Source organism: Equus asinus, chromosome 21 (assembly GCF_041296235.1).
Source record: "Equus asinus isolate D_3611 breed Donkey chromosome 21, EquAss-T2T_v2, whole genome shotgun sequence".
NCBI classification, from domain to species: domain Eukaryota; kingdom Metazoa; phylum Chordata; class Mammalia; order Perissodactyla; family Equidae; genus Equus; species Equus asinus.
The window spans coordinates 68,515,771-68,804,128 of record NC_091810.1 but is presented as its reverse complement, the minus strand read 5'-3'; the positions used below and the strand labels follow the sequence as shown (position 1 = coordinate 68,804,128).

Sequence of the window (288,358 nt, the reverse complement as noted above, 5' to 3'; positions counted from 1 at the left end):
GATTGATGCTCTTGGTCTATCATGAAATATGTCAGTTTAAAATAGCTCTACCTAAGGGCTGTCCAAATGACGTATATAAAAAGGACAAGCACTCAAGGGGACTGAGACTCAACTCAAAGGAACATTAAGGGCTACTCCCCCCCTTCTCCTGTTACTCTGTCAATCTTCACAACTGTATTTATTTTTAGAATCTCATCCTACAAATTGATGCCTGGCTGCTGCCTTTGTCCCTCTTCATGTCCTTTATTAAAAAGTCAAGCAGTAGATTTTTGCACAGAGGAGTAGCCGGTGTGTTTATGATGGATGTTTTTGTAGTTTGTTGTCCAAATAGGCAAAAATCAATAATTTACAGCAGAGAAATCCAGCCTCAAAACATATGCCTTCAAGCTGAGGCATCTCTCAAAGGGTTCCTTAGCTTCTATTGACTAGGATGCTTAAGTATGTAGCTGTCAGATACCAACTGGATCTTCCTCCTCCTTCAGATCTAGGAAAGATTCATTTGAACCTTGAATATCTTATTCTGTGGTAGTCTACAAGATTCCTGAAAATTTCCAGAGCGTCTTTCACTCTGTAGAAATCCTGCCTTTGAAAGTCTCTGACCCTCTTTGTTACGGACCAGCATGCAGTCCCACATGTGCCCTCTCTGTTCTCCACCATGTGGACATAGACACGAATCTCTGCCCTTTCCTTGGTTTCCAGGAAAGCTGCTTTCCACAAGGCAACTTCTGTGCCTAGTAGATTTAAGTGAAGATTTGGGAGTGGGAATGGCCTTGGGAATTCAAAATTGGAGTTTATATTTCAGCAATACAACTTCAAGTTGAACATTATAGATTAACTTTCCTCTTCATCCTTCTTCTTTCCCCCTCGTTGCCTTTCTTCTGTGTCCCATCCATGCAGGAGCAAAACCAGATTCTTCTTGTCTCATACACAGCAGTTCAGCCCCTCTGTACCCTGCAAACATTCATGCTTTTAGGTTTCACCTACTTCTCCAAGTGGCACATTGCAAATAAAGATACTTTTCTCCTTTAAAGAAGTTCTTGTATCCACTATAAAGTTAATACATTATTTTCCTCTTCTGTTTTTTAGACATCACCCAAACAACCATACTTCCTTAAGGTTTTTATGAGGGTAAAGCACTCTGAGCGGTGACTGTGTAACTTTAATGAATGTGAGAATCCCCTGGGGAGGTGGTCAAGCATGCCGATGCCCAATCCCCAGTATAACCAGGGCATCATTTCTGAATATAATACGCAATATGATTTTATTTAAGACCAAGTGCCAATGAGCCCAGTATGATGTCCTCCTGCTCACTTTTGTTTCTACCCAAGAACAGGAAATTATCTGAAAACTAATCCTTTGGCTGATCAATTTACTGGAATTTTTTTCCCCTGTGAAACGTATTCTATCTAAAAAGTGACCTCACACAGGCATTTGCACTTTAAGTCTTTTAATTCACTTTCCCCCACAGCCAGGTAAAGTCCCACTTTCCCCTACAACCAGGTAAAGGGATTTCTAGGCTTTTGGAAGAAGATGCGGAAATAGAAATTAATTTATTAATTGGCAGTTTGAAATCATGCCAGATCTACAGTTGAGGCTTTGAAGATAAATTATATATATATATATATATATATATATATATATATATATATATATATATACACACACACACATACATATTTTATTTGGTGTCTGGGCAAAGAGGTATCTATTGAGATAGTCCCAGGTCTACCAACTCTGGGAAGGCTCAGGGCTTGGTCCCAGAAGACATTAAAGGAGGAACTGGTATTCATTGGTAACCAGATTCTTTCAGGACCCAGAGCTCATCTTGCTCTAGGATAGGTCTAGCTATGCCTACAGCCTCAAGACCCTTTCCAAACCCTGCCAACTTGTATTTTGTCCCAAGATTCCCAAATTATATTGATTGGCATAGTTATTAACCTTGAAATTGATATAAATATGTTTTATGTGGTAACCCACCCACATCCCCTTATATCCTAGAATATATTTGGTATCTCTAATGAAAAGTTTGTAAAACAGAATACTTCACGAAGTTGACCTAAGACTTTTTTTGGTTAATGATCCTATGAAATAAGCCATACATTTATTGAGCCTTTATTTTGCAGTGACTGTGCTAAATATTTCACTTTTTAGAGCAATTTTAGATTCACAGCAAAATTGAGTGGAAATTACAGACAGTTCCCATATATTTCCTGCCTCCACACAAGCACAGCCTCATCAACCATCAACATCTGGCACTAGAGTAAAACATTTGTCATAATTGATGAACAAAGATTTACACATCATTATCACACGAAGTCCCTAGTTTACATTAGAGTTTACTGTTAGTGTACATTTTACGGGTTTTGACAAATGCATAATGATGCGTACTCATCATAGTATCATCCAGAAAAGTTTCACTGTCCTAAAAATCCCCTGTGTTCTATCTAGTCATGCCTCCTTCCTCCCAAACCTGACAACCACTGATCTTTTTACTGTCTTCATACTTTTGCTTTTTCCACAATGTCATATAGTTGGAATCATACAGCATGTAGCCTTACAGATTGACTTCTTTCACTTACAGATATGCATTTAAATTTCCTCCATGTCTTTTCGTGGCTTGAAAGTTCATTTCTGCGTTAGTGCTGAGTAATATTCCATTGTATGGATGTATCACTGTGTATTCATCCATTCACCCACTGACTGAGGATGAGAGTCATCCATCGAAGGATATCTTGGTTGCTTCCAAGTTTTGGCAACTGTAAATAAAGCTGCTATAAACATCATGTGCAGGTTTTTGGGTGGACATGAATTTTTAATTTCTTTGGATTAAATACTAAGGAACTTTGATCATTATTGCTTTCTGTGTCCTGTCTGAGAAAACTTAATGTACCCAGGCAAATATTCTCCCATGTAATCTAGAATTTTCATAGTTTCAGTTTTTACACTTAGTACACATTTGCATCGAGTATAGCGTAAGGTAGGGGTTAATGTTCTCTTTTTCCATAGAGATATCTAAGTGTTCAATACCACTAGTTGTTGAAAGAGTTTACTGTCTTTGTTAGATTGATGTGTTCATTAGATTGGGTGCCTTTGTCGAAAACTGAATGACTATATACTTGTGAGGCTTTGTTTGGGCTCTCAAGTCTCTCCTATTCATCTATTTGTCTATTCTTATGCCATTCTACGCGGTTTGATTACAGTAGCTTTATAATAAATCTGGAAGTCAGGTAGTAAGTATCAGTGTGTTTCTTTTTCAAATGGTTTAGATATTCTAGGTAATTTGTTATTCCATATAAATTTTAGAATCAACTTGTCAATTTCTTCAAAAAAGCCTGCTGCCATTATGATTTGAGTTGCATCACATGCATAGATTAATTTGAGAGTGGAGGACTGACATCTTAACAATATTGACTTCTCCATTTCATTAACATGGTATGTGGCTCATTTTATTTAGGTTTTATTTAATTTCTCTCAGCGACATTTCGTAGTTTCAGTGTAGAGGTCTTACATGTCTTTTGTTAAATTTATTCCTAAGTATATTATGGTTTTTTTGATAGTATTGTGGCAAGAATCTTAAAAAAAATATTTCCCAATTTTTGATGCTAGCACATATATTTTGTATTTTAACTTTGTATGCTGTGGCATTGATCAATTAATATATTAGCTCTATTAGTTATTTTATAGATTCTTTAGGAATTCCTACATAAAAATTCATGTTGTCTGTAAATAGAGACAATTTTATCTCTCCCTTTTTTATCTTTATGCCTTCTACTTCTTTTTCTTGACTTTTTGCACTGAAGATCTCATCTTAAAACACAGATGTGATAGCACTACTTTTTTCTCAAAAACTTTAGAATCTTCCACCATTGTCCCCAAGATCCAGTATAAACTCTTGCTCTCAGACGTGTCTCTTGCTTTACTCCCCCTATACAACGTGTTTCCTATGTCGTATTTGACTTTGCTTGAGCCTATGATACCCTTTTTTTTACTTTATCTACTTAAAGTGAGATGCATTTCAAAAATGATCTGCATTTTATGTATTTATCTACATTTTATGATGTACATTTAATGTGTTTCTTCCAGCTCTTATTATGTCAATAGTGCATCTTGTGTAAAAGACTGGAAGTGTAATACTCAGCCTTCCTGGTGTATGGCAAGTACAATCAGGTTTTGTTCAAACAATTCCATCAACCTGGCACATCTCTTTTACATCTATGCCTGTTGGAATTCTTCTTATTCTTCAAGAACCAGTTTAAATGCCACATTTTCTTCTGAAGCTACTATTTATGCTAGTAGGTTGGAATCAATCTCCAGTTCTCCTATATTTTGATAGGCATTCATTTTTTTATCTTATTGTAATACTTACCAATTTTGCCTTGCAAATATTGTGTTATGTGTCTTATTCATCTCTATATCCTTCCTGGTGCTAACACAACGCATATAGATAGTGTTGATTGTTTCTAAATACCCCTGTCAACGATTCTCTTATTACAGTGTCCGATGGATAAATAGTCTCAATGTTAATATCAATATATTGACCTAATGTGTTAATGAATTGGGTGGGTGAGGCCATTTAATCAAATGATAATTTAAATTACTAATTATCTCTAGGCCCAGAGGATCCAATTGACCATGACAGGAACTTGGGGGTCATCCTTGACTCCTCCTTTTCCCTCAGCTCCTTAGCCAAGCAGTCTTTAATTCTAATTCTTGAATGTCGCTCAAACCTATCCATTTCTCTTTATTTTATGTCACTTAGTTCAGGCTACTCTGAACATAGTATCACCCTGGATGTTATAACAGATACTCTGCTTTCAAGCTAGTCTTTCTTCAGCTTGTTTTTCCATGTTTCCAGGTAGATCTTTCTATGACCCAAATTTGATCATGTCACTCTAATGCTTAAAGCCATGCTTAAAGTGTGTCTGGATCGCAAGGATCATTTTGACAATAGCTTTCTAGCTGTGGAGACTCCATAAAAGATCCACTATTTCCAGATTTCTTGCTTCATTTTGGGGAGAGGATGGAGTGCTTTTCTTTTTTGGTGACAGAGAGATTGAGTGATGGAGATAGAGAGCAAAATGAAGGGAGGAAAGGGGGAAAGGGAGAGAGGGAGAAAGAGAATATTGCTAACACTGTGTCTGCCCTGCAGAATCTAGTTTCTGGCAAGGCAATTAGCATGCAGATCAGCTACACAGGGTCCTGAATGCATTAGCAATTGAACACCAGCTTTCCAAGCCCTTTTCTCCTTCTCCACAAATTCACACACCTTTTGGCTGCTCTGACACAGCGCTGGTTCAGAATCCATTAACTGGAGATTTAGTCCATGAACAAAAATGATTGTTCACGCTCATGATTAATGAGAAAGCTATTTCAAAAATCACAAGGCGCCATACTGGCTAACTACTATTAATTATTTTTATCATCATTATACTGAGAAACCATTTCATCATACCATAAACAATTGTTCAAATTGGCTTGCTTGGATAGAAGTGCACTGCATATCATTTTGAAAAGCAAGTTTTTTCTGATGTCTCTGATTTATGAAGATAATTATAATAATCATAGCCAACTGTGTGTGCTTATAGTAAGTACCACATTGTAGTAGGTTATTTGTAGGTCTTAATTTACTTAATCCTCACAACTACTCTGTGAAGTATATATGGTTACTATATCTTATTGATGAGAAAACTGAGGCTCAGGGGTTAGGTCATGCATAGGTGGTAAGTGGCAGAGCCTGGATTAAAACAGGTAACCTCATGCTACAGCCCACACTTGAACTCTTACCCTATAGTGAATTAGGAGAGAAGACTACTTGTTGAGATAGCTTTTTGTTGTCATAGTCGGGAACACCCTAGACCAAGCTTATGTTGAGAACTTCTCGTGGGGCAGGTGGGTTGACTGATGCTGTACTGTGCAGGGTTGCAAACAAAGAACGAGAAGGACAATATGTGTGATCCCCTCCCCCAACTAGGATGAAATCAGCAGTTAATATTATGATCAAGGAAGTTTAGTGAGATCTAGTTGAATCTGGAATTTTCCAAGAGTCTAATAGAGGGAGGGAGAATGGGAGTATGGTTGTGGGTAATTCAATTACCAGCAAACAAAGGTTCTCCAACTTGTAGGATGGAGTGAAGGGAAGGGTGCCAGAAGCAGAGTCTGAGAGGAATTTGGCTTTGGTGGACAGCTAATGGTCCAGTGTGCTGGGTTTGGGAATTACACAGAACAGAGATTTAAGTCCTGGCTCAGCCCTTTGTGCTGTGAAGTTGAGCAAGTTTCTTAACCTCTTCAAACTTTAGTTTCCTCATCTGTTAAAATAGGTCATACCTCCCTATCTGTAAGAGCTGTTGACTGGATTGAGGGAGATGAAGTTTATAAAGTACTCAACACAGCCCAAAGTAGAAGTAGGTACTTTTTAAGTGGAAGTACCTTTTAAGGACAGTGAGGACAATGATAATGATGAATATGATAAAATGGTAGATCCCAAGTTGAACAGTTTGGGTTTTAAGCCTGGATCCCAATCCCAAAGGAGAAGCAGTGTAGGTACTGTGAATAAAGAATATGGTGGAACAGGCTGGTGGAACAGGCAGGCAGACCTGTCACACCTAGTGGGCATGGGTTTAGGAGGCTGCATCCTGACCTCCCATAGGCACCCTAGCACCCCAATCTATATCCCCTTCACAGTAGGCAAGATGACAGGCTCTTTGCAGGTACTTGTTACTACTGGAGAAGTATTGCCTATGGTATTGCCAAGCATGGGTTACTTCATGTGCTGGACTGTGTTTCAACTCTGCACAATCACCACTTCCTTCTATGGCTGGTCTGTGTTTCCCAGAATTCCTTTTCCTCTATAGGTCTGAGTTAGAGTTTACCACTAAGATGAATTTACAGAGATTTGGAAAGTGAAAGCGAAGGAGAAAACATCATTCTCAGGAGATATTGACTGTCAGACATGGCAGCTTTGCAGACCTTTCCACGAGCTCCTTCTTGAGACTGTGCAGCCAGATGTAACAGTTCCTCAGAGATCCCCACAAGCTCTGCTTTCTCCACCCACTACAGTGCTTCAAGCTGATGTTAATAGTGGCTGTTTCCCTAATCTTCTGGCTGTACCCTCCAGGTCTTTGCTCTTCCAGCTCCTTTCTCATTCTTGTAAGCCTTGATTCCTATGTTAACCCCTACATTATCATAATATTGTGGTAGCTCTTTTGCTGAAACTCAGAATTATAGAGCCTATTACTCCTTTACCGCCCAGGTGGGGCTTGGTTATCTAGAGGAGGGATTGGAAAACTTTTTCTTAAATGACAATAGTAAGTATTTTAGCCTTTGTGGGCCTTTTGGTCTCTGTTGCAACTACTCAGTTCTGTTATTGAATCATGAAAGCAGCCAGAGACAATACATAATGAAGGAATGTGGCTGTGGTCCAATAAAATTTACTTATGGATGCTGAAATTCGAATTTTATATTATTTTTAAGTGTCATGAAAGACTATTCTTTTTTTTTCTTCTATCATTTAAAAATATAAACTCCATTCTTAGCTCGCGGGCTGTACAAAAACAAGTGGTGAGCTGGTTGGGCTGTGGTTTGCCAACCCCTGATCTAAAGCAGGGCTGACAGAGTCAGCTAGATCTGCACAGAAGCCTTTGCTTGCTACTTACTGTGTGAGGTTGGGAAATATATTTAATGTCTCTGAGCCTCACCTCTAAAATGGGGACATTTATATCAACATTATAGAGTAGGTTATGAGGATCAAATGAGATAAAATCTCGTATGTAAAATCTTTAGTTTGCTGCTGGCACATAGTTCATTCATGGTCAATCATTTCTCACCATTACTGTGGTTCTCAGAGCCGCTATTTAGTGCTTGCAGTTCACTCATACAGATAAACGGGAACTGAGAGAGGTTTGCAGTCACTGGGACTTGTATTGGCTTTTCCACAAGCGAGGTAAAATGATGTCTAGGCAAATGAACAATGAGAGGACTCCTAGGGCTTAGCAAATTATTCACCATACTTGAATTAAATATAAGGATTTGATATAGAGTGCTGGTCAGTAATTCAGTCATCAATCACATCATTACCAGTGATTCTTTCTGGTGCAGCAGTGGGCGTTAGCAACAAGGACATGGAGATGGAAAAGGTGGAAAAAGCAGAACAAAAAAAGAGAACTTTAATTTCATTATATGGTTATGTTTAAGTGGTGGGATTACGGGTGATATTTAATTTCTTGGTGTGTTTATTTCTCTTTACATAAAATATTAAAATTATGCTGTGGAAAGTGATGAGGATTTTAGGCTGGTTAATTTTAAAACTGCAGATGAGAAGCAGGCTCCGAGGACTGGAATTTGCTTGCCCTTTGTAGGGAAACATTTACATTTGTAAGGGAAACCTCCATCTGTAAAGATGCCTTCCTCTCTGTGAAGGAAGGCAGGATGGCCTTATCTCTGGAAACGCTTAATGGGGAAGGCAAGGACTTAAGTTGGTTACTGTCTGGCAACCTAGTGTAACTGACCCCCCCGCCCCAATATCTTCCTTTGTCTTTAGCTGAAGATAATATTTAAGCAGTGACTTTTGGCATTTACTTAATCTGATTTGATTCTTATCTAAAAGTTGTGGGACCACCCAATGGCCAGACCCCACCTGCACTGATACCATTTTGACTTTTTTATATGTTCTTTCCTTTGTCTTGTAAAGAGATGGCTCACATACCTATGCCTTAAATTTAGCCTTACTCTCCACCCATGTTTGCAGCAGTAGTGGTGGCAGCAACATGCTGGCACAAGCTCTGCCTGCCCATGGGTCCTGTCCCCATGCCAGCAGCAGCAGCAGCAGCTCCCCATGCCAGCAGCAGCTCTGACTGCCCATGGGTCCTGTCCCCATGCCAGCAGCAGCAGCAGCAGCTCCCCATGCCAGCAGCAGCTCTGACTGCCCATGGGTCCTGTCCCCATGCCAGCAGCAGCATGCCAGCATCAGCTCTACCTGCCCGTGGGTCCTGTCCCCACGCAGCAGAAGCTCTGACTGCCCCTGGGTCCTGTCCCCATGCTATTCCATACTATTCTCTAAATAAAAGAGCACTACTGCCAGATCTTAAGAGTCCAAGAAATCTTTCTTTCGACTCCTTGGCTCACCGACCCCGCATCAGAAAGTACTTAAAAAATAGAAACACTTTTATAACAGATTGAGTAAATACCACGTTATAAGATATAGAAACCCTTTCCTTAAAAAATGTATAAAAAACATTCTAAAGTATTCAGAGTAGTTTGGCTACTACTTGTCTTTCAGTTTTCTTCTCAAATATCACTTCCCATAAGAGGATTTTCTTGATCTGGAATAGCCACTCACCTCCATCCCTCGATTACTATGTCTCATTGCCCTGTTTTCTTCTGTACGTAGCACTTATTACTGTCAGACATGATTTGTTTACCCGCTCATCGTCCATCTTTCTCCCACTAGAATGTAAGTTTCCTGAGAGGCGCCCTCTGTCTCCCCGTGACTCAGAATGGCATTCTTGTGACTGACAGGCTGCCTCTTCCTTTCCTGGACAAGGAGCAAAGTAAAGCGTCAGTGTTCTAGAAGGTCAGACTGATGCTGCAGTTGCTGCTGGGCCAGCAGTCTTCTTGGTGCCTGCTTGCATTTATTTTTTTCTGCTAACTTTGAAGGGGAAAGAAACATCTGGAAAATTGTCCTGGCCACGGGAGGTAAAAAAGCACTTACACTCGAGGCAGATGGTACTGTTAAGTAACAACATCTGGAGCTGAAAATCCAGCTGACAACAGGGGTAACTGTCAAAATATTTACAGACTGCCCAAGTTGTTCATCTCACATTATATCTTTATCCTTGCCGAATTTATGATTCAGTCCCCAGATATTGATTGATTGACTTTCCTGTGTGCATCTAGAGACCCTAGACTCCTTTCACCCACTGGAAATGAGAGTTGGCCTCAGTGCTAGGCCCTGTCTGTAGGTCCAAAATGGGAGTATTGGCCTGAGAAGCCTTTTTAAGATCATCGTACCTTAGGAAGGAAAATGCTTTTAAGATATTAGGTTTAGTGAGTATCGTTAGCAACGGACTTGCTGGAAGCCCTAATCTGCTTTTCTTCCAAAGAGATGTATCTCATTATCTTTAAAATCATCTCCAAATGTACTGTTAATATCCTGGAAATGAGGCAGAATGGTGAGAAATATGAAATGTTTCACCCTAGAAGGCTTTGCCTTGCTGACTAATACATTTGGTTGCTGAACTAGGGGAAAGAAGGCCGTCCCAAATTAAGCTCTTGATACAGGTTAACTCAAAGACATTCGATGAGTCCCAGTTACTTTTCCACAGAAGACACACCATTTGTGACATTTTGACCTTCGCACATTCTTGGGCTGTTGATGCTCCTCTGGTGTCTGTAAGATGATTAGGGTTTTGCTCAGATAAAATAAGCCTATGTTTTATTCGCTGTTTCTTCCAAATAAGAAATATCTTCTGAAATTTCAAAGCTGTTCTTGTCCCATAAAGGAGCTGATCTGGCTGACTATTGAGAACTGGTTTAGACTATAATTTACTCCATGACCAGGGTAAGCAAGACCACAGCTCAAGGATGGAATAATTGTAATATCTCTTGAAAAAGTCTTAATTTACAGAAAACTCCAGTCCCCAAAGCCTATAAAATGATGTGTCAGACTGCTTTTAGTTGAGTAAGTGTCACTTTAAGAGCAGAAGTCTAGGGTCAGACTAGGCCTAAAAGCAGTCTCACTTTTTATGGTTTTATTTTATGGTCTTATTGTCCAAAAAGCTTCTCTTCTTGAATTAAGAAGTATGACTTAAAAAGTTTGTGATGGTAATGTTATGCATTTTCCTACTTGAATTTACCTTTCTTCATAGAAGTCTCTGAAGAAGGTCTTTTTTTTTTCCACCTTTCTGACTTGTCACATAGAAAGCGGAAACCCTGAAAAGCCAACACATTTGGAAAACCTTGTGGTCCAAAGAGTCTTAACTCCAAATTCTGGAGCTCCTGACTCCACAGTCCACCCACTCTCCCAGTCTCTCATGTGGCAGTGGCTTTTTGGTACATCTCTCTGTTTTCAGTGAAAACTCAAGAATAGAATTTCCCCTTGAAAAACATGAAATCAAAACTTGTGCTTTCCACTTAATATTTCTTGTATCTTTAAAAAACCTTAATTCAATGTTCCCATTTCCAATATTCTTAGTCATCAAATATGACATTTTCTTTCATTTTGATGTAAACAATGGTGAAGGGATGCTTTAAAAATGCCAAGAGTTCAATAAAGTTTGATAAGACCCATAGCAAAGTGAATTACTAGAATTGAGGGCACTTTGAGTAAAGCTGGGAGTCGCTCAAGACTACTCCATCTGTGAAATGGGAACCAGTTCAGTCTGCAACTATCACCTTGAGGGAGGTAACAAGGAAGCTGGCCAATGCCTGGGACCTGTGGGAAAATGGAACATGGAATCTTCACACCTTATGCATGTGGGGTCCCAATTCCCCTTCTCTGTGTGGTGTGAGAACTCCTAGCTGAATATTTACGTATAAAATATCAGACACTGGGAAACCCTTGGACAATGGTAGAGACATACACGAAACTGCCATATAAGGAAACTCCTCAGCCCAGATCATGCGGGAACTTCTTGCTAAACAACTTCTACGTCCATATTTGAAAGCTAAAAGCTATGAGAATCAGCAAGTCAGAAAAATTACAAAATTCACACTCAATAACTGTAAATTAGAGAATAAAAAAATGAAAGAATTCATCCCAAAGAATGAATTCTTTCCAAATAATTCATTCATTATTTCATTCCTTCCAAAGAAAGAATGAATATAATGAAAAAACAAAAAAGAAAATTTCAGAAAGAGCAAATAGAAAATTTTAAAAATGGAAAATATACACTTTGAAATAACTTCCATGAATAGTTTACATAGAAGAATGCATAGGGCTAAAAATAGAATTGGGGGATACATCTTGGAAATCACTCAAGAAACAGCACAGAGAGGGAAAGGAATGGAAAATATTAAAGAGACGCTTAGAGATATTGAAGGTAATGTGAAACAGTCCAGTATGATGATTCCATAAGGAGAGAAGAGAAAGAATGTTAGAGACCAAATAGTTGAAGTCATAATGGTAGAGAACATAGCAGAATTGAGAAAAATTCAATGAGTCTGGAGAGGAAAGGAGCATAACATCTCCTGAATAGGAAAAAAAAACCCCTCAATTTCACACTCAGATATACCATAATGAAAATGTAAAACTTCAAGATAGAAAGAGAATTTTAAAAACTCTCATGAAGACAGATCACCTATGAAATCTCAATAATTAGACTGAAAACAAACTATTCATCATCAAAAATGTATTCTATAAGACTATAAAATAACTTCTGACTTATGAAGGAGAATAATGTCTCTCTATAACTCTATACAAAGCTAAACTGTCATTTAACACTGAGTTTAAAATGATGCTTTCAAATTATAAAGATTGACAGGATCTTTACCTACTTAGAGACCATTCCTGATTCAAAACAAATGAAAACAATCAAAACAACAAAATCCAGTAACAAAGGTATTTTACTAAGAAGGAAATTAAAACCAGAAAAGGTGTAAGATGCAAGAAGCATGGGTGAACAAGACACTGGTGAAAATGTTGGTAATAATAAAAATAATAACATTAATTTGGGAGAGACATTTGAAAACAAGCGAGAATCAAGCTCCTAGGCTACAATGTGGATGGTAGGGGCAGGAGTTCAGAGCTTTGGCATTCTCATGTTCTTGTTTTATTGGGGAAGAGAATGGAGATGTTGATTAACTTAAAGCTCATGTAGATAAGCGTACTGAAAAATTAACAGTAGACACTTAAAGGATAGAAATAGAATATATAAACTCTTTTGTGGAAGAATTAAAAGAGAATGAGACAATAGGACAGAAACAACATCATTTACAGTGGGGCAAGCAGACATATGCCTTTGGAGGTGAAGTGGTATGAAGCACAGAGAAGTATACTTTATATGAAGTAATGAAATAATGTTCACATTTGAACCTAAAAACATTGAACCTGAGTGCAATTGTGCCTTAGAAATAATTTCCAGTTTATAGGAAATACAGGGATAGAGAAACTAGTTAAATGACATAACAGGAAGCAAATAGAATGTAGGGCATTCTATAGGAAAACTGACCTTAGGTCTTGGGGAAAGATAAGCATGGAAAAAACAAGGAAGAGAGATTACCCTAGATTAAAGAGTAACAGCAACTAAATGTGATATGTGAAACTTGTTTGGACCCTCGTTTGAACAAACCAATTGTAAAAAGGCATCTTAAAGATAATTGGAAAGTATTAATATAAACTAGAATCAGATAACACCAAGGAATTAGTGTAAATTTTATTAGAAGTTCAAATGGTATAGTAGATATGTAAGAAAATGTTTGTACTTTTGGCAATGCCTTGCAAGTATGCAAGGGTAAAATGACACGAAGTGTGGGATTTGTTTTAAAAAACTTTACCAAAAAATAAAAGAAGAATAGATGAAGCAAGTGTGGGCAAAATCTTGCTAATTGTTGAATTTGGGTGATGGGCATATGGGATTAATTATCTGAGGCTCTATACTTTTGTGTATATGTTATCAATTTTATCATAAATATTTAAAATAACATTTTAATTCAGAACATTTAAAAATATGGGGGTTGGAAAATTACATACTAAACAAGTAGTAATAAAAAAGCCAGTTTAACAATTTTTATAATATAAAATAGAATTCTACACAAAAATGCTGAAAATAATAGAGACGTAACCTAATAATAAACAATTGAGTGAAGAAGATATAATCATCACGAATTTGTACACACCAAACAACATAGCCTCCAAATATATAAAGCAACAATTGACAGAATTAGAAGGAGAAATTTAAAAATGTATTATCCAGAGGAAGCTTGTAACACATCTATTTCTAAAACTTACAACACATGGACACGAAAAATTATGATGGATATTTAAGATTTTGGTAACAGATTTAACAAATTGCTAAAAGAGATATATGATTTCTATTCTCAACATAAATATTCTTTTTAAACACACAGGGTATATTTATCAAGATTGACTACAAAGGAAGTCTCAATGACGCCCTAAGAATCTGTGTCGTATGCACCATGATCTCTGAACACAAAATAATAAGTTTAGAAGTGAATAATAGAAAGACAAGAGAAATCCATGTTTTGGGGCACTAAGGTGCATTTGTAAATACTGATGTGTTTATAAAATTACAGTGGAAAATTTGAAAGGTTTAGAATGAAACAAAAATAATTACATATCAAAACTTGTGGGATGAGCTGAAGAAATGATTGAAATGATTAACAAAAACTCAAAACAATGTTTGAAATACTCATGCAATTGATGGATAAAACGTAAATAACTTCAGAAATAAAAAGGAGCGTAGCCACAGATGAAGTAGTTATATAAAAAACTATGAACAAATCAACCATTTTGTGCCAAAATTTCTGATTAACTTTGAGGCAATAAATAAATTTTTAGAAAAACAGGTTGCCAAGATTGACTTAATGGAAAATAAAGCCAGATTAATTAAGTAATCACTAAAGAGACTGAACTGGAGTCTAACCCTCCTCCTTCTTCCAACTTTGTCTAAAGATACCAACTATGGAGGGTTTTATTCCATCAAACCTTGAAAAATAATCCTCTTTTAATATAAATTGTTCCAGAAGGAAAACTTTCCAACTAATTTTAAGCTCATATAAACTTGTTACCAAAATAGGACAGACGGTGTACAAAAAAAAGAAACTGATTTACACAGTGATGAAAAAATTCTAAACAAGATGTTAATAAACCAAATCTAGCAGTGTATAAGACACATCCCAACCAAATACAGTTTATCCTAAGAATACAGAATGTCTTAAGAATGTCCTAAGAATAGCTTAACTGTAGCAAATCCACTAATGTTATACACCTCAATAACAACTAAAGGAGAAAAAAAACTCATTGTCCAAGACGTTAAGATTCACAAATATTCATGATTAAAAATTCTTTACAACTGGGAAGAACTTCCTTTTCTTGAAAAAAATTATGTATCAAAAAATCTAACATATGAGAACATCATAGTTAATGCAGATGATTTAGAAGAATTTTCACTAAAATCCGGAATAAAATAAAGACACTCTGTCATTACTACTATTCATCACTGTCCTGGTGGTCCTATCCAATGCAGTAGAGTAAGAAAAAGAAATTGGAAGTGTAAAGTTTGGAAAGGAAGAGAGAAAATTATTGTTCATGCTGCTGGGAAAATTTTCAGTTGGAAAATCTAGCATGATATATGGACAATGTATTAAAGCTATTAAGAAAGTTCAGCAAATTTTCTAAATTCAGATCAATATGTTCAAATCAACAGTTTTCCAATACTCCAGGAAAAAACGATTAAAAAATATAAGGAAATTTAAAACTGACCATAACCATAAAAGCAAGAAAACTAGGAATATTTTTAGCAACATTGAGCAAGATCTTTATGGAGAAAATGATAACATACAATAAAGGGTATAAATGTGTCCTGAATATATGGGAAATATAACACATCAACAGATGAGGAGTCAATGTTTTATCTAAGTTCAAAGCAATTCCAATAAAAATTACAATAGGTTTTGTGTGTGTGCGTGTGTAAATATGTGTGCATGTTTGTGTATGGAACGAGATGAGTAGTTCTTGTTAGTCACATGGATAAGTAAAAGGCCAAGAATGACCTACATAATTTTAAAGAAAAAAAATGAGAGGCATCTTGATGTACCAAATATCAAGGTTTTTAAAAAGATTTTGCAATTATGACAATGTGATATTGGTGAAATGTTACTAAAAAAGATCAAAGAAGCAGACTAGAAAAGCCAGAAACACATCCATGCATACATGAGAACTTTGTAGTGAGAGAGGAGCCATTGCACATCTCTGGCAAAAATGGAATGTATTATAATTTGTATGAAGGGAAATATTCCTAAATATGAAAATAAAACTTTCGGGGTAGAAAGTGGAATTTTGATATGAGTGCAGTGTCAGGAATGATATTTTAACCAGAACTTAAAGTGCAGAAATCAGAAGAAAAGTATTGCTACATTTGACTAGATTAAAACTTTAAAAATACATATGACAAAAGATACCAGAAGCAATTTAAAAACAAACACTAGACAAGGAGAAAAGAGTATGTCTGAAGAAGGCAACGTTTCCAGAATGTATAAAGAATTCCAATAATGAGAAAAAAAACCCCCAAATTGGTGAAGGATATGACTCTTATGGATAAATTTGAAAAACTTGGTTTTGAATGAAAGGGCAAGGTACAGAATGATACCTTATAATATTAATCATATAAAATTAAAATAATCCCCACGAACCTATATATTGGTCACATGATTCGCATATGAATTAGAAACATAAACATACGGACTAATGGCGACTCACTTCAGAAGAGTAGTGTTTTGGAGGAAAGGAGAGAGGCAAATAAATCTAGATAGAGTCACAAGGCATAATTCAACTGAATTCATAAATTTTAATCTTGAAAACATAAAAGATTGAAGCAAATAAAATCAAAATTGAGAACTGGTACTGCTTCTGAGTTAATAAAATGTTAATATATGGCAATATTTGAGATGTAACAATCCAAAGGCAGCTTTCAAATCTTTGATTCTGAAATTAGATCTCAAGCCACATCTCAAAACTAGCCAGGTTGCCCAGAACCTGTAGGCCACAGGTTGCTTTCTTCTCATTGGCTCAGTTCTGTACCTCTGTGAACTAGGTCTGTTTTTCTTCTTCTTGGGGCTGGTCCAGTCTGTATAGTTCTCATGGGACCAGGGCAAAAGGTGGGAGTGCCTCTGACACTCATGAGTGTGTGGAGCCAGAGAACCTGTATCAATAGTATTAAAAGACCACTATGTGAATGGCATTATGGTTTTGGGCAGTGCACAAGCTAGGCAACTGTACACTATAGCATGTCTATGAGAGTGGTATAGCATCAGAGCTGGAAGAGAACGTCCAGACCTGTTACACACCAAACAGGAAAAATCTGCGATGGGTATATAACACCATAGAAGTTCTCCAGGAGCATGAAGTAGCAAGTGAAGGTGAGAGTTTGGGATAGAGAACTCAAATAGTACTGAATTTTGTCTCTTTCTGTACCTAGTGGCATGGTGCAAGGGTCTGGATCCAATTATAGGGTCTGGAGTAGAATGAATACCTCTTTCTCCTGGCCCTCTAGCCTGTGAGGTGGGAACAGGGTTGAAATTTTCCCAAGTTTTCTTAGTTATAGGACTTACAGGATTTAAACCATTTTAGCATATTCTGGAGGCAAAAGGCAGGTTTCCTCTCTCTGGTCCTTCCAGCTGGCATCCTTTCTGGAACTAGTCATGATGTTTGTAAGACTCCAGTATTTCTATCATGACTTTCTCGGAGGTATCATCTAACACAGACAGGGCCAAATACTGGTGTGAGGGGTCGAGGCTTTTGTCGAGTAGGGCAGGGTGCCTCAGGGAATGGGGAAAGCTGAAAGTGGAAACAATGGAGTGGTGATCTGAGTTGGAAAGCTGTGGGTTTGCCAACTTAAACTACCTGAAACAGCTATAACCCAAACAGTGGTGTGAATGTCCCACTTGGATATAATCTCTATGGCCCTCGTGCCAGATCCCTTATACTAACCCTTGGAGTGCTTGCAGGACAATACTCTAGCCACTGCCAGTATTTGGGTGTGGTCCTTTTGGGGGATGTACAATTAGATGTACTTTCCTGGTTAGAAATGGTTTATTTTATTTTGCATGGTTAAGATGGAAGAAACTTGAACGGAATGATTATTGGGTTGTGATGGGGGAGGTTTGCCTCAAGGACACTCTTGATCTCTCGTTCCCAGGAGCAGTCTTGGGTGGCATTAATCTGAAGGGGTGTGTGCAGAGTTGTTGACTTCCCCTTCTGCTCCCCACTCTGGGCAGGCCTAGACCTCTAGGGTGATGGAGATGAGTAATTCCAGCCTGGCTACAGGGACCGACTGAATGAGCACCTGTCTTTTCAAGACCTTGCTCTTGATTTTGAGGATTTCCTTCTAAGCATTGGGCCTGGAACAGAACTGGTGACACAATGTGAGTGTATTACTATATGACACATTGCTTGATTCTCACACCAACCAGAGTCAACAGAAGCAAGAAGCAGGCAGCCCCTGGAAGCCCTTCTCAGCCCCAGGGCAAGAGAACATTCTTATACTCAGACCAGGATCTTTCCCATTTTGACATCATTCTTTTTCTTGTAACGTGAACACTCCCCAACCCCACTTCAAGAACTTCCTCCAAGGGGAAGCTGTGGCCTCGCCTTTAAAAACTCTCTTTATTTGTACAGCTTTTCATTATAATGCCACTTGTATAAGGTGAGGATCCTATTGTTATGACAACTAGAAATGGAACATCCCTAGAGCCTTTGAACTTTATCAGGTTATTGTCTGGTGGTTAAAGTAATGCCCTTTGTGGGGCTGGCCTGGTGGTGTAGTGGTTAAGTTCATGTGCTCCACTTCAGCAGCCTGGTGTCTGCAGGTTCGGATCCTGGGCATAGACCTACACACCGCTCATCAAGCCATGCTGTGGTGGCATCCCACATAAGAAATAGAGGACGATTGGCACAAATGTTAGCTCAGGGACAATCTTCCTCATCAAGGAAGAAGGAAAAAAAAAGTAATGCCTTTTTTCTCCCCCCATTTTGACTCTCTTGCATCACCAGGTCTGGCTCATTTAAACAACTTCTTCTAAATTTAGTAACTTAACTCCTATTTCTTTTAGTTAGACTTAATCTCTTTCCCAGATTTTCTTTCTGATCAACACTTCATCCTTACAACATCTACCCACCTTTTACAAGCATTCTCCTAAATTTTCATCTTATAAAAAGGATCTCATTGGTGATTTTTCCCCATCTGTTTTTCTTGTTTCATTTTTCCATTGCATTACTTTGCTGCTTTAATACGTAACCATCACAGGACTAGCCATATCCTCTATTATTAAAACTCCTCACACTAAATCATATAAATTTGCAACCTCTAATCCTTTCTTTCCAGGGTAATCTCCTCTTAACCAGGCCCAGGTGCTGAATTCAGAAATAACATTGTCCCACTGCCAAACAGAGCTGTGACCTACTTCCTCATCCCATTGTTCCAAGGGTTGCCATGTTACCATGGTCCTTTGTGATTCATTGGCTCCTCTAATTATAGCTCTATGCTATTCTTGTAATAGGCTCAGGGTAGTTCTCCATATGCCACATTCTAGATATTTCTTACATTAGGGACAAGTTCTCTTCTCTTTTGTGGGAACATAGATACGGGGAAGAACCCATTCTAAGAGGTCTGTTCTATACATCTCTGCCTATACCAAAAGAATTCCACGTGTAGTTTTCAAATGTGTCCCTCTTGGGTTAATCCAAGACTTACTACTCAAAGTCATTACTCTAATTTCCAATCAAAGGACTTCTTTCTTTTCCTCTCCAATGTAAGCAACATGACAACACATTCCTGATTATTGGTCTCACAACCAAATTGTATTTTATCCCACTAGTTCTCTTGCCAATTCTCTATATTTCTGGGTTTGGTCCCAGACAACTCAGCATGTGATCTACATAAACATGACCCCACAGCCCTGTAGACATCAGTCCCTAATGGATCTCCCACAACTTTATAGATCATGTAGCCAAAGTATAAGTTCCCTCAACAATCAGACACAGCCTGGGCTGCCGTGGTTCACTTACAGAAAACATAGCAAGAGCCAGACACATTACCCCGCTCAGAGATTCTCTTTAGCCTGGATGTCACCTCCATGGGTGGAGGCATCCAATTTCAAATTTAAGAGCTCACCAGAATCAGAGGTCTGCCAGAACCAGAAGAGGAGGGAAGAGATTTTTAAAAATATTAATTTCACCTCCAATGTTGAATACATTTTTCCTACATATAAGGTAATATTCCGCTTTGACCTCCATCCCCAATTCTAGTCTCCCATTAACACCCTAGTTTCAACTACAGTCATCATTTGTTTTTGTGGTGTATATTTCCAGATCTTTGCTATACATTTTCATACCTAAGCATAGTACCCATAAATAATAAATAATATCATTTTGCATTTTGCTGTTTTTTTTTCTTTGACTTAATAACATGCTCTCTTAATTTGCCAGCGTTGCCATAACAAAATGTCACAGACTGGGTGGCTTACACACAGAAATTTATTTTCTCACAGTCCTGGAGGCTAGAAGTCCAAGATCCAGGTGTCTGCAGGTTTGGTTTCTCCTGAGGCCTCTCTCCTTGGCTTATGGATGGCCGCCTTCTCTCTGTGTCCTCACATGGCCCTTCCTCTGTGCATGCATGTCCCTGGTGTCTCAATCTCCTCTTCTTATAAGGACACCAGTCAGATTGGATTCAGGCCCACTCTAACAGCCTCACTGTAACTTAATCACATCTTTAAAATATCTATCTCCAAACACAGTCACATTCTGAGGAACTAGGGGTTGGGGTTCAACATAGGAATTTGAGTGAGTGGTGGTGGCGCAATTTAACCCTTAAGGCATGCCTTTGCTGATCTTTCCATGTTAGTACACATGGATTATGTAAATTATAATTAGATTCAGGTAACAGGAAGTACCAAATAACTGTGGCTTAGAATATAAACATTTATTTCTCCCATCCAGTTACAAAGTAGAGAGATAATGAAGCCAGGGCTGGTTTGGTGTTCCATGGTGTCAGAGACTCAGCCTTCTTCGAGATTGTTTCTCCAGTGTGTTACATTCCTTCTCAAAGTCAACTCTTGATCCAAGATTGCTCCTGGAATGCCAGCCATTTTGCTTGAATTCACAGTCAGTTGCAAGGAGGAACTTGAAGCAAAATTCCCCGAAGTCATGGACATCCTTATTTATGTCCCGTTGGTTAGAACTTGGTCACCTTGCATACCTAACTGCATATGAGGTTGGGAAATATCTTTTAGGTGTGATGACCACACTCCTAGCTAAAAACAGAGGAATTCTGATAAAGAAGGTAAGAACAGTCATTAAGGGAAAACTAGCAATAAAATATACCTATTTTTTTTTGACTGCTGAGGGGTTTAGGGTGTCTTGATCCCTTCTTGAGAAGAAAGTAGTTGGAGTACAGAGGAGGGGAATGAATTCCTAGTATTGTTTTGAATTCCAGAAGTTGCTGGCAATTTTTGATTGTATATTGTGTCAAACATCTCCCATTTGCTCTTCCAAATTCACTCTCCATCCTTCTCTTCACTCCCTACTCTCTGCCTGGGGAGATTCCCTGTATGGATTGAACCCAAGAGTTTCTTTCCCTTCTGGCTTCCAGTTGGTTTGGCCTGAAAGGAAGCCCTGACAAAATCAGAGGGAGAGTGGAGAGTGAAGTCAGGGATTTTTGACCCTTGGATCCCTCCCTGTGAGGTGGCCTCAGGCTGGCTATGTCTCATGAATAAAGCCTTTTCAAGGCTCCCTTTTCTACATGGCTTCTTCCCCTTGCCCCCTTGCCCCTTTAGGCCTATCGGTGGTATAGGCTTTTCCACTGTTTCTAGCTCTGAGTTATTGCTTTACCTCTTGTGGTTTCCTTACATTTCACCCATACTGGTGTAAGTAGAAAAAAAGTTGATCCAATTTGAGTGGGTCAAGTGATTCCTGTGAAGACCCTGACTAATAAAAGTACTGAGGTTTGAGGTGGTGGTTCTCTAGTATTCCAACAGCCACCTTACTTTGTGCTGTGTAGGATTTCCAACTGGTTCTTGTCATCTGTTTGGGCAACTTGCTTCACCTCTATAGGATTCAGTTTGTTCATCTGCAAAATAAGAAACTATCTAGACCAGGAGTTCTCAAACTCAAGTGTGCACCACAGTCTCCTGGAAGGCTTGTTAGAACACAGATAGATGGACCCCACTCCCAAAGTTTCCGATTCAGTGGGTCTGGGGTAGGGCCGAGAATTTATGTTTCTAACAGGTTCCCAGGTGACACTGATGCTACTAGTGCAAGGACCTCACTTTGTGGAAAGCTGGTCTAGAAAACGATCTCTAAGACCCAATCCATTTCAGTATTCAGTGACCTAATATCAACATGCCAATGTGATATAGCACTGTTTCATTTTCTTACAGATGAAATGATTCTACTGGTCGTCTTCAGGAGAATCCTTCCAGCAATAGTTACCAGACATTCTGTGTCAAAAAGCCCAGAGAGTTAAAGACTATGCTTCCAAAACTCTTACTTTGTTAATCCTTGTTAGACCTGCCTGGGTCTATATGACAGTGTGTTTTTATTTGTGGGTGGAGAGTCAAGGGAGGGTTTTAGGAATAGGATCCTGACAGGAGAAGGAACAATGAAGTATAATTCTACTGTTTCTCTCTTTCTTTCCATTTGGTAATTCAATGGAATGAAACAGGAAGAAATATTTTGCTGCTATGGATATATAAAGAAGAGACTAATAAACAGAGCAAACATCATAAACACAATAAATTGGTTTTCCCTCCATAGTACTGATCAGTACACAGGAAGTTCAACAATATAAATTATATGTTTGATGTGCTTATAAGTCCACAGATAAGTGCATGTATCATGAATACACACATATACATACATATGTCATATACTTGGTAATTTACTATTATTTTAGAACTCCTCATAAACAACAACAAACCAGTTTAATTCAGGTGATTAAGATTGTTGCAGTGTACAATCATGGTTTATTCTAGTTTGCCTTAAGATTATGTAGGAGCCAGTCATTTTTGTAGCTAGGATGAGTCAAACAGATGGTCCGGGGGTGGTATGTACCTGAGAACAGCTTGTGTAGGGCCAGTGGCTACAGCATGGTCCAGTAAATGTTGTTTATGGAAGTCATGAGGAGGTGCCTGGACTTAAGCAAAAAAGTATCAAAAGCCACAGATAGACCACGGATCAGAGGTGACGGTCAAGGTGGCATGAGAGGAAGTTGAAGAGTAGCTGTTCTCTCAACAGTGGCTGAAACCTTTACTGTGGAATTGTTATCACCTGAAATTCCTCATCATTGCTGGATTCCATGTGGGTTCACTTTTGTCCTGGGCCTGATGCTACTGACACTTGGTGAATATGTCCTAGTCATCTGCTGGAGTCTGAGTCTTCAGACTGAGATCTGGACCTGATGTTTTCGTTCTCTGCCCAACAACTTCTATTACAGTTCCCGGTATAAATTAGGTAGTCAATAAATGTTAAAGAATAAAATATATATAATTCCATTTAAGGAACCTTCTTAGGCCAGTTGGATACACTGTTATAGTTCTAACAGCCAGAGAGACAATCTTTTATTTCGTTTTAATTTACTGATGCCACAACCTGTCATGCTCGTTGAGTTATATTGTGCAATTTTTCCATAATGATGCCATTTTTGGTAAGTTGTGTGTTTCAGATCTGCTGGGGTGTTTGCAAGCCATTCAATTCCCTGACGTTACGTCAAATCACTGCCAGCCTGAGCTCATTAATGTGAATTTCTTGTTGACAATGAGCTCAATGTCAACCTCTTAGATTTTTGCCAATCTTTCACTGCCTGGCCACTGATTTATATCCTACCTGTTGGTCCATGGAAGGAAAAAAAAGAAGACATACAAATAAGAGGGATAGGAGAAGGCATCTAACACACTGCCTTTTGATTTCCAGCTTCGAAAGTCTGCAATCTTGGAAGCAGACAAACCTATGCTTTCTAAACCAGACTAAATCTCACATATGAGGTTTTAAAAACCCAAACCCAAAATATCTCTGGGTTTGTGCTGGAAAAGATGGGCAGTACTCTGATAGGATCTGGTCTAGAATGGTGTCTGGAGTCATTTTCCTAGTGGCCCAGGAAAATATTCTGTTGTTACATTTCCTTACCTCTTGCCTCTCTTCCTCTCTTTCCTTCAGAGTTAGGATTTACCATGAATAATTTTGGATTTGATTGCAAGGAGAGAATAAAATCTTAACTTGCTTAGAAAAAAAAAAGGATATATTACAGGATCCCATTCATTCATGCAGGAAACATTCAGTGAGTGTCTGCTATGTGCCAGGCACTGGTCTAGATGCTGGGGATACATTAGTTAATAAAGACATATAGAAATTTCTGCTCTCATAGAACTAATGATATCCCGTGTCATTATCAGAAGGCAGAGTTAAGGCTGGGCCTCCAGGACCAGGACTCAAATCCCATCATGTCCTTATTTTTTGCCTCTCCTCTTGTCACTGTGTCCTTTTATTTCTTCAGACAAGATTCTCCCAAATGTTGGAGAATTTGGCTGCAAATAGCACCTAAAGTTCCCATCTCATACCTTTAGAGATTAGGGAAGATCCATCCACCACCCTCCATTATTAGTGTGAAAAATTCTCTGATTGGCCTGGTTTGGGTCACATGATTAAATCATATGCATATTTCCTGACCTATCAACCATGGCCAGCCAGGGGGGTGGCTTCTATAATTGGCTGTTCTCACATCAGTGTTGGGATTGGAGGAGGAACAGTTCTTCCAAAGCAGGGGGATGCTATTGCCTGAAGAGGAAAGTAGTGCTGGGCAGATAAAATGGTAGTAGTCTATTATGGCATCTCTTATGATACATACTACATTCTTTGTTTATTAAGATAATTCTGGGGGCCAGCCTGGTGGTGCAGCGGTTAAATTCGCACCTTCCTCTTTGGTCGCCTGGGGTTCGCCAGTTTAGATCCCAGGTGTAGACCTACACAGTGCTTGTCAAGCCATGCTGTGGTAGGTGTCCCACATATAAAGGAGAGGAAGATGGGCATGGATGTTAGCTCAGGCCAGTCTTCCTCAGCAAAAAAGAGGAGGATTGGCAGCAGATGTTAGTTCAGGGCTAATCTTCCTCAAAAAAAAAAAAAAAAGAAAGAGGAAGGAAAAGGAAACAAAAGATTATTCTAGCCATGATTTATGCTCTAAGATATATTCCGAAGATCCTTGAATGACAGAAATTGTTTCATTCATCTGTGCTTCCCTCAACTCAGGTAGCATAAAACCTTGCTCATAATAGATACCTAGTAAATGATTGACAAATTAATAAATTGTCTTGGGTTGTTGAAATTTCTCCACCATCTTGGGACACATCAAGAAATATAATGGAAGCTAATATTTATTCAGCACTTAATCTATGTCAGATGGTATACTAAGTGCTTTACAACTATTCTATCATTTAATCTGTACAACAAATCTATGCCTTAGATACATTTTAATATTATTGTTATTATTACTTTTGGTGAGGGAGATTGCCCCTGAGCTAACATCTGTTGCCAATCTCCCTCTTTTTACTTGAGGAAGATTGTCACTGAACTAACATTGGTGCCAATCTTCCTCTATTTTGTATGTGGGACGCTGCCACAGCATGGCTTGACAAGTGATGTGTAGGTCCATACCTGGGATCCGAACCCATGAACCCAAGCTGCCAAAACAGAATGCATAAACTTAACTACTACACCACTGGGCTGGCCCCTTTGAATATTATTATTTCCACATTTTGGTGGAGAAACTAAGGCGTGGCAAAGCTAAGTATATTTTTTAAAGTTACACTAAGTTATGCTCTTCCATGTTAGCGTATCTAGACCTGTCTCTTTTTTTTTTTTCCATCAGCTACGTAGTATTCTTTAGGTATTTTATTACGTATTTTGCTGTTTCCATGGATGGACTCTTAGATTGTTTTCAATTTGGAACTGGGAGTGGGAATTGAACCCAGGAATCTCTGACTTTTAGGAATCTGCTCCAAACCAATATCCTGTAGCTTTCTGGTTCTTTTTGGGAAAATTATAATTTTATTTCTTTTATTCCGACAGATGCATTTTGTGGCATTCTTTATTCCTTATATTTTAGCACAGAACTTAAAAAGCTTAAGACTTTGCTCCTATCTGCTTGTACTCTGGCAAAACACTTGGAGGTGTGCCCCAGGAGGGACATGAAAAAATACTCATTGAAGAGTTTTTATAAAAGCGAATAATTAAAAACCTAAGTATCTGTCAATGGAGAATGGCAATATACATAGTAAAATTTCTGAGGAATACTATGCAACTGATCAAAAAATTGAGACAGGTCAGTTTGTACTAACATGTAAAATTCCATATCCCACTGATCATTGAACAAAAAAAATTCAGAAAAGTATGTGTAATATGATTGCACTTATGAAACACAAACATCACATAATACGGGTGTTCTAATGTGTGTCTTCTAGAGACAAGCGATTGGAGAACCCAGGCTAAACTAGTAGGAGGTGAGAGGAGCCAGGTTTGGGGCTAAAGGTCAAAGAGAACTTCAGGCATTTATTTAATTTTTTAGCAAAAAGAATTTATTCAAATGTTACTGTTATTTATTTAAAATAATGTAGAAGAACTTATAAGCTTTGTCAAAGTTTTGTTAATGAGCATGTTTAGCAGGGAGACATTAGGGTCTATATTAGCAAGAATTATTTAAGTCAGATATTGGTTGAGTCAGAGTTCCCTCCTGAATCAGGCTGACACTTGGAAAGCCACACCAATCTTACATTCTTAGGTTGAAATAGCCAATCAAAGGAAGTGAAAGAAAAGATAGTTTTCCTCTGCTAAACAATATCGATTTGTCATTCATAAGCATATGTTCCTCTCCTCGGAGACTTTGTAACCCAATGGAAGAGATGAGTGTCATTAGGAAACTCAGAACATTCATTTGTGATATTGTCTCGGTCAGTCTTGGTTTGAGAGATTTGGACACTCGAGCCAGAGAGTTGTTTTTTAAATAAAAAAGGAAATATGCTATTTAAGAACATTTTTCTTCTAATTATCAGTTCAATTTATTGGCTGTTCACTGGCTTCTGTCTTTGGCTGGGATGTGTAGTTTTCTGTAGTGCTTCTGGGAATTTTTATCTAATATTTTCATCTGTTCCAATTTACATTTCCCAGTGCTTATTTCTCGAATTGATTTTTGGTATGACTTTTGCTCCAGGTTTTCGTAGTGTGTCTGTTAGGGATACTGGCAAAGACGCCTCACAAAGAATTGAATAAAAAGCAAATAAACACGTTTACTGACTTAGTGTGGCCTTTTTTCATTTCAACTCCCTTGCCCAGCAGTCCTTGGCATTTTCAAACCACCTGATGATTCAAAGTTGCTTTAAAGTAAGCTGGAATCATTAAAATGAATATAAGAATCTCTCGGCATTTTCCACAGCGGTTTTCTTAACTGTATTGTACAGTTCCAATCCACAGTTAAGACCTCAACTTTAGATGCAATTTTTCAGACAAAACCAAACTGGAAATGACTTTGGTTTGAGAAGGAGGAGGAGGCTGAGGTTGGAAGACCCTCTCCTCATAGCCTAGGTGGTGCCATCTCCAGCTGTGAGTTTTTGAAAGTGTTTCACATTTTCCATTTGCAGCTGTATCCTTCATTTCACGTTGGCTCCACTTGGTGAAAATCGAAGCAGGCAAACACTGCAGGATCCTAATAAGTTTCTCAGTTTTGTAAGCAGTGTGACTTTCCTTACTGCGGCAGAAGCTAGCAAAATGACACTGAACGACAAACACATTTCCACCAACAAAATCTGTAAAACTATGCAATGTAAACCTCAGCCTTAATTTAGCCCAGTTGAGAAACTCATCTCCTGCTTCTCTACTTTGAAGACAAATTTATTTCTCTTTGTTGCTCAGTCTTTCTTACTTATTAAGAAGGCTATTGGATTTCAGGTAGAGAAAATATTTTGATAGCAAAGGATGTAAGATTGAATTATCTATGTGCCTGTTGTGAAAAGATAGGGCTCTTACTGTAGAGAAAAGAAGGGGCTCCTGTCACACAGATGATCTGAAAAACTAGCGTAAATATCACTCACAGAAGGGCTTTGACTCCCTTTTCTTTCTTAGGATTTAAAAGACTTATAGGGTTTAGGCAGAAGAATGAACAAAAGGAACACAGAACAAAATGTATTTCCTAAACATATATATTCTTGGAAAGTTTTCCTCCCAAAGAACAAACATATAAATATTACCTTACAAAAGAGAGAGATTTGATCACTGAATTGACTGAAGTTCAAAGAAATGCTATTACATTTAGCGAATACAAAGATGCAAAAATATCTTAATGGAGCCAATGTGATGTGGATTCTGGGAGTCCATGTGAAGAGTCTATAAAATATCTAAAAATAGATAGATAAGAGTATCACCATTTTGAAGAACAGTGAACTCACAGTAAGCAATCTCAGCCAGTACTTACATAAAAATGATAGAAATTTATTTAAGAGAGAGAAATGACTAAGAGGATCTGCTAAATGTCACCTTCCTTGGGAGATTTTCTCCACTTTTCTGTAGTCACACCATCTTCCAGGCACCACTGGTATTTTGCACTTATTTCCTTAACATCTGTATTAGTCAGCTCAGGCTGCTATAACAAGCTACCACAGACTGGGTCGCTTAAACCACAGATATTTATTTTTCACAGTGCTAGGGTCTGGGAAGTTCAAGATCAAGGTCCTGGCTGATTTAGTTCCTGGTGAGGGCTCTACCCTCCTCCTTGCTCATTCTGCTCCAGGCTCATTGTTCTAGATCCTCTGGTCTCTTTATTATTCCTTGCATACTCCAAACTAGATTTTCCCCAGGGCCTTTGCACTTGCTGTTCTCTCTGTCTGGGTGCTCTTTACTTGGGCATGCTTGCTCCCTCACTCCTTTCAAGTTTCCATTCAAATGTCACCTCTTCAGGCCTGGTCTCTCTGTCTCTTCATCCTCCCATTATTCTCCAGCTCCTTTTCCTAATTTATTTTTCTCCATAGCGTGGATCATAACCTGATAATTATTACTTATTTATACACGTTTTCTATTTCCCCATTAGAAGGTCAGTTCCATGAGGGCAGGATTTTTGTCCTATTCACCACAGTATTCTCAGAATCTAGAACAGTACCTGGCACTGTTGTAGGAAAGGCAGACAGAAAGAAAGAGAAAGAGAGAGGGGGGTGGGGAGGGAGGGAGGAAGGGAGAGAGGGAGGGAGGAAGGAAGGAAGGAAGGAAGTAGGCAAATCTCCAGCCTGCTTAGAAGGACAGGTGATCAAATCTGATAAACAGCATCTGGTTGAAATTATGGTAATTTTGGTGATGAAGGAAAAAGGAAGTAGTTCTATCTTAAGAGATTCTTTCTTGGATTTTGTGAAAGACTTAGAAAATATGTTTTCCTCAAATGGAGTTTCCTGCACATGGAAATTAGCAGCAGGAATTTAATTGACAGAGTATTATGGAGGTAATTAAATATTTTCTTTAAATAATAACAGGAAGTTCTCTGAACCTTTCTTTTTCTATTGCTTGTATCTTACCAAAGATCTCTGCATAACCTCCTGTGTTCAGCGGTGGTTATTAGGAGGGCTCAGTGGTATAGCACCATGCTAATACTGTAGAGGATATGAAGACATCCAAGGAGACTTCATGTCCACAGTTTGTGATCTGGTTGGGGAGGCCAGACTTTCACTTGTAGCCTTTGAGACAGTGCCTGTGGGATTAAGAACTAAGATGAATACTGCATTTTAAAAATATTGTAGAGATTCAGAGGAGGAAAGTGGTGCATGTAGGCCAGGAAGGTAAGAAAGCCTTGTAAAGAAGATAGAATTTGCCCCATGCCAAGAAGGACAGATAAGATTCTGCTGGCACAGAGAAGTAGGGAGGATGGACAGCATGACTCAATGTGTAAAGGAGAGAGTGTCTGATGTGTCTGAAGAACCAGGAAGGCAAGCTGCTCTGTCTTTGGCTGTCACATTAGAGAGGAAAAAATTGCTTCTCTGTCCACTTTAGAAATACCACATTTCATAGTGGATCTGGTCATCTGATTTTCTTTTCAACTTTTGTGGTTAAGTTGGAGCTTTTCTAGTCTGAGACATTTATTGCCCTTGAGTAAAGGCACTCACTAGAAATTGTACGACCCTCTCTTTTCTACCTGTAACTGAGTACTTTCTTGCCTTTGGTATGTGACATTGGCCTCCCTCATCCATTTTTACTTTGGAACTTTGTTGCAATTGGTGGAAAACTGGAAGATAACAGCTATCTTAATCCCTCTCTAGAGGGTGATGTGTAGAACTGGGTCAGCCAGTGAGGTCACCTGGAGTGGGATGGGGGATGGAGTATTTCAAACATAAAGTTGTAGGGAGCGCTGAGATGAAGGGCATCTCAGGAGCTCCTGCCATTCTGTGATTCAGGGCCTCATAACGGGCTCTGAAGCCAACTAGATCCAGCTCTGTTTCACATGCCTCTTCTGCTATAGAGAGTTAAAGCATTTCATAACCAGACATTGCAATTTCCCCGAGGAGCATCTGGCTGACAGATGTTCCCTGAATTAAAAAATAGTATGACCTGCCTATTTGCCACTTCATCCTTTCAAAGGAGCAGGGAGAACAATTATTTATTTATTTTTAAAGCAAAATCACTAGTCCTGCATGTTTTCACCTGGGATACAGGTCGGGTGATTTAGGAGTAATCTTGGCTTCAGTGACGATGTTGGAACCATGAAGTGGATTCGATTCCAGATTTAGGGCTTTGACAGGGAGGTTCAGGATACTCTGTCATGTATCCTGATTTCCCTCCATCTCTTCACTCAGGGAAGATTTTCTGCTTATTGTGGTATCTTTGCATTCTCACTACTCACTTCCCAGCTGCCTGGGGAGAGATGAATGATGCCCATGAAAATCTGGCTCCTCTGGGCAGTTCCAAATGTCACCAAAGAAGTCAGCAGAGAGGATTTGGATAGACTACGTAGAAGACACTATCTCACCTGCATCTGCTCACATCAGGGGCAAGTTGGTGGATGAAAACATCCTCTTGCATACTCGTTATGATGCGGGTATGGGAACTAGCCCTGGGGCAAAGCAGAAGGCAACAAATACCTACGAATAGATGGAATTCTTTTGACTTGACACCGTAGAAAGCTATTGCAGAAATTATTACTTTTTGGAGAAAGGTATTTTAATTAAATGAGTCTTTCAGAAGGGGACAGTATTTTATACCCAGCATTTCATATTGAGGATCATTTCCCCTTTCTTGGACATTTTTCCTCCCATATTTTTCATAGCACTGTATTATCTCAGTTTGCTTCCTACTCCTCCATCCACTTAGCCTCCTCTTTCTTGACCCACCTCCAAGGAACAGGTGCTCCTTAAGGACCCACAAGGGGATGTATCTATTTTCTTCCTTCCGTCTCCCTTTGGTTCTCATCTTCCTCCACCGCCTCAACTCATCAGCACATGGATGAATTCCTGAACCTCATAATCCTCAATCCCTAGATTGTATCATTTATCCATTAACTTCCAAATCAAAACTCGTGCCTTTCTCCCTCTTCTGAACTTTAGATGTGTGTTTACCCTGGCCTGGTGGACATCTTTATTGGCAGGACTTATAAGCATGCCTTTTCCTTTCTGTTAACCAGTTTCAAGGCGGGCAGCTGGCTGCTCCTGTTGATTGATGTGTTTTGTTTGATGGGCTCACTGCTTTTTGTTTGCTTGATTTTATAATAGTTGATTTTGAATGCGCATCCCCCAGCTCATTGAAGTCTCTACCAATCCTTGACATTTTGTACCTGACACTTAGCATATATCTATCACATGCCTGTACCTGAAGACATTTGAGTTTGGGACTCCAGCCATAGAAACATTTCTGATTTTTATTTCTCTGTGCACACTTCATTCCTTCACCTCACCCACCCGATCTAAGCAGTTCCCAAGCCTGATTCATACCATTTCCTCAGTGTCCACCAAGTCTGTGCCATTCTTTCCATTCCTTCAGTCACTTAATTACCTGAACATCTATAATAGAATCCTAGGGCTGTTCTGCTAGCTTGTGATTAATTGTTCTGAAAGCTACCTCAGATGGTGGCAATTCCCTGACCTAACATTCTTAATTAACTTCATATTTTGACCAAATTAAGTCAATTTGCTCCATTCTAGCATTAAAGGGAGTCAATGGAACCCACCCTCACTTGTCCCAACCACCATTTATCTGTTTTAAAATTAATCTCATTCTTAAGCCCAAGCAGATTGCTCACAGTTCCCTGAGCATAACCTGAACTTTTCTGCCTCTGTACCTTTGCTCTGCTCTTCCCTCTCTAGCTCTGTGTGCTGACATTCTCTTCTTGAAGGCAGACTCATATGCATATAGAAGCAGGACCAACAAAAGAAAGGAATGAAGCAGGCCAGGTGTTGGGTGCAACAGGGAGTGGTGGGGATGGTAGCAAACTGTGTTTTGTTTAAAGGGGTGACCACTGTTCTACTCTAGGTAATTATTGCCAGGCTGGAATGTGGACCCACAATTTTCAGATCTTCTGATTTTGCAAGAGAAACCAGAATTCCAGATATTTGTAAGCAATATTCCATAGTTCCAGTGTTGGCAGCAAATTTACTGAAGGTGTTTTAAAAATATCATATGAGCTGGGGCTGGCCCAGTGGAGCAGCAGTTAAGTGTGCACATTCCGCCTCAGCGGCCTAGGGTTCGCCGGTTTGGATCCCGGGTATGGACATGGCACTGCTTGGCACGCCATGCGGTGGTAGGCATCCCACATATAAAGTAGAGGAAGATGGGCACGGATGTTAGCTCAGGGCCAGGCTTCCTCAGCAAAAAGAGGAGGATTGGCAGCAGATGTTAGCTCAGGGCTAATCTTCCTCAAAAAAAAAAAAAAATCATATGAGCTGAACAAAACCCATGGACCCCATGTAGCCAGCAGGTTTCCACTGGAAGCTCAGAATCCAGCCACATCTGAAGCCTTCCCTGATTCTCTGTCATCAGGTGTCCCTCCGCTCTTCCTTTGACCCCACAAATCCCTCTGTCTTGCTTTGTAAGTGGGTGATTGTTTACCATGCAACTTCCTTGAAAACTGAGACTGGCTCTTGCTCAGCTCTGTGAGTTTCAAAGTCAGCCAGAAATTGGAATAGTGCTTTGCATACATTAGGCATGTTTTAGTAGGTCCATTTTTATTTTTTGCTGAGGAAGATTGTCCCTGAGCTAACATGTGTTGCCAATCTGTGCCAATTTTCCTCTATTTCGTATGTGGGATGCTGCCACAGCTTGATGAGCAGCGTATGGGTCCGCTCTGGGGATCTGAATGCACAAACCGGGGACCGCTGAAGTGGAGTGTGCAGACTTAACCACTACACCACTGGGCTGGCTGCGGTAGGTCCGTTTTAAAAAGGGCTACATAGTGGTAGCCTTGCATTATATACTTCTTCTAATTTGGACCCAATTGTGAAGCAGACTGGACATATTATGTGATAAAAATGTATATAAACTTCCCAATTCTTGTCCCTTCACCAATACTTTCTACTTACTTTTGATGTCCCCTTAGCCCAGGAATGCCTCTTCACTGTAGGGAGGAATTCTCCTACTCAGGGAAACACTTCACAAGCATTTTTTTTCCTAAGTCTATGAATTTTTCTAGTTTATCTAGTTCTGGCTCCCTATGGAGAGAAAAGTAGGTTTGAAATTTCCGTTTTTCAGCTTTGCCCTTAGAGAGAGGGCTCGTTCTTCCTTTCATAGTATACTTTCTGGTGGGGAAGAAAAGGGTTCAAGGACAATGTCTTATAAAATGGTCTCAAAATGTGTTTCTTATTATGGGCTTTGGTTTGGGATTTTTTTTTTCTGTTAGCTTTGGATATTTAATGCATTTTAAGCTCCTGAAACCCAGAACGGGAAGTATCCAGAATCCAATTTCTGCTTCTTTTGCTCTGTTTTGCATGAAATGAAACATGAGAATATAAAGGCAAACTTGAATGCTTTGTAGCAACATTAAGATTCAGTAAAATCTCATGTCTTATAAAGTACAGAAAGATAAAGTGAAGATTTCTGTGGCAAAGGAAGGAAAAAGCAACAAATGAAGGATGCTGCTCCTGCAGGATGAAAGACTAAACACAGCCGCTGAACCCCGTTTTCCATAGCCTGCCAAAACTGAGAAATGGAAACGCCACACAAGCCACCGTGTTTGCTTGGGCTGTGAAATTCCACACGGTTACCCCAATGCCAAGGGTAACAGCTGAGAGAAACCTGAAAATAATGCAATGTGATTGATGACACTAGGGAAACATAACAAAGCTTGTTGAAACTAGTATAAAAATAACATAACATATAACAGCCCCAGAAATAATCAAGTGTTGAGCCCAGGTCACGTTGTGTGAAATAGCTCAGGTATTTCTGATTAATTTGGTCTCCAGGCTGCATTTGCTAGGAAGTCTTGCTGTGTGTGTGTGCGTGGTGTGTGTGTGTGTGTGCTCACACTGTGTGTATTTATTAGAGATTCAGTTACTTTGACTGGCAAGCAGAAAGCTAGAGCCTGTAACTGATTTATAGAGTATTTCTTTCTCTTAATTGACCACCCATGGTACAAATCCCATTTTGTGAATGCAGAGGCTTTTGCATAAACGTCAAGTGCAATGGATCTTTTGGTTAAGGTCAAATTTTATTCCTTCTACATTCTATAACCTCACCTCCATCTCCCAGGGCACTTTACAAAGGTTGAATTTTTAACATCCAGTTCTTTTTTTCTTTTCCCCAGAGCTGCCTCTTTCTGAACCAGGATTAGATGTAGATTTCTTTCAATAGACAGATTTGGTCCAAACATCCCGAGTCATGTTCCTTTCATTCTAGAAGCAACTGTAGTCTGATTGCCAGCAATAGACACTGATACTGGTTAACCTGAGCAAAAAAGGAATGTATTGAAAGGACACAGAATGTTTGATAGAATTAAAGGAATGGCAGAATGACCAGGCGTCAGAAAGAAACCAGAGGTTTTCTGGGAATCTAGGTAGTGAAAACAAACATTCCTTTTAGGGTACTACTGCCAGGGTAAATGAACTCCCAACAGTCTTCGGTTGTTAGATTACGCCACTTGAGGTAAACTCATAGCGATGGCAGGGATACACGGTAAGTGGAAACATGCTGCTTCTTAAAACCTAAGCTCAGACCAGCGCACTGCCACTTCCTCTCATGTTCTTTTGCCAGAGCAAATCACATGGCCGAGCCCAACACCTGTGAGGCTGAGATGTATTTCTTGCCTCTAGAAGAAAGTAGAGCCAAGTCACGAGACAAAGGGAAAGGCTACAGGAACGGGTAAATAGCTGTGGTCAATCATTCAGTCTACCACGAGGTCGTTTCCGAAAGAGAATGCGGAGAAATGATATCAAGGGATGAATGGATGCCAGACAAGCAAATAAAGGTCTTCAATGGTATTTATAGTTTGTCCTACATATTGGGAGTGCTTATAAAGTTCTCTTGATACACAAGATTGTGGGTATGAAAAGGAATTCTGGGTGACTTTTGGAGGGCAGAGTTTCCAGCCTGTGCATATGTCTGTGGAGAATTGCTTCTCAGGTCGGACAGTGGGAAGCGGTCCCTGAGTGGCGCTTCCTATCTTTGGGAAAGGGAAGAAAGAGGTTGTTCTTCTGACCATCACATCTGGTGCTGAAACGGCAGAAGCTCAGCATCGAGCATGCAATCAGCTCTTAGAAATGTGCTCACACCATCTGGATGCTCATTTTATGCAGCTTTCACCCTTCAAGGTTGCTCTTGTTATTCATTTTAACTCTTATTTGCAGAAAGATGTTGGAATTATAAGGAGGTTATACCTTGGGCACCAACATCCTTTATGGATGTTCTGTTTATCTATTACTGTGTAACAAATTACTCAAAAACTTAGAGCATTGAACAACTATTCATTATGCCCATGGATTCTGTGGGTCAGGAATTCAGACAGGGAACAGCATGGATGCTTCATCTCTGCTCCACGATGTCTGGGGCTGCAGATGGAAGACTCAAGAACTGGAGGTGATTGACAGCTAGGGGCTAGAATAATCTGAAGGTTCTGTTACTCACATACTTGTTGTTGATGCTGGCTGTTGGCTGGGACAACTACGCATTCCCTTTCATGTAGGCTGGGCAATCACTCCACACAGCAGCTGGGTTCCAAGGGTGAGCATCCCAAGATAATCAGGTGGAAGCCATATGGCCTCTTCAAACCTACCTTCTGAAGTTAACTGTGCACTGTCACTTCCACAGCACTCTATTCATTGAGGCAGTTACAAAGGTCCATTGAGTTTCAAGGGGAGGGGAACAAATGTTACCTCTTGATGGCAAGGTAATGGAAGAACATTTGGAATCCAAAACATTGATGTAGCTATTTTTACAAAATACAATTTGCCACAGTCTGCCATCTGGACACAGCAATACACATCTCTTCCACATACTCATCTTTCCCTCAAAAACTCTAAAGTGTCATCTGATTACAGTATCAGACTCAGGCTTGAGACCCAGGACCCTGTCATCTAACTACGTGCAGGATTGGGAAGTATGTGATGGAAGAGTAGCAATCCTAAGCCATGCCTACTTTTTTTTTTTTTTAAAGATTTTATTTTTTCCTTTTTCTCCCCAAAGCCCCCCGGTACATAGTTGTGTATTCTTCGTTGTGGGTTCTTCTAGTTGTGGCATGTGGGACGCTGCCTCAGCATGGTCTGATGAGCAGTGCCATGTCCGCGCCCAGGATGCGAACTAACAAAACACTGGGCCGCCTGCTGCGGAGTGCGCGAACTTAACCACTCGGCCACGGGGCCAGCCCCAAGCCATGCCTACTTTTGCATCCACATTCAGAGACCCCCATAGAGGTTCATGCATTGATCAGTCAGCAGATGGGGAGATACATTAAGCCTGGTCCAAACTAAGTGTGGCAGTCTGTCAAAATTCAACACGGGGTCCAGGTGGCACAAGATCCACACTCCCTCAGCAGAGAACTAGAGTGAAAACTTGGTCCAGGGCAGAAAACCAGCTGAGGCCAGCCCACCCATATTAGGGGGTAGTTAGGGAGGCTTAGGTCATATGATTTCGTGGTTGCCTTATGACCTTAGGGAACTGCTGGGCATATTTGATACAGGAGTAGTAGAGACCTACTCTAGGAAGCCAGGCCAGAGCTGGACTGGGGATGCTCACGGCCAACCACTTACAGGAAAGAGCGTAAGGCCTGAGCAAACAGTGTCTGATGCTTTGCTTAGATTACTATGGATGGTAGTTTTGTTCTGCTTTGTGTTTAAATGGGCCTGGTAGGTGTGTCATTACTCCAGCTTTTAAGTAGAATTTACTAGGTGAAAGAACTACATGGAAATACTTTTAAAAATCATTTAAGTATTTCTATGACTCAGGCTCAACAGTGAAGATATTACTTCCCCTTCAAAAAGGATACTCTGCTGTTAACATTTTTCTTGATCCTAACAACCTCTTTAAATTACTGCTAATCAAACATTCCCCAAACCACTTAACTAGAATCAAAGAATCTCAGTGTTGGGAGGGCACTCAATGATCACTGAGCTCAAACAAGAAGTTGCTCATAAAAGTTGCAGTGTTCTCCAGGAAAGCATGAGGGTTTACATGTCTATGTCCTTGTACAGATTTAAAATGATTTCAAAAATATATATCAATCTCTGCTTTCTTATGTCTGAGGTAAGGCTGACTGCCTCCCTCGTCCCTTTCAGGGTGCTCCGTCTGAACTGGGGGTTGTTTGGAGTCAAGTGAGGGAAGCCACTCTAGCCTTAGTGAGGTCTCTAAGCAAAATCACCATATAGTCACAGGTTTTCTTTGGTCTTTAAGCTATCTGTTTCTATTCTTTGTTCTGTTCTGTGTGTATCTATTTCAGGGACCCTAAATACCAAGTCTCTTCCGTTTCATAGAGATTCAACCCTCTTGTCACAGAGAAAAGAGAATGTTATTTTTCCTGACTATCTTCAGTAGCATTTACACATTAAAGAAATGTACAAATTGGGGGGTAATGTGGTAATGCTTAAGAACCTGGTGTATTTGTTAATAATGCAATTTTAGGCAACAATAGGAAAACAATTTGTGGTGTCTTTCTGCTCTTCTTCAAATCACAATCTATAGGCAACTGCTACCAGGTTGGCTCTGATTGTAGTGTTTACTTTCCCATATTTTTCTTCTCTTTTTCTTTTTCTCTCTCCCTTTTATTTTTTTGGACCAAGAACATTGGGAAGAAAAAACAGAAGATTTTAAGGTTTTCTGGTACTACTTTTCTCATCAACTCTTATGAGGCTTTGGAAATACTTGCATTCAAAAAGATTACAGGTATAATGATATGGCTCTCACTCCACAAATTCAAGTAGGCAAGAACTATCACATTTTTTTTCTTCTTTTCTATCAACACAATTTGGACTGAGTTCCCATCTTCTTGGCTGGCATGAAATTTAGCCTCAGTCCTACTTGAGACCCCCCCTCTCTCCAGGGTCATGTTAAGGCTCCAAGGTCTTAGGTGGTGCCAAGCCTTTGGGGGAGCTTCATCCTCCTAAATGCTTTGTCCCAGTGCTCATAGACCCTAAGGTCCAGTGGCTCTACGATCATTTTGTTTTGGGGTAAAGGAATTTTTGACAACGCTGTGAATCTCGGAGCTTAGGATACGGTCTTCCTAGGAGCACCACACAGCTATGCTCTGTGGTGTATAGCTTTGCCATATGCCTGGGACCTTTCAGGAAGCAGAGCACCAGTCCCCACTGCTCCCGAGACCCTCCCCTGTGTCCATCTCACTCTTCGTGACTTCCCTTCTCCTCTCTTGTTGCACTTGGAGTAACTTTCTCAACCAACTTAGACTTTTGAAACCAAAATCCAAGGCAGGAAGTGTGTTGCCTGATCTCTGCTTTCCAACCAGCTGCCTTCCTCTGCCTGCTTGACCTTGGAAAAGGAGAGGAGACAATGTAAGGGAAGACACAAATATCAATATTTCAAAAAAATCAATCATTCCGAAGAAGAATCTGAGAATTGCTCCGTTGAGGGGATTCCTCCCTACCATTAACCCATAGACAACGACGAAGTGGTTGTCCTCCATGATAGCAGGAACATTTTATTTCAGATCCACTATTAGCCATGTCCTGTTGAGGCCAAAGGAAATCTTTGCAAGTATAAATTCGCACCTACAGGGAATTTCATGTTTACCTTTATCATAGAGGGGAGGTGGGATGGAAGTGAGTTGGCATTTTCAATTGCCTGGACTGACCTGGAGTTGCTAAAGCTAGGTGCTTGCCTGAGGGGATAGTTTTACATTATTTTATTTAAGTTTTTACAGCCAGTCAGATTCAAATTGCGCTCCTTTTGGTTCAGCTCCCTTTTGTCCACTCTGATATAGGTATGAAAATTGCAGTCTGACTTTGCTTGTTACATCTTATTGCTGTATAGCATTATCTTTATAACTCCCCTATATGTGTATGTATTTATTTATATAGTTCTATGATATAATTTATATAATTATAAACAAATATATAAGTACTTATATACTTCTATGTAATAAAAAATTGAAATTATATGTATATAATCTTTTTAGCCTCACTCACTTTTCTTGGATAAGAGTTTCTCAAGGTGGCTTCTCAAACCTGGATTCATCCCATATATTTCATTTCCTTTTACCAAGAGGGGCTGTATGGTAGAGTGTTCTGAGCCGTCTGCACAGGTTCTAATCTTCCCTCTGGCACTTGCTAGCTCCGTGATTTTGAACGATTTGCTTGGGCTAGTGCTTCAGTTTCCTTTTCTATAAAACAAGAATAGTGATAAGAGTACCCACCTTATTGGGAAGTGGTGATAATGGTATGAGTTAGTGCATACATCACGCTTAGAACAGTACCTGGCACAGAGTATGCACATATAGGAGGTGGTAACTGTTATCCTTGGAACATCTCTATTACTTGACTTACATTTTCAAAAAGATATAAATGTAATAAAATGTTGGGGAAATCATATAAGTGATTTTCTCCCTCTTCTGCTAAAAACAAACAAATGCCAAGTGTTTTACCCTGCATATAAAGTATGAAGTCAGGATCAGGATATTCAAAGCCCTCCACAGCCTGGCCTCAAACCACGCTCTGGCTTATCGCCACCTCCTTGTTCCATGTTGTCTGATGTGTGAAATCCATTCACACTAGATTTCTGTTCACATTTGTCCTTCCCCAAACATTTCGTACACGTTAACGTCTTTCTGCCTTTCCTGATGCTGCTCCTCTGTGGAAGTGCACTTCTCATCCTTCTCTGCCTGTTAAAATCTTTTCATTTTTTGAGAAGTTATGTAGCACTTCCTTTGTGAAGTCTTCTTGTTTTCCCCAAGTCGGAGGTGTTTACTATCCTCTTTAGCCTTGATTATACTTAAATAAACAGGCGAAAAAACAAAGTTATGTTTTGGCACTTATTTCCTCTTTATTGTTTTATAATTAGTTCTATATTTGTACTCTTCTCTCTACTGGAGACCACAACCTCATTGTTCTGCTGCAGTTCTTCCAGTTTTTTAGTATGAGATTTTGCAAACATGTAGAGAAGTTGAAGGAATAGAACAAGGAATGCAACCCACAAAACCATCACCTTTATTCAACATTTGTTATCGTGTTGTCGTATTTACTTTGTGTGACATGTGTTTTATTTCCACTGGGCCATTTAAATGGAAGTGTCAGACATCATGACACTTTATCCCTAACTACTTCAGCACACAGCTCTCAAAATAAGGACAAGTCGCCTCATAACCATCGTGCCGTGATAACACCTAAGAAAAGCAATAGCAATTCCCTAATGTCACCTACTACACTGTCCACATTCAATTTCCCCAACTGAGAGAAGACCATGTCTTCATTCCTATTTATATCTTAGTGGAGCATATCACTTTCTGTTGAACTGAAGAATCTGAGTGCTGCTGATGTCCTTAGGAGCCATTTTCTTGCAGAAAGGAGCTTTTTCTACTGCACTTTGAGACTTGTTTCTCTAGATCTTCTTAGCCTTAACTTTGATCCTCTCTCTCTCTCTTTTTTTCCCATCACTTTGATGCTATGGGAATGAGACTAAATGGTTGCATTTAGAGACGGGAATTTTAAGCAGATTGAGTTGTATTTTCTTTCTACTCACACATCCTGTTCACTTTTCTGAGAGTTCCAGTGTTTTTTGTAAAGCAATAATTCTGGAGGCTGTGACAATATAATCAACTCTAATCTGGGGATTGGCTGTTCAGCCAATGGATTATGTATAGATTTTGCTTCTCTTGTTTTCTTCTGTCGGCGTCCAGGCCATTTCTCTGAAGGAAGTATTTTCATGACAGTGAAATATCAAAGGAAAGGAACCTGAGTATGCATTCTCTTATTTGTTAGTACTCTGGTCAGAGTTGGTAGTGATTGAGTCTCAGGCAAAATATACGTTTGTGGATTAAAACTGAATTTTCCTTTCCCAGAATCTTCCTGTTCCCGTTAGTGAGAAGAATCAAGAGTTACTTTTAATAAATAAAGCACATTAAGGAATTTAAAGAGTTTATATCAGGGCTAGAAATGATTTTTATGAGAGCTGTCAATCAGGAACAGTCCTGCCACTAACGGGAAAGAAATGGAGTCTGTCATGACTCAGAGACACTCTCCCATTGCGTGTGTCCAAGGCTAAATTCAATTCCTTAGTTAGGATTATAGTTCATTATCTGCCACTTTTTGCTTTTTCATTTTCTTGACTTTGTGATTTTGCATGAAGTGCTTTATGCACTATATCCAAAATATATTAGAATTATTAAAACCATGTATTTATATCTTCCCAAGTAGCCTAGTGAAAATGGAGGATTTTGTTATTTGTAAAAGCAAAGCTTGCAATCAAGCTTCTGCACCGTTAGCTCATTGACTCTAAAACTGTTATCTTAGTTTACTAAGACATAAGTTCTGGAATAAAAATTACTGAAGTACTCTGAGATTAATTTAGACTTAGACAGTCCATCCCAGAAGAAATGTAATCATTATTGATGTTTATTCAGCCCAGAAAAGAAAAATGAATGGCTAAAATGACGAGAAAGGGAAATGACAGTAGAAGGAAACATGAAAAGTAAAACCAAGATTTATTTCATCAAAGTATATATGGTAAGTAAATATTCATTAAAGAATATATGATTTGTCAAGTTAATCTCTTTTGTTTTCTTTAGTGCTCTTTTCAAGACATGAAAGGGAGCATTAATGGGTTGGTAACATGTCCATTATGTGTCTTCCCTCCTGAGTGTAAGCCCGTGAAGGCAGAGGCTGTCTGTCTTGTCTATGACTGTATCTTCAGTGCTGGGCAGAAGAGGGCCTGGGTCATAGCACGTGCTCACCAAGGGTCTATTGACTAAATGGATGACTGACTCTTGTGTAGCTAGACGTTTTTTTATTTTCACCATCTCAATGACTAAATGAATTACTATTAAATTAGTTAAGATAGTTCTTAAGTATGGCTCAGGTTTTTTTGTTGTTGTTGTTCAAAGCTTATTTTATTTTCCCTATTTCAAAGAGAATTTAGTAAGCCTTATTATTTTCCAAGCTCCCAGAGTTAGTTATAAAATAGAAAGCAGGCATCTAAGAACTCAGTCCAAGTTTCCTTTCAAATGAAAACTACTCATTGATGTTCCTGTCCTTCCAAACCTACAAAGAAACAGTTGATAGTAAGCTCAAGAGAGAGGGCTTTGGGGCTGGCCCTGTGGCAGAATGGTTAAGTTCTCGCGCTCCGCTGCAGGCGGCCCAGTGCTTCGTTGGTTCGAATCCTGGGCGCGGACATGGCACTGTTCATCAAACCACGCTGAGGTGGCGTCCCACATGCCACAACTAGAAGGACCCACAACGAAGAATATACAACTATGTACCAGGGGGCTTTGGAAGAAAAAGGAAAAAAATAAAATCTTTAAAGAGAGAGGGCCTTGCTGCTAAAATTTGTGTTTTGAATTACTTTGAACTGTGATAGTCTGTTTCTATCGTGCAGTAGGAAGGAGTAAGAAGTTGAGCATCTCATGAGCTATGGGACACTGAGAAATTCTCCAGTTTTCCCTAGTCAGACCTTCATATGGAGCTTAATCATGACATCTCTAACAGTTGGTACATCGGGTGTACCCCTTTTGCTGTGATCTTGGTTGAAAGTACATTACTGAGAAAATAGTAATGATCTTTGGATTGTGCAAGTTATAGATCCACCCTATCTACAGTTCTGACTATTAAAAAAGAACTGTAGAGTTTGTGATGCCTCTGAGGGTGAAGGAAACTCGAATTCAAGGTTATTGGGCACTGTTGCCTTTTCTCTCTTCTGTGAGGAGTCATAATATGCTTTTTAATTCACAGGAAAGAGGAAGTTTAGAATATTTCTCTAAGGCCCTGTGCTAACGACACAAAACATATCAGGCTCTGAATGAAAATAAAAATAAAATATTTCATATGAGTTTCACTTTGAATTTTTGGCAAGAATATGGTCGGTCCTTTTTAAAATTCTCTTCTCACCAGGGGCTAGTGATTTCTGGGATCTCCCTCATTTTTGTTCATCTTAGCAGCTTCCCTATTCTTTCAACAATGAACCACTTTGAGCTATCACTGTTGGAGCTTGACCTTGCAAATGACAGAAATGAACTTAGCAGTTTCCCCAGCCTCTTAATCTCATGGCTGAGGTCTCATTTTGATCCTAAATGAACATCAAATTGCTCCAACTCAATGATGTATGACCCTGTGAATACTATTGGTCACAGGATCAATGGAGTCAACAGAAAAAGTATGGTTCCTCCAGTTTTCACTTTTTACACTAAGCCCAAGTAATGCTTTGAAGATGAAAAGTATCTACCTAGATCTCCAGAGCCAAGGAAGCTCCAATTGAGAAATCTGATAACTTGAGGATGACATTCTCCTTCTGACCACCAGCTAAATGATCCTTCTTGCTTCTCTCTTTCACCAAAACAGTATGTCTTGTTGTGTCTGCTTCTTTCAGCAGGCTCTGAAATTCTGAATTAGGAAGAGAGCATAGGGTGCTAGGTTCATAGCACTTTCTTCTCAGAATCATCCAGGTTGCCTCTGAAAACAGGAAGGCACTATGTGGGAACTGTGGTTTGTCTTTCTTCCCACCACAAAGGAAGATTCCTTTGTGGGTGTCTACCTAGACCCACATCGACAGGTAAGATGCTCGCTACCTAGTTCCATGGGGCCCATGCTGTCCATGTCTTGGTTTCATAAAGAAATGGAGAGCTTAGGTTGTTGATTTCACTCAGACCCTCAAGCAATGCATGGTTCAGACATATAATCATTGAGAACGACACAGAGGTGCCTGTTCCCCTAAGGGTGGGAAGTCAGGAGAATGAGAGTCACAGCATCAGCTTCCCTGGTTTTCTTATGCATCCTTCGGTTTATTCATACAAAAAAACTTTTCAAGCACCTCCTCTGCGTCCAGCACCCGGCTCTGTTCCTTGTCAGTTTAGTTAAACAAGTTGAGCCCCTAGAAACTCTTATCAGCTATCCTAATCCTCCTCTCACCCCCTCCACAAACATCCAGAAAAGTGCTCTGGCTTTGCTGTCAAGAGGACCTGGGTTCAAATCCTGTTTCTGCCACTTTGGAATAATAAGGGTATAGATTGTATTTTTTGCCCACCCTCCTTCCTAACAGCACGTGATTTTCCTTGGGGGAAACATCTTTCCCCTTTTGTGATCTCTCTTGGTAGGAATATAAATCCAGGCATGCTGTCCTTTCCTAGCCAAGCCATGACTCTTCTAGGACTTGAGTCTTGAGTAAGTCCTGGAAAAAAATATAGAGCCTATTTATTTCAATGGAAACATCAGACAAGATGTTTGAGTAATTCCTGATGCTGGGAGTTATCCTGCTCTTGTCTTGTTTTCTGGTCCTCTGTGAATGCAAAGAGCTACCAACATCTTGTCAACAGATTCTGCTTTCTGCTTGTTTGCCTGAGTTGGTTTCTATGACCTACAATTAAAGAAATCCTGGCTGATACACCTTTGGGCCAGTTGCTTACGTCTCTCTTAGTCTTAGCCTCTGCATTTCTAAAATTGGAGAAATAATGTCTACCTGACCGGGTGGAGTGTGGATGAAATGAGACGGCATAGTAAAGAGCTTGGCACAGCGCCCGTCACATAGGAGGGACAGTAATAAATGGTAGTTACCACCGTGATTAATGCTTTTCACTCTCTCTGCTTACAAGCGCTGCCTTGGGGTGATTCCATTCCTAGTCCCTCCAAGTACACCTTCCTCCTTCAGAGATGACCTGGAAGCCTAGATTTATCAAGGAAACACAATTTCAGATATAGAAAAGGTAGAAATGAGTCTGAACCACAAAAGCAGTGAGGAAGCCGACAGAGAGGATACATGTGAGGAAGCTGGAGGTGTCGTCTGGGAGTGAAGGATGAGCAGAGAGCGGGGGTGGAGGTTAAGAGGCAGCTAAAATAGATCCCTACTTTCTGTTCCCACTGTCATACTTGGAACTTGGAGCCTTCTGTTACTTAAGATACATTCTCTGTGATTCTGCTAGTGGGAGGCCGGTTGCATTTCATTTCTGACTGAATTATGTCCACGGGCGTGGATATTTTCATTTATCTAAGAAACACTTGTGTCTTTCTTGTTTTTGTTTTTTAATCAATGGAAATAACATCTTCTCAGTGTTGCTTAATAAGCAGTGGCACATTGTTTTCATCTCAATTGTTTTAATTTCACCTGTCTCTCTAGGCGTAATAAGCGCTAAAACTTCTTTTGCCTGGAGACAACTGTTAAAGGGGCACAGTGTGGGGTTCATTGCACGCACATTGGCGCTAGAATGCCTGGGTTCAAATCACAGCTTTTCCACCAGCTAGCCGTGACTTTAGGAAAGTAAGATAACCTCTCTCTGCCTCACTTTTCCCATCTGTAAAATAAAGGCTCATAACAATTACTGTGTTGTGAAGATTAAGGGATAACAGCACATGGCCCAGTGTGAGACATTAAGTGCTCAATAAATGTATTTGCTAAGATTACATTCATTACCACCAGCAGAAATGAACATTACTCACGTTAAGAAAAAAGGAGGAATGTATTGGAAAGATGCTTGGGCAGTCACAGAATTTAAGACAGAACTGATAACTCTGGGTTAAGGAACAGAGAACAGAGGGCAGGGCTGGGCCTGTGTTGGATAAGAGTTGCTGGATAATTCCTCTGGGGCCTTGCCATTAAAGTGATGCATGCTTCTACAGGTCTGCTGGGTCACTGCCCCTCCTTTCAAATGGGCAACATCCTAAATACCAAGTGATGGAAAGAACCAATGAGACCCCAGATTGTATCACAGAGGGGAGACCACTTCAGGCCCAGATGTTGGTTTATCCTTTTGAAAAACATGAACTCTGCGTCTCTTTTCCTGCTTATCAAAAGTGAAATTGGTGTTAACAAAGGGCAAAGCTCAAGTGGAGCCTGGCGAGACAGGAGCCCTGCAAAGCCCCGGCTCCTTTGAAATCCTGGCTCAAGGAAGAATCCCCACAGAGAAAAGTGATTTTATTAGCCCTGAGCTAAACCTATGAAAATTCAGAAAGCTGCAGATCCGTCTTTGATTCCGAAGGCCTTGACCAAATACAAAGTTTTCGTATTTTCTCCATGATACCACTAAGCAGTGGTGTCAATTGCTGAAATATCTTCACTTTGTTTTGTGTTGTTTTAAATACAGTCTGTACTCTGGGGGTTGGAAATTTACATGGAGAGGACAGATTTGTAAAAAATGTTCTGAATTGCTTTGGAGTTTATAAATAATCAAGTAGATCCCTTTAGTTGGTAATCTGCAATTATAATTTAGAAACTTTTTTGGGGAAACTTTGAGGCAAAGGTGCACTGAAGCAGTACTTTATTAAATAACACAGGAGTGGTCTATTGAGTTAAACACAATTTCCAAAAGTGGAAAAGGGTCAATCTAGAGAGTGATGATGACGATGGTCGCTAACATTACCAATGCACTGGCCCTCTGCTATGCTACATGCATTGCATGCACTAGTTCATTGACTTCTCCCAACAAACCTGTGAAATAGTATAGTGCACCCACGTGCTGATATATACCATAGATGCATTGTCTTATTTGTTCCTCTCAGAAAGCCTTTGGAGAAGGTAATATTATATCTATTCCACAGAGGATGTTAAGAGATAAACTGAGGCATATTAAAAATTTTAAGAGTGAGTTTGAGCGAAAATTGATTTGCATCAGGCAGCATCCAATCTAGCAGATAGAAAGGAGCTCTGAGGAGCTGTATGAAATGAAATACTTTTATAACCAGAAGGGAGCAGGAACAAGGAAGTTGTACTAGGCAAAAAAATGGGTTGGTTATTGTAAGGTTACTTTCTTTTAGGGGATGACAGAGGTCTGTAACACAGATTGACTAACGAATGCTGATCAGATGATTCCTGATTGGCTGGTTTAAGATTCCAGTTCTGCGAGAGCTGAAACTGTAATAAAATTAAATCTCGTCTTGTGACATGGGGCTTAGCATAAGTGACTCCATTTTGGCCTATTGTTTGTTTTTAACAAGGAGTAGATGGAAGCTGCTCAATGTTATGCAGTTAGTTGATACAGGAAGAGGGGGCTGATGTTCAAACCCAGGAATCCTAGACTCCACAGTTTGTGCTTTTTAAAAAAACAAATCACATAGTCTTTGAATAAAACTGATCGAAATCCTTCTCTCTTCTAACTTTTTTAAATGTTCTCCATATTCTATTCTGAGTTGTTGGTTATGCACAACATATCGATATAATAAAAAAGAACACTGAGAAGGGAGTCTGAGAGTTGTGATCTAGAGACCAAGTCATGGGCAGAGAATCTGAAATACTAGCTTCTCACAATGGTTTGAGCCTGAATTTCTGAGAACCATTATTTATAGATGGTCTGTGGGATTACGTCTATCCATGAGACATTTTAGCCCCAACCTCTGAACACAAGCAAAGGCACTTGCCATTTCAGTGAGAAAAGCAATGAAATTATAGCCTCACAAAATCTGTACTCTAAAGAATGAGTAAAAAATCCCTGAGTAATATAAAGCTGTCAATTTTCTTAAAAAACCGAAACAAATGAAAAATAAAGCACTAATGCTTTTGAGATTGGAAAATTAACCTCTACAAGTAAGCACAGGATATGAGGCCTGCAGACGCATAGAACATTTGGCCTTGAGATGTTACCTCAGTTCTCCCAACTGAAGAAAGGAATCATACCAGCTTATTTTATATGACAAAGATGAATGCATGGCATGCAATATTTTTCTACTACATTAATAAAATGTAAGTTATTTTGGAATATATTATCTACTCCTAAAAATAGTCAAAGGAAACTTAAAAAATGGCCAAAGCCAGCCATAGAAACAGACTTTCCTGGGACCAGAATTTGTCATTTTTATCACAAAGAGCATGATAAAATACAGGGACTACCTCAGTGCAAGAAGCTTGCACCGTTTGTTATCAAAAGGCCACTTATACTCAAAGGCCCTTTCTAGACACCAAATAATATTATTAACAGGTGAGATTGGGGTTGGTCTAGCTTCAGGATTTTCTTAAGAGTGTTTTCATCAGCGTGAGCAAGGCTTAGAAATGCCAGCTTGTACCATCAGTGCCTGCAAATATCCTCTTTGATCTCACTTGACGATGTTTTTGCGTGAACTAAGATCCAAGTTCAAATAAAGGAGCATTAAATGTACAAGAGAGATATTTAGTTTCCAAGTACACCTCCTCCAAGTTATATCAACAAACAGACATTGGGGGAAATTTTAGAAAAAGAAAGACACAAGCAAAATAGCATAGCTAGATAAAGGAAACTAAAGGCAACTAGGTTTTAGTTTTTTCATTCATTCTTGTATCTATTCATTCTATTCATTTTTCAACATACCTTATTGAATGTGCATCCTATCACATGCTAAAAAGCATCACAAATAGTACCTCGTTTACCTTCCACAACTTATGAGGCAACGAAGGTGAGTAGCCCCACCTTATACGTATATAAGGAAACAGATGCTCAGAGAGTGGCAGAAACGTAGCCAAGATCAAACAGCTAGTATGTGATGGAGACTGAATTTGAATGCTGGGTGATGTGGATTAAGGCTGCCCCAGCTAGAGAAGCCCAAGGTGACCTGGCCTACATGCCAAACTATACGACCCAGTGGACTTTTTTTATGGTATGTATTAGGACTGCCCCAGGGAGAGAAGCCCAGGGCATCCTCACCTGCATGCCGATCTATATGGCCAGATTCATATCTAAAGTTATATGACCGCACAATAACCAGGCCCCATCTGCACTGAAATCATTTAATGACTTTTTACATCATCTTTTCTTTACTCCAGTAAAAATAAGTCACGTACCCATGCCTTATAAAATTAGCCCTAACCCTCAACTCGGGGCAGCAGCAGGAGCTCTGACCGCCCGTGGGTCCTGTCCCCACGCACCAGCTCTGCCTGCCCATGGGTCCTGTCCCCATGCCAGCGGGGGCAGCAGCAGCTGCTCTGCCTGCCCATGGGCCCTGTCCCCATGCCAGCGGGGGCAGCAGAAGCGACGGCAGCAGAAGCTCTGACGGCCCATGGGTCCTGTCCCCATGCTATTCCACACTATTCTCTAAATAAAAGAGCACTACTGCCAGATCTTGAGAGTCTAAGAAATCTTTCGTTCGACTCCTCGGCTCACCCACCCCGCATCACTGGGCACTATGGTTTCAAAGCCCACCCTTATTCTGCCAGGTCAGGCTCAAACTTTCCTGTGTCAGAATTCTCTGGGGGAATTTTCTTAAGTACAGACTCCAGGGCTCTGCCTCTAGATATTTTGATTTGGTTGGTCTGGAGAGGGAGGTAGAGATCTCCATGATTCTAGTGACTTTCATCAGCTAATTGCACCCTGATTAACACTGCCCTATATTATACTGCCACTCAAGAAACAGTAGTTTCTTTCAGAACAACTCTGGGATCACCCTCACAGTCAGCTTCAGTATCTTCACCTAAAAACTAAAATAATAAAATCAATCCCTGGTGGGAATTGTGAGAAGATGCTGTGTAGAAAGCAGTGTGTTTGGCATGCAGAAACTGCTTTGTAAATAACACCTCTCTTTCCCAACAAAGCTGAAAGACCAGAATATCCGACATTAAGAGCTTTACAGAGTGGCCAATTTACGAGATAATCATTTGCCTGATCTAAATCAGGGAGAAGACACAGAGAAGAGATACAGAAATGGAGTTTGCCTAAGCAAGGAAACTGGGAATGGAAATACAATTAATCATAGAAACAAAATTAGTTGAGAAGTGAAGTAATCTTTATTGCTAAAATAGTCCAGAGAAATCTCATGAATGCCAACTTCCCTGCTGGCCCAGTGTGATTGTGTTACGTCTCTCAGAATATCGCTTCCTTCAGCTATAGAGCTGAGAGAATGAAAGCTTCTTCATGGAGTTGTGGTTGTTGTTTCATGAAACTAGAAAGTTATCTGGCACATAGTAGACATGTGCAGATAGTAGGTCTGGAGACTGTGATCATATTATGATTGGAAGAATTATTATTGCAACCGTATCGTTGAACCTGAAGGAGAAATAGTGTAAGCCCATCATCTTTTGTAGGAAACGCTTGAGATTAGAATGCAGGATTTTGGAAAGCTAATGTGGTGCATATACTACATATCACATTACACGGCAGATACTGGGCAGCACCTATAATCAAACACGCTAATCTTTCTGCAGTGAAGTGGTTGAATGCTCACACTAAGTGGTAAAAGTAGCCTCACGTCAGCGCAGGTCAGGTTTTGCCATCAAATGCTTTGCAAAAAGCTTTTAGATTTTATAGCTTTTTGGATCTCAGAATTGCAGATAAAGGACTGTGGACCTGTCTAACGTTTCCATTAACATTATTCTCCCTGGCTGCTACTTCTCAAATCTTAAAGTGGGCATAACATTAGTAGCAACCATAATGTTGTGCCTAAATTCAATACATTTTTATAAAATTGGAGCTTTATAGATTAACTAATGGCATAAATTGGAGGATTAGGTTGCGCTATTTTTTTTTTTTTTGCAAATTTTAAAAAGTGAAATAAAATCAGAGGGAATTTAGAAATCAGAGGAAAAAATTACTGTCATTGTGCAAGCATCCTAAGACACAACTACTATTTTTTGCACATTCATTTATAGCTTTTATACAAATTTTTGTCTAAGTATAAATAGATTCACCATATAATTTTGTATCTTGCTTTTTTTAAAAAAGGGTTTTCATCTTCCTATAATATCTTCACAGTAATAACTTTAAAGTTTGCATATTATTACGTATTACCATATTTTGGTAACAAGTCTCTCATTGGTGGAAGTTTTCACTGTTACCAAAATGCTCTGACGAACCACATTTGCACTTAGCCAAGTTTGTTATTTCCTAGGATTTGTCTTAGCATGGTGATATAAAATTTTGGTGTAAAAGATATAAAGATCTTGGACCAAAATTTGGGGAGGTAGCAGGGGCAGATAGAGAAAAGAGCCATGTGTAACACGGAAGGTCTTTGAATTCATAAAAGGGAGTCTGGGGATTATGCCAATGTTAGGAGAGAGAAGTTTATTCAAAGCTGGTGGCATGAGGAGAACCTAGCTGAGAGAGATAAAGGATAAGCAAGGGCCATGGGGAGCAATCCACATCAGGCATCAGCAGTGTGCCCGCTGCAGTTCTGTGAATGGACTACCCAGCTTGGTTTACAGGCACGGAGGCAGAATTGACATGCCTGCAATGTTCCTTTTCTCTCCACCAGCTTTGTTTTCTTTATGTCGACTCTTCTCAGACGAGATCTCTTGCTGTGACGATGATACACCTGCCAGGGACACTGATTTAAATGCTGTGGGATAATCTCTTACCCCAGCAGTCTCAACAAAGCCCTAGGATTCACTCTGATTGGGCTGGCTTGGGTCATCTGTTCTCTCCTGAACCAATTACTGAGGCCAGGGGAATAGGGTATGCTGACTGGCCAAGGGCTGGATCACATACTTTATTTAGATTCTGCCTCACACAAACTATGTGGACAGGGAGTGGGGGAAACACAGAAGCCCACAGGAAAACTGGGGCTCTTGCTTTAAGAAAGGTGACAGTGTGTTGGAGGCAAAAGGGTGGGGGAAGGTCCATTATGATGTGTATCTATAAGGTACTATACTGCTTGTTCTCTACCTATTTCTCCTGCTTCATCTAGCACAACACACCCTTTTGCTCTCTGTAATCCAGCCACATTAGTCCTTGTATCAGTTAGCTATTGCTGCATAACGAATTACCCCCAAACTTAGTGTCTCAAATAATAACTATGTGGCATTTCTCATTAGTCCATAGATCAACCTGGTGGTCCTGCTGATCTAAGTTGGGCTTGGTTGATCTGGCCCTGGCTTACTCTGCATCTGTGGTCAGGTCAGCAGAGGGCTAGCTGATCTAGAATAGCCTCGGCTGCGATAACACAGCTCTGCTCCTTGCGGCTTCTTATCCTCTAGCAAGTTAGCTCAGGCTTGTTTTCATGGTAGATTCAGGGTCCAAGAGAGCAAGCAGCAGTGTTAAGGGGTCATGAGGCCTATGCTTGGTACTGCACTTCCACCACAAGCAAGTCACATGGCCAACCTCAGGATCAGTGTCCGAGGGTACTACCGAAGGGTGTGGCCACAGGAGGGTGTGAAAATTGGGGCCATTATTGCCCCAATCAACCTACCGCTTCTCTTTTAGTGTTCCTCTTCTAACGAATACACTTTGCTTCTTCTCATAATGCTGTTTTTGCACTTGCTTTTCCTTTGGCCTAGAATACCCTCCCTATCCTTTTCTCTACCCTTTGATATCCCTGGTTAATTCCTACTTATCCTTCAGGCTTCTTTAACTAGGTCAGACCACTATGTTATGTATATTAACATCACCATGTAGCTTCTCTCAAAGCATTCATCAAAGTTGGATCTTGTATTTATCTGCGTGATTATTTGATCAATGTCTGTGTACCCACAGTAGACTATAAACTCCTTGAGGAAAAAGACAAGTTTTTATTTTTCTTTTTCCTTTAATTTTTCGTCTTTCTTTTTCTTTAACATATTTTTTTCCTATCATTTTAGACTTGGCATCTAGCACAATACTGGGCAAAACATTAAGATATCAAAAAGATATATTAACTGAATGTATAATTGGATGAGTATTATAAGAAAGGGTGTACTCTGTAGGGTACTCTGAAAAGATGGCTGCCTGTCTTGCATCCTAGTCTTACTAGCTGTAGCCATGATCCAAGTATATGTTCTTTGCCATACTGTGATAGTGGAAGAGATTGGGGATGTTAATGTCCTGAGTGGGAGGAGAGCTGAAAACTTATTCTTCTATTAGGCCAAATAGGAGATGAAATGACAAGTTGAGTTTAACACCATTAAACCATGCATTCCTTCTGATTACCATGGTTGAGGTGGAAATAATTTTGTTTAAAAATTTCTTGACCAATATCACCTTTCCTCTATGGGCATATTTAGTTGAGATTTAATGGATGCTCAGGCACATGTTAACTCATTCATTTATGTATTCAACAAATGTTTATTGAGGTCTAGCTATATTCCAGAACTTAGGAATGCAATCATGAATCCACATGCAAAGGAGTGAAATCTAGAAAAAAGTGTTTGCTGAGAAAAACTCAACATATGAATGCACTTGTTGGAATACCGTTAATGTCCAATTGTTTTTTTAAAGAACAAAGAGAATCTGTTACTGAGATTCTAAAATATGCTTTATCTAGATATAAGCTATTGAAGAGGAGATTGAATCACAGTGTCAAAATGAAAAATTAAACCCTCTGCTGAAATAAGAAGAAGAATATTGGAACTAGGAGAGAGAGGGAGAAATACGATTCAATGTAAGTGATTCCATCTGCTGTAGTAAAAAAATTTATGTGTTTCTCCATTCTACAAGTACTTCCATATTTCTAAAATGATGACCCTTTCCTTTTGAATAGGCTCAAGTCTTATGTGAAAGCCAGCCACAGAATTAAAAGAGGTTTCAAAATTTATTGAGGGACTGCAGGAAGATCACTTATTGGGTGAAGAGGTGAGAAACCGCACTTCAGGTGTTCGGTGGCTCTCTGGCCCTGGTGCTAGCTGGGAGGAGGAAACTTTTACTACAGTCACCCTAAGGCAGCAAAGCAAATTGCAATGAAGGCTCCAATTCATTCTACCCTCTATCCATGCCTTTTGTCATGTTATTTGTCAGTTGCCTCCCAACGTGAGTAGCATGACCTGTCCTGCCCCTTGACATTGGGGTCAGCCATGGAACTTGCTTTGGGCAATAGGATATAAGCAGTAAGTGTAAGAAGAGACTTGACTTGGGCTTGCACATTGGGACTTAACTTCTCTCTTGAACTTCTATCATCACCATAAAAACAAATCCAGGCTGGCCTTCTGGTTTCAGGGAAAGGATGAAGGACATGTGAAATAATGAGTGGTGGGCTGAATCAGTGGAGTCTAGCCTAGACCAGTTAACAGCAAACCAAACCTAGAAATGTGAGTGATTCCATCCACAGACTAGATCTGTATAGACAACTCCCAGTTGACCACCGATGCATGAGAAATAAATGCCTGCTGTATGCCACCGAGATTTTACAGTTGCCGTGCAACAACAGCTAACTCACACAGGATATGTTGGCCTTCCAGACCTTCATTTGGCTGCTTGATTGGATCTAGAAATGTAATATAGGGTTTGGTGAAATACACATGAACTTAAATCTCCTTAGTACTGAGATCAATGTTCTCACTGAATTCAAGGGTTAAATGGTATAATTTGAAGAGGAGTTGTCTGGGATCCAGAATACCTTAATTCAACTTCTGATTTTGCAATATACTAGCTGTATTCCTTTGGATAGTTCCCTTAACTTCTCTAACTTCAGCCTCCCATTTCTAAAATGGGGATAATGACACTTGCTTCAGGCATCTTATGAGAATTAATTAGCATTGTGCAGGTAAAATGTATATCTAAAGCAAAATATATGTGTTGTGGGTCAAATCGTATCCCCCAAAAAGATATGTTGAAATCCTAACCCGAAGTACCTTTGAATGTCACCTTATTTTGAAATAGGGTTATTGTAGATGTACTAAGTTAAGATTAGGTAGGCCCTAATCCAATGACTGGCATCTTTATAAGTAGAAGGAGATTTGGAGACGCACACAGGGGAAGAAGTCCACGTGATGATAGAGACAGACATTGAAGTGAAACAGCTATAGGCCAATGGATGCTAAGGGGTTGCCACTAAGAATTGCTGGCAACTCCCAGAAGATAGGAAAAGGCAAGGGAAGATACTTCTCTCGAGCTTTCAGAGGGAGCAACGGCCTTACTGATACCTTGATTTTAGCCTCCCAGCTTCCAGAACTGTGAGAGAATAAATTTCTGTTGTTTTATGCCACTCAGTTTGTTGTACTTTGTTATAGCAGCCCTAGAGAACTAATGCAATATGGATGTTAGGTGTTACACCAAATTATGAATTTTGCAAAGACCAGGGAGTCAACTTGTTTATGAGCATATGTGAGTCACCTTTGGCAACTTCAGAAATATTGAAGAGAAGAATGCTTTTCAGGGTTCTGATTTCCTGCAGGTAAAATAACTAAGCTTGTGGCGTTTGATTAATATTAATGCGAACTCAATTTCATCCACGGAAGAGTAAAGCTCGGGGGATTTCTAGTTACTTAGTGGAGCAATAGTATGTAAAATTATTTAATAGTCACTAATATTTATTAAGTTCCAAATACCATTCTCAGTGTTTTGATTTATTAACTCATTTAAACCTTCCAATAACACTGTGAGGTACTGGATCACCGGGTCTGACCAGGAAAATCCTACTTTGAGTATTTAAAACAGAAGAAATCTAATATAGGAAATTATTTACTCAGGTGATGGAATTGATGAGAGGCCAACAACGGATGCTGAAACATCTCAGATATGCAGCATCATGAAGCTGCTATCACACCTAGGCTGGAAGGACTAATGGAGGAGGCAGTGCTTCAGAAGACTACAGACTAGAGAGGGGGATCTCTGGGTGAAGGTCAAAATTGGAACCATAGCAGGCTTATCCTGAGAGAGTTGGAGCTACGGAGGAAGAGCAAACACTGCAGGAGAGCCTGCCTAAGGAGGAGAGGGAGGAAGAGAGAAATCTAGGCTTTTCCCTCCCTCCCATCCTTTGCTCTCCCGTTAGTGCTGCCCACTGGCTGAACCTGGTAGAAGCCAGTTGATGTGGAGCCTGAAGGGGGCACTCTTGTGATACAGAGGAGGGCAGGGTATAAATAGTTCCAGGATCAGTTAGGTAAGCACTAGTACTACCCCCATTTTCAAGATGGAAAACTGAGGATGAGAAGAGTAAAGAAACGTGCCTAAGCTATTCAGCTGGAGCTGAGATTTGAACCCAGGCATTCTGGCTGAGCCTGTGCTCCGGACCACTGTCTACAAGAGGTCTGTGCTAGATTCAGGAGTGGGGTGGGGCGGGGGAGCCCAGTGTGGAGATTATTATGATCACCCATGGGTCAGAAATGGAGGGCCTGGATTAGATTTGTATCTGAGAAATTCAATAAGATAGATTTCTTTGAGAAATAGTACAAAGGAAAGAATTATTTGTTTAAGAAAATGAGAAAGGAAATAGCTTTTGGTCATACAAAAATATTTGAAAAGAGAGAGACAATTTATTTTAACTGCAGCAGTATTCAATTTCAACTAAGAAAATAAGTGAGGCAGCATGATGAGATAAAAAAGAAAATCCCATATTCATTATAACAAATTTCACCTCCACAAAATAATTTGAGATGTCTCTGAAAGTCTATATTTTCCTTTTTCGAAACTTCCAAAGTTGCTTCTCTTTTATGGTTTCCTTTTATCATCTGCCTCAAGACACAAGCTGGTTATGCTATTCTCAATAAATAACAGTATTCTGAGATATTTATTTTCTTTGCAACTTATAACCATGAGCCTAAGATGACAGTAGTAAAATTAGAAGTGTTGTTTTATGCCCGATTTACTTTCCAGTCTAGGGGGTAGAGAACAAAATAAAGAACGATTAATTAATTGGACTAGGAAAAACTGTTGCATTTTTCTTTCTTTTTTAAAATGATTTGTTAGCTCAGTTTAATTAAGAAAATCAACAAGTCTGCTAGAAACTGATAATTGCTTGAATAATGGGTGATACAAATCCTTCCTAAAAATATAAGCTGCAAAAAAGGAAAAACCAGCTAAAGGAAGCATAAATGTTCTTTCTAATGGACGTGGCATATGGGAGAGAGACTGGATACACAGATTAAGTAGAGGAGTTATTTCGATTTAACCAAAACAAATGCCAATCTGGATGATTCGATAACCTTGAATTCCCTTTTACTTCAATAACTACATGTTCTTATTGACCTGAATTATCCAGATGATTGCATTAACCGTCTCCTTTACGCTGCTGTGCAGATAAACATAGGGTGTGGTGGTTTCTATTTCATGCAGGTGAGCTAAAGCAAAACTGCCGAGTGAATGCCACACGAGCAGATCTGAGCTTTCCTACAGCATTAGAAATTATTTGATGACTACCTTCTCTGTGTCAGTAATGGAATACGAAAAGGATACGGGTCTCTGGTTTTAAGCTAGGGAAAATATATTGGGTACAGGTGTCTGCATGGTTTGAATTACAGAATGTTATAAACATTCCTGTCAGTTTGGACAAATATTGGGCAGGACCACTGTAAACAAAGGCCTTAAATTAAGGATCCAGCTGGACTAATTAACCGAGGTTCCTTTCAACTATGTGATTACATGAATACATGAAATCTCAAAACTTTTATGTTTTTACAAGCATGATTGAATCTTGTAGGACTGAAAATGGTCACTTGCTGGCCTTAACTTCTGTGGGAGTGATTCTGAAGGAAAGAGAATTGTGTGTCCATTCGGCTCCATGCTATTTTGGTTCCTATCATGTATATTTGGATGAAGATTTTGGTAAAGGAGATACTTCTCTAGCATAAACCGTGGAATTCACCAAAGAGTAAAGAGTTCAAACTATAAAAACAAAAGGACTTTACTGGGTCTAGTGGTTCTAAACCTGGAACATCCACAGAGGCTCATGAACTTGATAATGGGGCCACCAAATTATGTTCAATATTTTGAAAAAATTAGAGTAAATTTAAAAATCAAAATATCCAATGGAAAGTTACATATATCTGTGTTTAACAAATATGGAGAAATCCAAACTTAAGTGTAGTCTTGGTGGATAAAAATTTTTAAAGTATGCGGTTTATGAAACAGAAGTGAGAAAACGTGTCTTTAATGTTTAAAGGCATTGGAATCTTTCCCAGCCTCTCATTTTTTTCAGATGAGACAACTGAGGTCAGAGTTGAAGAGCAACTTCTAAGGTCACAGAGATCTATAATGGCCTTGCTTGTATTAGACATGAAATCTAGAGATTTCTAGTAAACAAAGGCCAGAATTCATACATTAAGAACTTTCTGAGAGAGAAATATAAAATCTAGAGAGTTCTCTTATCCTCAGTGACATATGAATTTATCCAGAACAATTTATATGCATAAAAGTATTTTGTCATAAACATTTTCAATATATCTCTTCTACAACAATGAAGACAGATCTTCAATAGAAAGTTACAAAATACTGGTGCATCTTACCCTTAGTGGACCTGTGTACACGTTCCTTTGCATAAGGTTACCTTGTATGGATAAAGCCTTGAGCGCATGAGTGTGTCAGAAGCTACAAGGACAATATAAAGCCAATTAATCTGTTATTGTGAAACTGTAAAGACTAAAAAGAATGTACACAAAATAAACTCTAAAGCTCCAAACTGAAGAAGTGGATAATGGAGGCAAAGTACCTCCGTAAAATGGTTTATAGAAACCTTATAAGTAAAGATAAACAGATAATTTAGATGTACTTAAATATTATCAAGGTACTTTATTTTATCTAATCTAAGATATTCTGTTAGTTAGGACTCACACAGAGAAAGATTAACCATACCAGATATTTCTTTTTTTTCATTTTAATTTTATTTACTTTTTAAAAATTAACGTGTACAGCATAATATATTTCGAATTCTGTGTAGATTACATCATGTTCACCACCCGAAAACTAATTATAGTCCTTCCCCTCACGTGTGAGCCTAATCACCCCTTTTGCCCTCCCCACCCCTTCCCCTACGGTAAACACCAATCCAATCTCCAACGCTCTGTGTTTGTTTGTTGTTGTTTTTATCTTCTACTTATAAGTGAGATCATATGGTATTTGACTTTCTCCCTCTGACTTATTTCACTCAGCAAAATACCCTCAAGGTCCATCCATGTTGTCACAAATGGCCAGATTTCATCATTTCTTATGGGTGAGTAGCAGTCCATCATGCATAAATACCACATCTTCTTTATCCATTCGCCCCTTGATGGGCACCCAGGTTGCTTCCAAGTCTTGGCCATTGTGAATAATGCTGCAATGAACATAGGGGTGCAAGCATCTTTATGCCTTTGAGTTTTCAAGTTCTTTGGATAAATACCCAGCAGTGGGATAGCTGGATCATATGGTAGATCTATCTTTAATTTTCTGAGGATACTCCATACTGCTTTCCATAGTGGCTGCACCAGTTTGTACTCCCACCAGCAGTGAACAAGGGTTCCCTTCTCTCCCATACCAGATATTTCTAAAGGAGGCAATTTAATACAGGAAATAGTTATGCAGGTGTTGGAAGGCTATAAGTGCAGAAAGCAGATGCTGAGGTTACCTAGTTATGGAAACTGCAGTGAGTGGCTCCCACATTAGGGAATAAAAAGAGGTAGGTTCACCAAACCTAGGAGCTTGGCCCTGAGTGGCTGGTGCTTGAACCTCTGAGGTTCACGGGGCTTGCTCTGTGACTGGTTGTGGAACCTCCAAAAGTGTCTGGAGGTTGTTGCTACAATTGTCCTCTGTTACTTGAGCAATGCCCGCAGGAACTGAAAACAGAAAACAAAAGTCCTTTCTTCTCTCTTCCTACCTTTCAGTCTCCCTGTCAGGTCTCCCATTGGCAGAACCTATCAGGAAGCCGTTGGGCAGGGGAATGTGACATCTGCGGTTCTCACATCCCACGTCCAGCATCACACAGTACATAAGGGTGAGCTTGCCACTGAGAGGAAAAGATAAATAGCCTGCACAAATGCCACTGATCTTGAGATATCTCATTATTTTATCTCTCTCTGAGAAAGAAAAGCTGACAAACTACAGCATAAAGCTTGTACTTCTTAGAATTTTCCCCCAAGAACTGCTCTCTGTGCCTTCCAAGTGTTGTGAAGCAGCCTGTCTTAAAGAGTGCTGTGCTACTGTCTCTTGGATTTTCTTCTCCAAGCTGCAGACCCCCATCCTGCAAACTTTGATGCTGGTGTTTTTATGATCTTACCAGGTGTCCATGGAAGGTTTTCAGAGAACCACCAGCGTTATGGGCTGAATTGTGTGTCCCCAAAACTCATATGTTGAACCTTAACCCTCAGCACCTCAGAATGTGACTCTATTTGGAGATAAGGCCTTTAAAGAGGTGTCAAGGTACAATGAGGCCTTTAGGGTGGGCCGTAATCCAATCTGACTGGGATCCTTATAAGAAGAGGAGATTAGGACACACACAGAGACATCAGGGATGCCAGTGCACAAAGGAGAGCCCATGTAAGGACATAGAGAGAAGATGGCCATCTGCAAGACAAGGAGAGAGTTCTCAGGAGAAACCAATCCTGATGGAACCTTGATCTTGGACTTCTGGTCTCCAGAACTGTGAGAAAATAAATTTCTGTTGTTTAAGTCGCCCAGTCTGTGGGATTTTATTATGGCAGCCCTAGCTAACTAACACAACCAGGAAGATGTTTTAAATAGCATCTAAAGTCAACACATGAAGGACCAACCATTGATATGACATTCTGAAAGGCCGAGGATGTGAACATCTGTGACAAGGTTCACACCCATGCAGGCAATCAGCAGAACATCCTAACAGTAGCCTGGCCAGTTGTAAGACACAACTCAATTTCTGAGATCTAAAATGAGAAAAAATGTGCCTCTTAGACTTAATGAAATGCAGTCATTCCTTCAGTCTTTCACCTTCATGTGTCACAATTCCCTGGTGGGTCTATTCTCTCTAGAATCTGGTCCTTGTTTTTCATAAACACTTTATAGTCAGTGAGTTCTGAACATGTGTGTTTGTGTGAATTTAGGAGCTATATTCTTTATGTGGTCATTGACTGAGGAATCCCAGTAAGAAGAAATGGATAATTCAGTAGTGAATTGCAAATTGAAAGCAACCAGTGTAGGTGTAATTTTAATACACAAATCAATAGCGAGTCTTCTTACCACACAATAGTTTAATCTGTGGAAGCAAATGGAATCCTAATGATGTTAAGTGAAAGAGAGCTGTGGCTGAGCAAGGGCAAAACTTCAGAAGCCCAATACATGGATTGACCCAACTTCTATCTGGGCAGAAAGAAGGCTGGAGTGGGGGTTTTGCTCAGTAGCATACGGCAACAATTTGTGTTGTATTTTATTATCTAGAAGTTCAAACTTTAGCATTTAAAATGACTGTTGCAAATATAAGATTCTGCCATTTCCAGAATGTGTATGAAATCACACACTTTGTTTCTTTCATTAAACTGCCAACTCTTCGTCTCCTTGTTTTCCTTACTCATTTCTTCTAAGACTCCTAGAAAAAACATGCCTTTAGAAAATATATATATATATATATAAGTTAATAGAATATTACGGAGCTATCACAGAAAACAATAATCCTTAGACAAGGGATTTCAGCTTTTACCAATTCGAGAACAATGAGTAATTTTCTTCTTTGCAGTCCCGTTGGGGTGAAATGTTCCCTTTTACAAGTGCTGTGCCCAAACTGTAATTAAGCAATTATCTTCCAGTTTCCAGCACTGAATTTTTCTTTAATTGTCTTCTGGACTCTGAATGGGATTATTTTCAGATGCATTTAATCCTCTGTCCCAGTGCCCAAAACTCCATCACCCTTTGGCTTCTTCACACATACAATCCATTCAGGTACTGTGTCAGTTAGAAGCTTTTGGTTGCAATTAAAAAAATGTGGGAGTCAAAAAAGCTTCAGCAATAAAAGAGATTTATAGGCTCACATTACCAAAAAGTCCAGAGGTGGGGCAGGTCTCAGGCTTACTCAGGGTTCTACTTTTTTTTCTTATGGTTCTCTACACTTTGCTTTCCTGGGTTAGCTTTCTGATCCATCGTGGTCTCAAGATGGCAGACAAGAGAGTGCAGTTTTCCACAATTACTGAGCAAAATTGCTGAGTACTGTGCAGACTGGACTTCCTCAAAGCAAATCTTTTGTCTAAGATAATGAACTGTCTAGTTGGTTTATCTATACCTAGTTGGTTGGTTGGAAAATTACCTCTGACAAGGGAGCTGGGATTTCTGTGATTGGTCTGCCCCTGCAGATCCTGCTCTGTGGCTGGGGTTGGGGGTGTAAAATAGATTATTGGGAGCGAACCACAAAGCACACTAGGCTCATGATTATTTTACTTTCGTCTTTGTATATTTCTTCTCATACCTCGTATTTTTTTTTCATGTAACTAATACCTTAAACTTCTTTCTGATTTTCATTCATTAACTTTCTTGCCAGTTGGATCTTAGAACAACAAAGAACGTCATGGCTAGGATTCTTTCATCCTAATCAGAATGTGACCTGCTGATCCTGAACACAACCATTTTAGTCTCGTTATCAGTTTAATGCCAGTTTTAACTGAAAGTAGGTTCCTTTTCTTCTACCAATTTAGCACACAATGTATGAGAAAAGCAAAAGCAAATTTTCATTGATTTCTCATTCATGTTCTTTCTCGTGCTCCCTAAACATGGTGGAGAGCTGAAGGAGGTGTGATGAGCAGATCTCAGCAGCCTGCAGATCCTCTAGGACCGGGTTCTGCCTCATCTGGTCAGGGAAGCTTAGCAACTGTACCAACAGGCTGCAAGTGAAAGGTAGAATATATTCTCAGGCTGTCTGGGAGAGAGCACCAGGGGGTTGGCCCATTTCATGCGAGATCCAAATAAATCAAAGTTGTTAAGAATGGCCAAGAATTTGCGGTCTGCTCTGGGAAAACAAACACAATACAACAATCCTGTCAAATTATATTACTGTGTCATTATATTCTTAAAATTTGAATATAGCATTTATCTTTAAATAAAAACTACAGCATTAGAATCATGTTGTACCTTTTTCTTGTATCTTACTCCTGGCAGGCTTTGACTAATTGGGCACCAGTCTGGCAGCCACACTTTTACGAGTATCACTCAAGATATCCAGTGGGGTCAAATGGTTATTTATAAAATATTAACACCTTTAATTTATTCATTACTATATTTTATTATAAACACTACCAGCCATGCTGTTCTTTTCCGAATCAAGGCTCAATGAGTCCAAAGGACCCTTTTTTAATTTGGTATTTTTTTATCAGAGAAATATAGGTAGATAGTTTTAAAATCAAATAATATTGCAAATCTAATAATGAAAAAAACTACCCTAATATCCTCCCATTCTCACCACTGAATCCAGCCACTATCCACTTTTTTAGATTTTCTTTGGATATTTGCCTCCATATCTATGATTATACTGCTAACTTTCAATTTTTTACTACGAGAAGATTTAGTTTTCTTTCCCACTTTCCCTAACCCAGAGGAGGATGCATACATCTTCTTTCCTTACTCCTCTCACCCTCCCTCTCCCTCAACTCTCCTAAAATATTTTAGTCATATCATAATGTTGTGTTAAACCAATATTCTGTTTCCATTACTATATCTATGTAAATACTACTCCCAGCTGAGCCAAATTGTGTAATATGATTGCGTTTCCTTTCTTCTACCCCCAGTTACTTTTCCCTGAACTTTTAATAATTTGTCTGTCTTTTCTGTTGCTTAGTTTAATCTTTTGCTGTTATTAGTTCTGTGCTCGCCCACCCCTGTCGCTGCCCTGCTCTTCTCCACACAGCCCAGCACATCAGCAAGCTAGCAATTCTATTTTCTCCAGGGAAGTCATGCTGAGGCCTCTGTCCTCCTGCTCTATCCAGGACTTGTTCTCGAGGCTGCTGCATAGTCGTCCAGGGATTTTCTCTAATGCCGACATTCCTGAGAGCACAAAATATTTATATTATCTTGGAAGGTACAAATGCATTCTATCAAAAATATGTCCCTGTCACTATTGATGGTCATTGGAAAGACTCAAGACCTAGAAAATGAATATTAAAGGCATGTTTTATCAGAGGCAGTGAGACATCTGCAGGGCTCATAGTTGAAACAAAAAAACCCAAAAACCATGTTATACTTTTGCATATTATTATAGCTTGTTGACCATGGATATTTAGCATTTGTACTGGGTTTATCCAAGAGTATTTCTCCTTTATTCTTCTCTCCAATTTTTCTGCTATTTCTTCAATACTGTCTGCCAATTCTTCCGGCCATAGACTTTTATATCATTTTTGTGATCTATTTGATTTCTCCACTAAGACCTCAAGGTTGTCATACACAGTTTAGTGTCTTTTACACTCCTTCAAACTTTTAAAACTTTGATTAAATTAGTAAAGCTGAAAGTAAACGAAAAGCTTGATTAAACAAGTATATGCATACATTTAATATAAATATTTAATATACTATATTGAGTTCAAAATAGCATGTGTTTAATGAAGCACATTATCAACGTGTCAAGCTTAATTTAAAAAATCTGAAAAGATATGTGTTCAGAAATACATACACCCATATAGTTATTCCTATCTCTCACTTATTAATGTCAAGATTTATCAATTAACAGATTTGATTTTTCACAATATCATTGCAAGCTTACCTGTCCCTTGACTGAAGTGCTCGTATGAAGTTCACTCCCAGATGAACCTCCCTGAGAATATCTGAAACATATCTGAGCATGTAGATGTATAAATACATAGAGGGACATGGCTTGATAAGCATCTACAATTGGGGAGAATTTTCTATGTGCTAGGCTCTGTTCGAACTGCTGTATTGTATTAATGTAGTGAGTTCTTCTTATAATCTTATGAAATAGGTATTGCTATGGCCTCCATTTTTAAAACAGGAAAAGCAATGCTTAAGTGACTTGTCCAAAGCCACAGAGCTAATGAAATGGCAGAGCCAGGATTCTAGCCCCTATCTGCCCGACTCATATCTGGAGCTCTCAGTACACTACACTACAGAGAATGTGTTAGAGGGTGACAGGGACCTGGATGCTATTGATTGGGTCTCATATGTAGAGTCTTCATTTTCAAGCACTAGATTATAACCCATGTGTGTGTGAACACTCTCTTACATGTCTTTTGATGAACATATGTACACATTTCCATTGAGTATATCTGACAGTGGAATTGTTAGTTCGTATAGTAAGGATATGTTCAACTTTAGTAAATGTTGCTAAATATTCTCCTGAAGTATCAATTAATCCTCCTTCCAGTGGCAGTATCTGAAATTTTCAGTCATTCCCCATCCTTGTCAACAACTGATATTGTTAGTCTTTCTCATTATAGCCATTTCAGTGGATTGTCCATGGTGTCTCATTGGAGTTTCAATTTGCGTCTCCCTGATGCCTAAGCAAGTTGAGCACATTTTCCCGTGTCTATTGACCGCCTGGATACCTGCTTTTGTGAAGTATCTGTTCTAATCTTTTGCCCATTTTTCTCTTTGGTTGTCTGGATGATAATATTTCATAGACTAGATTACAATTTGGGGCCATACTTTTAGGAACATTAAGGGCCATTTTTAGTAGAACAATCCCACTGCTGTAGGACTAGACATTTTGCCTGTGTATAGTTATTGCAGCTTATTGAGTATAACTGAATAGTTCCACAAATTTGCCTAGTGGAAAAAATGCCTCTCCACCTTCCTCCAGAAATTAAAAGCTCTCATAAACAATATATATTTTGGCAACTGGTATTTAACACCTGACATGTTAGTGGGGCATTTTCTTCTATCCCAATGGCCATATGCTCCCAGGTGACAACTCTGAGAATGCTTACCTCTTAAACAAATGCTGACCTGTCACCACTTGACATATGGTGAGCGGTGGGTGGACCCTTACTTCCCTACAGGGCATCTGCTCCCCACCGCTTTCCTGGAGAGGTCAGGATGCTTTTGGGCATATGCCTATCTAAGCCTTACAGTGACACTCCTCTTCCCAAGGGGGCAAGAAGCTGAGCCCATGTCAAAGGCTGTGCCAGTATTTATATGGCACAAATTGAAAAATGGCCTCATAAAAGTAGAGGTTTAAGTGTTGTTTTGTCATTAAAAGGCAGGAGTAGAAATGACAGGGACAGTGGTGGTAGGTAGATATGGGTTGCTCAGCCTCTGTGAAACTCAGTTTATTTATCTGTAAAGTGGGGATAATTATACAGGACCCAGTTTTCAAGGTTGTTGTGAGGTTAGAGATAATGTATGCAACACACCTAATCTGGAGAAATATTCCAACTCTAAACAAAGGGCCATCAAAGGCCTTGTTTCAGTTATCTTTGCTGCATTACAAACCACACCAAATTTTATTGGCCTTCATAGGCCGCAAAAGGCCAAAGTCAAGCTGTTGGATAGTTGGCACTTATCTGGGGGCTTGGGGGAAAAATGCATTTCCAAACTCATTCAGGTTGTTGGCAGAATCAGTTTCTTTGCTGGCTGTCAACCAGGAGCCACTCATTGCTTCTAGAAGCAGTTGCCACTTCTATCTTCAAACCAGCAAGAGTGCATTGAGTCCTTCTCATGCTTCCAATCTCTCTGTCTTCTTCTGTCACCAGAGTAGAGAGTTGAACTTTATCTTACAGGCAATGAGGAAGTGGAGCCCTGCCCATATCCCTTAGGCAATTTGAGTGTGCTCCCGGGACTTGCAACTGCCAGTGTCTGTATTTCTATGCCTGAGGACTTTTCTGTAACCTGGAAAGGTTGCTCTGCCTAGTGTGAAAGGCAGGAAGTACTGTGGACTTAACTCTCATCAGTCCTTGGTTAAGCAGCCCTCGACCAAGGACTGATGTTGTGTATAAATATCCCAGATTCCTCTCTAAGTGTGTTAGTTTTCTAGGACTTCCATAACAAAGTACTGAAAACTGGGGTCCTTAAAACAACAGAATCTTATTCTTTCACAGTTCTTGAGGCTGGAAATCCAAAATCAAGGTGTTAGCAGGGCTATGCTCCCTCTGAGACTCTAAGTAGAATCCTTCCTTGCCTCATTCTAGCTTCTGCTGGTTGCCATCAATCCTTGGTATTCCTGGGTTTGTAGCTGTGTAACTCCAATCTCTGTCTCCATCTTCACATGGCTTTCTTCCCTTGTGTCTTCAACAGTCTTCTTATAATGACATCAGTCATATTGGATTAAGGGCCCACCCTACTCCAGTATGACTACATCTTTACTTAACTAACTCCATCTGCAAGGACCCTGTTTCCAAATAAGGTCACATTCTGAGGTACTTGGAGTTAGGACTTCAACATATGCTTCTGAGGGACATAATTCAACCATAACACTTAGGGTAGGAACATTCCTTGGTGTGAATTTCATGCTATTTTCCAGTTCTCTATGGGATTAAGCTCTGTTTGCCCACAGTGGGAGCTAGCTCTATAATACTCTTATTGGCTGACTTCCCTTCCGCTTGTGACTTCCCTACTCCCCTGCTGATGTTTCCTTCATGTCCTAAATAAACTTTCTACACTCAAGTCCTTGTCTCAGGAGACCCAAACAAAAATAGGTTTTTTTCTGGGGGAAACCAAACAAAATCGATGAGTCACTGAAGATTTTTGGTAGTAGATTGACATATGTCTTGCTTTCTATAAATCCTGTTGATATCTGCTTCTCAAGTGCCACTTAGAACCAAAAGGTTGCACGCCTCCATCGCATACACTGACAAACAACTTTGAGCCTTTAATTGTATTATCCGAGATTTATACTAATAAAAACAGACTTGTTTGAGGTTCAACTGTGATCAAGTTAAGGATCATGCCCTTCTGTGGATTAGCCTCAGGGCTTCTTATACTCTTACCTTACCTAAGGATTCCTAAACATGAATTTCCAAAGAATGTTCCTTGTCCCAAACCCTCCATCAATTTAATTTAGTGCTTATTAAATACAATGCAAGGAGTTGTTATTTCAAAGCAAGAAAGCAGAAAAAAATTCTTATTCCTCAAGAGAAAAATCAGCAACAATAATAACAAGTATAACCACCATAATATCAAAGACTGTCATGGTGCGAAAGCAGGGTGGGAAGGGAATGGTTGGTAAAGGGCAAAGTGAGGTTATTTTCACCACTCAGTCTCTGCCTTGTATACCTGCCAGAGAATTATCCAGTAGTGATCATGAATGCAATGGTCATAAATCCCTTTCACATATGAAGAATCATTTGTGACAACCTTGAAACTGAGCTCTAGATGAGTGAAGAAATATGTAATCAACCCTTTGACCCTTGTGTGATGGTCCTTTCTGACTCGTTTAACTGCTGAATCCCTGAGAGCATGCTCCCCTATTTTCTTCTCCAGTTCTCTGGCCATGAGTGGAATCCTGTGCTTGTAAGGTCATGTCTGTCTGGAGCACAGTATCTGAGATCATGCACCCACGACTCCACATTTATCCAGCTGTGGCAGCATTAGCATCAGAGCAAAGGGGAGGGGCCTTTGCAAAGCTTGGTTTCTGATTAGATATGCCGCTTGTGTGCTGACATGGCTTATAGGTCACACATTGATTATATCAGCTATTGTATTCTGTGTTGTATTCCAGCAATTGTTCATTTATATACGTATCCTCAACCCTTAGCATAGAGTTTTACCCATAAGAAGTGCTCAATATGTTTCTGCTAAGTAAGTGAATTGCTTAGAAATCTCCTAAGATGAGGTAAAGGATAAAGGATAAAACTGTGAGAGGTGAGCTTAGAGTTGAATAGACATATGAAAGATGAGGTTGACTACCCAGGAAAACAAGCCACATAAACAGATGCTAAGAGCTCTATGGATGCAGAAAGGAAATATGAAAATGGCCCCTGAGGAATCATAGCTTTGTCTAGGTCCCTTTTACCGGACATGTGTTTGTGAGCTGATTCTATTTACTTCGGGCAGGCAAATGATGACATTTTCTTAATAAGTGATCTCGGGAGTAATGAAGAAATAAGAAACAGGAAATGGGGTGACGAGGTCTCGGCAAATCTGTTTTGCTCAGTAGTGAGAGATGCTCTGTATCAAATAGAGCTCAATTCTAGTAGAGATTGTCCTTACTTAAAAAAGCATCTGTTCTACCTCCTGAGATGTGTGTGTGTGTGTGTGTGTGCGTGTAATTAACTGTTAACATCACATTAAACAATTACACAGCCAACTCCATATTGGGCATGGAAGGATTAAAGATCACATCTCTGGCTTGCTCTTCTTGTCGGATGCTTAGTGGTGTTACACAGGGAGAAACACTATGTTGCCCAAAGTCGAGAGCCATCCTGGGCATGAGAGTGTGCTCTGCTGGAAGTGGCTGCAGACCAAGCAGAGAGACCCCAGTCATTCCTGGGTTAACAAATAAAGCCGGTGGCCAGCATTTTGCCTGCAGTGTTGGTGAGACAAAGCCTCTGTAAAGATTACACTGAAAGAGAATGTTACACAGTTGCAGATGCAGAAACCAAGGGCTGTTTTCAAACAGTAAGCAAAGACCCTGAGACAGTATGACAGCCACCATGAATAGAGCTTGTACTCTGTACCAAATGTTGCATGTGCCTCATAGGTAATCCTTGGCACAATGCTGTCAAATAGGTGTGCCCACATTTCAGATAGAAGAAATAGACGTGAAATGAGCTCCTGATCACAAACTTTGTAAGAGGCAGAACAAAGATTCAAAACGAGGTTTGTGTCATTCCACAAGTCTGAAACCTTTGCTGTACACTGCCATGCAGTGCCTTAGTGCAGAACAAAACACGACAAAGCTTTATTTGATATGTTGAAGAGGGTCAGCAGGCTTGCAAAAGGGAAGAGGAACCCAAACCAGAAAATGATCACAACAGAAGGTCAGAGTTTTCAGGTCTTTAGTAAAGGAGTAACCTGGACTAGTATTAGAATCCACTGCATATTCTTATGCTTGTAAATTAATAACCTTTCCTTTTTGGTGAGGAAGATTGTCCCTGAGCTAACATCTGTGGCAATCTCCTTCTATTTTGTATGTGGGATGCCACTACAGCATGGCTTGATGAGGGGGGCAAAAGTCCGCGCCTGGGATCAGAACCTGCGAACCCTGGGTCGCCAAAGCAGAGTATGTGAACTTAACCACTATGCCACTGGGCTGGCCCCTATAGCTCTATTTTTATGATTAAGAAAAGCAAACATTTGAAGGATCTCTTTCAGCTCTTATCACAGATATCGATCTTACTGGACGCCAAGGATCCAAGATTCTGGTCTCAAGAGCAGGCAAAACCCTTTGATCAGCAGACCCTGATCCAGATTGCTGTCAGCACAAGGTTTGTCCCTCTACAGACAGCAGTTGCCTTAAACAAACAAAAGTTGCTGTCCTCAAGGAACTTCTACTCTACGAATAGTAGCCTTAAACTTATGAGAACAGACCAGACTCCTCCATTTCCACATCAACTCCAGCAGTTAGTCACACAATGAGATTAAAAGGCTGCAAGTTTGTAATGGACATGTGGCTGCTCTTCTCGTATCCTATATGAGTTATTTGAGACCGATGTGACAAGACAGAGTCTGTAGAGAAACGCTCAGTAAGATTTACAAAAGGGATTAGCATTTAAACAAGTGAAATCGTACCTGTGGTCAAATCAGGGAGACCACAATTTATAATCATTATTAGGGTGTCATCCTTCTGTTTCTGGACATAAATTGCTCACTAGCTAAGTCAAGAAGAAGTCTCCTCTTCCCACTACTGGGGCACGATATTACAAGTCTCCCCTCCCTGTCCTCAGCCTGGCCTTGGCAGTTAGCGGATCCCAGTCTGTGACCTGTAGGTCAGTGTCTGTGAGCAGCAGAAAATAGAAAGTGTCTGTAATCAAGCTGAGAAGAGCAGTTCCAAGTCTGAATTTACCCGAGGGGATCTGCAGAAAGGGCAGAGTGAAAGCAAAGGTATGCAAACAGAGGCAGGCAGGGGGAAAGATTAAATGTTGCTATTTGAATGCATAAACCTCTTCATGTTTAATAAGTACTCACAGATCAGGTAAAAAAAGTTCAGAGAAAGTAGTTATAAACAGTATCCCATCTGAGCAGCTTGTACCCTGAGGCCAGGACTGGTTCTCTATATTTACAGGAGCATGGGAGTCTTGCTTTGGTTTCTGGTTCAGTGTCTTTAGTTTCTCCAGGTATGGGCTGCTTGCTAACTTAGGCTCTTTTTCCTCTCCAGTGCCTATTCCCATCCCTTTCTAGTATTATCATCTTGAGTTTCTTAAGGTAACCATTTTACCCCCTAACGTTAATCCAGATATTTTGGGTGGAACTGGCCTGTTCCTTGCTCCCTGATCCGGGAGTGGGCACGTGACTCAGACCTGATCACTTGTTGTATTCTGGGGATGCAAAATAACCAATAACCGTTCTATAGAAAAGAGAAATAAGGTGAGTTTTACTTGAGCCAGAGTGAGGATTATAACCTGGGAAGGGCTTTTCCAGAAAGGAAGAAAGTGTTCCGGAGAAGCATGGTTTTAGAACAAAGAACATACGTTAAACACACCCAAGATGCATTTTCATCAAAGTTTCAAAAAGGTATTTAGTTGCAAATTAGTAGGTCAACATGACCCTGATAATTGGGAAAGGGACTAATTGGTTGTTACCAACAGGGCAGAGGAGGGGAAGTATGTGTTCCAATGTTAAGAGAGTGCATTCTTTAATGGTTGAAGCAGATGTACAATGTATGTTTGATAGGCCAAAGTCAGGCTTCTTTAGTTCAAGCTGAATCAGTTTTGAACCTAAATAGTTACCCCCTACACCTCAATGTGTGAGAATCTCTTGGCAGTTCCACGATTGATCAGTTCCCTAACTCTAATTAGTCAGAGATGGACACATGACCCAAGTTGGTCCAAAGGAACTCAATTATGAGAATCTATATATATATTTTATAGAACTATTGAGAAAGAGATGTTCTTTTCCTGTCAGGATTGATTTCTGAGCTGGTAGGATGTAGACCTGGAGTGGTGGGCAGTTTGCCACCCTGAGGAGCAGCCATCATGCAGGAAAGCCGAGTTCAGCAATGGAAAGAAACTGAGTTCTGATAGCATTGTTTGAGTTCCTAGATCCTGCCATACCTGAAGCTAGCATATCTTTGGACTGTTTAGCAATTATTCTAATAGATTTCTTTCATTGCTCTAGCCAGTTCAGGTTAGACAACTTTCAATAATAGGATCCTAATGGATATACTTCTCAAGTCTTCTCTAGAGACTAGAAATTGCCCCTAAACCTCAGCCGCACTGCCTGGAATCCTGCTGTCAGATCTCTTTGATTCTGAGGATCTCCCTAGATCTTCTATTCTGTTCCTTTAGATCAGTGGTTCTCAACTGAGGGTGATTTTTTCCACTAAGGAACATCTGGAAATATCTGGAGATATTTTCATTTGTCATAAGGGAGGTAGGTGGGTGCAGGCCAGTAATGCTACTAAATATCCTACAATGCGTGGGATAGCCCCCTACAACAAAGAATTATCCAGCCAAAATGTCACTGGTTCCTGTGATACTGTGATTTATAATAAATCTATATTTGGTTTTCCAGTTCCTGGCATAGAGTTCTAGAAATTTCCTAAGTGATGAGAGGATCAATGTGTCCTCTGTTATGTTAATGAGGTGACTTTTGGAAAGCCCCTACGTAGCCTAAGGATGGGGGCTGGTTCCTAGTGGAGTCAACCAAGTGATTAGAGGGTTGAAACTTTCAGCTTCACCCCTGACCTCCGGGAGTGGGAAGGGGCTGGAGATCGAGTTCAATCACCAATGACCAATGATTTAATGAATCATGCCTGCATAATGAAGCCTCCGTAAACACTCAGAAGGACAGGGTTCAAAGGACTTCCTTTGGTGAACATGTGGAGATGCAGGGAGAGTGTCACCCCAGAGAGCATGGAAGCTCCGTACCCCTTCCCACATACCCTGCCCTATGTGTCTCTTCCATCTGGCTGTTCCTAGTTATTTCCTTTCATAATAAACAGGTAATCTAGTAAGTAAACTGTTTTCCTGAGTTCTGTGAGCTGCTGTAGCAAAGTAGTCAAACCTGACAAGGGGGTCAAGGGGGCCTCTGATCTATAGCCAGTTGGTCAGAAGCATAGGTTGTGATTGACATCTAAAGTTGGGAAGGAGGGAGTCTTGTAGGACTGAGACCTTACCCTGAGAGGCCTGACGCTATCTTCAGGTAGATGGTGTCAGAACTGAGTTAAATTGTAAGACACTCAGCTGGTGTCATGGAATTGCTTGATGTGTGGAAAAAATCCACATGTGGTGTCAGAAGTGTCAAAAGTAGTGCTGTAGTGTTCAGAGGGTAAGTGTCTAATGTAAATGAAAACAGTGGTGTGTTTTTACTTTACAGGGCCCCTGTTGAGAAATTCTGCTTTAGGCATTATAATCTGCGTATCTCCTAGGACTAATACTTGCCACTATTCCTTAATTTGTCATTCAAGAACTGTCCATGAGGGTCCCTGAGCAGAGCATTGTACTCACATTGGGGATGCGGCATGGTCAGGACACAGTCCTTGCTGTCAGGGGACTTACAGAGGTATTTGACGCCCCTGGCCTTGTCCTCTGACTACGTGCCTCAGCTAACCTCCTTCAACCTCAGATCCACCCTGGGACTCTGTCTGGTCTCGAGGTGTTGGACATCCTGAACATGGTCCATTCTGTTGCCTCTTGAATCGGATCACGACAAGCAACATTCATCATCCCAAATAGATATTTTTAGCGCAGCAATGCATCACTTGTAATGGCAGTGGAGAATTTTCTCAGACTTTGTATGGCCTAAAAGAACTTGAGCTTTTTCTGTCTTTTTAGTGTGTGGTTTTTTTTTTTTTTTTTTGGCTTTCATAGGAGTCTTTTTCTGAGGAGCAGTAGACCATAATTATGTCTTTTTGGCTCCATGATGTGGTGAATAATGGATGTTGGTTGAAAGGAGACCATTTACAAACGTGGAATAAGTGAACGTAAATTTGGTGATCTGTCTAGAGTATTTGTAGTAAATAATTTTGGAAAACTCCTTGCTCATGTCTGATAGATAACCTCTCAAAGTGTCCTTTTAACATTATTATGCTCATAGTGTATTTCAGAGCTCAGAAATGTGATCCGAAAAACTGGATTTCTATGTGTGAACAGCAGTGAGGGAAGAATGACAGGAGCGTGTGTTTTTTTCCTAGGTGAATCAGATGGACAAAACAGATCACTGTGGAATGCTTTGTGACTGCTATTTTGAAAATCTGGTAGTGTATTTTTAGCCTGTAAAACCTCTGTTCTGACACGTTTCCTCCTGGGAACACGCTGCAGCTGCTGGGAGAAGGGAAGCCCCAGCACAGCTTTCTCATGTAGCAGCAGGCCACACAGGCCAGTGAGGAAAGCCCTTTTGAATTCTAGCTGTGATAATTCCACAGTTGACATGGCCACTGAGTCCAGCTTTGCAAAGTTATTTTTTAACATAAAACAAAGGTGCCCTTGGGTCAGGCTGGCTGCTAAGAAGGTGCAAGCAGTGGAGGTTGAGGGAATAAAGATGTGAAAGCTGTGATCTAATAAAGGCAAGTTAGAGCCTCGCTCCTTTAGAGCAACGTGTTTATAATTCACAATTGGATGGAGCCAGAGGAATGACCCCATTGGGTTTCTTAATTTTGAAAGGAGAGACATAGTTCAGCCTTCCACAATTTGTGCAGAGTTGGGGGAGGCAGGGAAAGGGGTCTTCACAGGTCTTTTAGCCGGACCATTTGTTAGGAGTAGAGTTGGGATGTGTCTTATTGTTTTGATCATTTGTGAACTCCAAATGCTGCCAGATTAAAAATATCTTCCCCTTTCTTTTCTTTTCCTTTATTTTGTGCTAGTGTACAGAAAGATTATTAAAATGGAATCAATTTTCTCTCCTCGCACTGGGGACACTAATGAAGATGTCTAAGTTATGTAGACTAAAATATAATTGACATTTACTATATACCAAACATTGTGTTGTGCGTGCTACCTTCATTGTCTAATTTAATCTCAGTGAAGGAGATGCAGCAATTATTTTAATTTTATTGATGCAAACACCGTGAGAGTTGTGTCTTTTGGTCTTATTCACCACTGCATCTATCCTAGAAAAGTGCCTGTGGTGTAGAGGGTGTCCAATTTATATTTAATGAATAGGGGGCCGGCCGGGTGGCGCAGCAGTTAAGTTCGCACGTTCTGCTTCGGCAGCTCATGGTTCGCCGGTTCGGATCCCAGGTGCAGACATGGCACCGCATGGCAAGCCATGCTGTGGTAGGCGTCCCACGTATAAAGTAGAGGAAGATGGGCACGGATGTTAGCTCAGGCCCAGTCTTCCTAAGAAAAAAGAGGAGGATTGGCAGATGTTAGCTCAGGGCTAATCTTCCTTGGAAAAAAAAAAAAGAATATTTGATGAATAATTTATAAAATAAGTGATGAGATAACTCTGGGTAAGAGAGATGAAGTAAGTTTTCCTCCACTTCTTGTGATAATAGAATATCTTGTTGCAGACACCTTTCGACTGGATAAAATATTGACAAAACAATCTGTTGGATATTAAAAAACAGCGATCAAGTCAGCTCTTTCTCAGAGCAGTCATAAAGAGTCAATCCTGAATTGAAAGGAGGGCTAGGGACACGAGCCCCCAAACTGATGCCTTCCTTTCCCTTGAGACAGATACCTTCCAAAGCAGGGGAGGAGAGCCTGACCAGCTGAGAAGAGCTTTCAGAAGTTTTACACAGCTCAGGTACCAATGTTGGAGCTCACTGCCCAGCAAGAAGCAAAGGCCCTCTAAATACCCTGAGGATGCTGAGGTCCTGAGACCTGATTCAAATCCCGGTTCTACCACTTTCTAGCTGGGCATGTCAGCCACACATTTTTTTTTGGTGGTTGTTAATAAACTTTTTTGAAGCATCATCGGTGGACACATTGATGAATTAACACAAAGTGACCATACCAAATTAACCATTATCCAGATCAAGAAATGAACCCCGGAAATCTTCATGCCCTCTTTTCCCCAGTACCTGCTATCCTGACCTCTAACAGCACAAACAAATATTGCCTGTTTTGTTTTTTTTTCAACATATACATATCTGGCTTTTTTCCCCATCAGTTTTATGTCTGAAGGATTCATTTACATTGCTGCATGTGGCTGTATTTCATTCATCATCTGTTGCTGTGTATGATGCCATTTTATGGCTCAACATAAAGTCAATTTGGTAAATTTTCCACATGTACTTAAAAAGAATGTGTATGCTGCAAATGTTGGCCACAGTATTCTACATATGTCAATTAGGTCACACAATAGCTAATAGTATTCATACACAGTCGGTTAGTTTTGTTGTTCAACTGTTCTCTATCTTTACTGATTTTCATGTTTTTTTCTAGCAATTTGTGATAAATCTGTGCTAAAATCTCTCATTATGAGATAGAAGATCTTCAAAATCATTAAGTTTAATGTTTTAATGTTACAGATTGTAAACGAGGCCAAAATAAGGAAATACGTGGATCATAAGTTGATTAATAAATCCCATGGGCCAGGCAATGATGTAGGCCCTTTATACACATGATCGCATTAAATCGTCACAAGAACCCTATGAGGTAGGAAAGTGCCAGGATATTTTACAAGTGAGAAGATTGAGTTCCAGTGAAGTTAAGTAATTTGCTCAGATCTCTCTGGAGGCTAAAATGTACCACATTATATCCTAAGGTTCAATATCTTGCCACTGGATTCAGAGAACCTTGAACTGATCATCAGTCATTCTGCAGGCATTAGTTCAGGGTGTTTTTGTGCCACTCAGTGTTTCAGGAGCTCAGGAATTAAGATTAAAAGAAAAAAGGATGGCCATTTTTCCTGGGAAATTCACAGGTAAATGGGGAGATCGACATGTAAATGAACAGTCATAACACAGACCCCAAGGAAAGCTTCTCATGTCCTATAAATGAGTTTGGATTTTACCTGGAAGGCTTTGGGGAAACCTTAAAGAATTTTTGGTAGGTCTGGAGGCTAAGCATTAATTCTAGCAAAGGCTGGTGGCGGGCTGAACTGTGGTCACGGCTGTGGGAACAGCCATCACGGTATAGACTCAAGAGGGATTTAGAAGGTAGCCCTGAGAGCAGGCAGAACAGGGCTTTTTCCACCTTTACAGCCCATAGTCGCCGGTGTAGGCACGCCCTCTGGAGAGGCATTTCTCAGCACTGGAAGATCAGTGCAGATTACAGCAACTTCAGGTAGTACCTTTGTAGAATTGCAATTATCTTAATTTCTCCAAGGGTCATTCTCCTTGCTTGAGGTGGGAAGAGGTCTTCTCTGACGTAGATCAGTTACCCAAGAGACCTTGGGAGAGCATCTAAGTGTAGAGAAAATTTGGGCATGAAGAATGGTGTTTGTAGGTGGGGGGATAAATCTCATCCCTCATTCCCACCAAAATTTCAGGTAGTTTGAGAAGCTTGCTTCATGCTCCAAATGTGGCTACGGATTCCTGTCTAGTCAACTCTAGGAGCTATGTAGATGCTCCTGTGTTACCGGGAACAGAGCATTTCTGATTAGAGCTCAAAGCCTCTTTCATCTTACCTGCAGTAAAACGGAGCTCCACATCCTTTCCGGCTTTGGAGTGAATGTCTTTTGGGAGCACTAGGCCTTTGCCTACCTAGCAACTCGCACACATTTCAGCTCTTTCCCAGGGATACTTTATTTTCTTGGCGTCCACCCAAAATCCAGTTTTCTAGTTGTCATTTAAGGGTTGACTCTTATTTTAAATTTTATTTTATTTTACTCCCCCCAAAAGGGACTTTTCTAAAGTATTCTGTGTTTCCTTTCTCTATTAAAAAGCATAACTGAAAATAGTGGATTTTTTTTTATGATTTAAAATTATCGCCATGATCATCAATGTTTGTACTCACTCTGATAGTACAATGCTCTTGTTGCTTTTGAAGTGCTTGATGTTACACAAAATGCTTCTAGTCTATTACAGTTTAATATGGGTAGCTTTGTCTCCTGGCTTTGCAGTTAAGTCTTAATAACAATAGTGAATCTCTGACTTCTAGACTGATGCCACATTGAACCCAAAAGAGGCGCATTGATATCCCCTCCTGAGTATGACATGGGCTTTGTGATATCTGTGGCCATATCATTTTTCCAGATGATTGCACTTGCTGAAATGTTGAAACCTATCTTAGTAAATTTGAGGTTAAACAGTAACAGAGAGTATCAGGCCCATTTCTGGAAGCTTTCTTTGTCTGGGCTTGCAGTGAATTCTGTTTTTGGTTAATCATCCCTCTATAAACACTCTTTCAGATTTTCCCTAATTTACACTTCAACTCTTGGAATATTTGATATTCAGGGTACCAAAATTATAGGTCTCTTGGTGTAAGCTATGTATCAAGAAACTTAGAAATCCATAAGTGAACTTTACTTGCCCTCTTTCCTCTTTCTAACTCCCAAATGTAAAAGAAGTAATCTGTTTTCAATGATTGAAGAATTGCTCCCTCAGTGGAGGAGGTATTTTACCTTCCAGAGTTTGACTTAGCTGATCCACAGAATCTGCAACCTAATTTCCCTTTGGGCATGAAGGTGTTCTATGGTTCCAAGTAAGGAAAAGGACCAGGGAATGGCAAAGCTGATATGGTGAGCAAAGCCACTAAGCTAGGTGCCAAAGTCCAAGGAGCAAGAAGGCAAGGTATGTGTCAGGTAGGGGTGGGAAGAGTTGCCAGACATGAGGATCGTGGGGGCAGATATAGGAGTCTGTAACCGGAAGAGAAAAAGCAACAGAGTTAGGAAACAAATGAAATAGAAGGGAGAGTTGAGGAAAAGGGGAGGGTACCCGGTGGCCCCTGTGTTGAACCCTATGCTGGTTCCCAGATTTCCCTTTAGTAGTAAAGGACTTATTCCCTCAGCTGCTGATAGTGCTGCCAATAGATATCCTTCAGCTGTTGGTCTTCCTTGGGGATGGGCAGCTGCCATTCAATGACTGACCAATGCAGGAGTGTAAAGGCTTGGTCCACTTGCCCCAGCTTAGAACAACTCTGAAGGATCCTCCCAGGTCCAGAGTTCCGCATGATGTTGACCGAGCCATTCATTGGGACTGCATCACAGTCCAGCTTCTCCCTCTGTCCGAATCCTGCTTCCTTCCTTTTCCTTCTACAGGTATTGATCCCCAAAACATTCTGTAATAATCACCCTACATGCCAATCTTTGTCTCAGAGACTGCTTTCCAGGGAACCCAACCAGAGGCAATCACGTATAACTCCTTTTGTGTTTGAGGCTTGCTTTTATGAGCAGTTTGCGATGAGATATGAGGATGATCAGACCAGTTCAAAGATTAAAGAGCAAAGTAGAAACTCAGGGTATAAGGGTCTTTCATGTCCTCAAACGGCCTACTATGCTGAACTTGTACAAAAAGATTGTTGATATGGGAAAACTCAAATATGTGTGGCACTAGGGACATGCAGATAAAGATCCTAACATTTCCTAGGTTAGATCACACCTAACCTCAGAAGAGACAAGAACTGGAGTTCTGAGAGGCAGCCAGTTGGATCTTCAAGATAAGGCAATGAACGGAAATTGGTTCAGAGAGTGAACTGAGGTCTATAATGAGGCATCCACTAGAAGGAGAAAGGCATATACTGGCAAACAAATGGTCATTTGATGAATGGTTTGGGCTACTTCTGGATGCTCGAGTCCACTGGGGCAAGAAGACTCCTATTTATAGGAGTCAAACCAGGAAAAATTCCATGTGTCCCCTGAAACCTGGGGATGGGTGAAAGATACCAATCAAAAAGAGTGAGGTCATTAGCACCCATGATTTCTAAAGGATGATGAGCTTCACCCGCAGCTTGATGCTGAAGATCTGACAGCTACAGCTGGCATCCTGCCAACCCTGGGAAGAGCCCTGTCAGGCCACGACAGAGGCAGTGTCCTCATTCACTGCCCTTCCTCTCTGTGTGTACAAATCCCGGCTTTCCAACCTCAAAGGCTCACAGGTGGAACCTACCAGGTTATTTTGGCCCATAACTCTTTATAGCATTTACAACTATACATAAAAAAAAGTGCTTTATGAAATGGAATATAGTGGGATAGACAGACTTTATTTCTTTTCTTGGTTCTTTCAGAGCAGAATAAAGAGATCTGGACATTGAACTTGGTATATTACACTTGCAAATTACTCCTGGGTATTATGTGGTCAGGTCCTGCTCTTGTGCCTGTAATACATTTTTTTTCTCCTTTAAATTCAGCTTATTTCCGTGGATACGTACACATATATTCATGATTAACTTAGAATAGGTCAAACGTCTAAAAGTGTTAGTGTTGAACAGCGGACTCAGCCTTTTTGGCACATGACAGATATCAAATATTAGGATGTTTTGCTAGCACAAAATTCAAAATGACACTAGCCAATAGGAATAATTTTAACAACCACATCTACAGTATAGCAGCATCTTGCAATATCTATAAAAATATCCGCACTAGTTATTTTGTTCTTCTCTAGCCTCAGGCTCTTGTTAAATAGAATTCCTCACTGCCCTGATGTCAGTCTCTTATACTTGGAAGATGCAGTCTCCATGTTCCAGGAGACACACAGTCTTCCAGCCTGACAGTCCCTGTGCCTCTGCCTCTTCCCGCAACATTATGACAATCAAGTATATGCCCAGAAGAAATAAAAATATTTTATTTGTGGATCAAAAGAACAGTATGCTGCTGAAAAATCTAACTGAAATATTAAACAGTGCTTTTGTTGACCATGTTTAATTCTGCAGGAAAATCTACAACTGCGTATGAATTCTTATTCTTCACTTCTCTCTCTCTCATCCTCCCCCTGTCCTAATTAGTAATATCTTGTTCATTTCCACAGATGAAAGAAAGGGAATGAAGGAAGAGATGAGTTTTTGAGCTGTCTGTTTGTAAAAAACCAAAACCTTTATGCACTTAATAGATTGTAATCTAGTAATGTGTATATAACATTTTGAAATCCCCCGCAAAATGCAGTATACACATGATCAGCCCCTTGTTTTTTGTTTTTTCACTGAATATTATGTCCCGGAGCAAGATTCATTTTAATACATGTAGCATTATGTTTTAAAACAATTTCATGCTATGACATTTTACAGAGTTATCATGATTTAATCAGCCTCAAAATGGTGAGCATCCAGGTTGTTTCCACACTTTTGCCACTGTAAACAATGCTGCAAGGAATGTTTGTATGTTAATTTACAGTATACAGGCCACCCATAAATATAACATCTGACTTTCCCCAAGTCTTGTAAAATTCTCCTGTCTCTGTAACAGAACTTCATAAGTAAGTGAGGAGAAACCAAGATGGTAGACTCCCGTCCCAGCCACTGTAACTTCCATCCCCAGGTTTATTTTTACCAATGTATCACTAGTTGATATTTCCCTTAACACACCATGATGGTTCACAGCTCCCTGCTTGCTGCATTGGGCACCTAACAAATTTCTACTTATCTTTTAAAACCTATTCACAAATCACCACCCCTATGCAAACATCTTCCCCTCCTAGAATTAATCACCTCCTTATTTGCAGTGTTCTCAACCTTATTTGCAGTGTTCTCTATTGCTGCCCAAATAGCACTGTATTACTTCTGTGTGTACGTGTTTGTCTTCTCTTTTGGACTCTGAGTTGATGGTGGGTTGGGACTGGTACTTATTTGTTTTTCTGTCTTTAAATGCTAAGTAAACTGTCTCTGACACATAGATGCTCAACTATGTTTGCTAAATGGCATGGGAAAAAATTCTAAGTAAATTTGGCTGTATTTAAAAGAGAAAAAGATTTGGGATCTGGAGTCAGTTGTTAGTCTTAGATCTTTAGGAAACAGTAGAGAGCTTCTGTGGTAGAAAAGGCCCGTTGGAGAGATGGTGATATCAGCTTTTCTTCCTGCCTATTCTGTGTGAGTTTTTAGCATTTTGTTTTCTCTGACATTCTTCAGCTTGTTGGCATTGCAACTTTGGATGTTTTGTTAAGCTATTCAGAAATTTTCAAGGAGACAACGTTGGTAGAAGCGACAGTATTGACATCAAAGTAAAAAAATCTTAAGCAAGAAAGAAAGGGGATCAAAAAAGGCTTAAGAGACCTAAAAATATTGATGCGTGATGAGGTTCGAAAAGAAACATGTCTATATGAGATTGTCCAGGGGAAATCCTTGCTCCAAGTATGCTGATCTACCATTAATTCAATTAGGAGCAAGGATGAATGATTTCTGTTCTCAAAGACTCATGTTCAGTTTTTAGTATAATTGTCCTCTAAACTTCCAATATTCTCAAATAATATTCTGAATTGACTGATATTTTGAAACCATGATAATAGGAAAATAAAACCTCAACTTAAAAAAATTACTTTAAAATACCATGCTTGATTTTTGAAAATAGTTTCTACACAAAGAATCAACTTCAGGGGGCCAGCCCCATGGCTGAGTGGTTAAGTTCACGCACTCCGCTATGGTGGCCCAGGGTTTCGCCGGTTTGGATCCTGGGCTAGGACGTGACACTGCTCATCAGGCCACGTTGAGGAGGCGTCCCACAAGCCACAACTAGAAGGACCCACACCTAAGATACGCAACTGTGTGCTGGGGGGATTTGGGGAGGGAAAAAAAAAAGATTGGCAACAGTTGTTAGCTCAGGTGCCAATCTTAAAAAAAAAGAATCAACTTCAAATTAAGTAGCTTTTCTGGTAACTAAATAGAAATTTCTCTCAAATAGAAGTGTTTTAAAACCAAGTTTGTAGTTATTGCTATAGCGAGAAGCAAAAACTTGCAAACCAATATGTCAATGAATGTCTCAATGTTTTAGATTTATAATCAGGATGGAAAGATTCTTTTCCATTTAGTACGGGCCCAGGACTCTCTCAATATCCATTTTAAGGTTATTCAAAGCCCCTTTTTAAAGACAGTTTACCATGGTGTTATTGTTTTTGAATTTTCGCACATGATACAAAATTTAAAAAGTACAAGAGTAGACAGTGAAAGTAAAGTTTCATCACTTCCTGTTTTTTAAGGAGCTCATCACTATTCCCCTGAAAGTACAGAACATATCTTTAATGTTTTTTATTATATATTACTATGTTTACTTATACTTCATGAACAATAGCATACTATATGCACACTGTCCTGCTTTCACTTTTTAGCACTAGCGATTGCAGATCTTTTCCCAATAGTTCAAATAGAGATGTATATTTTTACAACTGCATTAGATCCACTCACTGGTTATATCGCAATTTATCTTAGTCTTCTATTGATGGACTTTTGGATTGTTTGCCATCCTTTGCTTGTAGTGAATATAATGTAAATTCATCACTTGTCATTGGTGGGAGTAGAAATGTAGTTATGAGCCAAGGAACATGTAATTTTAAATTTTAATTTAATTTAAATTTTTAATTTTGATAGATAAGTTTAAATTTTGATAGATAAATTAATTTTAAATTTTGATAGATAAAGCCAACTTGTTCCCAATAGAGGATATACCAAAGTACTGTTCCTTCCATCCGTAAATAATGATGTCTATTTCCATATCATTATCATCTGGGTATGTTCTAAACTTTTTAATCTTAGTAAACTTGAGTTGTAAAAGTTGTATCTCATTATAATTTTAATTTGCATTGGCTCTTTATAAAGAAATAAAGCAGTTTCATCCAAATGGAGCCATTTGTGTTTCTTTTTCATATTATTCATTATGCATTAAAAAAACGCCACCAATTTATTGAAGTATAGCTTACATACAAAAAAAATTCTCCACATTGTAAATGCGTAATTGAATTCATTGATTTTTTTTTTAAGTAAATTTACAGTTGGGCAAACATCACCACAATCTGGTTTAAGAACATTTCCAGTATTCTCAAATGTCTTCTCCTGCCTGTCTGCATATAAACTTCTATCCCACATCTGCAATAGGAAGTCATTTTTCTGGATATTTCATATAAATGTAATCAGATAATATGCAGTGTTTTGGATCATGCCTCTACCACTTATTATAATGTTTTGAAGTTCATCCATGCTGTAGCATGTATCAATACTTCATTCCTTTTTACTGTTGAATAGTATTCCATTGTATGGATGTACCGCTTTTATTTTTTCATTCACCATTTGGTGGACATTTGGATGGTTCCCAGTTTTAGGCTGTTATAGTAAACTACTCTGAACATTCACTTACAAATAGTTGTGTGGACATATGTTTTCATTTCTCTTGGATGGGTTCCAGGAAGTGGAATTGCTATGTCATATGGTAAGTATGTTTAACTTCATGAGAAACTGCCAAAAAGTTTTGCAAAGTGGCTGTATCATTTTACCTTCCCATCGGCAATAAATCAGGATTTCAGTTTCTTCACGTCTTTGCCTACACTTTGGATTATCTTTCTTTATGATTACAGCCATACTGGTGGATGTGTGGTAGTATCTCACTGTGGTTTTAATTTGTATTTTCCTAATGACTAATGAAGCTACACATATTTTCATGCATGTATTGGAAGTTTGTTTATTTTTTGTGTAACATCTATTCAAATATTTTGTCTATTGTTTCTAGGAAATTGTCCATTTCATCTCATTTGTCTTATTTTTTGGCATAGTTGTTTATAAATGACGCTATAATCTTTTAAATTTCTGTAGCATCAGTGGTAATGTCCCCTCTTTCATTCCTGAATTTGGTAACTTGTGTTTTAACTTATTTTCCTTTGGTTAGTTCCATTAAAAGTTTGCCAATTTTGTTGATATTTTGAAAGAGCAAACTTAGTTTCATGGCTTTTTTCCTATTGTTTTCTATTTCATTGACTTCTGCTCTAAGTTTTATTATTTCCTTTCTTCTGCTTGCTTTGAGTTTAGTTTGCTCTTCTTTTACTACTCTAAAGTAGAAGCATAGGTTGTTGATTTGAGATTTTTCTTCTTTTTTGATACATGCCTTTAAAGTTATAAATATCTCTTTAAGCATTACTTTAGCTGCATGCCATAAATTTTGGTATGTTGTGTTTTTGTTTTCATTCAATGCAAAACAATTCCTAATTTACTTGTGATTTCTTCTATGACCTGAATTTGGTAGACTTTTTCCTATCTTTCTCCTTTTTTTTTTAATCAGTTAGTCTAATTAAGATTTGTCAATTTTGTTGATCTTTTCAAAGAACTAATTTCTAGTTTCATTGATTTAAAAAAAAAATTTAGAAGTGTGTTGTTTAATTTCCAAGTATTAAAGAACTTCCCAGATTTCTTTCTGTTGTTGATTTCCAAATTAATTCTATTATAGCTGAAAATATTCTTTACTTGGTTTTGATATTTTAAAAATTTATCGAGATTTGTTTTATGTTCTACCATATGGTCTCATCCTGGAAAATGTTCCATCTGTTCTTGAAAGGACTGCATTCTGCATTTGTTGAGTGGAGAGTCTACATAAGTCAGTTAATTTGAGTTGGTTGATAGTGTTGTTCTAGCCCTCTGTATCCTTACAGATTTTTAATAAAGTAGCTCTATCAATTATTGAATCTTGGGTATTGAAGTCTCCAACTACCACTGTTGAATTGCCTATTTCCTTTTTCCTCTGTTCTTTTATTGCCTTCTTTTGTGTTAAGAAAATCTTTTAGTGTACCATTTTAATTCCTCTGTTGATTTTTTAAATTATTTTTTTGGTTATTCTCTCAATGGTTTCTCTAGGAATTATAAAATGCATCTTAATTTATCACAATTTCCTCTAAGTTAATACTAAGTTAATTTTGGTAAAATACAGAAACTTTGCTCTAATACAGCTCTATTCTTTCCTCCTTCTTTGTGCTATTATTGTTACATATATTACATCCATTGTTATCAATATTACAATAATGTTATAATTATTGCTCTATACAATCTTCCGTCTTTTAAAGAAGTTAAGGGAAGAAAAGTGAAAAAATATGCTTTTAAACTATTTTACATTTAGAAATTCCGGATCTTCATTTCTTCTTGTAGATTTGTGTTACCATCTTGTGTCATTACATTTCAGGCTAAAGGATTTCCCTTTAGGCTTTTCAAGCTTCTTTTTCTGTCTTCCCAAGAACTCCAAATTGCTGAGTAAGCTCATCAAGAACCTCTCACCAAAGATAAAGTGACTTGGCCAAGAAGAGAGGCCAGCTCTCAGCCTTGAAATCAAGGTCTTACCTTATGTTTAGGGGGATCTTGGTTTTAACCAGATGGGAGAAAGTTTAACTCAAATACAAAGTAGGGCCCTGACCAACAACCTATATTCTATGTTTGGAATGCTAAATTCAACGTGAATCTTGTCACACTCAAAATGGAGGCATTCTTGCTTGTATTACTTGTTTCAAGAAAATAAATAATTCTCTATGATTGATGACAATTCTTCCCCATTAGATAAATATGAGCATACAGCCCATGGCTTACCAGCCCAATTTATACTGTAGGTCAGAATCTCAAACCCATGGCTAAATTTCCTAAGAATGTTGTCAAAGTATTTGATTTAGACACCTAAGAAACCAAAACTGTTTGGAAAAGCACATTTTGAAAATTATGTCTATGTGAAGGTTTGAACTAAGTTGTGTATGAACTGAGAGGAGACAACAAATTCAACAAAGAAAAATGAAAACAAAATTTAACAGTGTGCTGCCTCATTTGTACATTGTTTATAATAAACAAAACTAAAGATAAAAGAGGAGAGGACAATTGTCTTGCCAAAACACAAAATGAATTTCCCTATAAGGCTTTACTCTTAAAAAGAAGTATTCTAAATTGTGGCTCCACTAATATGCAAAATTATCCAAGAATACCTTTCTTGGTACCCACATTCTTTGAGAACCGATTCTATTATTAATCATTTTGACTATCATCATTACTGTTACCAAGGCATACAAAGGGTTTGTTTTTAAGTTTCAGGAGTTCTATTTTAAATCTTTTGCGCTACATTTTTCTTGGTGACACTTTCTTATTTCTCTGAAATTTATATTCCTCTCTTTTATTTTCTGAGAAACGTCATGAAGTATTTTATTTCTGCTAACTTTTCCCTGATGTTGGAAAGCTGTAAAGATTTGTGAAGCTGAAATGAATTCCTTCTTAATCATTTTAGACATTTCTATAATAACACATACATGTAATTTCTCAGCTCTCTTGATTCATTGTACTTTAGAAATATTCCTTTAAGGTTAGTGGATGTTAGTCTCATTTTGTGGTAGGAGAATAGAGTACAGAGGAGTTTGACAGCTATTTTAAGACAATGGGAAAATTTTGTGTACGTGTGGGGTGAGCTTAATGAAGGTTTTTCATGCATTCTGCTGTTGCATGAGGAGGCAGGTCTACCAAAAATGGTGGATCGTGGGTTGACAACTTTTACTACTTGTAGAAGAGGCTTCAGGAGCCATGCAGTTGGGCAGATAGTTGCTGAGGGCAGAATAACTTCTCTTTTCCTAGTGACTCTGTTGGATCTTGCACTAAGAGTTTGTGCCCAGAGAATCAGCAAGTATATAAACTGGTTTCTCTCCCCATCTCAGTGATCCATTCTGTCTTGTGGTACAAAATGTTAACAGAAATTAACAACCTACAGAACAGCTCATTCTATTAGCGTGCTACTTGAAATAGGCTATTTAGAATCCTGACCCCATGGCCCCACCAAATTTACATCATTAAACAAAAGACACATTTAGCAGAGGAAATATAGTTGAGTGCACATTAAAGTTGAGGACTTAATAGATATTAATTTGTAGCCTGTTAATTTTTGCTAAGGCCGATATAGGAGGAATGGCATGGGTTGGCTTCCTATCTAGGAAAATGTCAGACTATCGATGACTTTTCCTAAAAATGAAAGATATTTATTCGTCCAACAAGTACTTATTGAGCTTCCATTATGTGTATCAAGGACCATGTTAGATGCTGCATCTGCAATAATAAGCTAAATAGACAAGATCTATTTTCTCATAAAGCTTTCAGACTTATGGGGGGGATAAATCATAAAATAATTACACAAATAAGTTTTCGTATAATGTAGACATAGAAAGTTGTTTAAAGGTGTAAAACCAGGACCACAGTCTAGAGGCTAACAGAAGACTTCACTGACACCAATGAGGGGTTTGTGGTAGAAGCAAGTGGTTTAGGAAGACAGAAGAGTGTGTGCACAGGCCTCACAACAGAAGTGAGCATCCCTTGTCCCAGGAACCCCCCAAAAGACTTAAGATGGCAAAGCAGGAAATGCAAGGGGCAGACATGTAAGATATGAAACTACAAAGGTAGGCAGGGGCCAGATCATAAGGGTATAAAAACATGTAATGGAGGTTGGTCTTTAGCAGAACTCTCAGCCTTACAATTCAGAAAAGTAGTTTCAATTTTGAATCACCAGTTAGGTAGGCAAATTTTTAGCTCAGGAGTTTTCCGATAGCTGAGACTCCCTCTTTTGAAGGACTAATGAAATTAGTGATTTGTGCTTTGTTATATAAGATGAAAAAAATACCCCTAATATCCACAGCAGGAATTAAAAAAAGAGCAATTTTTCCTTTCAGTGTTGTGATATATTATTCATTTCTGGGTGCAAAGCTAATTATTTGTCAAATTAAAGCCTATTATTTTCAGTGATATTATTACCATCGGAAATAATCTATCACCTTGGTTTGCAGGGCTCTGGTGTAACACCAGGGAATTCAATTTTTAAGATTCAAAGGCCTTATAACAAAAATAGTTTGGTAGGTTTAAACATTAGCTTTAAAAATAGAAATATAAATGAACAAATAAAGTATTTGTCTTATGTTCTTTCCTGCTGTTGCCATTAGCCAGCATTAATTGTAGAAACATCTGAACACATATATTCTAGTAGGCATGGCTTGATGATGGCATCTTTGTATCCATTTAAGAAGCGAAAAATCAGGTAAATGAACCACTTGTTTGTAAATGGGGCAAAAGCTAAGGCAACTTCTGAGGGAGTCTTCTGCCCATCAGTTGCCTGGATAAGGAAGCTAGGTTAAGGGTTCTTTTTATTTTCTTTTAATTTTTTTAAAATGATTCAATGGAAATAGCAGACAAACTTAAATGTGACTCATAATACTGCATCATTACATAGAAATTTGCACTGATAGTCTTTGATAAGTTTGTTTTATCTTTAATGTTAAGGCAAAATTTTTCCTTCTTTTCTCTCATTAAGAAAGTTCAGGAGAAAGTCCTTCTCCCGCACCCTCACACCCAGTGCCACAGTTGGAAGAATGACTTCATGGATGAGAGTATGTGAAATATGGAATCTCACAGCCTTTTCAGGAAGCCGTTGCCGATTGCAAGGCCCTCTGTTTAGTTTAGATGGGAGGATGAACCAAGTGTTGCATGAACACCCCTCTTTGAAGTGACTGGGCAGGATGTACTGTGTCCCACTGGATTTGGTTCTGACACTTTGAAGACTTTTGTGCATTTCTGGGGTGGTGTTTTCATGTGTCCCTTTTGTGGGTCACATATCTCCTCCAGGGGACACTTGGAGCACTGGTTGAATGGTGATGTCTGACAACAGGCCCATGATGTATCTGGTTGAGCTCATTTGAGGTGAAGTCTCACTCTTGAATTCACCCTCCCTTCCCACCCACCTTGCCCTTCCAATCCCAACACATATGTTTTCTTAGTGTTTAGTAACTGATGGGCCTCGTTTTCTGTTTTCAGATCCTATGTACTATGATCACGTATTTAGTGCATCCCACAAAAAACACTGTGCACTCACTTCATAAAAAAGAAAATTATTGGGGCTGGCCTGGTGGCGCAGTGGTTAAGTTCGCACGTTCCACTTTGGCTGCCTGAGGTTAGCCAGTTCAGATCCAGGTCTGGACCTACGAACTACTTGTCAAGCCATGTGGTGGCAAGTGTCCCATATAAAATAGAGGAAGATGGGCACGGATGTTAGCTCAGGGCCAGGCCTCCTCAGCAAAAAGAGGAGAATTGGCGGCAGATGTTAGCTCAGGGCTAATCTTCCTCAAAAAAAAAATAGTTATTGAGAAAATATGATGTGCCGTGCACTCTGATAATATTTTAAAGCATTCTCATTTAATGCTCTCAAGAACCCCAGAAGGCCATATTATTATGCCTATGTTACATATAAGGAAGCTGAGACAAGAGAAATGAAATAACTTGCCAATTACTAGGAAGTAGGAGAACCTAGATTTGAACCCAGGCAGACCAAGTTCAGATCTTAAATCCTTAACCACTTGACAATACTGCCACATTGAGCAAACTCTACAATATCAACAATTAATACTTACTGAGAGTATTTGGTTGTTTGTGCCTTCAAGTTGATTCTGACTCACAGCAGCCCTGTGTACAGCGGAGCAGAACCCTGCCCGATCTTTATGTGCCATCCTCTCACTTCCTGCACTATATCAGACAATGCTCCACAGCTATTCATAAGGTTTTCGTGTCCAATTTTTTCAGCAGTGAGTGGCCTGGTCTTTCTTCTTAGTCTGTCCTAGTCTGGAAGTACCACTGAAACCTGTCTACCATGGTGACCCTGCTGGTATGTGGCATAGCTTTCAGCATCATAGCAACATGCACCCACTACAATGTGACAACCATTAGATAGGTGGTGCGTTTTCCTGACCGAGAAATGAAGCCAGGCCATGGTGATGAGAGCGCTGAGTCTTAACTGCTACACCACCAGGGCTGGCTACTGAGCATCTTAGCTTCCTCTTAATGGGAAAATAGACTCGTATAGCACAAAATCTCCCGGGAACTCACATGTGGACCTCTTCCGGGAGGCCCAGGAGAAGGAAGGCTGGTACAATAAAAGGGAACCCCTATTTCCAGTATGTTTTTCATGAGGTAAGAAAGGTGCAGAGGAGAGAAGTGTTATAGAAGGCCACTGAAAGGAGTTGTGAGATGCACACCGAGTGCTGGCTTTATTTTTCCTTCTTCCAATGCTGAGATGTGGTACTTAAGCAAACTGGGAAGAAAAAGATGGTTCTGGGTTTCAGAGTGAATAGAGTTAACGTGGAATCATTATGATGAAGAATCTGTGTGGAATGGGAGGAAAGAGGAGGCCTTGGATCTGGTCTCCATTCTGCCACTCACCAGTGCAATCTTGAGCAGTTCAAGACTTGCCTCTGTTGTTGTGTGTTAGGTTGGGATAAGAACAACTAAACGGAAAGAAGCTCAGATCTGTAGCCTAGATCTTGAGACCCTTTTAAGCGTATAAATGAAATCTATGAAATTTAACAGCAGAAAAGACAGCCATTTGAACCCATTTCTGGGTTAAGAAGTGACTAAAGACCAAACCTGATGAATAAAATGTAAAGAGAAAGGATGTGTTCCTTTCATCTAGTTCTATATAATTCCTTTTCAGTAGGCAGGTACAATGAAAATGAACTTAGTTTACAAAATAGCATCAATCATTTTGGAAGAAGTTGGGTGCAGGAACTTTGCCTGACAGGGAGAGTTACTGGGGACTGGTTGCAGCTCATGAAGAAAAAACTGTGATTGTCACTGGTGATATGCCTGCTTGCCTGCTCTGAACATTCCTCCTGTTATCTCCCAAAAGCACTCATCTGTGATTTCAAATGTCATTAAAATTTCCATGGTAAATTAGCTTCCAATTATTGTTGGTCTGTCTGAGGCCACAGCATGTCTGCTCAAACAGGACTGCCAGTACCCATTGACGAGACAAGATGCAGACAAGCCTTTGAAAGAAGTGTGGTTATCTTTGCCTTTCTTAAAAGAAAAACACAAAGATGGCAGAGACCGAACGTGTTTACACGACTGTTCATGGCATGTGCCCCAGAGAGCACTGTTAGGTGATGTTCATGATTGCATCGAGCATTTCCGGGCTCGAGACTCCCAGTGGTGAAGCCATCTTTTGATCTGGTTGCTGTTTAGAGCCCATGCTGTTTTGTGAAGAATAAGGCAGGCGATATCTAGGGCCACTGTCCTAGTCAATTTCCTCTGGTTTCTTCAAAGTCACTGAATGCAACTTTATGCCTCCAGGAAAAAGAATCATCAATGAATTTAAGCTTGATTCATGGGTAACAGCAAGAAAATCTCACCACCCTTTCCTGTGACAGCTGTATTGATCTGCATCACTTCACTCAGGTTTCCCACCAAGTTGCAGAACATTTAGAGAGCCAAGCTATAGGAAACTTGCTTCCATCACTGCTCCTTGCTTTATTTATTCAAATAGTCTGAGGTTGCCCCATGTTGGGCTGACCCAGATTTTGCATTTCATCACAATTTTATGTGTTCCATAAAATGAGTGAATATAAATACATCATTGACAATGAGGCATATTGTCATAAGCAAGAAGAATGAAAGAAAGAATAGAAGGAAGGAAAGTAGGAGGGAAGGAAGAAAGAAAGGATAAAAGAAGCACTTCATCAATATACGATAGAAGTAAGTGAGCATGTTGCTATTATTTTAAAAGATTTATAAACCTATCCTAACATGTTTACTGTCAATGCTTTATAAGGCTTTGATTTGAAATTTTTCACAAAATCTTATACTATAATTCAATAATTATATTCAGTATTAAAAGTGGAATTTGTCCTTTTACCACATACTGGAAAACAAACATCAGTATGTATGCTTTTGAAATATACACTTAATATATTTAGAATTTGTGATGAATTAGACAGGGACTGGTCTGAAATTTTGCTCTCTGTCAAGGGATAAACAGATTCCTCTTTCTGTATATAAGCTCTTGAATATTACTTTTTCAACTGGTCCAGAATTACTGACAATATCCTGAGGAAATGGATGTGTGTCTGTAGTGAATGATCCATATGTCAGCATCCTGGCTGATGAGGTGCTGAAACGACGTGGGAAAAACAAGGTGAGATCAAGAAGAGAAGGGAGTAGAAATGAGTCCACTGTTAGGAAGCAGTAGACATAAGAAAGCAGTGGAGACCTCAGTCCTGTAGGGATCATTTTGGATTGTAGCATTATGGAACCTGGAGAGGGGAGAGAGAAAAACTCACACATCTCAGCATTTACTACAGTCATGCTGCTTTGTGTATATCTTTTCCTTGAATTTTATCTGACCATGACAGGTAATTTTTTTTTTCCTGAGGAAGATTTGCCCTGAGCTAACATCTGTGCCCATCTTCCTCTGTTTCGTTTGTGGGCCACTGCCACAGCACACCTGCTGATGAGTGGTGTAGGTCCAGGTCCATGCCCAGGACTGCACCGAGCCACCAAAGTGGAGCACATTGATCTTAACCGCTAGGCCATGGGGCCGGCTCCTGGTAATATTTTTGTCAAATCTCATTTCATAGGACAGGAAATAAACTCTGCAAGATTACTTAACTTTCCAAGAGATGCATCATTTAGGAAAGGAAAGAGGTAGGATTTGAACTCAGGTCTATCTGACTTCAACTCTTTGCTCTTGTGCAAAGAGTATTTTCCAAAGACAGCCACAACATTATCTCCCATCCCACAAGCTCTTCTAAAATGTGACCTTGCCATTCCCCCAGTCAAGAGGTGGTACCTAATTCCCCTCCCCTAGAATCTGGGCTGGCCTAAGACTCACTTATAACCAATAGAATATGGTGGAAATAACACTGAATGACTTCCAAGGCTAGATCAGAAAAGGCCCAAAGGCCATGCAACTTCTGCCAGGTTCTCTTGGGATGCATGCTCTGAGGAAATCCAGCTGTTATACAGAAGTCTGACTACACTGAGACTGTCATGTTGGAAAGGCCATATTAGAAGCTCTGGTCAACAGTCCTGGCCGAGCCTAGCCTTCCAGCCATCTCTGCCAAGGCACACAGTCATGTATGTGAAGCCATCTTGGATTCTCCAGACCAGCACAGCCACCCACTGAGTACCACTGAGTGACCCCAGTCAATACCAGGAGGAGCAGAATTGCCTATCCAAGCTCTGCCCACGTTCCTGACCCATAGAATGATGGAGTATAATAAATTTGGGGTATTTTGTTACATAGCAGTAGTAATGGGCATAACTTATGACTATGTGGTTGCTCTTTGCCCTAAAGCAAGACAAATAGAGAAACAGGAAGGATCTCCACCTTAGTGCCTGGATTCGTACCTTAGTGACTTAATGACTGGAACCTTGACAGCCTCATCTGAGGCTAATTAGACTCTGATTGAAACTGATAAAAAGACAGAGTTTTCAGGAGGCTAGGTAGAGAAGGACTTGGGCCGAGTAGAATTCGGTGGGAAAATCTAAACTAAAAGGCAACTATAAATAAGATGTTGCATCTTTGCAATAGATTTGCAAGATTTGTCTCCATTCCTTCTTCCCTCCATAATCTCTCCCAGTTCAAAACTTACACAATTATCTAAAATCAGCTCAATAATTTCCCCCTTTACTTAAAAATACTCTGCTCACTCACCCATGTCTACAGAATACAGTCTAAATTTCTCACCTTGTCAGATCAGACTGTTCAGTTCAGCAATAAAGGCTGAGTAAGCGGTTTGGAGTCAGAAAGACTTGGGGATGATTAAATTTCTAAGCAGAAAATCTTGTTTTCTATCAATATTTTTGTGTGGTCTATTTCTGGATATGCAGCATTTAATATGACCAAGATAATGTTTTCTGGAATAATGTGATTTTTCTATGAAAGGCTTCCTTGGAGACAGATAACTGATGTTGATGCTTCATAAATTTTCTTGAATTTCTCCATAAATTTAACTATTGGTCACCCTTTCCATATATGATTTAGAGCCTATCTGAGATCCCAAATAGTTATTTATAGCATTTGCTCAACCAAAAAAAGGTATCAGGGAGGTGTCTATATGTTAAAATTGCTAGAGGAAGTGCCCTAGATGATTCAGGGTTGTAGGGCCTGGGCCTTGCTTGCTGAGCAGAAACCCCCAGGCCCGTTGCAACCATGTGTCCTTCTGGCTCCCTGTTGGGCAGGCAGACCAGCTACTGAGATTTGTAACAATGTGGGCCTGGCCAGCCCAGATCCTTCCTTATCCCACAAGAAGAATGTCACGTCTTACGGGGACGCAGAGCCCCTCCATGTGAGCTACTGTTCTGGGAACACTGGTCGTACCAAGGACACCCCTTGGCAAGCATGCAGCCTTTGTTCCTCTGCCTACTTAAGCAAGCTTCTCTTGGGGGCAGTTGTGGGTGTACACATACTTTTGTCCTTCTGGCTGCCACTGGACATGTTCTTGTAAGCAGGACCCAATAAACCTATATAGGTCGTTCGCAGTCTCTGGGTCGTTTCTTCGGTCTTTCGGCACAATATCCTGCCATTCTAGCCCAGCTGGACCTGTGGCGGAACAAGGGTTATCTTCCTCTTCCAAGTTCATGGAAAAGTGCATTACCCAAAGTACCTGAGAAAGTCCTCAGGCCTACAAATGCTGTGACATAGGTAAGGGTGACAAATTTTCTCCCCAAAATTATTATTATAGATTTATGATTAGTAAAGTTTTAAAAGGCAGTTGTAGGGTTTGTCAGGGACCCCCTCATCTTTAACCGTAGCAGAAAAGTCCATTTGTATCCTGCTGTATTTGGTAAGTGACGTTGTTGTGGGAAAAGTGGTGGCTACTTCTAATAGTACTTTGTGCTAATAGTACTTTGTGACTAAGCTCAATGGCAATATTATAAGGTGAAGCATTAGGGGCAAGAAATTGTGGGTTTTTCAGATGCTCGGGCAAGAATGCTCAGCCTTGGAGGTGGTTTGAAATACATGCTCAGGGTTAACTCCACAGATCTTCTGAAGGGGCCCCATCAGAGAATGTGAACCCAAGAAAATTTGTCTGGACTCTTGCCTTGTTATTCACCTCACTCCTTTCTCAAACCCCGTCATCTACAATTTTGGATTAGCTTTTAGTAACTAATTTGTTATTTTCAACCACACTTGAACTTGGCATCTTCTTTTAATTGACTTATAGGTGACATTGGCCCATATTCTACTTTTCTCCACCATCTGCCAGGTTCTGAGAGGACAGCATATCATGACATTTGGAGCTTTGTCTTTGGATTAGACCAGTTGGGTTTGAAGTCAGCCTTGGCTTTTGTTTTATTGTCTCTGGCAAATTATTTACCCTTTCCAAGCATCATTTTATAGCACTTGAAAAGTGATTTTAATAAATGTACTTGCACAGGGGTTGTTATGAGAGTTAAAGATAGACACTGTATGTAAAGTACTAAAAACACCCTTTATCATTGCTGTTGTTAAGTATATAATATTGGCCCATCCTCTATTTTCAATTTTGTCATTCTAACTCTGCCTTACCAACTTCAAGAGTTCCCAATCCTTTCCCCTGCTAATTGCCCAGGATGGAATAGGTTTAATAATAATGCATTAATGCAAACATACTATTCAATATTTGCTAGACTCTTGTAAGGATCTATGGAACAACTCTCTCATTAAAAAAAGGGGTAGTAGGAAATAAAAACCCTAGGAGAACTAAAGTAGTTTAAAAATATTTGCAGTGGTTTCATCATACATTGAAGATGGATTGCAGGAACTGCTATTCTGTTTGTTTCTTGAGGGCAAGGGTCATGTCTGTCTTGCTCGTTGCAGTACCGTTATCACCTCATACAGTGTCCTGCACACAGAATGCCCTCTGCAAATGTTTACAGAGTGAAGGAACAAATTGCACATAGTTGGAAGGACTGTCCCAATACCAGCGGTATTGTCTAAGAAAATGGCTCTGTAAGGTCCAATTCATTTCCCCTCCTTTCCTTCCTCTGTCTCTTTTTCTTTGTTCTTTCTGAGATAGCTGAAAATAGTGTGGAATGTTCAAGTCTTCCCTTCAGTTCACTCTCTGCTGCTCCCCACTCAAGATATCATCAAAACACAGTATCAGTCTTGGGATTCTTTTTAAAAAAGATCATGAACCATTGGAATATTTCAGGGGTAATAGAAATTTCAAACTGAAGATTTGAGTCTTGGTAATGAGGTGTAACGTTTTTCAAGTAGCAAAAAGTTTTCAAGCATATTTCCCTTGGCATGAAGAAGAATAATGTGGCAATGGTTTGGAGATGGTGGAAACGGGTGGAGAACAACAAACGTAGTCCATTAGAATTATGACAATAGGCAAAGGACCTATAGGAAAATAATGCAGACAACATTTTTGCTGACTATTTTTATAACAAAATAAGAGATCCCTTCTGTCTTGCACAGGATGTTTTCTTGTGAACTCTGTTGCAAATATCCCAGTACCTGGGTCATCTTGCCCTGGAAATTTTGAGTAAGATACTCCTTCACCATCCCAGGAATACTCAAGATCATGGAGTACCTTATGCAGTATGTGCTTTGACTCCTTAATTATGTTTTTTTAAAAAAATGCGGTTTTTCAAGGTGACCTTGATTCTTGTATAACTTCAGTCTACATCCCAGAATCAGCATATAGATCATGGATCTTGGCATTCTAGTCTCAGCACAACTGCGGTTATGGTGGGGTGTTCATTTTCCATATCTCAGTGACTATTGACCAGTGCTGTCTACTTTTGTGTCATGGTATTTATCCATCCACCACAGGTCATACTATTGCCCTAAGTATCACAGATGACTCCTTCTTCAGTAGCACAGATTAGGTGACACAGTCATCCTGCTAAATTCTTCTCTTGGGCCATCACAACTGTCAATGCCATTAAAGACTCTGCCATCAACTGGACATGTGGGGATCCCACAGTATATTATCCAATAAATCCCAGACTTGGTGTCCTGAGTGAGCTAATGTAGTTTTGGGGTAAAGACAGCAAAGTTGTTGGTTCCATTTATGTAATTTATGTCTCTGATTAGTGCTGATGAGAAGCACATGTTCAGAGATCCTAAAAGTTTATCAAGTGTCTCAGTCTAAACTGAAGTGACTCTGAACCTTTTCCCTCTTGCTATTTCCCATCTCCTTAGAGTAGTTGGTGCAATGGGTCTGGAAGCATGAACAGGTATGTTTTATCAGAGAACTAGGAGGTGCTGGGGGCCATAAGCATAAGCGAATCAGGAAACCTGTAGGAAAGCCGAAGCCCAAAGGCTGAAAGGGAAATCAGAAAGTCTCCCAGTTTGGTTGAAATTCAAATGCAGGTTTGGACCCACAGTGTAGCAGGTCTAGGCTGCAGGGCTTGGGTTTGAATCCTGACTCTGTTCTTGGGTGTGTGATTTTGGTCATATTAATAATCTCTCTTTACCTCAATTTCCATATTCATGGAGAAAATAGCAACAGCTTTATTAAGTGATACATATGTATATAACATATGTGTTAGCTGCCAGTGTTATTTTTACTATTATTATTATCTTTATTACTGCACTAGGGACTTGAGATTAAGTTCTAGCCCCTTTGCTACTCAAGGGTGGTCCATCAACCAGCAGCCTTAGCAGGAAGCTTGTTAGAAATGCAGAATCTCAGGCCCACTCCATCCTCCTGATTCAGAATCTGCAGACTCTGCATTTTAACAAGGTCCTCTGGGTGAGTCATAGGCTCACTGAAGTTTGAAAAGCCCTGGTCTAAATCAAAGGACAAGTAGAGGGAAGGGAAGGGATTAAAGGCTTTAAATCAGTGTCCTGAACAAGACCTGAGGCTGGTTTAGTTTTATGGGGGGACAGGAGCCAAAGGGATGGTGGGCCCTGGTTTTCCTGCAGGGAAAGGAACACGAGAGATGATGAGGGATCTTAGAGCAAATACTGGGGCCTACAGCTTGGCTTTCTGTTCAAGACTCTCACTTATGTTTGCTTAAGAATAAAACGAAAGGCTCTCATAAATGGAATCCTAGGCTAGGGGACAGACCTCACACCCTTCATTACTCCCACAGCATCCATTCTGAGCCACAGGTCACAGTTGATTGTTTACCAATCATCCTGGAGAAAAAAATTACTTGATCTTAAATTCTCCACCTTTTTACTCTGAGCTTTTCATGACTAGAAAAGATACGAAGCTGTGTAGCAAGATGATCTTTATTGCTGCAAAATATATTCCTGCCAAAACCAAAAAATGCTGCAGCACTTCCTTCCAGAACATAGAAAGTCACCGGAGTATTAACATTGACCCGTGGCCTCCAGCTCTTACTCTTTGCATAAGGAGAAATCAGCAGGGACAGGCAACCTGAATCTTCCTTTCCCCTTCAGTCCTGGGGGGGGGGGGGGGGGGGGCGCGGGGAAGTCATTGTTCAGCAAATTAAACAGGTAAACAAGATTTTAAGAAGAATGTTTAAACTGCTTAATAGAACAAATTGTTTCTTAACACCCTTAAGCAGCTGTTGGAATCATCGATTTACATACAAATAATGAATATGCTAATTGCAAATCTTTCTCTCCTAGTCTTTAAAAGCAGTTCTCCCTTGGGACAGCTGATTGCTGTTCTGGTTGTAGTTACTGTATATACTTAGGCGCATTTATTTAAAAATCTTTACAATGTAATGTTTTTGCTAATCGAGGTAGGTCTTCCACATTCACGTACCTGAGTTTTGCAATGCTACTACATGTAAACATGTACAAATTTGCAAAGAAATTTTAAAATCTATTGTCTTGAAAAATAATTTAACCAGTGTATGACTTTTTCACGAGGCTTCCTAGTTTACCTAGTTTATCCTGGTTACAATGTATCCTGTGTGAATATTAAGAACCCAGAGAATTATAATATGATTTCTTTGGGTCATAATTTCAATTATTGCAGATATTCCTATATTCTCAGAGGGTAATTTATTTTTAGTGTAACCAATTTCTTTTGGATCTTGAACCTGTGGGACTTATTAATCTGCATGGCTAATTTGCACCAATATGAATGGGAATACTGATTATTCCTGCATTATTCATCACTTATGGATGCTAATCTGAGTACAATTGCTTCCTTGAAAACATCAAGCATGGTATTTATTTTATTTATTTTGTATGTGAGGCAGTTTATACACTTACGTGTAACAATTAAAAGTAAAATCAAGAAAACTCAAGGGAACAGAGCAGTAGATGTTCACAGGTAGGTACCTGTGGTAAGATGGTTATCTCAGTGAGGCTCTGAGTAGATGGTAAATTCGAAGTGGCTAACGAAATAAAAAGATATCTTGGATCACATGGTCATATCACCACCTATTTTTAGTCCTTGATTTAGAGCTTTGAGTAGAAAACCTCACAAGTGCTACTAATTTATATTTTAAGAAACTTAATGTGGCTTGATTATTGCAGTTCAATTAAGAATGCTACCAAGTGACCATGGTGACAGGATTCTGAACTGTGACTGCAACAGATGCCTGAATAATTTAGATGAAATCAATATTTGGAAATAATTCAAAGCAATGATTAAGATATTGTCCAGTTATGCACAAAACCTTATCATGTATTTATAATTCCAAAATGCGTCTATATATAATGATTACTAAATAATAAGCTGATTTAAAAATATGAGAGAATGAAAAACGTAAAAGCAGTAAAATTGTTTCTTACTTCATTTATATTACCCTTTTTCTCGAAAATTTACTCAATATTCACTCAACCCCCTTGCAATTCTCTTAATGAGCTCTCCTGCCCCTTTTTTGATCAGCATTTGAGAAATTTCCACTGAGTTTCATTTTCCCTTGAAGCGATTAAGTATCTTTTGTCCAGAGTGGACTAAACATGCTTTCTTTGGATCCTCATCAATTTGTAGTCTGGAGATTATATTTTTTTCGGACTTTTTTTTGTGACTTTCTTTACAGCGCTCTCTAAATTCCCATTCTTCTGGTTTTTTGTCTAGCATTGCTTCTAATTTAGAAAACAAGCTAGCTTTCAGAGTTGTCTTAAGTTTCAAGCAATTAGAGATATTTTAGTAACAAGCCGTGCTCTCCTAATTTGTCCTTAAAAGGCCCTTCCCTCCCCTTCTCTTTCTCTTTCCTTTCCTTCTTTTATAAACTTATTTACATATGAGTTTCACAATAACTACATGTTTATTGAAATTAAACATGAAAAACTAACATTTCATAACCTGGGCAAGTGTCACATAATGTTCATCTGTAAATAAGCCTTGAAACTAAGCACAAAAATGGATTTATCATATAGATACAAGTATAAAGGATATTGGGAGACACAGTGAACAATATCTTGACTTGTAAATTTGTAAAAGATGTGTAAATACTGTTCAAACAACTGGTTGTTCTAATGACCTTATAAGAACCTAGGTTTTACCATTAAATTTTACCTCATATTTTAGATATAGCTGATGGTCTAATTTAATAAAGGGATGAGACTTGAAAAATCTGCAGGATCCTACAATAATAAAGTATATATCTTAAGCAAGCATGCAGCAAGTTGAGTGAAATCATAATTAAGTTTTCTAATAAGTGTCTATAGGGCTCAAATCATAGTATTTAATAGATCTTAAGATCTCTTCTAAAATTATTTACAGCAAAGAATGATGTATTGCTACTAACATAGTGTCGGGATATTCACCTCTATCCATACATACATGTATATGCAGTGCGAATATAAATGCACATAAACTCCATTGTGGAATTTAAATGTATACTCTTGTATGATAAACAATGTCTTTTCTTGCAACTAAAAATGAGGACAAAACGAAGAGAGAAAAAATTAAATTCTCCCCAGCAAGCTGAGATTAATGATGGGGCATTTAGAAGAGCAGGAAGTCATTTTCAAGAAAGCAGCATGAAGTCTAACCAATCTAGGCTTTGACTGCTGATGACATATCCTCTGTAATCTTCTGTCCTTCATCTCTACCTGCAGAATAGACCCCTGCAACTATTTTCGCCTCAGTGTTGTTCAAGTCAGCTGGAAAACTCTAAGACTCCTTTTGACACAATAGATTTTTTTCTCTATTCCTTCCCCACAGGGGTCACCAATATGGCAAACAATTATGAATCTTAAGGTGAAAGCAGAATATCCGTGCAGAGCTGAGCATTTTTTACCCTGGGGGATTATTGATTTGTGCAGTGACTTTTGTCCTTGGTAAATCTCAATTTTCAAAGGTGTGCAGTTTTGTAAGTATAAGCCAAACTCCTGGGGCCTTCCTTCAATTAATACATACTTTATTTGGAAGCTCGTCTTTCTCTCTAGGACTTCATTCTAGACAAAATGAGATTTTGAAAAAATAAATATACTAAAATGATGGGCTAATGTCAAGGTCAAACTAGCTTTAAATTAGCCTCCCAATTAGTTTTATTAAAATCGGAAATCAAATTTTTATTATGGATGGTCACACAATACCCTAAAACAGTTTCTCACTCTTGTTACTATTGACATTTGGAGTTGAATTTTATTTTCCCATGGGAAGCTATGCCATGCATCATGGGATGTTTAGCAGCATCTCTAGACTATACCCATTAGGTGCCAATAGCACCCCAGCCACCAGTTATGACCACCAAAAATGTCTCTAGAGGGTGCCAAATATCCCCTGGGGGGCAAAATCACCCCATGGTTGAGAACCACTGCTCTAAAATATTCTGTGACCTCTCTTGCAAGTCATACAGAAAATTATGGATTATTACAGCTAGAAATCCTCTTCCTCCGATCCAGGATCTCTCACTGGGCAAGTTTTTTAAACTGAGCCTCAGTTTCCTCCTTTGTGAGACACCTAAAGAATCCTAAATTCTTCTGGCCCAAGGTGCCTGCACTTATCTCTTCTGATGCTCAGGTGCAGCAGGATGACATGTCAGTTCCTTTAGGACAACTGCTGTGTATCTCTCACAAGCGGGGCCACATGCTTTTCCAGTCATCATTACTTCCTGGCATCCTTCTACCTCCAGCAGCTCAAATCTGGCTCTTTCTCCTTCTACATCTATTTTTAAATCTACTGATTCTCCCAGTCAGTGAACATGGATCACCAATAGCTCCATATATTGGTGAAGCTGATGCTGTCTGCTGTAATAGATAAAACTCCAAATCTCAGTGGCTGATTAAAATAGAAGTTTATTTTTCATGCACACTCTTGTCCATTTACATGTATGTTTGTGGTTGGGCACCTTCCATGTGATCCATGGGACCCAGGTTCCTTCCATTTTGTGGTCCCATTCTTCTCTAGGTCCCTGGAGGGCTTGCTTTTACAATGACGAATGAGCAAAGAGATTGTGGGCTAGGTACACTCACATCTTAATCATCCAGCTGAAAAGTGGCATATAAAACCCCTTCTCATTCCATTTTCCAGAACTCAGCCACTGATCAACCCTAACTGTAAGTCTGACTGGGAAATGGAATCTAGCTGTGTAGTCATTTGAAAAAGAAAACTGGTTTTGGTAATAGTCTTTTCCACACTTAACTCTTTCCATTCATCTAGTCACCGAGATTTCTTTGGCTCTATCTAGCTCTTGGCTATGCCTGGAAACCAAAGTGGGTTCCATCAAAGCTCTTCTCCTTGACAACACAGACACTCTTGCTTCAAGGAGTATCTGCTGCACTTACTCATCAGTTTTTGCCAGTCTAAGCTTGAGTCTTCTCTTGACACTCCTTTTTCCTAACTGTCCCTGAGCTGCAGAATAAATTAATAGCTGATGAAAGTGATAGCTCTTGATTCATTTCATGTCGCCGCAACGTGAGCTGGGTTCCTACTGCTGCCTGCTAATCTTGTAACCATTATGGTTTGTGGTTGGGAATCCTGCTATTTCTCTGACATTATTTTTATAATGATTATTCCCAATGTTCTTTGCTCTCCGTAAGCTAGAATCCTCTTTGCCTTGTGACTCTTGACAGATGATCTCTCATCCCACTTTACTTTTAAGCTGAAGATTATTGATATGAACCCTTTTTTCCCCACTCATTTCTTTACCTCAAAGTCTTATTGTGACTCTTTCATATCTTCTTCCATTTTTTCCTTTATCCCTTCCTCTTTGTTGGAGGAAAGTGTGCTGCTCCTTTATGAGACTATACATTATGAAACTGACACCATCACTGAGTATTTGTTGGGACCATTTCCCTCATTTGTCCTCACTCTCTCAGGGCTTCCAGTGCTTCTTCCACATCGCTTAGGGGATTGAAGGAAGAGACGTGTGAGTAGCAAACTTCTAGAGGGTAAAATCTACTTTGTTTTATTTATTATTATTATATTCTTACCACTAACCTTTGCTGAAGTTCCTGAAATTGTGATCTTCTTCCAGCTTCATAAAAATTACACTCTTTAAGATCCCCAACCTCATAAAAGAGTGATGACTTTTCAAATCTAGAGATTTTCGTCAGTTCGCATACATCTCGCTACAGTATTGGCTCTATTGCCTACCTCTCTTTCCTTGAGATGCTTGTCTCTCACAGCACCTCCCTCCCCATGCAATCCTCATGATAAAGACTTTTCCTCATGCTTTCAGCTTCCTTGTCTTTTCTCTAACTTTGGGCTTTTCCCAAAATTTCAGGCTTTAGTTCTCCTGAAGAGAACTTCTACTCACCCTATCCCCAGCTTTAGAATTTTATATCTCAATTGTTGTTTTGTAAAAATAATAATTTAATTCAATTAAGTTATTTTAATTTAATTAATTTCAATTCCAATCATTATTGTAGAAATGTCAGAAAATAAACATTAGAAGGAAAAATAATATTCACCTCCAATCCCATCAGATAAGTGGAGCTAACATTAATATTTCGTTGCACAGAGTGGACATTGCATATGTTTATTTTGGGATTGGTTCTGCATATTGTTTGTAAACCTGTCTTTTTATTTTATATATCATGATAATTTTTCCTTTTCTGTAGATACATTTTTGTAATTTTTAGTGGCTGCATAATTTTCCATAATTTAATTAACCATTGTCTAAAGAATACTGCAGTTCACAGACTGGTAGGTAAGTTCTTGCTCACATCTTTATTTTTTCCTTAGGATACGCTCCTAGAAGTGAAACACTAATTCAAAGAGCCTGTAGATATTTAATGAGTTTGGCCAATCAAGATTGCTCAAAGGGGGTTTCCTTGGCTTTGTACATCAACTGAGTAAGCATCCAAGAGGTTCTCATTATGTTCCGAGCCCTGTGCTCCTATTTCTCCAGCCTCTCCCCTCTCCAATCCATTTGTCATTCTAGGTTAATCTTGCTTAAAACTTTTTTGCTTCTGTTATTTCCCTGCTTGGAAGCCTCTCAAATACATTCAGGGCTTATGGCTAAAGCTGAACTCTCTTTAGAGTTCAAGACTTACTTCCTTCCATGCAAGTGCGTGCACAGGCATGCACACACACGCACACACACATGCACAAACACACACACACACACACACACACACAAAGCCCCAGCCCTCTTTTCCAATAGGTCTTTCTTTACCCTCTAATGTGAGCTTTCTATATGTGACAGGCTGATGTCCTGTCCTCCGGGCATACTGTACTCATTCTTGACTCTGTATTTTTGCATTCTCACCCAACACTCTTTCAAAGAGCCAGAAAGGCATTGCATGTGTCCTCCTCCTCCAAAAACACACTCTATCACAGTCATATCTTTTCTCCCAAACCCTGATTAGTCCTGTCTTTGCCGCTGATTTCCCACCTAATTAAGTACTGCTTAATGTTATCCTGGGGTTCAAGTATACTAAGCTCCTTCTAGGTAGGATTGAAATAATTTTCACCTCTCATTCTCCGGAACAGAATCATGCACTCTATTTTACAGTCCATGAATGTGTTCAAAATTTATTGAGCATCTACTATGTGCTAGTCAGGGTACCTGGTTTTGGGGGTACAATGATAACTAAATTGTTTATGGTCTCTATCTTCATCACACGGACAACCTAAGAGTTTGCTAAGCTTTTGATTTGCAGACCTACCCATTTGAACATACCCTAAATATTCATATTTTCCCCACAGGCTCAATTGTGCTGCTGTCATTCTACCCCTTCCTCAAAACTGTTTTCTGATAAACTTAGTTCACAAACAGGTGAGAACCTGGAAATTTAACGAACAAGCTCCCTCAGTCCATTGTTTATGAAATTTAATCCTGCTTTATCTGACCCATCCAGTGTAATCAACGAAAGTATCAAAAAATTGCAGGATGGTGGAGCCCGAGTTCACAGAAAGCTTCTCAAAGTCAATTCTGCGGCTATCCATGGCAAGGGTTATTGTATTTTAAAGAAAAACACATACAATATTTTCTTATATTCTAATTTTCTAGTGTTAAATAGGAATTACTAAATGAAAGTAAATATGGATTATGCAAAAACATATGAAAGTAAATGGAACTAGAATACAGCTGTGAAGGATTCATCCACTGAATAGCAAAAGCAATGGAAATGTGACAGCCTTTATTTTTAGTCTCTGAAATGCTGGCATGGATTCAGTTTGGATGGTGTCTCAGCTCTGAAAAGTCCTTTGATTGAGAAAGCTGGAAATCCTCAGTCTTTGATAGGTACGATTAAATTCTGTTTTCCACAGTGAAATATGCAATTTTGTCATGATCTTAAATTTAAACTAAGATAAAATCTTTATATTTAAGAAAATATCTTAATGTAGATGTAAGTACTGAGGTTTCTCTGGGTCAGTAATTTCTCTAGGTATCAAATTTCCAAGAACATGAGCGGGAGATGTTAGGGAGGTTTTATAATTTCATTTGTTCACAATTCACAGGAAAAGAAAGGGGCAATCTCACAAGAAAAGGGATTAGGCAAAAATCCAACCAGGGATATAAATGATCAATATGTTTCCTTGGCTAATCTAATAGTAAATTCAGTTCCAAGAAATTAGGAAATAAAAAACACCTACACTGTTAATAAAAGAAGAAAGAAAAGAAGCAACAATGGTGATTTATTCACAAGTTCCCAGGGACTTATTGAGAAATGTTCTTGGGCATAATGAGATGATTTTTATTGTGTTTATTCCTCACATTTTCTATTCAAGATAATCTAAGGAAAACTATGAGAATAAAGATGATTAATGAATATTTTTCAGTTTTAACAACTTTATATCTGAAATTTTGAAGGGTAATTTAAACTAGAGAAAATAGATTTTCAAAGGTAAGATTGCTCTTTCTTCTTGGTTTAATTCACTGGAAAGCCAGAAAATTTGGCATTTTAGAGAATACTTTCTGAAAGCATAGAGACAACATTTAATAATATATAATAAATAATATAAATGTGTTTATACATTTGTGAATATGTATACTTACGAAAAGTAGATGGGTCGACCTTAGTTAGGCATAAGGAAAACTTTGGGCTGATATAATTTGTTGCATCTCTATGTTTGCTTTCTCCTTGCATCACAAAGCCTAGAATACTCCAGGATGTTCTGAAGTTTTCGGAAGTTTCTGTACACATTACATTGTTTTTATACCCCCGAGAGTCAGTTTCACTTCATCGTCACAGTTCATGTGTTTCCAAGACACAAGATAACCCTGTCTCCCTGATACAAATCACGTGTCAGCACTGAATGGCTATCAGAGGGTTGTGAGTCCAGAAATGGTTTAGCATACCGAGTCACATAGTCCATTTCTTTTTTAAGATGAGGTACAACATTTTGCCAAATACGTTTTGTTTTCAACCTAAGATAGTATTCTCTTGGTAACAAGGCTTTTAGAAATAGCGCTTTAGACCCCAAACCCTTACCAATGAGCAAAATGCAAGGAATTGGAGTATGGAGGAGCTTTCTGGGGGTGACACTGTCCCCGGTCACAGCTCTAGCCCTTGTGAGTCACTGCAGTTGAGGATGCTCAGGAAGAGGCGGCGTCACCGCCTGGAAGCTGTGTTTGGTTAAAGAACGTTTTACTGTGAGACTGTTGGAACTAGATTAGTAGTTTATTTTGTCTTTATTTTTTTCTTTGGATCTCAGATTCAGAGTTTACACTCCTCAATTCACAGCATATGATCGGTCATCCTTATCCACGCAAGAGTCATTTTCCTAATTGCATTTGGTCTTCCCTCTCTTCACCAATCCTCACCTCCATTTTATTCCCTCAAATAGGAACTCACTCAAATGAGTTTAATTTATCCTTAAAGATGCATTTATTCTTATAAAATATGTGGACTTTATGAGCAAAGGTGTTTTAAATGTGCACAAATGGTGTTATTTATCAATCTCATTTTGTTTCCTGCTTCAGACAGAATCTGAGATTATTTATTTATGACTGATGCATATGATATCTAGTTCATAATTGCTGATTTTAAATCTTTTGCTTTCAGCTTTAGAATCCTTTGTTAAAAGGTATTTATAGGGGCCGGCCCTGCGGCCGAGTGGCTAAGTTAGCGAGATCCACTTGGATGGCTGGGGTTTGCTGGTTTGGATCCTGGGTACGGACCTAGCACTGCTCGTCAAGCCATGCTGTGGTGGCATCCCACAGAGAAGAACTAGAATGACTTACAACTAGGATATACGACTATGTACTTGGGCTTTGGGGAGGAAAAAAAAAAAAAGCAAATAAAAAGGGAAGATTATTGGGGCTGGCCCTGTGGCCGAGTGGTTAAGTTCGCGCGCTCCGCTGCAGGCGGCCCAGTGTTTCGTTGGTTCGAATCCTGGGCGCGGACATGGCACTGCTCATCAAACCACGCTGAGGCAGCGTCCCACATACCACAACCAGAAGAACCCACAACGAAGAATATACAACTATGTACCGGGGGGCTTTGGGGAGAAAAAGGAAAAAAAATCTTAAAAAAAAAAAAAAAAAAGGGAAGATTATTAACACAGGTCAGCTCAGGGCCAATCTTACCAAAAAAAAAAAAGGAATTTTATAGACCATCAGACAGGACAGGTGGATGAAAGTAGAGCTGCCCTGGCTAGGGAGGGTATGTGGGGGCCTGGAACCCCCTCTATCTGCTTGGTCTTCTCCTTATTCCCTAAAGTGATCCCTGAAGTACCTCTTGAATTGAGGGCTCTTAGGAACACAATATGGGAACTCTTGGACTAGATGTTCTTTTAAATTGTACCCCCTACTCTTTTTCCAAGATCTATCCGCCTATAAAATGCAGGGTATACTTTAGTTTACCTGAGCTTTCTATGATACCAATTCACCTTTGTGAGCAAGATCCCGTTTTGGTGTCTTCAATAGATCCACTCAGCTCTGCTTACACAATTTAAGGGAGTAAGTGGGTGAGGCTCTTCTTTCAGTTGACAAAGAGAGATGCTGTGGTCTGTAGAGAAACAGTTTATACAACAGGCAAATAGAGTACTTTGAAGAAGAGAAGACAACACTAGGTTTATTCTCTATATATGAAAGCTCTTTCATTCTTCTTTTCAAATAAATGAGATATGGGAAGTTAGCATCTCATGAGATACATGGCATTCAACCTTAATAAAATTTTCTGAAAACTCCAGTACCAAGCATAACTATGCATCTATATATCTATGTAGATATATACATAGATATATAGATATACATATATCAAATATTTACGTGAAAATCTTTTGAAAATGTGTTCCACAGCCTTCTGCCTTCTTACACAGAGTATAGTGAAGAGAAATATGAACAGACTCTTCTCCATGCTGTGAGACCTCAGGGGCTGTTTGCTTCTGCAATAAATGGCCTCAAGCTGCCAGGATTTAGAATTAGTATCTCTTCCTTCATGTTTTTTCTCGTTTCCTTCTTGTATTTCTTCCTAATGCCAGCTTGTCTATCATTAGCAGCCAGTCTTTTCTACCTCCCCTTAATTGCCATTTCTAATCTGGTGTGAATTGAGAAACCAGATAAGCACGCATTTAAAAATTGGCTCCAAAATGCACAATTATGCCTGAGGGCCTTGGCGCCCCCTGAACAAACTGCACAATATTTAAAGTTTTGACTTTGTGGCAGCTCTTTTGGATGCTCAGAGTGCTTTTCCCTTACTTCTGGTTCTTGTCTCTCTTTTGGACAGTTGAGGTTACTAGATTAGTGGCTTAGCTTTCACTATGCTTGCATTTGTAGGAAATACATATTCAGGGACATTGCAGCTCCCATTATCCTTCTGCTTCCCTTTGGTAATTTGACCTGAACGGCAGATATTTTTTCAGAGTCACTAAATTATTTTTGGTGTACTGAAGTAGTCAAGCTGATTCTTGAATAGGTCTCAAATTTACTCATGGGAAGCTTCTTAGGTAATTAGTGGTTATAATTTATTGCTTCTCTTGTGATGACTAAAGAATACCAACCATAAGAAATCTGTCTTTCCTCTCTGGCCAAAAGACTATCAGTCCAAATCCAAGGGGATATTTCATTGTTAATACCACCTGTATTAAATAAATGTCTTTCAGAGGGTGAATAAAGACTTTTTTGACGATTTTATAATGTTGAAAGGTGAATTTACCTATTATTAGTATTCTTAATAATGGTGATGTCATCGAAGCCTAATAGATATCTTACTGGCAGGTCTTCTAATGGCAAAGATTTGCCTGTATTCAGCTCCATTTTGGAGAACACGGGTCAATGTACAATGTATCTCAATGCAAGAGAACATATAATAATTCCTATGTTTTATGGGATTGCATCATATTCCTTTAAATAACAACCTACCATGGTCTAAAAGAAAAGATATTTATATCAGTATTCTTAAGCTCTAGCTAAAACATACTGATGATAACATGAAATTATCAGCACTGACAGTGTCATTCATTCTTTTTTCTTCCTGACCTGAGTCAACAATCACAGGATTCACACAGAATCCATGCCCCCAGTTGCTTGGCCATTGCTTCTTTCCTCCATTTCCAAACTATTTGTCACTCTACTTTGCTTTGCAGCCCTTACTGATCCCATTCTGAGGTGAGACACTGGAATAAAACGGTGAAAGCCCACTTTTCTCCAGTAATTCTCTATAATTCCCATCAGAAAGGAATGAGACAGTGGAACTTCATGCAATTGTTGAGAAAGGACAAGCAAGGTGGAAGCAGGTGTACCTATGGAATGAGTCCATGATACATGATTAAGTGAAAAATGATGGTTGCAAAATAGCACTATGATTCCATGTTTGTACAACAACAACACATAGGAATAACAATGCAACGATGCATAGGAACATGCCTGGAAGAAAAATCACTATACTACCAAAAGTGCTATAACTGAGGAAAGGAGGAATCAAGAGCGAGGGATTTGAGGAATACATAATTTGGCATTGTATGACTTTATAAAACAGGCATGCATTAAATTTGTAATAAAATATGCCATTATTTTAGGTTATTTTATAAAAATGACTGGAGAAGCTGAACGATGGATTTCTCTAGGTGCATAAAAAAGGATGACATAGAAAAGACAGGTTTTCCTGGCCAGGATCGCTGATAGATGTACGCTCCATCCGTGCTGGGAACACCATATTCTATAGGCTTAGTACTGAGACTGTCTAGCTGTCAGAAGTTAAATGATAGGATTGAAGGATAGACTTTCTGTCACTCTCCAAATCACTGCAAATAATTGGACTGACCCTCTGATTGGCCTGAAAGAAATTCTTACAGAGGTGCATTGACCCAATTCTCTATAGTCATTTTCTCACAGTGGTTGGGTTGCTTGTATTTAATTGGATTGGAGAGATGAAAGGAGTGGAGTTATATATTTAGAACCATGTCTACCTTGAGATGAGCTTCCTCCCGGCATGTGTGAACCTGGGGTCAGCCCTGGACTGGCCACTGGGAAATGATCCAGAGTCATTTTTTAAACACCACTTTTGAATATCATGGTCTGCAAACTTGGGGTCCCAGATAACTGGATATTACAATTACCATGAGCTATTTTCACAGTTTTGAGTATGAAAAAGCTCTCTAACTCATTTATTTAAGAAAGGATGGAGAGTCTGCCTGATCCTGTCTGTCTGTTCTGAGCACAAGAGAATAGCAAAACCTCCTCAGTGCAAATGAAAATTATAAAAGTATTTTTGGCTTTAGAATCAAAGTAATAAGGTCAGTTAGAAAAATTGCGCTTTAAGTTTTCTTTGCATAAAAAAATGGGTTGTATGTCTACAGGAATTTCCATATACTAGTGGTAGGAGAGTAGTAAATGGTGTAGACATCTTGGAACTCAATTGGGAAGCACTTATTAAGAATGAAAATTAGTATACTTTATTCTTCCAGTTATCTATTGCTACATTTAAAAACTCAAAGTTTAGTTGTTAAAAAATTTACTATTATTTTTTATAGCTCAATGGGTTGACTGGGCTCATCTGGGTGGTTATTATTAGGGTCTTTCATGTGGTTGCAGTCAGATGGCAGCTAGGGCTATAGTTATCAAAAACTCAACTGGACTTGACATCTAAGGTGGCTTTTTCACTCATAACGTGTATTGTGCTTCAGCTTAAATATCTGGAATAGATGTGGGTTGACTGGTCTCTTTCTCTACTTGTATGACATTTTCAAATGGTTAGCGTAGGCTTCCTCACAGCCTGGGAGTCTCATAGTAGTCATGCTTCTGACATAGTGACTGGCTTTTGCCAAGTGGAAACTGCAAAGAGTCTTAGGACCTGGCCTTAGAATTTCAAGAACATAATTTCTACTACATTCCATTGGTAAGTAAAAAAGTAAGCCTAGCTCATTTTCAAAGTGATGGGAATTAGACTCTACCTATTCATGCAAGGAGCAGCATCAGTTTATAGGGAGGTAAGCAATTGGTGGTGGCCATCTTCAGAGACTGTTTACCACCAGGGAATTCTTTGTCTCTCTAATTGCCCTATAAAAATCAGTGCACTTTTGCTCAAGAAGACATGTAGAAGAATATTCATTGCAGCATTGTTTACGTTCCCTCCTCCAGATTAACTTAAATACCCATCAATAGGTGGGTACATGAACTGTGATAAATTCGTGTTAATACTAAAAGGAATGTGCTAAATGTATATAAAGTAACATCAATCTATGTCCAAAATGTATTATTGAGGGGAAAAAAAGAAGTTTCAGAATTATATGTACAATACAGAACTATTTATGTGATGCTACATAATCTCCATGAAATCTCTCTCTATAAATATACAGTTATATGTTCAAAAGCATGGACAGAAGTTCTAGAATGAGGTATGCCACAAACTGGGATTTTGGTGACAGGAGAAGGATTGGAGTTGTTTGGGGTGGGGAGGAATTTAGCCTTATATGTCATATCTCAATTTTTTGGGAAAGAAAATCAGTTTTTACTTGACTAAGTGAAAAGTAATTAAAATTACACAAAATATATTTGAACAATTTAAGTGCTAAATCTCATTTATGCCCAATAGCAGATATTGGGAAAAACTAAGTTAATAACTTTCTTTTGTAAGGAGTTTCTAAAAAATTTAGACAGAAATATACAGAGGTAGAAATGAATAATGCCCTCTTCACACACGTAGAAGTGGATTTTCTATAAAGTGATGTACATTGCTTTATGAGTAGTCAGGTCAATATCCAGCTGAGCATAAGTTAAGAGGAATGCTTTAAAATATTTCCATAGCTTAGATCTAGGTATATCTTTTTCAAGTAGTCCCCCCAAAAAATGCCACTGCCACAGAAGGAGAGAAATTGGCTTCTCATTTTCCTCCACTTTTTTTATATCCAATTGTGTCTTTCTCAACATCTCTCACCCAAACTCAAATTTATATTAATGTTTAGAGACCTAATAATTGGCCTGAAATATAGAGACCTGATATTCAAGCAAATGTAGGTGAAAAGTAAAAGGGTTTTGATTCTGATTTCCCTTTTTCTCTCATTCCCCATTGGACCTTGCCAGGATTTGCACAATGAAATATACTTTTCAGAAAATTAATCAGCTCTGATCCAGTACCTTTCTTCATACAATAGCACTACTTTGGACCTGGGATATGCCTTTCCAGATCTATTATCCATCTGATCCCCCCTTCTCTGTCCTGCAGGCTGATATATATGGATTTCATCACTTGGTTCCCATATCCTCTGGATTCTGATTGAGTTTGATCAATGGGTAGGCTCAACCAAAGGTTAGAGAAAAGAAGGAGAGTGAAGCCCAGGTGCTAAATCTTTCCATGGAAAATTGCCTTGGGCTGCCTGTGCCCATCAACTGAAGGTCACTCCAAGGTCATCTTTCTCTACAGTATTCACTCTTCCCCATTTCCTTCTTCTTGTCCTAAGAGGGATATTGACTTGGTTGCTACTGGTTTCAGTTACTGCATTATCCCTTGGTGTTATCCTACCCTTACACCTTTCTCATAGCTTCTTATAAACCCTGCATGAATCATCCCATTTTATGTCCAATTCTGAGCGTGCCATTTGTTTTCTGTTGGGATCTGACTGATCTATGGGGTATGTATGTGGTGGGGGACACCATTCCCTTCTCACTCAAAAACCTTCATTTTTTGATCCCTCATGATAAAGACATTCAACAGGTACAACAATTTATTATTTATATTGGATATTTATATTGGAGCCCTTTGATGTACTGTGGTGGATGCTGTAGGGAAGATGAGTAGATTTAGTGTAACTTAGTAGACGCCTAAAAGTCTGGAGTCGCTGGAGAAGGCTGAAACTTTGACAACCTATTTGGAGTGTTCTAGAACAAGAGATACCAATACCTCTGAAGAAGAACATGAGAATTTGAAGAAATTCTCCCAACAGGCAGAGCTCAACCCACTCCAACTGCTTCTATCACTGGCTGACTTATTTACTATTGGATGTAATTTGGTGAGATGTAGGGTAGGTGGAGGGGGCAAAGCTCAGTTGAGAAGAACATGAGGAAGAGTTTTTTGATTCAGTCAACTCAGTTAGAATCACCTTCTCTGAGTTGGGCTTGCCATAGGGCATAACCTTCAGTTTTCTAGCAAGTCCCACAAAATCATTTAAATACTGAAGGATTTTGCAAGCCAGACTGATCATTGTTTGCACTATGTTTCCCTGAGGTTTTAGAGGGATAGTAAGGAAGTGAGTGGGAGCAGCGGGTATTTGGTACTGTTATTTTATTTTAAATTTATTTTCTAAGTAGGCAAGAAAGTCTTGGCTTATAGAATTCCTATCTTTTAAATAACACCATGGAAAGTCTGGGATAATTTCCAGCAAGAGCCTACTCTCTATGGTAACAGAGATTGATCAGGAGCACTAGTACTGGCTGAAACAATTAATAATAATGAAAAACAGTATTTGTTAAGTGTTCTATTATTTAGGATGTTTTGCCTTTCAAGTAACAGAATAGTCAATTAAAGTGGCCTAACAATAAGGACATTTAATTTTCTCACATACTGAAACGTCTACAGGGAGGTGGTTTCAGGGTTGGTTAATACAGCAGCTCACATATGTCAGGTCTCTTAAGTTGGCTTCTCTGTAACCCTCTTAGCTTTCTGCTTGTGGTAGCAAGATGGAGGCCACAGCTTGTTAAACAATGTCCTTGGAGGGCAAAAGGGGACAGTCTTTTTCCTTCTGAGTCTCTCTATTATCAAAGAGGAAAATCTAAGAAACTCCCAGTAGAATTCCCTCAAGTTTCGTTAATTGGGACTGAGTCTTAAGCCCATCCCTAAACCTGTCAATGTCAAAAGAGTTCCCTGTCTGAGTGTGAAGGATGGGTTCACCTTCTTTAAACACAATGTTGCCCCATACCAGAGTAACATCTAGCATCTTTTAACAAGAGGAATGGTTTGGGATAGATAATCAGAATTGTCTGCCACAAACTCCTTCTATGGGCCAAGCATGCTGATCAGCATTTTGCACATAGTCTCTTTTAATCTTGTCCACAATCCAATAAGGTCTATGTTATTAGCCACATATGAGGAAACTGAGGCATAGGGAGACTACATATCTTATCCAGGATCACATAGCTAGTAAGTAATGGAATAGAGAATCATTCATTCATCAGATATTTATTAAATACCTGCTGTGTGCAATGAAAACATGAAGAGAAATAAAGGACAATCCCTGTTCTCAAGGTGTTCATAGTGTAGTGGGGGAGTTCTGAGGAGCAAAGTAATAATAGTACTGCAGGTACTGAGGGCATCTCATGCAGATGTATATCAAGTGACCAATGGTGCAAGAGAGGGCCATTAACTCTGCATGAATGGGTCTGGAGAGGTTTCCTAAGAAGCCTAACCCTGACAGGGTGGATCAACTAAAACCCACACAGAACTAGGGCAGAAAGGGCACTTCAGGCAAAGAATAGCGTTGGAAAGATGTTGCTTACTGTGGGAAAGAATGTTCCTTTTCTATTTGTCAAACTTCCCAACGTTAATTGGAAATTGTATCTGTCGGGGAATTAGAGCAGATATAAGACTCGATGATCCTAAAACAATTTAGAGATGTTCTTCTGCAACTTTGGTGAAATGACTGCTTCCAAATTCCATTAAAGGTAAACTTTCTCATGTTCACATCTAAAAAGAAATCCAAGAAAGGGAAAATTTCTTTCCAGATAGATTCTTTAGACAGCTCTGACTTGTTTTCAGAGAACAAAATAATTAGTTGTAAACTCCAACGGCATGAACTTTTATCATTTCTCCCATGGAGTAGATTTTCTCAAAGAGAAAATTTCTGGTTTCTTTTATAGTTGATTTGAGGGGGATTGTGTAGATCTCTGGTTAGGGAGAGGTGACAATTAATTTAAGAAAAACCAAGAAGACATTTTCAACTAAGGTAGTTTCAAGATCATTAGATAAAACTTCTTTAGCAGAATTTAAAAGACCATTGTATTTCTTTCATATGAAGTAATACTCCTCGGTGGTGAAAATCATTGAGTAAAACACCGCAAATTACTTCAAGGAACAATAGCATTTCCCTTCTTACCTTTATGTTCTGCAGAATGTTCCATGTGATAACCTTTGCCTTTTCTCTACCAGAATTAATGACTTTTAAATGATTGCCATATCACTCTGTCCCCCTTGCCAGCCTTTCCTGCCATTTTCTTGTCCCAACCTATCCTGTGGATGGGCCAAAAGCATCTAGTGTGTACTAATTGGCAGCCTTCCCATGGAGAGTTTGATCTTTAAGCACAAACAGCTGGAAGTGTCCAACCAGCACATTTAAGAGAAAGGAGCAAGTGGTGGTTGGGTGAAATGGGGATCGGGATTGGAACTCTGGCAGGCACTTTATATTACAATAAACAACATATAATCCAGCTGTTAATTCATTGATCAATCAGCTTTTTGTTTATTTTGCATTGTTGTCTCTTGGGATAACAGATTTGGTGCTGGCTAACGAAAATCAACCATCTTTCTTGAGCACTCTGTACTTACTGAGATGCCCACCAGCCAAAGAGGTCTGAAGCAATCACCCAGTACCAGCAATCTAAATCCCAGTACCAAAGTCTTTGAGCCCCCACGATATCCCAGAGTATCCTATTTTATAGGTTGAGTTACTCTAGCCTACCTGCTGGGGTTCCACCTCTGTGGAGTTGGGCCATGAGTTTTCTCCCTTCTGTTACAGAAGATAAATGTCCTCGATGCTCTCAAAGGGCAACCCCTCCACTGTGCTCTTTCGTATTCTTAAAAGAGTCGCTTCCTCAGCTGTAGCCTCCTGTCCCTTTCATAACCAATATTTCCTGCTCTACTGAGTTCTTTCTAAAGATGTACAAATATACTCTACCATCTCCAAATAGTAGCAACAACAAAGACACCTGTAGACCTTAGTCCTCTGCTACTTATCACTTCCTTTTTGTACTCTCTTGCACAGAAAAAAGTGTTAAGTTAATATTGCTGTTGTTTATTTTCCTCCCAACCCAGCCTCCTTAACTGACTTTGGTTGGCATTTTCCTATCAGTCTTCTGAAGTGGCTTTTGTGAAGGTCATGGATGACCTCTATATTGCTAAATCCAGTGGTCGTTTGCTGTCCTGATCTTTCTCAACCTTTCAGTGGATTTGGACACAGTTGTCCTCTCTTACCTTCCTGACTCACTTTGTTCTCTTGGGTTACCTGACATCACACACTTGGTTATTTTTCTACTCCTCTGGCCTTCACATTGAGTTTCTTTTTCTGTCTCCATTTCATTCTATTTCATTCTTTTCTTTCATTCTCTTCTTTGGACTGTCCCACAGTAGTTATAGCTTCTCTATTCTTCTTTGTCTCAGTTCTTAGGTGACCTCATCAAATCTCATGACTTGAAATTTATATATTCTATACATCTAGCCTAACCTCTCTCTTGAGTTCCAGATTCATATGCTGACTGCCTATTGCATACCTTCATTTACTAATAAACCCTTGAAATTTAATGTGACTAAATCAGAACTCTTGACTGAGTTTCTCATCTCCTCTCATCCCGCTGGTCCCCTGTCTTGGTGTAGAGTACCACCATCTATCTACGTGCTAAAGCCAAAAGCCTGGGAGTCATTCCTTATTACTTTATTTTACACCCATAACCAATCCTAAGCAATTCCTTTTGTCTCTACTTCCAAAGCTTATCTGAAATCCATTCACTTCTCTCCATTTCCACAGCTACCACTGTATTACAAGCTACCAGTAGCTCTCACATTGACAACTGCAATAGCACTCGGACTGGTTTCCATAGGACTGTTCTTGTCACTCCACAATCAATTCTCCATGCAGCAGTGATCTTTTAAAATATGAAATAGATTATGTCGCTCTCCACCTTAGAATGCTGCAGATGAGTTGCCAATTGCACTCAGAATAAAAGATGAGCTCCTGACCACGTCCTGCATGACCCAGACCACTCTTAGCTCCCTCTGGTTCTCCCATTGCTTACCACACTCCAGCTACAGAGGCCTTCTTTCTGTACCTTGAGCACTCCAAGCTCAGTTGGCTGCTGAATACTCCAGACACATGGCTGACTCTATCTTATCACGTAGACATCAGCTCGTAAGTTACCACCTTACTGAGATCTTCCCAGATGACTGATTTTCAATGAGTTTTCTGCTTATTTCAATTTCCCAATTAACTGGTTATTGCCTCTCATACTATTTTAAACAAAATTTCTTCAGAAGTTAAAGAAGAACGAGGAAGAAGGTTCACAGTAGTGTATACAGAAAAGAGAGGACAAGTCTACCACCTGCTTTGGTTTAGTTAATTTGTATTGTTTGTAAACAGATATAAGAAATTTTGAGACACAATCTGAATGGTGGTCTCTTAGCTTGGAAGTAATCTTTCAGGAAAAAAAATGTGTGCTCGGATGTCCCATTCTCTAATTTATCAATAAAAATAGTGTGAGAGGTCTTAGTGCCATTTCCAAAGGTCAGAAAATATCCACATCAATCTTCTGGATTCTCCACAATTATGGAGTGAGCCCATTGTAACTTTGGGAATTCCTCAAAGCTGCATATTAGATAAGATGGAAAAATAATGGCTGCAACATCACAAAGTGTGCATCCTGGGGCTGGCCTGGTGGTGTAGTGTCATGCACTGCACTTCAGTGGCCTGGATTTTGTGGGCTCAGATCCCGGACACAGACTTACACGTGGCTCATCAAGCCATGCTGTTGTGGCATCCCACATACAAAATATAGGAAGATTGGCACAGATGTTAGCACAGGGACAATCTTCCTCAAGCAAAACGAGGAAGATTGACAATGGATGTTAGCTCAAGGCCAATCTTCCTCACCAAAAAAAAAAAAAAAAAAGGAAGAAGTTCATCCTTACTTGTTTTAATAAGTGGATTCACAGCTCTTAGGGTAATATTTCATGGTCCATTTGTTGAGCCTGTAAACCCTCAATAGTGTCTTTGTGGCAGGGTCTCTAGATAACAGTTTTTCTTGGTGGTTGAGTAAGTCCTTGCATACTTTGTGGACCAATGGAGGGAGATTGTCTACATTGAGCAAAATTGTCACTAGAGCTGAGTGCCATTCTTGACTGTCAGAAACTAAGCTTGACTTACAGGTTCTTTGATGTATGTACACGTCTGTATCTGACAGCATAATATGGAGCATGATCTGGGATGGTGCAGCTATTCACAAAGAAACAGTAATTTAACAGATGCTCTCTCTCCACATTCTGAATCAGCAAGGAGAGCTGTTTTTTGTTTTCCACTTGATGAAGCTCAGGGTGGAGGAGACACCAAGCATACAAATTTCTCAAGTATGATACTGAAACCACTTTCTGATACACCCAAAACACACTGGTCATAGTTGCAAAGTTGTTAAGAAAATTTCTAACAAATAAGCAGGAATTTTAAATTCACAGGCAAGGAGAAGGAAAATTCAGATACAAGGTTCTCCTTTTTTCCAGCATGATTTTGTTTTTTTTTCTTTTTTTTTTTCCTGAGGAGGACCAGCCCTGAGCTAACATCTGCTGCCAATCCTCCTCTTTTTGCTGAGGTAGACTGGCCCTGAGCTAACATCCATGCCCATCTTCCTCTACCTTATATGTGGGATGCCTACCACAGCATGGCTTGCCAAGCGGTGCCATGTCCGCACCTGGGATCTGAACTAGCGAACCCTGGGCCACGCAAGCAGAACATGCCAACTTAACCACTGTGCCACCAGGCTGTCCCCTCCAGCATGATGTTGAATCTTCTCTCTTTTCTCCCCCAATCAATGAAGATGGAATAGACATATTTTTCCTCCATCTATGGTAGCTAGGAAGTTGGGAATGTAAAGCCAGTCTTCTCAAGACTATCTTCCTAATTCCATTTTCAGAACCTATTTTATTTTCCCACTTAAATTTTTCAGTTTTACTAAAATATGGGAAACTATAGGTATGTTTTTACACAAAGCTTAGAAGTTTATCTCAAGGACCATGACTATGAGAGGTCTAAGATACAAAGTTCTGCGTAATTCTTTTAGCTGTTTTCCCTTTTGATCAATAAATATCCTAATTTAAGAGTCCAAGGCAGTAGAAACAATTTCTAAAATGTTATGAAGAGACTTTAGTTTATCAACTACTTGCTGTGAACGCAACACGTTTCTTGTAACACAATGGATCCCAGAACTCAGGTAACAAGTTTTTGTTGTGGTGGCAGTAGTTTTCAAAAATCAATCATCAAGACACAAGTTTAGTTTACTTTTTTTTCAGTTTGAGGTATAAAATATAAACCCTGCTATTAAATCAGTTAATGTCAAGAGCAATCCTTTAAGACTGATGATTTGGTTACTACTGGAACCTCGACTAGGAGCCAGCTGCTATCTGTCTTCTGAAAACAATAAAAAACAATCCCTGGCCTTAAACATAATCATATCAGACACCTCAGCGGAGATGAATGCTGTTGCCACATCCTTCAGAAGAGAGGAGGGAAAGCATATGGAGCAAAGAAGTCTTAGTCTAACTGTTATTGGTCTTGAACGAAACCCAAGTTTATCTCAACATTTGGAAGAAGATTATGTTAAACATTTACACAGATATTGAGCAAAACAAAGTCGTACATTAAAAGAAGTATGATCACCAAAATATTATTAGAAAATATATAACATTCAAATGTATTTTCAGTTACAAATTTATACATTACAGGATTAAATTAAAAGGGTGAAAGACTAGCAAAAATGTAAATTCCCACCAATAAGTAAATGGTTCTGCACAGCAAAGGAAACCATCAAGAAAACAAACAGACAAACTAACGATTGGGAGAAGATATTTGCTAACCATATATCAGATAAGGGGTTAATATCCAAAATATACAAAGAAACCATACGTCTCAACAACAAAAAACCCAACAACCCAATTTAAAAATGGGTGAGAAATATGAACAGAGATTTCTCTAAGGAAAATATATGGATGGTCAACAGGCACATGAAAAGATGTTCAACATCATTAACTATCAGGGAAAAGCAAACCAAAACGACAGTGAGATATCACCTCATTCGGGTCAGAATGGTTATAATTAACAAGACAGGAAATAATAAGTGCTGGAGAGGATGTGGAGAGAAGGGAACCCTGTACACTGCTGGTGGGAGTGGAAACTGGTGCAGCCACTATGGAAAACTGTATGGAGTTTCCTCAGAAAATTAAGAATAGATCTACCACATGATCCAGCTATCCCACTGCTGGGTATTTATCCAAAGAACTTGAAAACACAAATGCATAAAGATACACGCACCCCTATGTTCATTGCAGCATTATTCACAATAGCCAAGACTTGGAAGCAACCTAGGTACCCACCAAGGGGTGAATGGATAAAGAAGATGTGGTATTTATACACAATGGAATACTACTCAGACATAAGAAATGATGAAATCCGGCCATTTGTAACAACATGGATGGACCTTGAGGGTATTATGCTAAGTGAAATAAATCAGAGGGAGATAGTCAAATACTGTATGACCACACTCATAAGTAGAAGATAAAACAATGACAAACAAACACATAGCAACAGAGATTGGATTAGTGGTTACCAAGGGGAAGGGGGGAGGGAGGAGGGTGAAAGCCGTGAGTGGGCACATGTGTGTGGTGATGGATGGTAATTAGTCTTTGGGTGGTGAACATGATGTAATCCACACAGAATTTCAAATAAAGAGGAGACACAAGAGAGCTTGCTTCCTCTCTGCGTGCATGCAGCAGGGAAAGGCCCTGTGAGGACAACCAGGAAGAGGGCCCTCATCAAGAACCCGACCATGCTGGCACCCTGATCTTGGATTTCTAGCTTCCCAACCATGAGAAATAAATGTTTGTTGTTAAAAAAGAAAATAAGTAAATGGTTACGTAAATTATAGACTATCCACTCAGAAGTTTCCATAGTCATTAAATTCTGTTCCCAAGAATATAGAAACATGGAGAAAGTACTGTAAGTATAAAAAGAAAAGCATTAGAGAAAACTATGTATTGCATAACACCCTCAATTACACTTTTATAACAACCTCACAAAAAATATAAGAACCATGCATAGAGAAAACAAACTGGGAAAAATACATTCATATATTCAACAAACGCTTATATAGCACTTATGTATTAGGGTAGAGTAGGCAGTGGTAAGAAATAATCCCCAAAGTGTATAGTGGCTTAAACATCACGGCTCAATGCAGATATTTGTGACTGGAGGCAGGCATTGCTCCATAGAGTGAGCCAAGTTCTTTCCATTTCACGACTCTGCCACCACCTAGGACCCTCATTCCTCTCTAGTCAGTGCTGATGGGGCAGAGAGAGCATGAAGAAGGTGGAAACTTGCTTCTGAACACTCTTAGCCTGGTGAATGTCCCTTCTCACACATCACTGGTGAGAACTACCTGGGTGCGAGAGAGTCTGGGAAATGTAGTCCCTGGGTGGGCAGCTACTGCCCTTATACTAAGACATAGCACATATTTTTGCTAGAAACTTAGTAATTTCTGTTAAACTTAGTAAGAGAAATGGCACTAAATCAGAATCCAGGTCTCTGTAACTCAAATCTAGTCTTTTAACTACCATGCTGTTTTTAGGCTAAAAACCTAGGAATTTCCCTACAGTTTACAAATGGTTAATAGGTTTCAGCACAGCACCTCTAAGCCATTAGCTTTAATGCCTTGGGAGATTGTTATCCATTAGAAATCCAGGGTTGGTGCCAGTGCCTTCTGAGTGACCCACTTCCTCCGGCTGCTGAACAGTTTGCAGTACCAGTGAAAGCCTAGAAGTCATGCCCAGAGCCCTAACGTGGTCGAATGATGGAGGATGATGCTGCCTTGTAAGTGGAATTGTGACAGCTATGAGGGTCCCAGATCTCATGTCAAGTAATAAGGAGCCCCTCTTGACAGTTGGAATTCATTGAGATGATGATTGAATCTGAGCTACAAAACATTACCCAATCTCATTAGTGGAACCTCAACCTTTCCTTTAGGGCCAACATGCAGAAATTCCTTCATTTAGATAGGGAGATACCCAGAGGATATTTGATACTCAATTCCCAAGGACAAGGAAATTTCTCCTTCTTAGACCCAATATTGGGATTAATGCTTTTAGAGGGGTTCCTGACTGATTTTTTGCCCAGAACATCCTCCAGTATGTTGCCATTGAAGTCATGAATCTTTAAAGAGCAATCTTTTAATTAGGGAAGAGGTTGTTCTAGCAGATATCTTCCATCTCTTCTAGAAATACTGAGAACCATGCTGCTGCTGGTGCTGATGGTCCATAGCTACTTTGTCATGGTTTCTGTGCTAAATATTTTTGTACCAATTATTTTATTTGGTCTTTGGAAGAATTCCAGAAAGCAGATGTTATGTCCATCATCATAATCATTATCATTTTACAGATTTAAAAACTGAAACTTGAAGAAAGGAAGTAATTTGTTCAAGGTCACACACCTGATAAGTGGAGTTTGTCTAACTTCAAAACGCATGCTCTTTTGCTACATTATTTGTCATTGTAATTTGCCCAGAATTGATATCTATTTCTCCTAATATTCCAATTCCTTTGGGAGTTACCTGTCTTACATCTTCTTGGAGTGAGGTGGTTCTTTTCCTACTATGAAAATGAAGGGAGCCACTCTTTCCATTCCCTCCTGCCCTCTGCACACCCTGATGGCAGAAGGTGATCTAATCATGGCCAACGAGACATTGAATCTGGAGTAAAAGACACGAAAATGAGGAGGGAGCCATTTAGTTGAGACTATAACATCAAGGACTGTCTTTTGGCTTTCTGAGTCATGGCCCTCTATAGCTTCCTAGGTTTCTGTTAGTTTGAAGCCTGATCGCTCAGACTCTAATCAGTCCTGTGATCCCTGAGCGATCTAATATATCTCCTTTTGGTTAAGTGATCCAAAGTTGGATTCTGTTGCTTTTAACTGAGAACACTTTATTATATACTTGAATGTTATTGACTACAAGTAACAGGAATTCCATACTTAACCTGGCTTACACAAAAAGATAATGTATTATCTCTCATACAGGAGGGCAGAGAAGGCTTCAGGGATTGCTTCAATTTTGGTAGAATGGCCCAATCTACTATTGCCCAAATACTGATCATAAAATTTTTCTCCTTGGCTTCTTTACTTTCTTGTCTTAAAACTCATGAGTATGATGAGTCATAGTTGGAGTCAGTGTTGATAAGTAAAAATCATAAGGTGGAACACATATCATTTTAATACGAAGTTGACTTATATTGTCTTCTCTAGTAACAATAGGCCCTGTAAAACCTGAATTACATATTTTACAGTCTTACTTTGCAGGGGAAAATGGCATTAGGGTTCAGAGTTCGAGATATTTAAAAGAAGTTTTATACTATTGCTTTTTCTAAAGCATTGAATTATAAAAATTCAGTATAAGAGCATACATTTGAAAATACAGAAAAAGAAAAGAAATGGTCCTATAGATTCAGTAAAGTACAACTTTAACTTTTTAATTAACCAAATATGTACAAATGGCTCTCATTTCCCAGATTCTCCCAGCAAGAGGTGCATGATGACTGCTTGATCTTTCTCTCTCTCAAGGCACTAAATGTGGCTGATTACATTCTCTCCTGGGGAGCCTTTCAGCAGGTGGAGGAGAGTCTTTTTTCTTTTTTCCTTTGTGTTAAGGGCCTCTGGGAAAGAAATACTTTAAAATCATTTAAGTGAAAGTGACTACTTTTTGTTTCCTTTTCTTTTTTTAAAAAAGAATATAAACCAGCCTTCACTTTCCAAACTAAAAGCCAGAAACACAAATACAAAGTAGGAAATGTAATGTTCCCATTTGAAAGTTTGATTAGTTATAGAACAAAGTTATAGAGGAGTAGGCGAGAGAACATGACACCAAGAAGAAATGACAGCAGAGAAAAGTACAAGAGGACGTCTTCCACTCATCTTTTCCCCAAGAAAACACACATCAGAAATGCCAAAGAAGGCAGGCTGCAGAGTAGATGTACACACACCAAGAGGTGCAACCACACTAACCCATATGGATAGACAAGAGACATTGTTTGGAGTAACATTACCACCTTGATCATTTTCAGGCTGTTGCTATTATTTACTTGGGAAATTGGGTTGTGTTTTTGCAACCCTGCATTTACAGAGATGGTGAATTTCACGCAGATATTTATGTGAAGTCTGGAGGAACTCATTCCAAAAATAATGCCTCTTCTTCATCAGCTTCTTGATATCAGACTTCATCAATGAGAAGGGAATAATACCTCTAGTTTATGATTGACAAGTTGACAGGCATATCTATAAACAACTGAGGCTAAAATAGATTGCAAATTTCTGCAAAACAAAATCAGTTTCATTTTTTAAGACTAGAAGTTCTGGTCGAAACCACAAAGGAATAAGTTATAGTCATTTAATAGTGATCCAGGCTGATGGGGCGAAGAAGTGAAATACAATTTAATATTGGGAAGAAATAATCACATTTGATTTGCAAGATAGAACAATTTTACCTTCTTCAGTGTGTTTTGCTTAAGACATGAGTAAAATCTCCTAGAGATGTGACATGGTCCTGAAAGATACTCAGTGTCCCAGGAAACTAACGCTACTTTAAAAAAAAATTGCTGCCAAAAAAACAAATTTCTTTTTTACCCAACAATAATTGAAGTTCACCCAATAATAAAAAGGTAATTTACCCAAGAATAATTGAAAACTATAGACTTTCCCCATGTTGGTCTTTCCTTTTTTTATTTCTCTATTATTTATGCCAACTAAAATAATTTTCAGCAATGTAACACAGAATGAATGCCTTTTTTTTATTGTAAAGGAAGCATAAAGTGACCTGTTTCTTAAGCAACAGAATTCCAATTTTATAATAAATACACAGCTCTCTTAGAGCCAGAAAATGTCCATCTGCTACTGCTGCGTTTGTCTTGCACAAAACAGGCTTTGAAAAAAACAGCATTATATCATTAATTTAGACATGCTGTGGATGTGAATGCTTATGAGCAATTGGTTCTACTCTAATCGACACAATGGAAAAATATCTTAATTAATGGAAAGGGCTCAAAGGAGTGACAAAGGCACTTCAGGCCACAGCAATCACACGACGAATTATAATGGGAGATGTTTTAGCGGAAACTTTTGGTCGGCACTGACATTTTCTCCAATTATCAGCAGTTGCTTTTCCCTCTAGTCAGCTATGTTTTCACTTTTATTCCACACTGACCTCTTCTAGTCACTTAAGCCAACAAAAGGAAAAGAATTTGGAAATCCTAACTTCACAGTGACACCCCAAAAATGAACAGAATCATTTTAAGAATTCTGCAATATATTGTCTAGAACACCATATATAATTACTGTTCATTGTCAGTTAAACAAATAAGGTTTAACATGATTTGTGGTGTCACCGTTTCCCAAAGTGCATTAGAAAGTCTTAGGAGGAGAGGCTTAAGGAATTAGATTTATTTAGAAATGAGAGTGCTAAGGAGACAGCTTAGTAAGCTCTCAGAAACTAGGGTATATTGGGAGAGCAAGACAAGCCTTGCAAATTGACGTTAGTTGATCTGGTGTTATCTTAGAAAAAGTTTGAACAAGATAATTCCCCCAAATATCCCTATTGGCCAGGAATTTCTTCAGCTGTTCACCCTTTTGGATTTTGAAGCCATTTTCATTTTTTCAGGTGTATCTGATTGCAGCAGACATTCTTTATCAGATTGTCTATCTACTAATAGTATTTTGTATATATAGTATATATTTTTTTAAAGTAGTTTCTTGTAACATTTTCTTTCTACAACAATCCTATCAGGTAAAACTATTCTTACCATTTTACAGGTGAGAAGAGTGAGACACAGAGTAGCTGGGACGTACTTACGGTTCAAAGCCTGATAGGAGGCCCCAGGTCTTCTGGCTGCTGGTCCAGTCTTCTTCCCCCCACAATCGTGGTCCAGGCCTCCATGAAGGGACTTGGGATAGGCCCACGGGATTAGTGAGAGCAAGAAGCAAAAAGAGAAGGGGGCAAACTGAAAGGATAGAAAAAGCAGAAGTGGGAAGCAGAAGAAGATAAACTTTCCCTCCAACATAAGCCTTCAGCCATCCCTCTGTTTGAATTGCTGTGGCTGTTGTCCATCCAGGGAAAAGTGATTTTTCTGTCTTCAGTTTATAGCTCCCTATCATTGTTGGTTGAAATTTTAGCTCTTCATTCCCTAGTGTGCGACCTTGTGCAAGTAACATAATCTCTTTAACCTCAGTTTCCTCCTCAATAAATGAGGATAATGCTAAAAACTAGGTCCTAGAGTCAATTCAATGAGATACGGTATATAAAGCAATTCAATAGCAACAGTGTCTGGAACATAGTAACCCCTCAATAAATGTTAACTATCATAAATATGCAATGGATGACTGCCTAATGTCTGAATCACCTTCCTATGTTTGGGAACTCATCAATATGCTGTTCGTTAGTGCCGTCCATCAAGCATTTCTAGTTCTTTTTCTGAGCACATGGTAGGCTTGTATTTCCTTGCACTCCCGTTCCTCTTGAATTTAGGTGTGGCCATGTAACTTGCTTTTGCAACTAAAGTATAAGCAGGAATGACATGTGTCACTGTCAGTTAGAAACTTTAAAGTGCTGGTGTATGTTTCGCCATACTCCCTTTGCCATCATGACCTGTGGCTTTCCACATAGAGGCTGTACTGTCCATCTATGTCCTTGAGTGAGAATGAGAGAACAACACAGAGCAGGGCTCCCAGCTAACTTGTTACAAATAGATAGTGTGACTGAGAAAAAAAAAAGGAAAGAAAGGAAGAAACAAACAAAAATGTTTTGTGTTAAACCACTAAGATTTTGGGGGTGGTTTGTTACTGCAGCATAACTTGGCCTATCCTGACTATTACCCCACCCTCGGAGTCTTGCTGGGAGGCAGATCCTCAGTCTCATAATAGAAGAATAAAAGACTAGATAATTGCTTTCATTACCTCTCTTACAGGCACTTGATCTAAAGTTGACCAATCAGTAGATCCACCTAAGTAAATAAATTGGGAGCTAGAAATGCAAAGAAGTAGGAACAGTAGATAATTCATTCTCATTTATTCTGGTGGCAGCAGCAATGGAGGAAATATATGTTTCTGGCAAAATCAGGGGCAGCAGGTACAGGAGAAACACCTGGGGTTTGGGACCATTGGTGGAAATTTTTGTAAACTGTTGGCCCTGGTTTTCAAGGACACTGGCAGCAGAGTCTCCACTGTATAAGTTTTGTGGTGTAACTCTGGCCCTGGTTGCGATGTGGTCTAGTATCCCCTGTTTCTGACCATTTTCCAACCTTCCTAGCAACTCAACTCTGCAAGCAGCTGATATAATTTCAATTCATTCATTTTCTGATTAAATCAGCCAGAGTATAATGCTTGCAAATAAGATTTCTGAGTAACACAATATATAAATTAATTTTAGAATTTTCTTTGTTAATGTGCAGATTTATTTTGGTATATTCCTGGCAGTTTAAATTAGTTGCTCTGAGTGTCATTGCTTGTCCATGCCAACAGTACAATTATTTTAGAAATGCCCACACTTTATTTCAGCAATTTCTATTCAACGTATTAAGTTCATGGCTCTTTAAAAGATTGTTAATCAGTTAAAGTAAAAATTTCACTTAAGGTTTAAATTATACTAAAAATCTGATAGTCAAAACCATTTTTTTTACTCTTTCCCTCTGAAAAATGTAAGTGAATGATTTTCCTGTATAAGCATTGTATTGCCAGAAAAAGACTAATGAATCTTTGACTGTTTTAAGTAAAGATCTCATTGTTCTCTTTCTTTTGAACTTGGTCCACTCTAGACCTGAGGATGGCTTAGAACACCTCCAAAGTTCCTCTCTCGCTCCATGATTCCTCAGACCATTATTTAGCTGCAAGAGACAAAATTCCCACTGAGGGAGATTCATTTAGTTAGTTGGGTAAGACGATTACTCTTCTTAATCTTGACATGACTTGACAACTAAATTGAACTGGAACCTGTGTACTGGGGGGTTGGGAAGAGAGAGATTCATTACAAGTACCCAGAAGAGGTGTAATTTTACATATTCTGGGTTTACTTTGGAATCTGTCAGGAAAAATAGGAAGGGAAAATTTATTCCCAGTGGGTACACCAACACTGTAATTTCCTTGCTGAAGTTCAAACCCAAGAGTAACTCTGATTTGCCTGTCTGCCACTTTTTTCAGTCTGCAATTTACCAAGTCTGAAAAAAAAATAAATAAAAACAGCAACAGCAAAGATTGGGAATACAAGAAGCCGGAGAGAGCTAGTCAAGGTGATTCAAAGTAGAAAAGGGATTAATGACTATTTCCTCTGCTCTGAACTATTTGTTTCTGGAAAGGTGGGGATGAAAACAGAGAGGGGAAAGGGAGTTTTTTCTGGGAGTCATTGGGTCCTTTCTATCAAAGCCTTAAATAACAAAAACCAAAAACTTGAAAAATTATGAGACTTGGAGCAATAATGAAAGCAGGCTAGACACAGAAGTACGGGATAAGGTGACTGTTCGCTATTAAAACAAAGGCTTTTCATTTCTAGAACAGTCAGATGTGTTTCACAATATTCTAACTTGTGAGGAGTGATGCAAAAGGAATAAAAACAGAAAAAACCACTAACATATGTGGCGTGTAAATGTAGAAACCTAAGTTTGAGAGAAGCCTTAAATGTAGGAGAACACATGTCTTAGGCACCAACTTCTAAGACCTGATTACTTGTCTAACTTCAGAGTTTGTTCTGCAGCTATAAGGAGCTGGCTTGCAAATCAACAGATCTCCCTGAAGATTTGAGTGATGTGAGAGTGGTCACAGATTTCATTTCTTAGGGAAGAAATCGTCCTTTAATTTACAAATAGACTAAGGCCTGGAGATGTCAAATGACTTTCCCAAGGTCACACAGCTTGTTTGGAATAGAATCTAGAGTAGTCCTCAGGCTCTGATGATGAAAACTGAGACCCTGATGTCATCAGGACAATCTTGGTTTCATTCCTCTTGGCCCCCTATTGGGGACAAAGGATGCTCTTCAAATTGCTGTCTGTCAAGATTCAATGTCAGGATCCACTCCTCTGCTTGAGGAAATATGCAATAGCCTGTAAGGATCACTTCCAGGAAGAGGCAAACTCTTTAACGGGCTTCCTAAAACTCATTTTTACCCCAAACTAACAGTTTAAATAGGAAATACTGGAGGACTTAGGCACTTGGCTCTGGACTCAGCTACTCCTGGATTTAGGTTCCAACTCTGCCACTTACTCTCTGTGTCATCTTGGGAATGCTAATTAATGTCCTTAAACCTCAGTTTCCTGATTGTAAGATGGAGATAATAATGGTAATTACCTTATATGATTATTATGAGGATTTGTTCATGCAAGTGAAAAATGGTGCAAACTATGAAATGAGAGTTTAATAAACAGTGAGAGAAAAGAGAGCCAGGTATGAAAAAATAAAGAGTATAATACATATTAAGAGAAAGAAGAAAGACTATTTCTCTTAATATTTATTGAACTCCATTTTTGTCTTAATGTTGATGAAACTCTATTTCTTTTCTTTCCTCCATTGCTGAAGTGCATTTATCTCAAATATGCTTACCCTGGTTACTTTCTTTGTAGGCACCAACCGCACACCCAGTTTAAAAGTAGAGACTTTGAAATATTTCTCTTTAATCCGTAGAAGTTTGCCCTTGGAAAAGTCAGCAGGAAAAATGTTCCCAGAGATTAGGAAGCGGTTATTAGACCTACAGGGACTCTGCACAGCTAAGAGGAAAGGCACAGATTGCAGTGAGAGATTTCAGAGTTTTCGAGCTGGAACTGGCCTTGGAATTCATCAGTTGACTCATTTGTTTTTTGGGTTTTCTTGCAGGGGGGTGTTGCCCTGAGCTAACATCTGTTGCCAGTCTTCCTCGTTTCTTTTTTTCTCCCCAAAGCCCCTCAGTACATGGTTGTATATTCTAGTTGTAAGTCCTTCTAGTTTTATGTGAGCCGCTGCCACAGCACAGCAACTGACAGATGGGTCGGTGTGGTTCCATGAATGGCAACGAACCTGGCTGCCCACAGTGGTGAGACAGCCGAACTTTGACCACTAGATCATCAAGGCTGGCCTGACTCATTTGTTTTAAAGAGGAGAAAAAAGAAATCCAGAGACGTTGCTCACATACCTGAGGTCTCCCGGCACTTCCACTCTCAGCAATGTCACTCTTGGCCCTCCACTTTTCTATTGATCTTCCTTATTTCAGCTTTCTTTTATATCCTCTTGAATGTTTTCCATGCTGGATTGGTAGGGGCACACTTGAGCTTTGACATAAATTGGTTCTACCCTTGGACCTACTGTGATTTTCACAGGACCCTACAGGGCAATTGCAGTCCAGGTGTTCTGCATGAATGAGCTTCTTGCTGGTGGTTCTGCCTCACTCCTGTCTCTGAAGTTGGCAAAGATTCTCCACTAGGAAGTAGACTCTGGCCCACACTCATGATAATGCATCTCCTCCTGTTATGTCCTCTATCACCCTGATCCTGTCTCCTGATAACTTCTGAGAGACAAGTTAACAAACAAGGTCGTAGCTGGAACTAGTTGAAGAGGCTTTTCTTCCGAACTGGAAACATTCTATCTTTGGAAGACTTTTCCAGAGAGTGTGACGAAGTGTTTACAGGAGGGGCAAACCCCAGCCAACCACTGTAAGATGAGGGCAAAGACTGGGACCAGCGCATCCGTTATCCACGTGGGATGGAGGGATTGTGTCTGGAAGTGGGAACCTTGACTTTTCTCTTTAAGGCCTTAAAGCTACAGTGAAAAAACTTTGTAAATCAAGCTTTACCAGATCAGTACCAGCTTTGTAAAGTCTAAACCGTTTATCTCTAAAGCACCTAGTATTTAGGGAATAGCAACAGCCACTCATTTTGGTGGTGGCAGGGTTTCTATAAGAGTTATACGTTAGACTGGTGACTCTCAAACTTTAGCATTCATCAAAATCACCTGGAAAGCTTGCTAAAATACAGATTTATGGGCCCATACCTTAAGAGATCTGGGGTAGGATCTGAGGATTTGCATTTCTAACAAGCTCCCAGGTGATGCTGATGCTGGACTGGAGGAGACCACACTTTAAGAACCAGGAGAAACAGGCCTGTCTTTCCTGAACTCTTAGTCTAATTTCCTGCTGTAGTCACACTTTCTTTTTATCTCCAGCTACTTAGACCTTTTTTCTAGTGCAAATATGCTTGCAAATTCTCTTTGCACACTCATACATAAATGGTCATTGCAGCTTAAATTTTTACCTCTCTGTAGATGCTTATTCTATAACGGGGCATTTTGACTAGCCAGACTGTGCCTTAGACATTGCAGGTAGAGACCACATCTCCACCACCCTCTCCAGTATGTCTTTGCATACACTGATGTGCACGGGGACTTTTGATTTGTGCCTCTAAAGAAGATGGGGGCTGGGGTGAAATTTATTGCAGGTAGCCTTCTCAAAGGGAAGGGGGAATGCCATGAGCAGTGGCATTTTCTCTCTCTCCAGCTGACTCCTTGGACTGTGTTTGAGCCTCTATGTTTAGAAGAAGGTTGAAAGAACTGTTTGATGAAAATCTTTGTGGAATTTTAGGCACAAACAGACTTGTTTTGGGGCCCAGGCAAAGGGGGTAGATCTTTCATAGTGACACTTTTCAGTCATTGGTTAAGAGCTCTCCAAGGTGGGGCACATCAATTTCAGGTGCTTCAGGCTTTCCCTTCCAGTAGCCTGAAGGAATCTTGAAAAAATTTGCTGGCTGTTGGAATGTAAAGTGCACCAAAAGGAGGAGGGGCATGCACAAACATGGCCCAAAGGTATCCCAGGAAGCTGGGTCAAGCCCTGATGTTGCCTAATACAACAGGGAGACCTTAAGCAAGTAGAAAGAGCAGGTTGGCATGGGAGTGCCTGAGAATCCTGGAAGCCGTATATTTGTTTGACTTTGATATCAACTCATCACACTTGTCCTTAGAAACTGTGTTCGTGAATCTCTGAGGTGGAGGGGCTGTTTGTGGCTCTCTTTCTGTGGCTCGTTAGTGGCCTGGGATGCTTGGCTTGTTTGCGAAGCCCGAGAATCTTGGTGAGGACTGCCAGCACAAGGCTCCTTCAGGCTGAGGTTAGCAACTAAGCATTTAAATAGTCTTGCTACATTGCCTGATTCTTCCAGGAAGGGCACCCAAGGGTGATGTGTTTTCTGGGACAGCCTGCCAGCTTCTTTTCATGCTTGCTTTCCTTTATCCGGGGTAGCCAGGTGCCCCCTCCTAAAGCAGCAGGCTGGGAATTCAGATGCAGCCGCAGTCGTGAATTTTGCAGCATCATTTGTATGTTTAACCTTCCTCTGCTTCTCTTATTCTCAAACAGATGCAGGCAGACCCATTTCTGTAGAAATTTCCATGCTGCTGAACAAGGCTGGGGTTTTGATGAAATAAATACTTGTTAGGACTGTTTGAGTCTCACCCTCCTAGGTCTCTCTTAAGAAGGGCTTTTTGAGCAACTGTGTTATAAAGACATTTCAACAGTGAATGTATCTTGGATTTTTATTTCACCTATGACTTAAGGTCCATATTATGGTTTATCTTCCACATTCACACACAAGTACTGAAGTGCTTTCCTGTTCTGTGGAACCAATACTGGTCATGAAATCAGAAGGCCTGCCCTTCAGTTGTGGCCTCCCACTCACAAACAAGGTGATCTCCTCTGTGACTTGGGCTAAGACTGGTTTTGTTTACTCAATATGGTCACTGGGAGGGTCAAAAGGAGATCAACTTATTTGTGGGACTGTTAAGTGCAATACAAAATAAAGAGTTTGTAGGATAGAAAATACCATATAATTATTGATTACACTGGGTCATTGTGATCATCATCAGCACCCCCAAAAGGAATGACCCTTTGCTCTGTAGGTGATTTTTACATCCAGATAGATCTGGGCTCAAAGCCAGCCTATTCCCCTCATAGTCTGTTTAATCTTAAGAAAAGTATCACAGCTCTCTGAGTGTTAGTTTTCATGTATTTGCCTTTTAGGATATGGTGAGGCTTATAGCTAACGTATATAAATTCCTGGAAGAGTTCCTGCCACCCAGTCAATGATATTTTATTATCATTTTATTTTTTGACTTTTGCCAACTATAAAGGAACTTCTTGGTACTACATAGAAGAAACTCTTGTCTGACAGTGAGTGCTATTACGAAGACATAAGATTCAATTATGGGACCTCTGTCATTGGCTCAAGTACGATGACCCCATAAATAAGTCTTGAGTTTCCTGGAGGAAAAAATACCTCAGAGGCAAACCATCACTGGCTCTCAAATGTTGACATCTCTGTTTTTTATCAGTAGGGTCCTACTTTTAGGTCACCTGTTTTTTGCATACGTAGGCTTGCCTGATCCTGGTCTCCCTGCAGCACTTCCTGCTCCTACCCTAACACCATGAATAACACAACTTTTGCAGTAATGGCTGCAGTGAACAGGACACAATGTCATCTCCCTTGTGAGTGCTTCCCTTGGCCACAGTCATTCATCTGGGTCCTTCCTACAGAATTTATTTTGCAATTATTGCCTGTAATGCAAGTAGGACCTTATTCTCCTTTTCTCTAATTGTCCAGACCACACAGTGTAGTACTGCAAATATATACACACATCTTGAGCTTGCTTTCTTTCTTTTGTGTACTGCCCTCTCCAGACGCAGTCTGAGTGCTTTCTGGGTGTGGGTAATGCTTTTCTACCCCATAGAACTAATACAGAGATGACAGCCCAGTGTGGGCACACAGTAGCCATTTGATATGAATCTGTTGTCTGATGGAAAGGCAGCAATGCTTTCGACGGTGAGTATCTGCCAATTTCATGCTATTGGCCACTGCTAAAATTCAGAGTTTCTCAGAAGGTAGATCAATTGCTTTACTCTACTGAATACTTTTTAAGGGTCATTACAGATGTGTGATCAATGCTGGTATCTCAGGGGAACAGAGGGCACCAGAGAGGAAGTCGTGTACTAAAAATACTTGTTTTGAAAGATACCAGAAACAAAAGAGCACATACAACATTATTTCATTTAATAAGGGCCAAAAATAGGCAAAACCATGCTTTTGCTCCTACCCTGGGAGGTACAATGACTGGAAGAATAGGAGGATGTTTCTGGGATACTGTGATATTGTGTGTCTAAATCTGGAGGATGGTTAGAGAGGTGTGTTTAACTTTGTGAAAATTCATCCAGCTGAGTACTTATAATCTGTGCACACTTTTTTTTCTGTATATTATTCATTAATAAAGTAAAAAAAATTCTTATTTGTGTTCTCTTATTTATTTTTGTAGAACAAGAGTGAAAGCAATGTCAATTTGGGTTCGAAGAGAGTGACATTATCATGACCAGGAGGTAAATGCCTTCTGCCCCATACACCTTGAAAAAGAGAAATTCTGCTCATGCAGGGTTGTCTCTAGGACTTAGAAACAAAGTTTATAGAGAAATGAAAGTCAGCTAGTGGACAACCTAGAACTTGTCTTGCCTAGACAACACAGACACCTAAGTAGAAGTGACAGGTGACTCTTCTCTACCATCTACTATGAAAACAGCCATCAGTGGGTCAGACAGCTCAGCTCCCAGCTTTGATCTTCAAAGGCCTGGCAATCCCACTGGCCTCGCAGATGGAGAGAGCATTTATGGAGAATGTTAGCAAGGCATTTGCACATCCATTTAGACATCCAAATCTCACGATTTATTAGAGGAGACAAAATATGTACTTGTGGCTTATTTTTTTTTTTTTTTGAGAAAAGTAATCTTAATTTATACAGAAACTAAAGCGTAACAGTCTAACAGCAGATTCTTGCTAAACATATATTTTTTGGCAAGCAACAAATCATTTTAATGTTTCTTCTCTTTCTGGAAGGGTTTGCATACAAGCTTTGGTAACACTGTTTTATATTGCTTATCTGCCTTATTCTGTCCTTGAGGAGAGAATAGGCATGTCTTATCAATGACATGATAAGAAAAATTTTGTGCCCACGTGACCAGGCCCCAGTATTAAGATTTTCCCAGTTTCACCATAGGACACCTGAAATGGTGTTTCTCAACGATGCATCAGAATCACCTGTGTTTCTTATTAAAAAATGTGAATTCCTAGGCCCCAACCCACACATAATAAATCTCTGGTGGGCAGCTCCCAGGATGCTACGTTTGATATAAGCTATCCTGATGATTCTCAAGCACACATTGGCCCAGTGGCTACTGCCACGTGTCAAATACACTCTGGGGCGAGTTGGGGGGTGGGGTGGGTGTTGACCCAGGAAGCTTCTCAAGAATCTCTGGGAAAGACTATGTGCTGGGAAGTTTTACAAAGTTGGGATCACAGTGCCACAAAGAGGAAGAAAGATACTCTGAACTTAGGTGGGAAAGACATGCAAAATGTCCATAGCTTGTCTTCCTGGGCAGGGTGAGACAAAAGCTCTCTGTGCGTAGACAGGGAGCCTGGCGACCTTACCCTCCCGGTGTTTGCACCTCTGTCCTTCTGTGTTGGTAGGAATTCTGACTTTTGTGTTCCCTTTGAATCCCAAAACTGTCCTTTTCTCTGTGCTTCTTTTTGCCACAGCAGACTATTTCTAAAAGAACAGTGTTGCCTTTCTTTTTGTGGATTGTTTTCTTTCTTTCCAAAAGACATTTGAAAGAATCTTCCCCTCTGGGTTTTGCTCAGTTGACTTTATTACAAGGACACACCACTAAAAGTACATCTAGTGACGTGCTAGTTAAAGGGGAAAAAAAAAACTTTGTTAGAAAAGTAGCTAGAAATAAACCACAAGGGAAAAAGATTACCTCTGGTATAAATCAGCATTTCTTGGAAAGTGCTTGCAAGGAACAGCCCAAGGCAAACTGGTTGGTTTCTTCCATTCCCGAAGTCAGTGTGGGTGTTAGAATCAGAAGTATTGAGAACTTCAGAGTATTGTCTCATGGTTTCACTGTTTTCATCTTAACCTTGCAATCTGAGAAGCTCTGAGGGGAGGGTCTATTCAACTTCTTCTTTGGTGAATTAAAAATTGTAGCTTTACAAATAAAGTAGGGGAGATGTCAGATTTGAGAGAGAATTTCCAAGAACTATAGAGTTGGGAGTCTGGGTCCCCCAAGGAAACTTCCTGGTATGGCCACATACAATCCAATTGCATGGAGGTGTTAATAGCAAATATAAGTATGAACCAGCCTAGAGGCACCAAGCGGCACTAGCAAAGGAAGGTTATACTGTAATCTAAAAGTTTTGAAATATAATTCTGAAAATTTCCAAAAACTAGGATCTCAGCTGGGGGCAAGGTCTGAAGATATTTTGAAGTTGTCATAACTGGGGGGTGGGGAGTCTGTGCTACTGGCATCTAGTGGGCAGAGGCCAGGGATGCTGCTAAACATCTTACTTGTACAGGACAGTCCATCTAACCCCCAAAAGAGAATTATTTGGCCTCAAATGTCAAATGATCAAGGTTGAATTTGAAAGCAGCAGGGCACAGTACTGGAAAGATTAAGTTGGGAAGGACATTCCCAGAATTACAGTAGTGTAGAAAGCTTTTTTCTGCTCTCTTTGGAACAACAGGTACCTACCATTGGAGGAAGTGTCAACCAGACAGCTTGAAAAAAGACATGTGTATTAACATGATGGAAAGAAGGAAGAACTCACAATTTCTATTTTTGTTTCTATTGTCTAGAAAGGGAAAGCATTTCCCAATTGAAAAGAAGAAAACCGAAAACAAAATAAGACGGTATCGTGGCATAATAAATATGACAAATCAGTAAGAGAAGATTTAGTAGATTTAAAAGAATTCAAGTATCAGAGAATAAAAGGAACCATGATTCTAAAATGCTAAAGGAACTTAGAAAAGTGATTTCTAAGTCTCAGCACCATTGTCAGTAACCTCAGAAGGCTTATAAAGAATTTCCAGAAAAATGGAGACAGTCAAATAACTCCCTTATTCTCACAAAGGCTAGCTTCTGGTTGATATAAACTGGTAATCTTGACATTTATAACCTTGCAGCATTCTGAAATAGATCATTAAATTGTTTATGTATCTTTAGAGAAGGCAAGGATCCATAGCCACTTGTATGTTTCATTAAGAGAAAGATATCTGAAGCTGACTGCAGTGCCTTTATAGGCATCTTTGTGAGGTTGGTAGATTCAAGGAGCTCTCCAACTGGAATTTTTCTTGAGTCAACAAGGCATCTGGTAGTGTCAGACTCGCAGCTGGTTGTATGGATCTATGTCCACCCAGATGGAGGTCTCTAGTAGAGTTCCACAGGCTTCAACCTTTGGTCCTGCATATTTTTAAAACAATGGCTGAATGAAATGATGCAAAGCAAGGAAGAATAACTTGTATGTTGATTACAATAAAAATTCTGTTTATCACCTCAACAAATTGGAATCATATTCCAAAGTCTCCAAAAGGAAATTTAAGAGTGGTGAATATATGGTCCTTAATTTGCCTCAAAAAGTTAAATATGGATGTAAAACTGAGGAAGACTTGGTTTGGTAGCAGTTTCTGAAGAATATTTTATGGTTGTAATGGACCACAACCTGAACAATATTATAAGCCGTCAAAAAATAGAAATTAATAAAACATTAGACTACTTAGTAGGAGATCATGAAAACAATTGTTTGGGCCACACAGAGAATTCTATTGTATTCTAGTATGATCTGTTAAGGAGGGATATTCTAATTAACCTAGTGTTAAGATGATGAGGAAGATGATGGTGAGTTGGTCTAGAAATCACGTCCTAGGAGAAATATTTGAAGAAAAAAGATGTACAGCAGACTTGGTGAATGGCTTCCTTAAGATTTTAGAAAAGTTTTACGTAAGAAGCTTGTTCCATACTAAGAAGTAAGATGGAGGTGTAGAAATTATAAGGTTTTTGGACCTCGTAGAACAACACTAACAACTAAGGTGACACAATGGCAAATCTTGTCTACTTGAGAGCATTAAAAAGTCCTCTGAAGAGGTTAGAGCAAGGATGTGGAAGAGAGAAAGGATCCTTTCATCTAACGGAGGGTGGATTAAACCAGGAAATCCCGCAACTGGTTGCTTACCAGAACCACCTAGAAGCTAATTTTTAAACATACTAATGTCAGGAATTCATTTCAGACAATTCTAATTGAATAGATGTGGGAAGGGCCCAAAAATCTAGATTTAAAACAGGAAGTTCCTCAGCTGATTCGATGCACAGTCAAATTTGAGAACTACAAAGGCCACTAAGCTCCCTCTTCAGTTTCATGATTCTAAGTGAAGATAAGGACCATGTGGGGAAGGCCTCCACAGCACCTCAGTGGACCTGCAGTTGCTGTCTGTCTACCTCGTTACATTTTGTACAGGGTCTATCAAAGTCGGGCACCTTCGTGAGACATTTACACAGATCATCTCACCTAATCCTCACAACAAACAAATTAGGAAGGCCTTATGTTTTGAATCACGTTATATTTGTGGAAAATGAGTTTCAGAGAAGGAAGACAGTGACCTAGGAGCAGAATTCAGATTCAAGTCTGGATTGTCTGATGGCAGAGTTGCTTATCTCCATTGATTAGGTCTTCCACCCCTGACTATGCTATTCTGAAAACAAAAGAGTGTTAGGGCCTAACAAACATAAAGAGATGTATTCTGGAAAAGGTAGGAAAACGACTAATGTGAGAGGTACTTCTTGGTGTTTTTCTTTTCACCCCGCTCCTCAGACTTATGTCGGTTCTACAGGTTTTTCATTCTCCCTTCTGACACGTTAGTGAAGCATATCTTTCTTTCATTCTTAAGATAGGATTCCTTTATTTCTTAAACTGTCAAAATCTTCATGGATCTTTTATTTTTTTTTATTTCAGATCAACACTAACAGTATTTTTGTGGCCTATTGAGAGCTTTATTTGTTTGTGTAGAACTTACCTGAATGTATTGGAAGGAAAGAAGCTGTTTCAAGAAATAGTCTCAGTAGGCATGACCATCATGCCTTTGTCCTCACAAGCATCCTGTTGTGTTGTAGGCAACAATCCATAATAGGCTGCATGTCACGTAAATGCAGTTAGGAATTTATAGGAAGACCCTCCCAGCCAACCACCACCAAAATGTGAATACTCTTTGTGAAAATTTCCTCACAAATTAAGCCCAATGTGCGTGGCTCATATCCTTTCCCTGAGTTTTAATACGTGATCTGCAACACCAAGTGACTGCTCAGATAATCATGTTTCAGCTATATCAATACCACATCTATCTATCTATCTATCATCCATCATCATCTATCACCTACTTAATTTCTATGGACTTGAATTGATTCATTAAAACACTTGAGTTGCGATTCTACTTTCCCCAAACACAACTGCTAAGAAGTGGATATTCTGAAAGTATTTAGAAACAATATGCTTTTGAATAAGGTTTCATGAACACAGAGGGAAAATTGCCCTATTATTTGTCAGCTCTCAACCCCCGTCAGCCCAGTCCCTGTTGACCAAGTTTCATATAGCTGATGACCTTTGAAACCCAAATCACACAAATCAAACTGCTCCTTCCTTCCAAGGACAGGGTGAATGCTTTTTTAAGAAAAATCCTCTTTAAAAATACAGTAAATTTAAATAAAACCTCTAGGCCGACTATTTAGTCATGTCTGACCTTTTCGTAAATATGATAAATCCAGTTCCAGTGTAAACACCACCCCTCTGGTAAAAAGTTCCGCCTTGCGGAATGGCGGCTCTCCAGGCAGAGGCGGATTGGTTTTACTGAGCTGTTTCAAAAGGAAGCCGAAAGGTTCAGGCCAACTGTCAATCTGGCTCAGCCTAGCCAGGGCTTTTTAATAAACCATAATTAGGCTGTAGAATTCTTTTCAGGCTTCCGACTCTGCTCACATTTAACTGATCACACTCCCTCTTCGCAGCTGCTTCTCACACAACATCCTCAAGCACTTGCTGGAGATAGAGTGAGATTTGGATTTCATCCAAGCATTGGATTTCCATTAAATTAAGCAAGGAGCAAAAGGCAGGAGGAGAAAGGTGTATTTGGTGGAGATTGAGCACGCTGTCTGATTTCTGTGTTCTGTGAGAAATTGTGCTTCTTTCTAGTCACTTCACAAACGTCTGTTGAGCTGTGACTTGGGGAAGAACGTGGCAGAGCCCAGAGGCTTGGGTGCCCTAATGCTGCTGGGAAATGCTCTAGGAACTGGTTTCCTTATCTTTATAATCAGGATGCTGAATAGGAAATTTTCCTGGCTGCTTTGGGTTCCACAATTTGAGTTCAGGGATTGGTAGATTTTCTCTATAAAGGGTGAAATAATAAATGTTGTGGCTTGGTAGGCCAAGAAGAAAATTTGAGCATCTTGTGTTATATAATAAGTGAGAAAAAAATGCCCATACATTTTTACTGAGCTAATTTAAAATATATTAACAATAATTGAGTACAAGTTTTCGTAATGCAGATCTTCTAATAAGGAGAATGGAATTCCTTTTTGTTTGTTTGTTTTGGGTAGATGACAACTTGATTAATTGGAATTCAAAGTTAGTATGTCCTATCGTCAGGTTGATTGCAAATGTTCACCTATAGAAACCATTCTTAGCTCAGTGGCTCTGCAAAAACCAGAAGTGGGCCAGATTTGGCCCACGGGATATAGTGTGCCAGCCCCTGTCTAATGGTGCGGTTAAGCCCCTTGAAGGTGGTAACACAGGAACTGAGTTAGAAGTAGGCATCGGGCTACCAGAAAAGGAAAGGTGTTCCAGGTAGATGGGGAAGCTGCAATAAAAGTGGGGCAAGAGTCCACAGCAAATAGCACAGGTCATGGGGCACCGGGGACTCAGGATGGTGTGGGGATCAGTTCTTAGGTGAATAAGTCCTCAGGCAAATGTCATACAGGTAACACAGTGCATTCTTCTAAAGCCAACCAATTGAAAATTATTTTTGCTTAATCTGACTCAAAGTTTCCACCCTTGTCATATTCTTTCTGACTATGTTCTGACTATGATTATTTTATTATTAGTCATTATCCATGGCCAATTTGCTTTTTTAGTTGATTTCTGTATCTTTTAAAATTTTACATAACCTGCTATCAAAATTTAGTCACTGTGTTCTGACAGATGATATAAACAACTCTGGGGGCTCAAGGTGCTTCTGAATCCTGATTGGATGAAGTAATGTGCCCTGTGATTTGTTTAGGTGTCAGTCAGCCAGCCAGGGATATACATCTGGGAGTATCTGGATGTTGCCTCTGCAGTAAAGTCATGTTATATGCTTTATAGATTTTACATATGATAGAATACTTTTACATTTTTGTAGATAAATGTTTATGTCCAGTTTAATGAATTATCCTTCTGATATGACCCCAAACAAAATCAAATCTTCCTCCCAAATGGCCTGAAAATGTATGCTCATTTCTGTTGTATAAGTTGTGCAAGTTTCACTAGTAGGACTAAAGCAATAATGTCCCACATCCCATTTTAGGCAGAGCAAATGACTGGTGGTCCAGAGACGCATGAGTCCCATGGTGCTATGTGAACTCAGCCTCTTTCATAGCCTGAGTTCAAGAAAGCAGAGCCTGAGGCAGGGGTTGAAGTGCTGAAGCATTGTTTAGGAAATGTAGTCTAGGGCACAAGAGCAAGGGAGAGAGAAATGAAAGAAAGATGTGAAGCAATGTGAAGTGCTGCATTACCATGCTGACTATTGCTTCACAATGAGCTGTGAAGAGACACTCTAGAATGCTCAGCTAGTGCATCTACTGAGCCTAAAGACATATCCAGACTGTTTGGAGAAGCTCTGCCTCTGGGAACCCCATGAGAGGGAAAAAGGAGGAGAAATTTATCTTCCCCACTCCCTCCCATCTCCTGTTTCTCATTGCTCCAAATTCATCTCATGGGATGTTAACTCCCTCACACTTCTGATTTACACCATGTGGCCCTTTTGGTATCTTCTTGGAATGCCAGATCTCATCACCTTCAGTGTGGTGTTTCATTTAAGTCCAGAAGAGGCGAGAGAGCTGGAAACTGCAGATGTGCGGCTGCTTGGGCCAAATGCATAGCAGTAACCCAGGGAGAGTGATAACATTCCCAGAGCAAATGACTGGTTGGCTCCTGGTGGTGGCAGCACAGCACAAGAGGTGGGCAGCCAATGGAGTTTGTGTCTGATACAAGGTCATTAGTCAGATGCCAAGTCAGCCTTTATAGGATAGTTGCCTTTAGAAAGAAAGAGGTCAATAGGCTAGAAGTGAGATTGAACTGAACCCAAAATGTTGAGTGAAATTCAGAGTTCTAGAGAAGTAGCAAATGGCCATTCCTCCTAAAGCAATTAATAACAATGAGATACAAAGATGAAAATCTGGGAGGCAAATGCTTGGGACTATCAGTAGGCTGGTCTGGCTGGAGTGACCGTGGACTTGTTTTCTTTGTTGTGTGTTTGGCACTGTTGATTGCCTACATTCCTTTTCTTTCACCCTCATCTCTATCGTTTATGAAACACCCACAGTTTAGCAAGTCTCATGTCTTCTCCACATGCCCACATTAAAGCCACCCCAACCCCAGCTTTGGAGACTGGATCTTGATTAGATCAATCATTCAAGGAGATCTCATGTCTCTTGCTGGTGACTGGTTGAGAGATGGGCATGTGACCCAATTGTGCTCAATGGGAAGAAGTGTGCCAAGGGCTTCAGGGAGAGTTCCCCTGTTCCTTAGAAAGAGATATGGGTATATATGTTGTCAAGTCTGGGTGTGATGCCTGGATCAGCTGTGACTATCCTGGGACTATGAGGGCAAAGGAAAGGCAGCAAAGATGGCAACTGGGAGAGAAGTTAAGAAATTTGGTCTTAGGTGAGATTTGGTTCATTATGTCAATGAAACCAGAGCCTGCCTTACCTCTGACTTCATGTTACGTAACAGAATGCTTTTTTTTTCTTATTGTTTAAGAAAGTTTAAGTCAGGTCATGGTTACTTGCAAACAAAAACCTTATGAAAAGGAACTAAATCCCCAGTAGATGGTAAATCATCTTAGGGGCAACTGAACTGTTCTTTGTTCAAAAGGCTGTGGTGAAATAAACACAGGTAAGTCTTTATTTCTCACAGCTTAGGAAGCATAGAGGGACTCCTACTTGCTAGTTGGAGGCAGCAGAACCAGAGTCAAATAACAGAACATTTTTCTTTTTTTAATTCCCAGACTCTATCCTTTCTTACTGCCAATTTCTTTTCCTACTACAGGCAGAGATAATGGTAAATACCTTAGAGGTTTGTTGTAAAGATGCAATGAGGTATTGTGTATAAAGCCCCTAGAACAGAGCAGTCAACAAATGTCTCCTTTTTCCTACAGCATCCTTATTGACATTCCTCGCATCCATGAAATGTACTTTTTTCTACCATGGCAGAGGTTTTGATTTTTTCTAACTGAGCGTATGTGAGGAATTTACAGAAAAGATGCTAAATTTACCTGGTTTTGACTGCACTCAATAAGCAGTAGAGCACTTTCCAATAATGAGATTCTATGATTTTGTGATCATTTTCATTTAACTCTAATAAAGGCAAGTGTTTAACTGTCTGAGATCTTTTCATATTTATAGTATAGAATTTTTGCCATAGATGAAGATTAACAACCGGGGTATGGATAGTATCTTTTGGGGTATGTCTACTCATATTGTCTGGCTTGTTTCTAAAAGCAGAGAACTTTTGCATATGCCAATATCCTAGAATTAACAATTAGTTATCTTCTTCCATCAAAATTTAACTTTTAGACTTGCAGCAGGCTATATCGACATGGCATAAATAATTTATGTGAAACACACTTGGCACTTGTTAGATCAAGCAGTCTAAATGTTTGGGATGTCCATGGCTTAATCAGCCTGACTGGACTTTCTCCACATTGGATATGACTTCCTGGCAAGGCTCCATAAACTGACTCCTCAATCTATACTCTGTCCAGGTCTTCTCTTTTATAATAGTTCCTGAGAATCCTCCATTACATTCTTTCTTGATTCTCCATTTCAGTGGAAGAGCCTCATTTGGCCAGCTTACCAAGTCATCTCCCCATAGCACCTGGCTCTATGTAGACCAGAGTGGTGTGGCCAGTCACATGGAGAGCATGGCACACCTCAGAAAATTGTGGTTGTGGATAATAACAAGCTACCAGTGATGTGCATTTGAAAATAACTTATTACAAAAGTAATACATTATCATTGTAGGCCTTTTCGAAAAAGGAGAAAAAGAATCCTCCCAACTTGGTGACAACAATTTTAAACATTTGGTTGTGTAAGTGTCAAAACCTATTCTTTCCTTCCTTCCATTCTTTTTGCATATACACAAAGAGCTTTTTGTAAGAACGAGGAAAATGGATCAAAATATGCTGTCTTATATTCTTCTTTTTCCCTTTTTATATGTGGATTTCTTTCCATATATGTTTATTTTCCAAGTTTGCATGTGCTCTATCATAAGAATGCATCATAACTTATTTAACCTATTTCTTGTTTTTCTATTGATGAAAATTCATATTATTTTCTACTTTTTTCCATTATAAGCAATATTGAAATGATAATACTGGTGCCCATATTGCACATTGTTCTATGATTATCTCCCTCGCAAGCCTCAGAGAATCAATTGAAAAACTATTATAAAAAATAAAAGCACTGAGCAAGGTTGTTAGTTACAAAATGAATATATTAAAATCAATAGCTTTCCTAATATACCAACAGGAATCAGTTAGAAATTTTAATGGAAAAGGAGTTCCATTCACAATAGCAACGAAAGCATAAACTACCTAGGAATAAATAATAAAAAGTGTCTAAAAGTTATGTGAATAGAATTATAGCATTTTATAGAGAAAATACATGGAAAGAAAGAGATGTCTGTTCATGTATTGGAAAAATGCGTATTGTAAGGATGTAAATTCCCCTTAGTTTAGTCTATTCTACCAACCTAATCCCCATGGAAGTTCCAACTGTGTTCTCATGGACGGAAGTGCAGAAGGGGACTGAACTTTCCACAGTGCACCTGAAGAGACTGGATCATGAGAGTGAGCTGAGCACACACACCTGCCTCCCATTCCTACTTCAAATTCCTAGAATTGACACAAAGCCTGGTATTTAAAAACAGATGTATAGCAATGCTGGAAAACCAGAAGGGATCCTCTGGATGGATATATATTATAAGAAATCCCTGAAATAGTTCAGATTGGATCAAAATGGGAAACCTGCAGCCTACAACACAAACAGTAGTTTTTCTTCAGAAACTGGGAACAGTTTCAGGGCTGGTTAAGAGTCAGGAGAGGCAGATAGAGGAGGAGGAAGCAGCCCTGGAACAACTTTCAGAATGTCTGTGCTGGGTGCTACAGGCAAAGCCAGGAGTCTGAGTAATATTCTTTCCCTCAAATTGTGACAAGCAGTACAAAGCAGAAATATATGCCTGTCCCCACCCTGGCAGAGACAATGAGTGGAATCACTTGGGTCTGAGAGAATGGTAGTCCTGGGTAGCTGCTGACATTACATGGAAGGGAGGGTCCCAAAGCTAAATGACAAGTTATAGGAGTGTCTTGCCAGGCAGCACAGTCTCCTCTCTCCACAACGAATGAGGACAAATATAGTATTCACAGGCAGGCTAATAGTCTCAAAATCAAAGACGAACACACTCCCAAGAATCAAACAGTTTGGAGAAAATAGCATCATGAAAGAAAGCCACAGGAATCAACAAATAGAAGAATGAACACACAACAGTTAGAATTAATAGAGCAAACAGAAGAAGAAAGCAAGTATGTTTTAGATTCTCTCATAAGGATCCATTTAACTCTACCTTTTTCTTTTTGATGTGTGTAGAGTATTCTAGGATGGGCCACACCTTATCTAACCATTACCTTGTTGAAGGGCATTTAAGTACTTCCATTTTTCATTAGTATATGCAATGTACAAAGATGATCCATGTTCAAGCCTCTTTGAACATATGTGTGAGTATAATGAATATCTTTAGAGAAATGTGATAGGATACTGCAACCATTAAAAAATCAACTAGTTAAATATATTTCTTAAAAAGGAGACATAGCCACTATTCTATGATAAAAGATATCTTGAGATGACATTGCTTAAATTTTGGTTATTTACTACATCCTAATCCCATAGTACAGAGACCTAATGAAATAGATTTAGGAGGCATTTGTAGATTTTTTTTTCTTGGAGGAATTAATGTTATTCTAAATTATGCTTTCTTATTTTATTTTCAAATCTTATTTTGATAAAGGCAAGTGTCTTGTACATGCCTCAACTTTTCTAAGGCTATTAGTATAGCAGCCATATTCCATAGATTAATTCAACACAGAGCAGTATTTGGGACCTCATTCACTCAGTCACTTGTGACAGAAAATTGATTCAAAACTATTTTCTGAGGAAAAGCTTGACCCACCCTACCTATGGGCTAATGGGAAAAAGGAAACGCTGCAAGTTACACAATTCTTCCTGAGTAGTTGATTTGCTTCCTTTCTTATGGCTATTCTGAATCGTGGAGCTGACCTGGTTTTCCTTTTCCCATTGGCTGCCAGCCACATTGTGGGTCACAAGTTCACACAAAGATGTGTGTTTAAACTTCATTCCTCTTCTTTGTTTATCTCTCTGATATGTTTTCTTTTTAATTCTTCTTTCACTTCACTCTTTAATTTTGCTCTTTCTTGTCTTTTATCTCCTTATAAGCCCTTTAAAACTCTTTCTGAAACAAAGTGTGATACGGATGAACAAATAATATGAGTCATGGCTAAATAAAAAATAATAAACAAGCATACAACATACAAGCCAGAATTTATACTTCCTAATGAGTATTGACACCTACAAAATATTTATCTTAAGGGACTGTGAACTTGTTGTAATTGATATTGCCACTGATGAAAACGTTTTTGAAATTTCTCTTTTAGAATTTCCTGTTAAGCTATTGGCACAGCATGTAAACATTTTCCATGGTTGTAAGAGTTTGTGGGTCATTTTGGTTTTTGGAAAAAGCCCAAAGTGTTTCATGGTGAAGCCTGCTAACCTAGATGGTTCATTAAGCTGGGTAATCAAGCTGGCTTTTTTTTTTTTTTTTCCAAATCTAAGGTACAATATTAACTGATAAGACCATTTTTTTAAATGTAGTTAATAAACTGGCATTGAATAGCCTCAGTGGAGTTTGCATTGTTAGGAGAAGGGCATGCCCTTTGAGGAAGCGCATTAATTTAGATGTTTTTGTTCTGATGTGTTTCTTCAACAGCCTCTCCCCTCCCCCACAAACTGAAGTAAAAGAGAAAGTTCAGTAACATGTTAGTCATGGTGATTAACTCATCACAAGGAAAGTACATTTGGGCTCCCACTCATTTTTGGGGAATAGGAAAAACTGCTTGGGATCCTGTGCATTTCCCATCATTCTCTCATTCACCTCAATGCCACAGGAGCGATGTGAGTTGCACAAGGCTTCATGCCTATCTTTTGATTGTTGATAGTGGTATCATGTAGTTATTTATGGGTGGAAAACCTGAAACCATTTTGCCTCTAATGAAGGACTATCTTTGAAGTTCTGCTAATGTTCTAGACTCCTTTAATTGCTGCTCACACACAGCAAGTCTCTTTTGCTGTATTTTATATGTTTAATATCATTGCTGTAGCATCCATGGCATTATAGAATGTTGTAACTGGAAGGGGCCTTAGAGCTTATCCAGTCTGTTGGGCTACAGGTAGGTATAGGACTACTGGGCACACTGAGGTGCATCACTGGAAGGTCTTATGCTGTTCATTGAATTTCATGTTTGTGTTGAGTTGCTTCAAGAACTGTGAAACAAACTTAAAATAATCCATATTGGAAAAGATTGTTCAAGAGAAGGGGATCCCAATTTCATCATAGACAAGCTTAGGGGGCCAGTGGAAGAGAGGACAGGAACGGACAAGACCAGGAACTATAACAAAAATGACAAGGTGATGATGCGTGCAATATGGCCCAAGAAAATTCCCATGTCTAGTTTGAAAGATAAGAAGATATCTAATTGAACATGGAGAGTTAAGGTAGAGTCATGTGACAACAGTTCTTTTGAAGAATGAGGCAAAACATCAAAGCAGGAAAGGTTGAGTGATGGAGTGGGACTCCACTGACATGAAACATCTTCAGTGCACATAGAGTACTGAGTTGCATGTAGAGCTCCTCCTGACCATGTTGAACTGGAGTTGCCAAGAGAAGTGCTCAGCATCTTTTTGGGTAAGACTAAGTAGGATTGAGACATTCTTTGACAACAACACTACAGTTTCAACCCTGACTGTAGGACATACCGGGGAGAAGTGGTCCAGTGGGTAACATAGCTCACAATTTAGAGTTGAGGAAACTGGGACCAAAGAGATAGATAATTAAAATGAGTTAAGTTTTTGGGGCAGAGCTGGAGCCATTGCCCTGTCTCTTTCTACCTCCATTTCTCCTCAGGGCTTCCTGTCCAAAGCAGGAAAATCTTCTTTGGTAACTATCCTGAGGTTCAAAACTTCCTGTCCATGGATTCATTAATGTTGAGCTCTCCCTAGACTCTGCTTCATTGAGACTTCCTTGTAACACTCTGAAACGCTTAGGATCTGCAACTACTTTTTCTAATTTCTGTAAAAGAATTTTGCCTGTCATAATGCTGATCCCTTGGGTATTATATTTCAGAGCAATTATCTAGTCCACCCTTCACCTTCCTGCTTCATGAACATCAACTGAAATGGGCCATAATTGAATAGGAACGAATGCTGATTAACCATCCCCTACCCTTTGCAATGTTTAGTTTTTGAATTAATTGATTGTCTCTGCTTATTAGCAACTTACTTTTGAAAAATATCTTGGTGACTTTTTCTTTATTCTTTAAAGAAGGATGTGGGAGGGGTATGGAGTAGTGTGTAGGTGGTAGGGAGATAACAACTGGAGACAAGGAAAAAGAAGAACCACATTTACTTCTATTGTTTCTTTCCTGGCTCTTTAATTTTGAGTCCTGCAAAACCATTTGTAGCATTTGTTTGTGGATAAGAGCATCAACTTTAGTATTGAACAGACATGTTTTGAAATCCCATCTAGGTGGCCTTATGCAAGTTGCTTAACTTTTCTAAGACTTTTCTTACATCTGTGAGATAGAGATAAAAATAGTGCCTATTTCACAGGGTCATTATGAGGATTAAACGAAATGAATGAAAAATGCTTAGATCAGTGCCTGGCATTTAGTAGATGCTCAATAATTGTTAACTATTATTATTATCTTGTGCCCTGAACAAGTGGACTTGCTGTACATTTAAAAAATGTGCTTGGAATATAAATGTTGGGGACAAAGAAAGAGAAAGCATATATAAATATTCCATTAGAACAGTTGGAATATAGAAAATCATATTGAATTCAATGGAAGATGTGGCATTTGTCTACAAAAGATTCATCAGGCTTCATTTGAGTCAGACAAAGAAGCTCATATATTTTGCTTTTCTGCTATAATTGCATGGAATTGACACAAATTGGGCTGGGTCTCAGTCTCAATGTCTTCTACTGACCATGCCTGTGCTGTGCCCTCCTCCTCGTAATGATTTTCCTTTCCCTCCAACTCTAGTTGTGTGGTTTAAATTGGCCATATTTTTAAATGACCCCATTTTTCGGGCCACCAGGATTGTGTCAAGGTGGATGCGTCAATCAAACCAAGTTAGTCACAGTTCTCCTTAAAGCAATGGTTTTCAAATGGCAGAGGTCTTGCCACCCCATAGGGGACATTTGACAATACCTGGAGACATTTGTGGTTATTATGATTGGGGGGTACTATTGGCATCAAGTGGGTAGAGATCTGCAGTGATTCTAAACATCTCACAATGTCCAACATGGACCCTCACAACAATGTCAATAATGTTGCTGTTGAGAAACCCTCCTCTAAAGAGTTCTTCACCAGCAGCTGCTAGATGGGGGTCTTATCTTCCAAGACTGTAATGTTAGAGAGTGATGTTTCTGGGACCACGTCCTTCACCATCTGGAGAAGTCAGTGTAGTGAGAAGGAGAAAAAGACCCTTGATTTTTCTCAAGTGCATGATTCCAGTTGCTGTAAAAGCCAGTTCAACTCTTTCCTCTTAGGCTTTGTTTATGGGATAAATAAATTCTCCTATTTTGTTTAAACTAGTTCGAGTTGGGTTTCTGTCACTTGTAACATAACAGCTCTAATACATTGGATGTGTGTACTGAGTACAACTCTGCATCCAGTTAAGTGAGGATAATGCAGTCAAATTTGAGTCACCTCTTGTGTAGAGAGTTGTTTCAGCACTGCCATCTATTAGCTCTCACCCTTTGACCATTCAATCTCTCTAAGCTTCAGTTTCCTTATTGAAAGTGGGTACAGAAATACCATGACTAACATGTTGAGATATTTTATCTAATGTGCTGAGCATGGTGCATGGAATAAGGGAGGTACCTATTAAATGTGAATTCTCCTCCTCTGCATCATGTACATACTAAGGAATGATTGATTTTAAAGGAAATACTTTGGAGCATTTCTTTGTTGCAGGATATTTTTTGAATTTGGGCCTTTGGATTCAAGTCTCGTTATTTAGAAAGAAGTTTGACTTGAACTATCATAAATTGAGATAAAAGAGACAGAAAATGCAAAAATATAAAACTTTTGAAATGGTAAAAATACAAAAATCTATAGAACTTGTGTCTAGTTGCAGCCAAACAAATATGTAGATTCTTTTCTTCTGAGGACAGATGTGTGAGAGAGAATTGACTATGTCTGTTGCATAGTGACTCCTAATATTTATTATGTTGATAGGAACTTCCATTTTCCATGAGACACATAGTTTTTAGAGTATATAAGGTAGGAAAATTGATTTCATTTCTTGGTTTTTGAGTTGTTTAGCTAACAGTATTCCTGTGTGGTTTATATAACAAATTAAGTCTTCTTTTTAACGGCACAGTGTCTCTTCCTTAGTAGATTCCTTATGAATCCTACAAGAAAGCAAAATCAGAGAAGCCCAAATGGCTTCCTAGAAGAAACTCACAAGTTTTGTAACATTGGAATAAAAGACGAATTTAGGTATTCTTGAAAACATAAGTTTAGCTATTCTTTCCCGGAGAGCTGTTCTCTTTGGGAATCTCAGAATTGTAGCTCAGGATCCTAAAATGGGAATTTGTAGCAGGAGGTAGTTTCATATAGTACAGTGGTTTCAGGATTTTTGTTTCTTTTAAATGCTACCAAGACTTGTGTTTTGAAAGATTTTTTACTGAATTGTATCCGCTAAATAATAATTAATTAGTTCCATCTAGATTATTATTGGTTTTCCACTTAAAAGTGAATCCAGATTTAAACAATGATCCAAGTTTACTATATTATGAAAATGCACAAATCACTACTTCAGTTATAATGCTGCTAGATAATGAAGTTAAGTAAGTATACAGGCAGGCCACACCATTCATTGCTATGGGTAACTTCATTTTAGCTGTCTCTCTGCATTTTGGTCTGAGTGAGTAGGTCTTATTTGGGGAGTGTCTTCTGGACTTGGGTCAGAGTGAGGTCCACCAATCATGTCCCAGTAAATCCCACGATGAGGGAGCTTGCTGTAGTGCAGTAGTTTCTGGAATCTTTTTCAGAATCTTTTTGGAGCTTCTGGGCAGCAGGAAAGCATCAATGTTACCATACTGAGTTTATATAATTCTAGGTACAGCAAAGAAAGTCGATTTTAAAATTTATTTTCTATCACCTTATTATAAGCAAATTCCCATTAGAAATACTAAAACTAAGTTACAAGTCTGTGCTTTCGTCATTCACTAACCTGGTCCTTAGGCTGACAATCACTGGATTAGCAGAAAAAAACAAAAAAGAAACCAGTTGAAAACTGGTTCTCCTCCCAGCCCAGTTATTAAGTAACCAACGGTCCATGTGTCCCTTCCCATCTCTGAGAAACTTTATTCTGCTAAATGTAAATGAGGACATTGAACTAGATGACATCATTGGGTTACTCCCAGCAGTGAAAAAGTTTCCCTTGCTAAGAGGTTGCCTCTTAGGGCTATAAATCCATCCTGAAAGCTCCTATTTGTTGCCATTTTCCAAGAAGAACCTTTTGTAGATATTTTGTTGACTCCAGGTTATCCTCACTTATTTCACCGTATTATGGAAAATCACATAGAAAAATGATATGTCTCAAATTCCTTAACTAAGTGTAGGAGTGGAAATTTCCTGTCTTACAAATAGTATATGCTGAAATAACCCATTTTCATTTACAATGCTGGTCTTAGTTTCTTTAGAAATGATAATCCATAGAGCTCAGTTAGGATCTGTTGAATTGGTGAAAAACATTGTTCTGCTTTTTGAATGTGGGAGACCATGGTTTATACTGCTTTTATTTTTTCTCAAAATGTAGATTGTCCGCCTCAGAATAACCCAGAGAAGTTAAAAAATGCATATTCCCCAAAGTAACTGAATCAGATGTTTGAGAATCTATATTTTCATTGATCTATACTGAGACCACCAAATGAGGAATGCAATCATTTTTGTTTATTGAAACTGTTTTTGGTGCATTCTAATAAAATCATTATTTACTATTGACAGAGTCGGTTCACATTGGAGCAGTTCCCTGGAATATCATGCAGAATGGAAGAGGAAAAATAAATCACAAATTTTTCAACAAATACTTATTATCTGCCCCTAATGTGGTAAAAACTTGCAAGATAATAGCTCATAAAATGACTTTAGCTACTATTTATTAACCTTTGCTACTTGCTAAGCATCATGCTAGTTGCTCAATATATATTATGTCCATTTATTTGTCTCAGCAACGCTAACGGATAGGTATTATTAATTTCTCCATTTTACAGACGAGGAGACTGAGGTTAATGAATGTTAATCAAAGTGATTTGCCAAAAATGCTCACAGCTAGTGAAGGAGCAGGGGCTAGGACTTGTTTTTATAGTAGCATCCAGACTTGAATCCAGATTCTCTATTTTAATATAACTTCTATTCTCCTTGTTGTCCATGGTGGGAAGACTAATAAGTGATCATTGTTTCCTTCTACATAGACTGCTGGTCCGGTTTTCCATTGAAAGTATGGCAACTGGTGCCACCTTTCTAGTCTGCTGCTGTGGCGGTGATCTACCTCAGGAGAACCACTGCTTCTTCACCTCTCCCTGTTGCTCCTGCAGCCTTCCCGTTGTCAGACGTGACTTTTATATTTCATATGAACTTAACATATGTCCCTGTCATCCCTGCTTTCTTTAACCCCATTCTGTTTCCCCTATGAAAGTTGTTTGGGTGCTGTCATTTTTCTTTGGCTCCTCTCACAAACCCTCTGCCTCCTGAGCACCGGTAAAACAGGAGTATCAGAAATGGGTGGAATTTTGAAAATGTGGGTGAAACAAGTACAATTTTATTTCTGGCCCGAAGTCAATTCAGTGGTCCTGATAAAATCTGAAAATTCACCTGCAATATGACTTTCAAGGTTGGAGAAAGGATGTTTTACTTGCCTGTCCTTGGCAAAGCCTTTTATTTATATGCAACAAGTTTGTGCTCAAGTCTACTCTACACCTTTCAAATTAGAGCCTGGATGGAGTTTCTTGGCATCAGTAACGTCTATGCCAATTAACCTGGATGAGAGAGCTGTGATTTAATACTTAATTAGAAACTTAGAGCATTAATCCTCATCTCAAGCAAAATAAATGAACTTGATTCAGATGAGGTGTTTGCTTTGTGCTCATTACACAGGGCATTTCCTAGCTGTAACGCCCTGGTGCTTTCTTCTTCATAACAAACCTTATTTGTGTTTTGTTGAATTTACTTTAGGAAGTATATTTTTTTACTTAATGCTCCTCAGTCTGCTTACATTTGTAGTAGATTGAATTATTAACCACAATTTTTTGCCCTTTGCCAGTAACTGCAATTCCTTCCCCTTGACTTTGCACTTGGCCATGTGACTTGTCTTGGCCAATGGAAAGTTAGCACATTCAACTCAAGGAGGAGCTTTAAATATGCCTGAGCAATTGAGTGATCATTTTTGCATCCCTGCCATCTGCATAAGAGGAACATTCTCTGGTGAGCCTATGATGCAAGGAAAGTGAGAGACAAGTGGCACAACCCCACAGATCTACATCCTGAAGCAGAGGCATCCCAGCCAACCCAGAGTTTATGAGATTAAATAATTATTTTTAAGCCATTTAATTTTGCAATGGTTTGTTATACAGCAATAGCTGACTGATACAATATTTTTCTAATCTATTTTCATAGTGTACTCAGGAGAGCACTGGATAAAGAAACTAGAGTTTTGGACTTTTATCATTGTTCTACCATTACGATTGTGGTTTTATGCAAGTTACTCAACTTTTTGAATTTCAGTGTATCCTCATCAGTGAAACAATTGCATTGAGGCAGGGGCAGAAAACATAGCTCTATTCAGTTTAGAATACCTCTGATGTGGGAATATCACCAACATGGTATTGGGGTGAAATCTTTAAAATAATGAACTGGCACACATATATCCATCGGACCCACCCTTCTGATAATACAAAATTTACATTTCTTTTCAGGAGAAAAATAGAAGTGTTTGGAAGATTTTATTGACATAAAAGCAGAAATTTGGTATATAGCTACCATTTTATCTCTCATCACTTTGACAAGTCAGAATCTTTAAATGACGAGATAAAGAAAATCAACAGGGACAAGGGTGATATTTCTCCGCATGCCTTATTCCTTTGATTGTTTATGATTTTTTCACTATTAGAAGAATCAAAATTAAAAGGATTGTAAATTTCCTAGTTATGGACAGAAGATCCCGCATCACTGTCCTTAATTGCCTCAATTCAAATGTCAGTTCCACATATCTGTTGTCAAAATCTGAATGCTAAAATGCTTTTAGTTCAAACTAATTAACAAATTAGATTTCTGGTTCATTAACTTAAAATTCCAGAGGTGGAGCAGCCTTTGGGCATAGTTAAACTGAGGTCCTGAATTTGTTTGTCTGCAATTCTCTTTGCTTTACCCTCTCCATGTGTTGGGTTCATCCCCAGGCTGGCTTCCTCATGGTCACAAGATGGCCACCAGCAAGAACTCAGAATATGTACTTCTATGTTTATGTCAAAGGTGGAAAGAGCATAGCTTCCCACAACCATTTGAACAAATGTCTTCATTCTCTCTCTTCACCTCTCCTAGATTTGTCACTCTGGCAAGTGGTATGGGATTTTCATAATTGCCTTAGACCAATTGGGAAAAATTTTGGAGCTTGGGGTGGGTCAATTCTATCCAAAATTCCATTGTTCCTACACAATGGGAATAGTGTGGAATGAACGTTGGGGAGGTAACCACACTGTCCTTTACAAAGCAGAATATCTATATTTAATTTATTTCGATGTGTGAAATAGCTAAAACTATGTGTTATAAACATTCATTGAAATGGTTAACTGAGATAAGCCTTCAGACAAGAAAATTTTGGAATCTAAGGGCTCCAAGAGTCCAAATTTGCTGGATTTCCTTGAACTTTATAAGGTTGAACCTTGTCACTGATATGACACACTGGACTTGAAAATGTAGGAGGTCATGAAAAATATTGCTAACTTGTTCAACAGGGGACAGGATAGAGGCTGTCCTCATTTTCCTTTGGCAAATTGTTCTCAGAGCAAATAAATCAAAGAATTTTGAAGAGTTGAATAACAGTTTGTTGGAAAGGCAGTCATAATTTCCAAAGAGATTTATTTATTTAACAAACACTTTTACAGCATTTACTATTTGCCAGACACACTTATAAGCACTTTATAAATATTAACTTCCAGAATTCTGTTTCTTTAGCTGCTCAGGTTTGGTCTAAATTATTAAACCTCTAAATTTAAGAAGACCTGAGCTAAAGCATGCCGTGCCCACAGAGTAAATATAGTGTCCCTGGAATTTTGGAAATGAGAATTTTGAATTTCAGAATTCACATAATTGTTTTTATTAAGTGGGCAAATTTTTATTAATGTCTGAGCCCTCCTAACTATGGAAGTACATTCCCTGTCATAACATCACTGAGGTGGATAAAAAAGTCAGCATCAGTGATGTGACCATTAAATTAGAACAGAGATGTCCCCAGGGAATAAATTTCAAGTTTTCTGAGAATAGTTTAGTCTGCTAAATATTAATATTCTCTGTAAATATATACCTTTACACATATAGCTTATTTATTAATATAAAAATATATTAAATTATGTTGAACTCATCTTGTACTTTTTAATTCTAATTTTAATATTTTGGACCTGAAGCAATGGATGAATTAAAATCCTTACTTGATTACCCACTATCAACACTGAAATGCATACAGCACTATTTATTTAATAATATAGTAAGTATCTACAAGACTGACACTGAACTCAAAAACTAATTCATTAACAACTTAAATCTACCTATGTTTTCCTTCTCCATAATATTTCCTTGCATTCCTCCCGGAGGAAATCACTATCTTGTTTTTATGTTTATTATTTCCACTATTTAAAAAATTATATATGGCTTTGACACACATATATTTTTCCTATATATTTAAACATTGCTTTTAAATTAAAAATAAAGGGAGGCCGGCCCTGTGGCCAAGTGGCTAAGGTTGTGCGTTCCACTTCAGCGGCCAGGGGTTTCACGGGTTCGGATCCTGGGCGCGGACATGGCACTGTTCATCAAGCTGTGCTGAAGCAGCGTGCCCTATAGCACAACCGGAAGGATCTACAACTAGAATGTATAACCATGCACTGGGGGGCTTTGGGGAAAAGAAGAAGAGAGAGAAAAACAAAAAGATTGGCAACAGATGTTAGCTCAGGTGACAATCTTAAAAAAAAAAAAAAAAGGGTCATGCTATATGTAGTATTCCAGGACTAAATATTATAGACTTGGATTTAAAAATGTTTAATATCTACTAACGTAGGGAAACTTGAACTACATAAAAATTTGAACGTGTTTGTGTAAAACGTAATCCCAAAGGGAGGCATATGTTGCCCAAGTAGAAGTTTGTCTAATTCACAGGCTATCTTGGGCTGAGGGTCCCTGTTTAGTTTTATAACAATTAGCAGTATCATCATTATTATCATCATTGTAGCAGCTCATTTTCGTGGGCACCAACTAAATCCCAAGCTTTGTGTTAAGATGACTCACTTGCCTTCTTATTTGATTCCTCCATCTTATCAGGAAAGGATAATATTTCTTTCTGTTTTATAGATATAAAAAGTATGACTTGGCGACAGTAAGTAAGTTTCCCAAAGCCATACAACCAGCAAATGGAGGATCCAGGATTCAAACCTGGTCAGTCGGAACAAGAGCTAGTTCTCACAGGACAAATAAACACACAACAGATTTCAGAGCCCACTTTGAGGCGCTTCTTGTTTCCTACTCATAAATGAGAACGACTTGCCAAAGAAACCATCCAAGTGAAGTGAAGTGAAGAACCAACTGTCCTTTGGTTTGAGAGAGGTGGCAGAGCAGAGAAGATGCTAGACTGAGACTCCCAAGTCCTCCATTCTGGTCCCAAGTCACTAATCCACCTTAGGACTTTAGGCAAGTAATTTAACTCTTGAAACACAGTTCCTATATGCCTAAAATGTCTGTCCTGCTCACTTTTAGTGGGTAGTTATTGGGTTCAATTGACAGGATGTATGGGAAAGTCTGTTATGAAATATAAAGCTCTCTACAAATATTAGATGAAGAGGGGATTGGGAGATAAATTATTTATGTTGAGAATGGAGCTCTTTATTTAAAGTAAGGGAAGATGTTTTGTGACCTTTCCCATGCACCTTCTTTTCCATCCATTCTAGTTTTCATTCTCTTGCCTTGTGATTTTTTACCTTTTATTCCTACCAATGGATAATTAAAGGATTTTCTTTTGAGGGAGGGGAGAGTTCTGAGAATATTAACAAAGGAAGGGAGGAACTCAGGCCTTCACTGATATAATTGATTCAGATCAGGATGTGGGCTGAAAGGGTGTGTAAACTCATTCCCCAGTCAGCGTATTTAGTGATTTTAGCAAAAAGTAACGACACCTGAAATTCAGAATGCATTTCTAGACCCTCACTGCCTATTGAGGTTTCCAGCTGTCGTCAAATCGTATCATGCGGTGGTTGGCATTTCAAGTGCTTTTCTGGAACCTCCCACCTTGAAAACTCTGGGCAGCCTCTTCTTGGCACCACATCAGAGTAATTTGTATATGCTGATCTCCTGGTGCCTGGGGAGTGAATGATGAAATATTCATGCTGGTGACCATTCATTTTCCCTCCAGTAAAAGCCTCTGCTATCATGCTCTTGAAAGGAGTTATGAAATTTGCCTGCTGCTAAATATGCCTCTGCTTTTGTGAAAAAACCCAAATAGAGTTCACAAAATCAGGTTTCCAGTTTGAACAAGATGCTTGCAGTGGATCCTAGATGAAGTTATGAGAGTCTTTCCTGAGACCCTCTTTTGTTGTTTTCAATCCTCCACCCGAGAATTTGCTTGGCTTTCTGTTCCTGGAGCTTCATTGTGGTTGGAAATGTGTCCTTATCTCAAAGGTTAATAAGTTTGCCAACCTAAGTGCAATGCAGATATTTTATATTTCACTTCCTAACATCATAGATTATACTGTAACACCATAAGTTTGACATAATTTTGGATGTCACTGAGGAATGACAGTTTAGAACTTCTGAATTATCCCAGAGGTGGCTCTCATTTCAAATTACAAGACCAAAGTTGCAAAAATCAAAAGTTGACAAGAGACTGGGCTGAGTATCCACTGACCCAGAGAGGTGAGGAATCCTCTCCCCCATTGTTTAATGGTGGCTTCCTTCCGACTGTGTCTGTATATGGGATGACTTAGTTTCTGAGCTATAGAGGAAGCCCTGAGACAGAAAAGTAGAGAGAAGCTGTAGAACATAGTTGATGTGGGTCTCAGTCTTGTACATTGAACCCTCTATTACAGCTGCCCAGAAATAAGAGTGGGCAGTGATGGTGATGATGGAGAGTGGATGTGATGGCCCAAAATGCATCTGCCATAGTCCCAAAGTCTCTTTGGATGAGGGATATTCAGGTTGCCCAAAGAAGAAAGAGCAGTGAGGACAGGGAGGAAGTAAGTAGTAAAAGAAGAAATAGATACTTTCCAGGAAGGTGGAAGAGGAGGACCAGTAACAGAGCGGTTTCTGCTGCAGAGGCAAAGCTCTAGCATGGTCATGTGTAACATCATACGTACCCACCTGGCTTGTTTACCACTCCTCACCATGCATATTTCCTTTCCCTCCTCTATGTCTTTGCCATGCAATTCTCTTAGCTTGGAAACTCCTGCTGTCAACGATTTCTCTATGCAAATCCTATTTGACCTTCAAATCAAAATGCAACTAGGTCCTCCTTTGATGCTTCTTCAAATAGCTCACTCTGTAACCAGAATAAATTCTCTCCCCCTTCCACGTTCTCACACACTACAAGATACAGTTAATCTGAATACAAGACAGTTTGTGTGCCTGGCCTGGAGTAGGTGTTCAATAAATAGCTGTTGAATAGATGAATAAATAAATGAATGAAAGCATAAAATGGAAAAAGAATCACGCATTCCCCCATGAGACAGTTGGCAGCTTGGGCTCTCATCAGTTAACATGCTACAGAAGCATATAAACAGAGTGCAACACTGCTGGCTGGAGCAAGATTAAGCTGCTCGTCTACTCCTTCCCCCTTGGCCACCCCAGAGGTCCCTAGGATCACATGCCTGTCTAATGTGAATGACAGGGTCTGTATGGGTCAGTGCTTCTGTTGAGCTCTTTGTGCCCTGCCAATCAGTAGGAGGGAAAGAGTGTTCCCTCTGTAGGGGGAGAAGCCCTCAGCGTGACCCTTAAATCTCAAACATAAGTCACTCTCTGGTTGGGGGTCAAGATCTTTGGGCAACTGCATCAAAACTGGTGGATGATGATACTACAGCTTGTCAAAGTGCCTAGTGAAGCCCAGGTTTGTACACAAGCTCCTTAAAAATAAGGTCTGGCCCGTGGAGTTGCTTGAGTTTCTCTCCTTTTATACCTCTGGCTTCACTATCCCTTTGTGCTGGGGTCTGAGAAACCACGCCTCCTCTCACACCTTCATGTTAGTCATGAATCATTTTGCCAAGTTTTCATAGATGCTTTCAAAGTAAGATGTAACTGGAGAAATTCCAAATAACTTGATGGGGCAAAGGTCAGGGAAGTAAGGGAACTTTCTCCTGAGTCAAGCCAGGGAGGCGTTTTGCTGTAGCAGAATCTGACTCCAGGTTCAGCATTTGTGGCTACACTGGAGATATAATGATACAATTTGGAAAATGTACTTGAGCACAGAAGGAGGAACGCTCTGTGGCTCCGAGTGTTGCTTTTGGTCACAGTTCTTGGCATCTGCCCTCAGAATGGAATCATAGCAATCTATAATCAGTTGCAGAGGCCATTTCCATTGCCTGCCTTCTCAAGGGGTTTTTCCATCATGTGGCACAAGTGATTTACCAATGGATGAGGATGGTTCAATCTCACATTCTCAAAGAAATGCTGATGGGGGCAGGGAAGTGAATGAATAAAATCATTAGGAGACAAAGCTTATTTTTCCCTGCCATCCCACATAAAAAAAAAACCATTTAAGCATCCTCCTCAAGTACTAATCTCTGGGTTCTCTTACTCTGTCAATTTAATCGGTTTGTGTTCTATGTCCTCAGATTTGTGGTTTGCATAATAAGATAAGTTAATCTTTACTAATAGATGTACCCAAAGGCAGTACTCTTTCAAGTCGGTTTGACGAGAATTAATTGAGTCCTGCTAAGTCAATGGTTTTCAAACTTCAGTGTGCAAAAGAAAGCTTAACTTCAGCGTGCAGGAAGAAACAAGTGAAAGCCTATTAAAGTTACAAGTAACCAGGCTGTACTTCAACCAACTGAAACTGAATTTTGATAGGAGGTGGTAGTGGGGCTTGGGGAGGAGAGAAGCTCAAAGGCCTGGTAGCCTCACCTTCCATCCAGGTGATCCCATTGCAGTCTTTGTATGAGATTGTGAGAAACACTATGTTAACTGATCATTATTTTAATAGTGGTCTTCTGTATCCAAGAGGAAGACTCTGCTTAGCATATTCAAACATTGTGTCAGGAGAATAGGGGCATATTAGCAGGTGGTCCAACCGCGATTCTGTTTATCTATAAATATTTAGTTAGGGAGACAGGAGAGTGTACTCCTGAGGAGAATGGGCTTGGTACCAGTGTTGTTCCGACATTTACTATTTGTGGATCCTTGGACAGGTTGCTTCATCTTTTTGAGACTCAATTTCTGTGTGTGTCTGTAAAAAGGTGATGAGATAATGCAGGTAGAATGATTGGCACATTGCCTACTTGGGAGCTGTTATTATCCAATAAGTGTAGTCTAGAAATGAGTGAGAGAGTATTTAGAGTCCTACTGGTGTGTGGTTGGTAAAGAATCACCTCTTATAGCCCATCGTTCATAGAAGTCTGAGGACTGACAGAAAGTAACTGAAAGATTGAAGTGAGCTGCAAAGCTCCAAATAAGGACTGAGCCTCGTACTTGCAGTGGAATCCTAACAGAGATAAGGAAGACTTCATTCATTCATTTATTTGACCCATCAAAACCTGGCAGGGGTAGGCTGGTGGCTTTCTTCACATTATTCTTTGAATTTTAAGCCCAACCATATCCTGGGAGGAAAAATAGAATGCCATCCAGCTTGGACACTATGGTTAATCATTTAAACAATTTCTTTGGCATCACTTTAAAGTCCCTTGTCCTCTGTCTTTATGTAGCATCAGTCTGGCAAAACACCACCCCAAGAAGAATCTTCCAATGTACTGTCTTTAAGCCTGGACGAGCAACCAAGGGCTGCTGGGGGAAGCCAGGGCAGGTTGGTATCACTGACAATTCATAACCATCGACATCAGATGTGCTTTCAAAACTATCTGGCATTTTTCTCACCAACGCAGTCCACATGTTTCAAAACTTCCAACCTATCCTCAAATCTTCACCTCTACTATCTCTTCCCACCACTCTCAGTGAGTGAGTTAATTTCCTACAGTGATAGAAATTTGAAGCCATTTTATGGGTGCTTTTTTATCTTCTGGCTGTTACATCTGCAAACCTGCTTACATCTGTGCTCATCTTGTCTTAATTCTCACCTGCTACATTAGAGAAGCGGGCCCTAACCCTATCTAAATCCAATCTCTCCAGTTGTGCTTTGCATCTCTTCCTCTTCCTCTTGTTAGGAACCAGACACCATCAATGATCCCTTCTGTCTTTTTTGTATATTCACTCCTTCTTCTTCCTACCAGATACTTCCTGTTGATGCTTAACTTACTTATGACTTTAACATCCTAAAAAACTAAATGCCACCATAAATGCCACCTCTTTTTCGTGATAACTCTGTCTCTTCTCCCTTTCAAAGCCACATTTCTCAAAAGTCATCTCCATTTTCTCACTTCTCACTCATTTCTCAACATCCAGTCTGACTTCCAGTTCACAGTTTTGCAGAACAACAAATCTCATGAAAGCCATCAATAATTTGCATATCATTATTCAACAAACATTTTTTTCAATCATCATGTTTTTGACCTAGTGGCTGATTTGGGCTTTGTAGAGTTCCTTAAAACTGTCTTCTTCTATATTTCCTAGACACTAGCTCACCTGATTTTCTGCCTATCTCTCTGGTCACTCCTTCCTGAACAGTCACCTTTAGCTCATCTGGGACAGTGAATATTGGATTTTCTCAAAGGTCCTTTCCTCTTCTCATCTTATCTCCTCCTGGGCAATGTTATCAGTGTTTGTTACATCCATTATCACTAATAATGTAACTTAAATAGCCATGTCCAGTGAAGAATTCTCCTCTGAAGTCCATACTCATAAATGCTATTTGCCTGCTCAATTTTATCACCTGGTTTACTCTAAGGTGGTTAATTTAAAAAGCCCAAAAGCAAACTCAAGGCCACCACTCCTCAAACCTGATCATCTTCCAGAATTCTTTGGCCAAGTAGGGAAATAGCTGAATATGTCAGAAAACTAGCAGTCCTCCTCAACATCTTCTCCCTCCCTGATTTCCCTAACCCAACACAACCAATCGTCCTCCATGCCCTGCAGATTTTTACCTCCGGAGCATTTCTTGTCAATGTCTCTCTATGTCCATCATCATCATCCTAGAGAAAGCTACCATCATCTCTCTCTTAGATTACAGTAATAGCCTATAATCTTGGCTTCTTGCATTAACTCTAGGTTTTCTCCTTCAGAGTTTCCCCCTTCTTCAAAGTATTCCTATTTTCATCCTTATTCTGAAAATAAGGACCAAAATCTTTAACACGAACTATGAAACCTTGCATGCTTTCTATCACATAACCTTTGTATAGTCAGTCACTTCTCTATTATACTCTCTTGCTTGGATAACTCCTACTCATTCTATTGGTCTTAGCACAAGTTACTTTTTTAGGAAAGTGCTTCCTAATTCTCTTCTGATCTTGATCATATTCCTTTATTATACACTCTAATGGAACTTATTCCATTTCTTTCATTGCATTTGTCTTAGTTTGTATATCCGTTAATGTGATTGCATGATCAATATCTTTCTTTCCTACCAAACAGTAATATCTGTGAGAACAGGGACGATGTCTATTTTTTGTTTGCCATTATTTATCCAGTGCCAAGCATGGAATAGGTCCACAATAAACATTTATTGAATGAATATATGAATATTTGCCTGTAAACCCACTTGTGTGTTAGGGCAATGACCCTGTCTAATTTTCATTCTAGTTTCCTTGTCACTAATAATTCTATGGTTTTTCTGTAGCTAAGAATACAATGGGCAGACATAATCTCCTGCCTCACTGTCATTTCTTTGTTGCATGGGAATTTAGGGGCATTTATTAAGAAAATTGCTTGATAAAGTGAATAGCATTATTTGGAGAGGGAGAAAGAAAGGGAGATAAAAATAGTCACTCCTTGAAAATTCAGTGTCCAGCCCACATGCTTTGGAAGAATGTCCAGAGAAAAGCATGTTTTAATATAATCAGTAGAGACCCAAATTAGACGTGAGGTTTTATACTCTACAAGAGATAAAAGGGACAAATACTTGTGTTTTAAATTTCTCTTTATTTTTGTTTTGAGAGAAACAAGCATTCTAATTAGAGTATATTTTTACACCTTCTTGACCCATGGCAGGGGAAACCAAAGTTAGTTTATATTCACTGAGCACCCACTATTTTTGAGACATTGTGCTAGCTATGTTCTTTTGATGAAAAATGGCCTTTGATTATGCTTTAAAGAGGGATTTTGGTAGGCTCAAAGGTCCCTTTGTGTCCTCAATAGGGTAAATAGACTAGAGAAGTTACTGCCTAAGGAAAACATGGTGAGACATTCAGAAAATGTAGCAAGTTTGCTTGGCAGCGAATTACATCGCCCAATTGGTCCTCTGCTTCAACAACAATTTAATGCCAAGGCTCAGGAGTTGAGTTTGAATTGGAAGGTTTTCACTGCCAGCTCAGGTTGCTTTTTGTGGTTTTATTGCCGGGAAAAATTCATCCTGAGCTAACATCTGTTGCCCATCTTCCTCTCTCTATTTTTTTTCCTCCCCAAGGCCCCAGTACATAGTTGTATATTCTAGTTGTAAGTCATTCTAGTTCTATGTGACCTGCCACCACAGCATGGCTACTGACAGACCAGTGGTGTGGTTCCGCACCGGGAACCAAACCTGGGTGGCTGAAGTGGAGCACATTGAACTTGAACCAATAGGCCATCAGGGCTGGCTCTCAGGTTGATTTTTGACATCTCAGCTTGGTGAATTAGAGGGTGATTTCCAATGGAAAAGGAGTAATTATGTAAGAGCTCAGTTAGAGGCCAAATCCAATGACCTAGTTTGGGTTCCCACCATTTCAGGCACAAGTTGGTGTTTCATGACCTCTATCAATTGCTGCTCAGATCCCTCTCTATCGGTTACCCTCCGTCATGTGCTGCATGATGTATGTGGTCTCAAGAACAGTTTTGAGAAAGAAGCTTCCATCAGAGCTTCATAAAAGCACAGGTACCTATTAATCAGTTCAATCTTCAGGGGAATTTTGAATGAAATCACAAATGTGGCATGAAAAATCATAGGTGTCTGGGGAGTCTCCTATTAGTTGGGAGGTACCAAGTGGATTGAAGAAAATACATGAGCTGCACTGTAACCCTTGGGTCTATTTTTTTTTTTCTTTTAGTCTGACCCTTGAGGTTTCTTTATATTGAGCCATGAATAACTCCCAGGGCATTTTGCATTGATGTCCATAGCTTGTGCTTTTAGCTAATATTTTTCTTATGAATTGTGCTTTCTTCCACAGACTCAGAAAACACCCCCCAAGGCTCTAAGAGACCCTGAATTTAATTTAATTCATTCCTCTACCTTTTGAAGGGAAATGCTGACATCTTGAAGAGTAGGGAGTTTGATAGTTAAAATCTATATGCTGAGCACAGTGTTAGGTACTTTACATGTTATCTGATTTACCAGTGTTTCTTTATAATGTGATTGTGCAGATAAATAAAACCCCACACTGTAAAATTGTGCTCTAAAAATAACAACACAATGGAAAAATAGACTCTAAGACCACTCAAAACCTATTCAACTTTATAATGCAAGCACTGACAATCATAATAAAAAAAATACTAGCTTAATTAAAATAAGATAGACTTTATTTTTTAAAAAGAGTTGAAGGTAGCTTGATGAAATGGAGTGTAAAGAGGAGATTCAGCTGATGAGCTAAGGTTAAGATCAGGGCAAATTGTCCAATAAACACCTTCAAAGCAACGCACATGGAAAAACTCAGCTAAGAGGCAGAGTTTAGGGGCAAATGAGCACAAAATATATGCTGTACCCCTCTGAGGTTTTCTATATTTAGCTGTGTTGGAGTACTTAGTATATAGCTATAGTTACTTGGTGCAAAACATCACGTGATGAGAAAAAATGTCTGTAAAACGACCTGACTTCTGAATTATACTGGCATAATTCCTCGATTTAATAATTGCATATAAGATAATTCACATTATAAAAATAAGCGTTATAGCAGAACAGGTATAATATTTTTAATATATCTTTTTGGTAGGTGACACACACGCACATATTTTATGTAGGTGAGAGAACTGAGGCTCAGAGGACTTAAATAACTTCCCCAAGATTATCTAGTTAGTAAAGCTAGGCCCAGGTTTAGACCCAGGGTTATGCTTTTCTGCCTCTGAGGGATTTGGGGAATTCTAAATGTTGAAATTCCATGATGCTTCTTAGGAAGAGGGTAGAAAACCAATATATAGTGAGGGCCTAATATATAAAAGCACTGAAATGCACACAGATTCACACAGACAAATTTCTTCAGTCCTTTTGAGGTGGATTAGTATTCTCTAAAAATAAAGAAACTATGTAACTATACAAACCACACTTATAGTAAATAGTTGATTTAAAGTATGTCAGTTTCTAGAGCCCCTCCTCTGCCCGTTGGACCATTTGGTTCTCTCTTGCAGTCCAAGGAAAGAGAGAGGAAGATGAATGCTTATTCAACTATAATGCTAGAAAATATATCGTTCAACTTCAAGATGTGCCCTCCTGTGTGTCACCACAATGTTGTCAGGAGGGAAAACATGACATAATTAGTGTGAAAAAAAGAGTTCACTTTAATGTGAAAGTTTGACATTGAGAGGCAATTCTACACACTGCTCCTTCAAAGCGATGGCAAAAATAGCAAATCATCATGGATAACATCCTGTTTCTTAAATCAAATGATTTGTTCTGGACCTATTACTTCAGGCTGTGTAGTCTTAGGAAACTAAGAAATGACACTGAAATGATAAGAGGAGGACTCTTTGTAAATTGTACAGCTTGATTCAAATTTAAAATATTTGTTACATGAATGCTCACCAGGCTGCCACCATTTTGTCCTGGTTTCATTCGTTGTGATGCTACGGATTGGTCTCTTACAGGATCAGCACTGAAATGTAAATTATTTGAGCTTAAAGGGATTTTTAAGTGTTGTCATAGAAAATCAGGGCTGGAAGGGACAAAAGCAATTATAGAGTTCAGAGGCTTAATTTTGTAGAAGTTGAAACTAAATCTCAGCAAGATTAAGTGTTTTTCCAAAGGTCACCCAGCTACTTAATGATTGCTGGACTAGAGTTTATTCCCCGATATAAATTATCTTTGATTTCTAGCTGAGAGGAGATTCCATTCTTAGGCTTGTCAAAGTTATTCTTCATCAAGCAAACTAACAAAAATCAAACAGAACACAATTGACATGTCTCTATTCTTGGACTTCACTTTTGGAATTGGAAATTTAGCCATAAAATAGGTCTAGATCCAGCTTAATTGCCTTTATTTTAGCTTCACATAATTTCTAGAGACTTGAGTCTTGTTTGAACATCCCATGAAGCTGAAATCAGACAGGATGAATAATTTGCTTTCTACAAAAGGATTGGTTTCTAGTTTCCAGTTAGAAATAGCTTCATTCTTTTATTTGAGAACATTTGGAAGCCAAGTATTTGAAACTCTGTATTATGTAATATTATACCTTTGTTTAAAAATTGGATTAGGAAAGTTATTTAAGTGCTAAAATTGATGAAAATAGCCCCTTGGTTTAAAGGTGGCTTATTTCAGTAACTTTGTGCCTGCACTTCTAGTTGATGCTAAAATAAAGATGAAGGAACCTCATTTATTGAGCCCTAATTACTTACTTTTGTCTCAGCTCATCTTTCCTACATTTATGAAGATCAAGGTGAAATCAACTTTTCACATATCATTGAATTGTGTCAGTGGAAGTGCTTCTTTCCCCAGATTAATTAGGAAAACTCTTTAGGGAAACAAAAAATAGTTCTGCACAAATTAGTTCAAAATACTCAAACTGAAAATGAAATGACTAGGGTAACACCAGTACCCTTGAGTCCTAAGGAGCATTTTCCCCAGGCTTTGGTAATGTCTTTAAGTGATTTTTTTCCCCAGTTATACACAGAATAAAACAATGCAAATTGGAGTGAGGAAAAAAAGCTTCTTGAAAGTTAATCACTTAAGTGTGCATGCCTTTAGAAAGCCCTTCAGAGAGACAAGCTTTGAGAGTCCAAATAATGGCCCTTTAAAAAGAATTGGGGCATTTTTTTTTTTTACAGAAAAAACTGAAAGAACCATCACTAGATATATTTTGACCTCTTCAATGGGCAAGCAGTGTTCTTCAAATTTCTCAAAACCACACTTTCCTATGTTTCTGGAAGGACTGACTTTTAGATATAAACTCTAACAGAGAGCTCGTGACATTATCTGGAAATTTCAGGAAAAAACCTAATTCCCATCTCCCAAAAAGTTGAAACCCAGCAAAAATGTAATCCATGGCTATTTTATTGATTTTCATTGGTACTTTCCTCCTATTGTCATAGGAGACAAATAGCTTTCTCATTTACAGAATCTTAGGTAATTTTACTGACTTCCTAATGTTGATCACAATGCCAATGAATGGTGCAAAATCTCAAGCTCCTTTCTAAGAAGCAAACCTTCTCTAAGGTTTTATTGCTCCCATGTTGTCGTATACTCCCCCATCTCTTCCAGATTCCGCAAGCCTGTTATCATCTACCCTGCAATCCTCCCTAGGGGGGAGATATGGTTCCAAAATTTAATATTCTGAGGTCATAATTTCTCAGCAATCCACACTCCGAAGTCTTCTCAAACATAATACTTTAAAGATCCCAAATTAACTAAGTTTAGTATAACAAATGATAGAACCACACACTCTGATGAGAGAATTATAAGAGCGTGGAAATGAATAATGAGACAGAAATATTCCAAAACAATTTACCAAGAGCAACGAGGAGCCACCATATAAATTCCAGACCATTTAGCAAAGCAGGATTCTGCTTGGGATCTCGAGAATGAGGTAGAGGGAACAGATTTGAAAACCTTTGTTTTTTAGTTCCTTTCTCTGTCTATACATAGTTAACACTAAATCTAGGATATTAAAATATAATTGTTATGAGAGATGTCAGTCACATTACTTCAGACATTATTTTTATTCTAGACTGACATAGCCTAGGGTCTCTCTCTCTCTCTCTCCCTCTCTCTCTCTCTGTTTTGTAAGGAACCAGAAAGATTGGAGGAGGATGACATTTTGGTCTTCCTCATTCTCCTAGGAATTGTTTGCTTTTGTAAACGCCTCCATATTTAAAGCCACAGGAAGAGATCCAGTGACATCATATGATCAGATTCCAAGCACTCTTCTTTCTGTTGAAGTTACCCAGATTGCCTGAATTTCTACTGCTTTGTCTCAGAGGCTTGTCCACAGGAGGTGGTGATCAATGGGTATGAGTTAAAAAAGAAGGCCAAGTGTTCATTTACGTCATTTCTATAAACAATTCTCAGGCTACTCTGTACCCAAAACTGGCCCCAAATATAGCAAAATGCAAATTGAAGTAATTAAGAAATGCTTAGAAGCTGATTTGCTGGTCACTAATGTGCACAAAATCAAGTGCCACTTAGCCAACAAAACACTAATTCCAAAGCACAGGAAAGATGAGAAAAGTCAGAGGAGCCACATCTTTTCTATGAGCAGAGTAATTATTTCATCATCCTTCATCAGCGTTTCTTCTTGAGATCCTCAAATAAGGCCTCAGTGAGAGAATGGAAAATTATGCTTGGAGCACATGTTAATGTGGCTTTCAGCAAACATAAACACGCACAAAACCAGATTCTTATTCTGATCATATGGTCATAGAAGTGTGTGATTTATCTACTTGAGTTTTTAATACACAGATTAATTTGGATCCCTTTATTCCTCTATCTATATAGTTAATATTTATTGGAGCCTATTCTTAACCCAGTACGAAGCTAAACATGTTGGAGAAAAGAAAAAAAAAATGAATTAAGACTCTGCCTTCAAAGAGTTTATTAGTGGAGATAACCCTAGAAAAATAACTCCAACTTCAATTTAGTGATTGTCTTTTCTATTGCACACACTATGCAACCTTGTTTAATTCTTACTACCACTCTATGATGTACTTACTATTATCCCCATTTATACATAAGAAACAGAGACTCAGGAGGTTATATAATTTGCCCCAAATCAGGTTTTGTGCCCTAGATTTCTTTGGCCCCAAATCTTGTATATTTTTCACTTTTTCAAGCCTCTTCCATTAATTTATACTCTAGTAGGAGAGAGGAGATGAGACCTATGACCTGGTAAAAGCAGGCTTTGTGAGCCAACGATTACAGATGTGGTTCCACTAACCTTCCTATATAAATCTCCATGGTTCTGAGCCCTATGTGTTTGACTACATCTTTTACATCTCTAGGAATCACGAAGGGCACTACTTTCATTTTTTGATGAACCAGCCCTCCTTATTGCTGGCTACCTGAAAGAGGACTTTGGTGCTCCACGTCTCTGCAGTTCCCCAGCTCAGAGGCCAGAATCCTGTTCCAATCATCTTAGCCATTAATTGCCTCTAGGTGCTGGGGAACTGGGAGTCTGTCTTGCTTCATATTGGTAACATTGCAATACTGGACCTCTGGTTAATAATAAACACACTGAGATATTTGAGAGGAATGTACTGATGTCTGCAACTTTCTCTGAAATGCATCAAGAAGTAAGATGTGTTAATGGATGGATAGATATGGATAAGGCAAGTATAGTAAAATATAATTGCAGACTGTAGGCAGTGTTTAAATTGGTGTTTAATACAGAATTCTTTCAGCTTTTCTTTATATTTGACAGATTTCAAAATAAGATATAGAGGGAAATTGCAGTATTTTCACTGTGCTTCAAAGTTAGAGACACTTGATAATCAAGTTTGCAGGATGAAAAGGACAACAGTACTTTTCAATTTGTGGTATTTTCATTTTGGGTTGGAGAGATGCCTCACAGTAAAGTTGTTTTTCTTGCCAAGTATTATAATAGTAAATGAGTTTCTTTATTTTCCAGGTGCAGCCCTTCTCACCCAGGGAACACGCTTGCTACCATAGTTAGGTGAGTTCAGATATCAGGTGCCTCTCTTCCTGACACAGTCTACTCTCTTCTTGTACTCTTAATCTCTATTCATGAGTCTTTCTCATTTTGCCAGATATTTTAGAGTACTATTTATATAGAGTCTCATTGTCGCTTTCTGTAATCTGCCTTTCATTGTGGCCACCCCAGTCTACCAGATGTTCGAATACATCTGAATCCTATCTTGTTGTAGCCTTCTTGTAGAAGGCTCAGACACTTTGTAAATGAGTGCACATAAATGATTAATCAGGGAACGGATGTTGCTAACGGGCACTTTTCGGAGAATCTGAGTCCCAGGTCTTTCCAAGATAAAATAACTTGTTACAACAATAGAAAAATGGGCAAATGACCTGAACAGGCAGTTAACAAAAGATGGTATCCAAATGGCCAATAAACCTACCAAAAAGGTGCTCAATTTCATTAGGTACTGGAGACACGAAAATTCAAATCACAGGGTGAAGCCACTGTATACTCACAACAATATTTAAAAATGAAAAAAATAATACAAAATCTTGGCAAGGAAGTAGAACAAGTGAAACTCGTGAACTTCTGGTGGGAGTACAAATTACCATGACTAAGTTGAAAACTCTTCGAAATGTTCTGTATACAAAACCTGGATGAGGGCAACTTATTTAACCTGCTGAGACTCTGTTTCTTATATATACATGGGGATAATAACAGGTACATCAGAGTTGCAGTCAGAATTAAACAAGATTATTTGTGCAAAAAACAGGAGGGAAGGTAGATCGTGTGGACCCAGGAATAGGAAGGACGTCAATGTAGCGATGGGAGCTGTGAGTAGAAATATACTTAACAAGATATTATTGTATGGTAACTTATGCCAATGCTATATTTTCTGGGAAATGTTAAGATTTCTGAGAAAAGTTAGTTTTATACATTATTCAAAGTGTTTTAATAGTCTTTTTTGGAATGAAATAACCAACAAATGATTGTAAGGCACTCAGCAAATGCCAAGTGTTTTATAGTGAAACATTTTTGAAAATTTTTCATTTTTATGTGTAAAGATGTTAAAGCATCTTTCCAGTTAGCAAACCCAGACAACATCCCATAAAATGATGGTAATTTTGCAGACTGTATTCGTCACATTGAGTATAAAGGTCAGTTCCAGGGAAAAATATTATTTTCTACAAAAGTTTCAGTGAAGAATACAAAGTAACGCATTCGCTTTATGTAAATATTTCTCCTTCAGGTTATTTTACTTATTATTTTTGCTAACAAAAATCAAGTAATACACACACACAAGTGAAATTCCCCTATACCAGCATCTCCTGATTCAGCTTCCTTTCCAGAGATAACAGCTGTAAAATGTTTTTGAGTATATTCTTCTGGTCATTTGCCTGTATGCTTGCCCAATATATGCGTACAATGTGCATAATTGTATTTATAGAAAGATAGAGTTTTTTTGTATATGTGTTTTCTTAAAAAAGAAAAAAACAGTATCATTTCTTAAGTATTATTCTTCAGCTTAAATTGTTAACTTGCTGATATATCCTGGAAATCTCCCTGTGTGAATCTATGTAGAACTACTCATTATTTTTAATAGTTTTTTTTATTATTCCAGGGTATAGAAATGCCATATTTTGTTTTAACCATGCTTCTGTTGGCCATCACTTAGGTTGTTTCCATATTTTCTTGTTGCTAACAATGCTGTAGTAGCCTCGTGCAACAAATCTTACATAACCCTCCTTGTGCACCTATGCAAGCGTTTCTCTAGGTAGACATAGTCATGAAATGGCTTGGTTATAGTGGGTGCAAGTTGTTAATCTAATAGCTAATGCCAAAATGCTCTTCAAAATGATGCTACTTCTTTCACTCTCAACGGCAATGTAAATGAAAGTTCAAGTTTCCCCATAGCTTTACCAACATTTAATATCATTTTTTAAAAATTTTGTGAGTCCAATGGTGAGGAGTAAGATCTCAATGTTGCTTGGATGTGCAGGTCTCTAAGTACCACTGAGGCTGAGCATCATGGCATACACTTTTCTTCTGGCTTCTTGACTACTGTTGCCCACATTATTGCTTTTGACCCTTCTGCCCTTTGAGTGGGCTCTTGATGGTAGCCAAAACCTGGAAGAGCTTCTGAGTCAGCAATTCCAAGCCTAAGAACAAGTCTCCACACCAGGAGAATAAACTCTGCTTTCTTCCAGTCCTGGGGCTTTCTTTACATGAAGCAATGGAGCAGGCTGTTTAGTCTCAACCTTTGATATGCACAAGAATCATCTGGAGAGGTTGTTAAAATGCAAATCCTGATTCAGTAGATCTTGGGTGGAGCTTAAGAGTCTACCTTTCAAACCACCACACTGGTGGTCCTGAAGCTGCTGGTCCATGTAACAAGGAATTTGATTTGTATATATATGAGCCATTCAATTGATTCACATTGAATGACCAAGTCAGCTGGAGATGTTGCAGATCAGGTGGTACCCAGGGCATTCCCAAAAGAGGGGGCTCAGTATACTTCCTTTTATTTACAAACTCAGGACCACACCTCTGACACCTCACTTTGCATTAGACCTTTAGTCACTATTTATTTATCTCACTATGATATTATTAAATCATAACCTTGGTAATGAGGAGTAGGAAATGAATAATTTAATCTTTGTGAATATCTTTGCCTCACATGGCCCAGTCAAAGTACTTTTGCTGTGAAAGTACTGCAATTATTCTGTAGCCCTCTCTTCCTTATCCTTTTGAACAAGGAATTTTTGTGAAGTATGTTAACTCCTACAGTACTTCTGTGCACACGACTGCCTCCTTATTCTTGACAAAACCTCTTGCCAGAATTAACTGTAATCTGTCTCTATTCTATCTATCTGTCTATCATCTATCAATCCTCTATATTTCACTATTTTGTATTATATTCCTTATTCTAATACATCATTGTAATGCATTGAATAGATTTTCATCAGATCCTTTAATTTCATTTAATCTTTACACTTAATATGATTTAATCTTCCAAAGTAGGTGGTGGCCAATTTTACAGGTGATGTAAGTGGGATCACTTTCCTGCCAGCTAGCAGCAAAGACAGCATCTGGAAGAGGATGAGTTTGGATCCAGTGTCCAGGTTCTTCTCATCACATTATGTCAGGCAATTTAACTGTATCTCTGTCTCCCTGTTTCTCTCTCTCTCTTTCTCTCTCTCTCTTACACACACACATGTTCTATAATTCATGATTTTTTAATGATAAATCTTCTTGTACTAACTCCTTGATTACTCTATTAACACTAGCCCATTGCTTTAATGAAACCCTCTTAACCATTTTTTAATCAACGTATTGAAGCATAATTTAAATGCCCTCATTTTGAGTGTATGGTTTGATGAGTTGTTATATGTTTATAGCCATGTAGCTAATTAAGACATAGAATATTTTCATCACTCCAAATGGTTTCCTCATATCCCTTTGAGGTCAGTCCCTCATTCTTGACCCCAGGTAACCACTAATCTGTTTTCTGTCACTATAAATTATTTGCTGTTCTAGTATTTCTTTGAAATGGTATCGTATAGTATATTTGGTTTTGTTCCTTGTTTCTTTATCTAAGCATAATGTTTTTGGTATTCATCCATGTTAGTAGATCATTCTCTCCTTTGTTGTGGATCCAGCAGTACCTACCTCTAAACTTTTCATGTCTTACGCCAGTTTGAAGTGAGTGTTATAACTTGCTATTGCAGTAATCCTGTTTAATACATTGTACCTTAATAATACCAGCTCCAAACTAGCCATCCACTATATTAACAGTGAGACATAACCAAAAGATATTTACCTTTGAACATGTGGCCTTGGTCTCAACATCAAGGATAATATCTTGCCAATTTTCTCTAGATTCCATCAGAAGTTTAAAAATATAAATGATTAATACACTGGATTTGCATCTTTGTACACCTACAATGTCCCTAAAACTCAATTTGAAGTTGCTACTCAATGTTCAAAAATATCAGAAAGTAAGTTTTCTCATAAAGAGCTGAAATTAAGACCCATGGAAAAAAGTGTTTAAGCACTGTTGGTACAGTGACATATAATTATGATTATCTTACTTGAGAGCACCATTAGCATTGAACAATGTTGTTACTCTTGTATGGCTTTTGGCTTGAATTTGCCAATAATTGCCTCAATAATCTGTTTCACATTGGTCATGGAGTCTTCTCCAACACGTTTATTCTTGTTTCTTGCTGCATCACAGCTTAGTGATCTCATGGTCAAAACCTCATCTCAATGTCGAAGTGTTCATAAGACTCACATAATACACTTTGATTATTATTGTGGCAGAGATATTATTCTTCCGTCAATCTATGCTGAGCAATCCTATTGAAAACAAATTATTTCCAAGTAAAGTAACTCTATTGTTGGGTAGAGAGGCATTCTCATTTAGGGCAGTTGTAATTCCATATTGCCATAGTGACAACGGACAGTTAGAAGAGATTTTTTCAGGTGCTTATTGCTTTCCAGGAAAATTTCCACCAGATCCAATAGTTGTCAATGCTGGGCATCTTCCCCAGGCCAAAGGAAAACATGTCATATTATCAATTAACATGTTCTGATTGGAGGAGAGCTCAGTCCATTTTATTTGCTATAATAATCTCAGAAACATACCAGCAAATCTGAGTAAAGGCAGCAAAATTAGAACTGGGTCATCCAACAGGAGATGACATTTTACCTCCTAACTCTATAGTATCTGGGAGAGACGGACAGAAATCTTGGGGCCTCCAAAGACTCTCATTTGATTTTTTCAGATTTGAAAAGTACCTGTGGAACATCTAGTTTTACATATATCTCATTTAAGTTTCAACACAACTCTGTGAGAACTACTCATACGTGCAACAGCATGCATGAATCTCAGAACCATGTGTTGAGTAAAGGGAGCCTGAGTCAAAGGACACAAACTGAATGATTCCATCTATGTGAAGTTTAACAACAGGCAAGAATAATTTATGGTGATGAGAGTCCCTTGTATACAACTGTTCACGTCATTTCTCAACTTAAGGAAGAGAGATCTATGAGAGACTCACTGTCCTAGAGTCAACTTTCAGCTCTACCACTCACTAGCTGCAAGACCTTAGGTAAATTTTAGCTCTTTCATCTCTGGAATGAAGTCCTCTTCTAGCTGTAATCTTGTGAATATTATCTAGAAAACTCCTCTCCATCCATCCTTTCCAGGGGGAGGATTGACTGAAAAGGGGACAAGGGAACTTTGTGGGTGATGGACAATTGATGTGGTGGTTACATAGGTGTATCTATTTCTTAAAACACATCATGCTGTACATTTAAAATCTATACATTTTACTGACTGCACATGTGCAACAAAAGTAAAAAGAAAAACTTTATAAGTTACTCTTATGACCACATTTTACACATGAGGCAACTGGGACTTAAGAAGTGAAGTGATGATTTGCCCAAGTTCATTGTGCAAATTGGGAAACCTATATTATCCAGTGAGAATTGCATTTGTATCTTTTGAAATGTAGCAAGATTTTCACCATGACATTAATTATAAGCCTACCGCCATTGTACTTAGGGCATTAAAAGAGAGCAAAAGAAAAGAAAAGAAAATATGTGTTTCCCACATTCTGCTCTGTTTATGAGCACATTTACATGGTATGGAGATAACAGGCAATGAGTTAGTGCTTTTTCCCTGGGGAAAGCAAAGAGAGAGCTGTCCAGCAGGGGAGGTCGTATTGATGTCATTCAGTCCACAGTGTTCTGTGACGCTTGCTTATAGAGAATCCTGATAGATGTTTTTCTTTAGAGAGGTGAAAAATTTGACATCACAGCTTTCCGTCTGTGAAGTAGTTCCTAGATAGGCACTTGCTATACAAATCACCTAGCATCTTGTTAAAAACACAGATTCTGATTCAGTGGGTCTAAAATGAGGCCTGTCAGTTTGCAATTTTAACAAATTCTCAGGTAATGAAGGTATTGCTGATTCTTGGACTGAACTTTGAGTGACAAAGACAGGGTTATTAAAGTTGAAGTAGAATCTGCAGTTTACCTAAGTCTCAAACTCACTGGGCAAGCTGAAACCAGAATCCATGATTATGAGTCTTTATAGTCTTTTCCTTATATAAGAAACAAAATGAGAGGGTATATAAATAAATATCAACATGTGGGACCAGGGAGAAAGTTTGTTGTAGCCACTTATTCAAATTGGTTGTTTAGAATTTTTTGAAAGTGAGCAATTAGTTCCATTTTTATGACTATATTTCTATGTACAAATCTTTAGGTTAATGTCTTCCTAAATTCTAATCTAGAAGTTACTCTTTTAATCAAGATTACATTTGTAATCTTGGAAATTTTAGCATGAACTAGTGCCCCACATAAGCGTTTGATAATCACAACACCACCACCCCCCCCCACACACATACACACTATTTCAACTAACCATACAAGTTCTTCAGATTTCAGGATTACTGGGTCCCTATCACAAAGAAATAGATTTTTCTAGTGGAGGAAACAAGACAAAAATGTAAAATCATAAGTTGGAGCATTTATATTACATTGCACTAATGAATAAAACCAATAAATAATGTGATCTATTATTAGGTTGTGTTCTGTGCTCAGGCATGTCTTGATGAAGCTTTAGGTTGGGATATTGGCAGAGGAAATAGACAAGGAAGGGTAGAGATGAATTATTTTGAATAATTTATAGGACTTCATGATAAATTGATTTGATATATAAAGGAGAAGGAAGGATAGAAGACATCTTTAAGAATTTGTGCCTGTTAGATTGAAGAATAATGACACACACCATTCAATGAAATAGATGAGTTGGGAAGATGGGCCAGAATTTTTGATATGGGGAAGAGGATAGAAGATTGTATTTTGAGATGTATTGAGTTTCATATAACAAGAAACCCTGGGAGAAAATGCTTTCTTCTTGATTTTTACTGTCCCCTTGTACCACATAAGGGTGATATTTTTTTCCTCATTCTCAAACGCTATTCCAAAAAAATAGATAGAGGATAGCCAATCTGTTTATTTTACTTACAAAAAAAATGTAGCAAGCAAGAGTTTTAGCAATATGTCCAATACCATAGAGTTAGGAGTAGTCTAAAATCCAGCTTTCCCTGAAACCAAGTTATGGCTCCTTCCAGCTGGAGCATACTGTGATCATCACATATCTTTCTTCTTCATGTTGGCTGTTGGCTCAGTCCCTTGATTTCTGAAATTAGTCGTTGTTTTGAAATGGAAAAGTGTTTGGCTGGGATATTTCTGATAGAATTTTAACAGTGTCTGTCCCTTGGTGGGTGCCTGGTAGGGTTTAGCTTTTAGTTTTAAAAATTAGATAGCCAGTGCTGTAAATTAACCAAGAGCTTGTAAGGCTTTGGGAAATCTGTCAATATAGCCAAACTCAAAGGAGATTGATGTGTGAAACTGAATGCCAAAGTGTTAATTGACAAATGGGCATACATAGTTCTAATAACTGGAACATTTGAGTATCCTTTACTGTATTCCACCTCTGGAAGTGAGCTTAGCAATTAGGTTACTTGGTGAGCATAAAGTTGGAAGAGACTCTAGCTCTAGAGAACAAACCATATGAGTTGTGGGGGAGTTCAAAAAAATCTTTCTGCTCTCCTACAGAATATCATTTTTCAACTACTGAAATATTTGTGCCTTTAATATCCATTATTTTCCTTGCACAGGGCTACTCCAAATAGTGAGTTATACAGCAAATATTTATTAGGGATCTAATATGCATCAGGCACAGTTTTAGGATTGAAGATAGAGTAGTGAACAAGAGGCAAGTTTTTACCCTCAAGGAACTTATATTTTACTGGAGAACTGATATCTTGTTAGTTTCCAGATCTCCTTTTTTAGTTATCAAATTCTGTCCTTACATGATTCTTACTTATTTCTAAAATCTTAGTTTGTCTGTCATTAACTGCATTTTTAGAGTGTCTTTCTCATGACATTTTAGGAAGATAAATTAATGTAATAGATAATATATTTACAAGTAATACTTTCAAGCTGTTACTTTGGTGAAGACGAGTTTTTTGGCATTTATTCCTCTATTTTATAATGATAGCTTATTATTTTTCTTTTTAATAGGTAGACTCTTGCTCAGTATTAATAAGAAAGGGATCTAAATGGAAACAATTTGGCTACCAAATAGCTGAATTACACTTATTATATAATATTAGGTGTAAACCTGTAGTAGATGCTTAACAAATCAGAGGAATTTTAATTTGACAATAAACTTCAAGCAATTTACTTCAAAGATATTTGAGGCTAATAGGCTAATTATACGTTGCCTGAGGGGGGAGATATTTCCTTCAGCTGATTTATTGATTTGTTGCCTTACAACAGAACATGATGCTGATCTAATTACAAAGAAGGGTTTAAAAGCTAATAATTTTAAACCTGAGGTTGTCCATAATGGAAGAGAATGATTTATGGTTTAACAGAAACAACAACCCATAAACCTGTAGCCAGAGATTTAAAATACCATGTCGATAATGGGGGAGCTTGAAATACTCCAACCAATTTTCCTTTTATATGAAAGTGATGTTAAAATTGCTAAATGGTATTATAATTGGACCCACGGCATAGTGATCACTTATGACTGATTCTCTAAATGTTGTTTGCTTATAGTTTCTGGATTATTAATTTCTTTAAAACAAAATGCCTTTTATGCTAATATACTCATCAGTGAAGTGCCATGCTACAACCTTCTCCAAAAACGAATTTCTTTAAGTCAGTATGAGGGTCATGAAAGGGAACACAATCAACAGACTGACATCAGGAATCCTGGCAAGTCCAGGTAGATCACCAGGTACCCATATAAATCCCTCTCCCCAACCTCACCAATGCAGGAATTATAAAAGGAATGTGGGGACTTATAGTTGGGACCATATAAGTTGGTATCAAAACTTTCATATAAAACCCTTGAGATGGGGAAGGCTATATAGACGAGGTACCATTCTGGCACATGAAACCAGAGCAAGTGGGTAAAGGTTATTAGTGTTATCATTCTTTACAATATTTTATGGTCCAGTTCCAGCCCTGAAAGGCTGCCACACTCAGAATCAGACTTCTTTACTCTGGGGCAGAGACAGCTGTGATTGTAGGAAAGCTAGGGCAGATCTTGGGTAGTGATGGAGCCCAGGGCTAGGAGAGCTTATCAGTAGCACCTGAGATTCCATTAACAGTATCAAGGCTGGGGTGGCATCATCAGCTTTTAATGACCATGGATGTTGTCGGCAGCACCGGACCAGAGACTTGAGAAGGCTGTAGAGAGCAGTCTGATTAACCCCTGGGCATTGAGAGTAGGATTAAGTAAATCTTGAGACCTAGACATTTTGTTTTGAGGAAAAGGGTGATATTTCTATTACCTTGTTTCTACTAAGGAGAAAATAAAAATCGCCTGCAATTCCACCACCCCTTTCCCAGAGATAATAAAAATTAACCCCCAGGTGTACAAACTCTTTCAAGGGTTGCTTTCTTGTTTACTTGCGTATTTACTTTTCCCCTTCTATCTACCCTGTTAGACTTTTTTTTTTTTTTTTAAGATTAGTATTTTTTTTTTTTTCCTTTTTCTTCCCAAAGCCCTCCGGTACATAGTTGTATATTCTTCGTTGTGGGTCCTTCTAGTTGTGGCATGTGGGACGCTGCCTCAGCGTGGTTTGATGAGCAGTGCCATGTCCGCGCCCAGGATTCGAACCAACGAAACACTGGGCCGCCTGCAGCGGAGCGCGCGAACTTAACCACTCGGCCACGGGGCCAGCCCCTACCCTGTTAGACTTTTAAAATTAAAGCTATATGATGAACTTCTTTCCATATCATTACTTATTTTCCATAATATAATTTTTACTAGCTGCTTGACATTTTGTTGTAAGATTTCACTATCATTGATAATTAAAGCCATTGCCAAGAATATTTTAATTGTAACCTAGATCTTTGGGTGTTTTTTTCTGTTTTCTTGTGGATGAAATTAAGCCCCAAATACCCTCAACTCTTGGGTTCAGTTGCCTTTACTTCCTTGTTTCTCACTGGCTGTTGTGTAGACCAGGAGTGACCTTGGGGGTTCTCTTTGCTTTTCTCTTAGCCTCCTCCAGGCTCATCCTCCACTTAGTTTAGAGAACTGGACTCAGTGCTTTAACCAGAGGGCTAACACTAGAGGCAGTTTATTTATTTATGGGAACTGGAGAGGAATGGGGCAGGGGTTGGGAATGGCCTGTTTCTCTTTAGTTCCTCTCTCTTTCTCAGCGTGATCTACAGACCAGCAATGTTGGCCCCTCCTGGAAGCTGGGTAGACATACAGAATCTCAGGCCTGACCCTAGACCTGCTGGGTCCAAATCTGCATTTATGATGATACTCTAGTGGTCTTATGCAGGTGAAATTCTGAGAAGCGCTGCTTTAGTTGATTGCCATTAATTGTCTTTTGATTACTCCTACACCAATGGTTCCCGAACTTGTCTTCACATTGGAATCACCAGGGGAGCTTCTGAAAATGCTACTGTTTCATCCCGCTGCTAGAGATTGTGATTTCATTGGTCTGGGGTGTGGCTTGGACACTGGAAACTTTAAAAGAGTCCCAGATTAAAATTTGTATCCAAGTTTAGGAATCACTGCCTAAACTCTATACTGGTTCTGTCTTGTTTAAAGTTTTCCTAGGGCCACATCTGAACCTATTTTGGGTTGTAGTTTTCTCTACTTATCAATTCTATTTCATGTGCTTCCTATTTTGCAGAAATTCCTATAAAATTCTGTCCTATTAATGGTATGTGTTCCCTTTCTTCTCTACTACTGTTATATATTTAAATTTTGTGCTTTAATTCCTTCCAAAGGAAAATATAATCTAGGCAGGGTAGCTGTATGTTGGTTATGGATTGGTATATCCATCACTCCATTTTTCTCTTTCACTGTCCTTTCTTCTTCTTGGCATAGCCAGATATCTCAAAATCAAACATGGCTATACTATTTTTTTTTTTTTTTTGCTGGAAAAAATTCACCCTGAGCTAACATCTGTTGCCAATCTTCCTCTCTTTTTTTTTTTCTCCCCAAAGCCCTAGTACATGCTTGAATATTCTAATTGTAAATCCTTCTAGTTCTTCGGTGTGAGCCACTACCACAGTATGGCTACTTACAGACAGACGAGTGTTGTGGTTCCATGGCAGGGAATCAGGCCTGGGCCTCTGAAAAGGAGCATGCTGAACTTTAACCAGTAGGCCATCAGGGCTGGCTCATGACTACACCATTTTTCAACCCCTTGTTCTTGGCTATTGGTCTATCTTTTCCCTAATTATATCTATTGGCATTCCTAAAGACTACAGTTATAGTAGGATTTCTCAACAGTGGTGCCATTGACATTTTGGGCCAGATAATTCTTTCATGTAGATGACTGCCTGATGCTGAGCAGCATCCCTGGCCCTCACCCACTAGATGACAGTAGCACTCTCCCCACACCTCCCCACCCCCACCCAGTTTGTGACAAAAATAGTTCAAGGATTGTTAAATTTTCCATAGGGACCAAAATTCCCTCTTTGTCGAGGACCACTGAACTATAAGATTGTCAAGCATTCTCAATGGCTAATAAATACTGCAGCAAGTGATGTGGATCAGGGCTGCCCCAGGGAGAGAAGCCCAAGGCATCTTGGCCTACATGCCGATCCATATAACCTGATTCATATCTAAAGTTATATAACCACACAATAACCAGATCCCACCTGCACTGATACCATTTTAATGACTTTTTTCATCATCTTTCCTTTATCTGGTAAAAATAACTCATGTACCCGTGCTTTATAAATTTAGCCCTAACCTTCAGGACATTGCAGCTCTTCACTGCCCATGGGTCCTGTCCCCATGCTTGCAACCCTTCGCTGCCCATGGGTCCTGTGCCCATGCCTGCAGCCCTTTGATGCCCATGGGTCCTGTCTCCATGCTATTCTCTGAGTAAAGGAGCACTACTACCAGACGTTGAGAGTCCAAGAAATCTTTCAACTCTGGCTTGCCGAGCCTGTATAAGCAAGTATATTTAAAAATGTTATTTCTCAAGTGAAACAGTCTTTACCAGCTTCAGATAGGTCCATATTTTTTTATCAATTTTATTTTATATGCTGATATTCTGGGATTGTCCTGAGTTCATAGAGTTTCATTCTTTACTATTAAGATGGTACAGCTCATACAGAATGAAATGTGATTTAATTGTTATATAAGACGTTTATAAGAGTCTATAAGACGTTTCTTATGAAGAAATATATAGATCTAGAGAGAAAGAGCTCATAAAGATCATAGATCAGGGGTCTCAATATTAGAATAAGGAAAAATGATCGTTACACTAACAGTCACTATTTGGACTGAACTGTGGCTAAAATTACCTTATCGAGGAAAATAAGAACATATTTACCCAACACGCCGATCCCTCACTTGTGTTCCCAAGGCTTGGTATGTGAGGATTCCATCTTTATTATAGTCCTTTGGAGATGAAAGGAGTGTACATTAGATGTGTCTGCATGAGTAGACTATATTTCTTTTATTTCATACCAGGAAACATGGCTTAGCCAATACTTTCTTAAATACTCATAGCTCTAATGAACCAAAGGCCCTACATGAACAGAGTATGAAAGCACATAATTGAAGTGTAAACAGAAGCATGCATCCCCAGCTTCCTGCCTGTTTCCTTTCTTACTGATGGAATTAGCTGGAGATCAGATAGATCATAAATCTGCCGGCCACGGGGCACACGCAGTATTATTCAGAGGTAAAAATTCAGTGTTTCCAAAGGGAAATTTCATCTTAGGTACACAACTGGATTTCCCTTAAGTTGCATTTGGCATGATTCATTCACACTTTTGAGCTAAGATTTTAGTTAATGCTGATAGTCTTCCATTCAGTTGAAGAAGGTTACAGATTGGCAGGGAGTGCTTAAAACAGAGATTCGCAACTAGAAACTGAATTGTCGCCCAGATGAAGGAAGCGTTTGTATAGTGGAGATTTAAAAAGGCTTCTCTGTTACGCTTTGCATTTCTTCAGCCAACATCTGAGCAGCAGCTTTTTCCCCCTTGAGCACTGCGGGGAAGAGGAGCCTTCATTTCCACGGCTGCTGCCCCCCTCACCTCCCCAGGACTGGCCCTTCTTGTGCCTTGCATTGAGCTTCCCTGGGTTCTGTTAGCCTTTAGCAAGGATGCTGCTCAGTGCATCACACGGAGGTGTAGCTGAGTGATTTGTCCTCAGTGCAAAGAGACACTAAAAACTTTCTTTGGCCAAATACAAATAGAGCAAATTAAAAAGGGATAGTTTGCATCAGAACTTACTTTATTTCAGGGAGTATTTTTTGTTACCTTGAGATTTGAAAGGCCATAGATCCTTTATTTAATTTCATTTCAGTTTATCCCCTTCAACTTTTCTCTCCCATTTACTCAATTGTCATGAACAGTTTTGGAACTCTAGTAACAAATGGACTTGCCACTGTCATTTGGCTTGAAGTTCTCCATATTACAAATGTGTCTTCTCTTGTGGACTACAATCTCTTGACAACCTGAAAACGTCACTTAGTCCACCTTTGCTTTGGCCTGAAATAGCCAAACAATTGAGTCAGAACTATAGTTGTATTCTGAAGTCTGCAGAAAATGCCTCAGTCACTCATGTTTTTGTTTTGCAAGTTACATTACCCAAAGCTTCCTGCAGTGGCACGGGCTTTTACAATACACATTTTGGAATAAATGGATGCCTGTCAGTTGTCTTTAAAGACAGGACAAATTAATCATGATCATAGTCCTGCTAATAATAAGCGGTCTAGTAGTACCCCTGTTTCTGATACTTTCTTTATGCTGGAACAAAGGCTTTCCTACATATGATCACATTTTTATCTTCACAACAACCCTGATATTCTAAGGCCATATTAGAGGCAGCCTCTGTCTACCACCTTTTCAAATCTGACTCTAGAAACTTGACAAGTAATGTGGATCTTCGGGCATTCTTAAAAGATAGAGGAATGAGCTTTGTGCTGACATCACCAGCCAACTTCATGCAAACTCTTCCTCCATTGATGTCTCTCTGCCTCTTAATGTCCTCCCACAGCAGGTACTGATGCCCAGCCTCTTTCACGCACACACCCCTCTGCTCTCCCACAGCCCCTCAGGACTATGCCATTTCCCTGTTAATTTCTCCCTTCCTTAGTACTGTTTTCATTCTTCCTTCATCTGCCTGCCACCTCTGGGAAGTAGAGTTTGCCTTAGGTTAGCATGCTTCTCACTGGAATTCTGATGAAAATATTCTGTGTTTTGTTTCATGTATATGACCAAATGGAGGCAAAGAAATGAAAGTAAATTGTCCAAGATTCCTCAGCTCAGAAACAGCAGATCTGGGTTTGAACCAGGGTCTTTCTGACTCTATGACTATGTTCTTTCCTTCTAATCTGGTTTCTTTGTAATTCTATCATCTGTAGATGATTCTGTTTATGTCAAGGCTTAATGTCAGATTTTATAAATTTCTAATCAACATTATTTGAGCAGAGTGATTACTTGGTACCAGAACTGACAAGTTCAAGTGTGCCCAGAGGAGTTTAAATAGGTTGGAAAAACTTGTTTACTGAGTTGTTTATTTAAAAAGGAAACAAAAATCCCTTAGGTTGTAAATTGGAGGCAGCATAATTAAATGGGCACCCCAAGGCGCAGTCTTGAAAAAGACTTTCTAGACTAAAAGATTTCTTCTTCATTCACCCACACCACCATTACTGCTCTGACTTATTTTCCTTTAGGGAAATCAATACAGTTGCTCAACATTACAATGTCTCCAGATGTCACTGGCCTCAGGCCTTTGCTTTTGTTTTGCCTTACTGAGTGAGCAACTGTGAATCAATGAGACTTTATGGTTGTTGTTGTTTTTAATGCAATGGGAACCTCTACTTAGAGGGCTCCTGCAGTTCCAACTCACGGGCCTCCACAAGGCCTCCTCTACCTCTCATGGCAGTCTGTTGGGGATTTTGTGTCCAGTCTTGTTTCCTTAGCTTGTTCCTTCCAAAAACACATCTCAAGCTTCACATCTCACCCCTCTGGTCGATGGTTCTCCAACCTGGCTGCATGTTGGTATCACCCAGGGAACTTTTACAAAGTACTGACACCTAGACCCCATTGCTGATCAAGTGAATCAGAATCCTAGGGGGTGGGGAGGAGTCTATTATGCAACCTTTGGGCTAGATGACTATTGTGTTAAACTAAGTTACTAAATTCCCTTTGGGATATGACCACAGGAGAGTAGCTCAGAAGACTTCTAAAGAGTTTACTTATGATGTTCTGGCTTAAAATGGAGAGAATATCAATTAGATTTGCCACACTGATGTTGAGTGACAAAACTCAGTGGTTTACATCAGGAAGCATTCATTTCTGGCTCTTGGGTCTTTAGATGAGTGTGGTTTGGCTCGTCTAAGCTGGACTCTGCTGAGCAGTTTTGTGTCAGGCTCAGGTAAGCTGTACTTTACTCCAGATGGAGGTCCGGTTCACATGTCTCTCATCCTCTTTGGACCATTGACAGACTGAGGCATGTACTTTTCATGGTGGATCACTGGCATGCAATAGTCAAGCTCAATTGTGCTAAAAGGCCTCTGGTCATGTCATGTCCACTAGTATTCCTTTGGACAAAATAATTCGTATAGCCCAGCCCAACACTCATAGAGGGAAACATATATTCTTCTGACAGTGTTGGGGAAGAGGATAAATATTTGCGAACAAAAATCCACACTTTCACAAGAAGAAATATGCATTTTTTTGGACAATATCTTAGCATCCAAGTGACTAAAGAAGGTCTGGACTTTCAACTTTTCTGTAGATATAAAATTATTCCAAAATAAAAAGTTTATTTAAAAAGTAACAAAAGTCTGGGCTGCCATACGGGATGGGGAGATAGTTCTAGTTACTGGAAGTGTTGAAGTAGCGTGTAGATTATCCTTCGGTGGGAAATGTGCGCAAAGGACTCAAGCGTTGGCTGATCATTGGGTATTTTGGTTAGATTTGTAGCTGGCATGCCATAAGGAGGAACAGGAAGCATAGGGCATGAAGAGTCCAGATTCAAATTGTCATGAGAGGCCATAACAAACAAGATAGAATTTGAAAGGGACAAACATAATGTCACACATTTGGGCTTACAATCTCAATTATTTATACATACTAAATAAAAATTTATACACCAGAAACTGGCATATGGTTTATATTTCATTGATTCATTGATTAAATATAGCATTAATTGGAATTCCTAAATAACTGTGGGCATCCCCTGGCAGGATTAATCTGGAAGGTATACTGTGGTCAAAGCCTCTGGTCGGCCATAGAGCACCTGCTGGCTGGGATTAATTCTACCATTAGCAATAACAACAGAAGCAGCAGCTAGTATTCATGGAGTGTTTACTAAGTGCCAAGTACAGCTAAATGCTTTACTTGGATAATTTCATCTTCAAAAAGTCCTGTGAGGTAGGTACTAATGAGATCTCCATTTTACTGAGGCTTAATAAGTTAAAGCAACTTGCCTGAGGTCCCACAATTCATGATTGGCATTACTGAGAGTTCAGCTCAGAGTATCTGATCCTATAAAGTGCGACTGTGACCATTATACCTTATTGCCTGACCATTCTGACTGACGTGCCATTTCAAATACTAGCACTTTCCTCAGGAGCCTGCTCCACTGTGTGACAAAGGACTACCCATGAACACTTTGCTATTAGGGCACATTTCTAGAATCATCTTAAGATGCTGCTATGTCTACTTTGGATACATGTTGTTTCTGGGACTATTTTGTAAATTTCTAGAAATCACAATGTGTTCCAAAATCTGCCATAAATCATGATTCTTTCCCCAAATCCAGTGACCATTCTCACCGCGACTTCAATCCGTTAGAGACACAGTCCATGTTGTTGCAACTTTGCTATTGATTATTTCTAACTTGCCAGAGGGAGCTGACAGCCAAATGAAAGGTTGGGATTTCCCAATCAATAGTCATTAGAACTGCATTTATTATACATGGAGTGACTTTCAGGGCCAGGAGAATACTCTTAACAACAACAACAAAAAATGAGTTTATTTTGGTAACATAAACATAGCTCTCTTCAGGGAGCAGCCAGATGCAGCAAAGAAATGCGTTCGCAACTGCCCTTTTACTTTTAAGCATCGTTGCCTCACGTATAAGTACATCCTAGGAAATACAAGTTCCAGGACTTCTCTTAAGAGGGTTTGGAGCTGGACAGGCTACGTGTGTCTGTGTTTGTTTGCTTGCTTTTTGAACTGAAGGAAGAAATTTAAGTCACCAATTTGATTCACCAAACTTGAATGTGAAAAGGGAACAGGGAGAAAGAAAAGATCTACTGATAATAAATCTGAAAAAAAGTCCATCCTTTTAGTGAAAGTGAATGGATGGGGAGAAGCAAAAATATTAGAGAAAGTCAGATAAAAGAGAATTTGTCAGAACAGGAGTAAGAGTCAAAACATGGTGCTTAGTTAAAGAATTTGTTCTTAGAAACAACGTGTCCCTAGGCAAGGACAGTCCTGCAAAGTATCCTGAAACAATAAGAGGAGAACAGAACACATTTGTATGTGGCCAAACGATTGTGGTTTATGAGGTAGTGTTAGTGTATTCTCAGAAGTTTTCTTTTTCCTATTATCAGCAGTCGCTCCATTTTCCAGAGTTACCTTTTGGGCCCTACTAGAGAGCAGGCCATTCTGTTTGTTTGGTAAATTCATTCCCTGAAGTAAAGTAGATAAAATGCCTTTAAAAGAGAGAAAAGGTCCATGGTTTCCTGGAAGGTGATCTTTTAGGTCTTGCTAAATTAGCCTTGTACTTCCTATCCCCCTTGCCAACTTTTTGGGCTTCACATCCTGGGTTTTGGAAACCATTTCTTATTCAGTCTAACTTAGCTTTCATCCTCAGTGGTCTTTGGGGGATGGGACCTCGGAAAAGGCTTCCACATTGCAGTTATCAAGTCACTCCCTCCTCATTCTCAACATGTCCAGAACCAGTCACGCCAGCCTTGCCTGAGATAAACTCAACAAACCCAGCCATTTGCCCTCATTATTGTCCTGCACACATTGCTATCATTGAGCAGGAGCCACACCTCCAAAAGGAGATTGGCTTCTAGGTTAATCAGATGTATTCTAGAAATAGCAGAAAGAGAAAACTGAGAGCAAACACAGACCTTGGGAGTGAGGGCGCTGCAAATTAGTAGCCCAAGACCTGAGCCTGCCAGTGAGAAATTGTGAGTTTTTTCAGTTAACTCAGAGAAATTCTGTCTGTACTTAAGCCATCAATTGGAGTGGGCAAAAATAAATGACTAAAATGCTTCACACTCCTTCAGAAGCAAAGAATATTTATAGATGAAATATTTTTGTTATTTTGTATTTTTGTATAAAACTGCTTCTTTATATAACATTTATATAACGTTATATATGTCGACGAAAATAATCCATAACCAATCTATAAATGAAAATTTGGGTGAGTTTATTCTGAGCTTAAATCTGAGGATTATAACCCGGGGCCTTTCTTCCCGAAGGAAGAAAGGGCACCAAAGAAGTGGGGTGCACAGACTGGTTATATACCCCCAGAGAGGATGTTTCACATAGGATTGAAATGTCCCTTTTACAGTAGTCGCGAGACTGCTCTGTCGGCACAGCGATTGATGGAAACAGCAGGTAGGTCTTCTGTCTCAGTGAACACAGCAGGGTGGCAGTCTGTTGTCTCCAGCTGAGTGGTCACAGGTGAGCTGGGTGGTCAAAGGTGAGTGCAGCAATCAGTTCCTAGCCTAAGGAAAAATGCTTATCCCTAAGGAAATGCTAATGTGGGGGGAAGTTGCACCTTTATCTCAAGGGCCTTTGTTCTGGCCATAGGAAATGTCTAAGCAGATATGCAATGCGTGCTCAATAGCCACAGTCAGGCCCTTTTGGAAAAAACAAAGTCAGGCCGAATTAGGTTTATACCAAATGGCTTCCTCATATACTCCAATATATCCTATTGCTTGCCATTTTTATTTGTCAATAACTCCACAATACTAGGCTACTTTTTAAAAAAAACACATATATATATATATATAGATAAAAAGGCAGATGGGTAACTAGATACACAGGTACATAGACAAATGGGTAAAGCCAGATTCCTTAAGCGGTAGTTTTCAAAGATAAGTCAGGATAAGTTGATGCTCTTAACTCAGAACAGGGGAAATTCAACTTTTGAAAAGTGAGTAGTAAAACAGAAATAAGAGCATATCAGAAGCAACTGAAATTAGAGATTTGTGATATAAGAAATCACACATTAAAACTAGAGATTGGTGGATGATAAGAGGTCCCTGACATTTAAGGCAAAAACCCTGTTTAGTAAAATCTGTAGGGAGAGAGCCTGGGATCACAGCAGCAATCATAAATCTAGGAAGAAACCGAAACAGATAGTAGCTTCTTGAAGCAGTGCCTATATCTCATAGTTCCTTGTCTTTCTGAACTTCTTGGCCTACAGCGGTTGCTTGATAAACATTCATTGTTTGAATAAAATTCAGAGAAGACAAACATTATGTATACTAACCAAGACAGAAACTAGAGGGTCTATTAGTATAAGAGTCAAAGATACTACCAGAAAAAGAGAGCCAAGTTTTGATGGGAAACTGGATATGATAAGATAATGAAACATGGTTGAAATAAGTCATTCAGTAGTGTTTTGGAGAGAAGAAGAGGAATTTTGAGTAGAGTCTGGGTGTGAGCAATTAACAGGAACATAGGTGTTCCAAAGAACTGTGCTCTTGTCTTTAGATGTCACCACTGTATTGAAGGAAAATCTTGCATTGGCTGATGGGTGAGAAAATCTTTCAATGTAGGCACAGGTAAAACAAGTGCATTTGTGAATACATACATCACAAAGAAAAGCTTTATGAATGAAATACAGGGAGAGAAGCTGTGTGCTCCGAAAAGTAACTCAAGGCTAAGGAGGATATTTGTGACAATTACACAGGTCTAGCCTGAAATGAAAGGGGTTGCTTCAGTAAAACAGAGAATTCACCATCACTGGAGGTATTTGCATAAAGGCTGAAGAGCCATTTTGGATGGTGGTTATTGAGGAAATTAGCCATCACATGGGGACTGGGATACTTAGCCTATGATGTGCCTCTTGACCCTGAGATGCTGTGATTCATTGCTCAGTAGTGAGGATCCATTACTCAACAGATGCTTCTTGGTCTCCACCACTCGTTTTCAGAAGCAGCATGCTGGCCCCTTCCTGAAGGGTAGCAAGGATAGCAGACACTACAACCGGTTTAACAACTGGCTCTCTAGGAAAAAAATGTCTCAATTTGTAGCATTTACTGATTTCTGTGGTGTAAATACTGCCACATGGTTGATTTCAAGTTACCATTATGACATCATTGAACCTGGAATTGAGAAGATATGCTCACAGTGGACTCTTATGAATGTGTACAAGCTGGCTCCAGAACTTCTCTGAGTATATTACTCCAGGATTGATCACTGTGTTTAGGAAAGTGTGAGCAGTTTCCAAGTTGTTAATGGCTTCCAAGTAGTCCAGGAAGGAGGCCCGTGAGGGAGCAGAAGTCTCCATCCACTGGTATTGACAAACAATCGGTTCATATGCTCCCTGCTCTCTCACCACCATCAGGACTGTCAGAGCAAAATGAGTGGTGTTACCTCTTCTCATCACCACACTCACTCTTTGGACTTACCTGTGGTGACTTTCCCCTTGACAGGCATTTAAAAAGATATGAAGGATATCCTTGGTGAGGTTCCCTCTCATCCTCTCCCAAATTGATCTCTGCTTTCCCTGGTTCTTGGGACTTGGTCAGACAAATTTCAACATAACTTGTTGAGTTCATTGCCATTGCCCTTCTTTTATCCTCTTCATGCCTTCCACATGGTCTCCTGTGATGCTTCTGTTCTCTCCTGCACAATTATAGGACCTAATGCTTATTGAGCACTTACCATGAACCAAACACTCCTCTGAGCACTTTGTTTCTATTAACTCCTCAAATCCTCCCAAAAACTGAATAGAGTGGATTACTATTAACATCCTCAGTTTACAGATGAGGAATCTGAGACACAGAGAGGGTAAGGACCTTACTCTAGGTCAGATAGTAAGTGTCAGAGCTGGGATATGAACCCAGATAGTAGAGAGTTTTCTCAACAATGCCTTGAGACCCCAGAGAACAGTGTAGAAATCTGACAAATTATAAAGAAGTTATTGCCCTGGTAGATAAAGCAGAGAAAATGAATTGCTATAAGAATAGATCAGGTTCAGGGAAAACTTTGGCTCTGCTGTGAGGAAGATTGTGGGTCAAACATCTCATATAACGCCTCATATAACGTCTCATAGAACCCCATGGAAATGGAATGATTCATTCATACTCACTTCATTTTACCACCTCAACTCTCACCTGGGTGTGAGAGGCAGCCTGCCTGATTCACTGTTTTTATTAAATAGGAAAATAGACTGGCATTAAGGTTCAGGATTTTAATGGTTAGAGTATCTTTCCAAATTTAAATACACATGTAACTGACCAACTTGTCCTATCAATAAGACACAGATTTCATTAGAAATGCCTTTAGTATGTTAGTAGACAACATCCATATTTGAAAACTCAATATCAGAATTTTTATGGGAAGCTGTTACTAAGTTCACTGGACAGTTCAGGTCAGATTTCAGACTCAGGAATTAGCCCATTACTGATGGCCTACAATTAAAAAATCCATCTGCTTACACAATCATATAAAGAAGAGTAACCTCACTTATGTGGCACTCAGCTCCCCAGCAATAGGAATTATCTAAAGCTTTGCTGAAAATAATGAGATGAAACCAGTGTATAAGTTAGAATTAGGATCAACTGCACATAAAAGAAAACAACATAGTTATGGCTTAAACACATGAGGTTTCATTTTCATTTCACAAAAAAACAAGCCTGGAGGAAAGCAGTTTAATGTTGGTATTGGAGATCTATGCTCATCAGCATCCTGGGCTCTGTCTAAATTTCTGCTCCATCATCTTTAGCACATGGTCATCTCAAGATCAAACATGGCTGTTAGAGCTCCAGCCATCATATCCAAATACTAAGAAAATTAAGTGGCTAGGGAAGGGCAAAAGGGTACATACTAGCCCCCATCTGCTTTTTGAGACTCCTTCCAGAAATACTCACCCAACACTTCCCTTCTACCTCATTGGCCCAAAAGTAGCATCTCACCTCACCTAACATCAAGGCAGACCGGGAAGTGTGGTATCCCATCTGGGTACGGTGTTGCCTTAAATAAGACCTGGATGCTGTTTCTTTGGAAGAAGAGGAGATTAGGTAGTGGATAGGGAATAGACAGTCCCTACCACAGTAGAAATGACTGAGCTGCCATAATTAACGTGACATGGCCCATGTACTTTCCTGATTAAAGAACTCCAAGACTCTTGTGCAGAAATGACTTGCTTCTTCTTTTATAGAGCTTTAACCACCTTGGCATCTACATATGATTAAGGTACTAATTTTCCAGTTGTTTGGGTGAAACTACTGCAGTTTCTTTTCCTTTTATATGATAGAAAACAGACTCACAAGATACAAGAAAAAAACAAAAACAAACAGTGATGCTACCTCCCAACCCTCCCAAGGCCCAGGGAAGAAGAAAGGGGAGGAGCTTAGGCCCAAGGGGCACACAGAAGCTGATGGACTAAGTTACAAAGAAGGGGAATGGGTTTCATTCCCATAGCATGCAGCTTCCCCAGAAAACTCAGTCTCGCCTCAGTCTGTTGGAGGGAAGAGCAATACCACCTGTGAGTGGCAGTGGGGACAATGTCAAGTGCAGGGCAAGCTGGATGCCCTTGTATTCAGGCTGCCCTGGAGGAAAAGGCCATAGAGCTCTCACTTGCTGGGATTAACTGGTATGATCCTGGATCTTACCTAACGCTGCCTAACAACTAGCCTACCATGCTTCTTAAAAGCTATTGCTAGAAGGCTGACACACTCTTACACTTCAACCACACGTTTGTGCCTAAATTCAAATGGCATCACTATATTAAGTTGCACCAAGTTTAATATTTAAAGCCTATAGGCTTTCATCAACTTGGAACATGCTCTGATCACCAAAGGAGAGCACTTCATAAAAAATAGACATTTGTTTGGAGGGACCAGAAGCACCCAAAGGGGTTGTTCGAGGCACCTGTACCATCACATGTCATTGTCTTGTTACAACATCTTGTGAGAGTAGATTAGACTACAAAATTAAGGGAAGGGTTGCTAGAATTAAGCACATCCAAGAACTAAATATGAACACTGATAACTGATACCAAAGGATGAGTGACAAATACCTACAAAACTTGCAAATGTCTATGTTTGAAAAATCTCATAAAAAACTATTGGAAAGTCTGGGCAAATTAAATGAAAATGAATTTAAGTTTGGGGTCATTTAATGCTGGGACAAATTGTCAATAGACTTTGAATCATCATAATGAAGACTAAAATTCATGTTCAGAAAAATCACTTCTACTGATGAATAAAAGGTTAAATTATGTTCAATACATGCTATTAAAAAAGGCAGAGAAGTATTTTAAATATCAGAAAACTTTCATCCAAAGTTGTTAAAACATATTTTAAATAATTGTTTAAAGGAATAAATTCAAGCATGAGTCATTGGCTAAAAACTCTAGTCTCATAAAATTCTACTGTTGCATTACAGTTACTTTTGAAGAGCTTAAAGAAATTTACGATACTGTTAAGTCACATTACACACTTTGCAAACTTTTGATGAATTATGCTATTAGATAGCATTATGCTTATTTGGCTCGTGGAAACTATTGACCAAACTTTTTATACAATTCCATCAAAATAATAGAACACCATGATGGTAGAACCAGAAATCACATCCTTTGAATGACACATGGTTACATCCTGAATTATCCGACCAACTTGTTTCTGAATAGAAATATCTATCTACAAAACTTTAGAGACAGAAACTTGAATGTCTGAAACCAGAGTCATTATTTCTCCCATACCTTTTCTACCCTGCACAAGCCAGAAGCCAAGGAATTACCCACAATTTATTCCTCCTCTTACACCCACATGACCAGTCACCTAGTATCATAAATATGCCTCCTGAACAGCTTCTGAACCCTCCCCCTAGTGTCTTTCTTCAATCGTTCACGTTGTTTTGCCTGCCTGTGGCTCTAACCCCTAACTCCTCTTCAGGCCTTCCACTCTTCCCACTCCGTTGTGTTCTTTATTTTACCTCTAACGTTATTATCCCTAAGACTCACATCTGATCACTTTATTCCCACGCTTAAAAACCTCCAGGACTCCTTATTGTCTATAAGGAAAAGTCCAAAACTTCTGAATGTGATCTAGGAAGCCTTTCACCACATTGCACCCAGCCTGCTATCTGAGTTTGTCTCCTGTCGTCTTTCAAGATGCATGTCCTACATTCTACACTCTGTCACTCCTTCCTGACTTTGCACTTGTTGTTCTGTCTGCCTGGGATGCCTGCCTCAGTTTCTCTCTTCTCCTTGATATATTCCCATAAATCGTGTACTCTGTTCAACTTTGATCTTGTTCAAACATGTATTTATTCGACAGCTTTCCCCAAATCCTCCAGGCAAGATTAGTTGTTCTTGAGTGGCTTGCTTTCCTAGGGCTATCTGTCTGTCTGTCTGTCTATCTATCTATCAACTTCTATCTATCTATCATCTATCAGTCTATCCATCTATCTTTATTTATCTACCTACCTATCATCTACTTATCCTATCTCATAGAATATACTACCTTTTAGATTCTATTTATAAATCTTCCTTTCCCTAGACTTGACCTTCATTCATCTCAATGTCTTCAGGACACCAGCATAGGAACTTTTACTTGGTAGATTTTTAGAAAAATATCTATTGAATGCATTTATTATTTTTCAGTTCTTTTGAATAGTGAAAGAAAATGCTTTTTCCTTCTGAGCGTTTATTCCTGTCTTATAGAGTGCTTAATTTTATTTTAAATCCTATGTTACAATTAAGAGTGAAAAGTGTCCATATTTCTTCATTCTCAATTTCCTATTATCATCCAGCTGATGGAAGTGAACTGATAATTCTGCTGTATTATTAGCTATGTCCCGTAATTGGTCAGAAATTTCACATTTTATTAACACAAGTTGCTGCACCTTTTCCAGTAGCATGAATTATTAAGTGTTCCATATTCATGGCCCATATAGACAGGAAAATTATATTTGGCATGCCTGGAAAAGTCAGACTATGATCTTGAAGTAGGTTAGAATAGAGTCAGAGTGAGTGAGGGGTATTAAAATATGTAACATATCAGAGTTCATTTCCTAAAAGGAATCATGAGACCAAAAATCTCATCAAATTGTTCTAAATATAGTGCCTAAATAATGTTACCTCTAGGTTTTTAAGCAGCCATGAAAAATTAGGAACTGCAAATGTTGGCCAGTAAAAAACTTTCTTCTTAAGTATTCATCCTGAACAAGCTAATTAGATTTACTCCCGGAAATTTCTGTCATGGTTAATGGCATATGAAAGAGAACAAAGAGAAATAGGGCACATTTGCTAGATCTGGAATGATAACAAGTACAAGTTTGTTAGATTAGGAAATTTCCATGCTTTTAAAGTTTTTCTATGGATTTTTAAGTGCCCAGGGAATATAGCTATATAGATTACATGTAGGAATTTTTTATGTCTTTTTTTAATCCTTTCTTATATTCTCAATCAAGTACATTTTTGTATAATTTCTGCTCGTATCTTATGTTTACTCCTCAGATGATTGGATGGTTGGTTGGATGGATGGACAAGTGGATGGATATTTTCAACCTTTGGTGATGCTCTAAATGGAATCTTTTCAAATTTCTTGTTAAAGTGTAGCATATTCACAGATTTTACTCACAGTAAGTTCATATGTACATAATGTAGCTTTAAAAAATATATTGATACAACTAAATCTGATTTTCCTCAAAAGCCCAGACTTGTTTGCTTTTCATAGAAAAAAATAATAACTTTTAATCCTTTAAATTTAAAAATTTGTTCACTCCTCTAGTTAAATAGTCCTTTCAGTGATGGTCTTAATTTCTAGATCTCTCAATCCTGGCTTCTTTCTAAGGTAACATCTGGGCCTATTGTCATGGGGGAAGTGAAAATTATGTGACCCCATGAAGAGAGTGATCAGGATCCTCAAGTGTGTTCTAGGGCTTTGTGGTTCTAGAAGGTTATATCTCTGTTATAGCTCCTTGTGGTTCATCCTGCTGGCATTCCGTACTGAAGTCAGCCACTGGCAATTATGATCTGTCTCTCGTAGCTTGGTGAAGAAAATTGATAACTCTCCCCTAGGGACTGGGACAACATTTGGCTTGCACTTGCTCCCAAGGCTTGCCATATCAACCCCCAGCTTTTTAGGTCATCTCATCCCTCACCATGGTGAGTCTCAAAGTATGGTGGCTTCCAACTTGGCTGCCTTCTTATCCTCCTCAAGGGTCTGAAAGAAAGTCTTGATCCTACTGATTTAACCCAGGAATCAGGAAAGCTAAACATCAGGGATTTTGCCTGCCAAGTTTAGTTTGATGGTTATAAAGGTGGGAGATACTGTTATTGAAATAGGTTTCCGGATTTCAGAGGGGAGAGTAGGATTCTAAGGATGGAGAGAGAGGCAAATTGCCTGCAAAATGCATAGAAGGAAATGTTCCATAATAGTAGCAAAGTTGGACGAATAAGTGAATTGACCCTCAGAGGATTTTGAATGTGATAGAGTCCTCAGGACCAAAATAAGAGGTCAGTCCATTAGAGTCTTTCTTGGTCTGAATAACTAGGGGAAAAAAATCTGAACAGAGCGATGATTTGCAACATCATACTCAGACCCCTTAATGAAGTGGCACCTGGGTCCCCTTAAAGAAGGACCGTGTTATAACATCTCAGGTTCATAATGTGATTCTACAGACATCCTCAAGGGTATCTGAGAACATTTACTAATGTGATTCTGACCTGGAACAAGGGACATATTCAAACTTTGGGAGCAATACTGAATATTCATTTTGAATTAATGCCAGTTCTTTGGGATTCTTAATACTTCTGTGGTCCACTGGTCATTGGGAAGCTCATGTGAATCAGGTGATAAAGGGAGTTTTAATCCCAAGTCTATCTCATGGTAGGCTCAGCAGGTCAATGAATGAAACCTGTAGTTATTTCCCAAGTTTCTGAACGTGTAGTTGGCAGAATCCCCACATGTTCTCTGACTTCTGAAGTAAGAGCTTTTATAGTAGGAAGTATTAAGTGAAAGCCCCTGGAGTGTCCCTTCCCTATAAAAGTCATAACTCAAAGTGATACTGTATCCATGAGAAGTCATAAAAGTCAATGCAATTTTTAAGGATTTGGAAGACGAAAAGGCATGGAGGGCATTCTCAATCACATCCTCATTTGAAGTCCATGCTTGGCCTCAGTCGAAAGTGGATAGATTTTTAAGAATGACAGACTCCTGAAAACTTAATAGTGACTTCAATAACAGCAGTTGTTTAGATATCGTTCTTCTTTTTTTCATCCTGGAGGAAATTAACATGGCCTGTGGCACCTGTGCTTTCAGTCGGGCTGTTCTCCTGCTTTATATTCTGGTAACTAATTCTCTCTGCTGCTGTGTCAAGCCCGCTGTAAAAATATCTATTGAGTTCTTAATTTTAGTTGCTATAGTTCTAATTTCTAGAATTCCCATTTAATTCTTTTTAAAATAAAGAGTGTTTTAATCATAGCTATTTTAAACCATATGCCTAATTAATAACAACCGGGTCGCCTGTGGGTATATTCTATTGTCTGTTTTTTTTTTCTCTTGGTCTTGCTTCTCGATATGTCTCATAATTTTTTATTGATGTCTGTACTTCGTGTAGGAAAAATTGTGGATGCTCTGGGTAATGTTGGGGCAGATCAACTTACTCCAATCAAGGAGTGAAGTGACTCCGTCTGGGTCTTAGTAAGGTTCAGTCTATCTCTGATTCCTTCTTATCTGTATGGTGCAGCCTCCAGGGTTTTCAGCTGAGAGCCTAGGCAAGCCTTAAATTCCAATTTTTAATTGTTCAGTGCCATGAGACTGCCGGAAACTGCTCTCTGCATTTCTTGGGTTTTCTGCATGGACTTTTAACCTCCTAGCCTAGACAGCTCGAGAATTCAGTAAAAGCCTTTGGGGAAAACCAGTAAGTTTCACTTCTCTGCATTACCTTTCTCTATAATCTTGACTGCCTTGCAAGCCTGAATTCTAATTTTTTCCCCCAGCACTGTGAGATTGCCAAAGCCTTGCCGATTGTTCTCCCTATTTGCAGCATTTATTTGCCTGTGTTCCTGGCCTCTTGCTCCTGCTCCCTGAATCGGCATATACCCACAAGGGAAAAGAAACATGCAGAATATCAGCTCACCTCCTGGAATTTTCTCTCTGGCCTTCGCCTAAAGGCCTGGCTGCCTATGAAACAATAATTTGATAAAGATGTACTTTGTGTTGTGGTCCGAGTTCTCTAATCCCTGATGGGATCATTGCGTTTCTACATACTACTTTATCATAGGAAGATGCAGAAGTCCTTATTTGGTCTGGAGTGGGGTTATCACCTTTAAAAACATCCTAGATCATTTTCAAGTGAAGTCCAAGTTGAAATATACTTTTCTTTTTTACCATGTTATCTGGGGTCAATTTTAAAGAATTATATTTTCATTAAAAAATTAATTTCCATACTTTCAAATTAATATACATAGAGTTGAATAAACTTATTCCTTACAATTATTTTCCTTTTTATCTGTATTTTCCTGTTCTCTTGTTTTTAATATTTACATTTATACTTTCTTTTATAGCTTAATAGTCATATAGATACTTATTTACTTTATTTTCCAAATATCAGCTCTTTGATTCATTTATTGTCTCTGTTTTTTCTAATTCACTTTCTAATTTTGGCTTTGTTAAATTTATTCTTCTACCTTAGTTTTATCTACTTGTTTTCTATAATTTAGTTAAATATTAATTTTTATTATTTCTTATTAATTAAGATACGTACTTAAGGCTATGGATCTTTCTCTGAACATGGAGCTATCCCCTAGGTACTGATTTGTAGTAGTTTCAATTATCATTATTTTCTCTAAAATTTGAAGTTTTGGTTATTTGGCCCTTAATAATTTGTCTAGTGGGTTTACATTAAGGATAACATTGAGTGCTTTATGAATAACATCTTGTTTTAATGGAACTTTTGACAGGGAACAGTTTCCATAAGTTTGTGAACAGAAATTGGTCCAATTTTTTAGTGGAGAAGGTATCCAGAATGACACTAAGAAGATTCTGGGTTTTTATTTTAGGTGTCCTTAGAAAACTTGGGCAGGCCACCATTTGACAAATAAATTGCATAATTTTGGTTTTATTTTCTCTTCTGTAATAGCAGTGCTGGGAACTGGCCATGGCAGTGGCCCCCTCACAGTCCAGTGAAGTGACCTTCAATGTCCTCTGGAAATCTCAATAGCTTTTGTCTTCAAAGAACTGGTGACAAACATGAATTTGAGTTGCAAGTCATGTTTATTTCTCACTATTGTTTAGTCCTTGTCCCTTAGTGATTTACAGATCCCTGGAGATGAATGTTAATGAAAACATTTTTGCAAAAAGGAACACAGATTTCTTTGAAAGGAAGGAGTGGAGGTCACAGAGAGACCGAGAAGTTGCTTCATTTCCCATTAAGTGATTTGCCACCATATTTCCTCACTTTCCTTCTTCCTACCAGACCTTTCTGTGTGTTTTTAGTTTGGGGTATTACACAAGGTGATTCTGGTTGATAACATGCTAAATAACGTTACTTTTACTATATTGGCTGCTATGGAGGGCATGGCATTGGGATTAAAAAAGGAAAAAGCAGTTGCCTGAAAGTAAAACAAAAGGAAAACAGTCTTTCAAATGTTTTGGTCTTATCCAGGGGGAAAACAAAAATATTTGCTGCCTTAACGTGATCTAAGTCACATCCTTAATTGGTATTGGAGTGAAGGGCATTATTGACAGGTCTCAGGTGATTTCATTTTGGACGGTTTTCAACTGGGGCAACAGTTCATCACTCACATTCTGAAGCATGCTTGGTCAGAGCCGCAGTCAATGCTGTCATAAGATGAGCCAGAGAACAGAGTCCTTGGAAAAAGAAATCTCTCTTTTTTTAAAGCTATTTGCACATTTAGATAGCCTATCTATCATTACACTAATTCCTGAGGAAATCAAATAAGACAGCTACTCAATTTACTCTTTAATTTACTCATCAAGACACTCAGGAAGAGGCTGAAGGGGATCACTGGGTCTGCAGGGAACAGGAAATCACAGTGTAAGAGAAGCAAAGTGATTCTTCTCATCAGGAAGTCTCCATCTGCTGTTTCAAGATTAGGTAACGAAAATGAGTCCTGTTGTGAGTTCAAGATAGACGTAGGATCCTGTTCACACAGAACTAATTTCTGGAGGCCCAAAACACTCAGCCACCAGTTGGACTGCTTTGCTTTCTCTCAATTTCTTGGTAGGCCAATCCGTATGAAATTATATACCATGTGTTAAGAAGTAAAGAAGCATATATGAATAAGACAAAAATACAGGTGTTTGTGGCAACTGCCTTTCTACTTTTACGAAATATTAAAAATGTATGAGACCCTAGGGGAATCTCCAAATTCTGGCAAAGACTTTTAATTTAAACCTTGGTTTTTCCACTTTCTTTTCTGTTCTTGCCGCTATGGAATTTGACAGATTCTAAGGAAAGAGTGGCAAGGACAGAGGTGAAATATTTTAAGGTGAATTACGTGGCCACAGAGTCCTCATTCAGACTCTTGAAAGGAAAATCTTGCAGTTTGCAAACAATACAATTTGCTTATCACCTCTTTCTCGCTTTCTCGTCCCCTTGTTTCAGGGACAATCTCTTTTCCACATATGAAATTTCTCAAAGTCGAAGGTAAACTTATAGAGGGCATGACTGATGGACTGTATCATTTCCCTAAAGTCCTCTCCCCCTTATTATCCTCAACTCCCCTTGCACGCCACGTTATACAGCACTTAGTGAGACGCATGAGAGAAAGTAAGTCAATTAATTTTTCAAATGAACAGATAACGTAACTTTTACATTCAAATGCATATTTTGACCTTCCCTGTGACTTTGGGTGGTCATACAAGTATTGTAATAGTGATGTCTGTGCTGAAATCATTTTGAATCCTCCACTTTAAGAACTGCCTGATGCTCCTACAGCGGAGTTTTGCGCAATCCTTTAAGGTAGCAAAAATCTTCAGTGACTCACTATACATCTACAGAGAACCCACTATGAATTGCACTTATGTGGAATGTAAACGTCGTCTCCATTGCCTGCAACCACCCTGAAGAAGCTGCGTCGTAATTTTGCAGTGCACTCAGAACTGTTACTCCACTGAGGTGGCACTGTTCTCTCCCACGTACCTGTCCTTACAACTTCTTTAAAACGAAGTTCTCTTAACATATGAAACTGAAAGTATCACATAACACATATCAAGCGTATGAAAATTTATAGATGCTAAGACATTCCAGGCAACCTACATATCTTGACAACCATTGCCTTCTCTCACTTTTACTTATTCTTCATCCCCCACCTTAAGATGTATGCAGTTTCTTCCTGATTTTCCCAAACTCTGCCCCTTGTGGTCTTTAATTAAGACTTTTGTCAGTCATTTGCTCCCTGGGGAATTTTGCCAACTGGTTTCCTAGAGCTGGTTCTGGCAAATAATGCATGTTTGTTTATAAGACAAAAAATGAAAGAAAAAACAAAAACCACTCTTAGATTCATCTCAGCCAAACCACCATGGTGTTGACTTTCTGTAATAGTCATCATAGCCTCTCTCTCTCTCTCTTTTCTCTCTCTCCTCACTCCTACTCCTTCTCTCTCTCATTGAAATGTCTGAGGAGGAAAAAACATTTCTTGTACAAAAAGCAGTTAGGGTTCCAAATATTCTATTCTGGAGTCAGGCCCAATGAATCTTTCCTCAGTTCTTCTGGTTTACACGCAAAAATTAATGATATATGCTATCTCCCAGCAAAGTGTGTCTTTCTAAAATAGATTTGATTTTGGAAAACTATCAAATGTCATTCAAGGCCAAATCTAGAGAATAATTTAGGTGACCAGACTGAGTAGTTCCATCACTTAATTGGTTTGTTGTATCTCTAAAAGGCACTTATTCAATAAAATATTTTTTGTGTTCCAGGATAGGAATATTGCAGTAGTAAGGAAATAAAACATGGCATCTGTACTTACAGAGTTCATAACTAAGAGAATATACTCATACTGAAAATATTATGTTACTACCTCAATGGCTTCTGCTTTCCGTATGATGAAAATCCTGTTTTCCAAGTCTTTGCCAAGAAGTTATTTACCAAACCAACAGTTCTGACACCTTCCAATTCACTTTGATTTATTCACTTGCACTAGTTTTGAAAGATAATTCAAATAAAATAGGACTCTATTTAAGTAGAACTATTATTTTGAGATTAGCTAGAGCTTTGCAAGGTAATTCTTAAGCTCTTTTACCTTTTTTTGTTGTTGTCATTAATGAGGATGAGTGGTGGGGAAGCAAAAAGAGGTGCAGGAATGATTAAATCTCTGCTTTTGGATATTTGCAAATTGGAGTGATTTACCTGGGCACATAATTGCTCTTTCTCTCACATTTTTTAGGAAGGAATGAGGCAAGGGTAAGAGAATATTAGGGACAATGGGAATAATACTGAATGTTTGGTTATTACAATGTTATGCTATTTGGTAGAATATTATTTAATTGATTACCTAAAGTATTTTCAGACCTGTGTTAGTTTGGATTCTCTGAGAAGCAAAGATTGAGTTATGAGCACAAGAGGTTTATTGAGGTGGAGGGGAAACTCTTTAAAGTGGGAGGAAACAGGACGGTGCAGAGAGGACATCAGACCATGACGTAGATCTGACAAAGACTCAGTCAACTCAGTGGGGAGCTCCACAGCAAAGATCGTCCATGAGAGGAGTCCTGTTTTGGGTGGAAGCAGCCAAGCCCTAGACAGCTGCCACGGTCAGACATCGGCTGGAGAGTCTGCAAGAAGAGCAAGGCCTCTGGCTCAAGATTCTGTAGGCACCACAGCTGGAAGCTGTCAGCTCACCTCAGTCCTTGCAGCCGAATAGTTAGGGTGTTTATTGAAGGAGATCCAAGCAGCACCTCCATGGCTACCACCATCCCCATCTATGTTCTTCAGCTTGTGATCCTTCCTCCCCTGGGACAACTAGACCTTGCAGCATCCCTCGCCTTAGGTAGAGATGTCACACAGGAATACAGAGAGACAGAAAGAGTCAAATCTTGGCTTTTGAGTCCCAAAAGAAACTTTTGATTTGCATGGCTGTGACAATTATTTAAGAGAAAAGTCACTGTGTTTATCAAGAGCCTGAGTTATATCCAATGAAAGACAGAATAGGACAATTCTGTGACCAGAGAAAGCTGTGGCTGGCTTTGAGATGAGGAAGATGGAGAGTGAAAATGAAAGAAGAAATGGAAGAAGCTAAAGCAGCTGGCTGAATCCTAGAGGGGAGGAGGATAGAAGGAGATAACCCAGGCAGATGAGGGATCTGAGAGCCTGACTTAGGGACTGAACCCTGTACACGGCTGTTCAAGTGGTGCCCTGCCCTTGGGCCCTTGGCTGAGGGGCTGAGAGTGGGCCTGAAGTCCAGTTTGCAGGCTGCTCCACAGCCATCAAATCAGTGGAAAAGAAGTCTTCTACTTGGTCTGCCCAGAGGAAATGCAACTTGGCAATTGTCCACAAAGAAGGAATACTTTTTTCTCATTCACATGGTGTTCCTTGTATACCACCAGGGGCTCTGCCAATGCCTCGCTTTCTGGACGGAGTCTGAGAAAGTCATGGGGTCTCAGAGCCTCTCCATTCAAGCAAGGTACAGATGGGGAGAGAATGAATGTCAGGTGGGGTGCTTGTGACTATGGGCCTGAGGCTTCCTTACCAGGTCTTATAACGCAGTGCTGGGAAGTCTAAAATTTCTTCCCTCAGAGCAGTACTGAGGTCGTACTGAAGTTAGAAGAACTGGAGAGGCCTTAAAGTAGAATAAGGAGCTTTTCTGCAGAAGTAAGGGATGGAGAGCATTCTAATTAGCACCCACGAATTCCTCATATCCTCAAAGAATGTATGAGAATTAGTGGGTGGCAAGTGGATAAGTAATGTTGATCGATCATTATTCCCCTCTGAGTATTATATAAGCCCTGTGGACTTATAAGCCCTGACAGAGACTCTTTCACTGAGGTTAAATGTCTGCCATCCAGGGTAATAGGGACCCAAAGTAGTTGAGTGGTAGAAAAATTAAGAGAGCTATATATATATATTTGTTTTCACAATTTAGTTTGTGACCAGCAAAATTAGAACCTCCTGTACATTAACAAGTAAACGAGGTTCCAAGTTGAAGTGAATTGGCCAAGGTCTCAGAAAAAGTTAAATGGAAAAGCAGTACCCAAACTCAGGCTTTCTGACACCAACCCCAGTGTTCTTTAACTTACAGCATCCTACTTTCTCTCTGCAACCTGATAGGAAACTCAGCTAGCACTGTGCAGTGTTTGGACCACAGCAGGTGCTAGATAAATGCATGCTACTGAATGTTAATTGACTCATTTGCTGCACCCCTGAAGGTCGAATTAGCTACACATACAAGGGTGAAAGACTCTAGTCCTGTGCTTTAATTAGCAAACCATGATGAGCCCAAGTGCTTTAGAGAAAGAGAGAGAGGCAATTGAAACTGGGATTTTAAATGATCAGAACCCCTGACCTGTTTACATACACGATGCCAGAATCTCGCTGGTGAGTATTATAGGAGCATTTTAACAGCCAAAGCACTGTGCACAGAGCTAGCACCCTGTAATGACAGCTCAAGCTGAATTTATCTCCCTTTCTTGTGATGATACCACCTACGATTTAGCCCAGACAGCAGGCCTCTCAGTTCCGTGGGGCTCTTTTAGCATACCATCTCCCTCACAACCATGAAGTCTGGGAGCTAGACCAATTTGTTTTATATTTCAAATGCAAAGTGTTTAAGGTACTTACATTGATTCACAAAGTAAATTCTACTTTAACTCACACACACACAAACACACAAAGCAAAATGTGCATTTGCTAGCTAACAGATTTCTTAATTTATGGACCTATTTTAAGAGCTAAAACTTTAGTGCTTAAAATGAAGCTGTACAAAAACACAAACAACCCAAATGTCCATCAACAGGGGACGGGACAAAGAAATAGCAGTGCATTCATACATGGAATGCTATGCTGTAATGTAAGAGAACAAACTGCTCATACATATGATAGCATGGACGAAGCTCGAAACATGCTGAGCAAAAGAGGCCAGGCGCAAAAAAAGATAGTACATTTATGTAAAGTTCTAGAATAGGCAAAACAAGCATTTGGTGAAAAATAACAGAGAAGTTGGTTGCTTCTAGGATGAGTGCTGCCTTAAAAGGGCATGCGGGAACTTTCTGGAATGAAAGAATTGTACGGTTAGGATCTTTGAATTTTACTCAATATGCCTCCATGAAAATAAATTAGTTTAATTTTTAGAAGTGAAGCTGTAATAAAGGGTTGGAGAAATGGTCTCAGATAAAGATGTCGACAGCTGCAACAGTGATTGCCATTATTTGCATTGTCTCCAAGACAACGTCTACTTTCTTTGGCAACACTGGATCCCATGGAAAGGAGTGCTGGGAAATTTCCTTAGTGGATAGATGGCAGGTAATATAACTCTTTGTCATATGTATAACTAATTTGTCATTGGCTACATGGAGGATATTTTAAGTCATTTTTAATATGCAAAGTTTATTGTATACTTTGCACAACCAAAAGTATTAGATTAGAACAGATGCATGTCATAAAAATCAGTTAAACCTTTTTGTTTTTTTAAATTACCCCCTATTTTTCTAAATAAACTTAGAGTCAAAGGTTTTGTCTGAAGTTGTGATACTTTAGTCTTGAGTTAACTCCTGGTTTGTCATTGAACTTTATAGCTTTGCATATAATAGCACCTAATCTGGGTTGTTATAAGGATCAAATCGAGTGTCATATATAACAGTGCCTTGTAAATCATAAAGCACTACATGAAAGTATACTATTATGGACATTATTATGATTTAAATTAATATGGATACTTCAATCAGAATTTTTACTTTTAAGTTAGAAGGTTAGAGATACCATAGTTATAACCTGTGAAATAGTCACAACATGCTCCTACAGTGACTTTGACTGACTTCATGTAAAAATCATGACTTATTTACACTTGACCGCAGGTATTTCCCCACCTTCACTGCACACTTCAGCATATTTTCCATTTACCCCAATCTTCAGCAATCATGCACAGAAAACAACATTACATCTTCATTTAAACCATATTTTGACAAGCACTGGGTACTTTGTGTGGGGTGGCTGCAGGGGTGCAGAATGAAGAAAAAGGATCTATCGGTCCCTTTAAATCACTGCCTTGGCTTATTTCAACGTAAAATCCTTAGGATTTTTATTTTTACCAAGTCAGCTCATTTGCTTTTTTTTCCACCTCCAATTATATTCTGTTGGCTGCATTTGCTGAACAAATTTTACTTTAGCTTCATAAAAAAAAGAATTATCAGGTAAATAGAATTTGGCACCGTCTGCTTGGAACTTAGTCATGATGTATTGGTGCCTTTTGCTAGATGATAAAAACTTGGAAATGCTAAGTGCGCATTGAAAGCAATATTGCAGAAATTTAATGCACAGGTGTCTAAGGCACTGCTGGCAAGATCGACAGGGCAATGTAAAGGCTGTATGTAAGCGCCTTAGGCTGTAGGAAATTAAAGAGCTCCAGTGAGAGAAGTTCCTCCCGGTTTCTGGCTTTTCATTTGTAATCCATGTAAAGTATCTCAGAGTATGTATTATTTGTCAAATACTTTTAGGAATTATAAAATTAATCAAAGAGAACAGATTTTTGTAATGCCCATGTAAGCCAAACACTTTCTAGCCCTCTTCAAATTCAAATGCTGCATAAAGATATAGCTAATAAGTTAGTATTAAAATGAGAGGCAGTTTGGCATAGTGTTTTCAAGTGTAGACTCTGGAATTGAAAAGAATTCTCTTCAGATATTTATTCTATCAATTCCTTGATATGTAATCTACGATTAACTAAACTCTCCTAAGCTTTAGTTTCTGGATCTGTAAATTGGGCCCATTTGTAGTAACTATTTCAGTCAGTGATTGTTGTGGAACAAACCACCTCAAAAATTTAGTGGCCTAAAACAATAATTTATTACAGGATACTATGGGACCAGCAGGTGGTTCTTCTGCTTCATGTGGGGTCAGCCTAGGTACTAGGAAGGCTAGAATCATCTGGAGGCTAGACTGCGAACTCAGGGTGGTGGAGTTGTCGACTGGGTGTCCTTGGTCCTTCTCCACATGGCGTGGCATCTGAGTTCCAAGAAAGAACATTCTAAGAGTAAGCATTCCAAGAAGGAGAAAGTGGAAGCTTTCAAGCCAGTTAAGGGCTAGGCCCAGGATCAGCACAGCACCATTTCCACCATATTCTATTGACTGATGGTGAAGATTAAATAAAATAACATTTGAGCATTGTACACACACTGTAGTTCATACTAAGCCTTTCTCCAGTTGCTACTAATGTTGATATTATGCCAGTGTACTGTTATGACTTAGGTTAGAGGAGATGGCATTAGGGATCTAAGATAAAGGCTTTGGAGACTGAAACATATATAGGCATCATAAAAGTAGGTCTTTAAAAGTTAGCTGGTGCAACTCCCTCATTTTGTAGTTAGGGAAACTGAGACCCAAAGAAGAGCCTGACTTACTCAAGATCACAGTTTATGGGAGAATTGAGTTTGAAAACTAATCTCTTACCTGGTCCATTGTTATTTACAATGGGCAAATTTTTTCCCTTTTCTGGAGCCTCAGTTCCTCCATTTTTAAACTGAGGATAATAATAATACTTTCCTTAAAGTGCTGTCGTAAGGATTCAGTGACTTAATGAATGTAAAGTATTTATTACAATGTCTGATATGTAGCACATTCTCAATAACTACTTGATTCTACTTCGACAGGAATTCTCCTCTCTGTTATTATTATTTTCATCATTACTATTATTCTGTACTGTCTTTGGAGGGGCTTGAGCATGTATTATTTGTACTGATGTTGTTCTGAATTTGGGCTACAAGTTGCATCTTCTGCAATGTCTCCCCTAAAGTGGAAGTTTGGCACTGATTGAAGTTAAAATCAATTTTGCTACACTCAGCATCATTCCCGGGTCTGTATCCTTCCTTTCCTACTTGTGAAGAGATGATAAGCTATAGTGCACTCAAAGTGTAGCAATTCACAGGTAGACTCGTTATTTTCTGCAACTATGAGGAAAGTCAGCCCTGTGACTTTAAACATCATCGTCATCTATATAACAATGACCCCTATGTTATAGATCCAGTGATAATTAAGTATCCAACTTTCTATTCAACGTCATTCTTTGGATGTCTAAGAGCCATCTTGAACTTAGAATGGCCAAAACTGACCTCTTGATCTTTGCAGTGAAACTGCTCTAGCCTTCCCCATTTCAGTTGATGACAACCTCATCTTTCCATTTGCTCAGGCTGTAAGATGAAATGCCAAAAACCTTAGCATTATCCTGACTCCTCTCTTTCTCTCATACTCTATGTCCAATTTTTTAAAACAGTTGTTGGATCTATCTCCAAAATATACTCAGAATCTCAATAATTCTCATCACCTACATGGATACCACCCTGGCCATTATGATCATCTTCAGTATGTCTGCCACCACTTCCTAACGGATCTCCTATATTCCACCTTTGCTGCACTAAAACTTATTCTCAACACAGTAGCTGAAGAGATCCTTGTAAAAATGTAAATTAGTTCTTTCGACACCTCTACTCAAAACTGTGAAACAGTTCTCCCTAGCAAAAGCTAGTTTTTTCAGTCCCACAAGGCTTTACATGATCTACCTTCTCCCCACTTTGCAACTTCCTCTCCTGTAACTCTTTCCCTCATTGTTCTCTTCTTTCCAGCCACAGCAGATTCCTTGTTGTTCAGCAAACTCATCAAGGATACTCCAAACTTGGTGCCTTTGCCTACCTGATCCCTCTGCTTGGGACATTCTTCTACCAAATATCCACTTAGACAACTCTCTCACTTACTTTCTTCAAGTCTTTGCTTAAATCTCATTTTCCCAATGATAACTATCTTGACCATCTTATTTAATAATGCAGCTTATTTCTGTCCCACCCTTCCCCACACTCTTCATTTCCTCTACGTTTTTTTTTTTCCCCTTAGCACATATCACTTGCTAATCAGTATGAGTTACTGATTTATTATGTTTATTTTTTCTGTATCTCTCCCAACTTGAATGTAAACTCAATGAAGTCAAGGTTATTTAACTAATGTATTCCAAGTGCCTAGAAGAGTGACCAGAAGGTAGTAATAGCTTAATAAATATTTGTTGTTGAATGAACTATTTCTAGCATTAAACTAAAAGAAGCTGCCATTAAATCAAAAAAAGCTGCCTCTGAGGCTGTAGTATTTCTGGATGATCTCATCTACTCACATAGCTTCCATACGAGCTCTACATAGGGATTCCCAAAACTTTTTTCCAGGTCCTCTCTCTCTCTCTTGCACTCAACTTCAATATATAACCCCCTAACAGATAGTGCCATGTGAATGTCCCAAAGACACATGAAATTCAACATGTTGAAATTTTAATTCTTTATCTGCCTATTTCCTCTTTCTTCTCCTGTGTGCATTAATTCAGAGGATGGCACCATTCATTCAATTCAGTATAATGTTGAGTATAACAGTATTAATCGGATTAGGTCTTCATAGTAATTAGAATTAGAGTGAACACAGAAGCAATGTGGCATTATTTTTCAGTTTCTATTTTGGTTAAAAAGCAGGCAGATATTTGAATTTAACTCTGGCTGTGGAGAGACGCAAATGAGCTAAAGTTGTATGCTAAGGACTAATTTCAGTGACTGATCATTGAGTCTTATTTATGTAAGGAAGAAATTGAGGACTTTGGAGGAGGGGTATTGGACAGTGAAAAGGGGTCAAATAACTAGATGGGAAGTTGAAGATGGCAGTTTGAATAACTGTTAGAACCAAAATACCATAAGGGGTCAGGAAACATAAAAAAGTTTGGAATTTTGATTTTGGAAGTGGTCCAGCTGTTGGTAGTAAGATATAGGTTACAAGCATGGGAATGAGTGGAAGAGATGGCAAGGAAGACAAAATTGGAGGTGAAGATGTAACTAATGGAGCGCACAAGGCATTGAATATAATATCAGTGGGGTTATTGACATTATCAGAGAGAATGACAAGCACATTAGTGGAGAATAAGATGGTAAACTGGATGCCATTTTTCAGTGACTCAGCGACTGACTGGATTCAGTGGGTAATTTCAGACTTCCATAAACCAAGAAATCACTCTGAACTCCTTAAATGTAGTCTCCTTCTAAGATCTATTGATTTCCCTCCAACATAGCTCTAGATTTCATTCACTTTTCTCCATCTCCTATACTACTGCCTTAGTTCACATTCTTGTAATTAAACCAAGGTTATTGCAGTAGCCTCTTAATTGGTCTTCTAAGCCTCTAGGAGTCCTAAGCATATTTTTAAAAGGTGAAATAATTCAATGTCATAAGTGAATAAATGGCATTTGTCTCAGGATCAGATGGTGATAATATAATATAGTGAACACTATTGGTTGCCTACCCAGCATCCATTGCCAACTTCTTTCTTCTTAACAGGAAAATCTCTTTTATTTTGTTCAGGTATCCACCCTTCCTCCCTTCAGTCAAGTGCCTAAGGGAAAGCAGAAACCACTCCCAGATCCAAAGAATGCCTGATTAGGTTAAGGGCAATATTTTTCAAAAAGGGTCCCTTGACATTTTGGGTGGTACATTCTTCCTTGTGCAGGCTGTCCATGTATTGCTGGACATTTAGCAGTCTAGGTATTTCCTGCCAAACATCAAGAGTTATCCAGTCATTGTGACAGCCAAAAATATCCCATAATATTATTGTCTAATTAGTGAACCACTAGTCTAAGTGTTCAGAGTAGGCATATGATCCAATTCTGACTATTAATAAATAAAGAAAATTTTATTAGAAACACCTAGGAAAAGTTTCTTCACATTGTCAAGAAGGCCACAAGAAGACATGTCCTTTCCTCTGGATTATGCCATGTCAGACTGATCACCTTGACTGCTACCTTGCTACCATCTGGAAAATAAAACTTTGCCCAAGCCTAGTGGACTGGAGGAACAGCAAACTCTGGGCCCTAGATTTCCTAAGTCAAGTAACTCGGAATCCCATACTATCTTGGGATTTCTTTTTATGTTAGAGAACAAAAGTTTTAGTACTTAATGCACTTTGAAGTGGAGTTTCTGTTACTTGCTGCTGAAAACCCCCTAAATAGTCTATATAATATACTCGTTCCTTAAACCTACCTGGAAGAAAGGGAAATTTTCAACCATATAGCTCATTGTTTTTGAAAGGTAAAACCAAATCTGTATTACAAGACATTTCTCTCTCTTTTTCCTCCTAATTCATTTAAAGAATTGATTTAAAAGCAGAGAAAAATCATTTGGAAAAAATAGCATGCAGCTTTCTTGGCTCAACCAAATATATATTGATTTCTTGCTAGAGGGAAGGAGAAATAAGCTTCTATCTCCTACAGCTTACTGCTAGAATCAGTTCTTTGCTATCTCTAGATTGCTTTGTTATCTTCATTATTCTCCCCCCATTTTTTTCTTTTAATGGAAAGTGACTGCTTTTGGGGGCAGCTGGACTGAAGGGTCAACCTCAACTTTTTAGGGACATACTCGGTGAAATAAGTCAAAAGGGCTCTTTGGTTATCACAGGAAGGAAAATTTCTATCCAGAGAAAGACTACTCTTTATGACTGATCTCACAGTTTAGACTTGTCTTTGAATCACCAGCCACAGGTAGGGACAATCTGTACAGCAGAAACCAGAGGGAAACTTGGCTGAAAGTAAAGGGTTATTGCAAGGTCAGGTCTTCTTTCTGTGTAATTCAAGGTGTAACTTACTTGAAAGCACTGATTATAAAGCTGACACGTTGTTTCAGAACTTATGCAGAAATAGGAAATGCATCCTTTGATGTATTCCTTTCGGACAAGCCTTCATCTCGTAGATCACAGTGGACGAGGATTTCAGTTCTTCAGGTCTTGAGTCTCTCTCTTGAAGAGGATAGAAAATTGGGCTGTAAACTTCTTGGAACATGTAGATGAGAGAAAAATCTACATTCCTTTGAAGACTGTTTAGATATTCATCATGCATGCCTGAAATGTAGTCACTCTGTTTTAACAACACTTCGACAACTGGAATTGCCTGGGAGTGAAAAGAGGAGATAGAGGGAAAGAAGCTGGCTTGTAAGGCAGGAATAAGGGTTTTGAGGGGTACTGGAAGATCTGAAACTGTCCTCCAAGAGTCTTGAGCACCATCACTCTCTCTCAATCCTGTCACACAAAGAGCTTTCCAGTGAGCCCACTCTACATTTAAGCAGTGACTTTTCCCCCTGTCTCTAGCAAGCTCTATGGGTATCAGGAACAAACTATACAATCTTCCTCTTTTTACTGAGGAAGATTGGCCCTGAGCTAACATCCGTGCTCATCTTCCTGTACTCTATATGTGGGTTGCCTGCCACTGCATGGTTTGATAAGCGGTCGGTAGGACCACGCCCAGGATTGGAAACTGTGAACCCCGGGCTGCTGAAGTGGAATGCCCAAAGCCAACCGCTAAGCCACCTGGCCGGCCACAAATGGCAACTATTTTGAAAGCATTTTCCTATATATCTCTATTTTCTCCCACTTTATACTTCCTTCTTCCAAATCTTTATTTTCCCCAGGTACTATTCCATCACGTCTTGTTTTGGTAATTAACCTAAGAAGCAAGACAAATTCATGAAATGAGATGGAATTGCTACTTCTTGCCTCCGTCTTTGCAAAGCCAGCTCACTGTCTTTCCAGATGTAATATGCTTATTTTAACAATGGCTTCTTATATTTTTAATCCAAAGTGTTGATTCTAAAGGAGATGGTTTTAGACCAGAGGAGGGAGGGTGAGTCGTGCCATGGTCGATTTGTAGCATGGACGGCTCTTGGGAACTCTCTTAGTTGGGCTCCATGCGGGCTATAACTACAGTTGAGTTTACCTGATTCTTCCTACTACCTCCTTCACTCCTCAGTTCCAATATACAGCTCAAGTTCTTCTGATTTATCTTGTAAACATATAACTCCAGAATATATATCTGCATCTCTATCTATCATCTCTCTCTCTCTCTCATCTATCTATCCTTAAAATCCTTCAATGGAGTTTCACAGCTTTTTGGGAGAATGTGGAGGGTAAAGTTAAATTTCTTAACAGGCCTTCCTAAACTGATCCTGGATTATCTACCCAACCTCATTTATAGCAAATCCCCATCTCAGACTTTCCCCTTCAGAAACATTGTACTTTTTATATTTTGCCTCCCTCACACAAAACACACACACGCATGCCCAAACACACATACATCATGCTGCTGCACAGTCAGTGCTTTGCTCCTGCTATTTCTTCCCCCTTGAATACCTTTTCTTCTGTGCTCAGCTCTTCCCTGCTCATTTATATGATACATGCTCTATAACCATCCTCACCATAGACTTAACTAAGCACCCTTTAGTGCCTCTGTACTGAAATTAATGATTTCTTCCTTGATGTTGAAAGGAATTATTTTAGGATCTGTCTTCTTGTCTAGACTGTAATGCTACTGAAGGCAGGGACAATGTTTTATTCAGCTCTAAATTCCCTAGTGAATAGTGAGAAACTCAGTCAGAATTAGTTGAGTGGAATTGAATGTGAATTGAAAACCAGGGCTCTGTTAGTTGCATGTTTGTTCTGCAATGGGCTCTTTGGCCTAACTTCAGGAGAACAAATAATATCTGCTATCAATGACTGCCAGGAGTGTGGTTAGAGGAAATCTAGTGCCATGATTGATTAGTGATGTCTGCCTTGGGCAGAATTACAAAGGACAGGTTTGTCAGTGCACTTTCCAAATCTCCAGTTCTTTGACCATGGCTTTTTTGAAGGATTTGTACACTTTGGTCCAAATAAAATCTCTAAGAGCTCTTTCTCTTCTTTTATAACTGGTTTCTCAGCCATCACTGTTGTGACAGAAGTAGAGAAGTGACGTTAATAAACACTTTCTTTTTGAGTCAAAAGCATCATATTTTTTTTCTTTGGCCTGCAATCCTATTAAGAATTAAGGAGCAGATGTTCAAGGCTAATTCCCAGAAGCTCATGGGTAAAACTTCAGAAAGTTAACTTTGTGTTTCAAGACTAAGCATTCTGAATGACAGGGTAATCCTGGACCCAGGTGCTTGAACCCTCACAATAGTTTAAAGAAGAACAACTGGTTGTTCCACTAAGAATCTGTGCCTACCCTTTTTGTCTTAAAGGGGCCAGCCTCTACGTCTGTGTTTTTCCCACTATTCAGAGCTGTTTGAGTAGGCTAACTTATCAGACTAACTGACGGATAGAGCATCCAGCTTTTTCTTACCTAGTATGATAAGAGATATCTTTGCACAAATTTCCATGAAAATTGATATAAACTGTTACGCTGTGTTCCAAGGTCCTAACACCAAGGACAGAAATAAACATAATTACTCAGGCTACTACCACTATGTTCAAATATACTATTCAAAACTATGGGGAGGGATGAGGTTTCAACCTAAAAGGGCCAGATATTTTCACATCTGAGGGAACATTGCATTCATAAATAGAAGACTCTCAAGCAAATGAAAAGATTCACCCATCAGTTGTGTGCAGGAGCTCTGTTAGGTGGGGGATGCAAAGAAGAATGGAGCTATCTCTGAACTCATAGCATTTATATTTTAATGGGGGAGTCAAGATGTGTTTATAATTAACTGTAAAGCAGACTAGAGTGTGCATTGTACCAGCAGTGCAAGTAAAATGCCAAGTGAGCATAGCAAATGGAGACGTAGAAACCTTCAGAAGGAGGTATCTTCAATGGTATTTGGAGAAGGGATGAAAGCAATGGAATCCTGGGTGGAACAAATATCAAAGCAGGAATACAGAGATTTCAGATCAGTTCTCAGACTACTTCCGATGTTCTAAGTACTATGCTAGGTCCTACGGACAGAGAGATATGAGTAAAACATAGTACCTGGAATTTTCAATCTAATAGTGGGAAAGTCCATAGCAGGTTTATGGAGAAAACTTAGGCTTGTTTGGCTCAAATTTTGCTGTAAAAGATGAATAGTGGAAAGACAGAGTATGACCAGAGAATAAAAAGCCTTGATTGAAAAGCCAAGGACTTCAGTACTATTTTATAAGGAGTAATTGAGAGCTCAGGGGAATGGAAGTGACATGGTATCTTTTCTTTGTTTTAATTATATGGTATCTCTAGTTACTTGAAATCATTTGGTGGAAACGTTTAATGATTTAAAAGTACATTAAAGTGTCATTGATTTGGGTCCCATTAATCTTTTTATAATTCCAACAAGGACTGGACTAAAATTTACTTTTGCATTATCTATGAGGAAAGGATTTGATTTTTAAATGAACCAAGAGGATGTTTGAGATTCTTGAAGGAATATTTTCATTTCAAACTGGTTTTAAGTACTTAGTTGTTTGCATGCCCATAGTATATATGCTTATGGATTGGGTTTCATTAATGCCAGATTAGCTAAAGATTACTATAATTAATAAGTTCTATCACTCAGGCTCTCAATTATTTAAGACACCATCATTTCAAAAATGATGCAAAAATTTAACCTTATTGGTGGGTTTTTATTTTTGCAATATTCTTTGAGATATGACCACTTTGGGAATTGATGTCCAGTTTGAGCTGGGGTTCTAAAGAAATTTTCCCATTCTTTCATGAGAAAGCTTTTCCTATGGGGACAAATGGATCTTACTTCACTGTTTTCCTACATCCCTACCATCTGTAAGATTTCTCAACTGTTTTTAACAGTCATGGTCATCAACACTTTGGGTTTGGGGCTAAATACAATCAATGTCACATCCTGGAAATGAAACTCCATACCAATCAAAAAGGAATCTGAGTATCCTACTATTCCACACTAAAATCCTAAGGATCAAACATACTGGTATCATATACGTAATTAGCATCCTTCAATGACCCAGTGAAATCATTTTCACTCTTACTAAAGTGTAAACATTTGAGGACAGGAATTATGTCTCACTCATCTTTATAACCCCAGGGTCTAGAACGCCATTTGGAATGAGATAGATGCTAAAGAGCAACTGTTTGAATTGATGAAAAGATCGGAATGTTTGATGAGCTCACTGAGCAGCTTCCATCAACCAAGGCATAAATAATCAAAAACAATTCTCTAGTGAACACCTAACTTGGATTCCCAGAAGAAAGATGATGTTGTTTTCATTACTTTACATGGACAAACTACCACAGTGGATACAGAGTCTTGGAAAACATTTACATAAGGTTTCTTGTTCTCGATTTGAATGTGAATTTCCAAAAACCTTTCCCAAGATAAGAAATCCAATTTCTCATTTTACTTCTTAGGTCAACACTTTAGTAGTTAGAAAGATGCTAAGAAATACCACTCTATGTAAAATTATGGCTCTCCAATGGATTGTCATTGTAAAAGGTGACAATAACTGGTAGTAATTCACAATAACTGCTAATCTGCTAATAACTGGTAGCAGTAAGCACACAGATAAAATGCACCCTCCAAGGTTTGGGTTCATGGCATTTAGACATGATCATGGTCACTCTCCAGAGAAATGTGCAGAATTCTTGAATGGTAAAATATTTGAAAAGTTACTATTACAGGAAACTAAATAATTAGCAACAGACATTGGACAGCTACTATAGACTTTGCTGTTAAAGGCTCACAAGAGAAATTCGTAAATAGTATTGAGGTGAACAGCCTAATAAAAGGAACAAACTTACCCATTTGTTCTGCATTTTTCTTGCTTTTACCCCATAAGACAGTACTGTTGTTCTGGTTCAAATTCTGAAGGACCCCCTAATAAATGATTCTGATGATATTCTCTATATCCTTTATAGTTTCTTTTGTGGTTTTGATAATTTTTAAGCAGAATAGAAACTGTTTGTTTTTTCCATATTTGCTGTGAAGGACATATGTAATTATTTTTTTTTTTTGCTTGAGGAAAATTGTCTCTGAGCTAACATCTGTGCCAATCTTCTTCCACTTTACAGGTAGGATGCTGCCACAGCGTGGTGTGATGAGTCATGTGTGGGTCTGTGCCTGGGACCTGAATCCATGAACCCTGGGCCACTGAAGTGGAGCATGGGAACTTAACCACTATGCCACCTGGCCGGCCCCAGGACATACGTAATTTTGATGTGTGGATGCGCTCCATGGAAGGACATGAATTGTTAAGTGCCGTACGCGGCTCCAAGCCACAGGGGCAGTGTAATGCAGACTGAGGCTCTCAGGACTGGCTTCCTGGGGCTGCATGTGTGGTGCTTCAAAGATGCAGGGGAGGAAGAATGGGGTCACCATATTTAAACACCCCAAGTATAAACAACAATGCTCACCACCATTCCCATTATTCAGTGAAGACTATTAATAAACATTCAAGTTATAGAAACTTAATATACAAGCAGAATTGAGCAAATTAGGTAGGCAAATGGGAAAACTGGACTTCTTTCTCCAATTAACCACCAAATGTTGGATATTATCTTGATATAAATAGACTACATATCCAGCCTTCAGAATTAAGACTTTCTTTCTTTCTTTTTTCCTGTGCATCTATCTAGATAACTTTAAAGATTATTGTTGCTAATTCCCCATATTCTTTTTGCTTATAGCCTTTTAGAATGCCTAATCAGAACTCATAGTGGTCCCTTGGTAAATAAAAGTGAGGCATATTGGAATTGTTAAAAAGAATTACTGGTCTTGGTTCTAACAAATGTAAGATGATCAGAAATTACTGAAGGTGCATCATATTTTGTGTGTCACGTAAGATATATTATTTTGGAAAAGACAGACATCAGATGCCCCCTCCCTCCTCATCCTGCCCTCAGCCCCCACCACCACACAGGTGCTATACAGGTAGAAGGAAAGGTTCCTGTGATCTATATAAAGTAGGTGAAAATGTATTCCTTTGAGATGAGCTTGAAGTATTACATTGACCTTTCTCCTGATAAGTCCCTTGGCTTCACAGGGGTAGCATTTCTCTCTTGATACTACACACTGACATTTTAACAATTACAATGGGACTTCCCTGAACTGGGAATATTGTGAGTGCTACAATTCTTAGGATCTTGTCACCCTTCACCACCCTGGAGAGGGGGAGAGAGATTCTCTATTCCATTATTAACAATTTTTCATAGTGGGTGGAGATCCTAATGTGATTGGTAAGCTTGATGCATTCATGGGGCCACATTTTACCAGTGGGTCAGGTCAGGTCTCAGACTTGGAGTCAGCTTTGAGGACATCAATTTAGGATAGAGGAAAGTCTGATTTAGCTTTGCAAGCCTAAGTTTAACTCTACAGCAACACATTCTAATGAACACCCACAGGCCGTGGGCGGGGGCTGTTCATTGTGTATTTGCTCAGTCATTAAGAAACTAGTTATTGTTCTAGTGTTTATCACCCCTTCAGCAGAATCAGGGAAGGGAGGAGGTGTGACTGGCAGGGGTGATAAACTAAAATTGCCATAGCAAAGTAGAGAAGGGTTTTGGACTATTATGAATCCTTATTTCCTTGAAGCGTGATGGCGATAATGCTTTGTCAACCCTTGTGATGCCAGCAGGCATTCTGAGTTCTATAAAGTTTTCTATGATTCAGGAAGCCAGACTAATTTCTGTCTTCACAATGTTACCCCATAACTACTGGGTTGGTTCTATTTCTGGTATTACAGACACTTGAAGATATAGACAGGAATAGACTAAGACTCAAGTTCTGGATACATTTACAGTCTATTTGGGGAAAGAAGACAAAAACATAAAATAAATAGAATACAAGGCAGCATTCATTAGCTTTCAGATGAGTAGAAGAAAAAAATGTGTTGTAACTGTTCAAAGGGGTAGGTGGCATTTGTGGACTGGGGTGGGGAGGAAAAGTCTGATCCACGGAAGACAGGCAATAATTGATAGAATTCAACTAGGCAACTAGCACACACCATTGGCGGGAGTTTAAACTGGTACAGCCACTTAGGAAAGCGATTTAGCAAAATCTCTTAAAATTGTTTATGGGCACAGTTTTCCATCCAGCAATAGTTCTTGTTAGAGGCTACCCTGGGAAATATTCACATGCTCCCACAAGGAGACATGTCTGAGGATGTTAATGGTAGCGGTGGATATAGCAGTGCACATTGGGAACAACCCAAGGGAATAAGCTAACATGTAGCCGCATCACAGAATCCTCTGTGGGTTTGAAAAACAATCAGATCACTCTACGTTAAAAACATGGAAAAACATCCAAGAAACGATGTTAAATAAACAAAGTCACATGCAATCTGATCTTACTTAGGTTTAGAAAAACATAAAATAACATGTATGTAAATGAAAATACCTAGAAAAAGTAGGAGGAGATGCACTAAATTGTTGGCATTGGATTCGTTTAGATAAAGACCTAGGACTGGGCATAAGTTTAAAGGGGATATAAGCTTTAGCTGAGTATGTATTTACATTATTCATATAGTTAAATTTTTATGAAACAATTTTTTTATGAAGAGTTCAAATAGGCAGAAGGAGAAGCTAGGAAGAGCTTCTCTGGTGCAGGAAGCAGTAAGGTATCTGAGAAAATACGCAAATGTGTGTCCACCCCCTCAAATAATCCTTAACTCCTTGTTGCCCACCCTTCCAGTCTAGCTCCTCTCAGGTTTTGCCGTCTTAAAAGGCAAACGTGATTGAGTTACTCCCCTGCGTAAAAGGACAAAGATCGAACTCAACATGCCATCCAAGGACCTCAGGCATCTGACCTTATTCTCCTCTCCAGTTCATTTCTCTCCCATCGCTTTCCTGCATCTTCAACTCCAGCTAAACCAAATCACTTGCAGTTTTGTGCCTGTACCACACTATCTGTACCTCCATTATTTGCCCATGCCCCTGGAAAGATGCTCTCTGCTTCTGCCACCTAGTAATCCTCAAGGCTGTCAAGTCCCATGTGAGGATTTTCCTGAGAGCATCACCTCTCTCACTGTGAATTTGCATCTCCTTCATTTTTGCCTGCATTTTAGGCTGCAGGCAAAATACTTCTATCACCTACATCACTGTCTTGGACTTATTTTTCAATGCCAAAACTTTAATAAACTTTGGTGGTTTAAATTCTTTGAGTAGGGGCTACATACGGCAGAAATTCATTCACTTACTCCTGCTTTCATTTAACAAACAATTGAGTGCCTGTTATATTCCAGGCAGTGTGCTAGGTGCTGGAGAATGCAAAATTGAGGAAAACATGATCACATCCTCAAGAATCTTATAATCTAGAGGTAAAGGAAGAAATGGATGGAGAGGTTAAAAGAAAAATGAAGACGATGTTATGCCATGGGGAGGGGTACTTCGCAAAAGAGGATGTGGTGGACATTTGATGTTGCTTTGGCTGCCTACTTCCATTCCTCCCATTTCCTAATAGTGTCTGATTTTCCTACAGGAAGGACCTCACTAGATTATGTCTGGCTCGCCCCAGCCCGACAGCAGGCAAGTATTCCAAGCAAGACCAGACACCCTCTTCACTCCTGCCATTATCGTCTTGAGTAGAGGTACATGAGGACAAATGTTTTGGTCACTTCCAAGGCAACAGCAGCTCCAGACTGCGCCAGCCCAGTAGTTTCTGCAAGTGTTTCTTTTCCTGTCCTGCTTCCAGCCCCAGTCTCCTGCTTCTCTCCATTCTGTGAGGTATCACGCATCCAATCATATTTCTCTTTTTGCTATAATTTCCCAGGGAGTTAGTTTCTGTCATTTGTGATCTGTAACTCTGATACCCTGGGCAAGCAGTAGCCAATGCCACAGAGTAGTCAAAGGTTCAAAGCCTGAATAACAGCATTTGGATTCCATATAGTAGGTCTCAATGCAATTCAGGTTTGAAGTTGGGTCATAGGTTGATTACAGGGGTGCAGCCAGCTGGTGGGTTATATGAGTTGGAGCTGCTCATCCCACTATGCCTGACTGTTCTTTCTCTTGTGGTTAGTTGCATTTTTGAAGATTTGGATAAAGAAGGAGATAACGAATTCCAAGGAATTAATTTCTCCATAGGCTGAATGGACCTATTGGTAGCTGTCAAAGTCCACTAATATATGAGTCATTTTTATAGATAGGAACAACCTGGAGCCGGCAAGCTTGCTTTGTAAGCCTTTCTTAGGTGCTGAATCTCTTCAGAATTTGTCTTACCTGAGCAAGAGTTTTTTTTTTTCAATTGGCTAGTTTATTCACTTGGGCTTGTTTTGGGAACCAGTCAATGATTAATATGGCTTTTAAGTGCCTCAGGAATTCAAGGAGATGGAAGATGTCTGGGTCCCTGATTGACTTCACGGAACAAACCTTTCCCCGCTGCTCACTTCTGACATAAGCAGATGGCTTGAGTCAGCCATCCAGTCTTACACTTTCCTTCTTTGCACTTGTACCTGAGGGCAGGACGGTGGCTGAGGCTCTATATAAGTTCAAGTTTAATTAAGACAAAAACACCTGTAAATTAATCATTTAGTTCCCTATTAAGTGTTGATTATCAGTGAGAATGGAAACACTTTGTTTTGCTAGGTGAGCTCCCTCCGAACTGCCTGTCTCAGAGGTGATCCATCAAAGTACTTCTCCTCTAGGAAACATTGTCCAATCCTACTTCCGACCAGGTATGATTTTTCCTCCCCCTCCTCTTGACCCTCCTGCCCTCCACTAAATTGTCAAAGCACTTTTATGGTGTTGAGGTTAAGTGCTCTGACTTTAGAGGCAGAGAGAACTGTGGTTCAAATCTATGGCTCTGCTGCCTCTGTGCTGTGTGACCTAGGGAAAAATTCTTCACTTCTCTGAACCTCATTTTTGTCCTCTACAAATTTGGTATAATAACTAGCTCATAGTGTTTACTTTGAAGACGAAATAAGAAAACAGACATTAAAGGAACATAGTTGGCCATGTAGCAATTTAGTTATTGATGGTTGTTTTTGATGATTATTATTTATGTATTCATTGTTGATAATATTCGTTAATAATCTCTTTCACAGCACTTACCAAAATCTATAATATTCTTATTTGTTTTCTCCCCCAGGAGAACATAAAAAGCTTTATTCTTGTGTGTTTTGTTCATCATTGTATCCCAAGTATACAGAACAAAGTAGGGCAAATATTTGTAAGATAAGCTTTTGCAAGTGCTGTTATTCTATTATTCTGCCTCATGTTATTGCTGTTCTAGACCACGAGGCCGACGTTATTCATGCATGCATGCTGAGAACCTAGCACAGTGTTTGGAAGAGCGTAGACACGCAGCATCTATTATTAAATGAATGAAGAAACTAAAGCTGCATCTGTCCCAATTATCCCTCTAATTAGAAGCTTTCTTCATGACAGACACTGTGGCTTATCTTTGTATCCATGGAACCTAAGAGGTGTCCAGTAAACATTTGCTGAATTTGTTCTGTGAAAATTGAGAGGAGAGATTTGTGACTTCATTACAGAATTGCAATGGGCTGAGTTCATTTCTGCCAGTTCTTCTATGTTCTGTCTGCCTTGGTTTATTTCTGGTCTCTATTGTGGAACCTGGTGTGAGAATCTAACAACAGGAAGACAAGAGGGATTAACTCAATAAGTACTGAATGATTGTTCCCAATAAACCAACAATAGTCCTTCCTAATTCCTATTCAGCCCCCACAACTGCATCATGGCAGGTGAGAGAAGTCAGTCACATTCTGTCCCCGCTTCTTCAGCCGTCATGAATATGCCAGTGAAAAACCAGTAGTGTGGAGGACAGACCAGAAGGCGTAGATAACTCCCGTAAGAGTAACAGGCAGCCTTCGAGGGGACCCGGAAGGAGGGGCTGGCTTTCACTGGGAGCGGTGGTGCTATAATAGGCTGATTATGTAAACACATGAGTCTTGGGCCCTTTTAAACACCAGCTCATTTAGCTGCCCTCTTTCCCACAAAAGACTGCTTTCTGTCACTGTGCAGGGTGGAAAGGAAGGGAGAAGTCTGACATTAAAGGGAGCTGACTGCTCCTTTCAGCATCCGGGACAATTCCTCTGATTGCTTTACCCACCAAATGGCTCTCCCTCCACCATCAGTGGGTAGGACCTGGCTAATGCTCTCCGGTCAAGACATTGCCCAGGAGTAACCAACAATGTCCACTAGAATGAGGAACAGTAATTGCAAAAATGAGCTGCCTGAATTAATAACCCAATTAATACTTAACTTGCAATAACTAGTTAACTCTCACCCTCTCTTACTCCTTTGAACAGGCACCTTAGAGCAGGATGACCTGAATGACATTGTAATCCCATTGAATGAAATTGTAATCCCAATTCTGCTAGGCTCCAGGATCACTACAAAGGTCCCTTACTAGTTGTGTGACTTTGAAAAAGTCACTAAACCTCTCTGGGTCTTAGCTGTAAATATAATGTTATACCTGCCTGAAGATGCCAGGCTTGGCTTGGTCTTTTGATGTCTCTTGCGCCTCTCACGTTGTCATACCATGAAAACACTCCAGATAGTCCCAGTCTAGAGTAGTTGTGGGGGGTTAAATGGGGACATATTGGTGATATTCTCAGTTGACCCCACTCTCCTTTCAAAATTTCCCCCAAAATGTTGGTTATGTGGAGATATAAAGAAACATCATGTCAGAGCCACATGCAGGTTGATAAAAAGTAAAAAATACAGAAGGGCTCTGAACAAGTCCTTGCAGCAGTGTCCTCTCAGGTGGGAACCAGAGAACCTAAAAGGCGCTTGAATGAGAAGTACAGGCACATTTGTAGCAGTGTAATCTTAACAGCCTGCAACTGGTGGTGACTCGTGTCCACCATGTAAGAATGGAGTGAGAAATTGTGATGTATTAACACAACGTGGTAATGAAAGGAACAACTTGGATCAATCTTACAGACGTTGGGCTGTGTGAAAGAAAGCAGACTCAAAAGAGCCCATACTGTCTGATACCATTGATGTGAATTTAAAGAACAGGCAAAACTAATTGATAGTGATAGAAGTTAGAACAGTGGTTACCTGGGGAAGACGGGGGGCGTTTTAGATATTGACTTGAATATTGACTTGGCTGTGGGGTTATAGAAATGTTCTGTATCTTGATCTGGTGGTAGGTATTTGAGTGTTTTTAGGTATAAAAAATCACCAAGCTATATACTTAAGATTTGTGCACTAAATGTATGTTACATCCTCATAAAAGTATGTGTATGTATACACACTGATAATTATTCAGTAATTTGGACTATATATGCATGTGTATATACATATATATGCATACATGTATATGTTTTCTTTTTCACATGGAGGGAAATATAAAGAGGAATAAAGTGGTCTCAACAAATCCCACAGTAGTATTACCAACAAGAAAGGGCATTTGGATTTAGATGCTTAGAGGCTCGATTATATTTATTGTTATTAGGAAATTATTTCTGAGGAAGGCCAACCCCTACTAAATTGCTAATCAGTCTCTGACTAGTGCCCCTGAGGTGGACTATGAGTCAAATGAAATTTATTGTGACAGGATCGAATCGTATTGACATGTCAGTAGCGGTCTCTGTGCCTCATCAGTTAGCACAGGAAAGAGTATAGGAAACATCAATCACAGAAGCTCATTCAGAACTATCTTTTAAAACGTGGAATCTGTGTGCTAAAAACACAGCAAAGTTCATTAATTAGGAGGTGGTGGATGCCTCTCTGTTTTTTTTAAATCATATGATTTGATTTATCTTTTGACTCATAATTTAAGGCCACAAAAGAAAATTATTATCAGCAACAATTTTTTTCATACTTTTAAATGTATGTAGATCTAGAACTTTCCCGTCCTCCTCAACTTTCTAAAGAAACACAGAATGCTTTTTCTCAGGAGGAATACTTTGTAGAAATGCTAAGAAAACAACGTATTTTTCCCAATAAAGAGCCTTTTTGCCATTCCTCAGGTTAGTGTTCAACTCATTGTATGTCCACAAAGAAAGGCACCACAATTGCACTGAGGTTATGGTGCGAGGAAATAAAACTGTTTTTAAGGTAATTCTTTGCTGTTCTTTGATACTAAAAAACCTTCAGAGGGGATTGATTCCCATCGTGTTTTACAAATGAGGAAGCTGAAGCCAGAGAGGTAGTCACCTGCCCGAGGTCATCCAGTTAGGGTGGTTCTCAAAGCACCCTTCTGGGACCAGCAGCTTCACTATCACCCTGGAACTCGTTAGGAATGCTAATTCCCAGTCCCTACCCCAGACATGCTGAGTCAGAAGCTCTGAGGATGGGCCCAGCAATCTATGGTTTAACAGGCCCTCCAGGTGGTTTGAATACAGCTAAAATTTGAGAACCCTTACCAGTTGTTAGAGGGGAAAATAAAAGTTTAACAGTGAGAACCCACTTCTCTTCGCTGGAAGTCCTATTTTTCCATAACTCCTAGTGACAAAGCCAGAAATAGAGCCCAGTAGGAAACGGAAACTTATTCCCGACCACAACTTAGACAATCTCAGAAAACTCTTATTATTTATATTGCATTAAAGGGGCCTTTGGGGGAAGCTGGGCTCCCCACACTAGTAACAATAGGATTGTAGGCAAAAAGCGAAATGAATCAATTTAGTGAAATCTTTTTAGATACGGGAAGCGCACCTTATTTTTAGTGAGTTTTGACTGGGGTACTCAATATTTATGAGAATTCCTTATAGAATATATGTAGGCTCCTCTAGAGATCTAAAATGCTTATTACCAGCGCAATTCATGCTTCGCTGGTTTTGCTTTACCGGTGTGATCTTTGGAAGCCTATGGGCCAAACTCCTTGTCCTTTTCTTGGGTCTCTCCCAGAGCTCACATATGGATGACAGGCAGGTGCCCAGAATGAATGGAAGACAAGCAGAAAAGTTCTTGATAACTGGGAACCACAGGCCCATCTAAAGGGGACAGTTCTTTCTCACTTCTGGCCAGTTGTTGCCGCATTGGAATACAGACTTAGCATTGTCAAATCTTCCAGCTTTTCATAGGGACCAGAAATCTGATTTTTCAGGGGGAAAATTCCAGGTTTTTAAATGTTAGCAATAAGTTCATATTTTTAGACACCATGCATGCCAAATACAATGTACGTGTGGGCCGCAGTTTGTGACCTCTGCTATATAGTATATAACACACCGTGAGTGAGTGATGGTCAGATTTGCCCAGAGAGCACTCTCTACCTGGGGTTAAGGCAGGTAGTTGTTAACTTTGAGAACATAGCCTCAGTTTACTAAAACTTTCCACCAGAAATGCCCTGGCCCTGGAGAACATGCAGACGTTATAGTGTGACCATATGTGGGTTTCAGGATGGGTTAGACCTTGTCTTCCTCTGTGACCCTTACTCTAACTAGTCGACACCACTTTTTTGGGGTTTCTTCTTTTCTGAACTTTTCATATCACTCTTAGGCCAGTCTGATGTTACTCTCTCTGACACCATTTCTAACATCATCATCACAAACACTTAAGGGATTTGGAGTTGACAGGCGCATTAGAAGTGCTCTGGGCTAGGTGCCTTACTTCCATGTAAGGTGACACAGGTGAGAGGAAATCCAATGACTAGACTGGGATCAACAACTAGTTATGGCACAGCAGTAGGTCTGGAACCTGGGACCTGAGTCTAATTCCTGGTTCTTTACAACTGGTCATGCAGCGCCATCTGCACTGAAGGGACTGTTGACCCTTCAGAGATGCAGGAAGGGGGTCCAGATTCGGAAGACCTCCAAGCCATTTAGCGTCAATTTCTGATGCACACAGTGAAAAACAATAACAATCCAATAACCCTACCCCCACTGAGGTGATGGACTAATAAGAAGATAATGCTAGCTTTCCAAAAGGAAATGCATTATTTAAATTACCATCAATTTCCAGCTTATTTATTGTCTTCTATGCCATAATTTTGTTCAGTGAAACACGATAAAATAGTATATATTGGTAGACGCTGAAATGTGGTATCACCACATTGTAATACTTTTTCTGTGGGGAGATTTTAGTTACTGTTCGTTTCCTGATAGGTTCATTCGTGGAGTAAGAGTAGTTGGTCTTACATACTGCACTTTTTAATAGTCATTTTATTATTTTTAATTTAAAAATTAGCCTCTGAACTATGAAATCTAATTTCTAAAAGGGATATAAATTATTATCTACTTCAGTGTCTTCCAAACTTTCAGCTGGGGAATCTATTCTTCAAGTGAATTGTCTTGAGGCTGCCCGATACATACACAGAGCTGAAGCAATAGCGAGGGTTCCAGAGCCTCTCCCGCGACAACTTCCCCTAATGTTCTTTCTTAGACAGTTTTGCTGCATAAACCCCCACAATCTTGGTAGCTTACACCAATAAGCATTCGTTCTCATGAGATTCTGCTGATCTAGGCCAGGCTTAGCTAGGTGACTCTCCTTCAGACTGTCATCTGGGCTGGGCTCCAGGTTGTGGGTTGGACTCAGGTGTGCTCTTCCACGTGTCTCATGTGTGTCCTGGGTTAAAGGGGCAGGCAATACCAGGGAGAAGCTGTTCTTATGGCAGATTATGAAGTTTAAGAGGGCAGGCTCTACGCCAGGCACGTTTCAAGCCTCTGATCACATCATATCGACTAGTGTCTCATTGATCAAAACAATTCCCATGGCCAAGTCCGGACTCAAGGTGCAGGGAGGAGCACCCTACTCACCATGAGAGTGCTGCAAAGGTGTGTATACACAATTCTGTTCCAGGAGAATGGAGAATTTGGACCATAAATTCAGTCCACCATGTATGTAATCCTACCCCTTGGTGATCTCTGAGTCAACTCTGTGTAACTCATAAAACAACATCAAGCAGTTCAAAAACCATGCATAGAGTCCAACCATCTCATTTTACAAATGGGCAAAATTGAGACTAGTGGTTCCTCAACGCCACACAGCTAAAGACAGGTCTTGAACGCTGATGAACTGACTCAAAGTTCAGGACTTTCTCCACCACTCTGTAATAGCTCTACCTTCAAAAAATGGCCGAGTCACTTGAATTAAATAGCAATATTGTAGATATAATTTTGAATATACTGAGCTGTCTTAATTTTGCTGGTTGGTCTAGAAGTCTATTTAATACAGAGACCAGAAGATGGCCTGAGCACAGTGCAGGAAGTTGGGCCACATTCCTCCAAGATCTGGCATTTAGTGACAGTGTAACCTTGCATACACTATTTGCTTCTTTAAGCATCTTTTCTAACATTTGTCAAATAGGATAATAATGATGCCCTCAGAGAGTCGTTGTGAGAATTATCTGATACTCAATAATTGTGAGGGTTTGTTTTTCCGTTTTTTATGGTTTATCATTCAGTAACCAAGAGCTATGCCTTCCTTTTCTTGTGCACTGTTAGGAAACTGAAATATTGTTTTTCAAGAGGATATCCTCCTTATTGAAGACATAAATATTACAGAAAGAAGGTTAATCAGTTCTCCATGTAGAAAAGGGCAAAAAGGTCAGTCTCTTTGCCCAATTCCCAAGGTTTTTCTAATATGGAATTTCCTAAGATACCAGCAAAATTGAAATGACTGCTTTGAAGTCGAATTCCAGATACAATATGTGTTTAGTAATTCCTGTAACAGACAGCAAAATTCAAAAGGCTTTAATAATTTATTCTGCAGTGGAATGCTTAAAGGCCATTTGGTCAGCAGGGTGCCTACTGGACATGTAGCTGGTGTGCTTTCTCCATTTTTTCTTGGTGGTCAGATGGCATGATCAGAAGCTCTGTGACATGTTTGTCTTACTTAAATCTTTTATCACCTTACATTGCTCTTTTATCTTAAACTAGTACTTCTCCTGCCATGAAAGTGTATCTATTTATTAGTCTGTCAAAATGTCTATAAACATTAGATTGCTTTTGAAGAGCAAATGCCTAATTTGCGGAAAGAAAATGTTTAAAAACGTTTCCCCCGTAACTTTTCTGTAAAAATTTTGATTAACGTAATTGTGTTCATAGGGTATATTAACACCAACCAGGTGTAGTAACTTAAATTATCTGGTGATTGAAATACTTTGTGAAAATCACTCTATTGGCTAAAATAAAAGTCATAATGGAGATTCCTATAAAGGCATTTCCTCAAAATACAAATATATGACTCAATATTTTGCAAACAGTCATGTATCCTGGCTGTTTATAGCATCTGCTACCTTGAATTATGTAGTTCAAATATAGCTTCTCTTCCACCTGGGAATTTCCAGAGATCCTTTTTTCTTTCTTCAGCTCAATAACAAAACTTCACCAATGTTGGGTAGAAGGCTATCTAGAGAGTTATTTGAGTATAGATAATATCTGTAACTATACAGACACTCTGGCTCATAGTTTGTGTTATACTAAAAGAGGAGCTCTACTAAGAAATTCGAGGAAAGGGGAAGATTTGAATCCATTTTCAATATTGGTACTTCCTGCCCCACCATATTCACATGTACTTCTCCATTCATTTATTTGCTACCTTTCATTGGCCCCACTGGATCTATTTATCAGAATATTCTTCTTGGTGTTCCATGACTATGAGTAACAAAGGGGCTTCTGGCTTCCAAGCTGATTTTTTAAATTAAAATTTCATTGAAATTGTAACACATGTATAGAAGATTGCACAATTAATAAGTGTGAATTTTCAAAAAGTGAGCACCGACGAACAACCATCACACAGATCAGGAAGTAGAAATCAACAACGCTCCAAAAGCCATCTTCACGCTCCTTCTGGTTACTGACTCCCAAAAGTTAACCCTAGCCTGACTTCTAATTCCATAGGTCGGTTTTACTTCTGAAATTTTTATAAATAGATTCATATGATATGTCCGTTTTTGTCTGATTCATTTTGTTCAAAATTTCATTTATGAGATTCATTCATTTTGTTACCCATAACACTAATTGACTAGTTCACATTGCCATGTAGATTATGTATTTGACTAAAACACAATTTAATTATTGATTCTATTCTTTATAGGCATTTGGATTGTTTCTAGTTTTTTTGATGTTTTCTTGTGGCTGTTACAAATAGTGCTGCCAGGAATATTTCAATGCATGTTTTTAGTGAACATGTGTATGAATTTCTGTTGGTTATACATGTAGGAGTGGGAATGTTACATCATGAGTTATGAATATGTTCAACTTTGGTAGATACTACTGTACAGTTTTCTAAAGTGGTTGTACCAATTTTCACTCACTCCTCCAGCAGTAAAAGAGAAGCCTAGTTGCTCCATACACTTGTCAACACTTAGCATTTTCAATCTTTTCATTTTAGGCAATCTGGTGGGTGCATTTTCTTGATTAATAATGATGTCAAACACCTATTCATATAATTCATATGATGCATATGATTCATATAATTCATATGATAATTCATATAATTATAGGCTGTTTGTATATCTTCCTCATAAAGTGACTATTTAAGTGTTTTATCCATCTTTCTATTTAATTGTCTGATTTTTTCTTGCTAATTAGTGGTAATTCTTAATATATTCCGGCTATAAATCGTTTGTTAGATATTTGTGTCGTGAATATCTTCTCCCACTCTGAGGGTTGGCTTTTCACTCTCTTAATGGTGTTTTTGATGCAGATAAGTTCTTTAATATTTATTTATAATTCTTTCTTTGTGGTTATGGATTTTCTATCACAGTTAAGAAATCTTTGCTTCCCCATCACCAGAATGTTTTTTTTTCCGCTAGAAACTTTGTTGTTTTACTTTTAACATCTAGGTCTCCAATTTTCCTGGAATTGGTTTTTTCACAGAATGTGAAGTAGGGTTCAAGTTTTATTTTTTACATCTGGATACGCTATTCACCCAACAATTGTTCCATTGTTTATTTGTGATTCTTATACCTTATACTACAATTTTTCAATTAATGTAATTTAAAATAAGCCTTGATCACAAGTTGTATGAGTCCTTTAGCTTTGTTTTACTTCTTTAAGACTGTCCTGGCTATTTGTATGTATGTGTTTCCATGTATCAATTTAGAATCAAATTTTCAAGAACTATTAAAAAAAAAAAAGCCTGCTAGGATTTTGATTGGGATTGTCCTAAGTTTATAGGTCAATCTCCAGAGAAATGATGTCTTTAAAATACTGAGTCTTTCAATCCATATTCCAAGTATATTTTTCCATTTATTTAAGATTTCTTAAAATTTTCTCAATACTAATTTGTAATTTTTGGTGTAGATTTCTTACATGTCTTTTATTAGATTTATTTCTAGGTATTTGATGGTTTTGAGTTATTTTAAATGTTGACATTTAAACTATTTTAAATGATAGTTTTTAACATTTTTACTTATTTTTTTTAAGATTGGCACCTGAGCTAACAACTGTTGCCAAACTTCTTTTTTTTCTTCTCCCCACAGCCCCCCATTATATAGTTGTATAGTCTAGTTGTGAGTGCCTCTGGTTGTGCTATGTGGGACACCACCTCAGCATGGCCTGACAAGCAGTGCCATGTCTGTGCCCAGGATCTGAACTGGTGAAACCCCAGCCCACTGAAGCGGAGCACATGAACTTAACCACTCAGCCGTGGGGCCAGCCCCTAACATTTTTATTTTCTATTTCAGGATTGTAAATACAATTGGATTTTACATCTTGACATTCTGTCTAGTCACATTGCTAAATTCATTTGCTAATTCGAATAGTTTGTTGCTTCTTTTGGATTATTCCATGCAAATAATAATTTTAATGTGTCCTTTCTGGTTCTTAATTTCTTTCCCTAGCCTATCATACTGACTAGGCCCTTCTTTTGAATAAAAATGGCAATAACACAAGTCTTTATCTCCTTTATATTTAAGTGATGAGTGGAATTGTTTTGTAGACCTATAGGTTCATTTAAGATGGTAATAGGCAATCTTTAGAGGCTTCACTGAGGTCAGACTGGTGTGTATGGGAGGCTTAATAGTAAAAAGTGGTTTTTACTGACAGCTAAAAGACTTGGGTTATAATCCCAGCTCTGCCGTGGCCAGGATGTATGATTTTAGACAAGGCATTTTTCCTCCGCTGACCTTATCTAATGTATGCGTTAGATTGTTAAGGCGTGTGTAGACTGGTAATCACTAAAACTTTTTTAACAAAACTTTATATAATAAGGTGAATCTGTGACATCTTTGTGAATCTGTGATATCTCCTTTTTAATTTCATGGCAAACACTTTCAATATTTTATTATTATGTATGATGTTGCTGTAGGATTTTTGTAGATGCTGATTACAAGTATGTACATACCTCTCTTATTGATAACTATGTATTTTAACCCATATAGTTCTTTTTGTAAATTTTTTATTTATGCACACACACACACACACACACACACACATATATGTATGATTTTCCCATTTTTTTTTTGTCTTCCATTTCCATGTTTTCACATGAGGTCATTTTGCTTGGATCTAGTGGAAGCTGGCTGACAACACATTCTCTCAGCTTTTGCTTATCTAGATATTTCTATATTTTGTTTTTACCTTAAAGAACAATTTCACATCTTATAGAATTCAAGATTGGCAGTTATTTTCCATCAACCTTTTAAAGATGTTCCTCCATTGTCTTTTAGTTGCCATCATTTCTGTTGAAAAGTCAGGTAATCCTCTTATTAGCACTCTGTTAAAGCTAATGTATCCTTTATCTGTGACTGCTTTTAAGAACTTGTCTTTGCTTTTCAGTAGTCTTACAAGGATATTCTTATGTATAATTTTATTTGTTTTCTTTTCTTTTTTTTTTTTTTTTGTGAGGAAAATTCACCCTGAGCTAATATCTGTTGCTAATCTTCCTGTTTTTGCTTGAGGAAGATTGACACTGAGCTAACATCTGTGCCAATCTTCCTCTACTTTGTGTGGAATGCTGCCACAGTGTGGCTTGATGAGCAGTCCTAGGTCAATGCCTGGGATCTGAACCTGTGAACCCTGGGCTCCTGAAGCAGAGTGCACGAACTTAACCACTACACCACTGGGCCAGCCCCAAGTTTTCTTTTTATTTATCCTGCTTAGAGTTTTAAACAATTTTAAAATTTGTAACATAATATCTTTCACCAGTTTTGGAAAATATTTGGACAATGTCTCTTCATGTTGTCACTGTCCCATTATCTCTCTCCTTCCCCTGCAGGTCTTCAATTATATATATGCTGGAACTTTGCACTGTTTATCATATATCTCTGATACTCTTTGACATATTTCCAATTATTTTTGCTCTCCATAATTCAGTGCTGTGCCTAGAATCAGCAAATGCTTGAGGGAGAAGAGGGCCTCATAGAATTATGGCTCATCTCTCTGCAGTTTTCTTTTCTTCGGAATCTTGACCTCTCAAGTTCTGGTTGCCTCACTAGCTCTCTTCAAACATAATTTTTTCATGTTTTGAAATTTGTGTAACTTTTCTTATTGCTCTCAGTCAGAGTGTTGGACTGTTGCAAGCTATTTCACCATAGCCTGAATTACAAGTCCCATGTTCCTTTTAACTCAAAAATTTAATTCAGCACACATTTATTGAGCTATAAAATTCTACAATTCAGTTATTCTAAGTACAAGAAGGTTCTCTCACTGAGATTATTCTCTTTCTGGTTGCATAATACTAAATCATTCTCTTGGAAACTTGACAGAAGTAATGACCGCTATCTTATTTGAACTAGGCCTTACTTTGATATTTTTTAAGTGTAAAAATATGGAAGTATAAGAAAACTAAGAGCCAGAGCCTAGTCAGTCTTTATTGTTCCTCTTTTTCCTACCCAAGACAATATATGTGGCAAACAAATTAAAGGGAAGGGTGATGACCAGAGGATGGCTTCAAAGTGAGGAGATGTTCTGAGCTTTATTATTTCTGTTATGGGAGAAATTACAGGTGATATTTAATTATGACTCTTTCATCTGATTGAAGCACCAAGGGGAAGTTTCTTTTAATTCTTCCTGAGAAATATCTAATAGCCAGTAAGCTGTATTTCTGGCAAAATTTTCATTTTTTTAGCTAATTTTTTAAAACACTACATGTGCTCTTCTCTTTGGCACTATATATAATTAATTTCTAGTAGATGACACACAAAACTTGGTGTAACTGTTTAGTAGTTACAGTTCATTAATTCTGTCTTTTTTCCTAGGCAAAGGAGAAAAATAACTGATAGATTGTCAGTGATAGATTGAAAATATTACATAGTGGAAAATGGAGACTTATACAATCATATGGGTTGAAGCATTTTTATTAGTAGTGAAAAAGTGACAGGAACCCAAGTTTTCACCTACCAGGAGGTTCATAAACAGTGGAGGAGTAGATCAGCTGTCCTAAATGTGAGAAGGGAGAGGAGGAAAGTGGGGTGTAGTGGAACTTTACCTCTATTTATAACATCTTCTATTCTTATCTGATTGCTTTTTAAAAAGTAAGTTATTAAAGTCATACATATTTATTGCAAAATTTTCAGAACTAGAAAAAAATAAAAAAAGAATCCTGATAATAAATGCTACCATTCAGAGATAATTGTTACTAATTTGATGTATTTACTTCTACTTTCTAAAAAAAAAAATATATATATTTATGTATATATAATTATTTGGTAAATTAGGTATCTCAAACAAGCAGTATTGGTTCAGTTTCACATATCATTTTTTATCCTGCTTTTTCCAATTAATGTTATTCATAAATATTTGTCTTACTTGTACTTGATTTTCTGATATAAAATCTTAATAGTAATCGTTGTACACTCATATCATATGGGTATACTATATTTTATTTAACCATTCCCTCATGATTGGATATTTGATTGAATTCTTCATAAACAACTTTTGCATAAATCTTTGTGATCATCCTGAAATTATTCCTTAGTCTAAATATCCAAATGTGTGATGAGTCAGTCAAAGGGTATGAACAGTTTAAGGCTCTCAAAATATATTACAAAATTACCCTCCAGAAAGGTTACAGTGATAAACAATCTCATTATCACTTTATGAGAACTCCTTGTCACTCATCTTGGATAACAATGAGCATTTGTTACAATTAATTTAGCTATCTGACAGATGAGAAATTATATTCTTGCTCATTTGAATGAAAAAGTAGGCATATATTGTCTCATAATACGTTATGATTGATAGATTATAAAGTTAAGCATAGCTCTATTTTGTAAAGGAAAAACTCTCTCTGTATATTTATAGGAAAAAGGTTTTTTTTTCCCAATGTAGAGTTTCTTCTTCCCTCCCCACAATACTCCCAGTCTATTCTAATATATATTGGCATAAAACAGTAGTAATAATTGTATAATTTTAAGTATGTATTGCTTAGCTGAGTAGTGCACTATGATTTGATTTTGTTTTTATATTTTATTATTTGTTTTCCTCAAAAGTAAAATTTTGCTATGGTTCAAATCCTCTTAGTTTCTTTTAAAAATACGTTGTTTTATTATTTTAAGGGTATGGAAAAATTGAAAAGATGGACTATTTTAAAAATATAGAGAATAATAAAAGAAACACCCAGGTGCCCATTGCCCATAGTTGACAAATTTGTCATTAGTGCCTTGAGTCCATTTCGACTCCTAGCAACCCTGGGTCCAGCAAAGCGGAACCCATCTTTTTGTTCCATCCTCTCATCTTCAAAGCTGTATCAGACAATGCTCTGCTGCTATTCACAAGGTTTTTGTGGCAAATTTTCTTTTTTCCTTCCTGGAATTGGGTGGCCAGTTTCTTCTTCCTGGTCTGTCTTATTCTAGAAGCTCCAGTGAAACCTGTCCACCATGGGTGACCCTGCCGGTATTCGAAATATCAGTGGCATAGCTTTCAACATCTTCAACAACACACAGCCACCACAGTATGACAACCAACAGACAGAGAGGTGGTGTGGTACCCTGAGCGGGAAATGAACCCAGGCTGCAGTGAAGAGAGCACTGAGTCTTAACCACTAGAGCACCAGGGCTGGCATAGTTAGCAAATAAACAATATGAAATATTGGGAATACAGTGAGACAAAGGAGAGAAAATATTGAGGGTCTTTTCCTTGGGTTTTCAGTGATGAATTAAATGAGCATATGTATGAACCATGGCCTCCAGGTTACTAGGGGCTTTGATGGTGGCCAGAATCTCTGCAAATCTCCAGGGAGGGGGAACTTCATTGGCTTACATTTGGCCATTCCTAACATAGTAGCCCTTACTCCAGGGGTCAGGGATCCAGTGTGGATTCTGCCCCCTTACTAAATATATCTCCTTTCCTGGAAATGGAGAAATAATCTTAAGACGTGTCCATGATCACTTTGAATCCACTCTTACATGGGCTTGGACTGTTTCCGTCTATCATCAGGTTTCCATAAACCCCTTCTCCTTGGTATTTAGCATCTCCAGGGATTAGCATTTGTTCAGAGCCAATAGCCAATAACTCCCCCAAAAGTCAGGCTATTTCCCCTTTTTCAGAGCACAGTTGCCCTGGTAAATGGCTACAGGTCAGTTCCCTTTGGAAAAGCTTAGAGAAAGAGTCACAGTGTACATGTTTGGTCAGGCAGCCGGAGCCTTCCACAAGTAGAATGGGCCTCCCTGACAACCGAGGGGCTGGGGGCTGTGAACTGCTTTAGGCGTGAAAACTGATAAAAGACCAGATTCTCCACCATGTTAACCTGAGTTAGATTTCTTCCCAGGCAACCAAGAATATTTCTGCTTATATATGTCAAGCAGCACCTTAAAAGACTACCAGTCTATTTCATCTATATGGGCTCTGTGATCAATTCGCCATATCTGCCCTCTTAGCAATATAGATGAGGGACTCTGTCAGAGCTACCAAGGAAGACTTCTCCACCGGTTCATGGCTTTTAATTTCTCATTTTCTGTATGTTTGCTCTCTAGGGCCAAAATGAGCCAGATAACTCCACATCTTTATAAACTTGAATGTTCCCTTAGCAAGGTAGGTTCATAGCCACTTGATCCCCCAATGCCTCATCTTACAACTGTCCTTTATCCCCTGCTACCACTGGTGATAAATTTAGTAATTGTCATTCCACCAAATTCCATGAATTGTCTATTTTTCCCTTTCCTCCAGCAAGGAGGAATCTGCATTCGTTGAATATATGAGCAACTCAATCCCAGAATCTCGTCTTGAAGGTTTGGTCCTTGACTCCATTTTTAGTACAGATTACAGTATCAAGTTGAGGTCCCATCTTCACACAGATGGCATGATCAAATGGGATAATTTGAGGAGTTTAGTAAGCAGACAGTTTACAAAGATGTGGACAGGGTACATATGTGGGGGCTCAGTATTGCAAGGTTGGGTAGTGTTGGGGTGGTATCATTGGGGTTTAAATGTTTGAGATACAGAATTTCAGCTGATCTCCATGTCAATCAGATGCTACCTCATCTCCACTTTCCACATTTCCTGGAGTCTTAAGTGCCACTTCTCCCAAGTTTCTGTAGGACAGACTTGCTCTATTCTCATCTGTTTTGTTCAAGACAATCAGGCCAAAGCTATCTCCGCGCCGCTACACTGGTTAGCACTCTTTCACTGTCTGTCCACGTCCAAACTCTTGAACTCTCTCGGCTACAGTTGGTTCTTCCGTTTTAGGTGTACACTAACATCTTTTAAAATAAGCTGTCATTTTACACATGTTTTTAGAAAGTGAAAAGATACATTTTTTTTAATTGACTGGTTGGCCATTTCAGGCATGGGCTTAAAAAAAGCTTTTGTTATGGAAAATGTGCTTCCATTGTATAAAATCTTTTTTCTTACACATAAATGGCATCAATACATATTTCTTTAATTAACTTCATTCTATTTAGATTTTAATTCTATAAAATCTTGGGACACTGGAGCTTTAAATGTTTAGTAAATATCTGAAAAATTGAATCCTATTCCAGGGCCCATAAGATTCTCTTGTAAAGTGTATTTCTACTCTTTGTGCAACAGATCAAGTTCAGCAAGATAATCCCTATTTGACAAGAGATGGAGGTGGTGTTCTAACCTTCTCTCTGCCTTCGGCAAGTTACTGGAAAATCAAAGTAAAGCTCTGTGTGTGTGTGTGCTCATTTAAATTATGTCACTGTTAGATTGAATACATTTAGAAGTATCTAACTTGTAGAATAGTAGAAACTGTTGATGCAAAGAAGATGATTAATGTTTCCTTTATTCCTTTAATCCCCAAAGATACTTTAACTATTTATTATCAACTGTAGCCATCAGAAGAAGGAAGTGGTTATATAACCCAGATTGTAAGTGTGAAATTGTCGCACTGTGGTAGATTGGTTTTAAGGAAACCTTTACATTTTTTTCAGAATAAATTTTCAAAAAAATTCCATTCAAAGTCGTCAACTTATCAATCAGCGGCAAAAAAAATTCTGGCAGCCAAAATAGCATAAATATTTGAGTCATTGCTCCAATATTTTAATATTTATTCTAGCTCAAAGGGTTCTGGGATAATTATGCCTTTAGTTTCAATAGAGAAGCTGGGAAAAATTGAATGGAACTGCGTATTCTCCTACACAGTGATAAACAAACCATAAAATATTAGTAAATACAGTGGAGTAAATAGATCTGGCTATCAACTCTGAGGCACCAATGAAAATTAAAGATTGTCACTTTTCAGCTGGTGGCAGAGGCTTTATAACAAAGATATCACAGCATTGTGAAATAATACTAACTAGAATTATCTATGTGTGCAAGCCTGTTCCACTTGGTGTGAAAAAAGCAAAGTAAAAGTCTCTCCTTATTTTGTTTTTTGCTAATAAAGTAGTTTTGGAGATAAACCAGCTCACTGGGCATGACTTTTTCTTGAAATGCTGCACTTGAAAAACACAACATTTATGTAAGTCGGCTTCCATGTTTTTCATATGAGGAAAAGGAGACCTGGTGACGCCTCATGACGTCACCCAAGTATATGACTAATTTATGGCAGAACCTGCTAATTTATTTATTCAATTACTTATTTACTTATGTGCTTATTTGTATGCTTATTTACTCTTTCATTACCTCAGTCATTCAACAAGTAGACTTGAGGGCCTAGTATGTGGAAGCAATTAAGCCACTTTGGGGTACCGTGCATAGTCCTCCTTCCCGAGAAGATTGTTGCTTAGTTCAGGAGTTAGACATAAACAGATGATTACACACAATGAGGCAGATTTGATGATTATTGGCCAGATTGTATTCTCCACAAGGAAAAGAATGATATTATCTTGTTCCCATTGTAGCTCCAGTGCTTAGTATGATAAATGTGGTTGAATATTAAAGACAGTATAAGGTACTATGGAAGTATAGAAGTGGAATATCTAACCTGCCTGTAAGAAGCTTGTGGAGGCTTCCTAAGACGGTGTGGGCTACGAGTTAATCAGATGACAGTGTGTATGGGTAATGTTCCAGACTTGGAAGACATCAGAAGCAAAGGCACAGACAGGTAAGGCAACATTGACATTTTAGAAATGGCGGCACATAAAGGGTGAGGCAGAGTGATGGAAGCCGGAGAAAAGACAGAGATCAGGTACTGGAGAGACTGGTTGGATTGTTAAGAAGTTTATGAGACCTGGGAAGTCATTGGAGCTATATTAATCAGTGTTTGCTAAATGACGCTGTATAATAAATAACCTCAAAATCTCAATGGCTTACCTCAACAAGTATGTTTTCTTGTGCACTTTACATGCTGGTGGCTTTGGGCTACCTATTGTGGCTCTTCTCCAGGCTGTGAGTTTAGATCTGCTCCACATTCCAGGTCCCAGGCTCAAGGATCCCTCTCTAGCATATGTCCTTCTCGTGACAGAGGGCAGAGAAGCATAAACGCACTATCACATTGAAAGCTTCTTCTTGGCAGATTTGTCACATTTGCCAAAGCAAGCTACAGGGTGGATCAGGGAAGAATTCTCTTCCAATCAGGAATGACAAGAGCATGCTGCTGTATAATCCTTTTGTAGGGAAAAGACAAAGAAGCATGAGTAATAATACAATCTACTACAGAGGGTTTCCGGTAGGCAAATGGCTGTCATTTTAAAGGGTAATGTAGAAATACATTTAGAGGAAATAAAGAAGCTGTCATCGAGAAATTTGTTCAGATTTTATCTCAATATATATGTACCATATAAAAATTAGGGTATGCAATGGTTAAATAATAATATTTAATGAAAGTGGGATATGTATCAGTGTTACAAAAGTGGCACTGTGGGGAGAGGGTTCCATTTCTAAGACCTCAATCCAGAAATGATTCATTTTGCCAGAGGGAATTTATTTTTCCCCTCCAGCTCTCTAGCAGAAAGTACTGATGTAACAGAATCTGTGACATGCACAGGTGTGGCACACCTAGCTTGCAGACGTGAAGAGTATGCTGGCATGAAGCAACATTCAAGTCAGAGAGAGAGAGGCCTTTCTAAAGTCATAAGCAGAGCAGGCTTCAAACATTTGGCAGAATATGCCAGAAAGACGGTCTCTTCCCTAGGGAAATAACCCAAAGTCATCTGCCATGTGGTCACTATGTTCTCTCATTAATTAATCCCTTCTTAACCAACGTATAGGGACTAGATCATTAAGTGTCCTACATGCCTCATGAAGCAGTTAAATTTTATCCTTTAGGTCATGAGAAACCATTGAAGAAATCTGAATAAAAAAAGATTAGTGAAATTATCCAGGATAGTATATATACATAGCTGTGTACAGACACATTGACATATGTATGGATTAGAAACATAGACTTTGGATCCAGAGGCCAGGCTTTCCTCCATATTAGCTGTACAATCCTGAGTAAACTATTGAAACCACTCCAATCCTAAATATCTTTATCTGTGAAGTAGGAATTATAATAATACCTCAACTAATATGTTTATTGGGGGGGTTAAACTTACAGGTGGAAAAAGGCGGGGGGGGGGGTGCGGCACCATACCAAGACTAGAGTTTTGATTCAGATTGCCTGGTTTTAAACTTGACTCTACCGCTTACTTGCTGTGTGACCTTAAGCCAGATTCTTAACTTCTCTGTGGTCAATAAACTAATAATATTGTTGTTATGATGATTCATATGAAGCCAATATTTGTGTTCTGTTCTAAGCCATTCTATGATTCCTAGGCTAGTTTCTACATTTATTTGGGTTCATTTTGTACGTAAGATCAACCATGGACAAATTCCCTTTCAAGCATACCTCAGATCTTACATTTTTTCAGTGTCTTACCATTGTGTAAACATTTTGGGAACTCGTGTACTTGCCTCTTCAATGGTAGTTTTTCAAGGACAAACATATGCTCGTTTTCTCATCCATCCATCCATTCACTAGAGACCATCTACCTCTGTTCCCGTGCTTTAGAAGGCACAATGCCCACATTTCTGGTAAGAAAATGATAATTGTACCTTTCCTGGCCTTTAAGGAAGTCCCTTTAAGGATCTAATTTCCCGAAACCAGGACCCTGCGTGTGGATTTTCTCCTGTCTTTTTGTGGACTCATGTGCAGCTCCCAAAGCTCATCTTCCCTGCGTGAATTGGTCTCCAAAATACCTAAGTCTATGGACTTCAGAAAACAACTTTGTGGCCTGTAGTTGATGGAGTAATTTGGCAGTCACACATTGAGGCTTCCTGAGTCTTCATGGACTTCTGATGTCTCTGAAGGGAAGCTGAAGGCCTGTGGTAATGTACATCTTACACAGCCGACTGCCTGTGGCCATCATCCTCAAGATGCATTGGAGAGCAGCATATTGCATTACCTTGCACTCTGTACTTTATAAAGTACGTTCACATCCATTATGTCATTGCACATTCAGTGACCCTGAGAAAGACAAAGCTTGCAAAAAGGTAACGCTTTGTGAACACTTCTCAGCTATGGGTGTTCATCTGGTCACTGAGTGGGTACTTACCAAATTGGCTCCCCAGATGGATGGAAAATAGCAAGCAGTAGGGGTATGTTTCTTCTCTGTAGGATGTAGAGGTGTCATGACCCTAGGCTAATACTGTTAAGCAAGGTGCTAGAATCAGCACTGTGTCTCACTAAGCTTTTAAACAAAATGTTTATCTGTGTACTTCTCTTCCATTCTGTATCATTTTCATCTATTTCAATTCCTAAATGGCATGTGATTTAAAAAAATAATTTGCAGATTTAAGAGTTGTTTGTATTCTATCTTAAAATAAAACACACCACTATCAAGTGGAGTGATGTAAGTTAATTCTTGAGAGTCTATGGGCTTTAGAATTTGATGACCCTGGTGTGCTTTCTCACACTGCCTTTCACTAGCTTTCAACAATTCTGAATCTCTTTCTTGAGCCCTCAGTTTTGTCATCTGTAAATGGGTTATTTTATTTGTGAAGCCTCATGCAAATTTAATTACTCAGAAGCATATTTTACGTACAAGAGATATTATTGCACAGGAGCTAAAAGGGCAGGTTCTGGAACCAGACTAACTGGAGTTGAATCCCACTTCTGCCATTTACTAACTGTGTGCTCTGGAGAAATGCATTCCATCTGTGCTTCAGTTTTCCCATCTTTAAAATGGGTTCCTGGGGCAGGCTTTGTGGCTGAGTGGTTAAGTTCACACGCTCTGCTTCAGCAGCCCAGGGTTCACTGGTTCAGATCCTGGGCATGGACCTATGCACTGCTCATCAAGCCATGCTGTGGTGACATCCCACACAGAAGAACTATAGTGACTTACAACTATGATGTACCACTATGTACTGGGGCTTTTGGGAGGAAAAAAAGGAAGTTTGGTAACAGATGTTAGCTCAGGGCCAATCTTCCTCACCCCCCCCCCCCCAAAAAAAGCATACAATGTGTTCCTCATAGGGTTTTGTGAAGGACTGAAAGAGTCAATACCTAGAAAGTACTTAGAATTGTGCTTGGCAGAAAGCAAGTGTTCAGTATATTTTAGCAATTATTTTGGGCAGTTAAGCATCTCAATTCCAGATTCTTGGGTTTAGTGACACTTACCTGAACTCAAGGAAATATCTTAAGTCTAAGGGCCTAAAATGTAGAGATACTGATTCTACTTTCCAGCCCCTGGGAACTGTTATTTCAGATAAAATTTGAATTAACCATGTATAGGCATTACAAATAACGTCCCCATTTCTAACTCGGTGACATAAATCACCACTCACTGCATAAATGGCTGGTTGTGAGAGCCCATACATTACTGTGAGGGTTTTTAAGTAATTAAGAGAGAGCTGTGTTCAGCAATAAGGAGCTCTTTAGTTGAAAGGTTAATTACTTTAATTGTTGAAGAGACTGTCTTTTCAGGATCTTCTTAAAAGAAGGATTTCTTCTTTCCTTCTCTTTCTTTTCTTTCTCACTTTGTTTTTTAAGTTACACTCAGAATAATCTCTTTGGCAAGTAACCATGCTGGGCAGGCCGTGTGAGAGGAGCACACACTTCTGTTTGAAGTAGGCCTTAAAAAGTGAGAGAGGTGATTAAATACAAATCCTGCCATCCAGCTTGTTTTGACCCTTTGCATATTTTGTATAGAATTTGCCACGCGCTGAGAGTTTATTAAGTTTATTAAAAGGCCAGCAGCTCTTCTATGCAGAACATTTCTGTACCTGGGGGTGCAGGTTACCATCTGACTGCTCCATCTCACCCAAACCATCCTCTTAAACTCTGCCTCTGTTACCAAGCCCTTCATGGCTGCGTGAAGATGAGGGTTGGTCATTCATCCCATCCCATCACTTCAAAAACGTCTCCAGGCCCCCAGTCTGCTTTCAGGGTTTGTTTCCCTATCAGTCCTAGTATTAAAAAAAAAAGCCTGATTTTCCTCCTGAAAAAAAAATTTGCCGCTTTCACCCCAGAATTGCACGTCTTTCCAAATGAATGAGTTGTGAAAATGCACACTTACGATCTCTCAATTAATGAATTATTTATTTATTTATTTATTTTTAGATTTTAGTTTTCCTTTTTCTCCCCAAAGCTCCTGGGTACATAGTTGTATATTTTTTCTTTTTAGTTGTGGGTCCTTCGAGTTGTGGCATGTGGGATGCTGCCTCAACGTGGCTTGATGAGCTGCGCCATGTTGCACCCAGGATCCGAACCAGCAAAATCTGGGCCCCCAAAGCCGAGTGTGCGAACTTAACCACTCGGCCACCGGACCGGCCCCAGTGAATCATTATATACCATCTGTATTGGCATATGAAGGATATTTCTTATTGGAAGATTGGAATCAAAAAGGTGAAACAGTTTTTAGCCTTAATTTGGCAATCTTTTCATGTGATGTTTTTTCTTTCCTTGAAAACAGAGTAAAAAAACCAGAGTTTAGATAGTGAATCTGTTTTTGGTTCAAAATATGTGTTGAATGAAATGATAACTTTGTATCTATCAAGAAGACTCAGCCAGAAAGATGTTCTGATTAATTAAACTTCTCTCCCTAAGTAAGGTAAAGTTTTTGAGTCCATGGTGGTGGTTGAAAGTCCTCTGTATAAGTCAGGATAGAATAGGGAATGCTGCGATCACTAGCCCAACAAAATCTCAATGGCTTAGTATAAAAAATATTTATTTCTTGCTCTTGAAAAGTCTTCTACAGGTCTTGGTGAATCCCAGGGCTGCCATCTTCCAAGCAATGACTCAGCATTCCAGGACACTTTGGTTTGATGTCACCTCCATCTGAGCGTATGCTTACATCTTCGCTGTAGCCAGGGAAAAATAGGTGAAGAATTGGATTACCACCAAATCCACTGGTCAGAACTAGCTACATGGACCTACCTACTGCAAAGAGGAGAGGGGAGGTGTAATGTATTCAGGAAGGGGAGGAGAACAGGCCCCATCAGTGAGGGAATATCTGCTACTCTTCCCCCACTTTTGCTAAGAACTTTAGCAGACAAAAAGCAATGAGAAATAAGTCCCTTTCTGCTATTACAATTGTGAGGTGGACGGACCAATAGAAAGCTTGTTTAGCTCTGATGGGCAGGAGTGGGAAAAGAGCACTAGTAGATACCAGCTCAGTTTACAGACAAAGCTGTTTCAGTCAGAGTTGCAGCCATAGCATTAGAAGGTCATTCTGTGACCCAGCCCTACTTGTCCAACACTCTTTGGCATGACAGGGAAGGAGTTGTTCCCATCAGGTTTGCCCTAAGCCATGCCCAACCTACCAGCAGGCATCTGGAGACCAGAGGGTAATCCACACTGGCAGGGGTAGGGTATGAGAAGGAGGACTGGCTGACTCTATTTCTCTCTTCTCTTCCTTGCCACCAAACCCACTAAGTAAGCTTCTTTTTGATGTACATATTTGGTATTAAAGAAAGCCGAATTCAGTTAAATCTTATGAGTTGACTGGGAAATGCCTGAGTTATGCTGTAAATTATTAGAATTAGCTCACAAAAGCCAGTCTTGGCCTTAGTCCTATTTGGATTACAAAGGAATACTAAAGGGCACAAATCTTCTACCCTTCAATTACAGCTGTAAAGCATTGAGACATGTTTTCACTAGTCTCATTATTGATGGGGATACAAAGATGAGCTTGGCAGAATCTGTTCCCTTAATAAGACCATAATGTAGGACAGAGGCGGACACTCTCAGCACACATAATTAGTGCAAACAGAGGGATAAGTTTAGTGTGCTAAGGTGGAAAGGAAGAGTGAATTATTAACTGTGATGGGTGGGGGTGGAGGTAGGATCAGGGAAGATTCCACAACAAACAACGATTGGACCTGAGGGTTGAAGGTAAGTAGGATTTTTAGCATGGAAGCCTGGACACCGTGCTGGGCATGCTGAGCGTGCATGCATGGGAGATGCTTCTCTCAGGTCTCAGAACCAGCAACTGATTTGTTTTTATCTTAGAGTTATGAGGAAGCTTATAACTGATTAGGTTTCCTTCTTTGCTTTGGCTTACAGGAGGTGCACATGCAGATTTGGGGCCACAACAAACCAATGTACGTGTTTTTATGGTGTGTATCTTCACCTCTGATTTAATCTTTCTTTTTTGTCTTACCATATACTCTTTTATTTTTGTCTATCTGTTTTTAAATCCTATTGCATATTTCTCTATAAGTCATCTCCAATTCCTTTTTGAGTAAATTACAAAAGAAAGAACAGAGTATTTTGTAGAATTCTGTTTGGTTTGGTGTTTTTGGAAGGGAGGGTTGAAAAGGGGAGAGACATGATATTTTCATCATTAAAATAATGTGGGCAATGGATTGAAGCTAAAGCCTGGGAAAAAGTGAGGAGTTTTTCCTTGTGATTTGCAGAGGTAATAACGGCCAGTACCAGGGCAGCAGCTCTGGCAATGTAAAGAGAGAGAACTATGCTCAAGATAGTTTGAAGATGTACTCTGAAACGTACGAGGACTGCTTGGAGATCAAGAATGACTTTCAGATTTCTGATTTGAGTTACTGGGTAGATTCTGGGGCCCCTCACTGAAGTATAGAAACTGAAGTTGAAAAATAACAGGTAAGAAAGGAAGTTCATTTGGATATATCGAGTTTGAGATTTCCACGGGAAATCCAAGTTCTGAGTTTGTAGCACAGCTGAGGCAGTGGGCCAAAGTGCAAAAGAGTTGAGTATGCTGCTGTTCAGTGTCTAGTTGAGGTGATAATGGATCACCAAATTCAGGTAGAGAAGGGAAAGAGTGAAATCATAAGGGGCTGAGAGACCAAGAGAAAATGGTGGAATTCAAGAGATTAATATTACATCTGGTGAAAATGGAGTAATAGTTGAGAAAGAAGGATGGGAAGTTGTGGACAAGATTGTGGGACTGTGAAATTTAGGAACTCAAAGGAAGAACCATTGTGGGTGGTAACCAGGCCTAGGATGCGTTCCCAGGAAAGAGCTGCTCATGGACATTGTAGGTGATAGTCATTACTGTAAAGGAGATAAGGATAAGAATCCGGTGTAGTGACTTGCCATGAAGAGGAAGATTTCTATGTGTGTACTGAACATATAAGAACAATCTATAGGTTGTTGGTAGTAAGGGTATGGACAGGTAAAGTGCATTATTGCCAGGTGTTAAGAGATTCAAATGACAAGATTTCACAGCAGTGTCAACAAATGACATGGAATCAGAAGTGGGAGCTAGAAGTTTGGAAAATCCTTTTTCAATTTAGAGTTCAAGAAAATAAGTGGCATTGCAGCATCCAGATAAAGCAGAGACAATGGGAATAATTCTCCCTGCCTGGATGCTTCACAAGGCTGGTATGTGGACAAATGAAATAAGAAATATGAAAGCACATGGACGGAGCACAAACTTAGGGGGTATTGATGAGTTTGAAGTGAAATTCAATCCCCCATGTTGATCACCCTTGTCACTCACAGGATTTGGCTCATCATGGCCTAATGTTTTCACAGGTCCAATCACAACCACAGGCAAACTTTGTTGCCACGTAGCCCCAGGAATCCCAGTACTGGTATATGATTCATTGGTTCATGATGCATTGCTACACAGTGCACTCATTGAATATGAGGATATCAGATAAAGACAATATTAAAATTGACATGGATATATAAGAGAGTCGAATTAAAAACTTACATCTTTAAAGTAAAGCAAGACTCAATAGAAATGTCAAGATTGTGTGGATACTTTTCTTCTGCTCTACCATATTTTGGGGGACTGTGCTTTCTCTTTTCCCTGACTGCCAACATGCCTAATAGTGGAAAAGTGTGAGCATTCATAGGCACATCCTGCAGACGCTGGAGGTGATTCTAAAAGACGATGCCAAAAGTTGCTCATTGAGAGCACTGTTGGGATAAATGGACAGTGTTCTGAAGTGCTGATGTTGAAATGCCCAAAAATCTTTTGGAAGTGTGAACTCCGGGAAATTTGTGGAAGGCATCAGGAATATTTTGACACATACCCACTGGAAATAACCCAAAGGTCTGATAACAGCAGGGTAATGAAATAAATGATAACTCATCTTTATAATGGAACATTATTAAAATGATGATGTAGACATATATTCAATTATATAGAAACATGATACATTAATTTTTAAAAGGATATTACAATGGCGTTTCATATAAAAGTCGATTATTATTTGTATATTTGTCAAAGTCATAAGAAAAAATGAGGAAATGTATATATGAAGATATTAACATTGGTTGTTTGGGAGGAGTAGAATGTGGGTGTGTGTGTAATTTAAATTGTTTCTTTTTGTTCATCAGTATTTTCTAATTTGTCTATAACAAATATATATTGCTTGTGTGATAAACATAATAATAAAGAGAAAATAAATATAAGGTCTATGGAGAGCAGACCATAGCATTAAGTCCCAGAAAGCCATTTCAAGAAGAGCAGAAGTTTATTTACAGCGGACAAATTGCATCAGCCATTTATCTGTTCTCATCTTCTCGTAATCCTATCCTGTGAAATTGCCCAGCCAGCTTCGGGTGGTTGTTGGCTCTGTGAATGTGTATTCCCTGTCGACCACGCTCTTACTGCGCTCTGCAAAATATACTAGCCTACAATACCTGCTAACCTTTGAAGGTCACAGGTAGCTTCCTGTTATCTAGTTCAAACTGGCTTTATGCTCACATGCTATTTTTTTGCTCTGCTTCTGATATGAGTCTTGAGGGAAAGTCTTCCAGCCAGCTTTAGAAGGAGAAGCTGCTGTCATTTGTGAATGCAGTTAATTAGAATAACATTTGCTTTTAAGTATTCAATATTTGGCATGGTTATCAGACCTAAAGGTTATGTTGTTCTATCAGATAAGCTGGGCTCCAAGGGAGGTCTGTTGTCTCCCCGGACTGGTGCTGGCTAAATACAGGAATCCGAGGTGGATAGGAATAATTGCCTTAGATATTAAATCTGCACATTTTAACGATGAAGCTTCTTTAAGTCTTTCATGGCACTGTTGACAGATGGATTTCTCCTGTATGGACAACTGGCTCATTGCTCAAAAGATTTCTTGGAAAGTGCAGGAGGGAAAGGTTGATTCCCCAGAGCACACTGGAAGCTATAATCGGTCAAGGTAGCTATCGGAGAGGGGACGGCAGTTTGGGCAAAGGCTGTTTGATTACTAACAGAGCCCGGCATGCATCCCTAGGTGTCTGGCAATTAAATTGCCCAATTAAGAGAAGCATCCTCCACAGAAAGTGTGAAACCCCACCCCTACCCCATTTCAACAATCAGCTGCATCTATCTAACTTAACTGCTCAAAGCATAATATATGTCAATGCTGGGAAATAACCTCCTCTCTTCAAGGATTGGCTAATGAAAATGCCAGTGTAACAGTGGCCAAAGTTCTATCTCACTCTGTGCCATGCATTGGGTGAAAATGGGGTGAGAAACTATCATTTTACTCTTTAATATAATCATGTGCTTTGGAGGAAAAAAAAAAAAGGAACATATATATTTGGTAGGGGCTTGAGAGAGAGGAGTGAGGAAGCCAGCATGGGAACAGTGTCTTCTGCCTCAGGCTGCATTTCTAAGTTATTTTCTCCCCCTGAGGAACTAACACGTTTTGACAATTTCACTTGAAAACTGTAGTTCATTGTAAGTGATGAGAGATGCATGAATAATATTAGTGATAATGCTCAACAGGGCCCAGGCTCATGAATACTTTTAAAAGGAAACCCTGGTTGCTTTGTTGGCTTCATTTATCATGTTCTGGAGGAAGAATCCTGGTGTTCTGGGTAACTTTCTGCTTCAAATCTTTGGCTGAAATGAACTATTCGCCTCTGTCTCATCACCTCAGTTTCCTCTCCCTTTTCTTGAGTTCCTAGCCTGGTTAGGGTTGAGAGAAAGCTTAAGAGCAAACTCCTGACCACTTGAGAATTTGCTTTCAGTCCCTTTGACTGATGTCAGGTTTTCTGAGGCCAAAGTTGCCAGATTTTGATGCTCATGAACTTGACCAGTTACACACTTGTTAAATTGGGCTTCTACACTTTGCTGTAGGCCCCTGCCTCCAGGTTGGAAGTTTGGAAGTTTGAATTCTGTGTTTGTTCACCAAAATTTTTATTAGGCTGCTATGTCCTGTAGATTGTAGGCAACTATTCAAACTTTGATCTTCCCGCTCAAAGAAATTACAAGCTGATTAGAGAGTTCAGTTTCCATCCTCACATGCATGGTAATAGTTAAAGGGAAAAATAATAAGTAATAGTTAAAGAGAAAGTGATAAGAGAAAAATAACAACATAGCCATATAAAAGAAAACTCCAGGCAACATAGTGGTAGATAAGAAATGTCACTAATTTGTGCTGGGAGTTCCCAGGAAAGAGAAAACCCTGGTCAGAGGGATTTCCTGAAGGATTTGAGAGTGGAAATGGAAATGTTGAAAGAATTCACCTATCGCCTTAATCTTTGCTTTCTTGGGGGTTGAATGTCACCTGCCCTGGGTATTTCTTAGCTTAGAAGGAGCTCATTCCATTTCAACGGTTGATATGAGAAATGGTGGGTTGGATATGCTGTAGAAGAACGCAAGAACTTGAGAACTCAGGTAACCTCAGGACGGGGTACAGCTGCTGGTCAGATCTGGAGAACTGGAAGTTTGCTGAGGATGAGAGAGCAGGCTCCTGGCTCGGGGCACTTGGGAGCTCTACCCTTGCTATGATTAGGCTTCCCACTGAGTTTATTTTTTTTTAATCAAAATACTCTGCTGCTGCTGGAAGTCCTTTCTTTTCTCTACCCTTTACCTGTTGTTTCAGCTAATGCATGGCTTCTATATTGACTTGCGGATTTTGCTAACCGCCTTCTCCTCCTCAAGAAAAGAATTAATTGGTTACTGTTTGGTTATCTATTGCTGCATATGAAACCATCTTTAAAACTACAACTATTTTATTTGCTTATGATTGTGTGAGTCACGGCTTCACATAGGGTCAGCAGAAATGGCTCTTGTGTTCTCCCTGACGTCCATGAGGATGGGAGCATCTCAGATGGCTTCTTCACTCACATGTGGTACCTGAGTTAGGATGGTTCCAAGGGCTGGGACTGGCTGGGACAGCCTGACTGGGGTCCTATGTATAGGGACCTATTTCCCTCATGTTGGGGTTTCCTCATTTCTCCCCGAATAGTCTAAGGACCTCTCCCTTCCTATGGGGTCTGTCTTCTTGTCTCTCCAGCAGAGTATCTGGAATTCTTATGTGGTATCTCAGTGCCACGAAGAGAGCAAAAGCAGAAGCTGCTCTCAAAGATAAGCAAAGCCTGACTTTAGTTAGAGTAGTAAGAATAGATTTATTCAGTACTAACTATTGCAATAGGGAAGAGTCCAGCATGAACTGAACTCAACTTCACTGAAACAAAAAGCAGGAAACAGTAAAGGCTGGGCTGTGCCAAGGGTGAAAGGAGGTTAGTCCATGTGACTAGGCCTCTGAGTTTGCTAAGAGGTGCTTAGCCAGAGGAGAAACAAACTTTTCCTATCTTTCGACGGGAGGCAATGGTGCAAGTTGAAGCTTGGTGTCCGCCTAAGTTAGGCCCTTTGCTTCCCCAGGAATTAGGAGCAAGAGCAAGAGTTGTCTCCTGAACGTTTGTATTCCAAAGCGAAGTCTCTCAGTTCCTTGAGGAAATATTCTGGGTAGTAGATTTACATCTCAAAAAGCAGAGAAAGGATTTATAATTGCCAGCTTTCTAAAGTAACTGCTCTAAGAGGGAGTTCAGGGGCGTGTGTATCACCAGGTTTTGGATGGAACAAGCAGTAAATTCTTCTGGCAGTGTTGAGTTTTCTCGGGCAGACATTTAAAGGGGGTACTGGGGTCATCCTAGGGACAGGGCTGTGTGCTGCTAGAAGCCGTGCTAGAGTTTGGTCAACTCTCCTAGTGCACAGGTTTGGATGGAGCCATCATGTGCTGAGAGTTTTGTAGTTCTCACCACCAGGCATTCTTAAGCCCTAGGCCCCAAATTCCAGAGCTTCACTTCTGCTGCATTCTGTTGATGAAGGCAAGCCAACGGGCCCGGCCCAGATTCAAAGGGAGTGGATTGCACAAGAGTACATACTAAGAGGCATGGCTTACTGGGTCCACAACCGAGACTGAAACCACAGTTACATTTGTCGCTATCAAGTGTGGGCCATTCTTTTGGGGCAGAATATTCAGGCTAGGCAGGCCACCAGCCAATTCATAGAGATTGCCTCTCTCTTAGGCAGCAATCTGGCTCTGGCTTCACTCGACTGTGGCAAAGGTGGTCGGAATCACAACCCTGAAATCTACATTAAGCATAAAAATCTGCACAAAAGGTGTTCCTCCTGGCAACTTTTTCAAATAGATATTCTTGGCATAGCAGGTATTCACCATTTCATGGGACTTCTTAGTAATGCCAAGGAGCCTGGAAGTCAGCTCTGATTTGGACCTTATAGGATACTTAGTGGTTGTGTCCCAGGGACTCAGAGGTAACTGAGTGCTGCAAATTATGATTTTTTTAATATGGCCAGAATTTTCGCTGTGGTTGTAGTTATTGCTGCTGGTTTTCATTGCTTCAGGGAGTCAGCAAGAAAGAAATACTGGCAGGACCACGGAATCTTACTCCCATGACTTTTTCCAACTCAGGTCAGTTTTATTGACACATATGACAGAAGTAATGCATATTGATAAGCCAATTAGTGTTAACCCAACTTAATTTAGGGGGGACTTGAGGTTACGTTTATATGTACTCCAGAGCAGCATTCTCAACACTTTTTCCACGGCGGCTCCCCTGATGGATGACGGCCATGCTCACTCTCTGCAATTCTCAGGATGCTGGTTGTAACTGCACACTTTTCCCCCGCAAGAAGGCATATTAGCATGCAAATGTGGGAGGTTACAATTACCAGAGGAATAACTCTAAACTGCTCTATTTATAGATTATATATATTCAAACAAAACATTTGTGTGCCTATGCATGGCAACTCCTGCTAGAGGCAAAACAGTATAGCAGCTAAGAGGGCAGACTCGAGAGTCGATTCTGTATTTGATTGCCTGTTTCAATCATCTAAAACAGTGTTTTTAAGACTTCAATGTGCTTAGAAGTCATCTGGGAATGCTGTTATGTTTTAGAGTCACATTCAGTAGATCTAGGGCAGAATCCTGAGATTCTGCACAGAGGATGCTGGTGATGCTGGTCCAAGGATCACACTTAGAGGAAGAATATTTTGTTAAAAAAAGTCTATATGTTGAACTCAATATAGTTGTTCAAGTTACTTGGGATACATCAATAGAAGAAGAATGAAGAAAGAAAAGACCCAATCCTTGACCTTGGGATACTTGTATTCTAGCAGGAAAAGATAAATAATAAAGCATAAGCATAATAAATATACAAATACAGTATGTTAGGAGGTATTAAGTGTATGGAAACAAGAAAATGTAAAGCCAAAGTAACTGGTCAGGTCTAGTTTTTCTTTCCCATCGGTTTGTCCCCACACAATATTTTGTTCTTCATTCATTTGATAAATAAATATTGAGCACCTCCCTTGTGCCAGGGACTGCCTTAGTTACTGGGATGACTGAACTGATGACTAAAGGAAATGATCCCAGCACTCACACAGCTCCCATCTCTCTTATGTAGCATCATTCTAACACTAGACTGATCATTGGTCCTTCCATACATCATGTCCTTTCAGGTTGTGGTAGGCAGAGTCTCAGATGATGCCCAATGATCCCTGCCTTCTGGTATTCATATCTTTGTGTAACTCCCCTTCTTTTGAGTGTGGGCTGGATCTAGTGACTTACTCCTAATTAATAGAATGCAGCAAAAGTGACGGGATGTTGGAGATTAGGTTATAAAGGACTGTGACTTCTGTCTTGCTCACACTTTCTTGTTCCCTTTCTTTCTATGAGCCTTCTTTCTAGGGAAAGCAAACTGCTGTGTTATGAGTAGCTCTCAGGAGAGACACACGTGTCCAACAGCCTTGTGAGGACCTGAATCCTGACAACAGCTATGTGAGCAGGCTTAGAAGTGGCTCCTCTTTAAGTGGAGTCTTGGATGACTGTGGCCTCTGCTGTTATGTTGGTTACAGATTTGCAGGAGACCCTGAGCCAGAGGATTCAGCTAGAACATACCCAGAGTCCTGACCCCCAAATTACTATGAGATAATATATGTTTGTTGTTTTAAGCCATTAAATTTTGGAGTAAATTGTTACGCAGAAAAGATTAATGCACATGCCATCACACATATGCTGCCTCCTTCTTTTACTCATTCAACAAACATTTATTGAGCAGCTACTAAATGCTAGGTTCTTTGCTAGGTGCTGGGAAACAATGGAGACAAAACAGATGTGACCTCAGCTTCATGTCCTGGTGGGAAAGACCAGCTTAAACATGTTAATTTATTAATAGTTTAGAATTTAATGTAAAAATAATTTAAAAATTTACACACTGCCTTCGGTGCTTGGGGAAAAACTCAAGGGGAAGGGCTGAGATTTTAAATTTTAATAATAATGATGGAGGTAAAGGAAATGGAAAGTCAGCTGCTAAGACAGAGTTGGAGGAGACCTCTCAAGGAAGAGATCTTTAATCAAGTGCTAAATGGATGGGAACAGACAACCGTAAGGAGGGTGGGAAGAGCAAGCACCTTGTGCTGAGCTTCTGAGGCAGCAATGAGCAAGGTGTTCTCGACCTGCAATAAGACTCCTTTGGTGGGGGCAGAGTGAGAAAGGTAGCATGAGAAAGTACTGGAAAGAGAGGCGGAAGCTAGATCATCCAAAGTCTTATAAGCTATGGAGAAGAGTTATGATGCTATTCTAACTGCAGAGGAAATGCCTTTGAAGAGTTTTAAGCAGGGGGATCACAAAATAAAATGTGTGCTTTGAAGAGGTCACCATACTGCCAAGTGAAGAATGGATTAGATGGGGCAAGAGTGGACCTGGGGTGATCATTAGGGCGATGTTTTGGTAGTCCAGCCTAAAGAGCATTGTGATATGTACTAGGCCACTGAAAGTAGAGATGAAATGCAGTGGATGTGTTTAATATATACAACACCTTTGCCACCCACTCCCAAACCCACCCATCCAGACCCATAGTTACTCAAGAATTCTTAGACATTATCTCCTCCAGAAAACTGTTCTAGATATGCCAGACTCGGCTAAGCCACCCTCCTCTACATAAATCTGGCTTAGCACTTAATAAAAATATAATAATAGTAAAGAAATAAGTATCTACTATAATATGCATATTTATATAGTTTTTCATAGCAGGTATTTCTGCTTCATTAGATTGCCAGCTCCTTGGGGGCGGGTCAGAGTTATATCTTCATCTTCAGCACTGTATCCCTGTGCTGTGCACATCGTAGTTATTCAACAAATGCTTTGACCAATTGGAGACATTCTGTGTCCCTTATTGTTTGAGACTGAACCTCTCTTCATTTGTAAATGTGCTTCTTTGCGTCAGATGATTATTTAAATACTTATCCACTGCTGAATCTTGGAGGCTCTGTGTAGAGATTCTCAGTGACTGTCATTGTTTTTTTCAGTTTCTCTTTCTTGAAAAATGCATAGAATCACATCTGTGTCAGTTGAAAATTTTATCAATATTCTCTGTAATCTTTCATAAGCAAACGGGGCAGGATTAAACAGCTTGAAGGCAAAACTTTATTGTGGCCAAGAGCAAGTACGTATTTGTTTATTGAACCCCACGCAGAGGGCTGTGATAGGAGAGACTTGTGAGAAGAAAACATTCCTTCTCTGTCTCTGTCTCCAGGCTCCCCTATTCAGTTCTGTTAGATGTTTCCCTTCTTCCTTACAGACCTGTCAATCTACGTCTCTATGGCAGTTCTTGTGTCATTTCTTGTCCCTGACAAAGCAAAGCCACACTTCTACTGGACTAAGTCTACTCAGTGTACAGGTATCAAAGCGCCAAACCTACATGAGAAAATCAACAGAAACCTGGCATGATACTTCTGAATGGCCACTGCATCCTAATTTAGATCCCAGAAGATATTGACTGGGTTCTACCTGTGAATTTGTCATCAACCTCATGTCAACTACAGTTGATTTTTCTTAACATAGTTGCCTAGATTTTCCATCTGTAGTATGATATTGGTTACAAACTTCCAGTGTGATACTAGACTTATTAACGTAAAAATATACCAGAAGTTTGGAGAAAAAAAATGTTCTACATAGTCAACCTGTTGGGACTTCCCATCAACAACACAAAAAGGGAGAATGACTTAAGAAAATTTAGATATTTCAATTTTTCTAATTATATTCCTTTTGGAATAGGTAAAGGGTTCTAACTTGGATTTTTCAAAATGAAAATTTGGACAGAGGCCTATTGTATAGTACATTTCGCTGGTCAGATAATTTGCGTGTTTCATGATTAATCCATGAAAAGAAAAATGTGAAACACAGTTGAAACTTTATCATATTGAATTTTGCTCTTGTCAATTATTAATAGCAGAATGGTGGGGTGGTAGAGTGGTAGAGGAGACACAAGGCATGATGAGAGGCACAGATATATTTTCAAAATATTTCTAAGGCTAATGTAAAGCTATGTATGAGATGTTTTGCTCATATGCTTTCAAGGAGTCTTGAGGATTAATAAGCCTTTCCACAAGGATTTGTTGATGGCCGTCTTCAGGCAGGGAGCCTTTAACATGTCTCTGTCAGCCATATACACCTGAGGGCAAGGCCATCTCACGAGTATGACATATAGACCAGGAACTTCCCCTGCAATTGCTGCCCATCAGGCCAATTTCTAGAACATACCGAAGTATAATCATTTCACTCCAGCTGTTGTTCTGTTCTCAACACTATTTCTTTCATCGTTAAACTTTCTTTCTCTCAAGTCCTTGGAGGAAAGCAGTCTAATAACTTATTCACAGGAAGATGCTTATGATTGAAACAAGAAGAACAGTAAATATCATTTATTAGTCTGAAAGATGGTCCAAAAATTATTGCTAAAAAACATTACAGAAAAGGCAGGATTGTTTATCCTTAAGCTACAGCTTAAGGAACTGGAGCTTGGAGAGATTTCATAACATATTCAAAATTATATTTAGTAAATGACAAAGTCACAATTTGAAACCAAGTCATGTGACTCTGAAGGCCATATTCACATTACCACTATTCTAGGATATTTTCAGGAGAAAGAAAATATTTGAGGCATGAATAGTTAAACTAATGGAGTTTGTCTCTAATGAAGAAATTTCAGGCACTGTGGTAGATGGATGTGCAGACGTTTCTTGGGACGTGGTACCCAGAGAGTATTTAAAATCTCAACATAAAGGCAATTGCTGTGTGTATAAACGTAATTTTGGGAACACATAACAGAAGGGAGGAACCAGGCTTAGGAACTTTTGCCCTCTTTTTCCCACGTCATTCTCCTCTTACCACCATTGTCCAACACAGAGGCTCAATTCAGATCAATGATCAGTTTTCTTTAGCTCAAACAGTATTTTGTTTTTTCAGTTAAACTAGTTGTAAAGATTTTAAAATATGTTCATTATACATAAAAATTTTTATTTCCAGTTTCTTAAAAAAATTGGAAAATCTAGCAGTACTGGGCTTCCATTTCCTCAAGGCAACAGGAAGCCAGAGCTGAAAAATGACAGGGTCCTATGGATGGGGCCTCTGCTCCCTCCAGTTCATTACAGTCTTTGCCTGGCCAACTGCCCTCATTCATGCTACCTGCCTTGCCGGGCCTCTGAGTACACCCTGTACAGCCGTACACAGCTGCCTATCTTCCATAGGCATTTGAGATCCCTGATCTTTCTATCCCTGTGATGCATCTAAATGTGAGTTAGGTCCATAGCCTATAAAATCTTGGCAGGCAGGGACTCATCTCAAACGACAATTCTGTATTTCAGTGGTCATTTACTGAATGCTTAGAGCAGTGGTTCTCAGACTTTACCACGCGTCACCTGGCGGTCTTGTTAGAACAGATTGCCGGGCGCCAGCTCCAGAGCTTCTGATTCAGCAGGTCTCGGGTGAGCCCAGGAGTTTGCATGTCCAACATGGTCCCAGGGGATGCTGATGCTGCTCATCCAGGGACCACACTTTGTGAACAGTGCTTAGGGAAAACATCTTTATGGTTGTGAACTGGATCACAGTAAAACCAATACTCTTTCTTCTACCAACTTTTGTTCTTTCCTATATAACCTGCTTCCTGATTTTTCTTAATTATATGCTTTATATTCCACCAAAATAAAACCCTTCATTTTTCTTTAATTTTCTTAGAATTCTTCCAAGGGTTAGTCAACAGTCATCCACCTGGAATGGCTTAGAGACAGGAGGACGGTCTTTGTGACACATACTCTTTCTGAGTTGCTTTTAGGATATCTTTCTTCTTTTATGATATCTTTCCATGTTCTGTATCATGTTGATCACCAACTTGTGGCTGCTGGCCAGATGCCCCCTGCACTGTTGCCAATCCCAGCCAGATTAGAAAACTAGGAGCTTTTCCACTTCCAACAGATCACAGTCCAAATCCATATCTTCTGCTAATCTATTTATACTACACAGATGGCTGGAATCGTCCAGAAGAGTCACACTTTGAAATCTGGAGAAAGTGAATGTACTGCAAGAAAAAATAGTTTGGCAATATTTTTTTCCTCCTGGCCATTTTCCACTGTGTGTATTTTTTCCCTATATTGCTTCTCATATTCTTAGTGATCACTTTTAAGCTACTTTTCCCCAATATGTGGCTCATTACTCAAACTTCTCTTTAAATAAATTGTAGCATATCCCATATACCTTCAAATCTTTCTCAATTCAGCTCAATAAAGAATGACAAGATAGCAGGACTGGGAGGCATTGAGGAAAAGTAAGCATGGTGTGACGTGGCTTCCAGCTTGAGCAGTGAGCAGTGGATACAAGTCTGTGGAGCCAGAATCATGAGTGTTGATTTCCTCTTTTTCTGCCTTGCACAAAGTCTATAACCACTTCCTTCTGGCACTGAACTTTCAAGTCCTCATTACATTTAATGGGTGACTAAAAAAAGAAGAATAGTAGAAGCACGGAGGCATATTTGTTAAGGGCTCCATTTAACAGGAATACCTAATGAAATGAAGATGTGCAGTGACCAATATGAGGAAGGTGTGCCAATCCTAGGATTTTTTGAGGTAGCGGCCATTTTTGATCAACAATATTCCTTTAGTTGCAACTGTGTGTAAGGCACAGCAGGGGCACCTGGTTTAGAAAAGACGGGAAACAAAGTGTAACTATACATTAAACAAACAGAGGCATGGAATGGAGGTGATGTTCTTTTTTAAGCACCAACCTCATACCAGATTCCATATAAATCATAGAGTTATAGTTCATCAAAGTAACTTCAATTTCTATTTAATTATAAAAGTATATGTTCTTATAAGAACACCCATTCTGTAACCATTAAAATTTATGAAGCAGAGGATTTGGGTTTTGATTGTTTATTTTGAAAAATGATTCTGAGTACAAAAGTATTCCTATAAACAGAGAGTTCAGCCTAATGCATTTAAATTTTTATTTATAGATCATTAGCTATTTGACAAAGAGGTGTGACAGGACAAAGACTTGAAGCTAAAATCATTAAGATTTCAAAATGAAGATAAATAATGTCTAAAATCATAGAGTAAGTTTCTGATGACATGACTTACATTACAAATGTTGATTTATGCACAGCTTTTCAGATATACCTTACCACTGGGTAAGGCAAAGTATAAGTTGAATTTAAAAGTAAGAAACCACTTATGTGGTATTATTCTTCAGTGGGCAATGGAGGAATAAAACTTTTCTCCAAGTTTTCTCCCTCTAGTGCCGTTCCATCACTTGTTAAACAGAGGATCTGCTTTTAGTAATATGTACTTACATTTCAGGACATTGTTGGCTTCATTTTACTCATGTTAGAAAAAGATCAGAATGTCTGCTTTTCCTTTCTCACTGTCTTTGTTTAAAAATGAACAAGATACATCAAGGAGTTGGTGTCAATATAGGAAAATCATCTAATGTGAATTGAATGGTCTTGGTTTCCTAAGAGTTTAGGGGCAGGAGGCAGGGGAAGGAACAAATGATTTCTACTTAAAAGCTTCTTTCTTCCCTGTTATACAGTGAAGCAATTACTGAAGAAAGTGCTAGAATGGTTCTGAGGATCATCCAGGTCCTCTGTCTTCTTTTAAATCATCACCTAGTGATAATGGTTTTCCCAAGACGGAAACGTGGGCATATGAGAATGGAAGGGAACAAAATGAACTAGTGACACATCCATCTCTGGTTTTGAGTTAGCAAAACTACTTCAAAGTCACTTCTCTTGTCACTTGAAGCTGCTTCTTTTTCTTCTTTCTTCCTTTCTCTCTTTTTTTAAAAAACAAAACTCTGTGAGGAAATGCATTGGTTCCTTGAGAACCCATCCTCATCCTTCAGCTTTTGGTCATTAATATAGTTGGTGTGATGAGCCAAAAGGCACAAAGCGCAAAGTGTTCCACAAGGTGAGACAAATGAATCTTCTAAGGTCCTAGGAAACCGTGTGTGTGTGTGTGTGTGTGTGTGTGTGCGTAAAAAAATTTCTTAAAGGGTATCCCAGTGGTCTTCATTTTCCTGACATGGGTGAGTGCTTCATTTAATTTAGGAATGTCTTATTGGAAGACATTAATTGCTGTAGATAAAGAGTTCTTTGCTTTATCTAAAGGTGAAGGTGAGGCAGCAGTCAGAAACTTCTCCTAACTTTTATTCTATAATGTCAGGACTACCAACTATCTCTACTTATCAGCCCCAATCTGCTTAGATAAATAACAGTTTATAATATATTTGACTTTCTTTCTTTTTTTTTTTTTTGAGAAAGATTAGCCCTGAGCTAACTACTGCCAATCCTCCTCTTTTTGCTGAGGAATACTGGCCCTGAGCTAACATCCATGTCCATCTTCCTCTCCTTTATATGTGGGATGCCCACCACAACATGGCTTTTGCCAAGCGGTGCCATGTCCGCACCCGGGATCCAAACTGGCGAACCCCTGGCCACGTAGAAGCAGAACATGCGAACTCAACCTCTGTGCCACCGAGCCAGCCCCAGCATTTGACTTTCTGACATGGTCCTCTTACCCTATACCACAGATGTAAGGACAAAGTATGAATCTGCCTCATTACCAACTTGGATCTTGATCTCTCTTTCTGGGAAGTTAAGTGTGTGTGTTAACAGGTTGACCTCCTTTAGCTAAGAATTGGTAGCAATTCTTGAATATAATTCTTCAGATTCATTTTAGCTTTGCTCACTGGTTTTAGCTGAAACAAATGGCATATCCTGGAATACTTCAATGAACTAAAATAGTTTGTAAGGTGATGCCTCAAGTTACTTACAGTGTACCTTCCAGTTGTGAGTATTAACCTCTAGACTGAGCTCCTTGGCTAGGTGAAGTTTAAGCATCCATAATCCCTCACTCATTCTATTTCCAAAATGGAGGGTACTTGTATAGACAGTAATTGGGCTATCTTTTCTGGTCATAAAGTATTATAGGAGAGATGTGAACATCCCAGTGCTGGGTGAATACTCTTTCCTTCTGGCTTTCTCTTTTCCACTGGTTCTTACCACATCCTGTGTATGAACACTGCCTTTGTTCATATTGGAGAGGTGATACTTGAGATAGGGTTAGGACTTTTGTTGTAAGGAGGCAGAACAGACCTCTGCCTGATTTAGTTCTAACCTTCCAGTTTAACCTAGTTGAGGAAAATGAATCCATAAGAAAAGACAGCTTAAGCTTTACCTAACAATGCAATATGATTTTGCCTTCTAATTTGTTTTTTTTGTTTCTTTGTTTTTCTCCCTGTGTTTTTGTCTTAATCAGCCATCTCTGTGGAGAAGTAATTAGTGAAAAGTGAATTTTGGGTTGTACTATATTCCGGCCAATACCATTGGTAGGCAGAATAATGACCTCCTAAAGATGTCCTTGAGTGTTCCTCATTTCCAGAAACTGTGAATGTGTTATGTTACATCGCCAGGGGAGATTAGGGTTGAAGATTGAAGTAAGTTTGCTAACCAACTGACCTTAACATAAGGAGATTATTTGGATTATCTGGGTGGGCCCACTGTAATCACAAGCATCTTTAAATGGGGAGGAGAGAGTCAGAAGAGTCATAACCAGAGAGATGGCATTGTGACAAAGACTTGATTGGTCATTGTTGGCTTCAAATATGGAAGGGGGCCACAAGACAAGGAATGCAGGCTGCCTCTTGATGTTGGAAAAGGCAAGAATACAGATTCTCCTCTAGAGCCTCCAGAAAGAAAGGCAGCCTTGTCAACTCCTTGGTTTTAGCTCAGTGAGAACTGTGTTGGATTTCTGACTTCCAAAATTATGAGATAATACATCTTTGTTGTTTTAAGCCACTAAGTTTGTCATAATTTGTTACAACAGTGACAGGAAACCAATACAACTATGAGGTACTATCTTAATAGAACTCCCAACCCAAACTCTACTTCTAACATCTGTCATGGTCAAGTAGTCCATTTGGAGATGATGTGTACTAGTTGTCTATCATTCTAATGTCCTGGGTCATCTTCCTTTTTTCAGCCTCATTTTCTCTGAATGCCTTCTTTTCCCTTTAGTTTTTACTTTAATGAAAAGATTCAATGCAAGAGGTAAGAAAGTAACATGTTAACAGGGTAGAGAATTCCATTGCAGAGTAAGGGAAATAGTCATAATCCAGGTTGGGTTAGGTATGTGTGTGGTGCATGTGTAGAATTTTATCAACTTGAATTAGATAAAAATTTCTGAGAAAAGTCACCATATAGTTCCTTTAAAAATGTATTAGTTTAAAAGCAGATATGGAAACATAAAATGCACTATGTTAAAAATAAAGGAAAACCTAATGGCCAAAAAAGTCCCATTTGTCCAATAATTGTCTCAGATTAATAAACTGTGGCTCAGATGAAGGCCTTCTGTAAAGAAGAAACAGATTTTTGAGTCTTCGTTTAAAAATCACTGGCTAATAATCTTGAATTTATAACTTTATTGGATATAGTACTCAAAGATGGTAATAATGTCCTCTTTGTGTGATCATTAAATATTTTAGCCCAGGAAGGATTGAATTTATGTAGGACAATGGTTAAGAGTTGAATATAATATTAACACTTTTACAAAAATTTTATTTACACAGTGTATTTGCTCGCAAGTTTTATAATTATTATGCTCCTTTGTGTATGCTTCATCTATGTAGATGCTTCTTTTTCTCACTTAAGATAATGACTTACTACATTTATAAAATTTCATATATTAGATTTATCCAGGTTTCTTAAATGCTGAGATTTTGCTTATTAAAATTATGTGTTTTTCCTTTCAGATATCTGAAATGTTTGAGAGAATAGGATCTATTAAGCTATCAACATAGTTTGAGATGCTTAAGGGAATCTGTTCAACTACATGTTGATCATTAATAAAAATAAGTGGAAGTGTTCTTACATAAAACTGCTAGATTTTTCTAGTTCTTACGTAAAGCTGCTAGATTTTTAAATAAAATAGATTTTTTACGATGACACGAGGCTAAAAGAAAACTAAATTTTGAAATTTATTATATTAAGAGTTTAATTATACATTAAAGATAACTAACCATGAATAGTTGTTTATGCTCTTAACCACTCCCACTCTAGCAATTAAAAGCTTAATTGACAATTCATACGGGAGATTCCAAGGAACAAAGACAATTCGATGAATTTCAAATATTCAGCATTTGTTCAGCACATTTATTGAATGCTCCTGTGTTAGGCGCTATGCTAGGTGCTAGTATAAAGGGCTTAGAACAATGCTTGACATGCAGGATATGCTCACTAAGTATGGCTATTGTTATTAATAGAAGCCATCTTTGTGTCCCTAGTTCCTAGCACACTAGTTTGTGTGTGTGTTTGTATGTGTGTATGTCTCTCTATATCTATGTCCATGTCCATGTCCATCTCTTTCTATCATCAAGCTTTTTGGAAGGAAGAAGAGAAAGAAAAGAGAATATGAAAACTAGTAGAGATTTAAGGTGCTCCTTTGTTAATTCGTAATACACACGTGAATGTATGGACACACACACAAACATATGCAAATCTGATGTGAACTTAGAGACGGTCAGATAGGTTGTGATCAGTCCTTTGGAATGAAGTCTGAAAACATATCTCCAAAATCAGAGTGTAAGAATTAGAAGGGACAGCTCCTTTGCCTTAGTCTGGCAGGCTTTTTGATAGATAAGGATAAGAAGGTCCTGGGAGACAATGTAACTTGCTCAAGTCCCCTATGAAAGATAAACAAAACCAGACACTAGTTAAAGTGGTAAGGACAGATATTGATCAGTAATAACTATTGTAATAGGGAGGAGTCCAGCATGAAATTAACCCGACCTCCATTTGTTCAGAGATGAAAGGGAATTTTAAAGGGAGAAAGAGGGAGAAGAGCGGGGGCCGAGGGGGTGCTCAGTAGAGTCAGGGAAGTGAAAAATTACAATGGGTTAATCAGTGTAAATGTGATTAAGTCAGCTGTGCCTGGTAGCTGGCAATTATCAAAGTTAGGATTCCATCCTCTCACAGAGACTGGGAGACAGACGCCCTATCCTCAGGTTTTGGTTGAAACAAACAAATTTTTTGGGAGACTTGAGTTTTCCCAGACACACTTTGAGGGGGTCAGGGTCATCTTGGGAATGTGCCCTTGAGCTGTTAGAAACTAGTTTGGTGTTTGTCCAAGTTTTTATAGAACAAGGTTGAGGCCTAGTGGAGAAGGGGGCTCAGAGAAGATTGGTTAGAGTTTGGTCAAGAAGCAATTCCTTGTCAGCCCTCAGCAAATTTTCTAATAGTGAGATTTCTGCCTGTGCTTTAGAGAGATTCTCGTAATGCTAACGGTACAAGAAACCATCTTAAAAGCTTTTACCTCAAGAAAAAGGCTTATTTCTCCTTGGTAAGTGGTGGACCCAGCTTCACAGCTGTAGAGCTCCTCTCCAGTTTGCAAGTTGAAGGATATGTCTTTGCACACAGGATAACTGACCACTTGAATTCCAACTGAGTACTGTGAATTTAGTCAGTGAAACCCATTGTGTTTTTAAATAACATCATCATACTTGATAGGGACACTCCATTCTTGTTATTGTTTCTACTCCGACAGTTATTGCCTGTGTCCTGTTGAAGTGCACTGTGGTCTCTTTTGAAACAATGAGACCATCCATCTCTCATAAATATCACACTCTTCTATTATTATCACACATTCAGCATCTGAAACAGGATCAAGAAACATATACTGAAGGATCAGACTTGCTTGCTATTGTATTTAATCTCCAAGTTATTTAAGCCTAAAATAATTGCAGTTCCCTTAATAACCTATTGTAGGTCTATCTTTATGAAGACTTTAACCCTTTTGGGGTTATTTAATCTGTTTAAGTATTCACTCATCATTAGTTCTTGAATATAACGACTAAGTAAATTTATCATCCACTAAATGAAACTCAGCTTCTATTTATTTTCCCAAATGAAACTTTACCAGGTTCAAAGTGGTGACCCTTTTAGTGCACAGAGTTTCTTTTTCCTTTTTCCAAAAGATGGTCTATCCTCAGATGTATTGAAAGTTGTTTCCTTTGCCCGTAGTGGGTCCCCATCCGCATTCTTCTGAGCCTAATTGGAGCCACAAAGCAGAAGGCAGCATTCTCACAGAGTTGAGATCACTCTCTTAGATGTGCCTTCATTATTTCTATTTAAGCCACTTTGTTTTCATTCTTAGGAAATGCTTTGAAAAGTTTAAAACTCACTCACCCCTATAATTTTGGCTCATTTTATGAGTGCTGAAGAAGATGCGTGAAGGTGAATGCACTTTCTTTCTTTGTTTCTTTTCTTCTTTTAAACATTTATTCTGCCTCTACTGTCATTTGCACAATGTTCACACACAGGGTGATATGAGCAGTTTAAGTAAGCCTTTTTCCAGTCTATCCCTGCATTTTGTTATTTTCTTCTTTTTCAGTTTTATATCCTTACCACTCTTTTGCCTTTGTTTTTCTTCGCCTTGATTCCAGTAAAATGTAAATGTCATTACCCTGTACCTGTATTTTTCTCAGTGTTGCCATGACTTCTAAGCCAGCTGGCAGGTTTCTAATCCATGAATGGTCTGTTGGCTGAACATCTGGGGAAAGGAATAGAAGGTTAGACAATTATACTTATAAATAGCCTCTTTCTGTTTAGATTTCTGTAAAACCTGATTTAAAACGTTATCAGTTGTTTTTGTACCAAAACAGCAACTCTTGTGTTTAACTCAGAAGTAATGTTATTACCGTTAATCTTATTTGTAAGACAATAATTTGATGAATCTAATGTATTTGTAGTGGGGATATGTATCATATGTGCTATAGTAGCAGAGTGCCCATTAAAAGTATGAAGGGCATTTGGCTTTGTCTTTCTAAGAAAAAGCTGACATCAGCCATTTAGGATCTGAACCTGATAGTCATTAATATTACTGTAAAAACTGCTGAACCCAATTTTGCGATGGAAAAATAAAAATTAGATGTGAGACATTGGAAAGAGTCCCTTTAGAGAATCCCATGGAGAGACACTGATGAGGATAGAGTGGTCATTCTATTAAGGACAACAACATGCAATCTATGTAACTTTGTTTTAAAATATGTTCTAGAAAACTGCCTTCTGACTATTTATTAACCAGAACTGCTAAAGGAAATGGGTAATGGGTAAGTTTACACATTCTGTGAAAATTAGAATTGCAAAAGTTTAGCTTCAAAACACTAGGAGTTGAATTCTAGTTAACTGGTCAGGTGGAAAAAAATCTCTCCTGGTCAAAGAATAGGCAGAGGAAATTGATGCTAGCAAAGCCTGGAGCAATTGTTGCCATAACATATGTCTTATTGCTGCTCTGGGCCACAGAAAGGAATTGATGTAAGACAATGAGTACAGAAGAATATTCCCAGGGTCTTGTAAGGGATTAGCATAAAGCTGTCATAAGGAATATCTTCTCTTTAAAGCAATACTATCTAATGGGTTGTTATTGGCACCTACTATGCTAAGACATCGTGTTACATATCAATGCTACCCTGGATTTACTTATTATTTATAGTTTGCAGTGTATCTTCACATACTTTCTCTCATTGGAATCTTACACTAGCCTTGAAAACAGGGAAGGCAACTGCCATGTGACAGATGAAAAAAATGAAACTCATAGAGGTTATCTGACTTCCCATAGTCATATAGTGGATATGGACCAGTGCTTTTATTAAAATCTTAGGCTTTGATTCCTCATCCAGCTGGCTTTCCACCAGCATCCTTTTCTTGAAAAAGTAGTTACTGTGGAAAGACTTAAACTCAAGGACCAAAATATGAATAAAGAACTACATTTCATAATTACGAGGTTCCCAAATAAAGGCTATATTTCTTTGAATCAGAAGCTGGCAAACTATGGCCCATGGACCAAAGGTAGCCCACCACCTATTTTTGTAAATAAAGTTTTATTGGAACACAGCTATACCCATTTGTTTATGAACAGAGTATGGTTGTTTGAGCTACAACAGCAGAGGTGAGTAGTTGCAATAGAGACCATATGGCCTGCAAAACCTAAAATAGCTACTGTCTGACACGTTACAGAAGAAATTTCTCAATCCCTGCTCCAAACCACTATCTAAATCATGTATGATCCCTTCAAGCATATTATATGAGTTAATATTTACATTTAAGGAATGGGTCTTCAATTTTTATACCACCTGCTCATAGGAAAAATGTTTTCTGACTTAACTTACTGAAACTTTGAGACTCCAATTCTGGAAATGTTGTAAATATGTGTGATTTATGGTCATAATGATACCAAGAAACTTCTGGTGACCAGCCTTCGAAACTCAAACTGATAAAATGTCGTCAAACCTCACATGAGTAGAATTAATAGAACTGGAATCAAATGGGAGGAAAGTATCATTTACTGAATGACCATAAATTACAGGATAATTTTTCCTTATACATTTCCATCCTGAGTACTCTAAGGAAACAGAACCAATGACCACTGACCTGCCATTGTGTGGAACCACTGCTTAGTAAGCTGCCATTGTGAGATTTTATCTTCCTGTTCTGTCCAAATTGGGCAGTCTTATGGAAATTACAAACTAGAGTAGATTTTTAAGGTCGCAGTTGATTATTACTAACACCAAAATTTTGCCATTTTTAAAGTGCTTATGCATTAGCATATTGACCATTTTAATGTGCACATGTAACTTTTTAAGTCCTGGAGGACAATGACTATTTCATATTTTTGTATTCTGTAGTGGCATCTGCTTAGAGACCAATAGTCTCCACAGTTTTCTGTGAACAGGCTTAGGCGGCCACATTAACTTAGAATCTTCTGATGAAAACATTCGATTCTTTGCTTAGTCGGTCAATCTCCATTGGCAGCTAATAGTTTCCCACTTGAAAGCAACAGATTTTTTTTTTTTTTCAACTGAAAAACAGTGCACAAGCACTTTGGTCTTTGATTGATTTGGAACTATAGAAATGTTAGTTTACTCAAATTAGTCTGTGAATTTTTATGTTAGAGGATAAACCTTCTGCCCCAAAGACAGTTAGCAGAGCTGTAACAGCTAGGACCCCAATATGTGAGTTGGAACCTGGGAGGCAACTTGATGAGCAGGCAAAGTTGGCCCGCTGTGTTCTTTGCCTCCTTTTTCTATAACTGTTTTCTCTCTATCAATAGCTTTTCCTGCTAACAGTACCTCCAACTGCCAAAAGCTTGTATGCTGCCTATGTCCCATCTTTACCAGTGAAAAATTGATCTGGAAATCTTAATAAAAACACCAAATTAGTTAAATAATGAATTAATTTTCTAAGAGATGCTTGAACAAAACAATAAAGTTTAATACATTCCTTTTAAAATAAAACAAATGAGCATAACAAAAACAGAATATGAAGTGAATTATTAGGAATGTATTTTAGCTACTGTTAATTAGCAGGTGGTGGAAATATTTGGGGAATGAACATTTGTGGGTCTCTGTAAATCACATGACCACAGTGACTTCCTATGTATGAATTTCATTTTGATGAGAATCATTCCAAGACTGAGGTAGTGAATAGGAAGATATAAGGAAGAAAATGGAGTAGATTGGAATGGACTGGAACCTGGAATCTAGGTTATAACAATGAGTCTGAGTGGTAATTAAATTCACTCCCAGAAAAGTTAGATTTATCTGTACCTTAAAACTAGAGAACAATGCTGAATTTCAATGCCAAGAAATCCCATGGATAGTGCAGTTTCCAAGCAGTGTGCTTCATCACCCCCAGGTACCAGGTAGATTGTAAACTCTAAGTAAGTAGGCTGTGTTTTAGCATCCTGAAGTTCTATTCAGACCAGAGGAGATGGACATACAGCAAGTCACAAAATAAGAGGTCCACAGTCACTGAGATGGATCTGCCATAAGGGTGTGACATGGTGATGATCCCAGATCTAGAATTTTGCTCTACTTTAACTCACTCAGCTTGGGGTAGATAGATGAGGATTGGCAGGTGGTAGTTGGCAACCATAAAAGCAACTTCATGGGTGGGGATGAGGGACAAGAATATTTATGTCCATATTACCTTAAATGAGTTAAGGAGATGGTTCTTCAGAGAAGTGTAACAATAACACATGCACATTGGTGGAAAATTTTTTAAAATACAAATGATTATAAAAGCACTAATAATAAGCCATAAACTCATTATCAAGGGGAAATGGCTGTTTATATTATAACATATAACTTTCTATTACTTTCTGCCTTTCCATGTACTTAAGCAAATCTGTGTGAATTTGTGTGTCTATGTGTGCATCTTTTTTCATTTATTTTTCTCATCTCTTTAAAAAGGACGTTAAGATCTCCCAGCAATGAACACCATTGTGTTTTATATGACTTAGTGAGTGTGATCCTTCTGGATATGCTAGTGTAGTATAGGGTTCTTCTGATACAGTTCTAACTGGCATTAGACTTCATTATTGACAACTGTTGTTCATTATACAGTGGGAACGTTCTGATGCAGGAAGACCTCAAAGTTGATCCAGTTACTTTTGCCCCACATCAAATCATCCAAAAGCTTTGTAGCATAAAAGAACCCTTTATTAGGTTCATGAAATCCATGGGTCTGGAATTTAGGCAAGGCCCAGAGGGGATAGCTTGTCTCTGCTCCATGATTTCTGAGGCCTCAACTGGGGAAACACGAACTTTTGGGGTGCTTTGACAGCTGTAACTTGGAATCTTCTATAGGCATCTTGACTCTCCTGTCTGGCACCTGTGCATTGATCACCAGGGAAGGCCTGACTCAGCAGAGGCTGTGATCAGAGCACCTGCACGTGGCTTTTTCATGTGACCTGAGCTTCCTCACAGCATGGCAGCTTTAGGGTTGGACTTTAACACGGAGACTCAGGGTTCCAAAAGTTAACGTCCCTGCAAACAAGGCACAAGTTGCATTGTCTTGTATGACCTCACCTCAGAAGTCACATAGCATCACTTTTGCTAAACTTTACTGATTGAACAAGTCATGAGGCAGCCAGTATCAAGGAGGAAGGGATATAGGCTCCATATTTTAATGGGAGGGGTGTCTAAGATTTTGCCATCTGGCCTACAATCTCCAACTCCTCAAATCTTAGTCCAAACAGTGGGAAAGCAAATCAAGGCTCCTAGGTTAACTACAATTCAAAGAAAATCTCCCAAGCTGCTTTTTTCCATTTTTGTGATTTTTAAAATTTCTAGGCAAAAATTATCTTACACAATTTACACATTATAGTAAGAAATAAAGGAGACAGAATATTTTCCCTAATGTTGTGGCCAACAGGAACTAAAACTTTAGAGAGTAGATTATGACCTAGAATGGGTGGGAAAAGGAAACTTTTTGCTGACTCACTTGATAGCTAGAAAAATGCTGCTTACAAAAAAGCTGAAGTGTGCCAGAAAGGGAGACAGAGGCTGTAGCTAGAGTGAAGGTTGGCAGGTTCTCAAGGTTAGGGGACCACAAGAATGTGAAGTAGAGTAGTCTCCTGGGATCAATACTCATATTTGCACATATCACTGGGTCCCTACCTGAAATGACCCAAAACAAAACTGTAACTTGCTTTCTTATCAGTTATTATTTAAATGACAAATCCAGATTGCTTGGCCTTGACTCTTACAGTTTCTAGTAGCCAAGGTAACATTTTTTTGTTTGTTTTCCAGAATAGCATACCACTCTGAAGCATAAATCTGCAATTAATCCTCCAAAACAACCTGTGATGATGTACTATTTGGCATTATCAACTTCTGTTTTCCTACAGATGCCAAATATATGGAGCTCTTAAAATGCCCCATGCATTCAAAATGCCACTTTAGAATATTTTCTTCCTCACTGGGTTTTTTTTTCCCATCATCTTTGTAAAGTGGGGAGAAGGAGATGAAGAAAGATAAACAATTCTGACAGCCAGAGGGTATAATAGAAACCCATTTAATTTTTAAAATATCTTGTAGTCAGGCTCATGTTAGTGATAGGTTTTTGTACATAATGGGTTCATGGCAATTTTCAGAGGACAAGTCTCTGATGTCACGTATTTGAGGCCAGTGAAACTACTTGCTATACTACAGGCAATTGATGACAAAATTTACCCAGAGGAGGCCCTCCAGTGGAGTTCAGTGTCTGGGTTCCTAACTGGCAGAGAGTTGTCCATAACTGGCCAACTCTAGTATTTGTAAAGAAAAGCCAATTATTGCAGATTAGAACTTTCCTTGAGACTGGAGTCAATTAATGCTTACTGAGCACTGTTGGAGGGAACAGAGCTGGAGCAATTTCACCTGCAGGAATTATTTGAGTTTCTGGCTTAGTAGAAGTGGAGGTTCTTTTGGGCATAAATATTCTTAAGACAATTGAGAGTCACCTCTAGTGGGGACAATTAAAAGAGCAAAAAAAAATTAATCACAACTGAACAAATAGCACACTCTAACATCAAGGGTGAAGGAGAAGGAAGGATGTGACTGATTAATTATCATTCTGATGGATGCTCCTGTTGCATCACGGGAAATGTCAGGGCTGCATGACCACTAGGAAGGTTGGTCTTTAAACAGTAAGTGTGGAAGATGAAAGAAAATAGATATGAACGCATTTGTATGCATGGTGCACACATATGCACACACATGAACCCAATCATACTCATTTGGTCTAGTCCAATTTGTCAATAGCCAATTTTTATCTCCCTGGATTAGGTTACCACAGTCTTATTGTTTGGAGACCTCTCTGGATTCTTGCAAGAACATCCTGGGAACACAAATATCAGGCCCAGCAAATATTTGCCATCTTAATTTCCAAAAGTCAAGAATGGAGAAAAAGCCAGCAATTTCATCGTGGTTCTGTGGGATTTGAGGTTGAGAACAACACGCCATCTCTCTAGGTTTCTCTTCACCTCTTCCCATGATAAGCATCTGCCATGTGTCAAGGCATGTGTTGGGTGATTTAACATGCATTATCTCATTGAATCCACTCCACGCCTATTACAGAGAAAACCAAGGCTCAGATGTAGCAAATCCTTAAGGTCACATAGCTGGCATAGCAAAGCTGGATCTGGGTCCAAGGATTTCTAACTCTAAATCCAGTGCTCCTCAAAGCAGTATGTCTGCCCAGGATCACCTTCCTGACTTCCTTCAGTCCATTGGAATCTTACGGATGTGCTTAAATGTCACCTCCTCCGAGAGGCTCTCTTGGTCTCATCTGCCCATGTTGATTTTCGCTTCCTACATTCATGTGGATTTGGGTACAGTGCATCTTGCGTTATATTACCTGCTTAATTTTTGTTTTTAACTTTTGTGTTTTGAAGAAAACTAAAAAATCCAGGAAACTTCAGAGAATAATGTGAAACACTCCAGTGTACCAACACTCAGAGTTGACAATTATTTACTTTGATAATACACTTTAAAAAAAAAAGGACCAGCTATAATAAAGCGGAAGACCCCTTCATGTCCAGACTCTAGTCCTACTCCACTCTCCATTCCCAGAGGCATTCATTACCATGAATTTGCCATATATTCTCTAGTTGATGCATTTATAGTTTTATTTCATATGCATCCACAAGTTACACATGGCATTGTGTGTGTTTATTAAAATTTACATACTGTATATTTTCTGTAATTTGCTTTTTTGACATTATCTTTTTGCGATATGCTCCTATTAGTATATAACTACATAGTTCATTCCTTTTAACTGATAGTACCGTATCATATGAATGTAAAATACTTCATTTATCCATTTCCCTAGTAATACCTTTTTAGCTGGTTTTGAATTTTTGCTTTTACAGAACATACTTGCATATGTTCTCTTATTCTAATGTGTGAGAACATTTCTTTAGTGTATATTCCTAAAAATGGAATTGCGGGATGTAGGATATGGCATTTTCTTTCTTACGAAATCCTGCCAAGTTGCCCTTTAGAGTAATTGTTCCAATTTATGCTCCTTCCAGCAGTACAATATGAGAGTGTTCATTTCCCCATGTGCTAGCCAGTACTTGGTATTGCCTAATGTCAGCTATCTTTTAATGAGGATATTTATTTCCACAGTCAGTTGTCAGTTTCTTAAGGGAGGCATGCTTTATTTATGGGTTTTGGTGTCCTTAGGGTCCTACATGAGGCTAATCTACATTGCACTTGATATATATGGATTAACCAATTGGCCTACTGTGTCCACTGTCAAAAGGTTCCCTGTGGTCTGTTGAAGTATACAGGCAACATCCATATCTCTCTGAGAGGAATTGCTCATATTGCCTCAGAATATTTTAAATGAGGCAATGTAAAAAAACCCACAGAATAGGATGGGAATTATTTGCTTTGGAGCTTGATAACTCATAGGCTATTACAACCAAATTAAGAACAATTTAATCCTCATAACGAATTAGGAAAAAATAAAATCTTTAAAAAAAAATTTCTCCTTCACTCCTATATCTCCATCCAGCTCTTTCATGTCTCTCACTTTCGCTCACCATCAAACTTTCCTAAATCATTTCCTCCTTCTCCGTGTACTCCATTCTGGCTGTTATTTCCATCACTCTACTGAATCATCTCTTACAGGTGGCTTATATTGCTCAACCCTATGGATACCACTGCACCCTCATCTTACCTAAGCTCCACAGTATCCTAATTATTGACTCCTCTCTTATAGAAACCTTGGCTTCAGTTGGCTCCTGGCTACTCCTTTACAGTCTCATTTTCTTCTATCCAGCCAAATGTTGAAGTTTCATAAGACTCAGTCTAGGCTCTCTTTTCATTTCACTTTATAGCGTTGTTCCTAGATTAACTATCCAGGCTTGTGATTTTAAATAGCAAAATTTAGAGCTCCAGCCAAGATTTCTCTGAAATGTAGACCTGTGCGTATGTGATCAACTAGTTAAACACTCGGATATCTTAAAGGCACCTCAGATACAACATCCTTAAATGAATCTCCTCCCCTCTATGCCTGTTCTACTGTCTTTGCTCCTTCTATCAGTGATGTCATCACTAGTAATTTGGGATAACAAGGCAGTAAGCTATGAGTTATACTTCCCTCCTCTTTCTTCCCAGACTCTTACCATATCCACTCTTTTCTGTTGATTTCACCTCCTTTGTATTGCTCATATCTGCCCACCTCACTCCATCTCCCCCACCCTCAGCCTTGTCGATCTTTTTCACCAACCACCACAAAAGCCTACCAACTTGTAGTACGTGCTAATTTCTTTCCTTGGAATTATATTAGTTTCCTATTGCTGCTGCAATAAATTACCACAAACTTAATGACTACAAATAACACAAATTTATTCTCTTACTATTTTGGACTTCAGTAGTCCTAAAATAAAAATGTTGGCAGAGCTGCATTCCTTCTGGAGGCTCTGAGAAAGAATTCGTTTCCTGGCCTTTTCCAGCTTCTAGAGGCCACCTGCATTCTTTGGCTCTAGTCCCTTTCCTGCCAATCTCTGCTTTCCTCATCACATCTCCTTCTCTAACCCTGACCACCTTATCTCCCTCTTATAAGGTCCCTTGTGATTACATTGGGTTCAATTGGATAATCCAAGATACTCTCCCATCTCAAGATCCTTGACATAATCACATCTGCAAAGTCCGTTTTGTCATGTAAGGCAACATATGTACAGGTACCAAGGATTAGGACATGGACATCTTTGGAGGACCATTGTTCTATCTACCACAGGAATGCTCCTCCCTCCCCTTTCCTCCTCCCTCAATTTGTTAACTCCCACTGAGCCTTCAGATCTTAGCTTAGGTGTCACATTCTAAACTCCTCTTCTTCGGGGTCAAGTTTATCTATTAGAACTATCCATACCCTTATCTTGTTTTGTATTCGCTTGATCAACACCCATTGACCCCACTGGTTATGAGACTTTATTAAACCAGGAACCATGTTGATTTTGCTCAATGATTTGTCTCCATGTCCAGCAGAGTGCCTGGTACATTGGAGGCACAAAAATGTCTTGAGTGATTGAATGATCAGATAGGTAACAATGGGTCCTGGGTCAGGTTCCCTGGAAAATAGACCATGAGATAAAATAGAATGCATGAAGTTTGCTAGTGTGTGATTTGGATCAATACTTGTGGGAGAATGAAAGAACAAGACTGGCCATTATGCAGCAGCAACAAAGGCCTCTCCTAATTACATGGGACCACTGAAGCAGGGATGGCATTTCAGAGGTATCTTTATGCAAAAGACTGGGGTTAGGCCTTTGTATCTCCTGAATAAACTAGTCATTTGATGTGTGCTGCCTCGGTGGGAAGGATATAACTTTGAGTGAGGCAGGGAAGGACTTGGGTGAAGCAACTCTCTTTGGCCAAAGGCAATTTGTGGAGAGGCACTCAATTGTACCAGCAGCAGTCAAAACTCACAGTGGCTGGGGAGTCAGTGCCTCAGTCTTGCCTGGAGGTCCAGACAGCATACCACCATGTCCACTCAGCAAAAAGCCCTTTGTCTTTGGGGTACACAGAGTTCCATCATATGTGCTGCAAGTAGGAGACAGGTCTTCAATTTTCTTACCTTTCAGAAGATGTTACACTGTGGTTTTACAATCCGTAATTTGTTCTATAATTTGGATATAATTTGTTATAAAACACAAATTTTTTTCTTTTGATTTGAGATAAATACTTAAACTTACAGAAAAAATATCCTCTTTGTGAAAGTTGAAATAACTGAACTGTGTTTCAAAAAATAAAAAGAATCTCTTATTTGCTCAGAAAGTAATACAGAAATAACAGAACATTTCTTCTATATTAGGGTTTTCAGATTTCAGTTTTTTTCTCAAGTTCACATGAAATTCCCTTATTAAAATCAATGATAAATGACATTATTTCAACTACGGTAGCATTGATAATTACAAAATAGGTTGTTATTTATTTCTGAAAATTTAGCTCATCATAAACTGAAATTTTGTTCTTTTTTGCACATTTTTAATTCCTATTTTTATTTACTTGACTATAGAAAATAGTATTCTTTCAGGAAAATTATTTTGAAGTCTGACCAAAATACTCAATGATATTAAAAATGACATTAAACGTATCTCTGGTGAAAATGATAAAGAGTGAAACTTGTAAAAAGCGGAGAGCTTCCTTTAAGAATAATTAGTTCAGCAGATAAATTAGAGAACAGATGCAGGAATTAAGTATTTCTTTTTTTCCCCAAGAGAGAGAAGAGGATTGGGGAAAATAATAAGATGTATTGCTTGATCCCAAATTAGGATCTACAGAAGGACATAAAACCAGGGTAGATAAAAGATATCCTGAGGCCATAGAATAGAAGGAACTATGGAAAGCTTTTGTAGATATAACCATTGAAACATTTCTGGAGAAATGGTAGATTTAGAAGTAAAGGCGCCTATAAAAGAAAAGGTTATTACACCAATCAGTGAACTGCTAAACAAGAACATCTGGAAGTTTAGGATCTAATTAGGAAGGACAGCGTAATGTGAAAAAGCTCTTGAATGTGGAACAGTGGCAAATGGGAGAGAAATGGGTAATTACGTAGAGGAAGAATTGATTGAAAATCAATTATTTTCAAATGTAAAAGTTACCCATCCCAAGAAGCTGAGTTTGGTTAAACAAACATTTATTGAGTGTCTATTACTGTGTTTTGGTTATTCTGCCAGACAGATTGATACAAGACTCAGGCAAAACCAGTCAGTTAGATTCAATTCTAGTAATTTGCTTGAAATCAAAGATGAAGGACAAGCATTTGCATACTACTGAGACTCCAGTCTTAATCCGAATATCATGGGAAACATGACCACGTTTTGTACTGTAAACTTACAAAACAGAAAATGTTAAATTATACATGAACATTTGTAAATAAAACATAAACTTTGAATTTGTTTTTGCTTACTAAACACTTATTAAAATATATAGAAAATCATAACCACTAAATAGTAGATAAAATTTACCATTTCAATTCACTTGAAACTTTATACGTTTTAATTTTTTCTGTTATAAAAGTGTCTGAATAAACATCCTTGTACCTAGATGTTTTTCTCGAATTATGATATTTTCTTAGGGTGCATTTTAACAAATATAACTAGTGGATCAAAGGATAGGACATTTTTAGGCATTTAATAAATATTACTAAATTGCTTTCCAAAAGACTCTGCGAATAACATATTAGCTTCCAGGAAACTGTAAAAAGAGTCTTGTATTTTCCTTCCAGCCGTAACGTGTAATACGGGGTGTGTTGGTGTAAATCTAGTTAATTTGAGAGATGAAAATGATATCTCATTTAAAACTGCATTAATTTGACTATTGAGTTGAAAATGTTTGCATAGTTTATTAGATACTAATACTCTTTTCTTTTTGAATTGTTTGTTTTTCTCCATTACTTAATTATGAACTGGGACAAAATGTTTTTCTTATTTATTTGCATGACTTTAAATAGTAAAGACCTTTCCAATATGTCTGTGGTATAGATAAAAATATTTTTCTAAAATATGGGATTGTACTCATTTCATCACACATAAAGAATTAGATTGTGCTTATCATATTGTCCCACAAACATGAAACTGGATCGAAAGTGAAAGACTTGTTGAACTTCATTTATTTCTGTAAAACAAATGAATTCAGGTGCTAAAACTTTAAAGTTTAAAATAAATTATGGCACCCATGAAGAGATTTTTAATCCTCACTATTATTTTTAGATTGTATTTTTAGATGTATTGAATCCTTGTTTTTTAGAGCTGAGGAAATTAGTACCTAATTCTTTCTTGCTGCTTCTCTTCCTCTGTCGACTATATGATTTCTGCTACTTACATTATTATTTCATATCATGAAGGTTCAAAGCACATTCTATTCTGTAACTATAATTTCTAGTTGTTTAGTCTTAATTGCATACTTAAGTGAATTCACTTTTGTCCAAATTCTTTTTTATTTCATCATGATTTCTTCACCTTTGGTTATTTATTCTTGTTGACTTGGATTTTCACCTTCAAGGAATTTTTCAAAAAAGATTCATAAATGCTGTATTCTCTGAACTGCTGCACGTTTGAGATAGTCTGACTTCCTTTTAGAGTGAAAGGCCAAGTTAGGTGAGTATAAGATTCTTGTGTCTCATTTTCTTTCCCTCTGACCTTTTAGAATATGACTTCATAGTTTTATGACATTGGGTGATGCGTTGGATGTCTTGCCCACCATTTTCTTTTCTTTTTTTTTTTTGATAAAATGTGGTTTATTCATACAATAGAATATTATTTCGCAATAAAAAATGGATGAATTACTGATGCATACTATAATATGGGTGAAGTTTCAAAACATTATGCTAAGTGAAGGGAAATCATCTCAAAAGGCCACATATTGTATGATTCTGTAAAAATAAATGGAATGGAGGGGCTGCGCCACTGGCATAGTGGTTAAGTTTGTGCTCTGCTTTGGTGGCCAGAGTTCGGGGTTTGGATACTGGGTGCAGACCTAGAGCCACTGGTCAAGCCATGCTGTGGCAGCATCCCACTTAAAATAGAGCAAGATTGGCACAGATGTTAGCTCAGCAACAATCTTCCTCAAGCAAAAAAGAGGAAGATTGGGAAGAGATGTTAGCTCAGGGCCAATCTTCTCCTCTCTCTCTCTCTCTCTCTCTCTCTCTCTCTCTCTCACACACACACACACACACACACACAAAAGAAATGGAATGGAATGGAAAGGGATATTGCTTGCAAGAGAGAAGAGATGTGGAAATAGGGAGCAGAAACTGGATTTTTTTTCTTTTTTAAATTGGGAGACATTTCTTCTTCCCCTTCCTCCTCCTCCCCCTCTTCCTCTTCTTCTTCTTCCTCTTCCTTTTCTTCATCTCCTCTCCCTCCTCCTCCTCCCCCACCCCTCCTCCTTCCCGACCCCTCCTCCTCCCCCACCCCTCCTCCTTCTCCTGTATATTCAAATGCTTTGGCTTCTTGGATAGAACTTACCTTTGCAACAGATTTCACATACTTGTGCCTGGTTATACCCTTTCTAAATCTTCAGGCAGAAATCTTTTTTTCTCTCTTAAGCTTTATTGAGGTATAGTTGACAAATAAAACTGTATATATTTAAAGTGTACAATGTACTGATTTGATATATGTGTATGTTGTGCAGTGATTTCCACAGTTGAGTTAATTAACACATTCATCACCTCACATAGTTACCTTCTATGTGTGTGTGTGGTGAGAACACTTAAGGTCTACTCTCTTAGCCAGTTTCAAGTATACAATACAGTATTATTAACTATAGTCACCATTCTGTACATTAGATCCTCTGAACTTATTTATCTTATACCTTGACCAGCATCTCCTATTTCTTGCACCTCCCAGACCCTGGAAACTACCACTCTACTCTCCATTTCTATGAGTTCAATTTTTTTAGATGATTTGCTTTCTCTGCTTGAATTCCTACATGATTCTTTCACCATCAAGTTTAACAGTTTCAACAAGTGCGCCTTGTTGTTGATTATTCTGTTAATTTTATCCTATGACACCATGAATGCTTTCATCAGATGATTAAATGTCTACTGAATTTCAAGGATTGTTTCTTTTATATACCGTTACATGTATTTTCTTTTCTGTTTGTCCTGTTGTTTCTTTTAGGAACATCATTATTTGTATTTTTTTAATCTTTTATCTTCTTTGTAACTATTCAATTTCCTTGATATTTTTTATCGTATTTTGTGTGATTTTCTCAGTCTTGAAATCTAAGATAAATCTTCATTGTGTTTTCTGATTTTTTTCTTTCCTTCATGTTGCGATTTCTGACAGGACTCTCATTTATGTAATGGGTTGAATTTTCTCTTTTTTTCTTTTTCTTTCATCTTTTTCAATTTATTTTGTATCTCTTTCTGATCTATTGTTTCCTAGATAATAAGTTGCCTTATATATTTTTCAGACTATGGAGATTAATTTATTTGAATTGTTGCACTGTTTCCTGGGAGGTATTTCCACTTCTGCTATATTAGCCAATTACCTTTATATTATTATTTATGTGCATTGGTTCCCTTTCTCTCTCTCTTTCTCCTGTCTTTTCATCATGCTCTCAGTCTCTCTGGTCTGTGAGAAGGTAGTAAAGTTATTAGTATATACAAGTGTAAGCCATACATAATTTTCTGGTTATCACTAATGTTTGATGGGGAAAAGTCTAGTCGTGCAAGCTTTGTGCTGATGAGTACTACAGACAAGAATGAGGGCAATTTTCTGCTTCACTTGGGCTTTATTCTTCCTCTACAAAGCATATTATGTGTCTAGAGGTCATGTCTTCTGGTAGTTAGACATTTCAAAGGTCAGTGTGGTTCTCAGGGAGTCTTCTTAAGTCAGATTCTTCATGTTGTGATCTCAGGTTAGCTGCCATCCTCCTCACCTCACCCCTGGCCGTGTTATTTAACTATGAGGTCAGGTCATTGAAAATGAGAGTGTGATTGTGCCTCTCTTTCTTCACCTCTGCCTCTCCCTCACTTTTGTGTTTTAAAGCTGGGTCTCTCTATGATACTCCTACTTCTCTAGACTGCCCTGTACATTCTCGAAATCAAAGTTTTCTTAAATGGCCCTTCAGGACTAAGACACTTACATTCACAAAGATGGTTATTTTTCCTGAGGTATAAGAAAGCTTGTGTCAGCTTTTGGCATCATGCTTCATCGTGATTGAAATTTTACTGTAATTGGGATGTAATCTATAAATCTTCAAGCTTATGAGAGCTATTTTGCGTCATTTAACATGGAAATTTCTTCTCTATTTTTTGTCGTGTTAATGTTTTTAGAGGAAAAGAATAAAAATATCATTCCTCATAATTGCACCAGTTTTAACTAAAAGTTCTCAACCCTTTTCTTAATTAACCTAACTAATATGGCAGAATTATTTTTTATAATTTAAAAATAATAAAAATTATTTTAAAATCAAGAAAAAATTTCCTTGCTTTAATCACTACTCATGACTTGAGGCTTTGCCATGGGATAAATCATTGCTCCAGTTTATTGAGATTTAGACAAAAATTTATTATTATAGCTTGAATGTGGAAAATGAACAGAATTAAATTCTAAAGACTTACTGAACCTTGTGAGAAGGTCCCAAAGCTCATTGGAAATGTTACAGAGAATTATTTTTGAATGAAGACTCGAAGGACATTGTATAAATGTTTGAGTAAAAGGGTAGGAAAGATAATGAATTAAGATTTCTCTTTATTAAAACAAAATAGCAATGAAAACTTGTGATAAGATCTAAAATATTGTCACCTCATGGATCACTGTTTGGGAAATTATTTTCTGATAAAAATGTGGCTACAAATGTAATAAAGAACTGTCAGTGAAAACACTTGGCTTTCGCCAACTTGGTTGTAGTAGAGATTAAATAATTCACATTCCAGTGCAAATTATGTCTTGCAAAATTTGAATAGATTTATTTTTACTTCATGCAGTTCTGAACATCGTTGCTGTTTTTATTTTAATGTTATTTCTTACAATTCCAATCTAGATGGAGAATAACATGAATATCTTCTTTTGATCTCAATATTTAGGGTATATTTGGGAGCCGAATTGGTTAAAAATATATTAGTGACTTTTTCTCCAAAAGGCAGTTTATTGACATAAAATAAACCAAAGAGTGGCCTGTCAGGCGATGCCACTCCTCTTTCTGTCCATTAAGATGAATTTTCCAAGGAGAGAACAAGGGAGCTAAGAGAGTTAGTATTAGCAGGAAGAGCATGAAAGAGATGTAATTTGAGGGTTATCAGAAGGAAAAGCATTCTCCTTCCTGCCCTGAGAGAGTAGAAAGTATGAACGTCAGAAAATGAGCAGCTCTACTTTTCTTTTACTGCTGCCTGAGTGTTTCCTGGTGTGAGATCGTAAAGGTTTGGAGAGGCAGCACGTGCTCTATCCCTCTCAGCCTCTGTTTTTCAAAGAAACAAGTAATTTAACTTTTCAGGAAAAAATATGTCAAAACATGAGAAAAGGAAAGCAGTTTGATTTTGAGGAAAATGAGTTAGATGCATTCTTTGCACTTCAACGTATTCTGCAAAATGAAGTTACAGCTGTTTCTAAACAGTCTCTCAAACTGTGAAGCAGTTCAAGGTCAGAAGAATGAAAATAGCAATCAAATAGGTGATAGACACATCTAGAAATTGAACTTTCAGAGGACTCTAAACAAAGTCAAAGGATGGTTACATAAAATGATAACCTCATACTGTTCATATAAGCTGCATTATGTGATGTTTTGAAGCATAACACTTTTTTTGGGCAACTGAAAACTATGGAGTATTACGTAAGTGACCTATATATGGATGACAAGTTTTCATGAATGAAATATGATATGGTCAATATGATATGGTCAACACAAACATTGAAATAAATTTAAGTTCATCTTTTTTTTTCTTAATTCTGAAGGTACTTTAAAACTTTGCATTGCCTCTAAATTACAGCTTAATATTTTACTACATTTATGAGAGTAAATCAAGATTCCTATCTTGCAGAGTGTTAATTAAATGAAACTTTTAATGTGTACGCATATAGAATTATATATTGCCTCTAGCATTAAAAAACGTCTAAAGCATTTAATTTAATAGCATCATTTTACAGATGTAGAAACTGAGATCCAAATATGATAATACTTTCTCATTCTCCTACCAGCTGGACCTATATGTTACTCATTATGTCATATTGTTTTTCACGACAATCCCTCTATGTGGGAAGGATATTGGAGATACTTGGTTAGGTATCCTGGATGCTATGCTAAGTAAAGAACGAAGGATAACAAGACTTTACTAAATCAGTTAATGGACATGAAAGAATTTTAGGAACTGTGTATACCTCTACAAATATGAGTATGTAATTCCAAAGTTCAGGCTGTTTGTCATTGACATTCCTTCTCTCAGTGCCACTAGCTTGACCTCACACTCTCCAAGGGATTCTCCCCCAAGCCTCACGGTGTCAAAATTTTCTTCTCTACATGACAGTACAAGTAATGACCTGTGAGTTAGCATGTATTTTGCTGTATGTAACTAAAAAACTTACCACCAAAAGTTTAAATAATGTTTTTTATTATCTCACATAGCAAGATGGTGCCTATTAAACACCAAAATGAAAATATCAAGTTAGGCAGCTGAACTTTTGAGTCTGGAGTTCTGAGAAGAAGCCAGGACTGGAGATATGGGATGGGATGAGATAGGATTACTTAGAAGGAGTGGTTAGAGAATAAAAGCAAGGACAAGCAGTGAGCCCTGGCCACCAGTGTTTAGAGATCAAGAAGAAAGGAGAGAACTAAGTGAGAGAGTAAAGTGTGAACTAGAGAAACTAAGAAAATAATATCCTAGAAAAGATCTCAAGAAAGGAGTGATCTACTGTGTCAATAGGTGCTAGGATGTCAAGAAAATGGTTAGCTTATAATATCTCTTTCATATTTTAAAATCCCTTAAAGTTAATGGATAGTTTTAAATATTGGAAATTTTAATCACTCTAGGTGTTGACTAAGGGAAAATTGCGGGATAGGAATGAATTTTGTATCCTTCAGAGCTTGTCCCTAAAAGACTACCTATTCAAAACAATAAAATAAAAGTGGAATCTTCCAATAAATGTGTCAAGTAGAATGTTTTCTCACTCAGTGACATGTCGGAAAATGCAATGAGAGATTATTGCCCTAAATCAGGAAAATGACCTGAAGAGATAGATCTGGAGAGAGAAAAGGGAACAAAGGTGAGAAAATAAACTTTTTCTCTGGAACTTTCTAGATGTAAATCATGTAGGCTGCTACATAGTAAAGGCTTAATGTTATAAGTGTAAGCTATATCTTATTAAAGTAGCAATGTTTTGGTACATCCTCCCAGGCCCAAGGACTCAAAGATCACTAGATTATTGAAAACTCCTCTAACTCTGGATCTGTTATCATAATCCCAGTGGAACAGAAGAGAAACCTACATGTACTAACCATGTGCTAATGGCCAATCACTGTGTACTTTCACCTGCATTATCTCTTTTAATACTAAAATGGCTTTGTGAAGCAAGTATTACCAAACCCTTTTAGAAGTAAACAAATTTGCATTTCAAAGAGGTTAAGCAGCTTGTCCAGGGTCACACAACCAGTAAGTACTGAGGTTAGGGTTTGAACAAACATCTGCCTGATTCTTACACTTCTCTTAACTGAAGGACCTGTCTGCCTCCATGGAGAAGGAAAGTCTAGAATCTTTATTTGATCTTCTTAGGCTGCTTTCACACATTTATGGATGTGTGTGTGTGTTTCCTGATCAGTTTTAGTTTTTATTGGAAAGTCCAGATTGTTAGGGAAACCATCTCATCCTGCAACTTGATGACTATGATTTTTTAAAAAATCCTTATGAGTGTGTGTTTCTTAAGATTTTTGTCAGCCTCATCAGATCTGAATGAAATGATCAACAAACACAATATAAATTTGAAGTCACCTTTTATTGCTTTGGCTGTCATCATTGTGTATATCATAGTTGAGTGATAAGAGCTGGAGCAAGAGTGAATGAGAGAGAGGGAGAGGCAGAAGGAAGTGGGTTGTGTGTGATGAAGAAAGAGGACACATCAGTTTTCTCACTGATCAGATCAATGCTTCATGAAGAATAATGGTTTCCATGTGAACAGGCGCTTATCACTTGCATCAGGAGGAAGACTGGCTTCCCTCTGGGTGATGGAAATGGTAAATAATCTTAGACAGGGTAGGCTGTTTATGACACACTGGTGCATTCACAAGGTGCTTGATCAACTGTCCTAGAACAACATCATTGGAGCAGCCATCCATTGTGGTCTTCAAAAGTTTTTGACACAGGAGGGCATTCTGTTGGCAAAGTCATGAGTGATGTAATTGGTATCACAGTTTAACATTCAGAATCAGACTGGGGGTCTTCTGGTGAATGTGCTCCTTTTTTTGCTTCTCCTCAGGCCCTCAGGTAAATATTAGAAATTATATTATCATAGAATATCATAGAATGGAAAGTTCTAACCGCTTTAGGGACCCAGATGTGGACTTCAGATGGAAGTCTGTAGTTCCACAAATTATGGGCAAAATGTTTTCTCTGTGTGCACCTGTGCATTTTAACCATGAGACTCTCTAGCTTTCAACGGATTCTCTAAAGGTTTTATGGCTGCTTTTGCCCCCACAAAAAAACAAACATAGGCAAGGACCACTGGAATTCTCAGAAATGCACACCATTGGGCCTTATTTTTATTTTTGCTTATGGTCGTCACAGAGGAGGTACCAAGGATATATTTTTGTGAACACCATCCCTTAAAAGCGCCAGAAATCCCAGATGTTGTGTATGCAGTGCACTGTCCTAAGAGAGAAAACTGGTCCATGTTACACAACTAGTGTGGCACGTGTGAGTGGCCGAATCACACAGTAAGTGTTCCACACTCCTGACCAAATGACATTATTCTCTAAATTCATGAAGAATCCCAAGTCTGTTAGAAGTGGTCATGCGTAAATTCAACTTTGTTTATGCCCACAGATGAGACCTTCTGTCTTTGATAGACAGTAGACATGATTCTAAGCCACTGTCTTCAGTTAGACGCCTGCAAATCAATGTCTTGTCAGAATTCATCTGTTTTACACTGGGAGCTGGATTTGAAATTATTAGTATAAGTATCCACATATAGGCTAGATTCATCAAAACTGAAGAAATCAGAGACCAAAAAAACAGTTGGAGAAATTTTCTTATCTTATTGATAACAGACCCTGAGATAGAGGGTCAAATATTGTTTATTATTGCTGTTATTTTATTTTACTTTTGAAGTTGCAGAGGAAAGGATCGAATATAAATCTCACTGGATGGAGTTAGATTTTGTCCAGGTTGGGAGAAAGGGTTGAGTTAGACTTTGGTACTCTCCAGTCTAATACTTCTTTGTATAATTTTGTTTTGACAGCTTTTTTTAGTTAGCTTGGTGTTTAAGAACTTTAAAAAGCGACATTTAAAAAGATGAATGACAATAAATCACAAAAGCTTTAAAATCTTCATATCTTTTGAACAAGAAATAAATTAGATTTATGAAAATATAACCTAAGGAAGTGATTAAGAATTTAGTGAAAAGGATATTCTCTATTATAATATTCTGAATAATAAATAGTTAAAAAATCTTTTCAATCTCCAAAAAGTAAGGGATTATTTAATTGTGATACTATCACATAATGGATGATTAAGCAGACATTAAAGATATAAACATAGAACTACATTTATAACACAGACAGATGTTTTTGCAATGTGGCAAAAAAATAAAAAACAGATTATGATACTATAATATTAGGATCACATTTTTGTATAAATACACCTATCATCTATCTATCTATCTTTCTACAAAATGGGGAAACAATCT

General features: G+C 38.8%; 1 long non-coding RNA gene across 1 annotated transcript; it reads left to right on the top strand.

Annotated features, from left to right (window-relative positions):
- The first annotated feature begins 81,589 nt into the window (after nucleotides 1-81,589).
- Nucleotides 81,590-219,680, top strand: LOC139041352 (uncharacterized). The gene is made up of 3 exons (XR_011496341.1): nucleotides 81,590-81,697; nucleotides 171,834-171,878; nucleotides 219,091-219,680. It is a non-coding gene; the product is annotated as an uncharacterized lncRNA (long non-coding RNA).
- The last annotated feature ends 68,678 nt before the right edge of the window (nucleotides 219,681-288,358 follow it).